At 40.2% G+C, this 288,358-nt stretch overlaps 4 protein-coding genes, 3 non-coding genes and 2 pseudogenes across 12 annotated transcripts in view; 4 read left to right on the forward strand and 5 right to left on the reverse strand.

The window, feature by feature from the left end:
• Positions 1 to 13,373: 13,373 nt before the first annotated feature.
• SMCHD1 (structural maintenance of chromosomes flexible hinge domain containing 1) lies at positions 13,374 to 166,426 on the reverse strand. The gene is made up of 48 exons (XM_053571171.1): positions 165,878 to 166,426; positions 155,812 to 155,887; positions 153,951 to 154,112; positions 147,424 to 147,506; positions 146,082 to 146,212; positions 133,354 to 133,468; positions 133,112 to 133,231; positions 127,159 to 127,325; positions 124,401 to 124,491; positions 123,387 to 123,597; positions 119,104 to 119,224; positions 118,842 to 119,025; positions 114,747 to 114,941; positions 112,758 to 112,871; positions 111,722 to 111,828; positions 110,322 to 110,404; positions 109,780 to 109,893; positions 104,791 to 104,868; positions 104,591 to 104,710; positions 100,897 to 101,041; positions 95,096 to 95,192; positions 93,146 to 93,218; positions 90,677 to 90,816; positions 89,816 to 89,950; positions 84,684 to 84,911; positions 79,905 to 80,053; positions 78,570 to 78,658; positions 76,514 to 76,632; positions 73,652 to 73,819; positions 67,089 to 67,214; positions 62,405 to 62,484; positions 62,020 to 62,177; positions 59,530 to 59,645; positions 58,421 to 58,485; positions 55,543 to 55,630; positions 54,794 to 54,925; positions 52,743 to 52,895; positions 46,437 to 46,560; positions 46,156 to 46,275; positions 44,981 to 45,066; positions 43,593 to 43,715; positions 40,780 to 40,970; positions 40,316 to 40,425; positions 39,693 to 39,763; positions 32,554 to 32,725; positions 23,389 to 23,547; positions 22,675 to 22,789; positions 13,374 to 14,407 (listed from the first exon to the last, which is right to left on the reverse strand). The coding sequence occupies exons 1-48, from the start codon at positions 166,061 to 166,063 to the stop codon at positions 14,383 to 14,385; spliced, it is 6,015 nt and encodes a 2,004-aa protein (XP_053427146.1). The 5' UTR covers positions 166,064 to 166,426; the 3' UTR covers positions 13,374 to 14,382.
• LOC128572240 (small nucleolar RNA U3) lies at positions 26,863 to 27,072 on the reverse strand. Its single transcript, XR_008376138.1, has one exon. It is a non-coding gene; the product is annotated as a small nucleolar RNA U3 (small nucleolar RNA).
• On the forward strand, positions 63,863 to 65,576 carry LOC128571622 (ornithine decarboxylase-like; annotated as a pseudogene). The gene has a single exon (XR_008375939.1). The product of XR_008375939.1 is annotated as an ornithine decarboxylase-like (transcript).
• On the forward strand, positions 86,088 to 88,453 carry LOC128572093 (pumilio homolog 3-like; annotated as a pseudogene).
• LOC128572207 (small nucleolar RNA SNORA32) lies at positions 125,502 to 125,621 on the forward strand. Its single transcript, XR_008376114.1, has one exon. It is a non-coding gene; the product is annotated as a small nucleolar RNA SNORA32 (small nucleolar RNA).
• A 40,411-nt stretch (positions 166,427 to 206,837) lies between the features above and the next one.
• On the reverse strand, positions 206,838 to 248,816 carry NDC80 (NDC80 kinetochore complex component). Of its 2 annotated transcripts, XM_053571173.1 has the most exons (17): positions 248,714 to 248,816; positions 247,388 to 247,497; positions 246,075 to 246,152; positions 243,571 to 243,688; positions 243,297 to 243,469; positions 241,227 to 241,329; positions 234,442 to 234,531; positions 232,924 to 233,017; positions 230,465 to 230,571; positions 229,705 to 229,849; positions 224,330 to 224,535; positions 222,029 to 222,181; positions 220,266 to 220,355; positions 215,152 to 215,244; positions 213,937 to 214,067; positions 211,797 to 211,899; positions 206,838 to 207,046 (listed from the first exon to the last, which is right to left on the reverse strand). In XM_053571173.1, exons 2-17 carry the CDS (start codon positions 247,486 to 247,488, stop codon positions 206,909 to 206,911), a joined length of 1,923 nt encoding a protein of 640 aa, XP_053427148.1. In that variant the 5' UTR covers positions 247,489 to 247,497; positions 248,714 to 248,816; the 3' UTR covers positions 206,838 to 206,908. The 2 variants fall into 2 exon arrangements, with proteins under 2 accessions (XP_053427148.1, XP_053427149.1); XM_053571174.1 differs by lacking the exon at positions 213,937 to 214,067.
• On the reverse strand, positions 216,628 to 216,734 carry LOC128572257 (U6 spliceosomal RNA). The gene has a single exon (XR_008376149.1). It is a non-coding gene; the product is annotated as a U6 spliceosomal RNA (small nuclear RNA).
• A 101-nt stretch (positions 248,817 to 248,917) lies between the features above and the next one.
• Positions 248,918 to 288,358, forward strand: part of METTL4 (methyltransferase 4, N6-adenosine) — a 44,094-nt gene continuing 4,653 nt past the window's right edge. Inside the window, exons 1-7 of one of the 4 annotated variants that reach the window (XM_053571177.1) lie at positions 248,918 to 249,014; positions 251,472 to 252,282; positions 255,207 to 255,269; positions 261,669 to 262,038; positions 267,455 to 267,524; positions 284,182 to 284,356; positions 288,152 to 288,258. In XM_053571177.1, coding sequence (XP_053427152.1) covers positions 251,890 to 252,282; positions 255,207 to 255,269; positions 261,669 to 262,038; positions 267,455 to 267,524; positions 284,182 to 284,356; positions 288,152 to 288,258 — 1,178 coding nt within the window. In that variant the 5' untranslated portion in view covers positions 248,918 to 249,014; positions 251,472 to 251,889. Of the gene's footprint in view, positions 249,548 to 251,471; positions 252,283 to 255,206; positions 255,270 to 261,668; positions 262,039 to 267,454; positions 267,525 to 284,181; positions 284,357 to 288,151; positions 288,268 to 288,303 lie in introns of all 4 variants that reach the window. The other 3 variants (XM_053571176.1, XM_053571178.1, XM_053571179.1) reach the window with 3 other exon arrangements.
• On the reverse strand, positions 275,021 to 277,985 carry LOC128571620 (calpastatin-like). Its single transcript, XM_053571175.1, is given in 2 exon segments — positions 275,021 to 276,631; positions 276,634 to 277,985. Coding segments are annotated over 2 exon segments (2,118 nt in total). The 5' UTR covers positions 277,841 to 277,985; the 3' UTR covers positions 275,021 to 275,720.

Genomic DNA, 288,358 nt, shown 5'->3' on the forward strand with positions numbered 1-288,358 from the left:
TCCTGGGCTCAAGCAATCGTCCCACTTCAGCCTCCCAAGTAGCTGGGACTATAGGCATGGACCACTATCATCAACTAATTTTTTCTGGTAGATTTGGGGTCTTGCCCAGGCTAGTATCAAACTCCTAACCTCAAGTGATCCTCCTGCCTTAGCTTCCTAAAGCCCTGGGATTACAGGCATGAGTCACTGGACCTAGTCAAGACTTTTGCTTAATGGTCTAACACAGTGATTTGCAACAGGGGTGTGTGGTGAGAGAAACTATGATGTGCAGCGAAAAATTTTAAAGGTCATCAGTTAAATTACTTTCAAAAGAAGTTCCAAGCGCAGTAAGTATATTCTTTTTTTCACTTTTTTTCGATCGGCATAATTTAAGTGCACTGTGGAAGTTTAACCATGGATTCAAGCGTGCCATGAGATAAGAAAGGTTGAAAAATACTGGTCTAACACATAATCCAACCTGGAGTATGTTCCATGTGCATTTGAGAAGACTGTGCATTATGTTGTCATTAGGCAAACTGTTCTATGTAAGTTTACTGGGTCTAGTTGGTTTTCAAGGTTATTCAAGTGCTCCAGTTCTTTTCTGATGTTCTAAATGTTTTATCCATTACTGAAAGTGCTATATTACAATCTCCAATTATTGTTACAGAGCTATTTATTTCTCCCTCCAATTCTGTCAATGTTTTTGTCAAATTTGGGGGTCTCTGTTGTTTGGGTAGATGGATTTATAATTGTTAAATCTTCTTGATGCTCTGACCCTTTTGTCCAAACATATCTATATTGTTCTTGTCTCTTATAACAGTTTTCTTACTTAAATTCTGTTTCCTCTGACATTATACAGCCCCTCCAGCTCACCTTTGGTTACTGTTTGTGTGAAATATATTGTTCCATTCTTTCACATCCTATCTATTTGTGTCTTTAGATCTAAAGTCAGTCTCTTATAGACAGCACATAATTGCATTAAATTTTTAAAAAATTCATTCTGCCAATCTCTGCTCTTTGTTGGGAGACTTTAATCCATTTATATTTAAGTTAATGGCTAATAGGGATTACTTTTGTCAAATGGCTCACACCTGTTTATTTTCTGTACCCTTAAACACTTGTCTCTCATTTCCTCAAATACTTCAGTTTAGTTGGGTTGTTTGTTTTGCTTTGTTTTTTGCAGTAAGTGATTTTGATTCCCTTCTTGTTTACATTTATGTGTAATTTTTAGATATTTCCTCTGTTGTTGACATGAAGTTTGCATTTAACATTCTAAATTTACAACTAGTTTGAATAATATTTGAGATAGGAAAAACCAAAGTATTTTTCCTATTCTCATACACTTAACACAAAATATTTCACACACTACTTCCCCCTTCCACACACACACAAGCAGTTCTCCAGCAGACTCCAACTGGGTGTCGCATACATCCATTCAATCTCGATACTATTTACCTGAAGTTAGAGTGAGATACCAGAGGTTAAGGGGTCAGTCCCACAGGACTTCTTCTCACTTCAGATGCCAATTGCAAGTAGCAGGTTGTCACCTCTATTTCTGACTAACTGGTTACAAATCAGAGTTCCAATGACACTCCCCTCAGTTTCAATTAATTTGCTGGGATGGCTCATTCTATGAACTACTTACATTTACTGTTCTTTTTTTTTTTTCCAGTTTTATAAAGGTTTTTTAATTATTTATTTTTTAAAATTATTTTTTATTAAATCATAACTTTTGTACATTGATGTATTTGTGGGGTTCAGGGTACTGCTTTGATATACAATGTGAAATGCTTACATTGAGCTAAGTAACACATCCATCACAATTATACTCATTTCTACATAGTTTTGGAAGGTGCCATTGCATCATGCACATTAGGTGAGGTCCCCCAATGCCCTCCATCCTCCCATACCCCCCCTCCCCTCTCTTTCCTCTTCCCTTCTACATTCGTATGAGTGTGTAGGTCATTATATATTAATTTCATAGTAGTATTGAGTACATTGGATACTTTTTTTTTTTTTTGCAATTTTTGGCCTGGGCCAGGTTTGAACCTGCCACCTCCGGTATATGGGGCCAGCGCCTTACTCCTTTGAGCCACAGGCACCACCCATTGGATACTTTTTTTTTCATTCTTGAGATACTTTATTTAGAAGAATATGTTCCAGCTCCATCCAGGTAAACATAAAAGATGTGAAGTCTCCAGCTTTTTATGGCTACATAGTATCCAGGGTGTACATATACCACAATTTGTTAATCCATTCATGGATCGATGGGCACTTGGGCTGTTTCCAGGTCTTGGCTATTATGAATTGGGCTGCAATAAATATTCTGGTGCAAATGTCTTTGTTGTAAAATGATTTTTGATCATCTGGGTATATACCTGGTAGAGGAATTGCAGGATCGAACAGTAGGTCTACTTTTAGTTCCTTGGGTGTTCTCCAAAGTTCTTTCCAAAAAGGTCATATTAGCTTGCATTCCCACCAGCAGTGTAGAAGCGTTCCCGTTCTCCTCATCCACGCCAACATCTGTAGTTTTGGGATTTTGTGATGTGGGCTAATCTTACCGGAGTTAGATGATATCTCCAGGTGGTTTTGATTTGCATTTCTCTGATGATTAAGGACGATGAGCATTTATTATAAAGTATATTACAGGGCCAGGTGCAGTGGCTCATGCCTGTAATCCCAGCACTCTGGGAGGCCAAGGTGGGTGGATTGCCTGAGCTCTCAGGTTTGAGACCAGCCTCAGCCAGAGCAAGACCCTCATCTCTAAAACTAGCCAGGCATTGTGGCTGGCACCTGTAGTCCCTGCTACTCAGGAGGCTGAGGCAAGAAAATCACTTGAGTTGAGTTTGAGGTGGCTGTGAGCTATGACACCACAGCACTCTACCGAGGGTGACAAGTGAGACTCTGTCTCAAAAAAAAAAAAAGTATATTAAAGTATATTACAGGCTGGGCATGATGGCTCACACCTATAATGCCAGCACTTTGAGAGGTCATGGTGAGAAATTGCTTAAGGCCAGAAGTTCAAGACCAGCCTAAGCAACACATAGAGACCCTGTCTCTAAGAAAACAAAACAAAACAAAACAGCTAGATATGGTGGCACATGGCTATAGTTCTAGCTACTCTTAACCGGGCATTCAAGGCTGTAGTGAGCTGTGATCACACCACTGCATTCCAGCCTGGATGACAGCGCAAGACCTTGTCTCTAAAAATAAAGCAAGGCTGGGTGCAGTGGCTCATACCTGTAATCCTAGCACTCTGGGAGGCCAAGGCAGAAGGATCCCTTAAGCTCAGGTGTTCTTTGAGATCAGCCTGAGCAAGAATGAGACCCTGTTTCTACTAAAAGTAGAAAAACTAGCCAAGTGTTAAGACAGGTCTCTATAGTCCCAGCTACGTGGGAGGCTGAGGCAGAAGGACGGCATGAACCCAGGAGTTCAAGGTTGCAAGCTAGGCTGATGGCCATGGCACTCTAGCCTGGGGTAAGAGTGAGACTCTGTTTCAGAAAAAGAAAAAAAATAAATAGTTAAAAACATAATAAGGTATATTACAGCTAAACAACCAGATGAAGAGGCAAATAGGGCAAGGCATGTGGGAAGAGGCATGGAGCTTCGATGTCCTCTGCAGGCCCACCATCTTCCGGGTACCTCCATATGTTCTGCAGTCAGAAGTTCTTTGAACCCTGTCATTTTTTGCAATGAAGGCTTCATTAGGTTGGCACAATGAACCTTATCATTGGCCACTGGTGATCAATTTAACCTCAGTTCTTCTATTCTCCCTAGATATTGGCGGAAATTCTAATCCTCTAATTACAAAGTTGGTTCCCCTGGTGACCAGTCCCCTCATCCCGAGGCTATCCAGAGGCACCCAGCCACCAGTCATCTCACTAATACATAAAAAGATAATTATTACTGGGCACCAAGGCTCAAGCCTATAATCCTAGCACTTTGAGAGGCCAAGCTGGGAGAATTGCTTAAGCCTAGGAGTTCAAGACCACACTGGGCAATACAGAGAGATCTTCATCTCTAAAAATAATAGAAAAATTATTATTAGCTGGGTGTGGTGGCATGTGCCTGTAGTCCCAGCATCTTGAGAGACTAAGATAAGAAGATTGTTTGAGCCTAGGAGTTTGAGGTTGCTGTGAGCTATGATGACTGCACTCTGGCCTGGGCAATAGAACAAAACACTCTCTCAAAAAAAAAAAAGGCCAGGCGTGATGGCTCACTCCTGTAATCCCAGCACTCTGGGAGGCCGAGGTGGGTGGATTGTCTGAGCTCATGGGTTTGAGCCCAGCCTGAGCCACAACAAGACCCCGTCTCTAAAAATAGTGAAGTATTCTGGCAGATGCCTATAGTCTCAGCTACTCAGGAGGCTCAGGCAAGAGAATCACTTGAGCCTAAGAGTTTGAGGTTGCTGTGAGCTGTGACACCACAGAACTCTACTGAGGAGTCTACAAAGTGAGACTCTGTCTCAAAAAAACCAACACATCACATAAGAGATGCCAATGGTTTTAAGAGCTGTGTATCAAGAAACAGGGAGAAAGCAGACCAACTATATATTTATTATTATAAATCACAGTAGCCAGGGTAAGGCTGGAGGATCGCTTAAGCCCAGGAATTCAAGACCAGCCTGGGCAACATAGCAAGATCCTATCTCAAAAAAAGCCCACAAACAAAAAACAACAAAATATCACAATATTACAGATACCAACTTAACTCCCATAGTAAACAAAAACCCTGCTCCTATCAACTTTTACCTCCCCCGCTCTTACATTGTTGTCACAAGTTCATGTTTATACATCCGTACCCAAGAACAGATTTATAATTATTTTTCATGCACTTGTCTTTTAAGTACTGTTGTAAATAAAAATTGCAGTTACACACCAAAATCACAATAAAACTGGTTTTTATATTTGACCGTGCATTTACATCTACTTGAGATCTTAATTTTTTTATATAGCTGGGGCTGGGTTTGAACCCGCCACCTCCAGCATATGGGGCCGGCACCCTACTCCTTTGAGCCACAGGCACTGCCCTGTCTAGTGTTATTTCAACCTGAAAAACTCCCTCTACCATTTCTTGCAGAGCAAGTGAACTGAAGAACTACCTCAGCTTTTTTTCTGAACTGTTTTAATTTTTTCCTTTTTAAAAGGATAGGTTTCCTGGATATAGAATTCTTGATTAACATTTTTTTATTGTTGTTTTTTCCTTTCAGCACCTTTTATTTTTTCTTAAAGAGTTGGAGTCCATCTGTCACCCAGACTGGGGTGCTGTGGCACAATCGTTCACCTGCAGCCTCAAACCCTCAAACTCCTGAGCTCAAGTGATCCTCCTACCTCGGCCTCCTGAGCAGCTGGCATTACTGAAGTATGCCACCATGCCAGGCTTTTTCTTTGTATATTTTTATTGGTTGCTCTTGGGATTAACAAATACGTACTTTTATAGTTAATGATATACTGTATTCTTGAAAAATGTAAAAAGAATGGATGTTATGTGCTCTTGCCACAACAATAACTACATGACCAGTAGTTATTGGTTGGGAGGTGAGGCAAGAGAATCACTTAAGCCCAAGAGTTTAGGTTGCTGTGAGCTGTGACACCACGGCACTATACTGAGGGCAACAAAGTGAGACTCTGTCTCAAAAAAAAACAACTGCATTTGCTAGCTAAATGTTACCAGTCTACAATGATGCATATGTACTTCAAACATCATCCTCTACTCAATAAATACATACAATGCTATCTGTCAATTAAAAAATGCATACTTAACTTTTCATAGTCTAGTTAGAACTAATTTTTCACTACTTCAACTTGAATCTAAATACTTCTTCACCGTATAGATTCCTTTTCCTTCCTCTTTATGCTGTAGTTGTTTTGTATGTTACTTATACATATATTAAAATGTTATTCATTTTAATGATTAATTATCATTTTCATGATTCTACTATTCTACATTTTAGAATCATTTTAATGATTCTACTGTCACCTGTATTTTAAAGAACTCAAGAGAAGGGTCTGTTTACCAAGATATTTGCTATTTCTGTTCTTCATTTCTGATGTTTCCTTCTGATATCATTTCTCTTTTGCCTGAAGCATTTTCTTTAGCAGTTCTTTTAAGATAGGTCTGTTGATAACACATTTTCTTACCTGTTCTTTGTCTGTATATGTGTTCATTTTACCATTCTTCATTTTTTTTTTGAGACAGAGCCTCAACCTGTCACCCTTGGTAGAGTGCGGTGGCATCACAGCTCACAGCAACCTCCAACTCCTGGGCTTAAGCGATTCTCTTGACTCAGCCTCCCAAGTAGCTGGGACTACAGGCGCCCGCTGCAATGCCCAGCTATTTTTTCATTGTAGTTGTCATTGTTGTTTGGCAGGCCCCGGCTGGATTTGAATCTGCCAGCTCAGGTGTATGTGGCTGGTGCCTTAGCTGCTTGAGCTACAGGCACTGAGCCATTCACCATTATTCTTGAAAAATATTTTCAGGATTAACAATATTTTCTTTTCTTTTCTTTTTTTTTTTTTAAGATAGAATCTCACTCTGTCATCCTGGGTAGAGTGCTGTTGCATCATAGCTCACAGCAACCTCAAATGTCTGGGCTTGAGCAATCCTCTTGCCTTAGCCTCCCAAGTAGCTGGGACTGCAGGGGCCCACCACTGTACTTGGCTAGTTTTTCTATTTTTAGTAGAGACGGTCTCATTCTTGCTCTGGCTGGTCTCAAATTCCTGAGCTCAATTAATTCCTTCTGCCTGTCTTGGCCTCCCAGAGTGCTAAGATTACAGGTGTGAGCCACCTCGCCCCACCATATTTTTCTTTTTTTTTGAGACAGAGTCTCACTATGTTGCCCTCGGTAGAGTGCCATAGCGTCACAGCTCACAGCAACCTCAAACTCTTGGGATTAAGTGATTCTCTTGCCTCAGCCTCCCGAGTACCTGGGACTACAGGTGCCTGCCACAACACCCCGCTATTTTTTTTTTTTTTTTGGTTGCAGTTGTCATTGTTTAGCAGGCTGTGGCTGGGCTGGAACCCACCAGCCCCAGTGTATGTAGCTGGTGCCCTACTCAGTGAGCTATGGGCGTCGAGCCTCACAGCTGTGTTTTATTCAAACATTTTGTCAAGCATGTTTTCATTTGCTAATTATTTGTATAAATCCTCTGGAGATAGGTCTATTTACATTTTTTGCCCATTTAAAACTTGTATTTATATTTTAATTTAATTTTATTTTATTTTATTTATTTTATTTTTTTTTTGTAGAGACAGAGTCTCACTTTATGGCCCTCGTTAGAGTGCCGTGGCCTCACACAGCTCACAGCAACCTCCAACTCCTGGGCTTAAGCGATTCTCTTGCCTCAGCCTCCCGAGTAGCTGGGACTACAGGCGCCCGCCACAACGCCCGGCTATTTTTTTTTTTGGTTGCAGTTAGGCCGGGGCCGGGTTTGAACCCGCCACCCTCGGTATATGGGGCTGGCGCCCTATGGACTGAGCCACAGGCACCGCCCTTAATTTTATTTTTTATTACTTTTTTTTTTTAAGAGACAGAGTCTCACTTTGTCGCCCTTGGTAGAGTACCGTGGCATCACAGCTCACAGCAACCTCCAGCTTTTGGGCTTAGGCAATTCTCTCGCCTCAGCCTCTGGAGTAGCTGGGACTACAGGCACACCACAATGCCCCACCAGTTTTTTGTTGCAGTTTGGCTGGGGTCAGGTTTGAACCTGCCACCCTTGGTATATGGGGCTAGCGCCCTACTCGCTGAGCCACAGGCGCCGCCCCATGTATTTATATTTTAGAGTTGTAAGGGTTCCTTATGTATTCTAGATCAAAGTCATTCATCAGATATATAATTTGTGCGTATTTGCTCTCGTTCTCCTTTTAGAGGATTCGTTAAAGCTTTCTATATATAAGATTATTATGCTTTATGAAAACATAGACACTTCCTCTGCTTCCCAGGCTGGATGCGTTTTATTTCTTTTATTTGCCTCATTGCCTTGGCTAGAACCTCTGGTACAACGTTTAATAGAAATGGCAAGAGCAGACTTGCTTCTCTTGTTCTGCATCTTAAAGGAAACGCATCCATTGTTTCACTGGTAAGTATGATATTAGCTGTGGGTTTGCATAGATGCTTAATAGCAGTATATTATGAACGCTATTATTCCATTACCAGTTCATTTAGCATTATTATGAAAGGGAGTTGGGGCTTGGTGCCAGTAGCTCAGTGGCTACGGTGCTGGCCATATACACCGGGGCTGCTGGATTCCAACGGGCCCAGGCCTGCTAAAAACATGACAACTACAATCAAAAAACAGCAGGGCATTGTGGCAGGCACCTATATGGGAGGCTGAGGCAAGAGAATCACATAAGCCCGAAAGTTTGACGTTGCTGTGAGCTGTGATGCCACAGCACTCTACCGAGGGCAACATAGTGAGACTCAAAAAAAATTCTATTGATAGGACAATATTCTATTGATACTTGTTTTCAAATATTAATTCAACATTACACTCAGGGTAAATCCCACTTGCATAGGATAAATAATTCCTTTTTTTATTTTATTTTTTTGAGACAGTCTTATTCTGTTGCCCTGGCTGAGTGCAGTAGTGTCATTATAGCTCTTTGCAACCCCAGACTCCTGGGCTCAAGTAATCGCTTGCCTCAGCCTCCAGGTAGCTAGGACTACAGGTGTGTAGCAACATGCCCAGCTAAGTTTCCTAGAAGTGGGGTCTCATTCTTGCTCAAACTGATATTGAATTCCTGAGCTCAAGCAATCCTCCTGCCTTGGCCTCCCAGAGTGTAAGGATTATGGGTGTGAGCCGCCACTTGTTGCTGGAGTTGTTTTGCTAGTATTTTATTGAGCATTTTTGCATCTATATTCATAAAATATATTGGCCTGTAGTTTTTGTTTTTTTTTTTGCAGTTTTTGGCCTGGGCCAGGTTAGAACCCACCACCTCTGGTATATGAGCTGGTGCCCTAAACCTTTGAGCCACAGGTGCCGCCCAAAGCCTGTAGTTTTCTTGCGATGTCTTAGGTTTGGATTATCAGGGATTACTGAACTTAAAAAATGAAATGGAAAGTTTATCTTTTATTTTTAGAAAGAGTTGATAAAAGAATTGGCATTAATTCTTTAAATGTTCATTAGAATTCAGCGGTGAAGCCTTTTGGGCCAGACTTTTTGTTTTTGTTTTGTGGGTAAGTGTATTGATTACCTATTCAATCTCTTCACTTACTATAGGTCGATTCAGATTGGCTATTTCTTCTTGAGTCCATTCTAGTAATTTGTCAAGAAATTTGTCCATTTTACCTATGTTATGTAATTTGTTCATATACATTGTTCATAGTATTCCAATTCATTTTATTTCTGTAAGGTCAGTAGTTGTGTCCCTCTTTCATTTTTGATTTCTGTATATTCTCCATTCTTACATATTATCTCTCTTTTTTGTCAAACTAGTGGTTTGTTAATTTTGTTGATTTATTCTAAAAACCAACTTTGTGTTTCATTGCTTTTTTTTTTTTTTTTTACAGTTTTTGGCCGGGGCTGAGTTTGAACCTGCCACCTCTGGCATATGGGGCAGAGCCCTATCCCTTTGAGCCACAGGCGCCACCCTGTTTCATTGCTTTTTTCATTGTATTCTGTTATCTATTTCATTCTACTCATTTCCTTTTTTGTTGTTCTTTTTTTGAGACAGTTTCACTTTGTCACCCTCAGTAGAGTGCTGTGAGCTCTGATGCCACAAACTCTTGGGCTTAAGCAATTCTCTTGTCTCAGCCTCCCAAGTAGCTGGGACTACAGGTACCTGCCACAATGCCGGGCTATTTTTTTGGTTCCAGTGTATGTGGCTGGCGCCCTAGCCGCTGAGTTACAGGAGCCACCCCCCAACCCCCATTTTTTAAAGAGAGCAGTGGTGTCATAGCTCACAGCAACCTCAAACTCTTGGGCTCAAGAGATTCTTTTGCCTTAGTCTCCTGAGTAGCTGGGACTACAGGCACCTGCCACAATGCCTGGCTATTTTTAGAGACAGGGTCTTGCTCTTACTCAGGCTGGTCTCGAACCCATGAGCTCAGGCAATCCACCCACCTCAACCTCGTAAGAGTGCTGGGATTACAGGTGTGAGCCACCACACCTGGCCATTATAATCTTTATTATTTTCTTCCTTCTGCTTAATTTAGGTTTAGTTTTCTCTGCTTTTCCAGTGTCATAAAATGAAAGGTTAAATTATTGATTTTAGACTTTTTGGGTTTTTTTGTGGTTTTTGGCCGGGGTTGGGTTTGAACCCGCCACCTCTGGCATATGGGACCAGTGCTCTACCCCTTTGAGTCACAGGCGCTGCCTGATTTTAGACTTTCTTAATGTAGTCATTTATCGCTATGTTTTTGCCTCTACACACTGCTCCAACTGTATCTCATTAAGTTTTATGTTTTATTTTGATTTCTACTCATCTCAAGAGTGTTTTCTGAATTCCTTTTGATTTCTTCTGTGACTTGTGATTTGGGAGGATGTTGTTTAATTTTCACATATGCCAGGTGTGGTGGTACATACCTTAGTCCAAGCTACTCAGGGGCAGAGGCAGGACTGCTCGAGTGCAGGAGTTTGATGCTGCAGTGCGTGCCCATCCTTGCTGGGGTAGCCACTGTCCTCCTGCCTGCAGGACGCAGCAAGACCCGATCTCCCAAACAATCCACATATTTGCGAGCTTCCTAATTTTTTGTTACTGATTTCCAATTTTATTGCATTGTAATCAGAGAACAAATTTTGTATTATTTCCATCTTTTTAAATGTGTTGAGGTTTTATCCTGGACAATGTTCCGTATGTGCGTCAGAAGCAGGCGTTTTGTCATGGAATGGAGCATTATAGAGGTGTCTATCAAATCTAGTTGGTTTATAGTGTTGTTCAAGTCTTCTATTTTGTTTTCATGTTATGTCTAGCTGCGCTTTCCATTATTGAAAAGGGGGTATTGAAGTCTCCATTATTGTTGAATTGTCTGTTTCTGTCAGCTTTTGCTTTATGTATTTTGATGTTCTTTTTTTAGGTGCGTAAGTTTAAAATTGTAATCCTTCCTGATGAATTGAGTTTTATTATACAATATTCCTTTATCTGTTTGCATTGTGTCTCTTTTTCCACTCTTTTACTTTTAATCTACTTGTGTCTTTGAATTTAAAGTGTTATCTTCTTAAGGCCAAGTATGGTAGCTCACACCTGTAATTCTAGCACTATGGGATGCTGAGGTGGGAGGACCACTTGAGGCCAAGTGTTCAGGCCTAAAATGAGTTTTGGATTGACTTCGTGCTCCTAGAACAGTGGTTACAACATTGGCCACATAGAAAGAGCTGGCCTGGGCCAGCTAAACAACAATGGCAACTGCAACAAAAAAATAGCCAGGCATTGTGCTGGGCACCTGTAGTCCCAGCTACTTGGGAGGCTGAAGCAAGAGAATCGCTTAAGCCCAAGAGTTTGAGGTTGCTGTGAGTTGTGACTCCACGGGACTATACCGAGGGCAACATAGTGACACTTGCTCAAAAACAAAGAGTTTGGGATTATGTCCTGCTAAATACTGGAACACTGTAAGTAGGATTGGTATTCTTCTTTGAACTCTTTGTAGAATTCAGCAGTAAAGCCACTGGGTTTTGGCCTTTTGTTTGATGCAAGACTTTTTATTACTTCTATCTTAATTGTTATTAGTTTATTCATGTTTTGGATTTCTTCCTGGTTCAATTTTGGGAAGTTGCGTATTTATTTTTCAGACAGAATCTCACTCTATCATCCCAGGTAGAGTGCTGTGGTGTCATAGTTCTCAGCAACCTCAAACTTTTGGGTTCAAGCAATCCTCTTGACTCAGCTTCCTGAGTAGCTGGGTGTGCAGGCACCCACCACGCCCTGCTAAGCTTACAGGCTACATGCATAAGCTACCATGCCCAGCCTCTTTGTCAATTTTCTGTCTGGATGATCTACCCAATTCTGAAAACAGGTGTTGAGATCTCCCAACAATTATTGTATTGGTGGGGAGTTTATCACTCTTTTTAGCTTTGATAATATTTACTTTATGTATCTGAATGCTCCACTGTTGGGTACATACATATTCAGAATTGTTACATCCTCTTGCTGAATTAACTCTTTTATAATTATTTAATGACTATTTTTTCAGCTTTTGTTTTGAAATCTATTTTATCTGATAGAAATACAGCTATTCCTGCTCTTTTCTGGTTTCCATTTGCATGGCCTATTTTTCTGCCCTTTATTTCCAGTCCGTGTCTCTTTATAGGTGTGCTGGGTTTTTTGTACAGGACATATAGTTAGATCTTGTTTTGTCTATTCACATTCCATGTTATTATAATTATTATTTTTTCTTTTTGAGACACAGTCTCACTATGTCACCCTTGGTAGAGTGCTGTAGCATCATAGCTCACAACAATCTCAAACTCTTGGGCTTAAGCGATTCTCTTGCTTGAGCCTCCAGAGTAGCTGGGACTACCGGTGCCAACTACAACACCAACTGTTTTTAGAGATGAGGTCTTGTTCTTAAGAGCTCAGGCTGGTCTAGAACCCGTTAGCTCAGGCAATCCACCTGGGTTGGCCTCCCAGAGTGTTAGGATCACAGGCATTTAGCCACTGTGCCTGGCCTTAGAAGTGAAGAAATTTTAAAACAGATTTTCTTGCTTTCAGATGGTCTTTGAGATTTAAAACATGACTATCTTCCTGGTACAGTGAATTGTAAAAGCAAACCATTTCCATATATTAACCTAAGAAGTCATTTCTCTCCAAAGTTTCTTACCTCTCATTTTCATATAATCTAATGTCTGAGGACTCCAAATACTGGCATAGGTTGAGTATCCCTAATTTGAGAATCTGAATTTGGAAATGCTCCAAAATTTTAAAACTTTCTGAGTATTGACCTGGCACTCAAAGGAAATGTTTGTTGGAGTATTCTGATTTCAGATTTTCAAATTAGGGATGCTAAACTGGAAAGTATAATGCAAATATTCTAAAATCTGAAAAAATCCAAAATCTGACACACTTTTGTGTACCAACATTTTGGATAAAGGATACTCAACCAATAGTATTAGGAAGCCAATCCTTCCCACAGCTGATACTATTAATGCCATTTTGTTTTTGTCTAACAACGTGTTTAAATGATTCCAATTATAAAGATGGGTGAATATCATAATAGTTTTTATCAAGGTTAATTTCTTTTTTTTTTTTTCTGTAGAGACAGAGTCTCACTTTACTGCCTTCAGTAGAGTGCCATGATGTCACAGGACTCACAGCAACCTCCAGCTCTTGGGCTTCAGCGATTCTCCTGCCTCAGCCTCCCGAGCAGCTGGGACTACAGGTGCCCGCCACAACGCCCGGCTATCAAGGTTAATTTTTATAAAACTTTTAATTTAAAAAAAGAAAAACACTTGTCTATTCAGTAGGGAAGAAACAATCCTGTTTATTAACCTTACTGCATATTCAGGAAGGATTAAAAAACACACACATTTTCTGGGACACAAAACTGTACCAAAAGTATTTCCTTACAAAATAACTTCACAGATCAATATTCTTGAACAGACACAAAGACATACAAACTGACATACATTAGCTTGAATAATGCACAATTCAAATGTTTTTGCAGCCAGCAACTTTCTACCAGAAAGTGCACTAACATGAGAGTGTATGTTTTCTTAACTTCTTAAAAATAGTAATAAAAAATTACAAAATAATGTAAGTATAGAATTAAGGCTGAGACTATATAATCTAGTATTAATAAAGTCAAACAATACTTATAAAAATTGATGCTGCTGGACATTATATATTTGTATATATATAGGGTAAGTTTTTAGTTTTGAAATGCTACTCTTGTCACAAGTTCACTCATCAATTTACTGTTTTTCTATCTATCTTAACATTTGAATTCCCAGATAACCTGTGCTTTTTAAATTTTTTATCCTGAATTGTTCATTGAGCTTCCTCACATATTTACAATTAAATATCTAACCTCTAGACCCTTCCTTACACAACAGACAAAACATCTTTGTTAAATAAATTCACACAAAAGTAATTAAAAGGTTTTCAAGAAAGAGGTCTAATACATTTGTTATAATTATACTGAAAAATAGCACATATCCTTTTCTTCGGGCTTAATAAAAGCTATATGCCAATTGTACAGTCACAGCACATTTTCCTCCGACACATTTGCAAGATGACAACCAAAGGGCACGACGACTGAAATAACTCTAGTAAGTCCATTCTGTCCAGTGAGATTCCTAAAATTGAATGGTTGCTTCCAGTCCCATATGGATGGACATGAAAATCCATGACCAGATACTTGTATTGTCCCCAGAAACACTCAGTCTTGTGAGTCACCTTCTTGGTCTTCTGAAACAAAGATGCAGAAGGCAGGGCATTCTTAGTGAGACCAAGGGCCCCCTCTACCACCTTTCACACATCTGTTTTGGTTATAATCCTGGTCAAAGTGGGAAAAAACAGTAAGTTTTATGTACCAAAGATTTCTTTACCTGAACTCCCTCATCATACCAGGAATGCTTAAATATTCAGTGAAACTATGCTCTATTAATTATAATTCTTGATAGAAACTTATTTAATTAAAGCCTTATATAGAATCATTTACATCATACGTAATCAAAAAAGTCTAAAAAGCAGTGATGTGTATGTATACACACACACACACACATACGTATACACAGCATAACGTACATAGCTTGTTCCATAGTTCATTGGAATGGTATTATCTTAGACCCAAATTCTGCAGATTTCTGCTTACTTTCTGCCCTTTCCCTTAAATGAAATTACTATTTTAAGGACTATAATGCTTATTACAAAAAGTCACAAAATAAATACAAGCAAAGGGGAAAATATTTTAAAATATCCATAATCCCATTCATGTAAAGATGAACACAGTAAACCCTTTGGCATATATCCAGCTTTTTTAATTCAGATATATCTAATTTTATTTTATTTTTTCTTTTTGAGACACAGTCTCACTCTGTTGCCCTGGTATCATAATGCACAGTGACCTCAAACTCTGGGGCTCAAGCAATCCTCTTGCCTCAGCCTCCCAAGTAGCTGGGACTATGGTCACCCACCACCACACTTGACTAGTTCCTCTAATTTTAGTAGAGATAGGGGTCTCCCTCTTACCCAGGCTGGTCTCAAAACTCCCAAGCTCAAGCAATCCAACTCAACTTCCCAGAGTGCTAGGACTACAGGCATGAGCCACTGCGCCCAGCCTGAATACTTTATTTTCTATAATGATAGCTCTCTGAATTGCCATCCACGAATAGAAAATACAAATTTTTGATAAAGAGCTCATTTTTAATCTTTATGTATAGAAAATGAATTAGAAAACTAAAGCTTCTATCCAAGAAAATGATTACGTCTACTTCATAGTATCATATATTACTAAGCATATTTAATTGAGTCTAAGGTCTATATTTTTTTCACATTTAACATGTCTAAAATCTAGGTGAACTTTATAATATCATGAGTTAATTAGCAGCATTTTTACTTAATGTTTCATAAAATAATGGCATTTCTTACAATTAAGGACATCTTAAAGTTATACATATGCAATCTATATTAAGAGCTAACAAATATATATTTGATATACAAACATAAACATATAAACACATATATCATATACCTACTTTCTTTCCTACTATGAAATTTGTTCCTGATTGTATGGATAAAATATATACTTCAATAATATTAAGATACTTTATTTTAAATGCTCTGACATTTTGTGTGTGTGAGAATTACTAGTTCAAAATTTGTGGAGAATAGGCAGAAACTGGGGATGAAAAAATCACTAATTAAACAGTAATTTTGGCTGGGCATGGTGGCTCATGCCTGTAAACCTAGCACTCTGTGAGGCCAAGGCAGGGGGATCACTTCAGGCAAGAAGTTTGAGACCACCTCTACTACAAAAGTGAGAACTCACCCCTATTAAAACTAGAAAGCAAAAAAAAAATCAGCCAGGCATGGGACTGGACGCCTATAGTTCCCAACTACTTGGGAGACTGAGGGAGGAGGATGGCTTGAGCCCAGGGGTTTGAGGTTGCTGTGAGCAAGGCAGAGGCCACAGCACTCTAGCCTGGGAAACAGAGTAAGGCTCTGTCTTAAACACACACGACAATGATTTTCCTAAAGATAAGCAAATGCGAAAGGGAGAAAGTTATAGACTAGAACACAACAAGTGTTTCACCTAAAGTTTATAACACAGCCACCACAAAGCTAAATAAATGATGACATTTGGGGGCATTTCCTATATGCCAAGAGCTGCAATGACAGTATGGTTCTCTTTCTTCAGCTCCCTGACGTTTACACTCTTCTCCCTTTCTTTAATATTTCACCGTTTGACTATGAGGTATCTCAGTCCATCTTTTGTTAGTTAGTGTGATGGGCATTCAGTGGACCTGGGCCCTTCATTTATCTCTGGGAAACTCTTTCACAGGATAGCTTTTCTTCTTTCTAGGATTCCTGAAAGCCTGAATTGGTTCTCATATCTCCTATCTCGTTACATATTTTATTTTCCTATTTGGGAAGTTGCTTTGATTTTAGTCTTTCTATTGAACTTTTAATTTCAACAAAAATACCTGTAATCTGTGTTTACTCATTCTTGTCCTGGCCATCTTTTTCAAAATTAGTAATGATAACTTTTTTAAAAGGTCCAGGCTTTTCACTGAGTCTTCTCAGTAAACCAGAGCTGGCACTGCTATTTAGTTTGCACTCTCTCATATGGCTGACTCTCCTAACACGCATGGTGACTCCTGGTTATTTAATAACATTTAAGAAAGATGACATTAGCCAGGATTTCTCCTGCTGCTATAAAAACAGAACTGTTTCCCCATCAAGTCTCTTCTCAGAGGGGAATTAAAACTGGGTAAATAGGTATACTACGCTATATTGTAATACGATAAATCAGGGTCAGTAGGCCTGCAGGCTTTACTTTAAATGTGTGGGGGTGGCTCAATGCCCATAGCACAGTGGTTACAGTGCCAGCCACATACAACGAGGCTGGCAGGTTCGAGCCCGGCCTGGGCCAGCTAAACAACCACAGCTGCAACAAAAAATAGCTGGGCCTTGTGGTGGACACCTATACTCCCATATACTTGGGAGGGTGAGGCAAGAGAATTGCTTAAGCCAGTGGGTTCTCAACCTTCCTAATGCCGCGACACTTTAATACAGTTCCTATGGGTCACGACCCACAAGTTGAGAACTGCTAGCTTAAGCCCAAGAGTTTGAGGTTGATGTGAGCTGTGATGCCACACCAAGGGCAACATAGTGAGACTCTGTCTCAAATAAAATAAAATAAAATAAAATAAAATAAAATAAAATAAAATAAAATAAAATAAAACAAAACAATAAATAAATAAATAAATAAATGTGTGGGGGAGAGTTAATTATCTAGCTCTGGCTCCCAGATGCCAGCAGCAACACTAAAATGCCAATATACCAACATTTAATTAATTTCCACTGTTACGTGACTTTGTACTTGGCAGCTTTTTACACTTGGTGACAAGGGAAGAAAGCTTTCAAAGTCTGGGTTAAAATGACACATTCTAGGCTGTGGCTTCCTCTCCTCGTCCATTCTGCTCCATCCTTTTATCTCCCATCCCCCCGTTTGGGGTTAGACTCTAAGGCCAAAGTCTTTCTGGGATTCCATCAGACAGACTGTCTCTCACTATTTCTACACTATTTTCTGATCCCTTCTCCTCTAGTATACTGTAGCTTTGTTTCTATCCTGTTATCCCCAGAAAACACTGATCAAACGTGAAGGCAAAATGAAGACAATGTCAGACATGCAAAGGCTCCAAGTTTCTTTCTACATGATTTTTAAGAAGTTATAAGAAAGAATAAATAAATAAATAAATAAAAGAAGTTATAAGAAAGACACAGAATCCAAGAAATAATGGGTTCAACTCAAGAAAGGAGCCCAGGAAGACCCAGGATGGCAGACCTCCAACAGGCTCACACGGTTACTAGAGACAGGTGCAGAAGAAAGAAGATGTGAGCAAGATACAACGTAGAAAAAAAAGTTAATAAAAAACTCCAGAGAAAGGGCGGCGCCTGTGGCTCAAGGAGTAGGGCGCCGGTCCCGTATGCCGGAGGTGGTGGGTTCAAACCCAGCCCCGGCCAAAAATAAAAAAACTCCAGAGAAATAAACAACATACAAGAAATAGCCAAAGTAACAATCAGAATAAAATTTAACATGAATTTAATACAATATGGAAGATTTATTTGAGCCTAATGTTTAGAGCACTGACTGGTAGCCTAAATGAGGGTCCTAACATTAGGTCTACACACAGAAGGAAATGCAATCCTAGCCCAGAGCTTAGCCTAGTACTAATGTAAATTAATAATGTAAAATGTTGGTTCGGCGCCTGTAGCTCAGTGGTTAGGGTGCCGGCCACATACACCAGGGCTGGCGGGTTTAAACCTGGTCCGGGACTTGCTAAAAAGAACAATGACAACTACAACAACAACAAAAAAAAGCCAGGCGCTGTGGCAGGTGCCTGTAGTCCCAGCTACTTGTAAGGCTGAGGCAAGAGAATCGCTTAAGCCTAAAAGTTTGAGGTTGCTGTAAGCTGTGATGCCATGCACTTTATTGAGGGTGACATAGCGAGACTGTCTCAAAAACAAAACAAAACAAAAATAAAATAAAATGTTGGCAGGGTGCAGTCGCTCACACCTGGAATCCTAGCACTCTGGGAGGCTGAGGCAGGCGGATAATTCAGTTCCTGTGCAAGAGTGAGACCCCCATCTTTACTAAAAATAGAAAAAATTAGCCAGGCATTGTGGGAGGTGCCATTAGTCCCAGCTACTTTGGAGGCTGAGGCAGGAGGATCTCTTAAACCCAGGAGTTTGAGGTTGCTGTGAGCTAGGCTAACACGAGGGCACTGTCTCAAAAAAAAAAAAAAAATTACAGCAAACCTACATGAAAACAGTGGGAATTTCCTAGCACTCTGGGATGCCAAGGTGGGTGGACTGATTGAGCTCATGAGACCAGCCTGAGCAAGTGAGACCCCTGTCTCTACTAAAAAATAGAAAAACTGAGGCAAGAGGATCACTTGAGCCTGAGTTGGAGGCTGCTGTGAGCTATGATGCCAGAGCACTCTACCCAGGGTGACAGCTTGAGACTCTGTCTCAAAAAAAAAAAAGAAAAGAAAAAAAAAACAAGCAGAGGAATAATATAGTAAACTCCTATTTTTAGCTTCAGTAATTACAACATTTTGCCAAATCTTATTTGGATATCCTCTGCCACTTTATTTTTCTGGAGTATTTTAAGGTATATTATAGGCATCATATTATTTAACTGTATATTTATCTTAACATAAATACTTTTACATATGTAGTACATTATGTTACTATGCACAAAATTAACAATTCCATTAATATATCTAATGGACAGATGATACTCAAATTTCTTCAATTATCTCAAAGTTGTCACTTTAATGTTGATTTATTAAAGTTCAATCTACATTTATTTATTAAATCTAAATTCAAACAATGTTTGAGACAATGTTTGAATTTACGTCTTTTTAATCACTGTTATCCTATAATAGTTTATCCTCCTCCCTCCCTTTCTTTTATGTCATTATAATTTATTAGCAAAACCATTTATTTGTCCTGCAAAATGTCCCATTCTGTGTATTCTGAATTTGACAAACAGCTTCCTAGAGGTATCATTTAACTTATACCCAAATTCTAATATTTCCTGCAAAATGGTAAACTGAGGGCTCCTCAAATTTGTGAGAGAATTAAGCTCTCCTGTCTTAAGGCATTTAATGTATACAATGAAGTAACTTTCTTCTTATGCATCCAGAGTGGTACTAGCTAGGTACTATCTTAGGGAAAACTGGGAGAATAGTTACTCCATTTTCTGCAGTGCTTAATTCTTCCACAAAACCCCAGCTGAGAAAGGGTGACCAGAAGCATATTTAGATTCAGGTGAGCGCTTGTGGCAGATACAAGAGCCAATGTCCTACTATTTTCACCGTAGCTAAGATGTGTCAGTGAGTTCAAATGTGTCAAGCAGATGTTTCTATTTCAAGTATCCATTGGTTATTACTGCCTAGATTTGTTACTTTATTAGGAGAGGCAAAACTTCGATGTTTAATTTTATCATGCCTCTTATACTTTATTCTTATATAAAAACTTTCTGTAGGGCGGCGCCTGTGGCTCAGTCGGTAAGGCGCCGGCCCCATATACCGAGGGTGGCGGGTTCAAACCCGGCCCCGGCCAAACTGCAACCAAAAAATAGCCGGGCATTGTGGTGGGCGCCTGTAGTCCCAGCTACTCGGGAGGCTGAGGCAAGAGAATCGCTTAAGCCCAGGAGTTGGAGGTTGCTGTGAGCTGTGTGAGGCCACGGCACTCTACCGAGAGCCATAAAGTGGGACTCTGTCTCTACAAAAAAAAAAAAAAAAAACAACTTTCTATAAAGAAGAATACAATTGTGGGGATAGGTACACTGTAACACCTGGCTTCACCACTATATAATTCACCCATCTAACAAAAAACACTCATACTTTCTAAATAATAATAATAAAAAAAACTTTTTCTAACCATTTGAAAAACAGAACACATGTCTTTTCTGTAAGAATACATCAGTTTTTACAGAAATGAGCTGGTACCCTACCAATTGCCAATGATAGGTTTTATTTTACCATACCTTTAAAGTCATGATTTCTAAAAATTATATGTTTAAATCCACTGCAAAGATTCTTATTTATTTATTTATTTTTTGCATTTATTTTATTTTATTTTTTTTGCCTGGGGCTGGGTTTGACCCCACCACCTCCAGCATATGGGGCCGGTGCCCTACCCCTTTGAACACAGGTGCCGCCCCACTGCAAAGATTCCTTCTGATGCTAAATTATCCCATCAACTTTCAATGATCAGCTCAGTAGTCTGTATACACTGCTTGTCCATAAACAAACACAATGTGCGCTCTCATATGGGTAAGTGCTATATTCTTATAGTCTCGTATTTCAATAGTTCTTCTCTCTACATTAAGGGCAGCTTATTCTAAGCAAGCACAGAATTTGAGTACTTGAGAAATACCAATGGACTTAAAATATAAAGAATTTTGCCTCACAATTTCTTGCAGCATGATGAGGGAATGTTTATAACCTGGCCGTGTCACCTGTCCAATCACATCGTGGCCCTCTCCCTCTTGCCACCATACTTTTTTGGCCAATAGCATCTTTTCAGCTTCTTTAAAATACCACACTTACTATTTTCCTGAAAATAGGAGCTTTCATGCCCATTTTCCCCTCTGACTGAAACCCATCCCTCTACAGCTGGCTCCTTCTCACCCTTAGCTCTCCGCTTCAACACACCTTTGCTGACAACTGATTTTGCCTCCCCATTCTTTTGTATCACTTCAGTATTTTTTCTATACTATTTCTTTTCTATTTATAAATAGATTATAATTTTCTATAATATATATTTTTATATATTATAATTATATATAATTTTCTATAATTATAATTTTCTATTTATTAATAGAAAACTGAGTGTTGTTTACTTTTTAAACTGTCCCTCTTCTGCGAGGATTACAGAACTCCAATGGGGGCAAGAACCTGACAATTTTATTCACCAGCAAAATACAGCACAGAGTGAGCATTCAAATATTTCCTGAATACCTCTAGACTATGCTGATGGACAGGGCACAGAATACCAATCCCAAACAGTATATTCTCAAGGAAGCCATCTAAAGTTGATACGAGAAACTTATTCAGGTAGAACATATGCTTAAAACTTTTGAAATAATATAAACCCTAGTACTACAGTATCCTTCTATTGGATGGCCTAACAGCTAATCGAAAAAGCACATTTCTCTTACCACTGGGTTAGGCTGCAAATGGCTGTGTTGGTTTTTGGTGATTTAAACATAAACAGCATCTGATTCTCCAAAGAAAAAAATTATAAGTAATATTAAAATAAAAAAAATTTAGGCGGCGCCTGTGTCTCAGTCGGTCAGGCACCAGCCCCATATACCGAGGGTGGCGGGTTCAAACCCGGCCCCGGCTGAACTGCAACCAAAAATAGCCGGGCGTTGTGGCAGGCGCCTGTAGTCCCAGCTACTCGGGAGGCTGAGCTAAGAGAATCGCTTAAGCCCAGGAGTTGGAGGTTGCTGTGAGCTGTGTGATGCCATGGCACTCTACCGAGGGCCATAAAGTGAGACTCTGTCTCTACAAAAAAGATAAATAAATAATAAATAAAAATAAAATAAAAAAATTACAAATTGTTTTGCATATTTTGTACTTATCGTCAAGTTGCTGATCCTACAAAGGAGAATGCAACATATTTGAAAGCCAAAGAGTAAAGTAATTTGACTTCTACCAAAGACTCTAAACATAACATAAAAATAAACCTATTAACATTTCTAAATAATTAGCAAAAGTCAGTTAAAAAATTGGGTATATTCTAAGAGAATACGATGATTACATCTTCATCATCATCACTTTCCTTTTCCTTCTTTTTTTGGAGACAGAGTCTCACTATGATGCCCTCAGTAGAGTGCCCTGGTGTTATAGCTCACGGCAATTTCAAACTCTTGGGCTATCATCACTCTTCTTAAAATTTAAAACACTAACTCTAGCTTAAAGGGAGAAATCAGAAATGAATTTACTGTTCTTAAAGCATGGTGACCCAAGACCTTGATAAACTACCTAACCAATGATAATTCTCAGGTCATGATGAACTCACCTATTTTGTCTTGTAGCTTCTCTTCTCATTCTTTTAGGAGGAATTGGATAATCTGTCACCTCAACCTTTGTCGAATGACGCAATGAGTCATTACACTTACGTGTGGGAGTCATACCTGTAAAGACAGAAAATACAGAAAGTTAACTTTAAAATAAAAACATCAGAATTATGGGCGGCGCCTGTGGCTCAGTCGGTAAGGCACCGGCCCCATATACCGAGGGTGGCGGGTTCAAACCCGGCCCCAGCTGAACTGCAACCAAAAAATAGCTGGGCGTTGTGGTGCGCGCCTGTAGTCCCAGCTACTCGGGAGGCTGAGGCAAGAGAATCACTTAAGCCCAGGAGTTGGAGGTTGCTGTGAGCTGTGTGAGACCACGGCACTCTACCGAGGGCCATAAGGTGAGACTCTGTCTCTACAAAAAAAAAAAAAAAAAAACAGAATTATTATGCAAAAGCAAGGTACATATATCTTAATTTATAGAAAAAGTATTAAGAAATAACACTGAGAATGCCTTTTATAACTCCTGTTGAGAGAATTTACAACCATTTATCAGATGGTTACAGGTTAAGGGTGACTTACAGATGACTTACAGGTTAAAGGTTTCTGTTGACTTAAGTTCTGGATCATTTGCCTTCATTCTTCTTGAAAGATGGACTCTCTTATCATAAATGCTTATCTCTGTACAGGGAAAGTAGAAGGTAACAAAAAGTAAATACCTAGTTTTTCCTCTATTAGTTTCAGATTTTTCTCCTGTTCATGGAGCTCCTGCTTCTTCTTCTTCATCTCTGGAGTATGAAGGTAGTCTAGCTGACGGTTAAGGTCATCAGTCACAGTGTCCAGCTTGCACAGAGCAGTACGATACTGTTGGAGAAGATCTGTAAAGAAACCAAGGACATGTCATTAAATTGCTAATTTTCTTTTAAATTTTTTATTTTTGGAGACAGAGTTTTACTTTATCACCCTTGGTAGAGTGCTGTGGCATCCTTGGGCTCAAGTGATACTCTTGCCTCAGCCTCCCCTGGAACTACAGGTGCCCGCCATAATACCCAGCTATTTTTAGAGATGGGAGGTCTTGTTCTCTGGTCTCAAACTCCAGAGCTCAGGAGATCCACCCACCTTGGCCTCCCAGAGTACTAGGATTACAGTTTTTTTTTTTTTTTTTTTGAGACAGAGTCTCAAGCTGTCACCTTGGGTAGAGTGCCGTTGCGTCACAGCTTACAGCAACCTCAAACTCTTGGGCTTAAGCGATTCTCTTGCCTCAGCCTCCCAAGTAGCTGGGATTACAGGCACCCGCCACAGTGCCCAGCTATTTTTTTGGTTGTAGTTGTCACTGTTGTTTGGCGGGCCTAGGCTGGATTCGAACATGCCAGCTCCAGTGTATGTGGCTGGTGCCTTACCCGCTTGAGCTATAGGCCCCAAGCTGGCTTACCGGTCTAAGTTACCAAGCCCAGCCTGTATCACTGATATCGTACCAAACTCGTGTTTTCAGAAAAAGAATTAGCAACACTGGGTAATGTGTTACAGTGACATGTGGGAACTACTTTTAAAGCCATAAAACATTCAACACAAATAGAATAAAGCATAGCTTAGATGCCAGCACAAAAATATTAAATTTTAACATTTTTGATTGCTTAAGTTTATTTCTTTGTCAGGAAAGTGTTTTCTATATAAAAATGCTCTATCAGTGGCTTGGCACCTGTAGCTCAGTGAGTAGGGTGCGGGTCACATACACCAGGGCTAGCAGGTTTGAACCCGGCTGAGGCCTTAGAAAAAAAAAGAAAGAAAGAAAGAAAGAAAGAAAATCACTGCTGTTAAAACTTGGCAGCAATGCAACTTATTACTTTCACTCTTTGTAAAATTCAAAAAAAAAGAATACCACATTTCCAACAGATGTGGCTCTCATTTCAAACACAGAATAGTTAAAAAACAAACTTAGTAAAATATTTAACTTTCAAAAAACTTAACTTTCCTTAAATCACTAGGTCTAAAAATTTATTACATTATTCAAGTTTGAGATTATTGCTGGTTTGCATCATTTAATAGAGTCTCATTCTGATGCCCAGGCTACAATGCAGTGGCATCATATAGCTCACTGCGACTTCAAACTGTGGGCTCAAATGATCCTCTCACGTTGGCCTCCCTAAGTGCTGGATTACAGGTGTAAGCACCATAACTGGCCCGAGACACTAAACATTAAACAGTGACATTATTGTAGTTTAGGGGTTAGTAAACTACTGTCCCCGGGCCAAGAATGAATTATCCAGTTTTAAATGGTTACATTTTATTTATTTCGACTAAGTCTCACGCAGTCGCCCTGGGTAGAGTGCCATGGCGTCACAGCTCACAGCAACCTCCAACTCTTGGGTTTAAGTGATTCTCTTGCCTCAGCCTCCCAAGTAGCTTGGACTATAGGCACCCAACACAACACCTGGCTATTTTTGTTGTTGTTGTTATAGTTGTCATTGTTGTACCTGGCCCAGGCCAGGTTTGAACCTGCCAGCCTTGGTGTATGTGGCCAGCGCCCTACTCACTGAGCTACAGGAGCTGCCAAAAATGGCTACATTTTAAACTTCCATGATATCCTTAATTTTGCCACTTGGCTTGCAAATCCCCAAATACTTATTATTAGGCCTTTTAAGACTCCACACACAGTGCCACACCTGTGACTCAGTTGGTTAGGCGCCGGTCCCATATATCGAGGGTGGTGGGTTCAAACCCGGCCCTGGCCGAACTGCAACAAAAAAATAGCCAGGTGTTGTGGTGGGCGCCTGTAGTCCCAGCTACTCAGGAGGCTGAGGCAAGAGAATCACTTAAGCCCAGGCATTAGAGGTTGCTGTGAACTGTGTGATGTCACGACACTCTACCGAGGGCCATAAAGTGAGACTCTGTCTCTACAAAAAAAAAAAAGATTGCCCCCAGGACACACACACACAAAAATGATTAATGCATGGACTTAACACCCAAACATTTAAAATGTACACCAGTTTACACATAAAACCGTGGAACAGGATTTGGCGGGTTTAAACCTGCTAAAACAGGGTTCATACACCAGGGCCGGCGGGTTCAAACCTGCTAAAACAAGGACAACTACAACAAAAAAAATAGCTGGGCGGTGTGGCAGACCCCTGTGGGTCTGAGGCTGAGGCAAGAGAATCACTTAAGCCCAGGAGTTTCAGGTTGCTGTGACGCCATAGCACTCTACCAAGCGCGACATGGTGAGACTCTGTCTCAAACAAACAAACAACAAAAGAAAAACCTGTGGTGTGGTGGCTCATGCCTGTATCTCAGAACTTTGGGAGGCCAAGGTTGAAAGCCAAGAGTTCAAGACTAGACTGAGGGCAACATAGTAAATCCCCATCTCCAAAAATAGTGTTTTTTTTTTTTTTTACTTAACAGGGGGTGGTAGAGCATATCCCAGATACTTGGAAGGCTGAGAGGAGATGATTTGCCTGAGCCTATGATCACATCACTGCAGCCTGGGTGACAGTGAGACGCTGTCTCTAAAACAATAAAAATAAAAAAATAAATAAAAATTGTGGATGGAATTATTTAAGAGTACAGGGCACATTAATAACATGAGATATTCTCTATTGGAATATCATTCTAAGGTCAAGAGCAGTATTTTAAAAGAAAAGTAGCCAACATTCTGGAAATCTACACTTAGAATGAGTGCATAACCATACCTGCATATACACCTATGAGAACTTTGTGAATATATTCATATATTGAAGTACAAATGCTAAGTGATAGCAAGACCCTTATGTTCGTCTTTCTGATTTATTGGAAATGTCAGAAAAAAGGTCATTAGGAAAAAAGTTGGTCTTCTGAGCTTATATCTCACATTAATGTTTTCCAAGTACAAAAAAAATACTTTTTTAAAAATTGTTTCACATTAATTTGAGGGTACAAAGAATTAGGTTACAATGTTTGCATTTGTGAGGTAGAGTCCCTTTTATAATTCTGTCCTGCCCCCAAGAGGTGTGCCAAACCCCCAACATTGTGCCCATTAAGTGGGAGCACACTCCGTAATACTTGTTTTGTATGTAAAGTTACAGTATTATGTTCAAACTAGAATGTCAGTGAAGTTCCCCTTATACAAAGAACAATACATAAAAATTCAGTTTAGCAAGGGTTGAAGTTCTATATCTTAACATAATAAATTAGTTATGAGATTCTTTTACCTAAAAAAAACAACATTCAGACTGTGTCCTCTCCTTACTCTCTCAAAGGGAAAGAATGATTATCAACAGCAAATGGTAGGCACAGCAAAGCACGGCCAAAAGCCCACTTCAGACCCAGGGGAGAACGCTGGATCCTCCTGTGGTTTCCAGAGCTCTACATGTTCAGAGAAAGTTCTCGAGTAACAAACTATAGAAAGGATCCCTGAAAGGGATAATTTTATTTTACCTTTTAAATACGCGAGAAACTAACATATTCAGAAGCTTTAATAGAACCTTAGCCTTGTTGCTTTTATAAGCAGAAAGATGGATTAAATATTTCCCATTAAATTTGGCCTATTTTATGCATAAAGTTCATAGTTTATGCATAAGATAGTAGAAGCTTCGTGTGCCTTATCATTTCCCAATCTTCTGTGTACGAAATGTAACTTCATGGTGCCTATAAGTCTTTCTTGATTCATCTAAATAGAATATTGTCAAAGAGAACATTTTAAAAGTCGCATTTAATTATATAGATGATTTTAGAACTCTTACACATTTTTTGTAAATTTCACTCATCTGAAAAACCTGAGTTACTGTGCTGACAACAGCAAAGTATTTTTAAAAATTAGTTCATATAATAGGAAGAAAGCCCAAATTATAATGTATTCCTATACATATATGACATACATGACATATATTAAGATAGATTATTTCAACATACATAGTATTCAGGAAAATGACCGTGTAAGCAAAGCTACCAAAATAACACAAAAGGATTGAAATTGTATCTGAAGGGCTGTTACTCTGGTGAGTGTTTAAGGACTGTGCACACATGGGTTCAAAAAGCTGAAGCAACTTTTTCACAACTGGAAAGATTTAAGAAGTTAGAGGAGTTAAGTAGACATTCCTAAATAATGTCTAGCTCTCTTCAAACTCTATACTCCACATGATCCTAAGAAGTTTGTTGACAAAAAACAAACAACCCCCCCCCAATTATTAGGTAACCATAGAAAACATGAATAATTCTAAAATCAATATATTTCCCACTTGATCATGAAAAAAAAAAAACACCTAATAAGCATTTACGACTGAGAAAAAACTATATGAAAAAAATACAACCACAACATCTGTTTTGCCTTGCTTCAAATAAGGCACCCAGGAAAAGGACAGAGGCCAGCTGTGAGAGGGTAGGTGCACACGAAACAAGACTGTGCTATGTTCCATTATCGAAAGTGGGCTATAGGTCCATGGGAGTTCATCAACTGTTCTATTTCCATAATAAAACAAAATACTCTTTCCCTAAAAGCCACAGAATTTAAATAATATTGGCCACTAATTACAAAAATATTAAGAATAGGCTGGCACAGTTCACACCTGTAATACTAGCACTCCAAGAGGCTGAGGCGGGAGGATCCTCTGAGCTCAGGAGTTTGAGACCAACCTGAGCAGTTGTGAAACCCCTCCTTTGCTAAAAATAGAAAATTAGAGGGCATTCTGGTGGGCACCTATTGTTCCAACTAGTTGGAAGACTGAGGCAGGAGGCTTGCTTGAGCCCAAGAGTTTGAAGTTGCTATGAGGTAGGCTGACAAAATGGTATTCTACCCTGGGTGACAGAGCAAGACTCTATCTTTAAAAAAAAAAAATTAAGAATGGCTTTACTTAAAAATACCAATAAACGGACCGCAATAATTCAGTTTAATATGAGAATTAATAAATTAAGCATGATAACCAGGCTTTGTGGTGGGCACCTGTACTCCCAGCTACTTGGGAGGCTGAGGCAAGAGAATCGCTTAAGCCCAAGAGTTTGAGGTTGCTGTGAGCTGTGACACCATAGTACTCTACCGAGGGTGACGTAATGAGACTCTATCTCTAAATAAATGAATGAATGAAGCAAGCATGACATATAATAAAGAATATGTGATGTCTATCCTGACCAAATATATAATACTCTGGAATATATGAACATAATAAAAATATTGCTAATTTTGATGATGTCACAATTACAGACTACATATTACCGTAGTCTCTCCTTGTCTTTGGGGTAGATGTTCCAACATTCCCAGTGCATACCTGAAACTGCGAATACCACCAACCCTATATTGTCACACGTTGACGATGGGGTATATGCTGAGAAATGCTTCAGTAAGCTATTTTATCACTGTGCAAATATCACACAGTGTGCTCACACAAAACCCTATATGGTATAGCCTCTTACACATCTCTATGGCTCCTGGACCACAAACCTACATAGCATGTTACTGTCCTGAATATTGCAGGCAACTGGAAAAATCACTATTTGTGTATCTAAACACAGAAAAAGTAACGCACTGCATTATGACAATAGGCAAGTACAGTACCGCTAAGCCACAGGAATCTTTCGGCTCTATTTTAATCTTATGTGACACTGCCACATACGTGGTCAGTCACTGGCCAAAATGTACTATGCAATGCACCACTATCCTTTTTTTTTTCTTAAAGTAAATTTTTAAAGATAAAGATATATAGATATATAATTTTTTTTTTTTTTGAGACAGAGTCTCACTTTGTCACCCTCGGTAGAGTGCCGTGGCTTCACAGCTCACAGCAACCTCCAGCTCTTGGGCTTAGGCGATTCTCTTGCCTCAGCCTCCCGAGTAGCTGGGACTACAGGCACCCACCACAACGCCCGGCTATTTTTTTTTTTGCCCGGGGCTGGGTTTGAACCTGCCACCTTCAGCATATGGGGCCAGCGCCCTACTCCTTTGAGTCACAGGTGCCACCCTGCCCAGCTATTTTTCTTTGTTGTTGGAGTTTGGCCCGGGGCAGGGTTCGAACTGCCACTCTTGGAATATGGGGCCGGCGTCCTACTCACTGAGCAACAGGCACTGACCTTAAGGAATATTGTTAATTGATTTGAGTTGTTATCGTTGAACTATTAGTGTTTATGTGGGAGTGTATCTTTAAAAATGTTTATCAAGAAAGACAACTTATATTTTTGAAATCGTTGCATTACTTATTAACGTTACATATGAGACAAGTCAGTAGGGCACAGAAACCTTTAATTATAATCTTTCATTCTTAAAGATCTATACATACTGTCTTACTATTACAGTGACATTCAGATAATGTCATAGAATGTAATGCCATAGAAATTCTGTAAATATAGCACCTGTGTATTTTTAAAGTGCCACGGGTAGTTCTTTCTGGTTTTGGGAACTACTGACAAAATGTAGTGCTAGAATGATTAGGGTTGAGGCTTTTTACACTGATTGACCGCCCCCTCTTATTTCTTAACAGTTTCTTTAAATGTCTGTCCACTGTCTGCATAGGTTTTGTACTTGCTCATTGCAATCATAAACAGAAGTATAAACCCCCAAATTCTTAACCCCAAATTTGAAATCACTCACTATGGCTCGAATGTTCGTTTGCCCCCATCAAATCTCTCATTGAAATCTGATGCCCAAAGTGGTGGCGTGGGAGGTGGGGCCTAAAGGGGAACAGGCTTTGGCCACAGAAGATTAGTCATGAATAGATGAACATCCTCCCACAGGGATGGATGAGTTTTCATGGGGTTCCACAAGAACTGGTTGTTAGAAAGACCTTGGTACTACTGCCCTCCTCGCTCCCTCTCTCACCAGCCCCCACTTTGCCTCTGCCATGAGTGGAAGCAGCCTGAGGCCCTCACTAGATGTAGTACCCCATCTTGAACTTCTCAGCCAACATAATTGTAAGCCAAATAAATCTTTTTTCTTTATAAATTATCTAGCCACAGGTATTCCTTTACACTAGCAGTTCTCAACCTGTGGGTCACAACCCACAGGAACTGTATTAAAGGGCCATGGCCTTAGGAAGGTTGAGAACCACTGCTTTACACCAACACAAAGCAGACTATGACTCTACCTGTCACTGTAAATAGTAAGGCAGTATGCATAGATTCTTCAATAGTAGAATAAAGAATTAAACTGAGGCACATTCACAGAATGAAATGCTATCCTGCAATGAAAATAAACAACAATTTCACACATAGCATTGAATGAACAAAGCCAGACACATAAAAAATGTGTACATATGTGTGTGTGTGTGTGTGTGTGTGTGTATAGCATACAAAAATGGCCAAAACTCATCTATGATAAAGCTGCTAACCCTTGAAGGCAAGGGGTTGGGTAGGAACTGGAGGAGGAAATGAGAAGTCTTCTGTAGTGATAATAATGTTCTATTTCTTTCTTAGATAAAGTTTAACTGTTGCTCCGGGCAGAGTGGCATGGCATCATAGCTCACAGCAAACTCAAACTCTTGGGCTCAATAGATCCTCTCGCTTCCCAAATAGCTGTGCCACAATGCCTGGCTAATTTTTCTATTTTTAGTAACGACAGAATCTTGCTCTTTTGCTTAGGCTGGTCTTGAAATCCTAAGATCAGGTGATCCACCCGTCTCAGACTCCAAAAGTGTAAGCATCTATTTTTTTTAATATAAGCACAGTGTTAAAGTTGTGAAAATCCATCAAGCTGAAAATTCATGAAATGTACATTTTTCTTGTGTGTATTGTACTTTAATTAAACAACCAAATATGGCATATACATAAAATAGAATATATTCCTTTGTCCTTAGAAAGGAGGGATGTTAGGACACTTGGTAAAACATGGATGGATCATGAGAAAATTACTCCAAGTGAAATTACCCAGTCTCAAAGGGGCAAATACTATAGATATGATTCTACTTGATGAGGTATTTAGAATAGTCACATTCTTAGAGACAGAAAATAGAAGGATGATCACCAGGGGTTGGGAGATAGATAGTTATTGTTTAATGGGCACAAGGTTTCAGTTTTACAAAAGAAAAACAGTTCTGAACATAGGTTGAACAACAACAGGAATGCACATAACAGTACTATACACCTTTTAAAAATGGTTAAGATGGTAAAAATTGTAAAATACACACGTATTATATGCATTTTACAACTAAAAGAAAGCTAACAACAACAAACTTCTCTGGGCTGGGAAAGCAGATATTCAAGTGTATTAGAACTACATAAATTTAAGAACAAATAGACTCCTAAGTACTAAGTACATGCACTTCAGAGCACAGCTGTGTAGAGACAATTTTACTGGCTGGCTAGAAGCAAGAGGTCACAGCCTGAAGAAGGGAAAAAATTCTTAATTATATCCTAGATAGTTATAAATTTTGAGAAAAAATAAGTATTGTGATAGTCTGATAAAAATCAATGAGAATAGCATTATATTTCAAGATAAGAAGAAAACATGGGGGAAAATCTGTGTATATAACTCTAAACTATCCGACATTAAATTAAAAAAGCTAAAAGTATTGGACAAAAACATATTATTTTTATGTTCTTGGTTATTTTTCATGTTAGAATCTCAATAACCAAGCCCTTAAATAAAAGAGTAAAATCAAATATACATAACATATGTGTGTGTGCATATGTGTGCATGTGTGTGCGTGTGTGTGAATTTGGGGGAAGTCTTGCTCTGTCATCCTGGCTAGCATATAGTGGCATCATCATAGTTCACCGCAACTTCAAGCTCCCACATTCAAGTGATCCTCCTGCCCCAGTCTCCTGAGTAGCTGGGATTTTAGATATGCACCACCACCTGGCTAATTATTCTATTTTTTTATAGAGACAGGGTCTACGCTTTTGCTCAGGCTAGTCTCAAACTCCTGAGCCCAAGCAATCCTCCTTCCAGAATGTTAGGACAGAAGTTGTTAAGTACTTATTCATCTTACCTATTTGTTTCCCTATGATCAGGCACTGTTTTGGTACTGGAGCTCCAAATACCATTCCTCGAAGCTTATCCATTGGAGGAGCTTTATTCTGGAGGCCCCCGAACTTTCCATTACTTCGAATTCGATCGCCATCTCTGGTCAGTAGTGTAGGACAGTGTGTAATTTTTACAACCTATTTTAAGTAAATAAATATTAAGTAGTGAGCAACTTATTTCAATTACTCTAAGACAGGAGAAAACATTTAAGGCTTTTAAGATTAAAAATGACATGATCATGGCAGTACTTTCACAAAATTAGTTAACTACTGGTGTGTAAGATGAACTAGAGGAAAAAAATCCAGAGACAGAAAGATGAATGAGACTACTTTTCAAATGTTAGTCTAAACTAAAATAGTGACAATGTAAATAGAAAAAACCGAAACTGAGGACTTGACTGATAAGAAGGAAGTGGACAGGCCAGAGAGCTCTGTGCTTCTGAACCCATGGCAAGAAGTACCAAGGCAACATAATCAAGCCAATTAAGATCTAAGTTTTTGAGATAGCTAAAGGATGACAAAATAATATTACATCGAAGAAAGTACAGGCTGAGAAACACAGGACTGAATCTTCTGAGAACATTATAGTTTCAGGTATGGGAAGAAAAGAGCTATTTGAGAGTTGGCAGAACCATAATCATGTAGAAAAACAAGTCAAGGAAAGGGAAAGAAGAAGGGCTAGTTAAGAATTAAATTCTTCAGACGTCAAAATAAAAAAAAACCCACTGGATTTAGTATTTCACGATCTATAAGGATATTCTTGCAAAAAAGGTCTAGGAAATATAAAAACATAAAGGTTAAACTTGATGGTAACAAGAGAAATGGAAATCCAATAAGATATTATGGCTGACGGAAGTTATAATTTGTATTTGTTTGGTCTATGTGCCCAGGCTGGAGTGCAGTAGTTAGTCACAGGCACAATCATACTATATATACTACAGCCTCAATCTCCTGGGCTAAAGTGATCCTCCTAATCTAAGCCTCCCAAGTAGCTGGGATTATAAATGCACGCTACCACTCCTGGCAGAACATCATAATTTAACATGTACAAATACGTAATCTAATCTTTTATTGGGGCTAAATAGTCTCTGAATTGTTTAAAAGACAAAGTAAAACTATATCTTTAAAAATGAAATATATGACTGGGAGCAGAGGCTCACGCTTATAATCCTAGCACTCCGGGAGACCAAGGTGGGTGGATAGCTTGAGTTTGAGTCCAGTCTAAAAAATAGAAAAAAACCAAAAAAACAAAACAAACAAAAAAAAAAAAAACTGAGGGAAGAGGATCACATAACCCCAAGATTAGAGCTATAATGCCATAGCACTCTACCCACAGAAACAGCTCGAGACTCTGTTTCAAAATAAAATAATAAAAAATGAAATATAATTTCAGGGCTACTTTATAGGTGTTTTCCCAACAAATTGGATACTTAAAAAAATTAAAGTACTGGGCAGTGCCTGTGGCTCAAGGAGTAGTGTGCCAGCCTCATATACCGGGGGTGGCAAGTTCAAACCTGGCCCCAGCCAAATTGCAACAACAACAAAAAAATTAAATAAGATGACTATTTGAAGAAATCTTGTGGTGAATTCATTGATAAAGTCAATATTTACCTATTCACAAATCATTTCTTTTAGTACAAGAAATAATCATATGTTACTTTTTAAAAGTAAACATTAAAATATAAAATAGCTTCATGTGGTATTCATTTGTCACAATTCAGGCAATGTTTTTAAGGATTTAATACAATCTAAAATAACAAACACACTCTAATGCACAGATTTGTCTGTTCTCTTGTTAACACACTAATATTATAGAGGAAGAGAGTTATTTCAATTAGGACAAAAAGTCACCACAGCATTTACGAATTCCATGAATAAACAGCAGTGTTACAAGTCTGGACAATACTTATTCATGAGTGCTGGGGAGACCAGGAAGGGGCAGAATCAACAAGGAGCTGAAGTAGTACATACCGCGTGAAGAATCTAAAGAGAGAACAGTGACGATGCCTACCAAAGCCCAACAACGTAACATTACACCGAGGGATGTCCTAAGTGCCTTTTCTCAGAAGAGTTTTACAACAATATTTCATTGGTAAAATTACATACGACTTCATTCAAACATTTAGAAACAAGGAAATCAGTATGTGCTGTATCAAAACTATATGGAACAAATATGGTTTCTTGTTTTGTCACATTATACATTTTTTGAAGCTAGTATTGCTACCTTTCACCAGCTTTAAGAAGTTTTTGGTTAAAAGTTATTCAAATACTGCCTATGATCCTCTTCTCTCTCTCCTCTTGGCATTCTGTTTAGACCTCAGATTTTCTCTATCCATCCTTCAGGTTTCTTCAACTTCTTTTACCTTCCATTTCTCTTCGCTGGGTTGCAGTCTATTTTTTTCTGACCCACTTTCCCAATTTACTAATTCTCTCTTAAGATAAAGTATTAATCAAATACTACCCAGTTAGTATTTGATTCCTATTATCTTTATTTTTAGAAGCTCTATTTCATCTTTTTCAAGATGACTTGTTTTCTTTTTCTAATTTTTTAACACTTTCATTTCTTGAACTATATTAATCACATTTTAAATACTTGCTCTTGGATCGGTGCCTGTAGCTCAGCGGCTAGGGCACCAGCCACATATACCAGAGCTGGCAGGTTCGAATTCAGCCCAGGCCTGCCAAACAATGACAACTACAACCAAAAAATAGCTGGGCGTGGGGCGGGTGCCTATAGTCCCAGCTACTTGGGAGGCCGAGGCAAGAGCTACTTGGGAGGCCGAGGCAAGAGAATCAATTAAGCCCAAGAGCTGGAGGTTGCTGTGAGCTGTGACGCCACAGCACTCTACCCAGGGCAACAGTGTGAGACTGTCAAAAAAAAAAAAAAAAAAAAAAGAAAAAGAAAAGATAGATTTGCTCTCATCTCCAGTATGAAATCATTTCAGTCCTAAGATAAAGGTGAAATCCTCCAGATGTGTTTGTTTCCATTGAATACCTAAGGATACTGCCAATCCAGCACCATATGAAATCAAATGTTTACCTTGAGGTTTTTCAGAACATCCAAGTAGTATGAATGCAGCTTATGAACAGACATTAGGGGCCTATTTGTTTACACTGATTTCTCTAGAAAAGTATGTAAGTTTTTTCTTTTTCACTTATTGCTAAGGTTCAAAAGAGGCAATTTTTAGCTGTCCCTCGCAGTAGCTAGAACTGAGATGGAGGTGGCAGGTTTAATTCTTTGCTCACCCCCACCAAGGGAAAGTAAAGCCCATCGCAGGTGGGTGAGGGTCCCAGCTATCAGATTCCCCATTCTGGTTAAAGGCCCAGACTTTGTCTCCTACCCTCAAACCCCTCAAAAGATTGAAAACTGATGCTAAAGTTCAATTAGTTTGGCAAATCTGGCGTTAGTGTTATTTATCTTGATGGGTTTCCATTTCTACTTAAAATCCTTACTTGCAAGCTCATTAAGATAAAGATCTGAAATAACATTTTTGTAATCTCAGCCGGAGTTTTACATGGCTATCTGATTTGTCTAGTTCATCTCTGAATAATCCACACTGTAACTAGTGTGTGTTGGAATCAGCTTGCACTGAGTCACAAAAGCCAGGTCTCCTGAACATTTTGTTGGATGACTTCACACAGGCAGTGGGAACTGAGCCATGATGTGAGCACTTACACCAAGATAACAAGCAAAAGCTACAAATCAAGGGCTCTACATCTCTTCCCCAGAGAGCTGGCTATTCAACAAAATAGCCCAACACTGTATCTCACTCAAAATAAGTATGTAAATATTTGATTGAACTAATTACTTAGAAGTTAATTTGGAGTAACTAGTAAATTTCTCATCTCCCAACCAATTCTATGTTACCATAACATTTAATGTGTATGGTTTCTATTCCATAATTCAGGAAACATAAACATGCTATCACCACCAGAATATAATAACCCTCCCACCTAAAACCGCTTTCTGGTACAGTATTATTGTATTTATTATTAGGTTTACAAGGAAACATTCATTACAATACTATTATTATTATTCCCCAATTAGTTGTATTATATTATTCCCCAATTAGTTGTATGACATTCAATAATACTGATTTAGTTTTCCAAAATTTGTGAAGATGCATTTATTACTGTCTCTTAACTAAGCCTAAAGAGAACCTGCTCTCAGGAGTTCTGCTATCTATTATTAGTGTGGCCTGGGAAAAATCTATTATTTCTTGTTTTTTCTAATTTTTATATTTATTTATTTAGAGACGGAGTCTCACTTTGTTACCCTCGGTAGAGTGCCGTGGCATCAGAGCTCACAACAACATCTAGCTCTTGGGCTTAGGTGATTCTCTTGCCTCAGCCTCCCAAGTAGCTGGGACTACAGGCACCCACCACAGCGCCCGGATATTTTTTGTTGCAGTTTGGCTGGGGCTGGGTTTGAAACTGCCACCCTTGGTATATGGGGCCGGCGCCCAACTCACTGAACCACAGGCGCCACCCGCTAATTTTTATTTTTTAAAAGATGAGGCACAGGCTGGAGCACAGTTGCTCTTCTCAAGTGCGATCACAGCTCACGTGATTCTCCTTTATCAGCCTCTGAGAGCTGCGACCACCACACCCAGCTCTCCATTATTTATTTTGAGCTTAATGTTTCTCATCTATAAAGTGAGTGGATGATCCCAAAGGTCCCCACGATTCCAGAATACACTATTTACAGATACTAGCTAAAATCAAGTCCAGTGCATTGTCAGGAAAACGTAGCCTCAGGGTCAAAATCAATCAAAGATGTCCCTTTGTTAAGGCTTCAGAAAAATTTAAAGCACAGCTCTCCTAGATCCCTTTAGCTAGACAAAAGGGCTTTTAAAACTCTTTTTTTTTTTTTTTTGCAGGTTTTGGCTGGGGCTGGGTTTGAACCCACCACCTCCAGCATATGGGGCCAGCGCCCTACCCTTTGAGCCACAGGCACTGCCCTTTTAAAACTCTTAATAGCATCATTCTACCCTATTTCACCCCGGTGGATAAGAACAATAGCCCCCAAAGATAACCCAAAGTGAGCCTCTGGCCAATGCCAGGTGACCTGCCAGGTGGCAACAAGCTAAGTAAGGGAGGTTTTTTGGAGCTGCCATCATCCAAGTAGCCAATATTGCAACTACCTCACAGCACTTGGGAGAAACCCCCAGAGAAAGAAAAACAATACACTGTTGTTTAAACACACTAACTTTTGGAGTATTTGTTATGTAGCAATAAACAACTGAAAAATTTATATTTCCAATCTGTCCTCCAGGGTGTATAAGCTGAATTGTGTTCCCTCCAAATCCAAATGCGAAAGTTCTAACCTCCAGTATCTCAGAATGTGATCTTATTAGGAGACAGGGTCTTCACAGAGGTAATCAAGTTAAAATGAGGTCACTGTAACGGCCACAGTGAAGACATAAATCAAGAGTCTGCTCCCAAAGCCTCCCTAAGGCTGGGCTTCTCTGAGTAGTGCCGAATCTCTAACCTTATTGTACTTCACCTCAGAAAGATGGAAGAAGAAGACCAAGAATTGGCTTTAAAGAGGAGTGAGCTCGTTAACTGGTACTTGAAGAAAATTGAATCAGAAATAGACTCTGAAGAACTTATAAAAAGAAAATCATAGAGAAAGTCATTCATGGACTCACACACTATGATCATGTTCTAATTGAGCTCACGCAAGCTGGATTGAAGAGGGAAGTGAGAGCTATGAAGAAGATCCCTACTTGGTGGTTAACCCTAACTACCTGCTTGAAGATTGAATTAATAAAGCCAATGACCAGAGCTGAAGAACTATGGCATACCACCTTCTGACTTGGAGCCTGAATGGAGCTCTGCTACAGAAAGAAATGTTTCTGGATGTGGATACTTCAGAACTTGAGAAACAAAGAACTGAGTTGATGATCCTTTGTGTCACTTTTCTGTCACACACTTTTATTCCAATCTATGCTTTAGCACTTCCATTAATGTGCTTCTTGTCCTGATGAAATTGGGGGCCAGTAATAAGTGATTTCTATAACATAAAGACTTTTGTTTTTATGTATAGGAAAAGGCCCATTACTTTTATGGTATGTGATTATCTTGTTGAGAAAAATGTACTTTTTCTGTTGCCAACTATCTGCTTTTATTCATAAAAATAAAATGTTCTGAAGCAAAAAAAAAAAAAAAAAATGAGGTCACTGTGGTGGGCCCTGATCCAGTATGACTGGAATCCTTATAAAAGAGGAAATTTAGACACAGACACACACAGATACAAAGAAACACAAGAAGACAGTCGTCTATAAGGCAGGGAGAGAGGCCTACAGCAGACCCTTCATTCAGTCCTCAGAAGAAATCAAGCCTGCTGACACCGTAAACTTCCAGCCTCCAGAATTATGAGACTAACTATAATCCCAGCACTTTGGGAGGCTGAAGCAGGAAGACTGCTTGAAGTCAGGAGTTTAAGACTAGCCTGAGCAACATAACCAGAGCCCGTTTCTATAAAAACAAACAAAAAATTAGCCAGGTATGGTAGCATGCGCCCATAGTTCCAGCTAGTCAGGAGGTTCACTTGAGGATCACTTGAGCGCAGGAGTTAGGGGGCGCTGTGAGGTACGGTGATGCTGCTGCACTTTTGTGTTTGCAAGAGAGTGAGACTAGCTTTAAAAAAACATTTTCTATTTTTGTTTTTTGAGTCACCCAATCAGTCGTACTGTGTAATGGCAGCCCTGGCAGATATAAAAGGTTACACCAAATTATAGGTCCATCAAAATTATCTGAGAGTACTCTTTTCCCAATATTGTCCTTAATAACAGATACTGCTTTGAGTTTTGACAATTTCATAGCACACAGCACATCTCATTTTAATTTTGCACCTTGGCCAATTCATTTAAGTGTTTTGCCTCATTTTATGTCGCTTATTAAATTCCAAGGCTACTAAGTCATTTGCACGTCTATCATCAAAAGGAATGATTTCTATAGATAGCTATTTTAAATTGTACATGAACTTTATGGACACCCTGTATAGGACTCTAATATGTTAAATTTGGAGAATTGGAGCCTATAGATTAGGTTGCATGTTAGAATTAGAGCCTATAGATCAATAATGAAATCAAATACATACCTCTTTTCTATAATGATTGGCTGCATCCAGATTATCCAAAATAATGGTGTCTCCTAACAGCATACCAAATACTACCAAAAACAAATATATATCAATAAATGAATTTTGAGAGTTATAGAATTTTCTTTGGTCATATTACAATTTAACACATACTGCCAAGTCTTTCTTTGAAGTAATGGTAACATTACAATTTTATTCAACTTTCTTCTAATAGAAAAAAATGAAATATTAATAAAAGTATCACTTATAAGGTACATTAAGAACATAAATTTTTGGCCAGGCGCATTGGCTCACGCTGGTAATCCTAGCACTCTGGGAGGCTGAGGAATAAGCACTGCTTGAGACCTGCCTGACCAAGAGCGAGTCTCCCGTCTCCACTAAAAATAGAAAAATTAGCTAGGGGTTATGGCTCAAGGCTGTAGACCCAGCTACGTAGAAGGCTGAGAGAAGAAGATAGCTTAAGCCCAGAAGTTTGAGGTTGCTGTGAGCTAGGCTGATGCTACGGTACTCTAGCCTGGGCAATAGAGCAAGACTCTTAAAATATATATATAAATTTTCATAATCTATAGATCTGCATCACAAATATAACCTGTGCAAAATAAAGCCACCATAATACCCTTTACCTGTTTCACATTGTTCTATATTATCTGGAAATGTTAATAAATCTCGAGCAAAAACTGGATCTCCAATGGGCTTAAAATATAATTTTCCATTTCTGAAATGAGGCAGAGGTCTAAATGAAAAGAAATTTCAGAAAAGTTATTATACAAAGTACATAGAACCTTCTCCTTTAGAAAATATGAAAAACCCGAATGTACTGCATATCATTCGAATTATATAATCACTCCCAAATCTGAAAGTGATACACCTAAATGATTAGCTATTATGCTCTTAGAAACAAAAACAACATCTACCATACAAAAATATCTGCTTGGTTTTATTTTACTACTACCTTCAATTATTTTGTACTAGCAATATAAGCCAATTGTAATTTAGTTTGACACAGACAAAAGAAAAGCAGCCCCTGAAGCTGACCCCAAACAAGGATGCCAATGACATAACTGTTCATGTGTTCACTTCTTCTAACCTTTTCCAATCTGGAAGAGTCTTCTTATAAATAGAATCAAGAGGTAACACTTGCTGGCGACCTTGGGTTTCATCATAGATGCGGCGTGCAGCATCAGTGGTCCGGGTGACTACACAGTCCATATCACTTGCTAGATGCCAGGAAATAACCATTGCAGCTCTGTCGTCTTCAATTTGTGCTAGATGTGCAATCTATGATGTATTTTAATAAAATATAGTGAAATACTTAAAATACATATATCCAAATTTGATAATACATACTTTATAAGTCCAAGCCTAAATAACAAAGCACTTTTCTAAAACATTAATGAATTAAAAAAATTGTCAAGTTGTAGGGCGGCGCCTGTGGCTCAGTGAGTAGGGCACCAGCCCCATATGCCAAGGGTGGCGGGTTCAAACCCAGCCCCGGCCAAACTGCAACAAAAAAAAAAATAGCTGGGTGTTGTGGCAGGCGCCTGTAGTCCCAGCTGCTCAGGAGGCTGAGGCAAGAGAATCACGGAAGCCCAAGAGTTAGAGGCTGCTGTGAGCCGTGTGATGCCACGGCACTCTACCCGAGGGCGGTACAGTGAGACTCTGTCTCTACAAAAAAAAAAAATTGTCAAGTTGTAAAACTTGACTTGAATTTATTGTCTATTTTGCTGTTAAATATTGAAAACCTTTTTCCACAGATTAAATTCTAGTAAATGTATAAATGGGCAAGTAAAAATATTAGTAATTTTAATAGCTAATAGAAATTATATTTTTGTATCTCCATAAATGGAATGTGTCTTTTGGGGAAAATAACCATAAAGTATTTAAATTACATACATATGAAATGATCAATGCAGCTTAAGATCAAGTTAAACATAAAATATAGTTAATATACCTCCTTCCTTCTAAAAAGATATTTTACTCCATTATAATTTCTTTCAGAAAACAAATCTAAATGTCACAAAAAGAATCATTTCTTCTGTTTCTGCTTATAGGACTATTTCTTTGGAGGTCAAGATAAATGATTACTCTCCTGGAACTTCCATTTTCTTATGTGAAAATGAGAAATCCTACAAATAGTTCATACAATGGGCGGTTCCTGTGGCTCAGTGGGTAGGGCACTAGCCCCATATACTGAGGGTGGCGGGTTCAAACCCAGCCTCGGCCAAACTGCAATAAAATAAAAGCTGGGCATTGTGGCGGCCACCTGTAGTGCAGTCCCAGCCACTTGGGAGGCTGAGGCAAGAGAATCACCTGAGCCTAGGAGTTGGAGGTTGCTGTGACCTGTGTGACACCACGGCACTCTACAGAGGGCGATAAAGTTAAACCATGTCTCTACAATAAATAAATAAATAAATAAATAAATAAATAAAAAAAAACAGTTCATACAATGCATATGAAAGTAGAATGATGCACATAAGCATAAGTACAGACCTGGGACACAGACTGCCTAGAAGTTCAGTCTTGGGTTTGCCACTTGCTAGCTGTGCAACCTTGAGCAAGTTATTTAATCTCTATACCTTGGTTTCTGTTTAACTTTAAAATGGGGGTAAAAGCAAGTAAAATGAAATGCACATTAAATGGAAAAGTTAACTACTAAAACACACACATATAAAACTGAAGATATTAAGGAACATGTAGATTATAAAAGACGTACGGGGAAGCAGTGAAATTGAGCTAAAGAACTTACTAATAGTCGCAAATAGAAATTTTGAAACAGAAAAAATATAAAATACAAAGTTCACCATTGTATAATGGCAGGATAAAATGACATGCAACTCATTTAACGTCAGGTAAAAACAAACGGCAAGGACAGCAGAGGGGAAGGAAAAATGGCACTGTCCCTCAGAAGCAAGTATGGGGAAAGGTTTTTGTTTACTGTCGCTTTTTCTTAAGTTCTAAGAGCATTCTAGAATTCACTCTCTAACATTAAACTCAGAACTCAGAAGAACTCTGATATTTTTCTCTCTCTTGTTGTCTCTCTTCAGCCACCTAGATAAAGCTGTATGACACAAAAGCATCTCTAAGCAAACAAGCCTTGAACTATCCATGTTAACAACTTCTGGCACAGCTCTCAACTGCAGATTTATAAATTTCAGTTTTAAACTCTGCCAAATCCTTACCATGGCAATAAGAGCAAGTAATTTATTGAAAAAAAAAAAAATTACAAAGATGCTGACACTCTATTTTTTCTTTTTCTGAGACAGAGTCTCACTGTGTCGCCCTAGGTAGAATGCCATGATGTCACAATGCAGAGCAACCTCCAACTCTTGGGCTCAATCGATTCTCTTGCCTCAGCCTCCCAAGTAGTTGGGACTACAGGTGCCCACCACAACACCCAGCTATTTTTTTTTTGTCGCAGTTAGCATTGTTGTTTAGCAGGCCTGGGCCTAGTCTGAACCCGCCAGCCCTGGTGCCTGTAGCTAGCACTGTAACCACTGTGCTACAGGCGCCGAGCCTCTATTTTTCCTTTTTGAGACAGAGTCTCACTCTATCACCCTGGCTAGAGTGCTGTGGCGTCAAAGCTCACAGCAACCTTAAACTCCCGGGCTCAAGTGATCCTCTTGCCTCAGCCTCCCTACAAGCACAGAGTACAGAAACCACCAAAATGCCTGGCTAGATTTTTCTTTAGAGACGGAGTCTCGCTCTTGCTCAGGCTGGTCTCAAACTCTTGAGCTCAGCAGATCCACCTGCAATGGCCTCCCAGAATGCTGGCATTACAGGTGTGAGCAACCTCACCTGGCCCTTAGAGGCTGACATTCTGTCACATTTAGAAAACACGTTTTAAACATAAGAAAACAAGATAATAAAATATACCACCTCTTAAAAGACTTAAACACAAACCTTTCCCAAAATATCTCCAGTGCCTTTAGTATAGTTTGGAAGAGTACATGATCTTCTAGGTTTTTTCCTTAGTTCTTCCTGTTCTGATAACTTTCTTTTTAAAAGTGCTTCAATGTATGGCATCTGTAATTTACAAAGAAAAATTACCTACAAGGCCAATTATTCTTGTACTAGGCAGCACACAACGACAGCAGACAAAAATCAGCAGTTTAGTTAACTCAGGAACATGAATAAATATCACTTGAAATAACTATGGTGATAGTAATACAAAGCTCTCACTTTATTTAATGTTTTTAAATCTTAGTTTAGAAATATACTACCAATAATAGGGCTTCTTTTTCAAACTGTGTTACACATATAAAAGGATACAAGTTTTTTAAAAATCCATATTGCTGTTACTTTCTCTTACTTTGTTTACCATCATGTATATTGGTTATGTAGCCACTTCAATTCAACGTTCAAGTTAGTGTATTATCAACTGCAGTTATTCGTGTTATTATATTAAAAGTATAAACTCTATCATTTATTTTCACTCTATCAATGATAAAACAAAAATAACACTCTAGGGCAGCACCTGCGCCAGCGGCCCCATATACTGGAGGTGGCAGGTTCAAACCCAGCCCTGGCCAAAAACTGCAAAAAAAAAAAAAAAAAAAATAATAATAATAATAAATAATAAAAAAAAAACTCTATCATTTTGCCCTTTAAATATCTACTAAGTGACTATACTATGTTTTTTGGTTCCTAAAACAGTGCCCAAAGTGTTCCTAATAAAACACAAATGATAAAAAAAAAACTTGTAGATCGCTTCTCGGCCTTTTGGCTAAGATCAAGTGTAAAAAGAAACTTGTAGAATAGAATTCAATAAAAAAAATCTTTCATTGGCGGCGCCTGTGGCTCAAGGAGTAGGGTGCCGATCCCATATGCCAGAGGTGGCGGGTTCAAACCCAGCCCCGGCCAAAAAAAAAAAAAAAATCTTTCATTAGTAAAATATCTCAAGAATGGAAGAAAAAGTATCCAATGTACTCAGCCCTACTATGAAACTAATTTATGGCTTTCACATGAAAGCTATAACCCAGTTAAAACCTAAGAATATGGGGAAGGGGGAGAGGGAGGGGAGGATGGGTGGAGGGAGGGAGATTGGTAGGATTACACCTGCAGTGCATCTTACAAGGGTACATGTGAAACTTAGTAAATGTAGAATGTAAATGTCTTAACACAATAACTAAGAAAATGCCAGGAAGGCTATGTTAACCAGTGTGATGAAAATGTGTCAAACGGTCTATAAAACCAGGGTATGGTGCCCCATGATCACATTAATGTACACAGCTATGATTTAATTAAAAAAAAAAATTAAAAAATCTTTTAGGTACACTTGGGAATTTTACCTGTTGTGTTGTAGGAATGTCAATATTATGTATTTTTAGTTCATTTCGCAACTGGGCCTCTTTTAGTTTTGCTTCTTCAACTTGGCCTAAAGTTAAAAATAAATAATGGAATCAATTTCTGATAGCTTCCAAAACACAATTTTTGAAAAATATTTTTTAATTATTTTTTGCCCTTTAATGCTTGATGTTAAAAGAGAAAATTATAGGTGACTATTTTATATATATATATATATTTTATATATTCAAAATTAAACTATAAATCTTAAGGCTCAATTCAAATATAAGAAATGATAAACAAAATTAATGTGCCTAAGGAAGATATACTACAAACTCCTAGTAATTATAGACATTTTATTTAATCTTTATCCTCATGAATATACACAATTTATAAAGTTGTACAAGGTTATTCCTGGAAACAAGTAAAACTTTATAAAAACAATTTTTAGGGCTATACAAATAATATATTATCTCATTACTAGACTTAGCTCCTACTGTACTCTAAATATCCTTGATCTTATATCTTGCTTGAATTGAACTTAACAAAACTGAGTACTTTGAACAATGTAACTAACACAAAACCAAAAACCATAGCAAAACTATCTGACAAAAGAAAAAGAGATGACAGAGCACAACTTAGCAAATGCCTTGTTTTTAATGACATAAAAACATCATTAAAAATTGCAGCATTCTGTGGACTGACTTAAGAGTAAGGGACATACGTCAGTTCACTGTGTGCTGTCCTATACGTACATCTCCACATGTGACTACTGTAGCTATTCTGAGTAAAGTACACACAACCCATGAACCAAATCAACAGTTAAATTATCCTTTACTCTCTTGGTGACAATGTCATCCAGTATCTTTTGCCAGAAGCTAGAGCTAAATGAAACATTTTATAAGCCTTAAATTTTCCACAGATCTAGATTTCTAACAGAAAATCTCAAATTTTTGTAGGTAAGCAAAATAAAGGTTTATTTAAATACGAAACACTTCTTCAGCACAATCAAATGGTGACTAACATAAGCTCTCGCTACTGCCTGCCTTCACTGCTCTGCATTTCACTCCTAGTCCAGGAAAGGAGATTCGTGTTTGTGTACCATGGTCTTCACCTTCTGCCTCACCATTCCCTAAAGCATAAATTTTTATTGGCTTTGAACACAAAAGAACTTACTTACATTTCATTTCATTAATAAGCTGTTGGTTGGCGTCAAATAAACCTCTATACATATTAATAGATTTAGATAATTGGTCCTTTTCTTTTGTAAGTGCTGTCATTTGTTGCTGTTTCTTAACATCTAGAAAAAAACATAGATAACTTGAACCTTTTTAAAAACTGTGACTTTTCCATAATGTCATGATTGGATAATTAGTAAACACCATGCTAACAGGAAGCAAAACAAAATTATTTGAAGTACCATTAACAAGAGTTTAACCATTTATTTTCTTAGAAACTTACCATTATAAAACATAAATGGTAGGATATATGGTTCCAATGTTCTTGATAGTGACAGCCGAGGCTCAAATACAATAAAATATTCAGTACTATCTTTTCCAGGACTATTTTCTGCCAGTACTAGACTCTGTGTAAATAAACAAGTGGTAAGAAAAAAAAAATACAGATTTAAAAGGATATTTTTCAATCCATAAATGTTACATATCTAATGAGATATGTATGTTTTCAAGTAAGTAGTGCATTTTCAAGACAGAACGGATAGGTCAATCCTTAATATTTCATCATTACTCCCACACTCAAAACTTTGTACCTTTTGGCATTGGTTTGAAAGATAAATAATCTCATCAATAAAACAGCTTATACAAAAGTTTATATGTTATAAACTTTCTATATGTTATAGAAAATGAGAAGAAAAATTCTCCTTTCTTCTACACTAGAAATATCAGTGACTACTTATATCTCAACATGCAAAATATTCTTGATTCTAACCTTTAAAGCAGTGAGAAAGTTCACAGTCACAAAACCCAATGCTGAGTTTAAGTTACAGCTGTTACCATGGAAACAGACCTACCAGTCCCAGGTGACAGAACAAGAGATCTTGAAAAGCTCTGAAGATTTTTTTTTCTTTAATGCACAAAAACTCTTTTGATACATTTTTTAAGACCATGCATTTAATTAATGCAAATATATTCCAAATGATTTTTTCACACTAATATAGGAAACAATAGGTATTAGCTGCCTTATTTTTCAGACTACAACAATACAATTTATAGAGAAGTTAATTTAAAAAAATCTAAGTCGACACACTATAGGTCAAACCATAAATTATAGCTAACAATTCTTTTCTTATAGAACCCAGTCCAATATTAAATCAAGTCCCAGTCTCATTAAATCTATTTTCAATGGATTATAAAGTAAAAGACTTTATTGTTTAGCAACTTCCTTTCAGCTCTCAATTTGATTTGTTGATCAAATTTTTTTTTTTTTGAGACAGAGTCTCACTATGTGGCTCTCAGTAGAGTGCCCTAGCGTCATAGTTCACAGCAACCTCCAACTCTTGGGCTTAACTGATTCTCTTGCCTCAGCCTTCCAAGTAGTTAGGACTGCAGGTGCCCACCACAACGCCTGGTTGTTTTTTGTTGTAGTTATCATCATTGTTGTTTAGCTGGCCCGGGCTAGATTCGAACCTGCCAGCCTTGGTGTATGTGGCTGGCTCCGTAACCACTGTGCTATGGGCACCAAGCCTTATTTGTTGATCAATTTATGTGAAATGTATAAACACCAATTAAAAAATTATGCACAGTATAGATACATACACTATCATACCCATTCACTAGGTGGTGAACGTTCATTATGTTTGAAAAATTTTAAACAACTATCCATAACGCAGCAAAGAATCTACTCTCAATGTCTCTTGGTAAACATGTTTTCTAGGATGAATAATGAGAAATATAATGACTAGTTGAAAGTGTTTATTTTAATAGGTAAGTATCAAATTTCCCTTCAAAAAGCTTTATCAATTTATCCTTTTACCAGCAGTACATGAGAGTACCCAATTCCTCTCCTGCTGGCCAACACTTAATGTATGTTTTTTTCCAGGAACTGAAAAACCACCAGTCATGACTGTTTTAACTAGCATCTCCCAGAGTGGTAACTGAGGTCATGCTTCTTACTACCTGCTCATATCCTTTGTTCATTTTCTTTTTCACTGGTTTGTCTTTCTTGCTTATTGATTTGCAAGAAGTCCTTTAAGAGGATTTTGTTTCGGTTTGGTTTTTTGAGAGATAGTCTTGCTCTGTCACAACTAGATGCACTGGCAGTCATCATAGTTCACAGCAACCTCAAACCCTTGGACTCAAATGATGCTCTTGCCTCAGTCTCCTGAATAGCTGAGACTACAGGTGGCCACTACCACACCTAGCTAGCTAATTTTTCTATTTTTTGAAGAGATGGGGATCTCACTCTTTTGAAGCTTGTCTTGAACTCCTAACCTCAAGCAATCTTCCTGTCTTGGCCTAAGAGTCTTTTAAAAAATACATTAAATAGATCAGTCCTCTATTGTATGTATATACATACAGGGTGGATATAAAGTTCATGTGCAATTTAAAATAGTCCTCTATTATATGTATATACATACAGGGTGGATAGAAAGATCATGTGCAATTTAACATAGGCCAGGTGCAGTGGCTCACGCCTGTAACCCCAGCACTCTGGGAGGCTAAGGCGGGTGGACTGCCTAAACTCACAGGTTTGAGACCAGCCTGAGTAAAGAGCAAGACCCTGTCTCTAAAAATAGCCAGGCATTGTGGTGGGTACCTATAGTCCCAGCTACTTGGGAGGCTGAGGCAAGGGAATCACTTGAGCCCAAGAGTTTGAGGTTGCTGTGAGCTGTGACATCACAGCACTCTACCAAGGGTGACAAAGTGAGACTGTCTCAAAAAAAAAAAAAAAATAGTTTAACATAGTAGATTGCACACAAACTTTATGTCTACCCTGTATATAGTCATGTATCACATAGTGATGTTTCCAGCAAAGATGGACTGAGTGTATGACAGCAGTCCCAAAAGATTATATAGTACTGTATTTTACTGTGCCTTTTCTATGTTTAGATATGTAAGTACTTACCATTGTGTCACCTACAGCATTCAGTTCAAACTGTATAGATTTGTAGCCTAGAAGAAACAGGCTACACCATATAGCCTAGGTGTACAGCAGGCTGTATCAGCTTGGTTTGTGTAAGCACGCTCTATTTCGTTTGCACAACAATAAAACTGCCTAATGAGACATTTCTCAGAACATATCCCTGTCATTAAATGACATATGACAGTATTTAGAAAAATGACATTTCTTCTCAATTTACTACCTTCAGTTTTTTTCTTTTTTCTAGTACAGAATTGGGTAATAAATCCCTACATACCCATCACAGTGTTACCAATTACCAATGCATTGTCACAAATTTAAAATTTGTTTATGGCACATATAATTTAACGTTTAATGTAGTTAAATATCATCTTTTCTGCTATGTCTTATTTAGAGAGGCCTCTCCTGTCTCAAAGTTTTATAGTTTATAATCCCTGATGTGCAGTTGTCAAGAAAACATGACAAACATAAATGAAGTGTCCAAAACTGAATCCAAGTATAAATGGGAATTTGCAACAAGAAATGGACAAATGGGGTTCAAACCCGGCCCCGGCTGAACTGCAAACCAAAAAATAGCTGGGCGTCATGGCGGGCGCCTGTAGTCCCAGCTACTCGGGAGGCTGAGGCAAGAGAATCGCTTCAGCCCAGGAGTTGGAGGTTGCTGTGAGCTGTGTGATGCCATGGCACTCTACCGAGGGTAATAAAGTGAGACTCTGTCTCTACAAAAAAAAAAAAAAAAAAAGAAATGGACAAATGGGTATCAGAATGAAACTTAAGACACCTCCATCAGAAATTTCCAGATCACATACACAAATAATACAGAGAATCTGAATCACAACATTTGAAATTTGAGCAATTACAAAAATTTAGGTTAAACAAAACAATGATGTGGAATATTTACAAATATTGGTTGTGCTTTGGGCCAGTGTTTCCTTAACTTCCCTAATGATAAGAATCACCTGCTTGTTAAAAATCAGATTTCAGAGCCCTGCTCCAGACATATACATGAGAAGAATAGATTTTTTTTTTTTTTTTTTTGAGACAGTCTCACTTTACCACCTTCAGTAGAGTGCCTTGGCATCACAGCTCACAGCAATCTCCAGCTCTTGGGCTTGGGCCATTCTTTTGCCTCAGCCTCCCAAGAAGCTGAGACTACAGGTGCTCACCACAACACTCGGCTATTTTTTTTTGTTGCAGTTTGGCTGGGGCTGGGTTTGAACCTCCCACCCTCAATATATGGGGCCAGTGCTCTACCCACTGAGCAACAGGCACCACCCAAGAACAGATTTTACATGCAGCTGTTGAGGAACTGCCAAATCAATGCCTTAATCTCGGAAGTATGTACAATGGGCTTAATAATTTCAAATGGCTGGGGGTGGAGGGGATTAGAAAATAGGACATAGGAAATAGTGAAAAGGGTCCTTCTCTTATAAGGAATAGGGCGTACCTAACACAGCCCCACTGTGCACGTTAAGCATGTCTCCTCCCTGTTATTCAACATGTGCTTATATTACTTAATTTTTGTTAGGGTATGAGAAAATTTCACTTTCCTCTACACTATAATAAAAATAAAAAGAACAAATGTAAATTTAAGTAGCAACTGACACCCATCCCTGATGCCAAGAAGTGAAAGGAGCATGTGGACCCTGCCAACTGGAAACGTGCACCAAGGGCAGCAGTCAGTGCCCAGCCCCCACGTCCGGCGGCCATGCAGAATCCTCACCCATCTTGCCAGACCTTTGATTTCTCCAATAAATTAGAAATATGGATTTTTTTAAATGCAAAACACCAGAATTTTAAATGTTGGAAAGAAATTAAAATGAAAATGTTGTACTGGTCAGTCACTGCCAGACCAACTGATTAGTCTGGCTTTTTTGTTTGTTTTTCGTTTTCAATAAAAAGGATCCCACTCTGTCATCCAGGCTAGAGTACAGTGGCCGAATCATAGCTCGCTGTAACCTTGAGCTTCTGGGCTTTAAGCATTCCTCCCATCTCAGTCGCCCAAATAGCTCAAACTACAGGTAATGTGCCATCAAGTCTCACTTTTTTTTTTTTTTTTGTAGAGACTGTTCTCACTGTATTGTTCATGCTGGTCTTGAACTCGTAGCCTCAAGTGATCCTCCCACCTCAGCCTACCAAAATGCTAGAATTATAGGTATGAGCGACCATACTTGGTAGGCAACTGACAAATCTTTAGGCCAGATGCAGCTGGCAGGCTCTCAGTTTATTTATATAAATAAATTTATATAATGTTATTAAAATAATGTGAAATTAGCAATGGATTAGATAGAAAATGAATCATCTGCAGATTACTTATAATACCTAATACAATGGTATAAATAATTGTTACACTATAGGGAATATTAACAAGAAAGTCTGTACATGTTCAGTATAGACACATTTCCCCCCCCCCAGTATTTCTGCTCTACATCTAGTTGAATCCATGAATGTGGAACTCATGGATAGAGAGGGGCAAATATATGAAGAAAACTTATGGAAACCTCATTGACAAACACAAACTTTAGAAAGAAATTAAATTATCATGGGCGGTGCCTGTGGCTCAAGGAGTAGGGCACCAGCCCCATATACCAGAGGTGGCGGGTTCAAACCCGACCCTAGCCAAAAACTGCAACAATAAAAAAAAAATTTTTTTTCACTATGGATTGATTAAATAAATTATGGTCATTAATACAATGATACAGGCTTGTTTTCTTTCCTTTCTTTTTTTTTGAGACAGAGTCTCACTTTTGTCACCCTGGGTAGAATGCAGTGGCATCACAGCTCAAAGCAATCTCAAACCCCTGGGCTCAAGCGATTCTCCTGCCTCAGCCTCCCAAGTAGCTAGGACCACAGGTGTCTGCCACAACGCCCAGGTATTTTTTGTTGCAGTTGTCACTGTTAGTTAGCTGGCCTGGGCCAGGTTTGAACCCAGCAGCCTCAGTGTATATGGCTGGTGCCATAACCACTGTGCTACGGATGTCCAGCTGATATAGGCTTATTTTCATTGATGAAGAAACACATTACATACGTTAAATAAGAAGATTTTTATAAAAGCAGTTACATTAATGGAATTTGATAAAATTTTACAATATGCTCAGCACATATATGCACATAAACCCTATACACGTGGTATGTAGGCAGTGGACAGCGTATGATAGTGTATACAGACGCAGAAACGTTACATACTAAAATGGTAATCATCATTACCTGGAACAGGTGACAATATTGTAATCATTTAGGGAGGTTCTTGTACTGTGTATTTTTTTATACACATAAAGCTATTTTCATTTTAGGAAAAAAATAAATAATGAAGAAAAACTGTTTAATTAAATTTCACCAGGGCTATGCTTTATTCTGTTTCTATCTACAAAATGATGGTTTTTTAATAAAACATGAACATTGTATTGTCTCTAAAGTTAAAAACCAGTAGAATTAGAAAAAGCTATTTGTCACATCCTATAGGAAAAAGCAGGGAGGGTCTTAGTGTAATAATGATTCTGGGTTCCATAGCTTAGAGCAAGATCATAAAATATTTCAGCTGACTTTCCAATTTAGTGCTATGATTAGAACATCTTCGTAACTATGCATACAAAAGAAAAGGTATTTAAATGTAGTATTTTAAAATATTAAACACAGAAATCTTATTTACCAAAAGATATAAAAACTTACTGTGATTTCAACTGAACCATTCACAAAGGGAAATTCAAGTGTCCTAACTTTCCCATTAAAGAGTGGGGTATCAGTATCTTCCTCATTAAGACCTTTGATGGTTGCTATTACAGTGCCAATCAAATCAATTCCAGTATGATTGCTGTGTTCATCCTTTTAATAAACAATGGAAAACAACTACTCAGAAAGTCATTACACCCAGAGAAGGACATGGACAAATTGGAAATAAAACATCTATTCAGAGAGCCCCAAACATTACATTACTCTATTTCTTAATCTAAGCACAAAATTCAGTTCTAAGTTTAAGTGTTCCATGGGCAGGAAATAGTTTCAGAAATCAGAAAAGAACCAGAATCCTCCACCTAACACAATAGCTCCTAACTTTTCAAATTATAAGAACTCCCATTTTTAAATTTTACCTTTTACCTTTTACATACTTTTAGCACCTTACTGATAAGAAAAAGTATTTAATAACAAAAAGATACTATGACCTTATAATGATTTTTAATTACTTTATTAACTTCAGCAGCATGCGCATAAATAAATGTAAAAAGCAACAGATTTATATGTCTAAAATACCCTATATCAGTGGTTCTCAATCTTCCTAATGCCATGGCCCTTCATTATAGTTCCCGTGGGTTGCGACCCACAGGTTGAGAAGCTCTGCCCTATATGATTCAGTCATTTGGTGCTTACGTAAAGGACTACTTGTCTAATGCAAGAAAATAAACTCTAAGTAGTTAGATATTCCACTAGCCAAATTTTTCCTAAGGGGGAAGTCCCATTATTGTGTCTTACATGTTTTTATTAGTATCTTTGGCAGCTTTTTTGCTGCTTACTCTCTAGGTCAGGCGTCCTCAAACTTTTTAAACAGGGGGCCAATTCACTGTCCCTCAGACCGTTGGAGGGCCGGACTATAGTTTAAAAAAAAGAAACAATTAACAAATTCCTATGTACACTGCACATATCTTATTTTGAAGTAAAAAAAACGGGAACAAATACAATTTACACTGCTTCATGTGGCCCGCGGGCCACAGTTTGAGGACACCTGCTTTAGGTATTCAGTAGCTTTAAGGAACTCTTGGGTTGGTGCCTGTGGCTCAAGCGGCTAAGGCACCAGCCACATACAGCTGAGCTGGTGGGTTCAAAATCCAACCCGGGCCCGCCAAACAATGACGGCTGCAACCAAAAAGAAAAAATAGCCAGGCCTTAAGGCGGGCGCCTGTAGTCCCAGGTACTTGGGAGATGGAGGCAGGAGAATTGCTTGAGCCCAGGAGTTGGAGGTTGCTGTGAGCTGTGATGCCACAGCACTCTACCCAGAGCGACAGCTTGAGGCTCTGTCTCCAAAAAAAAAAAAAGGAACTCTCATTTTCTTAACTATGATCAGTTATCAGTGCATATTTCTTCAAAGTACTTAACTATCTCCATCTGATTCTTCAGTTAAGCAGACATTTTAGAATTAATATAGCCCGGTGTGATGGATTGCCTGAGCACCAAAGTTCAAGACCAGCCTGGGCAAGAGCGAGACCCCATCTCTAAAAATAGCTGGGCATTGTGGTAGGCACCTGTAGTCCCAGCTATTGTGGAGGCTGAGGCAAAAGGCTCACTTGAGCCCAAGAGTTTGAGGTTGCTGTGAACTATGACGCCATAGCACTCTACCCAGGGCGACAGAGTGAGACTCTGTCTCAAAAAAAAAAAAGTGCTCGCTTTGGCAGCAAAAAGAATTAATATAGTTCATAATATGTTCACAATACATACATGATATATGGGATTAAAGGTAGGTATTAGGTACGAAGGTGGGTAGATGTCTGCATTCTGAAATCAGTTCTTCTTGGTAAATCTATATTAATTTTATGGACAATGTTATTCTATTTTGTACTCAAAAACAAAGATGTTTATTTACATTTACTTCATATAAAAACTTTATTGCGTTAAGTTTTCTGTATAACCTTAAAGTGAGTAAGTGATTTAACTCTATAATTACCATTCTGTACTCTAAAATCAAAATAATGTTTGCTACCCTGTAGTTTTGGAAGAAAAATAAACATTACCGTGATACTGAGATGCAGGTCTTTGACCAAAGTCCTATGGGCAACTTGGCGAACATTAGAAACAGCTGGTGTAGGTGGTTGGCTTTTAGGAACTAACTTCACAGGCTGATTAGGTAGAACATCAACTATAATCTTAAAAGCAAAAGAAGCATTTTGATTAACAATGTATGAACGCTATAATATTTAAGAGGAAAGGAAGATGATGGCATATACTAAATGAAATTAGATGTTACCTTCTAAAGTTTATTTCCATTAATCCCTTAAAAATAATCAACTTACTTTTAAAATTCAGGATAAAAGGCATGATTAATTTATGAATGTTTATAACCACCTAAGAACAAATTTAGGGGCATTGAAAAATATAGGTGATTTTTAAAAATCCAGTACACTGACACTATTAAATGGAGATGAAGTGTGTTAAAACTACCTTGAACTTCACTAACCAGAATTTTAATAATTTAAATGTTATTATGTGAAACTTTTTTATGTACAGTTGACCTGAGAAAATCTACCATACCATACACTAAAATGCTTACCGAGTCTTTGATGAAAAGAGAGATGGAAAAGTAACTTCTGCATCAGGTCAAATTACCAAACACATTAAAATATATTCTATTCTAATTTTCCTGAAAATTGAATTATGCATACTTTGCATCCAACAATTAATTCACTTTTAATAAAACATTTCATTCATCAACTAAGCAAGAAAATGTACAGTAAACTGTGGACTGTAAAGAAAATAAGCAAACCTGTTCACTGTTGAGAATATTTGCTTTATCCATCATAAAAACAAACTGGATACAATATGTCCCCACTTTGTTAGGAATTACTTTCTCCCTAAATTAAAAAGAAAGAGATAAGATTGATCAGTGATAATTTTTAATTAAAACATGAAGGAATTCAAAGCATCAACATTTCTGTTCCTTTCACAAAATGAGTAAGAACAGAATTACTAATACTGCATTTGCTTTCATTCATTTGGCAAATATTTCTTACATATTAGATTTCATACAGGCCCAATCTTACCTGCACATTCTTTTACAAAACATCCAGAATATTCTGGATATGGTAAAAATGAAAAGAATAGGAATATAAAGCTGAGAGAGCAGCAAAACACACCAAAAAAAGCTTTATTGTATGTCGAATAATAAATTTTGCTTTTCTTCTACATTATAAATTTCCAATGGACAGTTTTGCATTTCAAAATTATATCACACCCTGCTGATCTTCTATGTGACTTTCTTTTCCATTTAAGTACTATCCTAAATATTTTAACTTTAGGTACAGGGGACAGCATGTATGGGCTCAAAAATCCCATTCGTTACATATTTTTGGTGTGTGTGGGGGTTGCCTTTTTATTTAACAGAGACAAGGCTGGGGTATAATGCTGGCTCACCATAACCTCTAATCCCTGGGTTCAAACAGTCTTCTTGCCCCGGCCTTCTGAATGGCTGGCATACCAGCTCGCCCAGAGACTATAGGATCTCTATGTTGCCCAGGCCAGTCTCTTAAATTCTGGCCTTGGTCTCTTCAGGCACTGGAATTACAGTTGTAAGCCACCAGTTATGGACTGTTGTTAAATATTTAGGAACTTGGTGAGCCAGTCGTTAAGTTTAAAATCAGCCATGATGGGAATATTACACTATGGAAATGAGCAAATGGTACAAGTCAAATCAAGACCCCCAACCCCCACTCCATGTTTACCAGACCATTACAGATTTACGGTTGCCAAACTGCCTACTTATTTTTTTTTTCACTCCAATCCATACCTCCTCTGATCAGGCTCCAGGATAAATGATAGACACAAAAATTGTCATGGGTAGTTCTCATTGCCTCTAAGTTCAAATCAGTGGTTCTCAACCCACAGGACCCACAGGAACTGTATTAAAGGGCCGTGGCATTAGGAAGGTTGAGACACTGGCTAGATCAAGTTCAAGGGCTATTTCTTTTCTTTGGAGAGAGACAGTCTCACTTTTTCACCTTTGGTAGAGTGGTGTGGCATCATAGCTCGTGATCATTAAGGTACTTTTTGCATGTCATTCATATGAACAGATAGGAATGAAAATATTTCCGTTCATTCAAAAATATCCAAAATATGGAAATAACGTATAACTGATAGTGTATATATACATATTTTTACTGAGGCAACATTCACTCACGTAACACAGAATTATTCATTTTAGGGTCTACAATTCACTGGCATTTAGTACATTTACACTGTTGTACAACCATCGCTAACATACGTAAATTATTTTTAAAATATTTATTTTAAAGTTTTGGCTCAGTCTCAGCACCTATAGCTAAGCAGCTAGGGTGCCAGTCACATACACCGGAGCTGGCGGGTTCAAACCCAGCCCCAGCCTGCCAAACAACAACAACTACAACAAAGAAAATAGCCAGGTACTGTGGAGGGCACCTGTAGTCCCAGCTACTTGGAGGCTGAGGCAAGAGAATCACTTAAGCCCAAAGAGTTTTAGGTTGCTGTGAGCTATGACACCAGGGCACTCTACCGAGGGTGACATAGTGAGACTCTGTCTCAAAAATAATAATAATCATAATCATAAAATAAAATAAAAGTTTCCTCAAATTGATGCCTTGGAATGCTAAAATAAAGTTCAACTAAAAAAAATCACAGAAATATTTTAGAATAAATGATACAGTTCAATTCTCGCATTTTAATAGATATTATACACTGAAAGATAATTTAATAGACTAAAAGCAGTCTGCCCCTTCTAGGATGTCTAAATCTACTCTGTGTAATAATTTGATCATACCTTAAAAGATCAATGGCAATGTTATTCAAAGAGCAGTTCAAAGACAGGGGCTGATTTGACCATGTTGTTACTGGTCTGTCACAGAAATTATAAAAGATTATTCAAAACTTTTTTTAGCAATGTGACATTACCTTGACAACAAGTCTACGTTCAGGGGGCCTTTTTAAAATTATTATACAAAAAGCATCAGTTTATGACAAAATTTAAAAATAACAAAAAATACTCCTTTACCAGTTAAACTGAAAAAGCACTGAACAAATATAAGCCTTTTGACTTTACCGATAATAATTTAAATGTTTTTTAAAATTTCAAATTAATATGAGGGTACAAATGTTTAGGTTACATTGTTTTCAACTCTAAGGTAAACTTCAAGTTATAGTTGAGCCATTAATTTAAAGAATTTTTTAAAAAAGCTTTAGACATAATCTTTTTTGATTTGGAAATGGAGGTCCAGAACATGCTCAAAGTCAAATAAATACTGAAAACTGGTCTAATTTTAGAATTATAGATATCTCTCACATAATAAAAAATTATGAAGTGCTCTAATAACATTAAAAAACTCTTCTGATGAAGCTGATAGTTTCTAATGCTGATACACTACTAATTAGCTAATGCTAATCTTCCCCCAAACCAATTTACGAAACTTAAAAACAAACGAAAACATAACTTTTCCCAAAAATCTTTGGGAAAAGTGACAAAACATTTCCAGATACTAACATTTGACAAAACATTATAGATACTAACATTTTTTGATCATAAATTACTTTTCCCTTGGTGAATCCATAAATATCTCTAAGATTGAATTAGTTTGTAATGAAATATACATAAAAATATGAAATGATTTGAGAGATACCTGAAATAGAAGCAGCCATCTTCTTTGTCATTATCTTTTATTTTATTACAACTAAATGTTTCTGCCTAGAAAGGAAAATAAGGGAGAAGAGAGAAAAGAAAAATGACAAACTTTAACATAGCATACTTAGGATGAAAACTTTCCTTGACTGGATGCAACCCAGACAGCATTTGGAGTTTATATGCAAGCACACACACACATATATATCTTCATAATACATGTAAAGACACAATGTAAGAGTGGTCACAGAAGAAAGACATTCCATCATTAAAAGGAACACAGCAAATCTCAAGGGTAGTACTATTTTAAGGCAACTGAAGCTTGATTGGACAGATGGTCTAAATTAAGCAAGTGAAGATCCAAGCAGTTGACTTCAGACTATAAAAATAAGCAAGGTGGTTCCCAAAACAGATGATTAAAAAGAACCATAAATGCTGAAGTAGATTATTAAACCAGGAGACTGTGGCAAGCTTTAACCCTTAGTTCTCAATTTAAGATTTACTTCAGATATGCACTGTCCAGTATGGTAACCATTGACTGGCTGTGTGCGCCTACTAAGCACCTGAAATGTGGCTGGTCGATACTGAGATATGGTGTAAAAACACCAAATTTCAAAGGCTTGGTAAGATAAAAGAATGTAAAATTTCACTAACAATTTTTAAAATATTGGGCATATGTTGAAATGGTAGCCTTGATACGTTAGGTTAAAAATAATTAGAATTAATTTTGTGTCATTTCCTTTCACTTTTTTAATGTGGCTACTAGAAAATTTACATGCCAGTGTGATATTTCTATTGGACAGCGCTGCTCTAGACACGCCAACTCTTCTCCCCATTCTCCTCTTGCCCCGTACTCTATCAGTCACATAATCTCTCTGTTGTCTTATTTTCTGTTGTCCCTTCATGATATTGAATGATTTTGCCTTGTCCTGCTGTCCTTCAGACAAAATAATTTTGAAACACATGGTGATGTAATTTTTTTAATCGCAAAGAATAGAGTAAATTTCTCAAATATATACACATAATATTTTTATGTTAAATTCAACTTAAAATTTTTAAGTTAAACATAAGAGCTATTTTTAACTTCTAAGAATGTTTTCCACGACTTACATTTGCTGGTGGTCGGTTCCCACTGTTAAACAGCTTCCACATTTTCATGGAAATACGTGCTGAATTAATATTTTTAATGATACTGTCATCTTCAGAAATAACACTAATCATGAAATCTGTTATGGTAAATATTTAAAAATTTATTTTCTTTCTTGTTCAATTAACAGATATGGTTAAATAACTATGTGTTAAAGCATTATCTTATTTAAATGCTAATAATAAAATTCTGATGAAGAAGAAAATAAAACTCTTCTTTAATGAGGATATCCTAACAATTCATCTATAAAACTTACTAATCATGACAGACAATCCTCTAGTGCAGTGGTTCTCAACCCTCCTAATGCCGCAAACCTTTAATACAGTTCCTCGTGTTGTGGTGACCCCCAACCATAAAATTATTTTTGTTGCTACTTCATAACTGTAATTTTGCTACTGTTATGAATTGTAATGTAAATATCTGATATGTAGGATGGTCTTAGGCGACCCTGGTGAAAGGGTCGTTCGACCCCCAAAGGGGTCGCGACCCACGGGTTGAGAACCACTGTTCTAGTGCCAAATCTGGACATCAAGGCTTCCCCTAGAAATTTAACAAATATATCTTTGCTCCTAATATCCTTCTGTCTTACTTTCACAATCTGCTAATGTTTTACGCTCTAACATGCAATATGAAAAAGAACAGAATACATGCTCAGCAAATTACAACTAGGCCAACTGGCCACCAAGTACTTCAGCTATTTCAAGAATAGAGGGGCGGCGCCTGTGGCTCAAAGGAGTAGGGCGCCAGCCCCATATGCTGGAAGTAGTGAGTTCAAACCCAGCCCCGGCCAAAAACGCAAAAAAAAATCAAGAACAGAATGTTTAGGCTTGGTGCCTGTAGCTCAGTGGTTAGGGCGCTAGCCACATACACCGGGGGCTGGTGGCCTGGGCCTGCTAAACAACAGTGACAACTGTAACAAAAAAATAGCTGGGTGTTGTGGCAGGTGCCTTTAGTCCCAGCTACTTTGGAGGCTGAGGCAAGAGAATAGCTTAAGCCCAAATTGGAGGTTGCCATGAGCTGTGACCCCATAGCACACCACCGAGGGTGACACAGTAAGACTGTCTCAAAAAAAGAAAAAAAAGAAAGAAAGAAATCATAAAAGAACTAAACATTCTGTCCTTTTCTTTATGGAGACAGAGTCTCACAATGTCGCTCTCGGTAGAGTGCTGTGGCATCACAGCTCACAGCAACCTCAAACTCCTGTACTTAAGCTACTCTCTGGATTTAGCCTCCCAAGTAGCTGGGACTACAGGTGCCCACCACAATGCCCAGCTATTTTTTTGTTGCAGTTGTCACTGTTGTTTAACTGGCCAGGGGCCGGGATTGAACTCGCCACCCCTCAGTGTCAGTGTACGTGGCTGGCACTGTAACCACAGTACTATGGGCACTGAATCTCTTTTATGATTTCTAATAGCATACAGGAACTGAACTATCATTCTATATAAATTCCTATTATACTAACCATCTGTAACATTAACTTGGCACCTGCTACAGTTTTTTGAATCACAGGAAACAGAACTTATCTCCCCCAAACAGATTTAAAATTTATACAAAGTTGGGGCGGCACCTGTGGCTCAGTCGGTAAGGCGCCGGCCCTATATACCGAGGGTGGCGGGTTCAAACCCGGCCCTGGCTGAACTGCAACCAGAAAAAATAAATAAATAAATAAAATAAAATAAAATATAAAAGACTATGTGTATATATAAGTAAAGAGGCTACATATATACATAACTTAATCATTAAAAATTACTATTAAACATTTTAAATCTAAATTTTAGGGGTACTTCATTCACTACTTAGAACTATTTATAGGAAAGTAATTTATCCTTTCAAGAAAACAGAAATCTTTCAGAATAGTGCCTGTGTAAAGCTAATTGCCTATTGACTTAGTGACTGTCACATTATATTGAAATTATTTGCTTGCCTGTCTGCTACATTACACCAAACCCATTGAAAATGATCATATTCATTATTATAATTAAGAGCCCAGCATAGTGCCAAAACACAGCAGGTATTTGGTAAACATTTATCATTCTGAAATAGTTTTAATAATAAACGTTGACATGTTGTATCTTCACTCAAATTAAGCTAAATAGTCCTGGTTCTAATGGGCTTATGATGACATCACATAATCAGTAGAGCTTAACTCCACAGTTCTCACCATTTAGTTCATATTTCTTTTATAGAATTTCACAACTCAGTGAATGTACAAACACACGTAACCAATTATCTCGAACTGTTAGTTTACGTATACACTTTAGGTTCATTATTGACATTAAAAGAATACAGGGCATGAGATGATATTAGACACTAAAGTCAAATGTTTTTGCCACTTAAAAGGCTATTATATACATGATTTTTTTCATTATGCTGAACACCTAGGATAATTTATTCCACTAAAATAAAAGGCCAATTATTATTATAGATTTATTTAAATACTATGAAATACTCACCAGTGAAAAGACCCCCTGCTAAAAAGGAAGCATCTTTGTCATATTTAACATTGATACGGACAGGCTTTTCAGGATCTGGAAGGATCATTAACTTAATTGTAGGTCCTTCTATGGTACTCTTGTTATAGATAGCTTTAAGCTGCAAAGTATGTTCTCCCCTAATGGGGGAAAAAAAGAAGAGGGGTTCAAATTGCATTAGTTATAATCTAAAAATTATGAGACACTTTACACAAAGTTTAACTCTTTTAGGAAACCTCTCAACTTCTACTCAGTTCCAACTCCTGCCTAACATTAAACAGAAGGATGATTATTACTCCTACTTTCAGCAAGTAAAAGAAAAACAAATCTCTATAATACCAATAACTATCAAACTTTAGGTTCTTACCTAGGGGCAAAAACACTGAACACTCCCAAATTAGCCCTGCCCTTGTCATCTGTTTTATGCTGTTGGTTTGAAGGTGTGAGCTAAAAACAAAACAAAGCAAAAGGATTAATTATAAAACTCCAGATATTGATCAAATTGTTTTATTACAATATTCTTTACCTTTATTCTCATATTAAAAGTTGTATTTGCATGTACTCTTAAAAATCTAAAGTTTTTTAATTTGAATTAATTCAAATAACATAATATGTACTCATAAATCAAAAGGATAATAATTACTCACCTTTATCAATTAAACTAGAATTCAATGTATTTCAGTTATCAAGTTGCTGAATTCTATGGTCACTGCTTTCATATCACTGATATTATCAAATGAAGTTTGGATACACAAGCACTGAAGGTATACACTAAAGCTGGGGCAGATGTAAGGGATGACAATGGAAAAATAAATGCTGTATAGGCTGGGCATGGTGAGTCACACCTGTAATCCTAGCACTCCAGGAAGCTGAAGTAGGAGGATCCCTTGAGCTCAGAAGTTTGAGATCAGCCTGAGTAAGAACAAGACCTCGGCTCTACTAAAAATAGACAAATTAGCCAGTACTAACACAGAAAATTAGCTGCGTGTTGTGATAGACACTTGTAGTCTCAGGCACCAGTAGTCCCCTGTGTAGCAGGAGGATCATTCAAACCCAGGAGTTTGAGGTTGCTGTGAGCTAGGTTGAGGCCACAGCACTCTATATAATATATATATGTATATTAAATAATTAATTAAAAAAGTAAAAACTACGATATGCACACATACTCCAGTCAAGGGATCATAACACTGTATCTCCATTCTTAGTTCATCTTTCTCTTGAATGTTTACTCAGATATTGTTATCAAATTTTTGCTGCAGTACACTACATTTATAGTGATAACCAAGGCTTGGACTTTTTAAGTGGCTACATTTCCTAATAATTAGTTAGAAAAGCCTCTTAGCCTTTTAAGGATGCTTCTCTAGAAACCAGAATCATACCCTTATTCTGGGGTTAAGAACAATCACTCTCTAACTCTCCTGGAAGCCAACATTCAAAACAAAAGGTGAATTTGTTGGTCAGTCCCTGAAGTTGCCGCCCCCGCCGCCCCTCTGCCAGCGGCTCTGGTGCCACCTCGGGCCAGGGTCTCCAGCAGGTGGGAGCCAGGCGCTGACAGGTGCGGCGGGGGCGGCCGAGCACTCCTGCCGCTCTGGCTACGGCTCCCGCTCTGGCTCTGCGCGGGCGGCAACTTCCTGGCTTCTCCAAGGGGCTGGCCTGCGGCGCCCGGATGCTCTGAGAACGTTTCCACTGTTGCTGGGAGGACACACACAGTGGGATTCAGAATTCCTTGAGAATTGCCTTTGTGATAAGCTGGAAGTATATTTCTTTTTAAATTCCATCTCTTTGTTTTTCAATTTGTTGCATTTCAGAGAAACATCAAGAAACCATGAACAACATTAGTAATGAAGAGTTTGACTGCCACTTGCTTGATGAAGGTTTTACTGCCAAGGACATTCTGGACCAAAAAATCAATGAAATTTCCTATTCTGATGATAAGGATGCCTTCTATGTAGCAGACCTCGGAGATGTTCTGAAGAAACACGGAAGATGGCTAAAAGCTCTTCCTCGAGTCGCTCCCTTTCATGCAGTCAAGTGTAATGACAGTAGAGCCATTGTGAAGACCCTCGCTGCCATTGGGACAGGATTTGACTGTGCTAGCAAGACTGAAATACAATTGGTGCAAAGTCTTGGAGTGCCTCCAGAGAGGATTATCTATGCAAATCCTTGTAAACAAGTGTCTCAAATTAAGTACCCTGCCAATAATGCAGTCCAGATGATGACTTTTGACAGTAAAGTTGAGTTGATGAAAGTTGCCAGAGCACATCCAAAGGCCAAGTTGGTTTTGCAGATTGCCATTGATGATTCCAAAGCAGTCTGTCGACTTAGTGTTAAATTTGGTACCACACTCAAAACCAGCAGACTTCTTTTGGAATGGGCAAAAGAAATAAATATTGATGTCATTGGTGTCAGCTTCCATGTAGGAAGTGGCTGTACTGACCCTGAGACCTTCGTGCAGGCAATCTCTGATGCCTGCTGTGTCTTTGACATGGGAGCTGAGGATGGTTTCAGCATGTACCTGCTTGATATTGGTGGTGACTTTCCTGGATCTGAGGATGTGAAGCTTAAATTTGAAGAGATCACTGGTGTAATCAACCCAGCATTGGACAAGTACTTTCCATCAGACTCTGAATGAGAATCATAGCTGAGCCAGGTAGATACTAAGTTGCATCAGTTTTCACACTTGCAGTTAATATCATTGCCAAAAAACTTGTATTAAAGGAACAGACAGGCTCTGATGATGAAGATGAGTCCAATGAACAAACCTTTAGGTATTACGCGAATGATGGATTATGTGGATCGTTTAATTGCATCCTTTATGATCATGCTCATGTAAAGCCTCTTCTGCAAGAGACCTAAACCAGATGAGAAGTATTATTCATCCAGCATATGGGGACCAACATGTGATGGCCTTGACCAGATTGTTGAGTGCTGTGACCTGCCAGAAATGCATGTGGGCGACTGGATGCTCTTTGAAAATATGGGTGCTTACCCTGTAGCTGCTGCTTCTACTGTCAATGGATTCCAGAGGCCGACTATCTAGTATGTGATGTCAGGACCGACGTGGCAACTCGTGCAACAAATCCAGAACCCCGACTCCCTACCCGAAGTAGAAGAACAGGATGCTGGCACTCTGCCTGTGTCTTGTGCTTGGGAAAGTGGAATGAAACGTCCCCCAGCAACTTGTGCTTCAGCCAGTATTAATGTGTAGATATCATTCTGTAGCTGTTAACTACGAGTTTAGCTTGAATTAAGGGATTTGGGGGGACCATTTAACTTAATTATTGCTAGTTTTGAAATGTCTTTGTAACAGTAGGGTTGGCACTGATGCAGCAATATGTAAGATTAGGAGATGGGGGTCACACTTATCTGTGTTCCTGTGGAAACTATTTGAATATTTGTTTTATATGGATTTTTATTCACTTTTCAGACATGCTATGAAAGAGTGCCCCTCCGCTGCTCAGCAAGCATTTGTAGCTTGTACAGTGGCAGAATGGACCAAAAGCTTAGTGTTGTGACCTGTTTTAAGAATAAAGTATCTTAGGGGCGGCGCCTGTAGCTCAAGGAGTAGGGCACCGGTCCCATATGCCGGAGGTGGTGGGTTCAAACCCAGCCCCAGCCAAAAACCACAAAAAAAAAAAAAAAAAAAAAAAAAGTGTATTTGTTGACCCTAGTAGAAGAGAAGCAGACTATCTTCCTAAACTCTGAACACTCATTTCCTCCTTCAGACAATCTAGACAGTAACTAATAATAGTACGTGCAGACAGAAAAAACAACAATTAGAGAAGGAAAAAACAGAGTGACAAACGACAGCATAAATTTTTGTGTTTATACCTGTCCCGTCATCTCTCAACTTATCTTTCTCAAAGTATTTCTCGGGCGGCGCCTGTGGCTCAAGGAGTAGGGCGCCAGTCCCATATGCCAAAGGTGGTGGGTTCAAACCCAGCCCTGGCCAAAAACCACACACACACAAAAAAAGTATTTCTCCCATCTGGGTACCAAATCCTTGTTGCTATGCCAGAGATGCCTTGTATTTCAGGTTGTATAGCAACAATACAGTACTCTTGCTTAACAGTCTGAAGAACCCTGACTCTGATTTTCTATCTATCACAAACCATTCCTGGCACTTTAATCTTCTGTATGATTTTTAAGATCAACTTGTTAGGTTCTGGGAGATCCCTATTGGGATTCTGATTGAACTTACTAATTTCAAGAGAATTGCCATCTTTATATATTACCAATTCTTTCTGGCATTACATTTGTAAAATACATATTTGTGGAAGGATACTCAAGACTGCCTGAATATAACCCCCGGAAACTCCCTCTGTGTTGCCTGGCAACAACCTGCCTGTGACCAATGAATTCCCTTAAACCAACAGAAGGGACTGTATAAAAACACACCTTTGCAAGGACTGGCAGCTTCTCTTCTTCAAAGGGCCTCCAACTTTGCACCAGGCACCAGATTCTGAGAAACTTCTCAATACTCATGGAATAGGTGATACCTTTCTGATAGCCAAGTCTGTGTCTGTCCTCTAACTTTACAAGGTCATGTTTATACTTGCCCCATAAAAAGAGCAACAGAGAAGAGGTGCTTCACCCAAGAACACAACACCAGTATAGATTTAGCGCTCTGCCCAGGCTCTGGCAGCTCTCCATCAGACAAGTAGAGGAAGGTACCAGCATATCTTTTTTTGCTTAGCCAGAGCATATCCTTCCCCAATAACACCTGTTCCTAATCCACACTATAGTACATTGTGGTATCTGTCTCTATTCACTTTGTTCTAATCTGAAATGGAAATATTACTGGTTTGTATAATGAACTCTCAAAAATTCATAGCTATACAATAATGGCCCCTTGTTGCACTATTTGTAAGATATCAACTTTACTTTCTCAAAATAATTTTTAAAAATCTTTTACGTGGATACATACTAAGCAGTAAAGAAGGTTATATAAAACTTAACTTAAAAAACAGAAATGTGACAACTAAAGATATTACCATGCGAATGAAATCTAGAATTTTAAGTGAACGTTATTAAAGGAAGTTTAAACTTACCTTTAAATTGCTGGCTTTTATGAGACTTATTTTAACATGCGGTACTGGCGCTGGATTATCCCATTGATCACAAAGTTGAACAATAAGAGAGTTCTGTAAATCTCTTCCATTAATCACTGGAATGGACTAAAAAGAACATAAATACTGTAAGAAATACTAAAACATACAGGCCAAACAATAGAATTACTGGTATACTTGTAAAATGATCACGTATCTGCTGTATTCACAAATGGTTTTCAATGAAAATAAACTTTGAAAAACCAATTAAATTGTTACACCTGAGCCTCTTATAGAAATGAATAATTTGATTAAAAATATCATTTGACATTACAATCTTTTATCAGTATCTGCAGGATACTGGTTTAGGCAGATACTAAAATCCTTAGATGCTCAAGGGACTTGTACAAAATGGGGCAATATTTGCATATGACCTACACATACACTTCAAATCATCTTTAGATTGCTTGTAATAGCTAACACAATGTAAATGCTATTTTAGTACTAACGTGACTTATGCAATAGAAAGATGAGCTTATCTTTGCTGCTCAGAATTAGTACTGGCAATCTATACTCAACCTCCTCAGTCAAGTTTTCAGCACGCTAGCATTAAATGGTAAGCAGTAACAGAACTTTTTCTAGCCCTTAGTTTAATCAGACTATTCACTGATGAATCTATACTGTCTTTGTTGACTTTAAAATGTTTCTTGAGGGGCAACTCCTGTGGCTCAAAGAGTAGGGCGCTGGCCCCATATACCGGAGGTGGTGAGTTCAAACCCAGCCCCGGCCAAACTAACAAAAAAAAAAAAATAGCCGGGCGTTGTGGCGGGCGCCTGTAGTCCCAGCTGCTGGGGAGGCTGAGGCAGGAGAATCGCGTAAACCCAGGAGTAGAGGTTGCTGTGAGCCGTGTGACGCCACGCCACTCTACCCGAGGGCTATACAGTGAGACTCTGTCTCTACAAAAAAAAAAAAGTTTCTTGCTACTCAGAAATAAAAAACAAATCAGGAGGTATCATGTTACCAGACTTCAGGCCATACTATAAATCTCCAGTGATCAAAACAGCCTGGTACTGGCACAAAAACAAAGAGGTAGATTTATGGAAAAGAACAGAGAACCAAGAGATGAACCCAGCTACTTATCATCATTTGATCTTTAATAAGCCTATCAAAAACACTCAGTGGGGGCGGTGCCTGTAGCTCAGTGGGTAGGGGGTGGGCCACATACACTGAGGATGGTGAGTTCAAACCCGGCCCAGGCCAGCTATAACAACAACAAAATAGCCAGGCATTTTGGGGGGTGCCTATAATCCCAGCTACTTGGAAGGCTGCCAAGAGTTTGGAGGTTGCTGTAAGCTGTGATGTCAAAGCACTCTACCAAGGGAGACCTAGTGAGACTCTGTCTCAAAACAAAAACAAAAACATTCAGTGGGGGAAAGACTCCCTAATTTAACAAACGGTGCTGGGAGAACTGGCTGGCGACCTGTAGAAGACTGAAACTGGACCCCCACCTTTCACCATTAACAAAAATTGATTCTCACTGGATAAAAGATCTAAACTTAAAACATGAAACTATAAAAATACTAGAAGAGAGTGCAGGGAAAACACTTGAAGATATTGGGCTGGGAGAATATTTTATGAGAAGGACCCCCCCTGGGCAATTGAAGCAACACCAAAAATACATTACTGGGATCTATCTGATCAAACTAAAAATATTTTGCACAGCCAAGAGCACAGTAAGTAAAGCAATCACACAACCTTCAGAATGGGAGAAGATTTTTGCAGGCTATGGTTCTGACAAAGGTCTGATAACTAGAATCCACAGAGAACTCAAGCTAATTAGTAAGAAAAGAACAAATAACCCAATTTGTATGTGGGCAAGAAACTTGAACAGAAACTTCTCTGAAGAAGACAGGCACATGGCCTACAAACACATGAAAAAATGCTCATCGTCTTTAATTATCAGAGAAATGCAAATCAAAACCACTTTGAGATACCATCTAACTCCAGTAAGAGTAGCCCACATCACAAAATCCCAAAACTACAGGTGTTGGTGTGGATGTGGAGAGAAGGGAACGCTTCTACACTGCTGGTGGGAATGCAAGCTAGTACAACCTGTTTGGAAAGAAGTTTGGAGGATACTAAAGGAACTAAAAGTAGACCTATGGTTCAACCCTGCAATTCCTCTACCAGGTATATACCCAGATGATCAAAAACTATTTTACAACAAAGACATTTACACCAGAATGTTCATTGCAGCCCAATTCATAACTGCAAAGACATGGAAACAGCCCAAGTGCCCATCGACCCATGAATGGATTAACAAATTGTGGTGTATGTACACCACAGAACACTATGCAGCCATAAAAAGATGGAGACTGTACATCTTTTATGTTTACCTGGATGGAGCTGGAACATACTCTTCTCAGTAAAGTATCTCAAGAATGGGAAAAAAGTATCCAATGTACTCAATACTACTATGAAATCAATATATAATCACCTACATAGTCATACGAACGGTAAAGCATAACTATAGTCCAGAAAGTAGAAGGGAAGAGGAGAGTGAAGGGGGGAGGCGGGAAGAGGGAGAGTACTTGGAGAGACCTTAATGTGCATAATGCAAAATGCAATATTATATTTTAAAACTACTAAGAAAGGAGTATAATTGTCTTACCACAACAAATAAGTGAGGTGATAGAAGTGTTAATCAGTTCCATGGAAGGATTTCACATTGTATATAAAATCAGTACACTGAACCCCATAAATGCATCAATGTACACAGTTATGATTTAATTAAAAATGTTTTTAAATATTAAAACAAAAGACAAATAATAAAATGTTTCTTGCTTTTTCTCTAACTAATATGTAGGGCTTGTGTAATTCTAGGAATCTATCTCCTGAACTATTAATATTGGGCATATCAAAGACACTTTATTAACCACAACAACCTAAGACCTAAGCCTGTGTCAGATTTTAGAAGTTAAATAAAAAGAAATGGAAGAAAACTGAAGAGTGAAAAAGGAATGTTGATTTATCATCTCTCTCCTACTGAGCTAGTTAGTTCTTCAGCTTCTTCCACCTCATACTCTTATTTATTTATGTATTATTTTTTGAGACAGAATCTCACTATGTCACCCTGGTTAGAGTGCCATGGCGTCACAGCTCACAGCAACCTTTAACTCTTGGGCTCCAGCGATTCTCTTACTTCAGCCTCTCAAGTAGCTGAGACTACAGGCACCCACCACAATGCCTGGCTATTTTGTTGTTGTTGCTGTAGTTGTCATTGTTGTTTGGCAGTCCCTGGCCAGGTTCGAACCCACCAGCCCTGGTGTATGCGGCCAACACCCTAACTGCTGAGCTAGAAGCGGTGAGCCCCACTTCATACTCTTATCTGAGGTAGCTGGTTACCAAATAATGTCAGAAGTGAAATGGAAAGAAAAATTAACACTGTGTTATGGATAGGACATTAAGGAGAGATATAGGGCAGGCATGATGGCTGATGCCGTAATCCCACCAATTTGGGCGGCTGAGGCAGAAGGATTGCTTGACGCCAGGACTTTGAGACCAGCCTGGGCAACACAGCGAGACTCTATCTCTACAAGAAATAAAAAATTACCCAGACATGGTGGTACACACCTGTGGTCCTAGCTACTCTGGAAACTGAGGCTGGAGGATCACTTGAGCCTTGGAGGACTTTGAGGTTGCAGTGGACTGTGATTGTACCACTGCACTCTAGCCTGTGCAACAGAATAAGACCCTGTCTCTCAGAAGGAGAAAAACCTTGAGATTGGTTTTAGTTATAATGCTTGTATATCATAAGGTTTATAAAGCTACAGCTATGTTCCATTTGCCAAAGTTTATAAAAAGCTTGAATTCTCACTAGTGACAGTTTCCAAATGAAAACACATTGTACTTTATACCTAATCATATAACTGTCTACCTTAACTACCTTCAAAGGATATCCTAGCTTTTTAAAGGACTCCTAATTACTTTTAAAAAATACCTTTCGATAAATGATGTATAGCCCAAGTCACTAATAAAGTTTTCCAGGAAATAGTGAAAAAGCAAATTTCTAAAATCAAATGCAAAAATGTTCATGAATATAAAGCTGCCCTCTGGGCTCGGCGCCTGTAGCTTGGCTAGAGCACCAGCCACATACACCAGAGCTAAAGGGTTCGTACCCAGCCTGGGCCTGCCAAACAACGACAACTACAACAAATAAATAGCCAGGCATTGTGATGGGTGCCTGTAGTCCCATCTACTTGGGAGGCTGAGGTAAAAGAATCGCATAAGCCGAAGAGTTTGAGGTTGCTTTGAGTTGTGAAGCCACAGCACTCTACCAAGGGCTGTGACATAGTGAGACTCTGTCTCAAAAATAAATAAATAAATAAATAATGCCCCCTGTCACTTTTTAATGCTAGCATATTAACTACTTCAGAATTTCTGTATCCTCATTCATAAAAAAATACATGTGTTTATTTATACATTTCTTTCTATCATGCTTAGGTGTTACATCAATTCAACCTTGAGTGGAATTAAATTAGGAAATTCTGGAAAAAAATCAGATGTTAAATGATTATTTTTCCAGTCTCATTTAAATATAACCATACCTCTAACAGACTGATAAATTAGCTTATGTTTTATTTTTAAAGTTTCTGGATTACTATGGTATCTGCAAATAAACCTTACAATAAACTTTTTTTTTTTTTTTCAGTTTTTGGCTGGGGCTGGGTTTGAACCCACCACCTCTGGCATATGGGGCCGGTGCCCTACCCCTTTGAGCCACAGGCACCACCCCATAAACTTTTGAACTAACAAGCTATCATTTGTTTTTTATATCCCTCCAACCCATACAAAAAGATAAATATGTCAAGATTTTTTTCTACCTCAAATGTACATAATTTTTCCAGATTGTAGTCAATCAACAAATCCTTTATTGACATCAATAAGAAATGTGTTTGTTTATGTTATGTAAATGCTCTCTCCTCCAAATAGATGCCCTTTTTAGTTAGACCCCTCAGTCAACACACTATTATTTTAAAATTTGTTTTTTAAAGCACACTGTCATAACCAGTTTATTTGTTTTGTAAACTCACGAATCAAAAAGGCCAATCTCAAACTAGGGCATAAGCATGTAAACTTTCTTAGAAGACCTGTACCTTTACTAGGATAATTTCATTGATGACCATGAATACGAGTTCATTTGCCTTTATAAAAAAATATTTTAGTCATGATGTTAAAAATTAGAACTATCAAAGAATACAAAATTTTAGTTACATAGGAAGATTAGTTCAAAAGCTCTATCACAATATAATGAGTAGTTAATAATGTGTTCTTTAAAATTGTTGTGAGTAGATTTTTAAGTATGCACACCACAAAAAAGATACATGTTAGTTTGATTTAGCCATTCCAGAATGTACATATTTGAAAATATGTTGTACACAGCAAATATGAACATTTTTTTTGTCAATTAAAAAATAAACAAAATGTTAAAAAATAAAATTAGAGTTCTAAAAATTAAGTAAGAAAAATTAACTAAAGTAAGATGGGGCAGATATTTTCAAAATTAGTATTTAAGATTTAAGTACTTGGGCCAGGAGTGGTGGCTCATGCCTGTAATCCTAGCATTCGGGGAGGCAAAGGTGGGAGGCAGGTAGATTGCCTGAGCTCCCAGGTTGGAGACCTACCTGAGCTCCCAGGTTGGAGAACAGCCTGAGCAAGAGTGAGACCCCATCTCTAAAAATAGCCAGGCATAGTGATGGGGGCCTATAGTCCCAGTCTCTAAGGCAAGAGAATCGCTTGATCCTGAGAGTTAGAGGTTGCTGTCAGCTAAGATGCCACAGCACTCTACTAAGGGTGACGAAGTGAAGACTATATCTCAAAAAAAAAATTATATATATCTTCAAGTACTTGAATAGGAAAGCACACTGAAATATTTATGGTTATAATGGCTTGATGTCTGGGATATACTTTTTAAAAATCTAACTAAATGGTTTTAAGTTAGTGTGAGAGAACAAAGCAAAACTGGCAAAACTCAGTGACTGCTGAAACTGGGTAGGCACAGGTTTATTATACCCATCTTTTTACTCTTATTCATGTTTGAGAATTTCTGTAACCTAAGTTTTAAGATTTAAATTATTACATTCAGTCCGGGTACGGCGGCTCATGCCTGTAATCCTAACACTCTGCGAGGCCAAGGCAGGTGGATTGCTTGAGCACAGGAGTTCAAGACCAGCCTGAGCAAAAAGCAAGACCCCGTCTCCACTAAAAAATAGAAAAAACTGAGGCAAGAGGATTGCATGAGCCCAAAAGTTGGAGTTTGCTGTGAGGTATGACACCAGGGCACTCTACCCATCATGACAGCTTGAGACTGTCTCAAAACAAAACAAAACAATTACATTCATTTGAACAAACTAGGACACAGTAATAAATAAGTATTTATCTTCTAATTATTAGCTATGATTGTTAGCTGTTGTTCTTCAACAACAAAATATACCTATTCTGCTACACTGACAATCCTAAAGTAATAACTGATGTGATTAAGTTGTTTCAGTCAAGAAGTTACTTACCTCCTTTAGCTCTGGCCAGTCTATTAGAAGAAGTTTAGCTGGGGGTCCAGAAATTAGTTGCACTCGAATAAAGTCAGAAAACTCACGCCAAGAAAAACAAAGATCTTTATTTCCAGGAGGACCTGGAATAAATCTGATGCCTCTTACACTTACACTTTGGGTGTTTTCCTAGTGAGGAAAAATACATTGAGAAAAGACAGACGGTATCACTTAGTTTCCAAAAAATAAAATAAAATATTTTGTCATTATTCCATGGGCATACAAATGTGTTTCTGAGTAACGTAATGGCAAAAAAAAATTGCACCCATGCCAACAGGGGCACACCATGTTTTTTTTTTTTTTTTTTTTTTCAAGAGAGGACACTGAAATTTTTTAAAGGGGGGTGAGAAGCCACACACAGTGGCTCACGCCTGTAATCCTAACACCCTGGGGGCCGAGGCAGAAGGACTGCCTGAGCTCACAAGAAAACCAGCCTGAGCTACAGTGAGACCCGGCCTCTAAAAGTAGCTGGGGCATTGTGGAAGGCACCTGTAATTCCAGCTACTTGGAAGGCTGAGGCAAGAGAATCACTTGAGCCCCAAATCTGAGGTTGCTGTGAGCTATCACACCACAAGCACTCTACTGACGGCAATAAAGTTAGACTCTGTCTCAAAGAGAAAAAAAAAGGGGTGAGGGGGTCTTAAGATTATCTTACATCTTTTCCTAACTTCCCTCTTCCTTAAAACATCTCCTTTTTGCAAACCAAATAGACAAGCATGTCCCTGCTCAATAGCCTTTGTATTTGCTCTTTTCCTTTGTTTGCAACATTCTTTACCAGATACCTACAGGGCTTTTCCTTAGCTTTTTTTTGCATACAAGAAGGGTCTTCCTGATCACACTCCTTAATGGCACACTACCCCTGCCCTACTTTACTTTCTTATCACTTACTTCTTCCATTGCAAGCTCACAAGACGATCCCCACAAATGTAGGGGCTCTGATTTGTCATCCATCAATCTCTTAGAATAAAATCTAACCCAACATATTAATGGGAATTAATGAAACTGGCCTATGATCTTGGCAATGTGAGTGAACGATCCTATACTGACATGAGTACTATAGTATTCACATTTTAACAATGACCCTTAAATGATATAATCATTTTAAATTTCTACTGGGTGCAAATCCACTTCATTAAAATTTTAAAACAGGGATAAAAACTTTATGCTTTATGTTCTGAAATAACAGTTTGCAATGTTTTATGTAAAAAATTGTTGTAAACTGACTGAAATTGGCTCGGCGCCTGTAGCTCGAGCAGCTAAGGCTGGCCACATACACCAGAGCTGGCAGGTTTGAATCCAGCCTGGGCCTGCCAAACAGCAATGAAAACTATAACCAAAAATGGCTGGGTGTTGTGGCAGGTGCCTGTAGTCCCAGCTACTTAGGAGGCGGAGGCAAGAGAATCGCTTAAGCCCAAGAGTTGGAGGTTGCTATGAGCAGTAATGCCAGGGCACTCTACCCAGGGTGACAGCTTGAGGCTCTGTCTTAAAAAAAAAAAAAAAAGTTAAGTCTTGGGGTGGTGCCTGTGACTCAGTGAGTAGGGGACCGGCCCCATATATCAAGGGTGGAGGGTTCAAACCCAGCCCGGGCCAAATTGCAACAAAAAAATAGCCAAGCATTGTGGCTGGGGACTGTGGTCCCAGTTACTTGGGAGGCTGAGGTAAGAGAATCACCTATGCCCAAGAGGTGGAGGTTGCTGTTGAGCTGTGATGCCACGGCACTCTACCGAGGGCAACAAAATAAGATTCTATCTCTTAAAAAAAAAAAAAAAAAAATGACTGAACTTAATCTCTCCAAAATCCCCAATGAACACAGACCTTTTCAACATTTGGGAAACATATTAAATAGATATTCATTAGCAAATGTATTAAAAGTTCAAAATATTTAAACTCTATCATAGAATTCCACATTTAATTGTAAAACAACAAAAAGCCATTTGAAGAGGTGACTTTTTCACACAGCAACCTCCGACCCTTGGGCTTAAGCAATTCTCTTGTCTCAGCACAGAACTCTACCCAAAGCGACAGCTTGAGATTGTCTCAAAAAAAAAAAAAAAAAGTTTTTCAACAGGGAACATGGTGTTCTGAGAATGATAAAACAGTAACATAGCAGATTAGAAGAGACCAAAATTCTAGCTAGAAAGGGCAACAATGGAGGCTATTTTTGTGATTATTGTCAAGTAGAAAAGTATAACAGGCTCTAAAAGAAAGAAGAGTTTGAAAAAGCACCCAATACTCTAAATGAATTAAACTTCCTTTACACTTGTGAGATGTCCTTTTCTCTGACTCACTCTGGCCTGGCTTTATCGTTCTATGTTCCTTGAAGATCTAGTTCCAGCATGTCTGTTTTCCCAAAGCTGTCTGACATGATGCTTCTTTCAAACTGAAAGAATTCTACCAGGGTTTTTATTTTTCAAGCTAACCCGAATTAACTGCCGAGTCACAAACCTTAACAATTAAGGTTTCCTATATTCGTATCTTGTTAACTTAGGTGTGAGCACCAAGAAGTTCTATTTAAACAACTGCTTGAAAAACTACCATTTAATATATGTATATACTATATACCAAAATATTTATGGAATTTGCTTCAAAACAATATGATATAAACACAAATGATGACTACTGAAAGTGTATGAGAACACAAGAATTACATTATTCTGTTTTTGCATGTTTGCAATGTTTCATTATGAAAGTTTTTTAAATGCCTTTTACATGAGTTTTCATGTAAAAAATGAAAATTGAACTTCTTTTAGTTATTTTAGTTTCCCAAACCTTGTTATATATAAAACAATGGTATAAATCAACTTTTACAGAAGGTAGCCATACCTGAAAAGTAGTTTTCAAATTTGAATTATCAAGTCCAACTCCAGCAATTGATAAAGCAGATAAAGAACTTGCTGAAAATGCTTGAATCTGATTTCCATACTGATCTGTAATTATTATAACTTTAAGAAAAAAAAGTTTTTAGTGTTACCTTTTTAATGAAAGACATAAATATTTATAATACACTCAATAAAAAGATGTTTATAAACTTACTTTGTTCTCTTACTAAATTTTTAGTATAAAATGATTATTTCTTTCACACTCACTACAAACAATACCAAGAATCTAAACAAGTACTTCAATATTTAACATGATGCTAATGTTAATCAGATTTTAATGAAGACACAATTTTAATAGTGCATAATTTTATAGATATAAGGAAAAACTACATAGAAATCCATTTGTTTTACCAGTTTGTTGTTGAGACAAGAGTCTCATTATGTTGCCTTAGGTAGAGTGCCATGGCGTCACAGCTCACAGCAACCTCAAACTCTTGGGCTTAAGCGATTCTCTTGCCTCAGCCTCCCAAGTAGCTGGGACTACAAGTGCCCACCACAACACCCGGCTATTTTTCGTTGCGTTGTCATTTTTTTTTTTTTAGTTGGCCTGGGCCACGTTTGAACCCACCCCCCTTAGTGTATGTGGCTGGCACCATAACCACTGTGCTACAGACACCCAGACACCCCTCCTCCTTTCTTTTTTTTTTGTTGAGACAGAGTCTTAAACTGTTGCCCTGGGTAGAGTGCTATGGCGTCACAGCTCACAACAACCTCAAACTCTTGGGCTCAAGCGATTCTCTTGCCTCAGCCTTCCTAATAGGAGTGACTACAAGCGCTCACCACAGCACCTGGCTATTTTTAGGCAGCAGTTGTCATTGTTGCTTATCAGGCCCGGACCAGGTTCAAACCTGCCACCCTAGGTGTAAGTGGTCAGTGGCCCTCCTACTTTACCCCTTTTTTAAAAATTGTTTTTCAGTGATAAGGTCTTGCTAAGTTAGCCTTGAGCCTCTAGGCCTAAGCAATCCTCTACCTTGCTTCCCAAGTAACTAGGACTATAGACACATACCACTAGGCTTGACTTAATTTACACTTTTAAAATTAATTATTGTTACAGATTCTAACAAAAGGCAAAATCTTTTCAACAAAATATTTTTGCCAAACTGACTTTGAAGGTATATTAACCTAGGCAAAGATTATCAAAATACTTGGGGCCTTAGTGTGTGTCACACTTTATGGGGGCAAGACATGATTGCAAGAGGGACTTTACCTAACAATTGCAATCAGTGTAACTGGCTTATTGTACCCTCAATGAATCCCCAACAATAAAAAAAAAAAAAAAAAGATTATCAAAATACTTCAATCTTATTCAACAATGGATTTTCAAAACAATAACATATAAACCCAAAGCTTTCCTAGATTACGCATGCTAAAATATACATCATAAAAGTTTTTCGTTGTTTTTTTTTTTGAGACAGAGTTTTACTATGTCGCCCTCGGTAGAGTGCTGTGGCATTACAAGCTCACAGCAACCTCAAACTCTTGGACTTAAGCGATTCGCTTGCCTCAGTCTCCCAAGTAGCTGGGCCCACAGGTGCCTGCTACAACGCCGGGCTATTTTTTGTTACAATTGTCGTTGTTTAGTAGGCCTGGGCTGGGTTGGAATCCGCCAGCCCCAGAGTATGTGCCTGACACTGTAACCACTGTGCTACAGCCCCGAGCCTGTAAGTGTTTTTAGGAAAGAAAGCAAATCAGGTGGCACCTGTGGCTCATTGGGTAGGGTGCTGGCCCCATATACCCGGGGTGGCGGGTTCAAACCTGACCCCAGCCAAACTGCAACAAAAAAATAGCTGGGCGTTGTGGTGGGTACCTATAGTCCCAGTTACTCGGGAGGCTAAGGCAAGAGAATCGCCTAAGCCCAGGAGTTGGAGATTGCTGTGAGCTGTGTGATGCCACAGCACTTTAGCAAGGGCGATAAAGTGAGACTGTCTCTACAAAAAAAATAAAATAATAATAAACTAAAAAAAAAAAAAAAAGCAAGCAAGCAAGCAGATCATACTAACCTATTTCTCCTTGAAGCTCTTGGCCCATCTGTATGGTTTTTCCACCTTTTAATTCACATTTTAAATGTTTAGGTTCATCAGGAAGTGGTCTGAAATTAGATAGTAAATTAAAAGGCTTTAGTTACACCATTAATTATAGCAAAAAAAAGAAAAAAATTAAAATAGGGCAGCACCCAAAGCTCAGTGGGTAGGGCGCAGGCCATATACACCAAGACTGGCAGGTTCAAACCTGACCCTGGCCAGCTAAAACAATGGCAACAAAAAAATAGCTGGGTGTTGTGGCAGATGCCTATAGTCCCAGCTACTTGGGAGGCTGAGGCCAGAGAATCACTGAGCCCAAGAGTTTGAGGTTGCTGTGAGCTGTGATGCCACAGCACTCTACCGAGGGTCACACAGTAAGACTCTGTCTCAAAAAAGAAAAAGAAAAGGAAAAGGAAAAGAAATTAAAATAGTTACCATACACTAAAGAGTAACATATATAATGCTTATATTCTAAAACTCAAATATAGTAAAACCTCTCTAAATACTTCAGGTTATAGAACATGGCTACTAATTCAAAAGGAAATAGAGAAGAGACAGTTTAAAATATTAGGGAATACTGACCAAAAACTCTGACCAACTATGTAATTTAGAGATGCTAAATTATAATATCTGTGCTGGATACAATGTAAAGTATGACAAGAGAACACTGAGAAAACAGAGGGGCCGATAAGAGTAACTCCTCAACAGACATGACTTGGTCACAAAGCAGCATATTTGAAATTTTATCCTTAAACACAGAACTGTTCTAAGTGTTGGAGATAGTATGGAAATGAGTAGAGGAAGTAAAATTCAAGAGGTTACTGGAAAAGAGGTGTCCAAAGAATTGACAGACCAGGGTAGAAGATGGGTTTTTTAAAACGTATTTATCTTTCCCTTCTCTATAAGCACAACTATAACTTCAGTTGAACTCAGCTTTGAAAATCCTCTGTAACCAATGAAAAGAATTTTTCCTTCTGCACAAGACATTGACTAATCACACTATAACTTTTGTATTTTTCATGTCATTGTCACCTTGCAAGAGTTTTTTTTAGATGTTGCTTGCACTAGGAGGATTTTTCTTTAACGAAGGTTCTAGGTCTTCCAGTTACTGAAGGGCCAATTTGGTATAGGGTTATAGCAGTAAGGATTAATCACTATCTCCAAAGAAGCTTTATTCCAAAGACAATCTTTCATTCATGGAAATGATAATATTTTCTGCCTTAAAAACAATATTCACTTGTACACCGAAGGAAAGTATTTTTGTTGGTATATGCTAAATTTAAAAATACCTCAAAATATAATAAGTCCACAAACCTTACTGTAAATGCACTTTCCAGAGACACGTGATCATCTTGGAATGAAACCTGGCAATAGCGCATTTCTTTTACAGAAGTTGGTACCTGTACATCAGGAAGTAGACCCCGTATCAAATGTTCCTTGTTAATCTCAGGAGTCCAATTAACCTAGGAGAAAATTATATATTTAACAATATATAAAACTTAGTCTATCTAATGCCCTCCTATTTGCCACGTCTCTTGCTGAAGACTCTTAAAGCTAAATTATAACCTATCTTCCTCATCTCCAAGAAAAAAGAAAGCCCTTTTATGATTAGAAACAGTAGTGGTACACACATTACTATGAATTAAAAGTATCCTCTTGGCTCAGAGCACATAGCTCAGTGGTTAGGGTGCCAGCCACATACACCGAGGGTGGTCGGTTCGAACCTGGCCTGGGCCAGCTAAACAACTGCAACAACAACAACAAAAAATAGCCAGACATTGTGGTGGGTGCCTGTAGTCCCGGCTACTTGGGAGGCTGAGGCAAGAGAATTGCTTCAGCCCAAGAGTCTGAGGTTGCTGGGAGCTGTGACGCCACAGCACTCTACCGAGGGTGACATAATAAAACTCTGTCTCAAAAAAAAAGTATCCTCTTTGTCTTTGCTGTTAATGTTGCCACATCTTTCAGCGCAATAAAATAAAAAGCCTTAAGTAATTTTGCTAGATCTTTGTCACAAAATTATCACTGTGGTCATTAAAGTTTAAAAATAATACACAAATCGGGCGGCGCCTGTGGCTCAGTGAGTAGGGCGCCGGCCCCATATGCCGAGGGTGGCGGGTTCAAACCCAGCCCCGGCCAAACTGCAACAAAAAAAAAATAGCCGGGCGTTGTGGCGGGCGCCTGTAGTCCCAGCTGCTCGGGAGGCTGAGGCAAGAGAATCGCATAAGCCCAAGAATTAGAGGTTGCTGTGAGCCGTGTGACGCCACGGCACTCTACCCCAGGGTGGTACAGTGAAACTCTGTCTCTACAAAAAAAAAAAAAATAATAATACACAAATCATACCATATGATCAATATTCAATTGTTCTTCTCAAAGGATCTTTTTAATGCAAATTTTGAATGAGATCTAGTTGGATTTTTATTCAGCAAAGAGAGAAAAGAGGTTATAACACTGATATAACTTCAACCCTTCTGGATACCTTTTGATCATAACCCCTTTCTTGGGTGCTTTGAGGTCTATCTTAATTTTACATCTCTTTCATTCAATATTTTAATTCATACCTTTTCCCAGTTGACTACCCTACTTGTAACAATGTTTAGCTCAACTTTCTGCTTGTAGTCTTCTACAGTTATGATTTAAAAATCATTGATAGGCTGGGCACCTGCAGCTCAGCGGCTAGGGTGCCAGCCACATGTACCAGGCCTGGTGGGCTCAAACCTGGCCCAGGCCTGCCAAACAACGACAACTACAGGGGTGATGCCTGTGGCTCAAAGGAGTGCCCCATATGACAGAGGTGGCGGGTTCAAGCCCAGCCCCGGCCAAAAACTGCAAAAAAAAAAAAAAAAATGACAACTACAACAACAACAAAAAAAATAGCTGGGCGCTATGGGAGGTCCCTTTAGTCCCAGCTACTTGGGAGGCTGAGGCAAGAGAATCGCTTAAGCCCAAGAGTTTGAGGTTGCTGTGAGCTGTGACACCACCGAACTCTACTGAAGGTGACATAGTGAGTCTCTGTAGCAAAAAAAAAAAAAAATCATTGCTAGCTGAGTAGTGTTTCCTGGTAATGTACTATCATTTTTAGTTGCCTTTTAAAAACTATCTTTATGCTCTGTTCTTTATTGTACCCTTTTTAAAAAAAAAAATGGAGGTTCAGCCAGCCACATACACCTGAGTTGGCGGGTTCGAATCCAGCCCAGCCCGCCAAACAATAATGATGGCTGCAACCAAAAAATAGCCGGGCGTTGTGGCAGGTGCCTATAGTCCCAGCTACTTGGGAGGCAGAGGCAGGAGAATCGCTTGAGCCCAGGAGTTAGAGGTTTCTGCGAGCTGTGATGCCACAGCACTCTACCCAGGGTGACAGCTTGAGGCTCTGTCTCAAGAAAAAAAAAAAAGGAGATTAAAAAGCACATAGGAGGCCTGGTGCAGTGGCCCACACCTATAATCTGAGCAGTTTGGGAGGCTAATGTGGGAGGATCGCTTTAACTCAGGAGTTAAAGACCAACCTGAGCAAGAGCAAGACTGCATCCCCACTAAAAATAGAAAAATTAGCCAGGTACTGTGGCAAGCACCCGTAGTCCCAGCTACCTGGGAAATTGAGGCAAGATGATCACTTGAGTCCAAGAGTTTGAGGCAGTTATGGGCTGTGATTTCCCCGTTCTACTCTTGCCTGTGTGACAAAGTAAGACTGTCTCAAAACAAAAACAAAACAACATGAAAAGAAGCAAATAAGAATTACACAGAAACAATATATGCTTTTTTCCCCCATGCCTAAGCTGTGCTAGTCTCTCAATGGATTCCTAGCTGAATTCAGGCTAACTTTCCTCTGTCTTGGCTTTTAATTCTCTATATACCACAAAACCAGTGTAAAGGCTTTCCATTTAATTTAAGAAAAAAGCAGTACTCACTATCTTTTGCTGTCAATGAGAAAGTCCATGTTTAAAATCTTCAGTGCCCAAGAAATACGTAACTACTATAGTTGAGGCAAAATGCAGGCCACAAGCTTAGAGAATGGGAGAGAGATGATACTATGTACAGGAAGAGGCTCTCCAGTCAATGCTTTTTCTAAACCTTGATAAGAACCCAGGAAGTGGAAGCATTATTATTAAAGCAAGGAAGCAGTTCAGAAGCCAGGTCTCCAGAACCACTTTTAAACCATGCATCTTCTGATCAGCTGATAGACAAAAATGGCTTGTCTACCTTCTAAGCAGAATCAGCATCATTTCTCTCTCAATCCTCCCTCTCCTCATTGTGAAGGGAAAAAAATAAATTGGCTGGAACAAATGTTGTTCCAAATAAGATTCTGAAAATAAGGTCAGTGGAACCCCTGGCTAAATAATCCTTTTAAAATACCAGATCTTATACTCGGGGACTCAGGATAGGGAGGGTACGCCAGTTTGAAAGGGTAATTTCTACATCATGTCCCACGATGGCAACTATTGGGACACCTTACACATGGTTCACAAATGTTGTTTCTCTTGACATTAGGGGATGTTTATCTCTAATTACCTCAAAAACCCCGTTACAAAAGTATTTTCTCACACTTGAGATTGGAGGAATTTTATTCTACAGACATCAAGGGGAAAAGTACAGTCAGTTCTGCTATAATGCTTGCTTTGAAAATTTAAATATTTTCCAATGCAATTAACATATTAGGAGATAATTTAAGCATAAAGCAAATTTCACTTTTGCTTAAACACAATTTCATTCATGAAAAAACTAAATGAACATAGAACACTGTCCTCAGCCAAACTAAACTGGGTGGGGATACACAGAACAATGAACCTCAATCACCCACCAGTCACCTCAGCTAACTATATGTAAGGAGGCACACTTACTCACATTTAGTGTTACAAAAACTTCCATCCAATTTCAGGTCACCCTCCTCCCACCACTTCACAGAAACCCACAAACTGCAACCTTTGCTGCAATTTCTATAAGCAGGTACACTCGTATATCAGTATGCTACTCACATACGTCATACCATTTAGCATGCACTATTAGTATTACTGCTTTTGCCACTGTCTTCTTACGTTCCTATCTTTCTTCTTCCTAGGCCACTGATGAAGTCTGAGCATTGTGCCTCTAATTCCCATTTTCCCATAAGCCATGTGATCTTTATTGTGCAATCTGGTGCAGCATAGTGATTTTTAGGAATGTGTATGTCTTGAGAACAGCGCTTTCAAAAGAAGCAGGCATAGACTGTCCACTCTTCTTTTAATCAACCACAAGAGAAGGCTACAGAACTGTCTACTTTATGTGTTAAGAATCTAAGAGTTTTGATTTGGGACCCTGTTCAGTTGAGATGTTAAATGGCAACATGCAGATTCAACCCGTCAAGGTGCAAATGTTACATTTAGATGATAGCAGGTAGATAGGGACCAAAAAAACTGTTTTCTACGGATCATATTTTTAGAGTGATATACCAATTACAAATGGCCAAATCAGGGCTCTGAAGTTAATGACTTTTTTTTTTTTGAGACAGAGTCTCACTACGTTGCCCTTGGTACAGTGCCACGGCGTCACAGCTCACAGCATCCTCAAACTCTTTGGGCTTAAGCAATTCTCTTGCCTCAGCCTTCCAAGTAGCTGGGACTACAGGCGCCCACCATTATGCCTAGCTATTTTTTTTGTTGCAGTTGTTTTTAGCAGGCCGGGCCAGGTTCGAATCTGCCAGTCCTGAGCTACAGGCGCCAAGCCAGTTAACGGCATTTTTTTCACTTTTTGCCTTTAACAGAACCTTTGCTTAATGCCTTCAGAATAACTACAAATGTCTTGCTTGGTAAGGTGGTGATCTTGATTATGCCTGCTGAAATACAGGTGGTCAGGTAATATGTGACTAATCCAAACGCCCAAAACTGGAAATTTTTTGTGTTGAAATCATTTTTCTAAGTATAATTTTGTCGCATATGAATCACACACATTTTAATCTAGTCTACATACACCCCGTCCCCCACTTATTTAGCCTAAAATTTAAGACAGTTGTATAACTTTTCTGTGATAGGCTGCTTAAGGCTACCCATGAAACTTCCTGTTTAAAATCTTCCACATAAAATGAAAACAGTTCCTACAAATAAGAAATCTGTTTGAGATACTTACTTTAATTTTTTCTGCTAAAGCTGGTGTTATATTGATTTCTCTTTCTCCTTCATCGTACATTTGAAAAATAAGATTACGCATAATATCGCCTGCTATCCAATTAACCTCATCCTGATGTTTGATCTGAATTGCTTTTTGTCCTTCCAAGCTGAATATCTGTAGTCTTGCAACATGGCTGCTGGGAAGCAACTTAATAGTCTTCTCCACAGGTGGCACATCTTTAAAACTCTGGGAAAAGAGGAAACCACAAGTATATACTAAATAGCATCTTACTGAACTTTTTTATATTAATAGTGAATCCTTTATATTTATAATGGAAGAGCTTCTCATATATGGTTATATTTACAGGTTTTATCATTAAGAGAGTACTTTACTACTGATAATTCCATATTTTATATCATCAGGTTATAAATGACAGTAGCCACAATCTTAAAACCCCAAACAAGTATATTTGGACCAAAAGCATTCTCTTCTCCTTATTTCTGAATTTATTTAGAAGTACTGCAAACTTATTTTAATCCATGTCACATATTTCATGACTAGCATTATTAAGAATAAAGATGCAAGAAATTAAGAACTTTCCATAAAATCCGAGATAAACAGATGCCATAAAATACATTATTTAGTGGTAACATGATACATTAAGGTGTTCAGTGTTTTTTCAATTCAGAACACACTGAGGTAAATGAACAAGGTCACTAACAGCCAGAGAAGGGCTCTGAATGCCCTCATCAATATTTTAGCTTATTCATGGCTAATTATTGGCATACCAGTATTCTACAGATCAGAGTGGCACCTGTGGCTCAGTGAATAGGGTACTGGTCCCATATACCGAGGGTGGCAGGTTGGAACCCAGCCCCAGCCAAACTGCAACAAAACAATAACTGGGCATTGTGGTGGGCGCCTGTAGTCCCAACACTTGGGAGGCTGAGGCAAGAAAATTGCCTAAGCCCAAGAGTTGGAGGTTGCTGTGAGCTGTTATGCCACTGCACTCTACTAAGGGTGACAAAATGAGACTCTGTCTCTTAAAAAAAAAAAAAAAAAGAAAAACACATCGTTGCTCCTGGGACGTGTCTGCACCCTGCCAAGGGCTGGAGTCAGGAGGATCTCCCGGGTTTGTGGCCCACCAGGCAGCCTTCTGGAACATTTTACTAACCTGGGAGTTTGGGGATTAATGGAAGCCCGGCAAGGGGGCAGGACTATAACCCCTCTTCCTACCACTTTGCCAGCGTGTTGGGATGGACAGAACTAGCTTCCCTCTAAAGTCCTTGCCAGTGCTTACTCTGCTCAGCCCATCTGTCCTGTACTTAACAACCATCCACCCCATGTCCAGGTGCTGAGTTTACAGTCTGAATGTACGGTTGCAGGTTGTCCTGAATCTCAAGATGCAGATTAGTTGCCACAATGGAAGTCAAAGGGAAAAAAAAATTCACAGGAAAGAGTACAAAGGCATCACAAGGAAAAAACAAATTTCATAAAAACAATGATTCTGGTTTTTTAAGGACATTCCCAAGAAAAGTTGCTAAGGAAGGTGGATCTAAAATTACATAGAACTTTGAGAAAAGTACCACAAACCCTGGGGAAAAGGGTATGAAGCAGTTCAAGAATAAGCAACAAGGAGACAAAGCACCAAAGAACAAATTCCAGCCGGCAAATAAATTCAGCAAGAAGAGAAAATTCCAGCCAGATGGTAAAAGTGAGGAGTCAGCAATCAAGAAACCCAAATGGGATGACTTCAAAAAGAAGAAGAAAGAACTGAAGCAGAGAAGGCAACTCAGCGATAAGACCAACTATGACAATGTTGTTTGAGCAAAGCAGATTTGGGAGATTTTAAGAAGAAAAGACAATGACAAAGAGAAAAGAGTAAAGTTAATGAATGACTTGCAGAAGTTGATCCAAGGGAAAATTAAAACTATTGCATTTGCACATGATTCAACTCGTGTGATCCAGTGTTACATTCAGTATGGTAATGAAGAACAGAGAAAACAGGCCTTCAAAGAATTGCGAGATGATTTGGTTGAATTAAGTAAAGCCAAATATTCCAGAAATGTTGTTAAGAAATTTCTCATGTATGGAAGTAAACCACAGATTGCAGAGATAATCTGAAGCTGTGAGGCCATGTGAGGAAGACACTGCAGCATGTGGAAGCCATCATGGAGTACATGTATAATGACAAAGCCATATTGGAGCAGAGGATCATGCTGACGGAAGAGTTCTACAGGAACACAGTCCAGTTGTACAAGACAGCAGATCACCCAACTCTGGAAAAAGTATTAGAGGTGTAGCCAGAAAAATTAGAGCTCATTATGGATGAAATGAAACAGATTCCAACTCCAATGGACCAAAAGGAAGCTGTGATTAAGCACTCATTGGTGCATAAAGTATTCTTGGATTTTTTTTACCCATGCACCCCCCAAACTCAGATCAGAAATGATTGAAGCCGTCCACGAAGCAGTGGTATACCTGGCGCACACACACGATGGCGCCAGAGTGGCCATGCACTGCCTGTGGCATGGCACACCCAAGGACAGGAAAGTGATTATGAAAACAATGAAGACGTATGTTGAAAAAGTGGCTAATGGCCAACACTCCCATTTGGTTTTACTGGCGGCATTTGATTACATTGATGACACCAAGCTTGTGAAGCAGATTATCATTACCAGAAGTCATCAGTTCCTTGCCTAACATAGTAAATGACAAATATGGAAGGAAGGTACCTATTGTATTTGCTAAGCCCCAGAGATCCTGCACATAGAGTGCGAGAAATCACTGAGTTCTACAAAAGGGAGACGGAAATGCACACAGTAAGAAAGACACAGAGATCTGCTGACGGGAGCTCTTGGGATCCATTTCTCCAGCTTTGCTAAACTACCTGCCAGGAGATTGTTCTAGACAAGTCTGCATGTGTGTTGGTGTCCAGCATTCTGGGATCTGCTACTGGGGACGTTCAGCCTGCCATGAATGCCATCGCCAGCTTAGCAGCAACAGAACTGCATCCTGGTGGCAAGGATGGAGAGCTTCACATTGCAGAGCATCCTGCAGGACACATAGTTCTGAAGTGGCTCATACAGCAAGACTGGGAGAGAAGGTTGTTTTGCAAAACCACTCGTAGAGCATGTTGGTATGAAGAACCTAAAGTCCTGAGCCAGTGTAAATCAAGGTGCCATTATTCTCTCCAGCCTTCTTCAGAGTTCTGACCCCAAAATTGCAAACAAAGTCAAAGCTGGACTAAAAAGCCTGGATCCCACTTTGGAAAAAAAACAAAAATACCAGCAAAGGAACAGAAACTCTATTTGTTTTAAAAACTGAGAGCATAGGTAGAAAAGAGTTAAACACAGGATGGAATGATTTTTCCTGTTTTCCAACGCAGAAGAGAATGGCAAGGGTTCAGCAGCAGCAGAGAAGGGCTGGGGTTCACCTCACTGGGAATTTGGGTGCTCTGTATGTTTCTTCTTTTGTAAGTATCTATTTATAAAATTGCTTTTTAAAATGGTAAAAAAAAAAAAAAACCACCAATATTCTACAGATCAGTGCAGAAGAATTGGATTATGCTATATAAGTTGATTTTAGGCATACAAAATTAAAATGTTATACTATTACCTCATAATCCAGCTGTAGTGCATTCCATGGCATACACTAAATTTAAAATATGCTTAGCCATATCCTCACAATCTTCCTTAACTCATGTCTCCTTTCTCACCCAGCTGCAGCCATTCTTATGGAAACCCATCCAAGTGATTGATGACGTATTTAAAATTGCTACCTCATAGAATATCAGGCAAATAACCCATCTTCTGTTATAAGTATATCTTATTTCAGGCCGGGCGCAGTGGCTCATGCCTGTAATCTTAGCACTTCTAGGAGGCCGAGGCGGGTGGATCGCCTGAGCTCAGGAATTTGAGACCAGGCTGAGCAAGAGCAAGACTCCGTCTCTAAAAATTGGCCACACATTGTGGCAGGCGCCTGTAGTCCCAGCTACCTAGGAGGTTGAAGCAAGCGAATCACTTGCCCGAGAGTTTGAGGTTGCTGTGAGCTATGATGTTATGGCACTCCACTAAAGGTGACAAAGTGAGACTCTGCCTCAAAAAAAAAAAAGAGTATCTTATTTTCTTGACTCCTTACACTAAGAGTTGCTACCTTTGTAATTGCCTATTATTACAGGATATACCTTGGTTATTTGTTTTAACTAACTGGATTCTTGGTCTTCTGCCTGCTGCTGCTCTGTAGTATTTATTGTTCTTGCCCTTAGGTCCAGATTCCTCTCTAATTTCAGGTCCTGGTCTTTTGCAAGAACAGTATGCTTAAAAATATGTTGCCCATATATTACTGCATGAAGGAAATGCATAATAAATACTTCAAGGTTATTAAAAATAACCAGCTTGAAAAGAAATGGAATATAGCCAGGAATCATCTCATTCTAATTAGATAAATGAAAGTATCTCTTACCCCTTTGAGGCTCAGGATATATTAATGCTTGATGTATAATTAGTATAAAAATATGAGTTAAGTAAACAATTAGGATATCTATCATTTATCATGCCAATTAAGAAATTATATAAGTATTTTACTTAGTCTGTTATCCCATTCAGCAACCTCAGGAGTGACTGCTTACAGCACCTTCCTCCATGCTGGTTTCACCATTAGCCAAGATACATCTCCAATACAAAGTATCCTAATAGCAAATTATAAAAAGACCCCTCTTTGTGAAAATACGAATTAAAAAACCATGTATTCATAAAAAAATTAAACATACAAATTACAGGTTTATATGTCCTTCAGTGGCAATTTAAGTGGAAATATTTCCAAAGTTTCTAAGGAACAAATGGGAATAAACAAAAGAACAAAAATAAATAAATGCATTTTAATATAAGAAAAAATAAATTCAGGAAAATATAAATCAATAATAGCTATAGATACTGTAAAAAGGTTTGATCAAGACAGTTACTAATATTTGCTAGAAAATATTAACCCATTCATTATACCATTTCATGTTACTTCTTCCCTTCGGCTAAAAGAACCATAAATACTTCATTTTCAAAAGTTAAACAACTTTGCATAGAATACTATAAAGCTGTAACAACTATTTGTATAAAAACTCAGTATAATATCAACAAGTAATAATAATAACTTACAGGTATTTCAATTCTTGCTTTAAGTGTCTGGTCTTTTTTAATATTCTGAACTTGAATTGCAGCTCCTGTTAAAATATTAGTTCCAGAACTACTGCAATCCACAACATAGACTGGAAGGTTGGGAGCACCTAAAAACTATTTGAAAGCACAAAATAAGATTCAAATAAAATGTGATTATTCAAGAATTATTCAAAGTGTCAAATAATTTACCACAGCTACTATTTCTGCCTATAAACTGAAAAATTATAAAGAGAATTCACCAAAATGCTAGAAAATTTCTGTATAAAAAGTAATTTTCTTTTTTTTTTTTTTTTGTGGTTTTTGGCAGGGGCTAGGTTTGAACCTGCCACCTCTGGCATATGGGACCGGCGCCCTACTCCTTGAGTCACAGGTGCCGCCCGTAAAAAGTAATTTTCTACAATGCCAGGTAAAATGTACCTGTTTTAGAAGGACAACCAACTTCTTCAATCACTATTTTTTCTTTTTTATTTAACTGGGCTTTCCTTTTCTATTTGTGGTCTTTTACTCACCTTCATTTAACAGTCCATTCTCAATCCTGAAAGACATATTTCTATCATTCTATTGATAAATAAAATACTTCATCTGAAATGAGGGAGACAGAGGCGAGGGAGGAGGGGGGAAGAAATGTTCATACTTATTTTCTTTATGAAACTGCACATAGCTGGCATCTATATTGGCTTAAGGACAGTGAAAAACCATTGGCAATGAGATTCCACAAATTCGTGTGATTAAAGACTTAAATCCATGTAAGGCTTATTATAAAGTTGCTAAAACAACAGTCATTGCTATTTACTACGATGGGATTCAAACCTAAATATTCTTATCTTCTAATAAGCTTACCTTACAATGAACAATCAATTTTGGTTGTGCTGTTATGTTGTCTGATTCATCTAAAACTTCAACCTGAAATGGGAAAGCTGTTCCATTTTCTATAACTAAAATTTCAGAATCAGGTTTCACTTTCATTCGATGAGGGAAACCTATCAGGAAATTACATAATGAAATACACACGCAGGTTTCAAGACTGAAGTACTGAATTATCAAAATAAACAACTTTAAAATTTAAAGATTTAATATTTTATAAATAATGCTAAGAAAAAAATAAGCCATGTCATGTTTAATCAATTCTATCCTAAAACACATGGATTCTACATGTGCTGAGTGCTGTCAACTGTATACAATATCTAATGTCTAGGCTTAGTTTTATGCCACCAACTATGACACAGTGATAACTCATGCAAGAAATCACTTAAACATGTAAAATCTCAAAGAGATCCCAAGAAAAAAGTTTTCAAGAAGAAAAAGTTTATTAAACTAATTTATTTACTAACTTCAACTTTATATAACTGACTTCTTCATCACTAGTATCTAGATGCCTATTGTAGGTAATTCAAAGGATCAATTCATGCAGTAACATAAGCAGATCATTTACTTTTTAGACTGTCCACTACCTTTGATGTCTAAGCAAGTTACATACAAATTTCCTATAAGATTAATAAAAGGTTTTATACTTTTGCAGTAAGCCAATCTGATTTGTTCTGTAAACAGATGTTTGAAAATTCAATTTATGCTAGAGTTAGCATAAATTTAGCTTTTGTTAGAATGGTAACAGAAGCATATAGAGACCATTATTAAAAATGCTACTTTACTTTGTAAGAATACTTAGTCAATATTTATTATTTACTCTATGTTAGACACTGTGGTAATTAAGTTTTAATTAATTAATTGTATAAACCTCACTATCTAAATGAAGAAGGTACTATTAAATACTTCTGTTTACAGGTGAGAAAACTGGGATCCAGAAAGATTAAGTTATTTTGTCCAGGTCACAAGGCTAATAAGTGGCAGACTTTGGTTTAAATCCTGATTTGTAGTTTAAAACCCCTTGACTTTGATCACTATATCATGCTACTTTCTACTTTACCATTTTTGTCCCTAAATTCCCCCAAATATGTCAGATCTAGTTAGTAAGAATTTTACTACTCAAATCCATACTTTTTAGCTAAATCTTAAAATACGCATTTAATGATTTTTTTCTTATACTTCTACATTTGTGCAGATTTTCTTTTTTTTTTTTTTGCAGTTTTTGGCCAGGGCTGGGTTTGAACTTGCCACCTCCGTTACATGGGGCTGGCGCCCTACTCCTTTGAGCCACAGGCACCACCCCGTCTGTGCAATTTTTAATTCTTTATCAATTCATACTTCAGAGAAATCTGAAAAAGCATGAATTTCTGAAAATAAATAATGTTTCCTTCTCCTTAAAACCAGTATAAAAGGTCATGTATGAACAAAGATGACATCATACTAAAGCATATGTGCTAAGCACTGTTTTAACAGCAGTTCTCACTTTGTATAGCATTGTACTGATGAAAACTGCATTGATACTGGAACTGTGTCTTCCATTCAGTATTCTGGAACCACGTAAAGCAAGGACTGCCTGTATTAACTCATTTAATCCTCACAACAACCCTATGAAAGTGGATATTATCTAATTTTACACATGAGGAATCTGAGGAATAGGACACAGTTACATAGATTTCAATCCAGAAGAGCCAACTCTAGAATGTACTCTTTGAACTTACACTGCCTCAAATTAGCCAGCATTTTCTATCTTCTGTAAGTTAACTGCAACTTCATTTTATCAAGTTAAGTCCTTATCAAATTAACTTAGTAAAAATGACATTAGAAACGTTTTTTTTCTTAAAATATGAAAATTGTATCAACAAAAAGTAAGGGATAGATAAGCCTAAAGTATTTTCCTAGGAATAGTTTCCTAAATATTTGAATATTTCCAATATTCAAATCTTTCTCACAAGACTCACTAACATCATCCTAAAAGTTTCTTTTTAAAAACTATTCATTTCTGGGGCTAGCGCAGTGGCTCCTGTCTATAATCCCAGCCCTGTGGGAGGCAAAGGCAGGTGGACTGCCCGAGCTCACAGGTTGGACACTTGCCTGAGCAAGTGTGACACCCCATCTCTATAAATAATAGCTGGGTGTTGTGGGGGGCACCTGTAATCCCAGCTACTTGGGAAGCTGAGACAAGAGAATCACTTGAGCTCAAGAGTTTGAGGTTGCTGTGAGCTGTGACACCATGGCACTCTACCAAGGGCAACAAACTGAGACTCAGTCTCAAGACAAAAAAACAAAACTATTCATTTCTATCAGTGCTATGTTTGACATTCAATTGTATTTTCAAGATTTTACCATTACCAATCCCTCAAAAAACCTCTACCTTTATATCATATCTTAGCATAAGAATATTATTTAAGAGATAAATATTAGGAGTATTTCTTAAAATAATATTACCAGGTAGCAATCTAATTTTCAAAATCTGGGAGTCTTCTTTTAAACCAGGCAGCATAACCTTCACATTATAATTCTGTTGAAAAAAAAATGTAAAAAATTAAACCCAAGTTGTAAATACAACTTAAGTAGTTTAACCTCAATTCTAAATTTTTTCCTTTCATCAAAAATCTACACACCACTTTTATATTAAAATTATCATATGTGTGTGTAACAAATTCAGAGGAAAAAAATTAGCTGATACTGCTTTCTTATAGATAACCTTTTCAAACTCAAAAGTCATGACCTCTGAATAATTATCAGAATCAAGATGGCTACCAAAAGAAGTGAAATAGGCTCAGCGTTGAACCCTACCAAAAGAAGTGAAATAGGCTCAGCCTTTAACCCATTGAACCTGTTGTATGTGGCTGGAGGGTTCAAACCTGGCCCGGGGCCGCCAAACAACAATGACAACTGCAACAAAAAATGGCGGGGTGTTGTGGAGGGCACCTGTAGTCCCAGCTACTTGGGAGGCTGAGGCAAGAGAATCGCTTAAGCCCAAGAGTTTGAGGTTGCTGTGAGCTGTCAGCTGTGGTACCATGGCACTCTACTGGGGGCGACATAGTGAGACTCTATCTCTAAAAAAAAAAAAAAAAAGTGAAATAGTAAAGTGAGAAGCAACAAAATCTCAAAATTACTAAATGCAATGTGGTATTCTGGATCTTATAATAGAAAAATAACATTAGGCCAGGCACAATGGCTTCTGCAGGTAATCCTAGCCCTCTGAGAGGCCAAAGCGGGAGGATCGCTTAAGCTCAGAAATTTAAAATCACCCTAAGCAAGAGCAAGACCCTGTATCTACCATAAATAGAAAAAAACAGCTGAGTGTAGTAGCATGTGCTATAGGCAGGAGGATTGCCTGAGTCCAGGAGCTTGACATTGTAGTAAGCTATGATGATGTGATGGGACTCTAACCCGGGAGACAGGGTAAAAAGCCTATCCTATGGGAAAATAAACAAACAAATAACTGAAGACAACTGAATAAAGTCCATAGTTTTTTTAACAGTAATGTGCCAAAGTCAACTTCTTAGTTTAAATACATGCATGAGGTTCTATGAGACTTTAAAAGAGAAACTTTCTATATGCAACCTCTCTGCTATCTTTGAACTCCTCTGTAAATATGAAGTTACTTCAAAATAAAAAGTTTTTAAGATCTAGAAAAACTTCTTAGTAAGTTTATATTTCTAAAGACAGATTTTCCATGAATCTCAAGTTTTTCCAGAAAAATCTTAATTCAGAAAGATGCATAGAACTTGATCTTTGATTTAATTATACAAAGCAGTACCTGAATAAATTCACATGGTCTACTTAACAACATATTTATAGGGAAAATTTTAAAACATATTATTTCAAGAAATGATACAGTAAAAAAGAGTCATTTATTAAGTTATTATCCATAGCTGCTTAATGGACATAATTGAAAAATCATCTTTACCTTCCCTAACTGTATCCCTCATCAAATACTTCCTTTTATCTAAATACCAAAGCAGTATGTTTTAAAATATGTGAACTAAAGTTTTTAAAGTTTCTGTCATTTTTGTTCTAACAAAAATATTCAAAAAATTAATGGAAAAAGTAAGAGACAGAATAAAAAGAGAAAACAGTATAGCATTGGATACTTGTTAATAAAATGGCTTTGAATGTCAAAAAGATGGAATAAGGATGATGAAGACTCCCGAAAAATATTTAATTCATAAATGTTTATTTAACCAAAAACAGTAATGAACATGGCAATCTTTCTTACATATATAACGGGTAAGTCAGGTGACAAGATGCCGATCAATTCCTAAGAAACAAATTACTCCCATCTTATTTAGAAAAATAGGTCATTCCTTTTTAAATTTCCAATTTCATATTTACCACATAAGAAATAAATATGTAGCAGGTATTATAAAATTTATACACAATGCTCACCTTGCCTTGACAAGAGTTTACAGCACCTCTGGCTGTAACACCTCGAATTATACAATTTGGTCCTTTGGTTATTTCTTCGTAATGTAAAGACAAACCACTGGAAAAAATAAGTTATTCTTTAACTTCCTCTCAATAAGCTACAAACAAACTACAGTGCATTTTGCTATTCTATTTGCCATTGGCATTTTTAATTAATTTTCTAATAAAATAATGTTTTTTAAAATAAGAAAAAATATGGGCAGCACCTATGACTCAAAGGAGTAGGGCACTGGCCCCACATGCCAGCCCCACATACCAGAAGTGGCGGGTTCAAACCCAGCCCCAGCCAAAAACTGCAAAAACAAAAACAAAACAAAACACACCTAAAATAAGAAGAAATAACTAAACAGAAGCACCTTCTCAGGAATTTCTCTTACAAAGAAAACTAACCCAGTTAAGTATTTTTATCAATGGGCTAACCACTGAAAATGATAGACTACATATAATAGAAAACTAAAATTGCATATTAGTTAAGATACAGGCAGTCCATAATCCAGTGCTAGACCAATTCTAAAAAAAGGAAATACCAAAATGGGCCATGACATTTTTTAATGTCTAAGACATCTTCTAATGATGTCCACAGCCTTAGCCACAGATTCTTTCATATCTTTTACCAGTGAGATTTTAGAGAATGTTTGGCATCTATTACTAAACTGTATGGGAATTTTAGATAAAGTCTAAATAATCAAAGACAGTGTTGTAATAACATGTATGAGCTGATTAGAATATATTACTGAGATTGCCTAGTCTACTGCCATGAGCTATATAATTCCTAAATCAGCTTAGACCAAATGTAGATCTTCAAATGGTAACCTTTTACTCTGTCAAAAGCCAAGAAAGGTGGGGGTAGGGGGTGGGAGTAAAAAGTACACTATGATGATGGGCGGCGCCTGTGGCTCAAAGGGGTAGGGTGCCGGCCCCATATGCCTGAGGTGGCGGGTTCAAACCCAGCCCCGGCCAGAAACTGCAAAAAAAAACAAAAAAACAAATAAATAAAAAGTACACTATGATGGAGAAAAAGCCCAAGTTTTCTGAAGCATGTAATTTAAGTATTTACAGGTATTTTCGGAACAAACTGTAAAGCTCATTTGAAAAAAGTATCTAAAATGCTACTCAAGATTAAAAAAAAAAAGACTCCCAGGGAAAGATGGCACATTAAACACACATCTACTTTCTCTGTCATTTAAAACCCCACTAATATGACAATAGAGATTTATTTTATTTATTATTAAAGGCAAACATAAAGGGGAGAAAGGAAAAAGAAATGAGAACAAAACTTATCTACTAGAAAACAGGATAGACAAGTTAAGTGACAGTCCCAAGAAAGCTGAATCCTGAAACATCAACAGAAAAGGCTGGAAATCAATCTCAACCACAGAATCCCCAGGTAGAGCTCTGGAACTGGTAGTACCAGGAACCTCCAGAAGTGAGGACAAAAGGGAAAGCTTAAAACCACCACCACCACCACCCGGCAGCACCCTTAGCTCAGTGGGTAGGGTGCTGGCCACATACACCAAGGCTGGCGGGTTGGAACCCAGCTCAGGTCAGCTAATGACAACTGCAACAATAAAAAAATAGCTGGCTGTTCTGGCGGGCGACTGTAATCCCAGCTACTTGGGAGACTAAGACAAGAGAATTGCTTTAGCCCAAGAGTTTGAGGTTGCTGTGAGCTGTGATGTCACCGCACTCTACCAAGGGCGACACAGTCAGACTCTGTCTCAAAAAAAAAAAAAAAAAACACCAACCAACAAAAATTCAGATCTCAGATCTTTCCTCTCTGCCTCTTATAGATGAGTAGAGTATCTTCTTCTCAGAAGGTCAAATCAGAAGATATCTGAACCAGGACAGCAGATAAGCTGAATACTATAGAGAATACAAGAAATCTCTCCTGCCCCACTCTGATGGCAGCCTAGTGCCTTGACTGACTAGGAACTAAACTACTCACCTCTCCAGGCAAAAGAGTGAAGATATTTTGAGGAAGCAGTGCAGTCCAAGACCTCAATGACAAGAGAATTTCCCCTAACAAAATGCTCCAGATAGATAATCCTACAGTTGGCTAAAAAAATCCAACTACCATTCGCTTTATCTGTGCAAAAAAGGGTATTACACTCATAAAACAGGAAACAGGAATAGGATCTACAAAAGAACATCCAGGACAAATTCATGGAAATCAGCAATATGAAAGCAGTAAGGGGGAAAAAAATCAACGGAAAAATGCTGAAGCTTGAGAAAATATATCAGAAAGTAAAGTAGAACAAAAAGAGATTATGAAAAATAGAGAGGCTGGGCACAGTGGCTCACACCTGTTATCCTAGCACAGTGGGAGGCTGAGGTGGATGGACTGCTTGAGCTCAGGAGTTCTAGACCAGCCTGAGCAAGAGCAAGTCCCCATCCCCCAAAACAGCTGGGTGTTTTGTAGGGCACCTGTAGTACCAGCTACTGGGGAGGCTGAGATAAAAGGATCGCTTGAGCCCAGGAGTTTGAGGTTGCTGTGAGCTACAATGCCACAACACTCAACAGAGAGCTACAAAGTGAGATTCTGTCTAAAAAAAACGGGGGAGGGGGAGAGAAAAGAAAAGAAAAAAATAGAGAAACATTACAAAAATCAGAGATCCAGTCCACAAGGTCCAGCATTCCATAAATAAGTATCCAGAAAGAGAAAACAGAGATGATAGAAGGTACAAATCTCTTGAACTGGCTGCATAATAAAGCTGATTACTTTCACTTCTACCTTTAAGGGGAGAATTTCTGGGTTGAGAGGTTTTGTGTTTTGGGCGGCGCCAGTAACTTAGTGGGTAGCGCTCTGGCCACATACACCCAGGCTGGCAGGTTAAAAAATAATATAAAAATAGGCCAGGCGTGTTGGCTAACGCCTGTAGTACCAGCGCTGTGGGAGGCCGAGGCGGGTACATTGCCTGAGCTCAGAGGTTCGAGACCAGTATGACCATCAGTGAGCCAGAGTAAGACCCCGTCTGTACTAACATCAAAAGCAGTGGGACAGAGCATCGCCAGAGGAAGAAGAAAATGAACAACAACAACAAAAAGAGTACTTCAAACAAAGAAGAATGAACAAGCAAGCTGAAATTAAAAATAAAAATAAAAAAAATTGTTAAAAAAATAAAATAAAAAATATATAAAAATCGAGGTTTTGTGTTTAATCCCACTTCCACTACACCCAATATATAAGAAAAACAAAGGGAATCCCCAGAATGAAAGGGGAAGAAGATTACAGAATGACAATTGTGAAAAGCATAAAAACAATCAGTCCAGATTGAAGCATATCGCAAACTCAAAGAGAGATGTCTCCAAAGATAGGAAACTGATAGATTATCACCTAAACATCTTCAAAAGAGACTAGACAATTGGCAGGGATTTCAGGGCTTAATCTGTGAAAAATTCGGCAAAGAAAAAAAGTACAGTATCAATAAGATGTGAAAGTAACTATAATTCACCAAATTATAATAACTTATGTGGAGATTAAATACTCATCAAGCAAGAAGAGAACTTACTGCAGAATGAGGGAATAAGAAAGACACTATTTATAATGAAGGAGGCAACAAGAGAGCATGTCCTCATCTTCCAGGGCCCCATGAGTTAAGAGGTAATGCCTAAAACTAAAAAATCCAGGAATAAGCTCAGTGCCTGCAGCTCAGCGGCTAAAGTGCCAGTCACATACACCAGGGCTGGTAGGTTTGGACCCAGCCCAGGCCTGACAAACAACAATGGCAACTTCAACAAAAAAATAGCTGGGCATTGTGGTGGGCGCCTATACTCCCAGCTATTTGGGAAGCTGAGGCAAGAGAATCGCTTAAGCCCAAGAATTGGAGGCTACTATGAGCTGTGATGTCACAGCACTCTATCAAGGGTGACATAGTAAAACTCTGTCTTAAAAAAAAATCTAGGAATAGTAATATAAAAGTAACTTAGATAACTCATATGGCAGTAGTTACCAAAAGAATCAAGTAATTAAGCTAAAAGAGGGTTTCTGAGAAGTGGATTGTGGGTTGAGTAGTAGTATTGTTTTATAATAAGCTTATCAATCTATCTGATTATTTAATCCATATATGGATAGGTTATTTATTTAAATTTAAATAAAACAAAAACAGAAAAGAAATCCACCCAGTCAATGGTCCTACTTCATTGAAAATAAATTAACATGAACATGCCATGTCTGTTAAAAACAAGACAGACGTTATAATAATGGTATAGAATAATGCACTAAAATTTTCCATTTTTGTCTAGACTGCATGCTTCTAGTATTTTATTAAATGAATATATTTAAGTATTCACCTCTTCCATTGTTGTTTAATATTCCATTAAGGCAAAGGGACTTTTTGCCACTTGAAAAAAGAAACTATAAAATATTAATTAAAAAAAATTTATAAACCAAGTAGTACTTGTCAGGAACTTAACTATGATATAATGACACAATACTATCTCACTCGTCTGTAAGCCTCTACAGAGCAAATTTCCTTATTCACTTCTATATCACCAGCCACCTGCCGGAAAGATTGTTAGAGTGAACAATTCTGCCACAGGGGGAAAAAATAGAAATAACTAAAAAAGGCATACATAAAAAGTAAGCATAGGGTGGTGACTGTGGCTCAAAGGAGTAGGGCGCTAGCCCCATACTCCAGAGGTGGTAGGTTCAAACTCAGCCCCAGCCAAAAACTGCAAAAAAAAACAAAAAAAAAGTAAGCATAGAAAGACAAATCTGGCAGCTAATGCAAAAAGAAAAAAAATGTAGCATTTACACAAATATTTAGAAGAAGAAACGCAACTCATGCTCTTCAGACTGATCAGGAATTTATTCCTAGGCACCTCAAAAAGAGGTCATTGGCTGGGCACCCATAGCATAGTGGTTACAGCGCAGGCCACATACACTGAGGCTGGTGGGTTTGAACCCAGCCCGGGCCACCTGAACAACAATGAAAACTGCAACAAAAAATAGCCAGGCATTGTGGCAGGTGCCTATAATCCCAGCTACTTGGGAGGCTTAAGCCCAAGAGTTGAGGTTGCTGTGAGTTGTGATGCCACAGCACTCTACCAAAGGCGACATGGTGATACTCTGTCTCCAAAAAAAAAAAAGGTAATAAATAATATCCTAATGACATCAATGGACAGACGTTAAGTTTTTCATTGATATTACTTAATGTACAGACTTGTAAGGGCTATTAAGGTAAGTAAATTCTGAGGAAGAACCCAAATTTCCATGGAAAACATAAACTTTTTTTTTTTTTTTTGTGGCTTTTGGCGGGGGCTAGGTTTGAACCCGCCACCTCCGACATATGGGACCGGCGCCCTACTCCTTGAGCCACAGGCACCGCCCGGAAGACATAAACTTTATTGCTATAGTTTTTAAAACACCAAAATAAATTGTATTGGCAGGTTAAAAATCTACTAGGAGGCAATACTACTAAGTTTAAATAATAATAGTCTTAAGTAAACATCAACAACAACAAAATAAATAGTGGTATTAGTAACAGAATCGCCAAGAGACACAGTATGATACTTAGGAAATGTAGTTAAGGACTAAACACCTAAACAGTTTGAACAGTAAATTCAGTCAAAAGATAAACATCAGTGAAGCAATTTTATATATGACACTGTAGTCACAGAAGCCAGTTTGGGGCTAAATAAATCCCTCAAATATCACAAAATTCAATAAACATTTTAAATGATAGTAATGAAGTTTAAAAAAAGAAAAGAGGGAATGTTTAGCAAATATTAAAGGAGAAATACAACTTGATCCTTCAAATTACCTTGCTTCAAGAATTGGCTGAATATCAGTTACTAGTTGACTAGTATGACCAAATTCATCCTGAAACTCCAGAGGGATATTGAATGGAACTCCAACGCGAAATGGAGGATCCAGGAGACCAAATGAAAATTTCTCTGGCTTACCCTCTTTAACAAAAACAAAAGCAAAACGAAAAGCAAGTTCATTGGTCAGAAAATTCACTGGAGATCAAAAACAGCCTAAGACTATGATAAAGATGGCATTTTAAATCTGTGCAAAAATCATATAAATTATATTGATAATCCATTTTGGAAAATAATAAAGTTAGATCTTTATATCACACTATGCATAAAAGTAAAATTATAGAGGTGGAAAGGAATGTGCTTTTTAAACTAAGAAATTATTAGAATATAAAGAATATGTTTATAACTTTATCATAAGAATGAACTTCTAAGGCATAACACAATCTTCAATAGCTAATAAGAGTAACTCCACATGAGAAAATATTGGCAAAATATGCAATGAAGAATTAAAATTCAGAATTCATGAAAAACTCCTATGCAAGAGCAATTCTCAAAGTGTGGCCTCTAATCTACCAGTTTCAGTCATCCTCTGGGAACTTAATTAGAAATGCAAGTTCTAGGGCCCATCTCAAACCTACTGAATCAAAAACCCTGGGGGTGAGACCTAGCAAGGCTGTGTTTTTAATCGCCTTTAGGTGATTCTGATAGAAACTATTTAAAATAGGCACGATAAATTAACAGGCTTTCACAGAAGACATACAATGTCCAGTAAAAGCTAGAAGAGGTGCTCAACCTAAAAATGGCAAGAAATAGTTGAACCACCAATTATGCAAAATAAATATATAATTCAGCTAAGAACCTAAGAATGAGCACATGGGAAACTGAAATTCTCATAGTCTGCTGGTGAGGATACCATGGCACGGCCCTTTGGGAATTCTACTTCTTGGCATCCACCCTCGGAAGATTCTAATACATGTACATACATCACGTAATTTTCTCCCTGTATAGCAGTATCTTTTGCAACGGCCAAAAAAGTTGGAAACAATCTAAATGGTTAATAGGAAAACGCTTAAACTATAGCATAAAAATACCATGAAACACATTCCACAGCTGTTTAAAGAACAGATTTATATGTACAAAAGGAAATTGTCTCCCAAAATACTAGGGGGAAAAAAGTAAAAAAACCACTGTCTCAGATGGTCCTGACTAAAGAAGGTAATCACAGGCATTTAGATCAATTTTCTCCAAAACCCCCATAAACAATAGCACTTCACGCTTTTTTTTTTTTTTTGCAGTTTTTAGCTGGGGCTGGGTTTGAACCTGCCACCTCTGGCATATGGGGCCGGCGCCCTACCCCTTTGAGCCACAGGCACCGCCCAACACTTCACACTTTTTAAAAGACCTAAAAACCTACAAGTACCACAAATAAGAAAGAAGATAATAGTAATAGAATTTGAAGGCTAGTGAACATACAGACAAGTGAAACCAACTTAACAGAAAGACTCAAGAATATAAAATCATCTAACAAGTTACCAGAGACCCAATCAGATTCACCCTGTAAGATACCCAAAGGCTCAGGAATGGCCATTGTCACATTGTAGCAAAATGGGAATAAAACTGGAAGATCTGCTGAAGCCTCTTTAAAAAATAGTTCCCCAGGCTCGGCACCTGTGGCTCAAGTGGCTAAGGCACCACTATACCTGAGCTGGCAGGTTTGAATCCAGCCGAGGCCCGCCAAACAATGACGGCTGCAACCAAAAAAATAGCTGGGTGTTGGGGCAGGCACCTGTAGTCCCAGCTACTTGGGAGGCGGAGGCAGGAGAATCGCTTGAGCCCAGGAGTTGGAGGTTGCTGTGAGCTGTGATGCCACAGCACTCTACCCAGGACGACAGCTTGAGGCTCTGTCCCCACAAAAACATAAATAAATAACAAAAAAAACATAGTTCTCCAGGTCCCTGTCCCTCAATGCATAGTGAAGGGGACCCCAGTGAAGATGGAAAGTTTATTCTCTGGAAAAAGAAGAGTAGGTCTAAGAAGTGAAGGACACAGCACTACTAAAACTATAAGAGTTTATTGAAAATAGAAAAATGAAGTGAAGATTATACACTAAAATGAGACACTAATGAGACCTAACCCCACTCCTCGCCCCATTAAGTCTTCCCCAGCTTGGCCCCCAAAATGCGGGCAGCCAGGTCTTTAGCTTTCTAGCAGGTGAGAAGAAGGCTCTAATCTGGGGAATCTGAACAACCAAAGAGAGAAGACCTGAAAATTCTCTTATCATAATTTCCCCCAATGAAATACAAGTTTTCTTTTATTTTATTTTACTTTTTTTTTGAGACAGGGTCTCACTATGTCGCCCTCCGTGGAGTGCCATAGCATTACAGCTCACAGCAACTTCAAACTCTTTGGGCTTAAGCAATTCTCCTGTCTTACCCTCTCAAGTAGCTGAGACTATAGATGCCCACCACAACACCCAGCTATTCTTTGGCTGTAGTTGTCATTGCTGTTTGGCAGGCCCAGGCTGGGCTTGAACCCGCCACTTCTGTTGTATGTGGCTGGCTCTCTGGACGCTTGAGCTATAGGCACCAAATTGAAATACAAGTTTTCAAGTGTCCCATTCTTTTTTCTTTTTTAAAGACAGCGTCTCACTTTATCACCCTTGGTAGAGTGCCATGGCATCACAGCCCTCACAGCAACCTCCAACTCCTGGATTTAGGCGATTCTCTTGCCTTAGCCTCCAGAGTAGCTGGGACTACAGGTGCCTGTCACAACACCCAGCTAGTGTCTCATTCTTAATATGAGCAAATCACTAGTCATGTAAGAGATTATCTAACATTAAAGATTCAAAAGGGGAAAGAAATAAGGAAGAAACAGACGATGAGTGAGGAAAGATGTTCCAAGAGAATCCCCAACTATTATTAATATTTTCATAGCATTAACAAAGATACTGAATTCATGAAGTAGGAAGAGAATGCTTTGAAAAGGAAAAAGGGAGTGGAGGGGGGAAACTTTGTAAGCTAAAAACAATAGCAGAAAGGAAAAACTCAATAGAAAGTATAAAACACCAAGTAGAGGAAATCTCCAATGAAGTAGGAAAAAACAAGAGATGGAAAGTAGAAAAAAGAAAAACAGTATACCAGTTGGCGATCTAACATTTTAATATTAGATGCTTTCAAGAAAGAATACAGTAGGAATCAAAGCAATGCAAGAAAATTCCTAGAAAATGAAACAGGAGTTTTCAGACTGAAAGGGCATAAAAGGTATATTGCTGGATGAAACTGGATGAAAACAGACTCACATCAAGTCATACAATTTAACATTTTAGAAACTGGGGGTATCACACGGAAGCGGTCAGGCAATAAGACACCTTTTTAGACTTTGCCAGCAACAACAGGAGATAGAAAACAATGATGGCTTCAAAGCTCAGAAGGAGTATAATTATCAAGTACATTTTTTAAGCTGTTTAAAAATCGTGAAGGTTACCAAATTGTTCAAACAGTTCTTTTTTTTTTTGCAGTTTTTTGGCCAGGGCTGGGTTTGAACCTGCCACCTCCAGCATATGGGGCTGGCGCCCTACTCCTTTGAGCCACAGGTGCCACCCATGTTCAAACATTTTTTATTAAATTATCTTTTCCCCTTTGATTTAAAATGCCACCTTTAGCATATATAATTATATGTCAGTATTTTACTTACCTTTAACAGAAAACTTAATTATCTTAGATGGTAGTGGTCTTCCTGCGTAAGTATCTGCATTACTTTCATTTAATACAACTTGTAATTTCAATGTGTAATTCCCCAACTTTTGAATGTTTTCTGGATAAATTAAGAAGAATTAAAAGTCAAGTCAACAAAACACTGATGTATTTTTTAACATTCAGAATAAGAACACTCACCCATTTTTTTAAACCAGTAGGGCCATTTTCCTCCATGTTGACTAATATGTGAAATGATTTCTTTATTTCCACTTGAAGCTTAGTAAAAGAAAAAAGAAGCAATATTGACTTGAGAAATTAAACATAAAACATGAATATAAAATGTCACACTGGCATCAAACATCTTTATTTGCCATATATTTTAAAATTTGTTTTGAAACTTCAAAAGCACTAATACTGTCCTATGCAACTTAATGATAGCAAAGTCTACTCATTCAGCTCATTAAAATTCATTTCAAGTCTTTTACCTTATTTGTAAAATCTTTTATTTTATTGGTAAATAAGCTTAATTGGTACCAAGGAAAGAATATACAATGCATTTTTTTTTTTGGGGTGGGGGGCGGTAGAGACAGAGCCTTACTTTGTCACCCTTGGTTGAGTGCCGTAGCACCACAGTTCATGGCAACCTCAAACTCTTTAGCTCAAGTGATCCTCTTGCCTCAGCCTCCCAAGTAGCTGGAACTACAGATGCCCACCACAACACCTTGCTAATTTTAGAGATGGAGGTCTCATTCTTGCTCAGGGTGGTCTCAAACTCCTGAGCTCAAGCAATCCACCTACCTGGGCCTCCCAAAGTGCTAGGATTACAGGCATGAGCCCTCGTGCCTGGCCTATACAGTAAATTTTGATACTAAGAATCATTTTCCTTAAAGGTTTTCTCCAATATTAAAATAGCATAGTTTAAAGATACAAAATAATCTTCAAGTTCTACTAATCTATTATAAAAAGAAATATAGGAAAAAATAAGTGTTAAAGTAATAAAATTACTACCTGAATAGGAAGGAAAAAAATAGGATAGAGGGATACTGACTTCTCTGAAATATTCCTTGGTATTTATAGTTGACTTTGGAATTACATAAATTAACTTAAATATTCAAAAAACACAATAGCCGGGTATCAGATTATGCCCATAATCCCAGCTACTCCAGAGGTTGAGATAAGAGGACTGCTTAAGGCCAAGAGTTCGAGACCACAGTGAGCTATGATCATGCCACTGCACTCTAACTTTGTCAAAAGAGCAAGAGTCACTCTCTTAAAACACACACACACACTCACAAAGTAAAGCCATTCATAACAAAACCAAAAGGTTTACCAAGTAGATGACAAGACCATGTAGATAAAAGAAGAGAATTGTTTCACTTAACTTTAGTATTTTTACTATTTATACAGAGAAAAACATTATAAAAGCAAAGCTGCAAATTAAATTTAATTCAACAGTTAATTATTAAAGTCACCATTATTTTGAAATTTTAAAATGTATTATATGATAAAGCAAACATGCATTCTTAATATTGTTAAGAATCATGATCGTCAACATGAAAGAAAATTCAAGTATGAAATTAAAGTGGTTAAGTGAAAACCAAAAATAGCATGAATTCTGTCTCCTTTCATTTTCAAAAATAGTCATTACTAGTTGTCTATTGAAAAGGCCAAGAAGCAGCTCGGCACCCGTAGCACAGGGGTTATGGCACCAGACACATATACCGAGGCTGGTGGATTTGCTGGCAGGTTCACTGGCAGTCTGAACCGGACCTGGGCCAACTGAAAAACAATAACAACTGCAACAAAATAATAGCTGGGCGCTGGCCCCATATGCTGGAGGTGGTGGGTTCAAACCCAGCCCTGGCCAAAAACTGCAAAATAAAAAAAAAAAAATTAAATAAATAAAAAAGAAAATCACTTGAGCCCAAAAGTTTGAGGTTGCCATTAGCTGTGATGCCACCACACTCTACCGAGGGCCACATAGTTAGACTCTGTCTCAAAAAAATAAATAAATAAAAATAAAGAAATTTATTAATAGAAAAGACCAAGAAGCAATTTTACCCAGTGGCAATGAGCAATCATGAAACTCAGATCTGGGCCTCTAAATATTAGTCCCCTTGAAAAGACCAGTAGTCACTGAATCCAAATCTACAGCCCAGTACATGTGTACAAGATTCTAAGGCATTTTGAGGCAGAAAACAAGAAAGTTTATATCAAAGATTAAATGGATCATATTAAGAAGACAAAGGAGCCAACATGAAGGCACACTGAAAAAAAAACAACAAAAAAAACCGAAGCAGGCCAGGTGGTTATACCTGAAATGTCAACACTCCGGCAAGCTGACAGGAAGATCCCTTAAAGTCAGGAGTTAGAGGCTCAGCGCCCGTAGCTCAGTGGTTACGGCACCAACCACATACACTGGGGCTGGCAGGTTCAAGCCCAGCCTGGGCCTGCTAAACAACAATGACAACAACAACAACAACAAAAATAGCCAGCCATTGTGGCAGGCACCTGTAGTCCCAGCTACTTGGGAGGCTGAGACAAGAAAATTGCTTGAGCCCAAGAGTTTATGACTGGGTTTTACCCTGTCCTTTAACACCCACCTCCACAAAAAGAGAAGAAGAAAAAAAAAGAAAAAAGCATGTTAAATACATAAAACACAAAAACAAAGTAAAAAAAAAAAAAAAAAACACTTTAAATAAACCCCTCACTGGACATTACTGAACAGCACCAACTCATAACTCTGATAATTTGCGATTAAAAAAAAAAATTAGACTGGGTGAACGGCTCATTCCTATAAACCCAACACTTTGGGAGATGTAGTGGAAGGATCATTTGAGGCCAGGAATTTAAGATCAGCCTGGACAAAACCAAGATCCTGTCTCTACAAAAAATTAAATATTAGCTGGCTGTGGTGTTGCATGTTTACAGTCCCAACTGCTCAGGAGGCTGAGGGAGAAGATTGCTTAAACCTAGGAATTTGAGGTTGCAGTGGGCTATGATGATATGATACCCCTATACTCCAGCTCTGGCAACAGGGTAAGACCCTGACTAAAAATAAATAAATATATATACACACACACACAAGTATGTATTAAACACACATAAAATTACATATATTATATAATACACACATAAAACTGTAAATATATATATTATACACCCATAAAATTAAAATAAGCAAATAAATCTTTTATTCTGTCTTTACACTGGACTCCATGATCCACCCTAGGGCACTTCCAGTGGGACAGCTACACATCATGCTCCTCGGTGTAAAAAGCAGATTACCTCGGAAGTACCGATTCTTTAGAAGGGAAATAAATAGCAAATCTAAATCTAATCAAGCTTTTAGGATTTCATTTCTAAGAAATAGAACAAATAGTGGGACAAGTTAAATGACACCTGGGATACTGCAGTATAATAAGAAATGTATTTGTGGTTTTCCTCAGTGCCAGCCACAGAACTCCTAAAACCCTTATCATTCTCTAATAAGTCTTCTGTTATTCATAAGAAGACACCTTTAACCACACCTGAGCTTATGTCACTGAGGTGACTTTTGGAAGGCCCTAAGATGCAGGGGTAGTCATGAGAGAATAAACCATGCAGTTAGTGCGTTAGAACTTTCGCACACCTTCTCCCACCTCATAGGAGGGGAAAGGAGCTAGAGAGTCTCCTTAACAAATGGTTAGTGCTTTAATCAATCATGCTTAAATAATAAAGCCTCCATAAAAACACAGAGGAAAGAGATGGAAGAGCTTTCAGATTGGTGAACACGAGGAGGTTCTGGGAAGGTGGTGAGCCAGTTAAGGGGCATGAAAGGTTCCCATATCTTGCCCTATGCATCTCTTCCATTTGGTTGCTCCGGAGTTGGATCCTTCATAATAAAACGGCAAATGTGTTTCCCTGAGTTTTTGAGCTGTTCTACCAAATCATAAAACCTAAGAAAGGAGTAGTGGGAACCTCCAATTTATAGCTAATTGGTTAGAAATACAGGATCTGGACTTGGGATGGACATCAGAAATGGACACAGTCTCACACTGAGTCCTTAACCTGTAAGAACTGTGCTAACTCTGGGCAGTTAGTGGCAGAACTGAGTTTAACTGGAGTAACACAAACACCAAAATAAGAGACTACTTCAGTAAAAAACAAGTATTGGTCAGACTGTTAAACCCTGCTAAGAAGCCTAATAAGATGCTTATACAAGGAAAGTATACCCTTTCATTTTTAAATGTTGTGTTAAGGTTTTAAGTGTCGCAGATGAAAACATATTGAATAAACACCAAATCTTGAAAATCCATGGCTCAGACACACAGGTATAGAGAGATAGAACAGATTATTAAATGTATAAAATGAAAATACTTTAAGCAGTCAAGATAAAAACAATGGGTAAGAACATTAACAAGGTGACTATGGTCAGGGCAATAGAAGATGAGCAGTAACAGAGTCACTAGGCTAACTTAGGAACCAAGTTTTTCCGGTCAATAGGTTCAGTGTCACACTATTTCTGGTTTGCATGGGACCTTAAAGCTTATCTAAATTCTGACCCAGTACAAATTCCTCTGTGTATATACACGGTATCTTTACTTTAGCCCACAGTTTCTACAAGGGAAAATTCAAAATAAAGTATTAAAAAAAAAATTTTCAGAAAAATATCCATAAAAAGTGAATTATTCATAACACACTTGAACTTCCTGACTTTAATCAAATCCATCATGCCTATCAGATTGCTCAGTCATCAATAATTATAAGACATTTAAATCTATACTAGAGGCCAGGCGCAGTGGCTCATGCCTATAATCCTAGCATTCTGAGAGGCCAAGGCAAGTGAATTACCTGAGCTCAGGAGTGGAAGACCAGCCTAAACAAGAGAGAGACCCATACGTACTAAAGATAGAAAATCTAAGCCAGGCGTTACGGCAGGTGCCTGTAGTCCCAGCTTCTTGGGAGGCTGACATAAAAGGAACACTTGAGCCCAAGAGTTTGAGGTTGCTATGAGCTATGACACTACAGCACTCAACCCCAGAAGACTGAGTGAGATTCTGTCTCAAATGAATGAATGAATAACAAAATAAATAAAATTTAAAAATCTATATTATACCTTTAAGAATAATATTAAGGTGGCTGACCTCATGACACTACCATCTTATTCCAAGAATAATATTAAGGAAAATTAGTTTCTATACTTACAGTGTAATATAACTTTGAGCTCAACTAGGAGTTTCTTTGACCCTCCATGACTTGTTCCTGGGAGCTTTTGCATTGCTTCCCCTTTCTTATTCAGTATTTCAATTCTTAATGCACCTATATAAGTTTAAAATTAAAAGAAAGAATATCTTAATCATACCCAAAGAATCTGCTAAAGTCTTCACACTGCATTTTTCATGATCTTTCACATATTAGAAATATAAGACAACTGGCTCCATGCTTATAGCACAGTGGTTACAGAGCCAGCCACATACACCGAGAGTGATGGGTTCGAACTCGGCCCAGGCCAGCTAAACAACCATGTCAACTGCAACAAAAAACAGCCAGGCATTGTGGTGGGTGCTTGTAGTCCCAGCTGTTTGGGAGGCTGAGGCAAGAGAAGTGCTTAAAGCCCAAGAGTTTGAGGTTACTGTGAGCTGTGACGCCATGGCACTTTTCCGGGGGCGACATAGTGAGAATTTCAAAAAAAAGAAGAAATATAAGACAAAATAAAAACCTTTTTTTGTATTAGAAAATAAACATACCTATGGGGGTTCCAGCAGGCTTTATCTCATTAGGCAATAATTCATCTCCTTCAGGCCAAGTTACTGACAATCTATCAGGGAGCCTGTTATGAAATCAGTATATTAATATTTCATAAGTTTTCCTTACCATGATCTTAGTTAAATACAAGTTACTTTCTACTAAGTTAAATATTTACTGCTGATATATTTTGAAAGGCTATATGTGGAATTCTATATACTTTATCATCTAAAAATTTTTTCCTCCCTATTTGCTATAGCTAAAAAATAAATAACAACAAAAAAAGGATAAAATCTTGGTATTATTATTATTATTATTATTTTGAGACAGAATCTCACTTGATCACACTTGGTTGAGTGCCATGGTGTCACAGCTCACAGCAACCTCAAACTCTTGGGCTCAAATGATTTTCTTGCCTCAACCTCCCTAGTAGCTGGGACTACAGATACCCACCACAATGCCTGGCTATTTTTAGAGATGGGGTCTCGCTCTGGCTGAACCTGTGAGCTAGGCAATCCACCTGGATTGGCCTCCCAGAGTGCTGGGATTACAGGCATGAGCCACCGTGCCTGGCCAATTTTTTGTTATTTTTCTATTTGTTTATAGAGTAAGTTATTCTTAGGAGAAAGAATAAACTGTAAGAATCAAAATTCGGTGAGGAACAAAATGACTGCATCATTAGCTATGTAAGCAGTAGAGTCATGTTCTACTTCCTTTTATTAATAGCTCATTTTTAGCCTTGGTGCCTGTAGCACAGTGGTTGCAGTGCCAGCCAGCCACATACATCAGGGCTGGAGGGTTCAAACTCGGCTCAGGCCAGCTAAAACAAACAAACAAACAAAAAACTGTAACAACTGCAACAAAAAATGTCTGGGCGTTGTGGTGGGTGCCTGTAGTCCCAGCTGCTTGGGAGGCTGAGGCAGGAGAATCGCTTAAGCCTAAGAGTTTGAGGTTGCTGTAAGCTAGGATGCCATAGCACTCTACCAGGGGTGACATAGTGAGACTCTGTCTCAAAAAAAAAAAAAAAAGTTCATTTTTACTGATCTTTACCAGAGCAGGTACTACAATTTTCTTCTAATTGTAGACCATATCAAGTTGTTTTTTTAAATACCTTAATCATAGCAGTGACACTTTATTGGACAAAATTTGATGGAAACAAAAAAAGGATGACATTTTAGCTATGCAAGATTTCCTTCTTTTTCTACAAAAAAATATAAAATTCTGTTTATATGACTAGACCTCTCAATTTTTATTAATGTCTAGAAGTTCACCTCGATATATACAACATCTAAGACTATAAATGCCCTATCAACAGAGCAAGTGACACAGTCAAGCTGAAAAGCTCTACAATACCTTTTAATTTTTCTTGTTATTTTTGTATGTACCTTGAAATGTGACTTACCTCGCCATTTCATCTTCTACGTATTTTTTAACAGCTTTCTCAGCAACTGTCCTATCCAGTTTTGCAATTGGCACAGTTTTTATCTCATCATAAAGTGCCTGCGGTTCCTGAATAAAAGTATGCCAACATTTTAAAGAAAACTATTTAAATTTAGCTGCAATAAAAACACTAATTTGTTTCTTTCAGAGAAATATATTTTATTCAAGTATGAAATCATAGTTAACTGTCTTTATTGTGTTTATTCCATTTTTTAGGTAACATTCATAGATCTGGTATACCATTCAATTATTAACAAGAGAGAATGATATAAGGGAAAAGAATCACGATAATCCACTTCAGTTTCTTTCTTTCTTGTTTTTTTTTTTTTTTTTTTTTTTTGCTTTTTGAGACAGAGTCTCACTATGTCGCCCCTGGTACAGTGCGATGGCGTCACAGCTCACAGCAACCTCCAAGTCTTGGGCTTAAGTGATTCTCTTGCCTCAGCCTCCAAAGCAGCTGGGACTATGCTTGCCACAACGCCTGGCTATTTTATTTTTTGCCGTTTGGCTCAGGCTAGGTTTGAACCCGCTATCCTCAGTATATGGGGCTGGCGCCCTACTCACTGAGCCACAGGCAGCGCCCCATAGTTACTCTTTCTTTTTTGTTTTTTGCAGTTTTTGGCCAGGGCGGGTCTGAACCCGCCAATTCCGGTACATGGGGCCGGCGCCCTACTCCTTTGAGCCACAGGCGCTGCCCTTTACTCATTCTTGAAATGGAATTCTGCCTTCAATGTTCACTAGTCTTTGAGCTCTATTGATGATCAGCAATAATGTATTAATACATATGTCTGTGGAACCCAGGGCACATAGATGTTAAGTTCTATAGATTATTAAAAACATCATTTAGAAAACATAAAAATCTGTGCAAAAACTACAACTACTTTATCCAATGGAAAAACCAAACACAAGCAAAATATATCTATCTTTATCTTAACATTTACACAAAAATGGTAGCAAGAAACTTTCAGTTAAGTATATTTTATTACTTGCTATCTTACCATTGCAATTTGGACCTCTCCTCCTGTAGCATATACTTCTCCATCATGATCACCATAAAGAAAAAATTTTACTATGCTTCCATAAAAGAGGGGAAGAGTCTTGATTGTCTTGACCTAATAATTAGTTTTTGAAAAGGGCTTCAATAGTAATATTTAGTAACAGGAACATTTTAAATAATAATTATTTAATAGAACTTTTTCATACCAAAAAAAAAGCCTTGGTAACTATCATTTGAAAAATTAATTCAAATTCTAATATTCAAATAAAATTATATTTGTGAAGTACTCTATTCTTAGCAAATCTTTGTAAAGATGCAGCAGATTCTTCGTACAAATGTCACAGTGAAGCATGTGTCTTAAAAGTCCACTCCTTTAATTATTATGAATGCTCAAATCTTTTTTAGCTCAAGTCTTTTTTCTCAATAAAAAAATGTAGGAAGAACAATTTATAAAACCCAAACAACCTTTTAGTCTCATTCTAAGTAGTTCTCCACACACGCACACACACAATAATTAAAAAAAACAAAAACAAAAAAACAGGTTATGGGACAACCCACCTCTCACTTTTTGTTATCTCCCTACACTTAACCGTGTGTGTCTCTCTGCTCAGATAATCTTATTTTAGAAAGCATTTAACTCAACCATTGCAAAGCACTTAACCAAATGATCACTCCTTCCTTCCTGTAACTCTACATTTAGCTTCAGGGACACCATACTCTTTTGGTTTCCTTCCATCTCACTACCTTAGTCCTGTCAGTCTCCTTTGCCAGCTCTTCTCTTCCATCCTAAACCCTGAATACTAGGAGAGCTCCAGGCTCAGTCCTTTGCCTCTTCAGCTACACTCACTACTTTTGGTGATCTTATCCAGTTCTATGGCTTTAAATATATGATGGTGTCCAAAATGGCTGCCCTTCTACATTTGTTATTATCTATATAAGCCTAAGCCTCTACCCCTTTCAAGTCCACATAAATACTACTTCTTGCCCAAAATATTTCACAATTTGCTCTTTTCTCCCAAGGCCAAATACCATTCAGAATCAGAAAATCCTCTCCTTTCCTTCCATACTACCACAGCATTATTTATTAATCCTCTCTTTTCATTACATGCATCTACTTATTGCCTATTATTTTTTGTTTGCATTATATTTTAAGGCTCTAATATCTCTAGGAACAAAGGACATATCTTAGATCTTGGGATTTTCTACAATATGGTCAAAAGGTGCAATAACCTATTGTGTTCACAGGTGCACAACATAAAGTGTTTAAAAATCATTACTTCATACCACATTTTAAAATAAAAACCCAGGCAAGTGGAGGAAGGGTAGTTAGTGGGATCTCACCTAATGTGCACAACGCAAAGGCACATTTCAAAACTAAGAGTATAGTATAAATGTCTTACCACAAAAAATAAGTAAATGAGGTGATGGTTATATTAATCAGTTTGATTTAAACATTCTACATTGTATGTCAAATTATTACACTATACCTCATAAACGTATATAGTTACGATTTAATAAAAATTAAATTAAAAAATAAAATTAAAAACCATTAAAAGCTCTACGCAAATAAAGTTTAATGTAAGAAACAAAAACCTTGTTGATTAAGCTTTCAGCTTTAAAAAATTATGTACTTAAAATCAGTTTGTCCTTTTCATTCTCTCCTGGCTTCTGAGAAGTCAATATTTAGATTTTTTGTTGCTATTATTGTTAAATTCGAATACACCTTAGTTTCAAATTCCACAAAAAACTGAATCTAAAAATAACTTAGATCTCTAGAGATGATAGAAGACACATGGTATCAAACATGTGAGAGTCTGAATAAATATTTTTCATGAAATGTGAGATTGGAAAAAAGCAATTTGTAAAAAAAAATGAAAATAAAAAATTAAAGCAATTTGTAAAAATAGCATTTTTTTATACATGTAAGTTTGTATGTGTATTTTAAACTAAATTAAATGTTGTAAAAAAGATAAAAATAAGTTAAACCTACCAGCTGTCCTGCTTTGTATATTTTTCCATCCCATTCTATTGCTGAGTATGTTGCCCAGGGGCCTTGCTTTTTAGAAGGAAGGTCAGGACGTGTAATTATTCCTTTAAAAAGTGTAAATTTTATTTGTTTATCGTATTTTTCATGACAGTCCTTCAGCCATAAAGCAAATTCTCTGTCAATTTTCATTCGTTGTTCCTGTAAAATGGTAAAAAATAGTATGAAATATAGCTACTAATAAACAAATATAACCACAGTTATTTGTTACTCCATTTTTCTTTCCATATACCCCCCCAAAAAAAACTAATAAAAATTAAAATATTTTGCTAGAGCCTTCTGTACAAATTTAGGAGATTTCAAACAATAGCATTACTGAAGAAATCTTTGATATTCTTGGAACCAGGGTCCCACTGGACAGTATCAACAACAAAACATTCCTTTCCTATTTTAAATCAAAGGATATACCAAGAAATGATGAACACTTGCTGCCTAGGAGAACTAGCTGGCTTTACAAAAGGAGTAGGTAGAGGCCTTCTCACTGCAAACCACCCATATTCCCAACGGGGTGATAAAAACTTCATTATATATCAAGCATATATATACATACATTATGTAAACAGATAAATGGCAGATCTGTGGTATTAAAATTTCACTGAGGGAGGCCAGGCGCGGTGGCTCACACCTGTAATCCTAGCATTCTGGAAGGCCAAGGCAGGTGGATTGCCTAAACTCAGGAGTTCAAGACCAGCCTGGGCAAGAGTGAGACTCCATCTCAAAAAAAAAAAAAAAAAATAGGGTGGTGCCTGTGGCTCACTGAGTAGGGCGATGGTGACATATACCCAAGCTGGCTGGTTAGAACCCAGCCTAGGCCAGCTAAACAACAATGACAACTGCAACAAAAAACAGCCAGATGTTGTGGCGGGCACCCTAGTCCCAGCTACTTGGGAGGCTAAGGCAAGAGAATCGCTTAGCCCAAGAGTTTGAGGTTGCTGTGAGCTGTGACATCACAGCACTCCACCAAGGGCAACAACAACAAAAAAAAAAACTTAGAAAACCTAGCCAGGCATTGAGGCAGGCACCCGTGGTCCCAGCTACTCGGAAGGCTGATGCAAGAGGATCTCTTGAGCCCAATGGTTTTGAGGTTGCTGTGAGCTACGATGCTACGGCATTCTACCCAAGGTGACAAAGTGAAACTCTGTCTCCAAAAAAGAAAAAAAAAAGGTAAAATAAAATAAAATTTCACTGAGGGGAATGATGAAGAAAAAATATCTTAAAAGGCTCTTTATGGGCTCGGGGCCCGTAGCACAGTGGTTGCGGTGCCAGCCACGTATACCAAGGGTGGCGGGTCTAAACCTGGCCCGGGCCAGCTAAACAACTGCAACCCAAAAATAGCCAGGCATTGCGGTAGGCACCTGTAGTCCCAGCTATTTGGGAGACTGAAGCAAAAGAATCACTTGAGCCCAAGATAGTAAGACTGTCTCTTTTTTTTTTTTGAGACACAGCCTCAAGCTGTTGCCCCAGGTAGAGTGCTGTAGCATCACAGCTCACAGCAACCTCCAACTCCTGGACTCCAGCAATTCTCCTGCCTCTGCCTCCCAAGTAACTGGGACTACATGCCCTGGTCACAAGGCCCGCCCTTTGAGACTGTCTTAAAAAAAAAAAAAAAAAAAGGCTTTTTATGACGATAATGAAAAGAAGCTTAAGAAACACTACCTTGCAAAACATTTTTTTCTTTTTAATTTTTTATTTGACACATACAGTCTATAGCTCATTCAAAAAAATTAAATCATACAATAAAAATTAAGTGTTTTCTGTTAATAAGTAAGATGTTTTGCCAATCATTCTTTGCCCTGTTGGGAGCGAATATAGATTTATGCTTAAGCACAAGCTGCTATATACTCATGTGACGCCCATCTCTCGGACAATGAGAAGACAATCTCCTCATCCATGCTTTCTCAGAGGACAACCCAAAGAGTTACAGAAGCCCATTCCTTCTTACATACCTTATGTCATAATAACCATCTTCCAAGGAAGATAAGGCAAAATTTAAAATTATTTCAGCCTAAGTTTCTGTAGTATACTGTTAGAGGGATACATCTTAGTTATTAATAAAACTTGAATTTTTAAATTATTTGAGTAAGAAATACACGTACATGATAAAGACTCAAAGGTCTAAAATACTGTACAGTTTCAAGGAAATGCCCACTACCCTTATTCCTGTCCTCGTGTATCAACATGTCAGACTGGCAACTTGACATGAATATTAAAATTATTAAGTAGGAGCAGGGAAGTCTGACTACCAAATTCTTAAACTGCACTTCTAGAACACTCAAGGCTCATTATCAACCAAAAAGATTACCAGATATACCAATTAAATACACAACTCAGTAACAGTCAACGTATGATGTACTACTAAGCATGGCTAGGTGACGACTAATTGAGGAAAGTAGTAGATGGATAGTCATTCTAATGTTCTTTCGACTTTTCTCTATATTTGAATTTTTCTTTCTTTATTTCTTTTTTCTTTTTCTTTTTTTTTTTTTTTTTTGCAGTTTTTGGCCAGGGCTGGGTATGAACCCGCCACCTCCGGTATATGGAGGTGACAAAGTGAAACTCTGTCTCAAATAAAAAAAAAAAAAAGTAAAATAAAATTTCCTTGAGGGGAATGATTAAGAAAAAATATCTTAAAAGGCTCTTTAAGGGCTCTACTGGGACCCTACTCCTTTGAGCCACAGGCGCCATCCTGTATTTGAATTTTTCAAAATAGGAAAACATAGTGAAAAAGTACCATGTAACAAACAACTGGAATGAACTTACTTTGGATAATTTTTGAAAAGACCCAACTGTTCAATAAACATTGGATAATTAATACCATATTATAAATAAATTCTTAGTATAAAACAACTTTTTTCTCCCGTTCTTCCTCCTTCCGCTTCCCCCTTCCCTTCTTCCTTTCTTTCTGATTGAAAGATAATCTTGCTCTGCTTGCCTGAGCTGGAGCAGTAGAGTGCAGTGGTGTCATCACAGTGCACCACCCCAATCCTCCCACCTCAGCCCCCAAGTAGGTAGGACCACAAGTGAGTGCTACTGCACCCAGCAGGTTTCTTTTATTTTTTTGTACAGATGAGGCCTCCCTGTGTTAGTCAGGCTGGTTTCAAACTTCTGGTTTTAAGCAATCTTCTCACGTTGGCCTTCCAAAGGGTTAGGATTACAGGCATGAGCCACTGCATCCAGCATACTAACTCGTTTTAATAAGACCTTTCTTAGTATGAAGTTCTTAAAAGTTTCTTAATCGCTTGTTATTCAGAACGTTTATTAAAGCAAAACTAATTCTGCCATTTTACACGAATGACTGATGATGAACACTGTGTGCTATGACTAACAATTTTAAGTAGTTTAGTGCTGAAATGCCAAGAAATAGATGAAAAAGTAGTTTCAAGTCAAAGTTTCTGAGGTAGGTGCACAGAATGTTAGTACTCTAGTATACTACTCCCGTTCAACTTGTTTTAAAAATGTATTCACAGGGGCGGCGCCTGTGGCTCAAGGAGTAGGGCGCCAATCCCATATGCCGGAGGTGGCGGGTTCAAACCCAGCCCTGGCCAAAAAAACCAAAAAAAAAAAAAAAAAAATGTATTCACAGTAGAATCATTTTGGTATTAATCGATGCATATATTTTAATACTGATCAATCTTAAATCACCTTTTGCCAAAGCATTTTACAGTTTACTCCATTTTTACCCTCAAAACTACCTTAAAATTGGACAATTAGGCTATTACTGTACAAACATACGCTTTAAAACAGACACAACCATTCATATATGCTGTCATTAAGGAGAGATGTTTCTGTGGCTTATACTTACCAAATTAATACAAGGATCAAATAAAGAAATGTAAATTTTATCCAAACGTAAATCAGTTTAAAATGTTTGAGTGATTTAACTAATTGAACACTCAAGAAAAAAATGTTTATACATCAGACTTCACTCAATAAATCCAAAGTATACAAAATGTCAGTAAAAACCAATACTATTAGTACCTTTCATTTTACTTATAAATAGAACGTTTTCAAATATTGAAAATTTATATTTAAAAATCATACCTGTCCATTTAAAATCCTTGTAAAAAGGGTGTTCTTATCTTTCAATTTTAGTTCAAGATCCATAAAGGTCAGTTTATTTGTGCTGACCTGGAATTTGTCATTAGTGAATAATGCACCAGATATTCTATTGTAGCATTCAATTGGTGCAAGCCCTCTCTTCTTAGGAGGAGTACACCAGTCAAAGCTCGAAGAGAACAAAATATAGTTAGTAAAAAAGATTAGGTTATAAGACAATATAATTTCAGCAAAAATCAAAACTTACTCTTCAACTGATGTATACGGTATTAATCGTCCATTCCAGAAACACTCAAAAATAGGCCTTTTCCCTCTTGCTGCCTTCTCAAGTATGAAACAATCATCATCATCATCTTCATCTTTTAGTTCTAGATTTAAAAGGGCAAGTGGAATGGAATGTATATTGCTATAAAGTATGACCAATTTTTAACACTCCAAAGTCAAATGCTATAATGAAATATTAAAGATGCTTTAGATAAATAATGCAAACATGATCTTTCATACCACATTATATAAAACGTGAAAATAGTTTTTTACTCTCTTCTCAGAAACACAGGTTTCCAGAATGGTTCCACATTACCAAATAATGTTTGCCATTTAAAAGTCAATAATTGGTGGCTCGGCACCTGTAGCACAGTGGTTAGAGCACCAGGCACATACACCAAGGATGGCGGGTTTGAATCCGACCTGGGCCAGCTAAACAAAAATGACAACTGCAATAAAAAATAGCCAGGCATTGCAGCGAGCACCTGCAGTCCCAGCTACTTGGAAGGCTGAGGTAAGAGAATCACTTAAACCCAAGAGTTTGAGGTTGCTGTGAGCTGTGATGCCACTGCACTCTACAGAGGGTGACATAGTGAGACTGTCTCAAAATAAAAAGTCAATAATTGGGTCGGCACCTATAGCTCAGTAGCTAGGGCACAAGCCACATACACTAGAGTTGACAGGTTCAAATCCAGTCTCGGTCAGACAAACAACAACAACTACAACAAAAAAATAGCCAGGCGTTATGGCAGGTACCTGCAGTCTCAGCTTCTTGGGAGGCTGAGGCAAGAAAATCACTTAAGCTGCCACAGCACTCCATTGAGGGTGACATAGTGAGACTGTGTCTCAAAAATAAAAAAAGAAAGAAAGAAAGAAAAAATAAAAAGGGGGCTCGGCGCCTGTGGCTCAAGCGGCTAAGGTGCTAGCCACATACACCTGAGCTGGTGGGTTCGAATCCAGCCCGGGCCTGCCAAACAACAATGACAACTACAAACAAAAAATAGCCGGGCATTGTGGTGGGCGCCTGTAGTCCCAGCTACTTGAGAGGCAGAGGCAAGAGAATCGCTTAACCCCAGGAGCTTGAGGTTACTGTGAGCTGTGATACCACAGCACTCTACCCAGGCAACAGCTTGAGGCTCTGTCTCAAAAAAAAAAAAAAAAAAAAAAAAAAACAAAGGAGAGTATTATACTAGTCAGTTGCTGAACATGTTATTGTTAAAAACTATTTATTGGGGTGGCGCCTGTGGCTAAGTGAGTAGGGCGCCAGCCCCATATACCAAGGATGGCAGGTTCAAACCCAGCCCAGGCCAAACTGCAACAAAAGAATAGCTGGGCCTTATGGTGGGTGCCTGTAGTCCCAGCTACTCGGGAGGCCTAAGCCCAAGAGCTGGATGTTGCTGTGAGCTGTGATGCCACAGCACTCTACCGAGGGTAACAAAGTGAGACTATCTCTTAAAAAAAAAAAAAAAAAGAAAAAGTGTTTATGGAATTTAAAGAGTCATAAACCGAAAAAATTAGCTTGAATTCTCCACCTAAAATAGTTTCACAATTCTTTCAGAACCAGTATGTTCACACGAAAACCATGTGAAGAATCTATGGTATTTCTAACAGTAGCAAGTTTGCCTAGTTTGACCAATAATACTGACTTTAAGTATACTTTGTATGAACTTTCATTTTCAGGTTCAGATAAGCATGAACTATGAATGCAGTTAGAATTACAACCTATGTTACTATGTATCAAAAGCATGATTAGCAGAACTGCCTATAATATTATGTTTCTTTTTTTCTTTTGCAGTTTTGGCCGGGGCGGACTTGAACCTGCCACTACCTGGTATATGGGGCCAACACGCTACTCGTTGAGCCATAAGTTCTTAGTAATGAGGATTAAACATGATAAATTAACACCTCGGCTATCCTGGAATTAAGTCATCCATGTAAAACAAAGCCTTCCCCCAAAAAAACTTTACAAGAAATCTCTACGTAAAAGTTTCTTTCACTCAAGTCTGCAATAATCCATCAGGTTAATGTTTTTACCTGAAAATAAAGTTTGCTTCCAAAAAAAAAAGTTTCTTTCAATCAAACCAAATCATTGCTCATAAAGAAGACTTCCTCTGATCATCATTCAATTTACTTGCTCTTATTTTAAGATACCATCTAAAAAACTTTTTATCTTTTTGCTATAAGCATAAAAAAATTAGAAATAGCAAATTTTAAAAGCCAGAGACATCATGGGAGGCAGAGGCACTCAGTAATGACATGTACTCAATACTTACTAAATAATCCTGAGCACTCTAAGATCTGACAATTTCTTTTTTTTTCTTTTCTTTTTTTGAGACTTTTTTTGAGTCTCAAATTTTTCCCCCAGGTAGAGTGCCATGGCATCATAGTTCACAGCAACCTCCAACTCTTGGGCTCAAGCATCCTCTTGCCTCAGTTTTTCCATTTTTATTAGAAAATAGTCTGGTTTGGAACTCAGGAACTCAAGCAACCTACCCGCCTTAGCCTCCCAGGGTGCTAGGATTACATGTATGAGCCACCAAACCCAGCCTCAATTTCTTTTTCTTTTTTTTTGAGACAGAGTCTCATTATGTCACCCTTGGTAGAGCGCCGTGACATCACAGCTCACAGCAACCTCAAACTCTTGGGCTTAAGCAATTCTCTTGTCTCAGCCTCCCAAGTAGCTGGGATTACAGGCGCCCACCACAATACCTGGCTATTTTTTGGTTATAGTTGTCGTTGTTTGGCAGGACCGGGCTGGATTCGAACCCATCAGCCCTGGTGTATGTGGCTGGCGCCCCAACTGCTGAGCTACAGGCGCTGAGCCCAATCTCAATTTCTTTTCTTTTTTATTTTTTATTGTTGGGGATTCACTGAGGGTACAGGAAGCCAGGTTACACTGATTGCATCTGTTGGGTAAAGACCCTGTTACAATCCTGTCTTGCCCCCCAAAGGTGTGGCACACACCAAGACCCCACCCCCACCCCCTTGCTCCTTCCCTCTCTCTCTGCTCTTCCTTTCCTCACCCCTCCCTCCTCCTTTCTCTCTCTGCTCCCAATTCCTTTTTTTTTTTGCTCCTCAATTTCTTATTTAACCTTCGCAACACCACTATGAGGTATGAACTACTACTATTCCCATTTCCCAGGTGAAGAAACTGATACAGGGTGTCCAAGTTCACACAACAGAGAGTAGCAAAGATAGGATTCAAATTAGGAAATCTGGTTGCAGAGCCCACAAAACTAAGAATGTACTACTGAAGCACCCTGAATAATAAAGTTTAATATTATTATTCTATAAATTCAATGCAATATCCATTATCCCACTAGGATTTTTAAAAGTGAATATACAAAGCTGATTCAAAGTTCATGTATAAGATCTAAAGTTTCAGAATATTTTCAGAAAAGAATAATAAGAAAGTCTTGCTCTGGCCAGGTGCAATGGCTCACATCTGTGATCTTGGCACTCTGGGAGGCCAAGGCAGGAGAACTGCTTGAGCTCAGGAGTTCGAAACGAGACCACCGCCCCCCCCATCTCTACAAAATTAAGAAAATTAAAAATAAAATAAGATAAATAAAATAGGATAAAGCTATAAGACAGTATCATTACTTACGTACAAAAATGTAAAACAGTACCCCACAGAAAAGAATCTATATCTATCTACTCACTATAAATTTATTTTACAAAAGTAGTCTTTCTAACTACTGGGAAAATTATAATATTCAATAAGTGGTGCTATGAAATTGAACACCACATGGAAAACACTAAATCAGATCTCTACTTCACTCTACGCACATAAAAGGAAAACACAGATATATTAAAAGTACAATGACAAAAACAAAAAACTGTAAGATCTTTCCATAATCTTGAGGTATAATAAAAGCTTTTTATAGTAAGACAAAATCAGAACACATCCAGAAAAATCTGATATGGCTGCATAAATTCTAAAACTTCTTTATAAGCATCTACAAAGATAAAGACAATAAGGGGAACACGTAAAGAATTAATGTGTGTACATATCTAGAAGTTTAGTTCAGTACAATATATAAGAGAAAAAAATTCTTAAGGGTTTATTCATCTGGAATTGAATATACACAAAAATCAAGAATTATAAAAATTACAAATACCTAGCTTAAGACTTACATAAGGAAGTTAGTTTTATTTATCTAACCTTAATAGCTCAACTAATAAAAATAATTTAAAGAACAAATCAAAAGCACTATCCTAAATCACAGCTGCATATTTAGTAGCTAAGACAAGATATTAACATACTTGATGGAAAGCATGGATCATCGGGGTAAGTTTCTCTATCATATAAGAAAGGATGATATCGGATAATCCCTTCCACTACACCGTCTCCTTCAACATGAGCCTTGAACTCAAAACTATCAGCTGCTGTGTTTATATACAACGTCTGCATGTCATCTTGTATTTCCCTTAGGTTGACAATCTTAGGTGCCTTCCCTTTTTCAAACATAGAAATCTAAAATAAAAATAAAACAAAAACAATTAAATTCTATGGTGACTTTACTTTTGTTCTGAGCTATGATCCAACAACAGAATAGGCAACAAATAATGTTTATTTGTACAAGTTACCATCTGGCTTAATGAAATACAGATGGGTTAATAGCTTTAAGGAGCATCTCAATAAAGAACATATTACTCAAAACTATAAAGTAAGCAAAGAAACAGTGAATCAGAGCTAAAGGACAGGTAAGTAGTGAGTGGATTTAACTCAAGATTTCTCCCTAGAGACAGGAAGGGGAACAACATTGTATAGGAAATTCTTTCTAATAATTTAAAGAATTAAAGACATTGAGAACCAACACTCATTTCTGTATTTCTAAATCACTACAAGACTTCTATGAACAAAAAGAAAACTACATTATGTTCCTTTTCTTCCTTCCTTCCTTCATGATAAGATGTTCAGTAACTATTCATATCACTATAAAAAGAGAGGGAAAGAAAGAAACCAAATACTACTAGAATAAATAAAAGTTCAAGAAAATTACATGTAATAATGAACTCCTTACTTGGGTATCAAATAACCAGAGTACTTTGTTAAAGACAAGGAAATGGAAGTTACCTAACTACTGACTAGTTTTTTTTTTTTTGTGGTTTTTGGCCGGGGCTGGGTTTGAACCCGCCACCTCCGGCATATGGGACCAGCACCCTACTCCTTGAGCCACAGGTGCTGCCCCTGACTAGTTTTTGTTATTCAGAGTCACTTTGAATCAGGATAGATATCTAATAATTTATAATATTTAAGCTGGATTATTCTCTTACTTCAATATCAATGTTGTTGAAAGGTCCAACTTCTTTTGATGTTCTTATTTCATTTCCTTTTGGGCCATGAATATAGTAATGATAGATATGCCTAAAATATAGAATAATTTTATGGTTTTAATTCATATAAAAATTAGTTCACATAATCTTCCATCTAAAAAAAAATTATTAACAGTACTTAGTAGGACTTTATTAAACATTTAAAAATAAAATATACTGGTAAAAACAATTCTGAGGCATCATTACATTTCATTTTACAGATACAGAAACTGGGGTGCAATGACTGTATATAATTCAAAGATCACAGAACGAGAGTTAAGGTGAGGTGAGCTTCAATCCAGGCTTTTCAAACTACAAAGCCCACACACTTGACACTTCCAAAAAGTATAGTTTATGAAATAACAAAAACTAGAAGGCAAAAGTATAATTCTATTTGCCACAGATGTACTAGAAATGACTCAATTATCAGGTCAGGAGCATAAGAATATCATTCTAGAATGTTTATTTCTCCCCTCCTATGGCATGATCTTACTCCAACATTTCAAAAATAAACAAAGCTAATAAATTCAACCTCATCCCATTGAAGAGCACTGCTTCAGAAATCTTTGCTATTTTATTTGGTGGGATTATTCATGGCTATAACACATCACACCTTTGGTTTTCCCGAAATAGATATTTGCTATATTCCTTCCTATTCCTGCTTTGTTAGGGCAAGAGTATCTTTGAATAATGTTATTCTCACTTAGTTCCTTCAGTAAAAAGAAACTATAACTAATAAAATATATACTCAGAGAAGAAAAATCCAAAGTCCAATTTAAATGTGTTAAGCTATAGAGGCAATAAACGGCAATATATAAGAAGAAAAAGGGTATTCCTAAAAGCCAAATTTATCTTCCCATAAAAACAAAAATTTTTAATTCTGTTAATATACACTTATATATAGAATAGAAAATCCAAAATTAAGTGTAAAAGTTTGGGTAAATGTGAAAAGAGATTTTTTTCTTAAAAAGTATGAATTCTGTGCAGATGAACATTTTGCAAGACTCAGTAATTCAGACCAATGCAAATTAAAGACATAATCTAGTAAATAGAATCTATCTATGGTCATTACCAAGGCTTTTAGAATGCAGTTTCTCAATTGCTGTGGACATGACCATAAAAAAACTTCCACTAGGTTTTCTATCTGCTACTTTGGTAGCACTCAACCTATTGGGGACATTGTATTAACCCTTTATTAGACTGGTTTTCCCTCCGTTGCCTGCATGTGACACTGTCCAAGTGGAAATACAAAGCCAGCAACTGTGACTGTCTAATAGGTCTTACAGCAGGAACAAACAGTGCACGCCTGCATCTCTTGCTAACTGTTCAGGACAGCTAATAAATAGGTGGTTTGTGGAGCTAAGGGAGGCTTGTTTTATATGATCATCTTTGGAGATATAAACTTTTGTTATTATGTAGGGCTAACAGGACAAATGTGGATTGAGGATCTGTTCATTAAAAAGGGCTGTCTTGAAGGTAAATCTTCGGTGACTCCAGCCATTGAGATGGACAGCAGAAGGAGAATCACGTGAAATTCCTCGAATAAAAATTTATTAATTTCTCCTACTGCCATAATAAAAAAAACAACTTTTACACCAAAAAAAGAAAAAAAAAAATAGAATCTATCTATAGCTGGAAAGGAACTACTTAAGCCATTAAATAAATATTTCTCTAATGTAGTCTAATGGCTATTTACTCCCTAGATGTTTTACTGGAATAAATACAAAACGACTTATTTTCAATACTAATATTTCACATAGATACACATGAATACGTATTTTTTACTTTAATAGGCTTGATGTATTCATTGGAAAACATTTATTGAGCATGACCACGTACTCTTCTACACATTAGACATACAAAAGATATTCCAGTGGGCAAAACCAGACAAAGAAATAAAAATACAGTAGACCCTCCATAGTTGGTCACCTAAAGGACTGTAACAAACTGGTGAACATACGGAGGTGGTCAACATAATCAACTAGGTTTACTCTACTGATACGTACACATGCTACGTGTCCAGTCTATGAAAATTTAGTCAACTTAAGGAGGTGGTCAATGTAGGGAAGTGGTCAACTACAGAGATTCTACTGTATGTAGTATAAAAGATTATGATATGTATGATGGAAAAGCATCACAAAATGGGAGACACAGAAGTGATGGTGCTGCATTTGATAAATTCTGAAGTTCGTTTTTAATTTTGTAATAGGTATCAAAAATCCTGTGCCTCAAATAATGGTCAGTACACTGGAAATGGTCTATAAATATTCATAGAATCAATGAATAGAAAACCATTTTAACAACCACATCAAAGGCTTGGTGCTTGTGGCTCAAGTGGCTAAGGCGCCAGCCGCATACATCTGAGCTGGCAGGTTCAAATCCAGCCCGGGCCCGCCAAACAACAATGATGGCTGCAACCAAAAAATAGCCAGGCGTTGTGGTAGATGCCTGTAATCCCAGCTATTTGGGAAGCAGAGGCAGGAGAATCACTTGAGCCCAGGAGTGGAGGTTGCTGTGAGCTGTGATGCTACAGCACTCTACCCAGGGTGACAGCTTGAGGCTCTGTCTCAAGGAAAAAAAAAAAAACCACCCACATCAAAGTACTTAATGCTGAAGAGAACTTCATGGTACAGGAGCAAAGAGGCTTCAATGTATCTGTATTCTTTTCTGGTCTTAAAGAAGATAAATAGCACCATTTCCTGAACCAAATATTACTTACGCTAACTGTTGCGTCCACAGATGGAAATAATTTTTCAAGTACTGTATGTGTTCTGGTTGTACTCCTGTGATAACCACAGCAGTAAAACTATTTTTTTCCTTCTCCTCTGTGATAAGTTGATGTAGAAATCTTTCATCATCATTTGTAATGTGTACGGAATCAGATGGCTGAGAGAGGTAATATAAAGATAATTAATTATCATCATCTGAATTACAATTGTACAAATTAAGTACAACATCGAACTTTAATGTGACTGATTCACTTGGATAGTTTAAGAAATAGGCTTCAGAAAAACTTCTGGAGAAAAGTGGCCCAATACAACAAACTGGCTTAGTGTGTGAAAACCCTAAAGGCCAGGAGAACTTTCACCTAGACTGCTAAAATGACATACATAAAGAATACTTCACCTCATAATGCTAAGCCAATCTTAGAATCATTAAGAAAAAGGTAAAGACAGATACTGAATTTTAAAATGTCTTTAAAAACTGAGGACATTTACACCCCAGGATGGAATGTGTCCTTACTTGGGATATCTACCACTGAATGTGGGCAGGACCAATGCCTAGCCCTCCCTATTCAAGAAAACTAGAGGGAAGACTGGTCCCTCTAGTGTCTGTTTGCTGAGCCCAAATAGTTTTTTAAGGGAAGTAAAATCATCCTGGGCACCACTCTAATATCTGTAGCTTATGGAAGGGAGTGAATATGAGGATAAAAATTACAATCTTCTCAATCTGTAGTGAGTCTACATACTTAAACATTTGCATGTATACATGTGTATGTGTACATATGCACATATATTCAGTTATGTGCCAAAAGACCACAGATACAGTGATGGTACCATGAGATATGATACTACATTTTTACTGTACTTTTTCTATGTCTAGGCACACAAATACTTACCATTGGTGTTACAACTACGTAAAGTGTTCAGGATAGTAACTGTACAAATTTGTAGACCAGAAGCAGCAGGATATACCATATAGCTAACTCATCTAAGCTTGTGTAAGTACACCTATTAAGTTCACATAATGACAAATCACCTCATGATGCATTTCGTAGAGTATATTATTGTTAAATAATGCATGTTTGCATATACTAACTATATTACTACAGACATAAAAAAAGTTAAGAATAGAAATACATACTAAACTATTATATCTAAGGTTCTGGTTGTTTTTTTTTTCCTTTTGAGACACTCTCACTACATCACCCTCAGTAGAGTGCTGTGGCATCACAGCTCACAGCAACCTCAAACTCTAGGGCTTAAGCAATTCTCTTGCCTCTGCCTCCCCAGTAGCTGGGACTACAGGTGCTCGCCACAATGTCCGGCTATTTTTTTGTTGTAGTTGTCATTGTTATTTAGCTGGACCAGGCTGGGTTCGAATCCACCAAACTCGGTGTATGTGGCTGGCACCATAACTACTGTGCTACGGGTGCCAAGCCGTACTGGTTGGTTTTTTAAAATGTAATTTAAAAACACTTTATTTTTAGAGTTATGATCTTGCTCTGTCATACAAGCTGTAGTGCAGTAGCCAAATCATAGCTCACCGCAGCCCCAAACTCCTGACCTGAAGTAATCCTGCTTCAGCCTCCCAGGACTATAGAATTACAGGCACACCACAATGCTCAGTTAATTTTTTTATTTTTCTGTAGATACAAGGTCTCAGTATGTTGTCCCAGTTGGTCTTGAAATTCTGCCCTTAAATGAGCTTCCCACCTTGTCCTCCTAAAGTACTGAGATTATCAGTGTGAGCCATCACCCCTGGCCTCTAAATAATTCTTATTCTTGCATAGTTTATGTGTAAGTAGATGTTATGGCTATAGACGGCACACAGTTACAGTCCCAGCTCTAGGAGGCTAAGGTGGGAAGGCTAAGTCCAGATATTTGAGGTTAAAGTGAGCTATGATCAGACCATTGCACTCCAGACTGGGTGACATAACAAGACTCCACCTCTAAAAAAGAAAATAGCATGTATTATTACTTTCTTAATTAAAAATAGAACCAAACCCTTCAAAATCTACAATCTAATACATCTTTATACCCTAAGTCACTAATATAGCTGTAATTCATATTGTATAAGTAACATTTTATACTTTCAGGCTTTGCACCTGCAGCTCAGTGGTTAGGGCACCAGCCACATACACCAGAGCTGGTGGGTTCAAACCCAGACCAGGCCTGGCAACAACAATGAAAACTACAACCAAAAAATAGCCGGGTGTTGTGGTGGGCTCCTATAATCCCAGCTACTTGGGAGGCTGAGGCAAGAGAATCGCATAAGCCCAAAAGTTTGAGGTTGCTGTGAGCTGTGACGCCATAGCACTGAACCAAGGGTGACATAGTAAGACTCTGTCTCAAAAAAAAAAAAAAAAATGTATACTTTGAAAGTTAGTAGATTAGTCTAGGTTTATTAATGATCCAAGTTCATTATCCAAATATTTATCAAAAATGTACTCTAGCCCTATGTCTGAACCATGCCCGAGGAAAATAGGCTTAAAAAAGTAGCTTACGGCTATAATCCTAGTACTCTAGGAGGCCAAGGCAGGCAGAGCACTTGAGCTCGTGAGTTCAAAACCAGTGTGAGCAAGAGTGAAATTCCCATCTCTAAAAATAGTTGGGTTTTATGGAGGGTGCCTGTAGTCCCAGTTACTCGGTAGGCTGAAGCAAGAGACTTGCTTAAGCCCAGGAGTTTGAGGTTGCTGTGAGCTATGACGCCACCGCGTCCTATAGAGTGCAACAAAGTAAGACTCTGTCTTAAAAAAAAAAGCTCAGTGCCCATAGCACAGTGGTTACAGCACCAGCCACATACACTGAGGCTGGCAGGTTGGAACCCAGCCTGGGCAACCCAAACAACGCCAACTGTAACAAAAATAATAGCCCGTTGTTGTGGCAGGCGCCTGTAGTCCCAGCTACTTGGGAGGCTGAGGCAAGAAAATCGCTTAACCCCAAGAGTTTGAGCTTGCTGTGAGCTGTGATGCCATGGCATTCTACCCAGGGCAACATAGTGAGCCTCTCTCTCAAAAAGTAAAAATAAAAAATAGCCGGATATTGTGGCAGGTGCCTGTAGTCCCAGCTACTTGGGAGGCTGAGGCAAGAGGATCACTTGAATCCAGGAGTGTGAAGTTGCTCTGAGCTAAGATGTCACAGCATTCAACCAAGGGTGACCAAGTGAGATTATGTCTCCCAAAAAAGAGAGAGAGAGAGAAAAGACGGAATATTGTTATGTAAATATACCAAAATATGTAATTTGTTAAGTAAATGAAACACACTAAAAGAGAAAACAATGGGTTGAGCAAAAGTTAAGAAATTTCCTGGGCCAGGAATGGTGGCTCACACCTATATTCCTAGCACTCTAGAGGGCAAAGCCAGGATGATTGCTGAAAGTCAGGAGTTTGAGACCAACCTGAACAAAAACAAGATCCCATCTCTAATAAAAAAAGGAAATGCATGCCTGGAGTCCCAGCAATTCAGTAGGCTAAGGCAGGAAGATTGCTTAAATCCAGGAGTTTGAGGTTGCGGTGAGTTATCCTGCCACTGCACTCTAGCCAGAATGACAGAATGACACTGTCTCAGAAAAAAAAAAAAAAAAAAAAAAAAAGAAAGAAAGAAAAGGAGGGCGCTGGCCATAGCTCAGTGACTAGGGCGCTGGCCACATACACCCAGGCTGGCTGGTTCGAACCCAGCCCAGGCCAGCTAAACAACAATGGCAACTGCAACAAAAAAACAGCCGGACGTTGTGACAGGTGCCTGCAGTCCCAGCTACTTAGGAGGCTGAGGAAAGAGAATCACTTAAGCCCAAGAGTTTGAGGTTGCTGTGAGCTGTGATGCCACAGCATGCTACTGAGAGCGACACAATGAGACTCTGTCTTAAAAAAAAAAAAAAAAAAAAAAAAACTCATTCAGCCCAGTAATGATGAAAGAAAAGGTATTTTTTTACTTATAAAACTGTCAACATCCAGCCTAAGACAGAGCAAGACCTCGCCTCTAAAAACAGCCAGGCATTGTGGTGGGCCCCTATAGTCCCAGAAACTCAGCAGGCTAAGGCAAGAGACTCGCTTGAGCCCCAGAGTTTGAGGTTGTTGCGAGCTATAACACCATGGCATTCTACCAAGGGCAACAAGGAAAAAAAAGAAAAAAAAAAAACTATCAACATTTTGCTGCCTTTTCCCCTTCTCCTTCGTTTTAAAAGTTAGGAAATTATCAGACTGGTATTATTTCAATATATAGTTGTTAGAAGTGTATCTGATATGGGGTTTAACCTTGCATTAAGTAAATCTGTAATACATACCACAAACATTTAACGTGGCTCATGCCTGTAATCCTAGCACTCTAGGAGGCCAAGGCAGGTGGATTGCCTAAGCTCATGGGTTTGAGAACAGCCTGAGCCAGAGCGAGACCTCTTATCTAAAAATAGCTGGGCATTGTGGCGGGCGCCTATAGTCCCAGCTACAGCTGAGGCAAGAGAATCACTTAAGCCCAAGAGTTTTAGGTTGCTGTGAGCTATGTTGCCATGGCACTCTACTGAGGGCGACAAAATGAGACTCTGTCTAAAAAAAAAAAAAGTTCCAATTCATTCACAGCCATTAAAATTCTAACAATCTAAACTAAGAAAAAAAAAATGTAACCCAGGAAAAAATGTTATACAAAGATATTCATAGTCAGGCTGAGCACAGTGGCTCAGACCTATAATCCTAGCACTCTGGAAGGCTAAGATGGGCAGATTGCTTGAACTCATGAGTTTGAGACCAGCCTGAACAAGAGCGAGATCCCATCTCTAAAAAGTAGCCAGCATTGTGGCAGGTACCTGTAGTACCAGCTACTTGAGGGCTGAGACAAGAGGTTCGCTTGAGCCCAAGATTTTGAGGTTAATTTGAGCTATGTCACCATAGCACTCTACCCAAAGTGACAAAGTGAAAGTCTCAAAAAAAAAAAGATATTCATGGGAATGTCTTTATACACACAGTAAAATCCTCTACATAGCCTAAATGTGCAGCTGAACAGTTAAGTTACAATACGTTATATTCACTGAAATATTATTAAGCTATTAAAAATGTGCTGCTAGGCCAGGCACAGTGGCTCACACCTGTAATCCTAACACTCTGGGAGACTGAGGTAGGTGGATTGCCTGAGCTCACCAGTTCAAGACCAGCCTGAGCCAGAGTGAGACCTTGTCTCTAAAAACAGCTGGGCATTGTGGCAGGTGCCTGTAGTCCCAGCTACCTGGGAGGCTGAGGCAAGAAAATCACTTAAGCCCAAGAGCTGGAGGTTGCTGTGAGCTGTGACGCCACAGCCCTCTACCAAGGGTGACATAATGAGACTCTGTCTCAAAACAAAACAAAAAAATTATGTTTCAAACAGAAGAGTTGAGGAAATATACAATAAATACCATTTACTCCCTAACAAGATTCTGTCCTATTAAAATGAAAATCTGAAGGCAAACTTCTAACAGAAATCTCTCTCTTATTTGTCCTGGAGGTCTGATTTCCTAGAAGTCTATTACCCTTTAACTATATTTCTAATCTATTTCTTTGATTGTTATACAACAAAGATTTTAACACCCAAATTCAGACTAAGGAGAAAAGTTTACAATCTTACAATTTATAGACAGCTTTCTGTGCTTTGAGACAACTTGTTATCTGAAGACTTTTCAGCCTGAGAAAGCAGATAAATGCTAATTTTTACTACTCACGTAACTGAAAGAAAAAGACTGAAAAAGTTACTTCAAAAGTTTCATAGCTTCAAGTCTGAAAAATAACTTTGGCATCACAGAAATCAGAAAAATGTTCTGGGCGGCGCCTGTGGCTCAGTGAGCAGGGCACAGGCCCCATATGCCAGAGTGACAGATTGAAACCCAGGCCCAGCCAAACTGCAACCACAAAAAAAACAAGAAAGAATAATGTTCTGCTTCATCATCTATCAGAAGAAAGACATTTATAATGACGGATTGGAAGGTACCTTTCTGTTTCTAATATATCCACTGTATATCGCCTCTTTATTTTCCTCCTTCTTCTCAAAATCTTCTTTTGAAAGCACAAACTCATGAACATCTTGGGAATCTGCAGGTTTACTTATCATCTGTTAAATATTAAAAAGAGTACTTTTAAAATTCCTAATAGTTACACTGTTTATAACACATTTCTAGAGTTAACCTCAAAATATTTTGATCAACTTTCATTTTAAAAAATCTTTTTACTTACTCTGGCTGACTGTCCAACAAAGAAAACAGCCTGCTTGCCCCCAACACCAAAATAGGAAATATCACTATTTAAACTGCGAGGCACTGGTGCTGGACGGACATATCCAGAATGATCACTAAAACAAACCATAACAGTGATTTTTAAACAAGTTATTTGAATGTCAAAGGAAAATTTTCTAGTACTTTTTTGTTATTGCTAACGTCCCTAACCGAACCCTAATTCACAAGTGAAATAATCAGTACCAAAAGTCCAGATACCATTATCTACAGCAGCGCCTGTGGCTCAGTCGGTAGGGCACCGGCCCCATATACCGAGGGTGGCGAGTTCAAACCCGGCCCCAGCCAAACTGCAACCAAAAAATAGCCGGGCGTTGTGGTGGGCGCCTGTAGTCCCAGCTACTCAGGAGGCTGAGGCAAGAGAATCGCTTAAGCCCAGGAGTTGGAGGTTGCTGTGAGCTGTGTTAAGGCCATGGCACTCTACCCGAGGGCAGTACAGTGAGACTCTGTCTCTACAAAAAAAAAAAAAAAAAAAAGATACCATTATCTAGTCCAATGGTTCTCAAAGTGCAATCTGCAGACCAGCTGCATCAGCTTCACCTGAAAACTTTAAGAAACACAATTCTCCAGCCTCATTCTACTAAATCAGAAAAATTGGTGGCACCGATAGCTCAGTGGGTAGGGCACTGGCCACATACACTGAGGCTGGCAGGTTTGAAACTGGTCCAGGCCAGCTAAACAACAATGACAACCGCAACAAAAAAAGTAACCAGGCATGTGGCAGGCACCTAGATTCCCAGCTACTTGGGAGGCTGAAGCAAGAGAATAGCTTAAGCCCAAGAGTTGGAGGTTGCTGTGAGCTGTGACGCTACAGCACTCTACCCAGGGCGAAAGCGGGAGGGGAGGGGAGAGGAGGGCAGGAGAGGGGAGGGGAGGGGAGAGGAGAGGAGAGGAGAGAATAGAAGAGCTCTCATAGTAAACAATACTAAATAAATATCCCTATTGTCATTATGTCTCTAGAACAGCGGTTCTCAACCTGTGGGTCGCGACCCACAGGAACTGTATTAAAGGTTCCTGTATCCAGAGTGACAGAGTAAGGCATTAGAAAGGTTGAGAACCACTGCTCGTGAACCTTCCCTTCAAATTGTTTGCTGAGTTAAAACTTAAGAAGGTATTTTCTAAGGAATAATGGGGATAAATGCAAAGGAAATCCTCCTTTCCGTGTAACATGACTAATGAAGAGCTCTGAGGGAACTTCCACTGCACCATTAACACTCTGGAGAAGAAACATTACTGGTCTTTTAACATACAGGCAGTCACTAGGGGCATCATTTCACAAAATCAGAAATAAGCAGAATTGGAAGTAAGATTGAAATCACTTTTTTTTTTTTCTGAGACAGTCTCAGCTCTGTAACCCTGGTTGGAGAACTTTGGCATCATCATAGCTCATAGCAACCTCAAACGATCATCTTGCCTCAACCTTCCGAAAGACTGGGAGTATAGGAGTCCGCCACAACACCCACTAGTTTTTCTATTTTTAGTAGAGATGGGGTCTCCCTCTTGCTCAGGCTGGTCTTGGAACTCCTGAGCTCCAGCAATCCAGCCGCCTTGGCCTCCCAGAATGCTAGGCTTGCAGGCGTGAGCCATGGCACCTGGCCTGGAATCACTTTTAAAATGAATGGAAAAGTTGGACAACACCTGTGGCTCAGTGGGTAGGGCACCGGCCCCATATGTGGTGGGCGCCTGTAGTCCCAGCTACCTGGGAGGCTGTGGCAAGAGGATCACCAAAGCCCAAGAGTTGGAGGTTGCTGTGAGCTATGATGCCATAGCACTCTACCGAGGGTGAAAAAGTGAGACTCTGTCTTAAGAAAAAAAAAAAAAAGAATGGAAAGTTTAAAAGCAGGTGTCACACAGCTAGAGAGAATTAGAAACTAGAAATAAGCATTCAAAAAACTTACCCATGAGAAACAAAAAGGTAACTGAAAATATAAAAGTGAGGTTAAAAGAAATGAATGACCAAAGGAAAATATCTCATAAGTTTAAAGGTAAATTCTAGGGAAAAAAGGAGAGAAAGAATAGTTAATAGCTGCAACTATTCTTTTTTGAGGTGGGGCTGGGGCTGCATTTGAACCCACCACCTCTGGTATATGGAGCCAGCGCCCTACTCCATTGAGCCACAGGCACCACCCAGCTGCAAATATTCTTAAACACAGCTCCACAGATCCAGGAAGACCAAGTGTCCAAACAGGACAAATAAAAAGAAATCATGGCTCGGCGCCTGTGGCTCAAGCGGCTAAGGCGCCAGCCACATACACCTGAGCTGGCAGGTTTGAATCCAGCCTAGACCGCCAAACAATAATGATGGCTGCAACCAAAAAATAACTGGGCGTTGTGGCAAGCGCCTGTAGTCCCAGCTACTTGGGCGAGTGAGGCAGGAAAATAGCTTAAGCCCAGGAGTTGGAGGTTGCTGTGAGCTGTAAAGCCATGGCACTCTACCCAGGGTGATACCTTGAGGCTCTGTCTCCAAAAAAAAAGAGAAAGAAAAAAAAGAAATCCACGTCAATATTAACACAAAAAAAACGAAGTTTAGAAATTATTTATTTTTTTGTCCTAACATCAAAGAAAGGCCTGGGACCAGCCTGAGCAAGAGTTCAACCCTGTCTCCATTAAACTCTGGAGGCTAAGGCAGGTGAATCACTTGAGCCCAGGAGTTTGAGACTGCTGTGAGCTAGGGTGAGGCCATGGTACTGGCCTACGTAACATAGCATAACTGTCTCAAAACAAAAAAGATCCCCCAAATCAAACTCTCCAAACCACTGACAAATTGTGCATTCATTAGCAGCACCTTCCCAAACATTTCATTCACATTTCGAGCTATCTGTGCTGCATTGGTTCCACAATGGAACTTCTATTTGAAAGTTACATGAATCTTTTACTTATCCATAGTTTTACAAAAACTGCTCTAAATTGAATTGGAAAGACAATCATAAGTCAAAACATTTGTTTGAAAGAATGAGTATATAGCTGGGCGTGGTGGCTCATGCCTGTAATCCTTGCACTCTGAGAGGTCCAGGCAGGTGGACTGCTTGTAGTCAGGAGTTTGAGACCAGCTGAGCAAGAGTGAGACACCCCCCCACCACTAATTATTGAAAAACGAGCACAACTTTGTGGTAGGTGCCTGTAGTCCCAGCTATTCAGGAGGCTGAGGCAGGAGGATCACTTGAGTCCAAGAGTTTAAAGTTGCTGTGAGCTATGATGACACAATGGCACTCTATCTAGGGTGACAGAGTGAGACTCTGTCAAAAAAAAAAAAAAAAAAAGAAAAAGGGAAGGGAAAGGGAAAAGGGGAAAGGGGGAGGAAAGGGAAGGGAAGGGAAGGAGAAAGGGAAGGGAAAGGGAGCGGTGCCTGTGGCTCAAAGGAATAGAGCAAAGCCCGATATGCTGGAGGTAACGGGTTCAAATCCAGCCCCGGCCAAAAACTGCATTAAAAAAAAAAAAAAAGGAAAAGAAAAGAAAGAGAAAGAGTGAGAGAAGATGTACCTTTACAATAAAAATAAAACAAGTATCAAAACTAAAATGTCAGAGATATCAACTGTCAAACTTACTACATAAAGAAAATTAGACATTTCCTTCTTAATGGCTGTGAAGTCTGTGATGTTTTAACTTGTCCTATTCCATTGCCCTCTCACTAAGTGCTCCACAGCAGCCCTGAAAACCAACAGTCCCACAGCCACTAGAAGGGTAGGAATAGGTTTGGAGTCTCTAAAAAGCCTCATCCTCAGGAAATTGTCGTTAATGGACCTGTCTACCAGGTCCCTAAGAATTCTCACCTGCAGGGGTCCTTGTCTTGATTTGCTCAATTCAAAGCTTGCTTTCTAGGAATAGTTTCCCACCCCACCCCACCCCCTTGTTGGCCAAAAACCATCAGAGACAATTGTTTATCATCACAGCTGCCTGAGGCAATGAAAACAGTTGAGACAAACAATAATCTGATCAAATCAAAAACTTAAAAAGGAAAAGCTGTGGAATGAGAGGTCCACAGTGGTTTTTAAAAGCTTCAACAGACTCGTGAGAACTTAGAAGGTCACACCCATGCATAGGCCTGCACACAAGCTCAATGAAGAATTGAGATTCAGGCCCCAATTAGTCACCTCTGCATAACCTTTAAGTTCCATGCAAGCAAGTAGAGAACCTAAACTAGAGGGTGTGACAAAGCCTTAAAATCATACCCTGTTAAGTACACAGAGACCCTTAGCAAAAGCGTGGACATATGGTGTGTCAAGGTATTTAAGAAATTGTTCACTCATTAGTTGACCATTAAGCTAACTGCAAAGAGGTTCCAACGATAACATGAGATTAAGGATACAGAGTCAGTTCAGGGACGCTACCACACAAACAACAGAAGCAACATCAAGCTCTGGGGAGGGGAGGATCAGATTCCCAGAGTTATTATGCTTCATTACTCAGTATCTCCAGTTCTCAATAAAAAAATTATAATATAAATCATGCAAAGAAATATTAAAGTATGCCCCTAAGACAGGAAAAAGAGCAGTTAGCAAAAACTTCCCAGAAGCAGTTTAGCTATTTTAAGTATATTCAAATGTCTAATAAACTAAAGAATGAGAATGGTATTTCATCAAATAAAAAAAGCAGAGACAGAAATTATAAAAACAAACAAACAGAAATTATGGATCTAGAAAGACAATAATTGAAATGAAAAATTCATGGGCGGCGCCTGTGGCTCAGTCGGTAGGGTGCCGGCCCCATATACCAAGGGTGACGGGTTCAAACCCGGCCCTGGCCAAAGTGCAACCAAAAAATAGCCGGGCGTTGTGGCGGGCGCCTGTAGTCCCAGCTACTCGGGAGGCTGAGGCAAGAGAATTGCTTAAGCCCAGGAGTTGGAGGTTGCTGTGAGCTGTGTGAGGCCATGGCACTCTACCGAGGGCCATAAAGTGAGACCCTGTCCCTACAAAAAAAAAAAAAAAAAAAAGAAATGAAAAATTCACTTAAGAAACCCATGAGCAGGCTTGGCACCTGTAGCTCAAGCGGCTAAGGCGCCAGCCACATACACCAGAGCTGGCGGGTTTGAATCCTAACTGGGCCTGCCAAACAATGACAATTACAACCAAAAAATAGCCGGGCGTTGTGGCGGGCGCCTGTAGTCCCAGCTACTCGGGAGGCTGAGGCAAGAGAATTGCTTAAGCCCAGGAGTTGGAGGTTGCTGTGAGCTGTGTGAGGCCATGGCACTCTACCGAGGGCCATAAAGTGAGACCCTGTCCCTACAAAAAAAAAAAAAAAAAAAGAAATGAAAAATTCACTTAAGAAACCCATGAGCAGGCTTGGCACCTGTAGCTCAAGCGGCTAAGGCGCCAGCCACATACACCAGAGCTGGCGGGTTTGAATCCTAACTGGGCCTGCCAAACAATGACAATTACAACCAAAAAATAGCCGGGCGTTGTGGCGGGTGCCTGTAGTTCCAGCTACCTGGGAGGCTGAGACAAGAGAATCACCTAAGCCCAGGAGTTGAAGGTTGCTGTGAGCTGTGACGCAACAGCACTCTACCCAGGGCAACAGCTTGAGGCTCTGTCTCAGGAAAAAAAAAAAAAGAAAGAAAGAAACCCATGAGCAATTTGAGTTGGCAGAAAAATCCATGAACTTGAAAGCAGGATGATCAAGATTATTCAGTCTAAGAGACAAAAAGAAAAATCATGAGAGCCTCAGAGACCTGTTAAATAGGATCAAGTCTATGAATATATGAATAACAGCAATCATAGGAGGAGTGGAAAGAAATAGTTATCTGGAGAAATAACGGCCCCAAACTTGCCAAAACTGATGAAAAACATCATTCTATATATTCAAGAAGCTTAACAAATTCCAAATAGAATGAAGTCAGAAAGATCCATACGTAGAGACATCAGTGCTGAACCATCAAAAGACACAAAGAATCTTGAAAGCAGTGAGAAATAATCTGTTACACAGAAGGGACCCTCGATAAGATTATCAGCTGATTTGTTTGGGGGGGGGGGGTTGTTTGTTTGTTTTTCGAGATAGAGCCTGGGTAGAGTGCTGTAGCATCACAGCTCACAGCAACCTCCAACTCCTGGGCTCAAGCGATTCTCCTGCCTCCACCTCCCAAGTGGCTGGGACTACAGGCGTCCACCACAATGCCCAGCTACTTTTTGGTTGCAGCCGTCATTGCTGTTTGCAGGCCCTGGCTGGATTTGAGCCCGCCAGCTCAGGTGTATGTGGCTGGTGCGTGAGCCACAGGCGCAGAGCCTATCAGCTGATTTCTTATCAGAAACAAAAAGCCAGAAAGCAATGCGCTAACATATTTAAAGTGTTAACAAAGAGTGTCAGCCAAGAGTTCTTTACCCAGCACAAGCAGATTTCAAAAATATCAATACGACATCCCTACATAAACAAAAACTAAAGAAATTCTTCACTAGTAGATCTGCTCTACAGGATCTACTGAAGAGTCTGGGGCTGAAATAAAAGATTAGAAAGCAACTCAAATACACACGAAGAAATAAAAAAGTAGGGGTTAACTACATAAATAATTGGGAAAGACAGTATAAATGTATTTTTTTCTTTATAACTCTTTTTTTAGCTGGCAAGGTGGCTCACGCCTGTAATCCTAGCACTCTGGAAGGCTGAGGTGGGTGGATTGCTTGAGCTCATGAGTTCAAGTTTGCTCAAACCCCAAGAGTTTGAGCTGTGAGCTATGATGCCATGGCACTCTGCCCAGGGTGTTGAGAGTCTGTCTCCAAAAAAAAAAATACATAAATATATGAACTTTTTTTTCTCCTACTTGGTATTTAAAATAATGGCATATGGGCGGCGCCTGTGGCTCAAAGGAGTAAGGTACCAGCCCCACATGTCGGAGGTGGCAGGTTCAAACCCAGCCCCAGCCAAAAGCTGCAAAAATAAATGAATAAATAAATAAATAAAATATTGGCATATGGGCTAGGCCAGGTGATTCACACCCGTAATCCCAGCACTTGGGAGGCCGAGACAGGTGGATTGCCTGAGCTCACAGGTTCAAGATCAGCCTGAACCAGAGCAAGACCTCATCTCTAAGAATAGCTGGGCATTGTGACAGAAGCCTGTAGTCCCAACTACTTGTGAGGCTGAGGCAAAGAAAATCACTTAAGCCCAGGAGTTTGAGGTTGCTGTGAGCTATGATGCCACTGCACTGTACAAAGAGTGACAAAGTGAGACTCTGTCTCAAAAAAATAAATAAATAAAATAACAGCATAAAACAGTGATGATGGGGTTATAATGTATAAAAATCTCATTTACATGAAATTTATAAGAGTATACAGGAGTGCAAGAGAAGAAGCTATGTATAACTGCAGCAGTTTTTGTATACTATAGACATTTAATTGTCATTAATCCAAACCAGACTATTATGTTGGCAGACTAGTGGCAAGGGAATTAAAAAAAAATAATTTCTGTCAGAAATTAAGATGCTAAAAAACAAAAAAGAAATAAAAAAAAAAAAAGAAATTAAGATGCTAATTGTAGGCTCAGCACCCACAGCACAGTGGTTATGGCGTCAGCCACATACACCGAGGCTGGTGGGTTTGAACCCAGTGTGGGCCAGCTAAACAACAATGACAATCGCAATAAAAAATAGGGCATTGCCGTGGGGCGCCTGTAGTCCCAGCTACTTGGGAGGCTGAGGCGAATCTCTTAAGCCCAAGAGTCTGAGGTTGCTGTGAGCTGTGACGCTACAGCACTCTACTGAAGTCGACATAGTGAAACTGTCTCAAAAAAAAGAAAAGTAATTAGTGACTGCCAGGAGTAAGGAGAAGGGGAGAATAGGGAATGACTATCACTGGTTATAAGGCTTCTTTTGGAATGGTAAAAATGTTCTGGAATTAGAGGTAATGGCTGTGTGATTTTGTGACCACACTCAAAACTAATGAACTGTGTACTATAATACTGTGAATTTTGCCTACCATGACCAGCCACCCCACTACTAGGTTATTTACCCAAAGGAAAAAAAGACATTCTATCATAAAGACTTTTACACTTGAATGGTTATAGCAGCACAATTCACAATCTCAGTGACGTGGGAAAAAACCCTCAAGTGCCCATCAATACATGAATAAATAAAATGTGGTACATGTATATCAAGAGGCACTACTCAGCCATAAAATAAAAGTGATCTAGTATTTTTTCTAACAACGTGCATCAAAGTAGAGACCATTCTTCTAAGTGAAGTAGAGCAAGAATGGAAAACAAACACCCCATGTACTCAGTACTAAATTGGAACCGGCTGATCAACACTTAAGCGCACATACGGAAGTAAACCTCAATGGAAATTAAGGATGTGGGGGGATGGGTAAATTCACTCCTAACAGGTACAATGCACACTTTCTGGGTGAAGGGCACACTTGTAACTTTAGCTTAAAATGTATAAAAGCAAATTATGTAACCAAAATGTACATACCCTTGTGATATCCTGAAACAGAAAATGACAATAACACAATAAATAAAAATAAAAAAAAAAAAAAACCAGCAATAAATACTGTGACTTTTGGCTGGGACAGGTGGCTCATGAATGTAATCCTAACAGCTTGGGAAGCCAATGCAGAAGGATTGCTTAAGCTCGGGAGTTCAAGACTAACCTGATCAAGAGTACTCCATTTCTACCAAAAAAACCCCAGAAAACCTAGCTAGGCATGGTGATGAGTACCTGTAACCCTAGGTACTTGGGAGAATAAGGCAAGAGGATTGTTCCAGCTTAGGAGTTAGATGTTGCAGTGAGCTATAATGGTGCCACTGCACTATGCCCTGAGCAACAGAGCAAGACCCTCCCTCAAAAAGAAAAAAAATCTCTATAAATTTTATAGCCAATGATATAAATAAATTCAATCATGACACACTTTAGATACAAGCATTTACCTGTATAGTATGCCAATTTTATCTCAAAAGAATAAAAACCTTCAATCCATTATGCTTTCATTATTAGGAGAATGTGTATTAATATCTATAATTCATTTTAAACTGAATCAAAAAATAAGATGAACTGATGGTTGATGGGATAAATATGTAGTAAAGCAACTACCAACAGCAGAATCTAGGTGTGGGTATGTGGTTATTTGCTGCAGTACACTTTTCTGTATGCTTAAAAATGTTCATACTAAAATCCTATAGAAAAGAACAGTGCTAGGTAGCGCCCGTGGCTCAGTGAGTAGGGCACCGGCCCCATATACCGAGGGTGGCGGGTTCAAACACAGCCCCGCCCAAACTGCAACAAAAAATAGCTGGGCGGTGTAGTGGGTGCCTGTAGTCCCAGCTACTTGGGATTCTCTCTCTCTTGGGAGAATCGCTTAAGCCCAAAAACTGGAGGTTGCTATGAGCTATGATGCCATAGCACTCTAAGGAGGGTGACGGAGTGAAACTCTGTCTCAAAAAAAAGAAAGAAAAGGACAGTGCTGAGGTAACACTCCAATCCACATTGTAATTATTTCATAAGAAAACTAGCCTGAACTCTACCAAAAAATGACAAAATATGAAAAACACAAAAGGTGGGAGAACTATCATAAGGAAGAATACGCAGACATGACAACAGGAAAAAGCCCTAATATGGACATTATGGTACACATCATTCATCAATTTTTTGGGTGTGGAAGTGATTTTATGGTTATTTGTGAGAATGCCCTTATCCTCCTCACAGGATATGTATGTGCTACAGTATTTAGGAGTGAAATGTCACAAACTAACTGTAAATACTTTCAGGCTTTTTTTTTTTTTTTTTGGAGACAAGAGTCACCCAGGGTAGAGTACAGTGGCAGGAGCCTAGCGCACAGCAACCTCAAACTCCTGGGCTCAAGTGATCCTCTGGCCTCAGCCTCCCAAGTAGCTGGGACTCCAGGCATCCGCCACAAAGTCTTGCTCATTTTTTTATTTTTGGTAGAGATAGGGTCTCATTTTTGCTGAGGTTGGTCTCAAACTCCTGAGCTCAGGCGATCCTCCATCCGCCTTGGCCGCCCAGAGTGCTAGCTAGGATAAAAGGCGTGAGCCACCGCACAGTGCCTAACCCTAGATTTTAATTTGGCTGTATTCTTCTAATCATTCAAGCCTCAACTCAATCTAAAGAAGATATTCATTAGCCCGATCATATTAATGCACATTTCATTCACAGAAACAATCAATAACTGAAATTCTTATAAATGTAATTTTTGTTTCTCTAACAGAACATAAGCTACAGGACAAGAATTTCAGCTGTTATTGTACTTTTAGGCTATTCTTCCTCTTCTTCCGGTGTGTCTTACTACATCCATCCTTGTATCTAGTAAAAACTGAAATGTAAAGTAAAAACTGAAGAAGTAAAGCACCTGATAATTTATTCAACAAGAGCAGAAGCTAAAGGACTGAAGGATTGTATCTGATGTTGACAGAAGCTAGAGTGGATCTCAAGAGACTGATACAGAACTCAAAGACAGCATGAGTACACAGCAGCTAAAATGACTATTTACTGACACAAACACCTACGAAGCTAGGACCAAAACCAACAACATGGGCCAGGTGTGGTGGCTCATGCCTGAAATCCCAGCACTTTGGGAGGCCAAGGCAGGAAGATTGCTTGAAGTCTGGAGTTCAAGACTAGCCTGGACAACATAGCAAAATCTTTTCTCAACAAAAATGTAAATAACAATAGCAACAAGAAAAATGTTTATTAGGAAATTAAAATTTCCCTAATATTTGTGTTAAGTTTAAAAGCTTGTGTTGTGCTAAGATCTAGAGAAAAAAATCAAAGTCCACGTCCCATGAATCCAGTTAACATTTAATTTCTTTCTACTCTTCTGGTTCATCTAACTGATGTTCTTTTGAGCCTTTGGCCTAATCTGCCATCTATTTACAAGGAATGTCCAACCTTTTTTCTTTTCTGCTACACATTAGAAAAATAAGAGTTGTCTAGGGTCACACATTAAGCACACAAACACTAACAAAAGCTGATGGGAAAAAAAGGAAAAAAAAAAAATAAAAGATCTGTGTGTACTCTTCACGATAGCCAACATCACAGATAAAACAAAAGAGGCCTCAGGCCACAGGCCAGACGCCCCTGTATCTATTTTCCATTCTACCTAGTACTTCCAGTGCAGGCTAAATCTTATCTTTCACTATAAAAAATTGTGCTCTTGCCGTCTTCTCTCAAGATATTTTATAAACCCTTTTTAAATAGATGTCACATATATATGTAAATAGAGACTCAGAACAGTTACAGAAAAGTCTGAGGTCAGAAATGGGAAATAATAGCTAAAATGATATTCACTGCTTACTATATGCCAGCTCTGTCTTAAAAGATTTTATATGTAGGCCAGGCAAGGTGGTTCACGCCTATAATCCCAGCATTTAGGAGGCTGAGCTGGGTGGACTGCCTGAGCTCACAGGTTTGAGACCAGCCTGAGCCAGAGCAAGACCTCATCTCTAAAAATAGCCAGGTGTTGTGGTGGGCACCTGTAGTCACAGGTACTTGGGAGCCTAAGGCAAGAGGATCGCTTAAGCCTAGGTATTTGAGGCTGCTGTGAGCTATGATGTCACAGCACTCTACCGAGGGTGACAAACTAAGACTGTTTCTCACTCTTACAGTGGTACTGCTATCTTTACAGATTTGATGAAAATTACGAGAGTGCTGAATTTCCGAAGCATGAAGGCAAATGTGCTAACAATATTAATTTTAACACATTAATGGGCCTGATCCTTATACGTCCATGACTTTTCTCAACATAACACAGCAAGGAGCAAAACAGGTTATGAACAAAAACTACTTAGGCTCAGCACCTGTAGCTCAGTGAGTAGGGCGCTGGCCACATACACCGGAGCTGGCGGGTTCGAGCCCAGCATGGGCCTGCTAAACAACGACAACTGCAACCAAAAAATAGCCGGGTGCTGTAGCAGATGCCTGTAGTCCCAGCTACCTGGGAGGCTAAGGCAAGACAATCATTTAAGCCCAAGAGTTGGAGGTTGCTGTGAGCTGTGATGCCATGGCACTCTACAAAGGGCAACAGTTTGAGGCTCCCTCTCATAAAAAAAAACAAAAACAAAAAAAACTACTTAATAACAAGGCTTGATTCTTCTCCAGTATATTATGTAAAGTACACAACATAGTTTAAAATATCAAAAGAGTTATGAATCAAAGCTCTTCTTACTAGAGTTCAGCTACTGTTCCAAAAATACAAATCCTTTTATCTCTGACAGCTTTTAGCATATTTTGTCTTCCCTATGCCATTCTCTCTCAGGATATTTTCTACAAGCATATTCTGATATAAAACTCATGACTGGATTCTACTCCCCAATAGCTTCGAATCTTCTGCAAAACAGACTTCTGAAAGTAGAGCAATAATAGTGAGCTCCACAGAACCATGTGTAGTTTTAGACATTTTGCAAGTGGTACAAAGTGATTTCTAAACCCTATTTCTAAACCATTGTACTGCTCTAGCAGCTACACAGAATTAATAAGAAAAGGGGGAAAGCTCCAATGTACTCAACACATCACCTTAACTCCTACACACTTCAGCAAAGAGAGCTATTCAAGGCAAAGGTATCACATTATGTAGATCTATATCTGAAAATTGATCATAATGGTGCTATCATATAAAATTAGCCTAAATATGCTGGGTAACTTCAAAATTTCTATATATCTTGTGTATCTAAAGGCATGTTAAATTTTTACCCTTATTAAAATACACAGCTTCCCATAAAAAATTAAGGTTTTCTAACCTTTCAAAGTCACCTTGCCTTGTAAATTTTGACAACCTATACACAGCCCAGTTGTTAAGCTGCTTAGAGGTCATTCCTCTTCCATTATCCATCACTGCAACAGCAGGTTTTCCTTGTGTCTCATCAAAAAGCTGTGAAACAAAATAAGTTCAAAAAAAAAAAAAGGTTAAATCAATACTTAAAATATTGAAAGTTAAATATGAAAAAAAGTGATTCAATGGGCTCACTTATACACTGCAGTGGAAGTGTAAATTAATACTTTCTGAAAGATACTTTAGCTACATATATCATAAACTTCAGAATTCTTCATGTCCTTTAGCCTAGAAGTTCCCTTTCTCAGAATTTAACTTAAAGAAATAAGCAGAGATGCACACAAAGCCATATAGTAATATTCATCATCCCAGCTTTGCTTTCAGAGGTAAAAATATCTAAATATTCAACAACAGAACACTGACTATTTAACTTATATTACAGCCAGTAAGCTACTCTGTAGCAACAGAATATTGTTATTATAGAATATTCATGATATACAAATGTTAACAATGTACTATTTAAGGAAAATAGAATATAAAAATTAAAATGTACATGTACATGTATACATATATGCACAGAAAAAGGGCACATGACAAAATTTTCAACAGATGAAGAGATATGACAATTGTTTCTACATATAGTTTATTTTCTAATTTTTGTCCCATCACCTTATACTACTTTTTTTTTTTTTGTGCAACAGAATCTCACTTTGTTGCCCCCAGTATACGATGGCATCATAGCTCACAGCAACTTCTGACTCTTGGGCTCAAGAGATTCCCTTGCAGCTCGGTGCCTATGGCTCAAGTGGCTAAGGCGCCAGCCATGTACACCTGAGCTGGCAGGTTCAAATCCAGCCTGGGCCCGCCAAACAACAATGACGGCTGCAACCAAAAAATAGCTGGGTGTTGTGGCGGGCGCCTGTAGTCCCAGCTACTTGGGAGGCGGAGGCAGGAGAATCGCTTGAGCCCAGGAGTTGGAGGTTGCTGTGAGCTGTGATGCCACAGCACTCTACCCAGGGTGACAGCTTGAGGCTCTGTCTCAAAAAAAAAAAAAAAAAAAAGAGATTCTCTTGCCTTAGCCTACTAAGTAGCTGGAACTACAGGCGCCCACCACAATGCCTGGCTATTTTTAGAGACAAGGGTCTCACTCTGGCTCAGGCTAGTCTCAAAATCCTGAACTCAGGCAATCCACCCACCTCGCCTCCCAGAGTGCTGGGATTACTTACAGGTGTGAGCTACCACACCCGGCCTAACTCACACTACTCTTATAAAAGGAAAAGTTAAATTGCTTTGTATTATTATTTTCTTACCAATCTGATCTGTATTCTTCTAATACCAACATTACGAGAAGTGGCAGACAATGAATTATCAATTAATTCTGCGAGAGCAAATGCTGGAAGAGATTAAGAAACCATTATTTCATTCCTTCCCACATACTTCATATGACAGTTCAAACTGGAAGAAATTCTCAAGTATTTTAAAGATATCACTTTTATTTTCCAAAGAGCTAGAATTAAAAGTATTAGTCTGGTCCTAATGATACAATATATAATACAGGCATCAATCACTATCAGAATAAAAAAGAAGTCATCAACCAGTACTGGAATGGCACCATACACCTGAGTTAGCCAAACATGATTCCTGGTTTCAAAGAGTTTATAATCTAAAGACAGACTTATAAGAGACAAAAATTAGACAAACAGATTTAACAAAATCGAGTATCAGTGTGTGATACATAATTACTTCATGCACAAGTCAAAAGTAAACACATTAAGAGATACGGAGGTAAATAAAAAAAGCAACTATAAATGTCTCTTAAAACTAATTTGAATACAGTGGGGTTTTTTTGTTTGTTTTAAGACAGAGTCTTAATTTGTCACCCTCCATAGAGTGTCGTGGCATCACAGCTCACAGCAACCTCAAACTCCTGGGCTTAGGTGATTCTCTTGCCTCAGTCTCCCAAGTAGCTAGGACTATAGATGCCCGCCACAACCCCCAGCTATTTCAGAAATGGGGTCTCACTATGGCTCAGGCTGGTCTTGAACCCATGATCTCAGGCAATCCATCCGCCTTGGCCTCTAAGAGGGCTAGGATTAGAGGCATGAGCCCATGCCTGGCTCATTCCTTTCTCTTTTTTTTTTTTTTTTTGAGACAGAATCTCACTATGCCGCCCTCGGTAGAGTGCTGTGGCATCACAGCTCACAGTAACCTCAAATTCTTGGGCTTATGCGATTCTCTTGCCTCAGCCTCCCAAGTAGCTGGGACTACAGGTGCCCAGCACAATGCCTGGCTATTTTTTGGTTGCAGTTGTCATTGTTTAGCTGGCCTGGGCTGGGCTCAAACCCGCCAGCCTCGGTACATGTGCCTGGTGCCATAACCACTATGCTGCCGGCACCAAGCCTCCTTTCTCTTTTTTTTGAGACAGAGTCTCACTCTGTTGTACAGGCTAGAGTGGCATGACTATAGCTTACAGCAACCTCAAACTTCTGGACTCAAACGATCCCCGTTCCCCCGCCCCCAGCCTTCCAAATAGCTGGGACTACAGGTTTGGTGCCACCTGGCCTGGCTAATTTTTCTATCTTTAGTACAGATAGGCTCAAGCTCTTGCTCAGGCTGATCTAGAACCCCTGAGCTCAAGATAGCCTCCCACCTCGGCCTCACAGAGGGCTAGGATTATAGGCGTGAACCACAGTACCTGGCCTAAACAGTGAATTGTTTCAATTAATAGAAACTTGTCAAATGGCAAAACTCATCTGCTTAACTGACACAGAACTCCTACTGATTCCCTTACCACACCAACAACTTGACATTCAGTTTATCACTGGCCAAGCACTAATACTCTCTTCTTTTCAAGGTAACTACTCAAACTATTTCCTGCTTTTAAGGCATTAATTAAAAAGAAAGAAACCATACCAAATTTATATCTCTTAATTCCACACATGCTTTAACCAACTAAAGCTCTAATTAATGAGCAGAATAGCACTGCAGCAAGTACTTCTATTCATTCTAAAACACTCAAGAGATGGCTATGTTTATAAGCTAATCACAAGGAAGTCACCACAAATCAGAAACTTGTAAGGATGTGACTAAGGGTAATAAGAAAATAAGTTAGGGAGCTAGGTACATGACTCCTGCATGTAATTCTAGCACCTCAGGAGGCTGAGGCAGGGAGGATTGCTGGAGGCCAGGAGTTTGAGACTAGCCTGGGCAACACAGTGACACCCCATCTCTAAAATAAAAATAATAATAAAATATGGGCGGCGCCTGTGGCTCAAAGGGGTAGGGCGCTGGCCCCATGTGCCAGGTGGCGGGTTCAAGCCCGGCCTTGGCCAAAAACTGCAAAAAAAATTAAAAAAACAAAAAATAATAATAATAAAATAAATAATTTAAAAAATAGCCAGCTCGGCGCCTGTAGCACAGTGGTTACGGTGCCAGCCACATACACTGAAGGTGGCGGGTTCGAGCTCTGCCTGGGCCAGCTAAACAACTGCAACCAAAAAAATAGAGAAAATAGCTAGGCGTTGTGGCTGACGCCTGTAGTCCCAGCTACTTGGGAGGCTGAGGCAAGAGAATCACTTAAGCCCAAGGGTTGGAGGTTGCTGTGACCTGTGACGCCACAGCACTCTACCAAGGGCAACATAGTGAGACTCTGTCTCAAAAAAAAAGAAAAATAGCTGGGCATTGTGGCAGGTGCCTGTAGTTCCAGCTACTTGGGAGGCTGAGGCAAGAGAACTGCTTGAGCCCAAAAGTTTGAGGTTGCATAGCTCATGCCTGTAATCCCAGCACTCTGGGAGGCAGAGGAGAGTGGATTGCTTTTGCTCACGAGTTCGAGACCAGCCTGAGCAGAAGCAAGACCCCATGTCTACTAAAAACAGAAAACTGAGGTAAGAGGATCACTTGGGCCCAAGTGGGAGGTTGCTATGAGCTATGATGCCAAGGCATTCTACCTAGAGTAACAGCTTGAGACTTAAAAAAAAAGGAAAGGAGTTTGAGGTTGCTGTGAGCTGTGATGCCACGGCAACACAGTAAGACTCAGTCTCAAAAAAAAAATAATAATTAAAAATAATTTATAGAAAAAAGAAAACTTAAGACAAATTAGGGGAAAAAATGAGTAAAACTTAGTATCTGATTAGATAAAAAAGGAAAAAGAAATCAAAACTGCATTCACATTTCTGCCTTTAGAAGACTAGATAAATGGTCTTATTTCCCAAAAGGAGTGAAAGAAAGAAAAATTCAGTTTCAGGAATAGTGTCCTACTCCCACACCAAGCTCAATGAGTAGAGGTACTTCACAGGGAACTGAAGCAGATACTGAGCTTAACTGACAAAGTTTTTTTCTTTCATTCTTTTTTTTTTTTAAGACAGAGTCTCAAGCTATTGCCCTAGGTAGAATGCTATGACACCATGGCACTCTACCCCAGGGTGACTCAGTGAGACTCTGTCTCTTAAAAAAAAAAATTAAAAAGGCTTTGAAATGAATGTATCTGTTGACTCTACAATTATACGTTTAGTAGTTTATCCAAGGGAAAGAATTAAAGATTCATTCAATATTCAAATACTTAAGCACCTACTATTTCCCAGGCATTGTTCTAAGAACTGCTCAAAATGGACAAAGGTCTTCTTCTTATAGATTTAACATTCTAATAAAGGAAGATTATATATTATAGATATAATATATATATAAGATTATATATTATATTTCTTTCTAATAAAGAAATCTTCTATAATGGAAGATTATATAGAATATAATCATAATAAATAATTCTTTTTTTTTTTTTTTTTTTGCAGTTTCTGGACGGGGCTGGGTTTGAACCTGCTACCTCCGGCATATGGGACCAGTGCCCTACTCCTTTGAGCCACAGGCGCCGCCCATAAATAAGTAAATTCTATAATATGTTAGAAGGAGTATTGCTATGGAGAAGAGAAAGAGAACTGACAAACGGAATAAAATAACACAAAGACAGGGGGAAGACCACTGCAATTAAAGAAGGTGATCAGGGAAGTGTTACTGAAAAGGTAACAGACAGCCAAGAATTGAATGAGGGAAGGAAAAGCATCCAGGACTATCTAGCGGAAGAGCACTCCAGGCAGACGGACCCTAACTTGAATACATGGTAGGCATTAGAGGGGAGTGAGCAAGGAAGAAGCATGATAGAAACAAAGTCAGAGAAGAATAATGCAGAGCTGCTAAGGCCTGTAGGTAACTGCAAGAACTAAGGCTTTTACTCTCAGTGAAATGGTGAGACGTGAGTGGTCTGAGCAAAAGAATGACACAATCCAACTTCTCAACCTTACACATGTAAGGACAAGGATGAAAAGAAAGATACCAGTTAGAAAGCTCAACTATGTAATCGAGGTGATGTGGAGGGTACCCGAGACTAGGTGATAGCAACAAGTGGTGAGAAATGATTTTTTAGATAAACACTGAAGACAGGATCAATGGGATCTTCTGACAGATTAAAAGAGAACAATCAATTTAATTTGGGGGCTGAGCAATGATCAATTCCAACGCGGAAAACTATATGCAGTATAGAATTGGAGGAATAGATCAGGATTCCCATTTTAGACATCTTAGAGGAGACACCTCATGGGCAGCTGGAAGGACCAAACTGGAATTCCAGAGGTAAATATGGCACTATTTTCAATTTTTCTTTTTTTATGAGACAGTGTCTCACTTTATCACCCTCAGTATAGTACTGTTCCCATCACAGCCCCCAGCAACCTCCAACTATTGGGCTTAAGCGATTCTCTCACCTCAGTCTCCCAAGTAGCTGGGACTACAGGTGCCTGCCACAACGCCGGGCTATTTTTTGTTGCAACTGTCATTGTTTTTTAGCTGGCCCAGGCTGGGTTCAAACCCACCAACCTCGGTGTCTGTGGCTGGCGCCGTAACCACTGTGTTATGGGCGCCAAGCCTACACTATAAATTTTTTAAAAAATCAAATAATAGTGGCTCACGCCTGTAATCCTAGCACTCTGGGAGGCTGAGGCAGGTGGATCACCTGAGCTCACAGGTTCAAGACCAGCCTGAGAAAGAGTAAGACCCCATACCTAAATAGCTGAGTATTGTGGTGGACACCTGTAGTCACAGCTACTCAGGAGGCTGAGGCAAGAGAATCACTTGAGCCCAAGAGTTTGAGGTTGCTGTGAACTATGACGCCAACGCACTCTACACGAGGAGACAAAGTGAGACTCTGTCTCAAAAAAAAGAAAAAGAATAAGAAAAAAAATCAAATAACATAAAAAGGTCTGAAATAGTAGACACCCACAGTGTCAGTGGCAGAGGTTCTGGGTGGTATAGATGTTCTTTATGTTCTTTTTGCTTATCTATATTTTCTAACTTCCTGAAAATAATAATGCATATATTATAATCTAGAAAACTAATCTTGGCTTGGCACCTGTAGCTTAAGTGGCTAAAGCACCAGCCACATACACTGGAGCTGGTGGGTTCAAATCCAGCCTGGGCCTGCCAAACAACAACAACTATAACCAAAAAATAGCCGGGAGTTGTGGCAGGCACCTGTAATCCCAGCTACCTGGGAGGCTGAGGCAAGAGGATCACTTAAGCGCAAGAGTTAGAGGTTGCTATGAGCAGTGATGCCACAGTGCTCTACCCAGAGTGACAGCTTGAGACTCTGTCTCAAAAAGAAAGAAAGAAAACTGATCTTAATAAGAAAGTTTACAATGGGGCGGCGCCTGTGGCTCAGTGGGTAGGGCACTGGCCCCATATACCAAGGACAGCAGGTTCAAACCCACAAACTACAAAAAAATAGCCAGGTGTTGTTGCCAGCACCTATATTCCCAGCTACTCGGGAGGCTGAGACAAGAGAATCACCTAAGCCCAGGAGTTGGAGGTTGCTGTGAGCTGTGTGATGTGACAGCACTCTACCAAGGACGATAAAATGACTCAGTCTCCACAAAAAAAAAAAAAAAAAGTTTACAATGAATATCTAAATACTATTAAACACCCTGGGAGGGCCCAGAGAAAGAATTTTCAGTAAATCAACTGATTTATGAAAATCATTAGCAAACAATCCAAAGACAGGACAGAAACTGCCAAGTAGAGAAGGTAGAGGGAAATGAAGGAATTAAAAACAAAATAAGTTCTAGTAATAAGTCAGCTTTAATAAAGAGTATCTTTAGGCTCACTCCTATAATCCTAGCACTCTGGGAGGCCGAGGCAGGTGGACTGCCTGAGTTTACAAGTTCAAAACCAGCCTGAGCAAGAGCAAGACCAAGACCACGTCTCCAAAATAGCCGGGCGTTGTGGCGGGCACCTGTACTCCCAGCTACTCGGGAGGCTGAGGCAAGAGAATTGCTTAAGCCCAAAAGTTGGAGATTGCTATGAGCTATGACGCCACAACACTATACCGAGGGTGACAAAGTGAGACTCTGTCTCAAAAAAAAGACTATCTTTACTCTGAATATGCTTACATAGGAAAAGAAATATATTGTGATAATTAAGTGGAGTAAGGAAAGCTCAAAATGAATGACCATTCTTCTGAATAAAGCAGAATGAGAAGATTCATTAAAAAGTGAAAGAAGAGGACATGAGACCTAGGGAAAAAGGAAACTAAGTTTATCAGTGTTAGTATAAATACGGACTAGTGTGGTATCTCATAGGAAGTAAAAAAGAAAAAGGGAAAAAAAAAAAATCTGGGCGTTATGGCGGGCACCTGTAGTTCCAGCTACTTGGGAGGCTGAGGCAAGAGAATCACCTAAGCCCAGGAGCTAGAGGTTACTGTGAGCTGTAAAGCCACAGCACTATACCAAAGGCGATAAAGTGAGACTCTGTCTCTACAAAAAAAAAAAAAAGTTAGTATAAATAAAATACTTACGCAAAGGATTCTGTCCTTCACTTGCATAATATTCATACATGCCACTTTTAACCAGTGTGTCATAGTGAGGTAAGAAGTCAATTCGTTCTTTTGTAGCTGACAGAAGTAACTGATCAACTGACTGTAGCAGGTATAGGGTAACTCCATCTTTAATAGTTTCATCTGTAATCAAGAGTGAAAATCTTAAGTGCTAGGTTAGCATCAGAAACTCAGTGCACTGATGAATGTTGAATACACAAATAGCATATCTATGGGCTGGGTCCAATGGCTCATGCCTATAATCCTAACACTCTAGAAGGCCAAGGAAGAAGGATCACTTGAGCTCTGGAGTTTGAGGATAACCTAAATAAGAGCAAGACCCTGACTCTATTGGAAAAAAAGAAAAGAAAAAGAAAGAAAAACAAGCCAGGCCTTATAGCAGGTGCCTGTAGTCCCAGCTACTCAGGAGGCTGCGGCAAGAGGAGCTCCTGGGCGGTGCCTGTGGCTCAAAGGAGTAGGGTGCCGGCCCCATATACCGGAGGTGGCAGGTTCAAACCCGGCCCTGGCCAAAAACTGCAAAAAAAAAAAGAGAAGCTCTTGAACCCAAGAGTTTCAGGTTGCTGTGAGCTATGACAATACCACAGCACTCTACCCAGGGCGACAGAATAAAAGTGCATCTCAAAAACAATTCAAAAGGAATCAGACATCAAAAACTGGCAGGTTGGCTGGGTGTGGTGGTTTATACTTCTAATCCCAGCACTCTGGGAGGCCGCAGCAGGCGGACTGCCTGAGCTCACGGGCTAGAGACAGGCCTGAGCAAAAGCAAGACCTCCGTCTCAGAAAATACCCAGGCATTGTGGTGAGCACCTGTAATCCCAACTACTTGGGAGGCTGAGGCAAGAGAACTGCTTAAGCCAAAGAGTTAGAGGTTGCTGGGAGCTATGACGCCACCATACTCTACCAAGGGAGAAAAAGAGACTCTCCCTCAAAAGAAAAAATAATAATAATAACTGGCAGGCTTAGAAACTAATTGGATAAAAAAAATAACCAAAGAATCCAACTTGGTTAAGAAAAGTAGCTTCTTAAAGGCCTAAACAGATTTGTATTAGGTGAGAGAGTTTCATTTTTTTACAGTCACAACTGGTTTATCGACTATTTTTCCTTTTTTTTTTTGTTTTGTTTTGTTTTAGACAGTTTCACTATGTCGCCCTCAGTAGAGTGCCATGGCGTCAAAGATTACAGCAACCTCAAACTCTTGGGCTTAAGCGATTCTCTTGCCTCAGCCTCCCAAGTAGCTGGGACTACAGGCACACCACAATGCCCAGCTATTTTTGTTGTTGTTGTCATTGTTGTTTGGCAGGCCTGGGCCAGGTTCAAACCTGCCAGCCCCGGTGTATGTGGCTGGCACCCTAGCCAATGAGCTACAAGCGACTCAACTATTTTTCTATAACCATGCTTGAAAAATATGACCTGTAAGAAAACTAAGCACACTGGGTGGCGCCTGTGGCTCAAGGAGTAGGGCGCCAGTCCCACATGCCGGAGGTGGTGGGTTCAAACCCAGCCCCGGCCAAAAAACCACAAAAAAAAAAAAAAAAAAGAAAACTAAGCACATATAGCCAGTTTCCTCCCTCATTCTAATAAATTAACCAAAATCTATGTAATAAAACACACATCTAAAAAAAAAAAAAAAACAAAAAAAACCAACACAGCTATCATGTACTAAAACATATTAAATATAAAAGCATGGGGTGGTACCTGTGGCTCAAAGGCCTAGGGTGCCAGCCCCATATGCTGGAGGTGGCGGGTTCAAACCCAGCCCCAGCCAAAAACTGCAAAAAAATAAATAAATAAAAGCATGAACTTCGTAACACTATATACTTACCAAAATTATCACAGGTAATTTCCTTCCTACTTGTTGTTGTAATAACAAATTTTTCACCAGATGAAATACCAAGTGTCTATCCAAAAGAAGAGAAATAAAATTATTACTCACGAAATAAATATATTATTCATGTTGATAAAAATATAAATATATTGATAATGCAGGATATCCTAAAGGTCACCATACATATGTACATTCCTAGGAAAAACAGGAAATTGTAGTTAAATGTACCTTTATTTACAAAGTATTTGTTACAAAATTTTACAAAATATTTCTCAACACATTGACATATAAATGTAAAAAACACTAAATATATAAAATTTAACAAGTTTGTTAAATTCTTCCTATTTATGGCAACCTCTGGAACACCCTGCATATTACAATCTTCTAACAATCACTACACTTACTTATCTAGGAAATACAAGAGATCATGGGGTGAGGGTTGTTTTGTTTTGTTTTTTATCCTGAGACAGAGTCTCACTATGTTGCCCTTGGTAGAGTGCTGTAATGTCACAGCTCACAGCAACCTCAAACTCTTGGGCTTAAGGGATTCTCTTGCCTCAGCCTGACGAATAGCTGGGACTACAGGCACCCACCATAACACCCGGCTATTTTTTTGTTGCAGTTGTCGTTGTTTAGCAGGCCCAGGTGCCTGTGAACCCACCACCCACCAGCCCTCATGTATGCATGTATGTGGCTGGCACCCTACTCACTGAGCTATAGGTGCCGAGCTGGTTTTTTTTTTTTTTTTTAAGAATAGGGTCTTGGGCGGTGCCTGTGGCTCAAAGGAGTAGGGTGCCGGCCCCATATGCCAGAGATGGCGGGTTCAAACCTAGCCCGGCCAAAAAAAAAAAAAAGAAAAAGAATAGGGTCTTGCAGCTGGGTAAGGTGGCTCACACCTGTAAATCCCAGCACTCTGGGAGGCCGAGGCGGGCAGATAGCCTGACCTCACAGGTTCGAGACCAGCTTGAGCCAGAGCAAGATCCCCCCATCTCTAAAAACAGCCAGGCATTGTGGTGGGCACCGGCAGTCCCAGCTACTTGGAAGTCTGAGACAAGAGAATCACTTGAGCCCAAGAGTTTGAGATTGCTTTAAACTGTGATGCCATGGCACTCTACCAGGGGTAACAAAGTGAGACTCTGTCTCAAAAAAAAAAAAGGAAATAGGGTCTTGCTCTATCACCCAGGCTGGAGTGATAGAGCAAGGCCCTATTCTTAATGGTGTGATCATAACTTACTGTAACCTCAAACTCCTAGGCTCAAGCAATTCTCTTGCCTCAGTCTCCTGAGTAGCTGAAACCACAAGTACACACAACCATACCTAGCTAGTTTTTAAAATTTTCTGTAGAGATAGGGTCTTGGTATGTTGCTTAGGCTGGTTTTTAACTCCTGGCCTCAAGCGATCCCAAGGTGCTAGGATTACATATATGAGCCACCATGCCCAGCTTCAGTATTTTTAAATTTTGCATTTGCATAATTAATATAGCATAAATCTATACAAACTACCTATTGTATTTAACAAGGTTTTTTTCCTGCTACTATATGCCACCTAGGAACACTAGTGATTGGGGGCACACTTTCAAAGAGTTTTAACACGAGCAGGACCCACCAAGGAAAAAGACACATTATGGGCGGCGCCTGTGGCTCAGTGAGTAGGGCGCCGGCCCCATATGCCGAGGGTGGCGGGTTCAAACCTAGCCCCGGCCAAATTGCAACAACAACAAAAAAATAGCCGGGTGTTGTGGCGGGCGCCTGTAGTCCCAGCTGCTCGGGAGGCTGAGGCAAGAGAATAGCGTAAGCCCAAGAGTTAGAGGTTGCTGTGAGCTGTGTGATGCCACGGCACTCTACCTGAGGGTGGTATGTGAGACTCTGTCTCTACAAAAAAAAAAAGAAAAAGACACATTATTTCATGCCACATCATTTATGCTGTTTTTCTTGTTAAATTCTTGAACTGTATTTCAGGGTAACCAAACAGCTGTAGTGGATGAGGCAAAGTTGTTCTTTAAAATAATTTCAGATAGGCTCTGCACCTGTAGCTCAAGTGGCTAAGGCGCCAGCCACATACACCAGAGCTGGCAGGTTCAAATCCAGCCCGGGCCCACCAAACAATAAAATAATTCCAGATAATAAACACAAGAGAAATGGCAATCAGAATATTACCATCAATATACGTAAACTATCAGCTCAAAACTTTCTTATGGAGGAATCTAGCTGAAACCTCCTGAATCCCACAAATTTACTGTAGCACTGCTACAACTGGATGAAACATCTGTATGTTATGCGCCTCTCCTTGTGACATGACAGGAAGTACCATCACCACCTACAAACTATTCTTTGCTTCTCAAATCCAAAAACGTTGAACCTAAATCAAATCAAGCCTTTAAAGCTAACTTCTAGTTTATATATATGAGGATTAAACAAACTAAATGACACCATAAAAGAACACAAACAATTCCAGAACATGGAATTACTATAGAAACCTAATGGATTTCTTCAACAGGTAACTGCAGGAAAACTAGAGACTAGGGGAGGAGGACTTCACTTAAATATTTTAAATCTGAAAAAGAATTGGGAAACATAAAAAAAAGTTTCACGTGAGGAACCTGTCTGATCCTGATTTAAACAAACCAACTGCCAGGCGTGGTGTCTCTCACCTATAATCCTAGCACTCTGGGAGGCTGAGGCGGGTGGATTGCTTGAGCCCAAGAGTCTGAGCTAGGATGCCACCACCACACCCTATCCAGGGCAATATAACAAGACCCTGTCTCCAAAAAATAAAGAAATACACTTTGGGAGGCCAATGTGGGTGGACTGCCTGAGCTCAGGAGTTCAAAACAGCCTGAGCAAGAAGAATGAGACCACATCTCTAAAAAATAGCCGGGTATCGTGGTGGGTGCCTGTAATGCCTATTACTTGGGAGGCTGAAATAAGAGGATCACTTGAGCCCAAGAGTTGGAGGTTGCCGTGAGCTACGATACCACAGCACTCAACCCCAGGGCACATAGTGAGACCCTGTCTCAAAAAAAAGGAAAAGAGGAAGGAAGGAAGAAAGGGAAAGAGAGAAGGGAAGGGACGGGAGAGGGGGGAAAATAAAACAACTATTAAAAGACATTTTTTTTGGCGCTTATAGCTCAGCGACTAGGGCACCAGCCACATGCACCAGGGCTGGCAGGTTCGAATCCAGTCCAGGCCTGCCAAACAAAAATAACAACTACAAAAAAATAGCTGGGTGTTGTGTCAGGTGCCTGTATCCCAGCTACTTGGGAGTCTGAGACAAAATAATCGCTTGAGCCCAAGAGTTTGAGGTTGCTGTGAGCTGTGACTCTATAGCACTCTACTGAGGGTAACAAAGTAAGACTGTCTCAAAAAAAAAAAAAAAAAAAAACCTTAGTTTTTTTACAAATCTTTACAAAATATTAAAAATGCTTAATTTGGGGCAGCGCCTGTGGCTGAGTAGGGCGTTGGGCCCATATACCAAAGGTGGCAGATTCGAACCCGGCCCCAGCCAAATTGCAATAACAACAACAAAAAAAAATAGCCAGGCAAAAAAAAAAAAGAAAGAAATAAAAGGATTTGCCTTTAAGGAGCAATGCAAAATAGCCACCCTCCATTGTCCTTAGATTGACTTCAAACTATCTGCTGCCCAATTCCTCTTAAAAACCAATTTTAAGAAACACTTATTAAGTGCTATCTTGCTTTCCATAAAATCCTCTTTAATACACTAAACTTCATCCATGAAATAAATCAGTCAGGACACTTCTGAAACTATGCAAACTACTTAGCATGATTGTGCTTTGCCACTGTATCTCATGGCTGTGTCTTTGAATCACCCATAGACCAGGAGTCCCCAACATTGAAACTGAGGAAGAAATTCCTACAAGAATTTGAAAAAGTTATTGGTTGAAACAGCTTGCACTGCATCCTAACATATATCCTACCTTGTTTTTAAAGGACAGGATAAGCAGCAACAGCCTTTCCTGTGTCTAAGGATGCTGTCAGAGTTACCACTCAGGATTTATCAGGAAACAAGGAAATTTTTCTCGAATCAAAGTTCTGCTTCTCTGGAGTTGAACTGTTTTTATTTTATAGACATTGTGGATTTTGTATCAGTTATACTTCCTTCTTTGCTTCAAGAACTAGGAAACCCTTGAAGACTCAAGATTAGTGCCAGGTATTATCAATGAATTCTCTCATTTATCAATTTTCCTCAGGTAACATCTTATTTGGTATCTATTTTTCTTTCTTTACTTTTTCCCCTTTTCAACTTTTGTTATTTTTAACATACCATACAGTTATAAACTACCACAAATACAATGTTTTAAGAAAGTAAGAAACTGATTCATATAACAGCTATAAACTAACTACTAGACAAGGCTCCTGTCCTCAGAGTACACAGTATTAAAAATATACATTGACGCCAGGTGTGGTAGCTCACGCCTGTAATCCTAACACTCTGGGAGGCCAAAGTGGGGTGGACTGTGAGCTCCCTAGTTTGAGACCAGCCTGAGCAAAAGCAAGACCCCCTTTCTACTAAAAATAGAAAAACTGGGGCAGCACCTGTGGCTCAAAGGAGTGGAGCGCCGGCCCCATATGCCGGAGGTGGCGGGTTCAAACCCAGCCCCGGCCAAAAGCTGCAAAAAAAATAGAAAAACTGAGGCAAGAAGATTGCTTAAGCCTGAGTTAGAGATTGCCGTGAGCTATGACACCACATCTACCCAAGGCGACAGCTTGAGACCCTGTCTCAAAAAAAAAAAAAAAAAAAAAGGCAATATACTACGAAGTACTATTTTGCTATAACAAAATTCTATAGCATCATGCATGACCTTGGAGGATGTTAAGTGAAATATGCCAGGCAAAGAAAGACAAATAACTATATGATCTCACATGTGGTGTGAATGTAAAAAAGATGAACTCACAGAAACAGAGAGTGAGCCTCAGCGCCTGTAGCTCAAGCAGCTAGGGCGACAGCCACATATACCAGAGCTTGCAGGTTCGAATCCAGCCTGAGCCTGTCAAACAACAATGACAACTACAAACAAAAATTAGCCAGGCGTTGTGGCGGGTGCCTGTGGTCCCAGCTACTTGGGAGGCTGAGGCAGGAGAATTGCTTAAGCCCAGGAGTTGGAGGTTGCTGTGAGCCATGACGCCCTAACACTCTACTCAGCATGACAGCTTGAGGCTCTGTCTTAAAAAAAAAAAAGTTTTATATTAAAGGCGGTGCCTTTGGTCAGTGAGTAGGGCGCCGGCCCCATACCAAAGGTGGCAAGTTCAAACCCAACCCCGGCCAAACCGCAACAAAAAATAGCCAGGCGCTATAGCGGGCGCCTGTAGTCCCAGCTACTTGGGAGGCTGAGGCAAGAGAATTGCCTAAGCCCAAAAGCTGGAGGTTGCTGTGAGCTGTGATGCCACAGCACTCTACTCAGGGCAACAAAGTGAGACTCTGTCTCTAAAAAAAAAAAGTTTTATATTAAATATTTTTCCTTTGGGGGAAAAAAAGAAAATTGCTGAGAGATTTTAAATGTTCTAACTACGAAAAAAATAAGTATGTAAGTGAACACGTTTAAATAGCTTGATTTAGCCATTCTACATGTGGCATGGTAATTCACAACAGCCTCAAACTTTTTTTTTTTTTGAGACACAGTCTCACTTTGTCACCCTCAGTAGAGTGCCATAGCATCACAGCTCACAGCAACCTCAAACTCTTGGGCTTCAACCAATTCTCTTGCCTCAGCCTCCTGTGTGGCTGGGACTACAGGTGCCCGCCATAACATCCCACTATTTTTTGGTTGTAGTGTCATTGCTGTTTAGCAGGCCTGGGCTGGACTGAAACCCAGCAGCCTTGGTGTATGTGGCTGTGGCTGGCACCCTACTCACTGAGCTACAGGTGCTGAGCCAACCTCAAACTCTTGAGTTCAAGAGATCCTCTTGCCTCAGCTCCTGAGTAGTGGGGACTACAGATGCCTGCCAGGCCACCAACTCTTTTTTTTTTTAAGAGACCAGAGTCTTACTTTATCACCCTCGGTAGAGTGCCGTGGCATCATAGCTTACAGCAACCTCCAGCTTTTGGGATTAGGCGATTCTCTTGCCTCAGCCTCCCGAGCAAGCTGGGACTACAGGCGCCCGCCACAACACCCAGCTGTTTTTTGTTGTTGTTGTTGCAGTTTGGCCAGGGCCAAGTTCAAACCCGAAACCCTCCCTCGGTATATGGGGCTGACACCCTACTTACTGAGCCACAGGCACGCCCAAGCCTCAAACAACTCTTAACCTCAAGCAATCTACCCACCTCAGCCTCTCAGAGTGCTAGGATTACAGGCAAGAGCCACCATGCCCCGCCCAGGAATCATTTTCTTACTCTTGGATTCTGCAAGGCCACAGAGCTCAGGTGAGTCAATAGCTGCTTATCACAAGTCTAAGGGCTCCTTCCAGGTACCCATTCCTCTTCCTCCTTCCTGTGACTGCTCCCCTTTTCCACAAAGTGAGCTTTCCTCAAATAACAGTTTGGGATCCATAATACTACTACAAACTTTGAAATCAAATTGACCTAGATTCCAATCCCAGTTTCTCCACCTTGTATAATATTGGACTTGATTCAGTAATTTAATTCCGTTCTTCATGTATGCAATGAAGACAAGGTTATGGGATATTATCTAATAATATTTAAAAGGGTAGATTCTTTAAAAAAAATTAGCCTTTTTTTTTAACTAGTTCTCTCATTTTTTTTTTTCAGAGTCTTGGGCTAGCTCACAGCACTGGCAGGTGCCACTACAATGGGCTAATTTTTCTATTTTTAGTAGAGATTGGGACTTGCTTCACTCACGCTGTTCTCAAACTCCTAGCCTCCCACAGTATTAGGATTACTGTCATGAGCCACCACACCCACCCTCCTCTATTCTAGAAGATGAAGTGAAAGGAAGGAGGAAAAGAATTAGTCAAAGCAACTATTTTCCTTAGTCTTCAAGCTGAAATATTGAAGTTAGGAACAAATATATCTGTTCCCCATAGCAAAGAACTTCATTTGAGGCAGAATGGTGTTAACAGAATGAACATGAGTTCTGGGTTTGATTAATTTGAGCTTTACTATCTGCTCAGATAAGTCACCGGTCTCTACTTCTGTAATAAAAGACCAATAATATCTACTTAACAGAGTTACTGAGATATCTCACAAGGGAGAAGGAAATACTGTGGTGTATTTCCAGAGTGAGGATAAATTAGTAAAGCCCTTTTGAAAATCCTTTTTTTTGTGTGTGTGTGGTTTTTGGCCGGGGCTGAGGTTTGAACCTGCCACCTCCCGCATATGGGACCGGCGCCCTACTCCTTGAGCCACAGGCACCGCCAATCCATTTTTTTTTTTTTTTTTTTTTTTTGGTTTTTGGCCGGGGCTGGGTTTGAACCCGCCACCTCCGGCATATGGGACCGGCGCCCTACTCCTTGAGCCACAGCCAATCCATTATTATTATTTTTTTTTTTTTTGTGAAACAGAGTCTCACCCTGCGTAGAATGCATCACAGCTCACAGCAACCTCAAATTCTTGGGCCCAAGCGATTCTCTTGCCATCCTCCCACGTAGCTGGGACTACAGGCGCCCACCATAAAGCCCGGCTATTTTTTGGTTGTAGTTGTCATTATTTGGCAGGCTGGGGCTGGATTCAAACCGCCAGCTCCGGTATATGTAGCTGGTGCCCTAGATGCTGAGCTAAAGGCACCAAGCCAAAAATCAATTTTTAAATACATATTTATCAGAAGTATTAATAATGTTCCTGATCTTCAATTCAGGAATTTCACTTCTAAGTTTCCAAACTAAAGAAACAATAGCAAAGACATAAAAGGCTATTTATTCAAAGCTGTTTATCACAACATTACTTAAAATCACAAAAATCTAAAGTAATGCAAATGTCAACGAAAAGAAGAGATCTGGGCAGGGCACCGGCCACATACCCCTAGGGTGGTGGGGTTAGAAACCGGCCTGAGTCTGCTAAGCAACAATGACAACTACAACAACAACAACAAAAAAAAATAGCCAGGCGTTGTGGCGGGTATCTTGTAGTCCCAGTTACTTGGGAAGGTGTGGCAAGAGAATCGCTTGGGCCCAAGAGTTTGAGGTTGCTGTGAACTGTGATGCCTCGGCACTTTACCCAGGGTGACAGCTTGAGACTCGGTCTCAAAAAAAAAATGAAAACAGTGATACCAAATCAATCATTTCAAATTTTGTTTAAAAAGACACTTTCGGGGTGGCGCCTGTGGCTCAAAGGAGTAGGGCACCAGACCCATATGCCAGAAGTGGCAGGTTCAAACCCAGCCCTGGCCAAAAACTGCAAAAAAAAAAAAAAAAAGACACTTCTGGCAAGGGAAGTGGCTCACACCTGTAATCTTAGCACTGTGGGAGGCAGGTGAATTGCTTGACCTCATGAGTTGGAGACCAGCCTGAGCAAAAAAGCAAGACCCCATCTCTACTAAAAATGAAGCAAGAGGATCGCTTGGGCCCAAGAGTTGGAGGCTGCTGTGAGCTATGATGCCACAGCAATCTAGTCAGGGCGAAAGCTTGACACTGTCTCAAAAAAAAAAAAAAAAGACACTTCAGGGCAGCACCTGTAGCTCAAGGAGTAGGGCGCTGGCCCCATATACAGGAGGTGGTGGGTTCTAACCCAGCCCCGGCCAAAAACTGCAAGAAAAAAGACATTTCTGACAATAGTAAGCGGGGGGGGGGGGGGAGGAGGGGGGGAAGCAGATATAAACAGGTTAAAAAAAAAAGGTGGGATTCTGAAGGTTGCAAAGACCATCAGCCCAAGTGCTGACAGGCAGTAAGTTTTACAGAGGGTGAACCGTTTACTTCTCCCCCCTCCTTCCACATTTCCTTTAGTGTGTTGATATTTTTACAATAAAAACAATAAACATAAAGAGTTTCCCTTTTGTGATATGGTTCTGAATGCAGAACATTCAACAAAAAAAGATGACCGAATTCATTCATTCACTTCTCAAACACAATGAGAAGCTATACTACATTCATCCAGGCATAGAATGAATGATTTCAGACTTAATGGATTTTTGTCTTCATTCATTTTTCCATTCTAATCTGGGCATCTACAACATTCCAGGACAGTTACAGAGGCTGGGGCTACAGCTGTGAACAAAACAAAGTCCTTGCTCCCAAGTTGTTTTTATCCTACAGATCTTCAGCAGGTCCATCTCCAGAACATTCATAAACGTATCATCCTACTAAAGGCAAAACACTGCTTCAAAGTTCTTCCTTGGAAGGTTAAGTATTCTTTACAGCTTTAAAAGTACCTCATGTGGTTAATTCAGGGCATGACAATATTCCTTTTTTAAAGCGCAGGCCCTAACACCACCTCCCATCTATAAAATGCTTTACAGGCTAAAGCAGGTTTTCCTACATGATCATTTCATTTTCAAAGCAAGCTCATAGGGTGAATATGTACGTTCTTTGGTGTCCCACAGTTACCCACAAACACTGTCCAAGTTAGGAACTCCCGAGGATTAGGGCTCAGAAAACCAGAAGAACAGCTCCACTTGCGAAGCTAACTAACTTGGACAAGTGTTTCCGCGCGGAAGGACCACGCCAGGGCGGACCTCGCAAACCTTCTTAACAGAACAACCCGAGTAAATTACAGCATCATCCAGTGAACCTAAGTAAGGAATTTCACAACTTCTCACCACCGCCACACTCAACAACAGAACCACGGGGTATAACTCTGTCTTCTCCTTTTTAAAACAAGTCATACACTCAATTAAAAACAGCAGCTGCTTTCCCTACAGGGCGATGAACTGTAGGGCCACGATCGGGCTAAGCTCGCCAAGGGCCATAGCCATCGAGGTCTCCGACCCCGGGCAGCGGGACGGCGGGCAGAGCGAGCTCCGCGGAGGAGGCGGCTCTGCACTCCCGGGCCCCGGCCAAGGCCAGCCCGAAGCGTCCGTCCAGCCGCCGGGCAGAAGCCAAGGCCGCAAGACTGGGGCCGGTGACAGGTTTATTGCTCTCGGTGAGAACTTGAATTTCTCGTCACCCACTCACCCCCCAACTCCCCAGGCGCATCCCTCCTTCGCCCTTCCCAGTACCTGACAAACGGAGGCACGGAATCCCGCGTAGTCAGAGCGCTCCGCGACCTGCAGCGCCCGGTCTCCGAGCTCCGACTCCCTCTCGCGCCGGTCAAATAAGTACACAGTCCTGGCGCCGACGCCTCCGCCATCCCCCACAGTCTCCTCAGAGGGCCCGCCGGGCCCACCGCTGCCCGCCGCTGCCATATTGGGGGAAAGGAGACTAGACAGCGGCGCCGGCCCCCACCGCCCACAGGGCCAAGGTGCGGGCTCCTCGCGGCGCCTTCAGCTCCAGCTCCCCAGGGCGCCTCGAGGCCTCGGCCGGCGCAAGGCAGCTCCTCCTCCGCGGCGGCAGCAGTGGCGGCGGCGACCGAACAGCGGACAGGCGCGAGGATCACCCGGGAACCGATTCAAACGCGCTCCTGTCCGTGCACCACGTCACTTCCGCGACCCGCCACTACCGGAGAGAGGGGGACGCACGGCGCGCTCCTCGCAGGGCCCGGGCCCAGCGCCCGCCGCCGCCCACTGGAACCTCCCAACCCGAGCCGCACCCGGGACGGCGGCCCGGACTGCGGCGCAGGAAGAAGAGGGGTGTCGGGCGGCGAGGGGCGGGGGAGGCGGGGCGAATCCAGCAGGCCGCGCGGGCGGGGCGGGGCTTCGCCGCCGTCCCGGGCCCGCCCCTTTAGCCCTCTCTAAGTTGGAGGGAAGCGTGGTCCTTCCTGCGCCCGGAGGGGCTGCTGCAAAAGCCGAGGCGTGGGAGTCTCCCAATAGACTGGGTTCTCCCGGCCGAGAGGGCGCTGGTGCCTCCTTGCCTGGCCGTGACCCCCACCGAGCCTGGCTCTGGGTGGAGCTCAAAGCCCTGGATCGCGTGGACCTGGCGGCGGGAAGCGTGGGGCCCAGGGGCCTCGTGGAGTGGAACTTCCCCCCCAAAGCGAGCACGTGGGTGCCCTTGCGAAGAAAGCAGACGCCGAAAAACCTGGCACTGCTTTTTGCTCCTCATTTTCTTGCAGTATTGGGTGGGCTTCAGTGTGTGCCACCAAGACAAAGCTGATCAGTGAGACTCGACAGTGTGTGACGTAACTGCGGTGCCCCCTCCCCTCGACGCTCTCCGTGTGTCCCGGGGCACAGGTGGCTTTCTGGACACCGGGGTGTCACAAGCCTCCGAATTTTCCCACTGCACGCGCCTCGCCGTCGCGGAGTCGGTGTAAATTGTGGAAGGGAATGAAACCCACGCCAGAGTTATTAGGGTTAAATTAGATGTTTGCAAAATTCCTAAGACATAGTGTATTTTCAGTAAAAGCCTTTATCTTTGGGGTAGCACATTTCATCAACTATCCCGATGGTGAGCGTGTACCGCCACAAACTCCGCAACAAATAAATGTCACGTTGGATTAGATCTGCAATTCTTAAAAACAGTAAATATTCTGTGCTGGAGAATTATATGTAAATTCAGGGACCCCAAGGTAGCCCATTGGGGGATTTTTCAAGTTTGCCAGAACCTCTATGGTTGATTGTCATGTGGGCAGACTCACGAAGCTGGTATACGTTAGAAACCTGAGTTTGCTTGTTGCTATTAAGATGTTCCAGGATCGTATACGATCGTGTATAATTGGCTAGACGTAAGATATTACATCTAGAACACACAAGTGAAAGAAAAGTGTGAAGGCATGCATGTGCTCAAGAACCAAAGTATGGCTGGAAGTGGGGAGAATGAAGAGTAGATGGTGGAAGATAAAATTGGAAAGAGGTTAAGTTGTGGCTAAATGCCATTTATGTCCCTTAAAGAGGAGGTTGAAGACAAGGGATAAAAGAATACCCTGAGCCCACTCCCATGGAATTTCTTTGTCTAATGTTGTATTTATACTTTTCAAATTCAGGTGAACTTTTCATCCTATTCCTTTATATAGTAGTCTTTGAGCTAAATGACGCAAGGAAAACACAAATTGTTTTTTTAATTCGTAGTTAGTGGGTAAGAGAATTGCCTTTCTACTTTAGCAAATTGAGATAGAGCCAGAGATTATTCATCAGGGCAATTGCTCATTTCTCTTTAATAACAAATTATATAATCACATGGACACAAACAGAAACATCCTTAGAAGAGATTTGAGCATAATCTCTAAAAGAAAAAAGAAAAAATGCTGCCGGAGAAATGTGCTGCAATATTATGATCAACTCTTGGTGGAGACACTGATGTCAGTTGAGAGGACAGGTCTGAATCAGTTTCTTAGAAGGCAGTATGGTTGAAACAGTCTAGGAACTATTTGCCAGTTACTTGTACTCTCAGAAACTCTTCAAAAGACTTTCTCAGCGAAGAAAAGATGATTAGTTTGTTCTTTAATTTTCATCACAAGTAAATAAAGTTTGAATTTCATATGACCCAGTTCCCCAATTAGTTCTCTTTAATTGACTCATAATTTTTATTTTCATCAGCTGTTTTAACACTTAGAGTAGACTATTTAAGTGGCCCTCGATCAGTTACCTATTACTACATAACAAAGTTCTCCCAAATTTAGTGATCCCTAGAGCAGATCCTCTTTCCCATCTTCCTTGGTTATGGCTCAACCTTGAGGCCAGTGGGACTTAAAATGCCACAGACATCTCCTGGAGCCGTTCACAGACCATGAACAATAGCCCTTCAAGTCTGCCCTTTAAAATAGTCTCCAGTTAAACTACAGTCTTCCTCAGTAGCTTTGGGAGTTTCATTCAAGGACCCCTGAGGATTCCAAGGAGGCACAAATCATTTATATATAAAGTGGTGTAGTATTTGCTTATAACTTACACATGTCCTCCTACACATTTATTTTATTTTATTTTATTTTTTGTTTTGAGACAGAGTCTTAACTGTGTTGCCCTTTGTAGAGTACAGTGGCATCACAGCTCACAGCAACCTCAAACTCTGGGACTCAAGCGATTCTCTTGCTGGGAAGAGAATCCAAGTAGCTGGGACTATAGGTGCCCACCACAACACCCAGTTATTTTTAGCTGCAAGGTCTTGCTCTGTCTCAGGCTGTTCTTGAACTTGTGAGCTCAGACAATCCACCTTCCTCGCCCTTCTAAAGTGCTGGGATTATACCTGTGAGCCACCTCCCCTGGCCTCTACATATTTTATTTTATTTTTTATTTTTTTTGTAGAGACAGAGTCTCATTTTATCACCCTCAGTAGAGTGCTGTGGTGTCACACAACTCACAGCAACGTCCAACTCCTGGGCTTAGACGATTCTCTTGCCTCAGCTTCCTGAGTAGCTGGGATTACAGGCACCTGCCACAACGTCCGGCTATTTTTTTGTTGCAGTTTGGCTGGGGCTAGGTTCCAACCTGCCACCCTCAGTATATGGGGCCAGCGCCCTACCCACTGACCCACAGGCGCCACCCGCCTCTATGTACTTCAAATCATCTCTAAATTATGAAGGAAACCTCATACAATGTAAATACTACATAAATAGTTGTTATACTCTATTATTTTTCCATTTGTATTGTTTTTGTTATACTGTTATTTTTACTTAGTTCTTAGAAATATTTTCTGGCCAGGCATAGTGGCTCCTCCCTGTAATCCCAGGTCCTGGGGAGGCTGAAGCAGGAAGATTACTTGAAACCAAGAATTCAAGACCAGTCTGGGCAGCATAACAAGACTGTCTCTACAAAAAAATTTTAAATATGTATTTTCTGTCCTTGGTTGATATAAATCTGAACATGTGAAACCTGAGGGGGCAAAGGCCAACTATACATTGCACAAAAATGAGAAAGAAACAGAATACAGAGAGTAAAAAGCTGAAGACACAGAGCCTGAGAATTTTGCATTGGAGAAAGTACTAAACCAAGGTGCAGTGAATGGGAAGGAAGGTGCAGGGCTTCCTGAAGTAGAAGGAATTTACAGATGCTTAAGGACCTGAATAAACCTGTAATCCTAACACTTTAAGAGGCTGAGGTGGGTGGATTGCCCAAGCTCAGGAGTTTGAGACCAGCCAGAGCTACAGTGAGACCCCCAGCTCTAAAAATAGCTGGTTGCTGTGGCAGGTGCCTGTGGCAGGTGCTTGGGAGGCTGAGGCAAAAGGATCATGCTTGAGCCCACGAGTTTGAGGTTGCTGAGAGCTGTGATGCCACAGCACTCTACCGAGGATAACATAGTGAGACTCTGTCTCAAAAAAAAAGGGGGTGGAGGGTAAATTTAAAAAAAAAATAGCACAACCTCATGACAGCCATCAAAGAAAGGTGATGCTGCTGAGAAACCAAGAGGCTTTGCCAGAGGTCTTGATCCCAAACAAAGAATTGGTGCCACAGACCACTGTGAAAAGATTCTATCAGGCCAGCTCGGTGCTGGCAAAGAGTGTTTTCAAATTGCAATTGCCCTTTATGAAGAGAGACTAACTTCGCATTCTTTTTTTTTTTTTTTTAAGAGACAGAGTCTTACTTTGTCGCCCTCGGTAGAGTGCTGTGGCATCACAACTCACAGCAACCTCCAGCTCTTGAGCTTAGGCGATTCTCTTGCCTCAGCCTCCTGAGTAGCTGGGACCACAGGCACCGGCCACCACACCTGGCTATTTTTGTTGCAGTTTGGCTGGGGCCAGGTTTGAACCCGCCACCCTCAGTATATGGGGCTGGTGCCCTACTCACTGAGCCACAGGCGCCCCCCTTCTTAACTTCGCATTCTTGTCTAGAAGATTAAGCTCAAAAGTTGTTGCTCTGATGTATTTACAAAACCTAAAGGAATAACTATATTCTAACAAAAACTGTCTTTGCTATATTTGTTTTGAAGTAATATTTAGAAGGTTGTTGGATTTTATTGTTTGTTTGGGGGGGGGGTTATTGTTGCATCACTAGGCTGGTTACTTTGAACGCATAAAAATGTTCTGTAGTTGCTTCATTTACCCGAAAAGAACATTTACCACTGTGATGTATTTCCTCTGCATTAGAGAATAGCTTTTCTAAATTTTGAAGAAAATTTCCATAATCATTATTCAATCATAACTTGTATTTAACCTGTAATAGCTAAGGCTAATCTGATTTTAGTTTATTTGATTTTATGTGTATGCATAAATACAAATATACATGGTGGTTGCTGTGTTTTGTCCGGAGTAGCTGGAACTACAGGTACTTGCCACCATACCCAGTTAATTTTTCTATTTTTGGTAGAGACAGGGTCTCACTCTTGCTCAGGCTGGCCTTGAACTCCTAGCTTCAAGTGATCGGCATGATATTTGTGAGATTTAATCATGTTGATGCATATAACTATAGTTCACTTTTTTTATTCTTTCTTTTTTTTTTTGAGACAGAGTCCCATTCTTTCACCCTGGGTAGAGTGCATCACAGCTCACAGTCACCCAAACTTCTAGGTTAAGGAGATCTACAGGCTCCCATCACAATACTGGGCTAGTTTTTCTATTTTTTAGTGGAAACGGGGTCTCTCTCTCTCTCTTGCTCAGGCTGGTCCTGAACTCCTGATCTCAAGCAGTCCACCTGCCTCAGCTTTTCAGGGTGGTAGAATTATAGGTGAGAGCCACTGTGTCTGGCCCTTCATTTTTTATTCTTTTTTACTGCTAGATAGTATTTCTTTTGTTTGTTTGTTTGTTTGTTTGTTTGTTTGCAGTTTTTGGCCAGGGCTGGGTTTGAACCCACCTCCTCCGGCATATGGGACCAGTGCCCTACCCCTTTGAGCCACAGGCGCTGCCCAGATAGTATTTCTTTCTTTTTTTTTTTTTTTTTGTAGAGACAGAGTCTCACTTTATGGCCCTCGGTAGAGTGCCGTGGCCTCACACAGCTCACAGCAACCTCCAACTCCTGGGCTCAAGCGATTCTCTTGCCTCAGCCTCCCGAGTAGCTGGGACTACAGGCGCCCGCCACAACGCCCGGCTATTTTTTGGTTGCAGTTCAGCCGGGGCCGGGTTTGAACCCGCCACCCTCGGTATATGGGGCCGGCGCCCTACCAACTGAGCCACAGGCGCCACCCTTTCTGTTGTATTCTGATGTTCATATGCTATGGATATCCCACATAGGTTATAAATCAGGTGTCTAGAGTTTGCCTATTTATAAACTTACAAGATAATGCCAAATTGCTTTCCAGCAATATAGACAAGTTACTGCTGATGCACATCCCTGTCAACACTCAGGAGTATTTTTTTCTTTCTTTCTGTTTTTTTTTTTGAGACAGAGTCTTAAGCTGTCACCCTGGGTAAAGTGCTGTGCTGTCATAGCTCACAGCAACCTCAAACTCTTGGGCTTAAGCAATTCTCTTGCCTCAGCCTCCCAAGTAGTTGGGACTACAAGCACCTGCCACAATGCCCGGCTATTTTTCAGTTGTACTTGTCATTGTTGTTTTGCAGACCCAGGACAGGTTTGAGTCCACCAGCAGGTGTATGTACCTGGGGCCCTAGCTGCTGAGCTACAGGTGCCAAGCCACTCAGGAGTATTTTATTTTTGAAAAGTTTTGTTTCTCTGGTAGATGTGAAATAGTATCTCATTGTAGTTGTAGTTTCCATCTACCTCATTACAAATGAGATTGAAGGGTGGCGCCTGTGGATCAATCAGTAGGGCGTCGGCCCCATATACCGAGGGTGACGGGTTCAAACCCAGCCCCGGCCAAACTGCAACCAAAAAATAGCCGGGCGTTGTGGCGGGCGCCTGTAGTCCCAGCTACTCGGGAGGCTGAGGCAAGAGAATCACTTAAGCCCAGGAGTTGGAGGTTGCTGTGAGCTGTGTGAGGCCATGGCACTCTACCGAGGGCCATAAAGTGAGACTTTGTCTCAACAAAAAAACAAAAAAAACAAATGAGATTGAGCATCTTTTTAGGTGAGATCAGGCAGGTTCAGGGTGGTCGGGCTATAAACAAGATTGATTATCTTTTCAAAAGTTTATTTCCAGGTGGTGCCCATAGCTCAGTGTGTAGGGTGCCAGTCACATACACCGAGGCTCAAGGGTTCAAAACCTGGCCTTGGCCAGCTAAAACACCAATGGTAACTGCAACAACAACACCAAAAAAAAAAAAAAAAAATAGCTGAGCATTGTGGCGGGCGCCTGTAGCTTAGCCCAGCTACTCGGGAGGCTGAGGCAAGAGAATTGCTTAAGTCCAAGAGTTTGAGGTTACTGTGAGCTGTGATGCCAAGGCACTCTACCCAGGGTGACAGCTTGAGACTCTGTCTCAAAAAGAAAAAAAAAAAAGAAAGAAAAAAGTGTATTTCCTAATGGTTGTCCTTTACTATGAAATGTCTACCCATGGTCTATGCCTGTTTTTTGATAAAATCATTTGACTTTTCCTATTGATTTTTTAAAATTCTGTATATATTGTGGTTACTAAAAAAAAGGTTTTTTTTTTGAGACAGTCTCACTATGTCACCCTCAGTAGAGTGCCATGGTGTCACAGCTCACAGCAACCTCAAACTCTTGGGCTTAAGCAATTCTCTTGCCTCTGCCTCCCAAGTAGCTGGGACTACAGGCACCCACCACAATGCCTAGCTCCTTTTTGGCTGCAGCCGTCATTGTTGTTTGGTGGGCCTGGGCTGGATTCGAACCCACCAGCTTAGGTGTATGTGGCTGGCGCCTTAGCTGCTTGAGCCACAGGCGCCAAGCCAAGTTTAAGTTCTTTTTTTTTTTTTTTTTTTTGTCACTGCCTTTATTTTGAAGAAGTTTAAGTTCTTTTTAAAAAAAATTTTTTTTTTTTTTTTTTTGTGGTTTTTGGCCAGGGCTGGGCCTGAACCCACCACCTCCAGCATATGGGACTGGCGCCCTACTCCTCGAGCCACAGGCTCCACCCAGTTCTTTTTAAAAAATTTTTTTAAAGTCCTTAGGGGAAGAGAGAAGGAAGGTGGATGGGGCGTTGGTGTGCTCCCACCAAATGGTCACACTGCAAGGGTGTACGGCACACCAGGGTGCAGGACACACCTACAACAGGAACCTCACCTAACAAGTGCAAAGATTGTAACCTAATTGTTTGTACCCTCATATTGAATTAAGTCCTTAATTGTGTGAAGTCGATTATTATGGATAATACTGAGAGGGGATCCAACTTCATTTTTTTTGCAAATTGAGCATCATTTATTTAATAGTCTAAGTTTTCTCTGCTTTATCATGTGTAACTTTTGTGACAAACTGAGTTTCCATAAACGTAAGCTTCTGTTGCTGGGTCTTCTGGTCTGTTCTGTTGGTTAATATTTTTCCTATTATTGTACCACCTTAATAATTCCAGCTTTATTATGTTTTAATGTGCAATGGAGCAAAGCACCTCACCTTATTCTTCTTTATGTGTGTCATGCAGTTGGTTTTGTTTTGTTTTCATGCCACTGTAGCCCTAAAGACATGGAATTGGTTTTTAAGTGTCATTTGCAAGAGTGATACTTTCCTCTTCTTTTTGTTCCATGTTTTCTCACGTAAGAGACGCTTGGGCTTGTGGTTAACTGTGGTTACTGTGTTCGCATAGTAGTAAATCCCATAGATCAGTAAAGAACTGAGTACATCATAAGCTTTTCAAATTGACTGGTATTGCTCACTACTAAGCACTTTGTTGTGGTTGGAAAGCTGCTATTTGTTTCCACATCAGGCTCCTTCTCAGACTCCAAAAACCTTGATGTTTTCATATTGTTCATAATTGCCTTGCACCTTCTGTTTCAATTACAGCACTAATGGACCAGGTTCCCCCAGAGCACAGAAGGGTGAGACTTTTGCATCATTCACTGCCTATATAAAATTTTCTCCTTCTTGGGTTTTCATGGCTTCCACCCAACTGAACAAAGGGCAAATGTGATTGTACTAATTTTGCTTGCATACATACACACACGTGACAAAACTTTCTAAGATAAATAAAAGCAGAAAATTTCTCTCCCAGCCACATAAATGCCATATGCTTCTTTTTCTAATCTTTCTTGCAGCTAAGAAATATGCATGCACAGGGCTCAGCCAATCAGAGAGTAATGGGGTGGCCACCAGCATCCAGTTTGTACAGGCAACAGAAGGACCCTTACCCCAAGTTGGAATGGTGTCAGCTGCACATGCACAAGGTGGCAGGGGTGTCTGCATGAAACCAGTTCATGATTTTGGCTATGCCACTGGCTCTGTAGTTTTTCATTTGGATTGGCCAACCTCGCTGCAAAGCCACAGGCTACCCAATTTCTTAGCCACAAATATTGTTTCTGCCTTTCTTTCTCTTTTTTCTTTCTCTCTCTCTCTTTCTTTCTTTTCTTTCCTTCCTTCCTCCCTTCCTTCTTTCTCTTCTCTCTCCCTCTTTCTTGTTTCACTATGTTGCCTTCAATAGAATGCTGTGGCGTCACAGCTCACAGCAACCTCAAACTCTTGGGTTTAAACGATTCTCCTGCCTCAGCCTCCCAAGTAGCTGGGACTACAGGTGCCCGCCACAACACCTGGCTATTTTTTGTTGCAGTTGTCATTGTTTGGCTGACCTGGGCCAAGCTCAAACCCACCAGACTCAGTGCATATGGCTGGCACTGTAACCATTGTGATACGGGTGCCAAGCCTTGTTTCTGCTTTAAAAAGAGCCAGAGATGGTTTCTTTTCCATGCAACTAAGAGCCCTGATTCATCATAGAAAATATCATAGAAATAGCCCGTAAATATCATAGAAATAACTCATTCACAGAGTGAATGAGACACTTATTTCAATGAATTACAGTAGATAGGTATTCCTCTATTAGAAGTGCAGACACTGAGACATAAAAAACAAAACACTTCCCCAGAAACAGTCAGAATGACCCTATCACTTTCAGTTTCTAAAAGTGCAAAGTGGGGTTTTGTTGTTGTTGCTGTTGTTGTTGTTTTTGAGACAGGGTCTCACTCTGTTGACCTGCATAGCGTGCCTTGGCATCATCATAGCTCATAACAACCTCAAATTCTTGGGCTCAAACCATCCTCTTGCCTCAGCCTCCTGAGTAGCTGGGACTAAAGGCACCAGCCACAATGCCCAGCATGCCCAGCTAGCTTTTTGTAATTTTAGTAGAGATCTTAATCATGTAACAGCAGCTTGCTTTGGAAGCCTCAAGTAAATAATAGATAAGATATTTCTAGGCTTCTCCAGAAAGAAAAACTCAAAGTCTATAGGAAATTACTAGCTCCTATGATATCAGTCAAACTTAAGTCTCCACAAGTGACAACAGAGAATTTACACACAGGCTCTGTAGAATATCTATATTCTGAAGTCCCAATCTTCCCCTTGGGAATTTCTTTGTGGTGTTGTTGCCACCAGCTGTTTTTTCTATAGACTTTTTTTTTTTTGAGACAGTCTTACTAGGTCGCCCTAGGTATAGTGCTGTAGCATCAGAGCTCACAGCAACCTCAAACTCTTGGACTTAAGCCATTCTCTTGCATCAGCCTCCTGAGTAGCTGGGACTACAGGTGCCCGCCACAAAGCCTGGCTATTTCTGGTTGCAATTGTCATTGTTGTTTAGCAGGCCTGGGCTGGGCTCAAACCCTCCAGCTTCCATGTATGTGTCTGGCACCCTGCTCACTGAACTATGGGCGCTAAGCCTTTTCTATAGACTTCTACGCACACAAATCCCTTCTTAATTCCTGGCAGTGCAGTTGAGACCCTGCTGGGGTGTTCAGAGTATAATGTGCACAAGAATAACCTGTGTCTTTGTTTACAATATGGATTCTTGAACCAAAGGGACAAAAGGAGTGATGGATATAGAAAGGAGGCTCAGCACCTATAGCTCAGCGGCTAGGGCACCGGTCATGTACACCTGGGCTAGCCAAAACAACAATGACAACTACAACCAAAACATAGCCGGGTGTTGTGACTGGCGCCTGTAGTCCCAGCTACTTGGGAGGCTAGGCAAGAGAATCGCTTAAAAAAAAAAAAAAAGAGAATCGCTTAAGCCCAAGAGTTAGAGGTTGCTGTGAGCTGTGAGGCCATAGCACTCTACCAAAAGCGACATAGTGAGACTCTGTCTAAAAAAAAAAAGTATGTAGAAAGGAATATACAGAAGTCCATCTGAAAAGGCTATCTACTGAATCATACCAACTATATGAACATTTCAGAAAGGGCAAAACTATTTCACTATTGCGACAGTGAAAAGGTCAGTGGCTGTGAGTGTGGGGAGGAGGATGAACAGGTACGACACTGAGGATTTTTCTTTTTTTTCTTTTTTTTTATTAAATCATAGCTGTGTACATTGTGAGGATTTTTAGAGTAGTGAAAAACTCTGTGTGAAATTACAATGGCAGATAGAAGTCATTATGCATTTGTCCAAACCCACAAGCACCAAGCACCAAGAGTGAACCCCAATGGTAACTATGGCCTTTGGGTGATTATGACGTGTCCGGGTGGGTTCATCAGTTGTAACAAAGGGGCCACCCTCCTGGGGAATGCCAGTCCTATATATGTGAGGGGATACGGAGGCATACGGGAATTCTCTGTACCTTCTGGGCAACTTTACTATGAACCTAAAACTGCTCTAAAAACATTGTCTTTTTTTTTTTAATATATAGATATTAGATAGATAGATAGTCTGACTTATAAAATACAACTGACTCATTTGCAGCTTATAAACCTTGTGGTCAAATAGGCAGAGATCATCTTCCCCTGACAATGAGTAATGCCCTCAAATGTATTCACTTTATTTCAAGTACAGTCCCAAGACAGAGCCCAGAGACAAATGGAAATTCTGTCTGTGGACTAAGTTTCCATTACTTATCTAAGTTTTGTTTTGTTTTGTTTTGTTTTTGTAGAGGCAGAGTCTCACTTTATCGCCCTCGGTAAAGTGCTGTGGCGTCACAGCTCACAGCAACCTCCAACTCCTGGGCTTAGGCAATTCTCTTACCTCAGCCTCCCGAGTAGCTGGGACTACAGGCATCCGCCACAACACCCGGCTATTTTTTTGTTGCAGTTTGGCCAGGGCTGGGCTTGAACCCACCACCCTCGGTATATGGGGCCAGCGCCCCACCCACTGAGCCACAGGCGCTGCCCTAAGTTTTGTTTTCTTACAAGAGAACTAATCTCTTCCTAAGACTACATTCCTTATCCTTCCCTGAAAGGGCAGTTGGCCTGCTGTGGAGTTAGAATGCAGCACCCCCACAAGGGCACACAGATAATACATTCATAGCACCTGGGTCATTTAGTTACTCATAACCAACTATATACACTATGAAAAATAAGGGCAGTTTTTATTTTCCACATTCTTCAGAAGTCTGTATTTTGGGGGCCAGGCACAGAGGCTCACGCCTGTAATCCTAGCACTCTGGGAGGCTGAAGCAGGTGGATTACCTGAGCTCATGGATTGGAGACCAGCCTGAGCAAGAGCAAGACTCTAAAAATAGCCAGGTGTGGGCGGCACCTGTGGCTCAGGGAGTAGGGCACTCCCCCCACCATATACTCAGGGTGGCGGGTTCGAACCTGGTCCTAGCCAAACTGCAACAAAAAAATAACTGGGTGTTGTGGTGGGCACCTGTAGTCCCAGCTATTCAGGAGCCTGAGGCAGGAGAATTGCCTAAGCCCAAGAGCTGGAGGTTGCTGTGAGCTGTGATGCCACAGCACTCTACCAAGGGCAACAAAGTAAGATTCAGTCTCCAAAAAAAAAGGAAAAGTATATTTTTTAGTTCTAAATACCCTCATCAATAGTTAGTGCAGTGGCTCACACCTATAAACATAGCACTTTGGGAGGCTATGGGTGGATTGAACTTGAACTTGAACTTGCTTGAACTCAGGAGTTTGAGATCAGCCTGAGTAAGAGCAAGAACCTGTCTCTACTAAAATTAGAAAAATTATCTGAGCATTGGGGTGGGTGTCTATAGTCCCAACTATTTGGGCAGCTGAGGCAAGAGGATCGCTTGAGCCCAGGAGTTGGGGAGGCTGCTATGAGCTAGGTTGATGCCAGAGCATACTAGCCAAGCAATAGAGTGAGACTCTGTCAAAAAAAAAAAGTTAATTCAAATTGATCTCTGCCATGCTTGAGTGTATTCATCATCATAGACTCTCTTCCAGCTTTAAGTGATTGTGACTCCTACAATTCCCTCCTGCTGACCTGAGATCCAAGCCTCCCTGTTCCCAATCACACAGATAGGAGAATGTAGACTTTTTTAAAGAAAGGTAGTTGGAACAAAAAATGCAAATACTCTGTTTTCATGTTTTTGTACTTCAGTTTTGTAGTCAATGTTTCCTGCTTATACAGCTGTGGGGTGTGACCCTCCTCCTGTTCCTGTGATCTAAAACCTAAAAAAAGCCTCCTCAAAAAAGAATACAGACATCGAAAGAACAGAGTCACAAGTGCAGACACAGACCCTCATGATGCACAATAAATCATAGGGTCCATTGAACATTTTTTTTGTACTTTTGGATATTTTGTTTTTGTTTTTGTTTTTGAGACAGTCTCACCATGTCACCCTCAGTAGAGCGCTGTGGCTTGACAGCTCACAGCAACCTCAAACTCTTGGGCTTAAGCGATTCTCCTGCCTCAGCTTCCCTAGCAGCTGAGACTAAAGGCGCCTTTCCCAATGCCCGGCTATTTTTTTTGTTGCATTTGTTGTTGTTTTTGCTGGTCCAGGCCAGGTTCAAACACCCTCAGTGTATGTGGCCAGTGCCCTGCCGACTGAGCTACGGGTGCCGCCAACAAAGTTTTTAATATTTACTCTTTTTTAAATTTGGGGTTAATATGAGAATACATATGATTAGGACACATGTGATTAGGGTACATATGACTAGGTAGCCTTTGTTTTTATTTTATTTATTTATTTTTTGAGACAGTCTTGCTATATCGCCCTTGGCAGAGTTCTGTGGCATCACAATGCCCGGCTATTTTTTGTTGCAGTTATCATTGTTGTTTAGCCGGCCCAGGCCAGTTTGAACCTGCCAGCCTCGGTGTATGTGGCTATAGCTATAAGCACTGTGCTACAGGTGCCAAGCCTAGCCTTCGTAAGGTAAAATACAAGTTGTAGTTGAGTCCTTCACCCAGGTAGTGTGCTATGTACCCCTCCATTGTACCCGTTAGGTGGGAAATTTCCACCCGCCATTGAACATTTTAGATTCTTAGATCCATGCTCTCTCAACCTTTGTTTCTTTTTTGTTGTTGTTTGTTTTTCACTCTCTTTTTAAAATTTTTCCTCTCAACCTTTTTCATTTTAGAGAATGTTTGCCTTGTGGTTACAAAACTAAATCTGTCCCACCCTTGTTGCTTTTTCAGAACAAAGGGAATTTCATGCTAAACAGTGTATTGTCTCCAATTTTGGTAGCCTAAGAGCAAAAACACTTGTAATTCAGAGACAGATTCTTCAAGGTGTTGTAGCTCAGAGCCAACCACAACAGGAAGAGGAAGTCCACGGGGTCTTATTCTCGGTGTTATTTTGCTGTTCTCTCTCCATGTCCCTAGGCCCTCAAACATCTCTTAATCTTCTCATGGGATAGGACATCAGTGGAAGTGTGGGAAATAGCTTCTGGATCTTCAAGGTAAGGCTCACCTTAGATATTTCCACAAATGCTCAGCAGCCTCCTAGCTCCACACAAGTCAAAGTCCCACAGCCCTCTGCTTTTGTGGAATTTTTCATGGAGTGTTCCTCCAGAAGTATAAGCCTACTAAGCCTTTTTTATGACCCTCTAGTTAGCCAAATTACTTTCTCCATCCGGAGCCCTTAACTCTAAACAGGACTTGAGAAACTCTGCTAGCAGTCAGACCATGATAAACAATGTTTTCAGGGGCGGCGCCTGTGCTCAGTGGGTAGGGCGCTGGCTCCATATACTGAGGGTGGTGGGTTCGAACCTGGCCCTGGCCAAACTGCAACAAAAAAATAGCCCGGCGCCCGTAGTCCCAGCTGCTCGGGAGCCTGAGGTAAGAGAATCGCCTAAGCCCAGGAGTTGGAGGTTGCTGTGAGCTGTGACACCACAACACTCTACCAAGGGTGATAAAGTGAGACTTTGTCTCTAAAAACATCAACAACAACAACAATGTTTTCAGCTGGACACATTGGCTCCTGCCTGTAAATGCCAGCACTTTGGAAGCTCAAGGCAGAAGGATCTCTTGAGGCTTAGATTTTGAGACCACCCTGCATACCATAGTGAGACCACATCCTTAGCAAAAATGTAACAGAAATTAAGCCAGGTATGGTGGCACCCACCTTTACTCTTGGCTAAGACCGAAAGATTGCTGGAGCCCAGTAGTTTGAGGTTGCAGTGAGCTGTGATTATGCCACTGTACTCTTCCATTGCAAGAGAACAAGACCCTGTCTCTAACTGGTCTCTCAAATAAACAAACAAAACCGCAAAGGCTGGGCACCGTGGCTCATGCCTATAATCCCAGCACTCTGGGAAGCCGAGGTGGGTGGATTGCCTAAGCTCACAAGTTCGAGACCAGCCTGAGCAAGAGCGAGACCTCATTCCTAAAAATAGCAGGGCATTGTGGCAGGTACCTGTATTCCCAGCTACTTGGGAGGCTGAGGCAAGAGAATTGCTTAAGCCCAAGAGTTTGAGGTTGCTGTGAGCTGTGAGGCCAGGCACTCACATTCTGCTGAGGATGACAAAGAGAGACTCTGTCTCAAAAACAAAACAAAACACTGTTTTGTACAGGACATAGACAAGGGCAACAGAATAATGTTTCTAACCAGAAATAATTAATGCAGTACTTTGACTGCAAAAAATGACTAACAATCACTTTGTAGAATCAACCAACTCAAGCCCAAACTCTATAACAAGTTCTTCCCCACACTGTCTTTCTGAAACTTCTCCTGCCAAGTTCCTCCTTACTATAGCAAGTTCAATAAGCCCAGCTTTTTTTTTTTTTGAGACAGAGTCTCACTCTGTTGCTCTCCATAGACTGCTATGGTGTCACAGCTCACAGCAACCTCAAACTCTTGGGCTTAAGCAATTCTCTTGCCTCAGCTTCCCAAGTAGCTGGGACTACAGGTGCCCACCACAACACCCAGCTATTACAAGGTCTCACTCCAGCTCCAGCTGGTCTCGAACCAGTGAGCTCAGGCAATCCACCCACCTTGACCTCTCAAGTGCTAGGATTACAGGTGTGAGCCACCTCGTCCAACCTTTTTCTTTTTTGGGGGGACAGTCTCACTTGGTCACCCTTGGTAGTGCTGTGCTGTGACGTCTTAGCTCAAACTCTTGGGCACAAGCGATTCTCTTGCCTCAGCCTCCCAAGTAGCTGGGACTACAGGCACCCACCACAACGCCTGGCTATTGTTAGTGATGGGGTCTTGCTCTTGCTCAGGCTGGTCTTGAACCTGTGAGCTCAGGTTCCCAAGTGCTGCCTCAGCTTCCCAAGCCTTTCTTTTCTGTTGGTAAGGCCTGTGGTTCATGGGCTTTCACCTGGCTTTTGTTAGTTCTGGGTGGCTTCCTCAATCCTCAGAGGGGCTGCTTCACAGAATTTGAGTCTCCTAACTCTCCCTTGCTCTAAAATCCACATTCCCCCCCTTACTTTTTAGAACTGCCCAGTTCCTTTTCTTTGCCCCAGGATAGAGATTTCCTTAAGACACCAGTTCCCCATTACCCAGTTAATTCCTTCTCCTCACCCACAGATTGAGAGCACCCACCACAGGGAGGCTTGGATTTGCCGGCCCCAGTACCTGCCATTGCTCAGCAGCCTTTCTGCAGGAGGTGCCAGAGCCAGTTGAGCCTATCCCCTTCTGTACAGCCACCTCAGTTCCTACTCCAACTCAATTCCTTCCTCTCCTGAAAAGGGACAATTAGAGGTAACAAACTGCCTCCTGTCTCCTCATGCCTCCTCTAGGATGTGTGTGAAGTGAAGGTGCATATGAGGGGAGGTCTGGAATCCTCTTTCTTGAGTCTAAACAATCCTGGATGTGACTCTCCTGGTGCCTAGAAAACCAACTCCCTTAAATAGACATTCTCATCTTCCCTACTCTAAAGCTGTCACATACCTGGGGAATCAGTTTTACAGCTATTACGTTTCTCTCCCAGCAAGTTGATGGAGTTTCACAGTCTCCATCTTTGTGAGTGAGGTACTTACAGACCTTCATGGTAACTAACTTAACTCTCTACCTTATAGAGACTAGACATTCTATTCTGGCTGGGCTGAAAGATAAGGAGGGAGTTATTTTTCCTGCCATTCCATCCCGCTGAGAGAACACTGCTCTAGTGTCCTCTTTTGACGTGTTACCTAAAATGTTTTTAGGTGCCTGTAATTCCAGCACTTGGGAGGCTGAGGTGGGTGGACTGCCTGAGCCCACAGGTTCAAGACCAGCCTAAGGGCGGCGCCTGTGGCTCAGTCGGTAAGGCGCTGGCCCCATATACCGAGGGTGGTGGGTTCAAACCTGGCTCCGGCTGAACTGCAACCAAAAAATAGCTGGGCATTGTGGTGGGTGCCTGTAGTCTCAGCTACTCGGGAGGCTGAGGCAAGAGAATCGCTTAAGCCCAGGAGCTGGAGGTTGCTGTGAGCCGTGTGATGCCATGGTACTCTACAGAGGGCCATAAAGTGAGACTCTGTCTCTACAAAAAAAAAAAAAAAAAAGACCAGCCTGAACCAGAGCAAGACATCCCCCCACCCCCGTCTCTAAAAATAGCCGGGCATTGTGGCAGGTGCCTGTAGTCCCAGCTACTTGGGAGGCTGAGGCAAGAGAATCTCTTAAGCCCAGGAGTTTGAGGTTGCTGTGAGTTGTGACGCGACAGCACTCTACCAAGGGTGACATAGTGGGACTCTCTCAAAAAAAAAAAATTGTTTTTCAAGGTGGACTTACTTCTGTCAGCAAACAGTGTGGCTTCTTCAGAACTGACATCTTTCTCCTTTCTCAGGAGAGGTAAGAGCTGTCAGGGTAGAAGGACTTATTACCCCACCCTCCTCTGCCAGTGAGCTGTCACCTCCTTTTCATAGGCAAACAACCCACAGGCCTTCCTCCTTCGTATGTTAACTCTGTTAGCATCTGGTGGGTGGAGTTTCCTGCTTTAGAACTTGTATCTTCCTTCCCAGTCAGAAGCTGCAAAGTCTGCAAAGAGTAACCATTCCTCCTGTTGTAACCCTTCTACACGATGTTGGTGGGACTTGTCCCTCACTCACTCAATTGCTTGATATGAGTCATTTTATCACCCGAAATGTAACCACACTCCCTCTGCCCCACCACACCACACCCTTGCTTAGTATACCAACCCTTGGCAACTTTTTTTTTTTTTTTTCACTATGTCACCCTTGGTAGAGTGCCTTGGCATCACAGCTCGCTGCAAACTCAAACTCCTGGGCTTAAGCAATTCTCTTACCTCAGCCTCTCAAGTAGCTGGGACCACAGGTGCCTGGCATAACGCCTGGCCATTTTTTTTGTTGCAGTTGTGTAGCAGGCCAGGGCAGGATTTGAACCCACACCCTTGATGCATGTGGCTGGTGCTGTTACCACTGTGCTACCAGCACTGAGCCAACCCTTGGCAACTTCACTAAGCAAAATTTTATATAGTTTACAGTTCCTTTTGCTCCAATCATGTTACTATTTTGCACAATTCTTAGCTTCTTGGAGAATTGCCTGACTTCCTAGATACCTTGCTAAATTTCTTCACAAATTCTGTCTTCACAGTCCTTTCTATTGATTTCAAGTTTTTCACCAAAGAAAAATATGACAAATACCCATGAAATAATTGTATAATAGTTAAGAACTAAATTTCTGGCTCATTGCCTGTAGCTCAAGCGGCTAAGGCGCCAACCACATACACCACAGCTGGTGGGTTCTACTCCAGCCTGGGCCCGCCAAACGACAATGACAAGTACAGCCCAAAATAGCCGGGTGTTGTGGTGGGCACCTGTAGTCCCAGCTCTTGGGTGGCTGAGGCAAGAGAATCACTTAAGCTCAGGAGTTGGAGGTTGCTGTGAGCTGTGAGGCCACAGCACTCTACACAGGGCGAAAGCTTCAGGTTCTGTCTCAAAAAAAAAAAAAATTGAATTTCTGAGGCCGAGGGTGGTGGCTTAAGTCTGTAATCCCAGCACTTTGGGAGGCCAAGGTGGGCAGATTACCTGAGCTCACAGATTCGAGACCAGCCTGAGCTAGAGAAAGACCCCATCTCTAAAAATAGCTGGGCATTATGGCGGTTGACTGTAGTCCCAGCTACTCAGGAGGCTGAGGCAAGAGAATCGCTTGAGCCCAAGAGTTAGATGTTGCTGTGAGCTGTGACTCCAGAGCACTATCCTGGGGTAACAAAGTGAGACTGTGTCTCAAAAAAGAATTTAAGTTCTGAAGTTAGATTGCTTAAAATCAGATTTTCCCATTTACTAGAGAACTTCTCCATTTACTATGAGAATTTGGTAAAGTTATTGAATCTCTGTTTCTGTCTATCAGTGATTAAACAGATGAAAGAAAAAGCAGGGCACAATGATTCACACTTGTAATCCCAGCACTCTGAAAAGTCAAGGTGGGAAGATCACTTGAGGCCAGGAGTTTGACACCAACCAGCTAACATAGTGAGACCTCAGTTCTACAAAAAATAAAAAAATTATGGTATGCCTTTACAAAGTGGGAGGGTGGAGTGGGAAGGTTGCCTGAGAACAGGAGTTTGAGGTTACAGTGAGCTGTGATTTGGGCCACTGCATTCTGGCCTGGGTGACAGAGTAAGACTATTTCTGTAGCCAGTCATGGTGGCTCACTCCTGTAATCCCAGCACTCTGGAAGGCCAAGGTGGGTGGAACACTTGAACTCAATAGTTCAGATCAGCCTGAGTAAGAGCAAGACCCTGTCTCTAAAAAATAGCTGGGCATTGTGGTGGGCGCCTGTAGTCCCAGCTACTTGGGAGGCTAAGGCAAAAGAATCGCTTGAGCCCAGGAGTTTGAGGTTGCTGTGAACTGTGAAGCCATGGCACTCTGCCAAGGGCAATGAGGTTAAGACTGTATCTCAAAAAAAGAAAAGGAAAAAGGAAAAAAGCTTCTCTGCAATGGGAGCAGTTCTCCTGCCACAGCCCCTCATCCCCCCCCCAAAAGTACACCTGCTCTGAGTTCATCTTTACCCTCTTCTTGGTCAAGAGCACCTCTCAACTGTTGAGTCAACCACTATCTGTAGAGGTGCTGAAAGGACCAGAGACACTGACAGATGAGAGCCTTGCTGTCATGTCCCCTGACCTCATTTGTCCCTGGCTGCACTTTCAAAACAGCGCTATTCAAGGAACATCACAGCAACCAAGTTCACTGGAGCTGGGGCTGCCACAGCTGGGGTGGCGGCCTCTGGGGCTGACATTGAGCCTGTGTTGGGGAGGCTCTGAAGCAACAGCTCTTCTATGCTGTTCTGGCTTTGTCCTTCAGAGGCCTTGGGGCTCTTTTGCCTGACAGTAGCCTCTCTGATCATCTTCGTCATGTGAAGGAGCCGTCTCCACATCCCATAGTTCTTTCCACCATGTCTCCTCTGCCCTGTGTATACTTTTTCCTATACCTCTCCAGCCTGAGAGTTTGGAGGAAAGTGGTTGGCTCAGGGTTTGACAGAGGAAAGGTAAACAAATACTGCATTAATAAAAAAAAGTATGCTTTCCTTTCAATTGCCCATGAACATCCACAAAACCTATTAGGCAAACAAACAAACAAAACCATCTATTTGGCCACAGAGAAAACGTCAGCAAGCAAAGTCCAAACAGTAGAAATAATAAAGAGAGGCTTGGCGCCTGTAGCACAGTGGTTCTGGCTGGAAGCCATATACATGAGTTTGGCGGGTTCAAACCTGGCCGGGGCCAGCTAAACAACGAGGACAACTGCAACAAAAGAGAGCCAGGCATTGTGGTGGGCACCTGTAGTCCCAGCTACTTGGGAGTCTGAGGCAAGAGAATCGCTTGAGCCCAAGAGTTTGAGGTTGCTGTGCCACGGCTCACTACCAAGGAGTGACATAGTGAGATTCTGTCTCAATAAAAGAAAAGAAATAATAAAGAGAGCATTCTCTGACTACATTGCAATACAACTGGAAATTCATATCATTGAGGGAGAGGCTGGGTGTGGTGGCTCACGCCTATTATCCCAGCATTTCAGAAAGCCCAGGCAGGTGGATTGCCTGAGCTCAGGAGTTCCAGACCAGCCTGAACAAAGCGAGACCTCATCTCTACCAAAAATAGAAAAACTAGGTGGGCATTGTGGTGAGTGCCTGTTGTCCCAGATAATTGGGGAGACTGAGGCAGGAGGATCTCCTGAGCCCAAGAGTTTGAGGTTGCTGTGAGCTGTGAGGCCAGGCACTCTACCCAGAGGGTCAGAGTGAGACTCTATCTAAAAAACAAATACAAACACAAAACAAACAAACAAAAAAAAGATTGAGGGTAGGAATTCAAAACCATTTTATTTTATTTTTTTGTAGAGACAGAGTCTCATTTTATTGCCCTCGGTAGAGTGCCGTGGCATCACACAGCTCACAGCAACCTCCAACTCCTGGGCTTAAGTGATTCTCTTGCCTCAGCCTCCTGAGTAGCTGGGACTACAGGCGCCCGCCACAACGCCCAGCTATTTTTTGGTTGCAGTTCTGCCGGGGTCGGGCTTGAACCCGCCACCATCGGTATATGGGGCCAGTGCCTTACCGACTGAGCCACAGGCGCCACCCTCAAAACCATTTTAAATAGTTCTTAGAACAAAGAGAAACCACCAACTCAAAACTGTAGACACTACTAAGGTAGAAACCAGAGGAAAATTTATAGCCTTAAGGCTCAGTGCCAGCCACATACACCGAGGGTGGCGGGTTCGAACCCATCCCAGCCAGCTAAAGAACAATGACAACTGCAACAAAAAATAGCTGGGCGTTGTGGTAGGCACCTGTAATCCCAGCTACTCAGGAGGCTGAGGCAAGAGAATCACTTAAGCCCAGGAGTTTGAGGTTGCTGTGAATTGTGACGCCACAGCACTCTACCCAGGGCAACATAGTGAGACTCTGTCAAAAAAAAAAAAAAAAGCCATATATTCAATGGCACAGTTGCTAAAAAGTCATTGATAAAATTCAATAACCTCAATAGAATAAGAAAAAATTGATACTTCCTTAACATGACATATATAACTCAGCACAAAAGATGGTACTTTGATTAATGAAATAATCAGTGTATCCCCACCATAATTAGAAAAAAGACGGAAGACATTCACTCTCAAATATTTAATATTATATTTTATTTGCCAGCCAACACAGTTGGACAAAGGAAGGAAATTGGAAGTATAATTATAAATAAAAGGTGTAAATTAAACTACTGGTAATTGGAGGAATTATGACTGTAACCAAGAGATTCAACAACAACAACAACAACAACAAACTATTGAATAATTAGCCAGGCATGATGGCAGGCACCTGTAGTCCCTGCTATTTGGGAGGCTGAGGCAGGAGAGTCACTTATCCCAGGAGTTTGAGGCTGCAGTGAGGTATGATGATGCCATTGCACTCCAGCTTGGGTGACAGAGCAAGAAATGTCTTGAAAAATAAAAAACAGGCCGGATGCAGTGGCTCCCGCCTGGAATCCTGTTACTCTAAGAGGCTGAAGCAGGAGCATCGCTTGAGCTCAGGAGTTTGAGACCAGCCTAAGCAAGAACAAGGCCCGGTCTTTATTAAAAATATAAAAATAAGCCAGGTGTTGTGGTGGGCACCTCAACCTGCCAAGTTACTTGAGAGGCTGAGGCAGGAGAATTGCTCAACTGTTTGAGGAAGATGCTGTGAGCTATGATGCCATAGCACTCTACTCAGGGTGACTAAGACTGTGTAAAAAAAAAAATCCTGGGGTAACATCTGTGGCTCAAAGGAGTAGGGTGCTGGCCCCATATGCCGGAGGTGGTGGGTTCAAACCCAACCTTGGCCAAATCTGCAAAAAAAAAAAAAAAAAAAATCCCCAGTGGATCCCTGGGAGCAATGCTAAGTGAAGCAACTCTGGTTTCACTCCTTGATTATCATTCCCAGGTGTCCTTCCCGCTGAGGACATGGCTCCAGAGGTCTCTCACTGAACAAATATGCTGTATCCTTTAAGATGATACCCTACAGAGAGTTTCCTCCAAGTTACTATTTCAGTTGCACCTTTGGATGTCTGTTCCTGCATTCTAGAAGGCCAAGGTACAATATGAACAATGGATCTCATGTCACTTCTAAATTTCTTTCGCTGATCCTCCTGCCTTGGTCTCTCAGGCTGCTAGGATTATAGGTGTGAGCCACCACGCCCAGGCCTTATATATTTAAACATAAAAAAGGTATAGTAGGCTGGGCATCATGGCTCATGCCTGTAATCCTAGCACTTGGGAAGCGGGGGATTGCCTGAGCTCATGGGTTCAAGACCAGACTGAGCCAGAGGAAGACCTTGTCTCGAAAAAACAGCTGGGCATTGTGGCAGGCACCCATAGTCCCAGCTACTTGGAAGGTGGAGGCAAGAGAATTGCTTGAACCCAAGAATTTGAAGTTGCTTGAGCTATGATGCCATGGCACTCTACCGAGGGCTACAAAATGAGACTCTGTCTCAAAAAAGAAAAGGTATAGTAAAAATATGACATAAGAGATTAAAAATGGCGCATCTGTTTAGGGCACTGACTGTGACTGGAGCTTACAGCTCTGGGAGTTGCTCTATGTCAGTCACGGAGGGAGTGGTGAGTGACTGTGACGGCCTAGGACATCACTATACACTACTGTAGACTTCATAAACACTGTACACTTAGGCTACACTAAATTTATTAAAAAATACTTTTCTTTATTAATAATAAATTCATCTTAGCTTACTATAACATTGTTACTTCATAAGCTTAACATTTTTTAATTCTTCTGGCCTAGCGTGGTGGCTCACACCTGTAATATTAGCACTCTGGGAGGCCGAGGAAGGTAGATTGCTTGAGCTCACAAGTTTAAGACCAGCCTGAGTCAGAATGAGACCTCGTTTCTAAAAATAGCTGGGTGTTGTGAAGGGCACCTGTAGTCCCAGAGGTTGCTATGAGCTGTGATACTGGGGCACTCCAGTGAGTGTGACAAAGTGAGACTTTGTTGCAAAAAAAAAAAAAATTTGTTAAAACTCGAGACACTGGGCCTCGGTGCCTGTGGCTCAAGCGGCTAAGGCACCAGCCACATACACCTGAGCTGGTGGGTTCAAATCCAGCCCGGGCCTGCCAAGCAACAATGGCGGCTGCAAACAAAAAAATAGGCAGGCGTTTTGGCAGGCACCTGTGGTCTCAGCTACTTGGGAGGCTGAGGCAAGACAATCGTTTAAGCCAGGGAGTTGGAGGTTGCTGTGAGCTGTGATTCCACAGCACTCTACCCAGGGCGACAGCTTGAGGCTCTGTCTCAAAGAAAAAAAAAAAATGAGACACTGGAAAGCGCCGTAGCTCAGTGCCAGCCACATTCATCCAGGCTGGTGAGTTTGAACCCAGCCTAGGCCAGCTAAAACAACAATGACAACTGCAACAAAAAGAATAGCCAGGGGCGTTGTGGCAGGCACCTGTATAGTCCCAGCTATATGGGAGGCTAAGGCAAGAGAATCGCTTACGCCCAAGAGTTTGAGGTTGCTGTGAGCTGTGACGCCACAGCACTCTCCTGAGGGCGACAAAGTGAGGCTCTGTCTTAAAAAAAAAAAAAGTCATTGTGGGGGGCGCCTGTAGTCCCAACTACTTGTGAGGCTGAGCCCAAGAGTTTGAGGTTGCTGTGAGCTGTGATGCCACAGCACCCTACCAGGGCGATGGCTTGAGACTCTGTCTCAAAACAAACAAACAAACAAACAAAAAAAAACTGAGACACCAACAGAGGTTAGCCTAGGCCTACACAAGGTCAGGATCATAAATATCACTGTCTTCCACCTCCCCAAACTTGTCCCACTGGAAGGCCTTTGGGGCAATAACATGGCTGGAGCTGTTATCTCCTATGATAACAATGCCTTTTCTGAAATCTCTCTCTCTCTTTTTTTTTTTTTCTAGAGACAGAGTCTTGCTTTATCACCCCCTGTAGAGTCCTATGGCGTCACAGCTCACAGCAACCTTTTGGAATATCTCTTGAAAGACCTGCCCAAGGCTGATTTATAATTAACTTTTAAAAATATATACAAGTTGGGGCAGCACCTGTGGATCAGTGGTTATGGCGCCAGCCATGTACACCAAGGATGGTGGGTTCTTATCCCACCCAGGCCAGCTAAACAACAATGAGAACTGCAACAAAAAAATAGCCAGGTGTTGTGGTGGGCATCTGTAGTCCCAGCTACTTGGGAGACTGAGGCAAGAGATTCACTTAGGCCCAAGAGTTTGAGGTTGCTGTGAGCTGTTAACAGGGCAGCTCCGTACCTCAGTGGGTAGGACGCCAGCCACATACATTGAGGCTGGTGGGTTTGAACCCAGCCAGGGCCAGCTAAAACAATGGCAACAACAACAACAAAATAGCCAGGTGTTGTGGCAGGCACCTGTAGTCCCAGCTACTCCAGAGGCTGAGGTGGCGCCTGTGGCTCAATGTGCAGGGCGCCGGCCCCATAAACCAAGGGTGGCAGGCTCAAACCTGGCCCTGGCCAAAATGCAACAAAAAAATATCTGGGCATTGTGGCGGGTGCCTGTATTCCTAGCTACTTGGGAGGCTGAGGCAAGAGAATCGCTTAAGCCCAGGAGTTGGAGGTTGCTGTGAGCTGTGACACCATGGCACTCTACTCAGGGTGACAGCTTGACACTCTGTCTCAAAAAAAAAAAAAAAAAAGAAAAAGAAGAAGAATAAAAGTAGAAAGTAAAATAACAATAAAAAGTGTAGTATAGTAAATCCATAAACCAGTAACATGGTCATTTATTATCATTATAACTATTATGCATTGTACTTAATTGTATGTGCCACACTTTTACGTGGGTGTCAACCCGTGGGCTTGTTTACACCACCAGCAGCATCAGACACTTGACTAACGTGTTGTATTAGGACTTCTCCACGGCTATGACCTCAGTAGGCAGAAATTTTCAGCTCCTTTACAACCTTCTGGGACCCACGTTCCTTAGATTGTGCTCTATTAATTTCCTTCAGCCCTCTTGTGTGCTTCTCTGGCCTTGGCCGTCATCATGGGCTGCCTCTCTGCTTTTGCTTCTTCAGGGCTCCATAGTCCCCAGGGATGTTAATGAGCAACTCTGCACCTGCCTCTCAGCACCACTGCAACCTGCAGAGAAGCCACCACTCAGCTGCTTAGAGAGGCTGGCATCCCTGTCACCAGGGTAACCCCCGAGGCCCCAGTAGAAGGAGTGGCCTCAGAGCCGTCCTGTGGAACACAGTCCTCCGGGAGGGTGTCTTCTGGTTTACATGATAGATGCATTCCCGCATCCTCACTGCTCTCTGCCTTTCCATTTCTTTGTCTACTCTCTGCCAGGGCAACCCAGCCCATCAACGTTACGGAGCGTTCGCCGTCCTTTTACAGACACCTCTAAGAGTCACCTCAGTAGTGATTTGTCCCATCACGTGGAGCCCTTGCCAATATCTTAAACCTGTATTCTCAAAAAGTGCTCCAGTGTGGCGGTGCCTGTGGCTCAGTTGGTAAGGCACCGGCCCCATATGCCGAGGGTTGCAGGTTCAAGCCCAGCCCCGGCCAAACTGCAACAACAACAAAAAAATAGCCGGGCGTTGTGGCGGGCGCCTGTAGTCCCAGTTGCTCGGGAGGCTGAGGCAAGAGAATTGCGTAAGCCCAAGAGTTAGAGGTTGCTGTGAGCCGTGTGTCGCCACGGCACTCTACCCGAGGGCGGTACAGTGAGACTCTGTCTCTACAAAAAAAAAAAAAAAAAAAGTGCTCCAGTGAATTCTTTCTTATGAAGCCTTATGCTCTGGTCCTCGTGCTCAGGCACTTGCGTGGTGTTGGATTAGAACTGGAGATACTCGTAGGAGCTCATGCTTTTATTATGTTGATACAGACAGATGTGTGCTGTATCTGTGCACTTGTATTTTCTAGCTCTGTTCTTGGAGAGGGCCTGAACGCTGTGGCACTTTAGGAGCAATGAGCACACATATGCCAGAATTTGGTTTCTAAACACTATTATCCACTAAAAGGAACTAGGTAGGGATCATCGTTGGAGAATTGGCTAACTCCAGGGGTGAGGCAAGCATAGGACAGGATGATATTGGAACATCTTATTACACTGGAAAGTGAAAAAATGCTCAAAGAATGGTAGAGAAATGTCAAAAAAGGACACAGGAGCCACCCTGAAGGGGCTCCCCCTGCCAAATCTGGGTCATTTATTTATTTGAGACACAGTCTTTTTTTTTTTTTTTTGTAGAGACAGAGTCTCACTGTACCGCCCTCGGGTAGAGTGCCGTGGCGTCACACGGCTCACAGCAACCTCTAACTCTTGGGCTTATGCGATTCTCTTGCCTCAACCTCCCGAGCAGCTGGGACTACAGGCGCCCGCCACAACGCCCGGCTATTTTTTTGTTTTTGTTGCAGTTTGGCTGGGGCTGGATTTGAACCCACCACCTTCGGCATATGGGGCCGGCGCCCTACTCACTGAGCCACAGGTGCCAACCCCCTGAGACACAGTCTCATGCTGTCACCAGATTATAGCTCATGGTAACCTTGAATTTATGGACTCAAGTGATCCTCCTATCTCAGTCTCCTGAATAGGTTGGGAATACAAGCACCCAACTGTACCACATTCAGCTAATTTTTAAACTTTTTGTAGAGATGGAGTCTTGCTATGTTGCTCAGGCTGAGATATAGGATAATTTAAACATAAAAGTAATTAATGATAGGCCAGGTGTGGTGGCTCATGCCTATAATCCTAGCACACCAGGAGCCTGAGGTGGGAGGATCCCTTGAACTCCAGAGTTTGAGACTAGCCTGAGAAAGAGTGAGATCCTTTCTCTACTAAAGATAGAAAAATTAGCTGGGTGTGGTGGCCAGCACCTGCAGTCCTAGCTACTTGGGGAGGCTGAGGCAGGAGGATCACTTGAACCGAGAATTGTGGGGTTGCTGTGACTGAGGCTGAAGCCATACACTCTAGCCTGGGCAACAGACAGACTCTATCTCAAAAAACAAAAACAAAAACGGCTGTGTCTGAATCAAAGCAGGGGATGTTTAGAAAGAATATAGAAATTTAAAAATTATTTTTGCAACCATTATAGTAATAATTCATTCAGCAGATACAGATGTCAAAATTAGCAGGTGAGGGCAGCGCCTGTCCTTTAGTGGGTAGGGCACCAGCCATGTACACCAAGTCTGGCAGGTTTGAACCCAGTCAGGGCCAGCTAAACAACAATGACAACTGCAACGAAAAAATAGCCGGGCATTCTGGTGGGCGCCTACAGTCCTAGCTACTTGGGAGGCTGAGGCAAGAGCATCGCTTAAGCCCAAGAGTTGGAGGTTGCTGTGAGATGTGATGCCACAGCACTCTACCGAGGGCGACAAAGTGAGATTCTGTCTCAGAAAAAAAAAAAATTAGCAAAGGTTGATGAGAAATATTGTATTTCCATAGTTTCAAAGTATCTCCTCCACAAGGTCTTATAGTCACATCCCAATGGGGGGAGGTCAGTCTCTGGGTTTCTTTTACATGTTTGTTTATCCTGCATAAAGAAATATACTGAAAACCATTGGTGGGGTCAGTACTGCCCCCCATCTTTGGGATGCAACTATTTAATTACAAAAGTGAAAATACTAACCTTGCAGACATAACCAAAATCAACTGATTAAAGTTAGCATTAATTGTTAAAATTCACGTTAATGATTAAGGTTAACAACACCACACGCCTTCTGTTATGATGTGCTGAAAAGAATCACTTTAGTGAATATCCTATCTAATCATGAGATGCATTAGGCAAAAATTGAGAGATAGTCTGCAAATTACTCTTCAAAAATGGCAAAGTGTGGTGGTGCCCATACCTCAGCGTTTAGGGCGCCAGCCACATACCCGAGGCTGGCAGGTTTGAACCCAGCCCAGTCCTGCCAAACAACGACAACTCCAACAATAACAGAAAAATAGCCGGGCATTGTGGTGGGTGCCTGTAGTCCCAGCTACTTGGGAGGCTTAAGCCCAAGAGTTTGAAGTTGCTGTGAGCTGTGATGTCATAGCACTCTACCGAGGGTGACATAGTGAGACTCTGTCTCAAAAAAAAAGAAAAAAAAGAAAAGAAAAAAGAAAAGAAAATGGCAAGGTCATGAGTTAAAGTCAGAGTTAGGAACTCTTCCAGTGTAAAGTAGATTAAGGAGATGCAATGTGTGATTGTGGGTTGGATCCTAGACCAGGAAAAAACCCCTAATAATGATTATTTTTGGGACAATTGGTAAAAATGAGTACTTTGTGTAGATTAGTCATTAATGTATCAATATTAATTTCCTGATTTTGTTTTTTTTGAGACAGAGTCTCACTTTGTTGCCCTCAGTAGAGTGCTGTCATAACTCACAGCAACCTCAAACGCTTAGGCTCAAGCAATTCTCTTGTCTCAGCCTCTCGAGTAGCTGGGACTACAGGTGCCAGCCACGATGCCCAGCTCTTTTTCTTTTTAGAGACGGGGTCTTGTACTTGCTCAGGCTGGTCTCCAATCTGTGAGCTCTGGCAATCCACTCACCTCCGCCTCCTGGAGTGCTGGGATTACAGGCGTGAGCCACTGTGCTCAGCCTAATTTCCTGATTTTGATCATTATACTCTAGTTATATAAGAGATTGACATTGTCTTTAGGAAATATACACCAAGATATTTAGGAGTAAAAGCATGTCATGTCTGCCACTCACATTGAGTCAAGATAAATAGGAAGGAGAGGAGGTGAGAATGATAGATATGTGTAGGGAAATATTAGCTAGGAATTTGTGTCAAAGGGGCTATTATTTACCCTTGCAGCTTTTTTTTTTTGAGACAGAGCCTCAAGCTGTCGCCCTGAGTAGAGTGCCGTGGCATCACAGCTCACAGCAACCTCCAACTCCTGGGCTCAAGCAATTCTCCTGCCTCCGCCTCCCAAGTAGCTGGGACTACAGGTGCCCGCCGCAACACCCGGCTATTTTTTGGTTGCAGCTGTCATTGCTGTTTGGCGGGCCTGGGCTGGATTCAAACCTGCCAGCTCAGGTGTATGTGGCTGGTGCCTTAGCTGCTTGAGCCACAGGTACTGAGCCCTCTTGCAGCGTTTTTTTTTTTTTTTTGTAGAGACAGAGTCTCACTTTATGGCCCTCGGTAGAGTGCCGTGGCCTCACACAGCTCACAGCAATCTCCACTCCTGGGCTTAAGCGATTCTCTTGCCTCAGCCTCCCGAGTAGCTGGGACTACAGGTGCCCGCCACAACGCCGGGCTATTTTTTGGTTGCAGTTTGGCCGGGGCCGGGTTTGAACCCACCACCCTCGGTACATGGGGCCAGCGCCTTACTGACTGAGCCACAGGCGCTGCCCTCTTGCAGCATTTTTTAAGTTAAATTCTTTCCTTCTTCTTTCTTCTTTCTTTGAGACAGAGTTTCACTTTGTCTCTCTTGGTACAGTGCCCTGGCCTCATAGCTCACAGCAATCTCAAACTCTTGGGTTCAAGCGATTCTTCTGCCTCAGCCTCCTGAGTAGCTAGGACTATAGGCGCCTCTACAATGCCTGGCTAGTTTTAGAGACCAGTTCTTCCTCTTACTCAGGCTGGTCTTGAACTCCTGAGCTCAGACAGTCCACCTGCCTTGGCCTCCCAGAGTGCTAGGATTACAGCCATGAGCCACAGCAGTTGGCCCCAAATTATTTCAAAATTAAAAATTAAATAAAATTTAAAAAACATTCCCATAGAGGAAAGGCTTAAAATAACACTGAAAGCAAGGAAAAATAACAAAGAGACCCAAACAAGTGGGAAAAGATTGATTTGACGAAACAGTATTAAACATAAGAGGGCAATAAAAGAGAGTGTTTGTCAGTGGAAATGGAAACCGTGGTAACAAAGCTACTCGGTGGTAAAAGGGTGCAAGTACAGGAAGTTCGTGAAGGCAGAGTTCAGCCCAAATTACCGAACTCTGACAAGCAGTATGCTCAGATGTGGAATGCTTTTAAGTAATGAACAATTTGGAAGTGGTCCTATTGCTGGGAGCATTCAGACAAGGACTAGGTAGTCATCAGCACAAATGCCTTGGGAAGTGTTTCTCATTGATGGGGAAGTCGAACTGTCTGATAACTAAAGCCTTTTCTGACTCTAGAATTTGTACCTGGAATATTATTACCTCCGCAGTGGTGCTATTTCTGCAGAGGAACTCAGAGGAAACCTTGTGGAGTGAGGTAGAACATGTTAAGTGAAAAGTGCCCTCTGAGCCCACAGTTCTAGGTTAGCCCTTTGATTGAACTTAGTAGGATTCTTTTGTGTCATTCCTAATTTCACTACTGAGTGCTAGCATATTAAGGACAATATTTAACTAATGGTGACTTTTTTAAGCATTCCATCTCAAATTTTAATATACATATGAACACCTTGGGAATCTTTTTTTTCTTTTTTCTTTTTTTGAGACAGAGTCTTACTATGCTGCCTTGGGTAGTGTGCCATGCTGTCACAGCTCACAGCAACCTCAGACTCTTGGGCTTAAGTGATTATCTTGCCTCAGCTTCCCAGTAGCTGGGACTACAGGTGCCCGCCACAATGCCCAGCTATTTTTGGTTACAGTTGTCATTGTTGTTTAGCAGGCCCTTGCTGGTTTGAACCCACCAACCCAGGTGTACATGGCTGGCGACCCTAACCACTGAGCTACAGGTGCAGAGCCACCTTGGGAATCTTTTCATTTTCATTTTTTTGAGACAGAATCTCACTCTGTGCCCTGCGTAGAGGGCTATCGTGTCCTAGCTGACAGCAACCTCAAACTCTTGTTTCTTGTTTTTTTTGAGACCGAGTCTTACTTTGTTGCCCTCAGGAGAGACCTCTGGCAGCATACATAGCTCACAGTAACCGCAAACTCTTGGGCTTATATGATTCTCTTGCCTCAGTCTCCCAACCAGCTCACTACAGGCACCTGCCACAATGCCTGGCTATTTTTTGAGATGAGGTCTTGCTTTGGCTTGTCTCGAACCTGTGAGCTCAGGGAATCCGCCTGCCAGAACACCCAGCCAGTTTTTCTCTTTTTAATAGAGGTGGGGGTCTTGGTCTTGCTCAGGCTGGTCTCAAACTTGTGAGCTCAAGCAATCCACCAGCTGTGGCCTCTCAGAGTGGTAGGATTACAGGCATGAGCCACTGTGCTGGGCCCATATGAATACCTTGGGAATCTTTTAAAAATTAAGACTTGGGGTAGTTCCTGTGGCTCAAAGAGTAGGGTGTTGGTCCCATATATCGAGGGTGGTGGGTTCAAACCCGGCCCTGGCCAAAACTGAAAAAAAAAAAAAAAAAAAGAGAGAGAGAGAGAAAAGACTTGTATTCTGATTTTGATTTGGTAGGCAAAACTATGAATCTTCTAGAATAAAACATATGTGGAAATCATAGTGAGGTTGGTAAAGATTTCTTGGGTTTGGAAAAGATTTCTTAAAATACTACACAGAATGAAGAATGTATAAAACAAAAAAGCAATACATTGGCCTTCATTAAAATTAAAAACTTTTTTCTGCAGAGTCCTGATGGCTGTAAAGAGTAAAATTAAAAAACATTTGCTCTTCAAAAAGTTATAATTAAGAACATGAAGAAGTAGGCCCCAATACAGGACAGGATTGAAAAGGTAAGGAAACTTTCGATGTTGATAAATAGGATATATTCATTAGCCTGATTTTGATGATGGTTTTACAAATATGTTAAATCTTACGGCTGGGCACTGTGGCTCATGCCTGTAATCCTAGCACTCTGAGAGGCCGAGGCAGGTGGATTTGTTGAGCTCACGAGTTTGAGATCAGCCCGAGTAAGAGCAAGACCCTGTCTCTACTAAAAATAGAAAAACTGAGTCAAGAGGATCTCTAGAGCCCAAGAGTTGGAGGTTGTTGTGAGCTATGATGACGCCATAGCACTCTACCCAGGGTGACAGCTTTAGACTCTGTCTGAAAAAAGTATATTATGGCTGGGCTTGGTGGCTCACGCCTGTAATCCCAGCACTGCAGGAGGCAGAGAAAGGAGAATTGCTTGAGCTCAGGAGTTCATGACTTGCTTAAGTGAGAGTGAGACCCTGACTCCTAAAAAAATGAAAAACCCAGCAGGCACCACAGTGAGCGCCTGTAATCCCAATGGCTTCCGGAGGCTGAGACAGCGGGATGCCCACAGCCCAAGTCTGAGGTTGCAGTGAGCTACGATGCCATTGCACTCTGCTCAGGGGATAGGGTGGGACCCTGTCTCAACAACAACAACAAATCTTATGAAAAGCTTAAATATGTAGTTCATTTTATGTTAAAACACTATAAGAAATAAAGATAATCCTCCTACTCTGGGAGCCTGAGATGGGTGGATCGCTTGAACTCAGGCATTGAAGACCAGCCTAAGCAAGTGGGAGACCCTGGGTGGCTCCTGTGGCTCAGTGGGTAGGGTGCTGGCCCCATATACAGAGGGTGGTGGGTTTGAATCCAGCCCCAGCCCCAGCCAGCTAAAACAGCAGTGACAACTGCAACAAAAAATAGCCGGGTGTGTGGCGGACGCCTGTATTCCCAGCTACCCAGGAAGCTGAGGCAAGAGAATCGCCTAAGCCCAAGAGTTGGAAGTTGCTGTGAGCTGTGTGATGCCACGGCACTCTACCGAGGGTGACAAACTGACACTCTGTCTCAAAAAAAAAAAAAAAAAAAAAGAGCAAGACCCTGTCTTCACTAAAAACAGAAAAATTAACGGGCATTGTGGCAGGCACCTGTAGTCCCAGCTATTTGGGAGGCTAAGACAGGAGGATTACTCGAGCCCAAGAGTTTGAAGTTGCTGTGATGCTATAGCATCTCTACTGAGGGTGACAGAGTGAGATTGTCTCTCTCTCTCTCTCACACACACACAAATATATATATTAGCCAGGAGCTTGTAGTTTCAGCTATTCGGGAGGCTGAGGCAAGAGAATCGCTTGATCCTTAGAGTTTGAGGTTGTTGTGAATTATGATGATGACTCTAGGACACTCTAGCCTGGGCAACAGAATGAGAGTCTGTCTCAAAAAAAAAAAAAAAAAAGATTCTGATTCAGTAGGTTTGGTGTGGGACCAATAGCCTGCATTTCTAAAAAGCCCACATGTGATAGCAATGGTGCAGTTTCCAAATCAGCTTTTGACTGACACATCTCTTGAGACTCTCTTTTCTTTAAAATTTTTTTTTTTTTGTAGAGACAGAGTCTCACTTTATGGCCCTTGGTAGAGTGCTGTGGCTTCACACAGCTCACAGTAACCTCCAACTCCTGGGCTTAAGCGATTCTCTTGCCTCAGCCTCCCGAGTAGCTGGGACTACAGGCGCCCGCCACAACGCCCTGCTATTCTTTAAAAATTTTTTTAAATTAATACATAGATGTACATATTTTGGGAGGATGTGATGATTTTTTTTCTTTTTTTTTTTTTTTTTGTAGAGACAGAGTCTCACTTTATGGCCCTCAGTAGAGTGCCGTGGCCTCACACAGCTCACAGCAACCTCCAACTCCTGGGCTTAAGCAATTCTCTTGCCTCAGCCTCCCAAGCAGCTGGGACTACAGGTGCCCGCCACAACACCCGGCTATTTTTTGGTTGCAGTTTGGCCGGGGCCGGGTTTGAACCCGCCACCCTCGGCATATGGGGCCCGCGCCTTACCGACTGAGCCACAGGCGCCACCCAATTTTTTTTTCTTTTGAGACAGAGTCTCACTATGTCACCCTTGGTAGAGTGCCGTGGCCTCACACAGCTCACAGCAACCTCAAACTCTTAGGCTTAAACAATTATCTTGCCTCAGCCTACCAAGTAGCTGGGATTACAGGTTCCCCCCACAACGCCAAGCTACTTTATTTGTTGTAGTTGTCATTGTTGTTTAACAAGCCTGGGCCAGGTTTGAACCCGCCAGCCCCAGTGTATGTGGCCCGTGCTCTAACCACTGAGCAACAGGCACCGAGCTGGGATGTGCTGTTTTGAAATATTCATGTAAGATATAAAAATCAGGCTCAGTGCCCGAGGTACAGTGGTTATGGCACCAGCCACATACACTGAAGTTGGCAGGTTCGAACCTGGCCCGGGCTAGCTAACCAACAATGACAACTGCAACAAAAAATAGCCGGCGTTGTGGAGGGCACCTGTGGTCCCAGCTGCTTGGGAGGATGAGGTAAGAGAATCGCTTAAGCCCAGGAGTTTGAGGTTGCTGTGAGCTTTGATGCCAGAGCACTCTACTGAGGGCAACTTAATGAGACTGTTTCAAAAAAAAAAAAAAAGATGTAAAAATCAAATCAGGGTAATAAGTATATCTATCATTTAAAACACCTTCTTTATGGTGGGAACATTTGCATCATTCTCTATTATAGTATTGAAATACAGGCAATCCCTCACTTCCAATCATCCGACTTACATACAACTAATGACAAGAGGCAATTACAGTATGTCTTGAGTTACAAACATCCAACTTATGTACAGAGGCTCTCACAGATAATAAGTAAATATAATGGGTTTCAACTTACATACGAATTCAACTTAAGAACCTGAAGAACTCATCTTGTTCATGATCTGGGGACTGCTGATATACAATAGAGTATTGTTTATTCCAGTCACTCTGATTTATTGAACATTTTGTCTTCTTTCTTTTTTTTTTTTTTGAGACAGAGTCCCACTTTGTTGCCCTCAGTAGAGTGCTGTAGCATCACAGCCCATGGCAACCTCAAACTCTTGGGCTTAAGCGATTATCTTGCCTCAGCTTCCCTAGCAGCTGGGACTACAGGCGCCTGCTGCAATGCCTGGCTCTTTTTTTTTTTTTGCAGTTTTTGGCCGGGGCTGAGTCTGAACCCGCCACCTCCGGCATATGGGGCTGTAGCCCTACTCCTTTGAGCTACAGGCACTGCCCGATGCTTGGCTCTTTTTTAGAGATGGGGTCTTGCTCTTGCTCAGGCTGGTCTTGAACTCCTGAGCTCAAGCAATCCACCCGCCTTGGCTTCCCAAATGCTGGGATTATCGGCACCCGCCTCTTACTTTTTTTTTTTAGTGGTAAGATAGGATTTTTATTAGAAGTTAGAAAGGAGTATGGAAGAAGTAAAAAGCACCAGAGCTTCTGGAAGGGAAAAAAAACTGAACTGAGGAGTCTCTACATGGGCTCTTTATCTAGGGGTATCAGGACTAGAGAATTACACGTGGCCAGGACTGGCTCTTATTTCTTACTATATTTTTTTTTTGAGACATAGTCTTACTATGTTGCCCCTTGGTAGAGTGCCATGGCATCACAGCACAGCAACCTCAAACCCTTGGGCTGTTTTTTTTTTTTTTCTTTGGTTTATGCAACTTTATTGAAGAAAAATAAATCAATTACTAGCAGAGCTATTAGTTGATCACTCATCCATTGACAACTTGCATCATTTATTCAGTGCTATATTAAACAGTGTATTGGAAGATAGATTAATAGATCCAAGCCTCCTAACAAAACCCTTGGGCTTTAAGGGACTGTCTTGCCTCAGCCTCCCCAGTAGCTGGGACTGTAGGTGCCTGCCACAACACCTGGCTTTTCTTTGTTGCAGTCGTCATTGTTTACCAAGCTTGGGCTGGGTTCGAACCCACCAGCCTCAGTGTATGTGGCTGGCACCCTAACCACTGAGATATGGGCACAGAGCCTCTTACTGTATTTTTATATCCATTAATTTTTTTTTTTTGAAAGACAGAGCCTCAAGCTGTTGCCCTGGGTAGAGTCTTGAGGCATCACTACTCACAGCAACTTCAAACTCTTGGACTTAAGCAATTCTCTTCCCTCAACCTCCCAAGTAGCTGGGACTACAGGTGCCCGCCACAATGCCTGGCTATTTTTTGGTTGCAGTTGTCGTTGCTAAGCAGGCCAGGGCCTGGTTTGAACCCTCCACCCTAGGTGTATGTGGCCAGTGTCCTGCTGACTGAGCTACAGGCACTGTCTTTATACCTATTAATTAACCTCTCTTGATACCTTCCTTCCCCCTACCCATCCCAGCCCTCTGGTATATGGGGCCGGCGCCCTACTCCTTGAGCCACAGGTGCCACCTGATTGCATTCTTTATTATGGCTGAATAATATTTCATTGTGTATATATACATTTTCTTTTTCTTTTTTTTTTTTTGAGACCGAGTCTCACTTTGTTATCCTTGGTAGAGTGTTGTGCTGTCACAGCTCACGGCAACCTCCAACTCTTGGGCTTAAGCGATTCTCTTGCCTGGATTACAGGCGCCCGCCACAACATCCAGCTATTTTTTTGAGACAGGGTCTTGCTCTGGCTCGGGCTGGACTTGAACCTGTGAGCTCAGGGAATCCACCTAGTGGCCTCCCAAGTGCTGGGATTACAGGCATGAGCCGCTGTGCCTGGTCCATATATATATTTTCTTGATCCATTAATTCATTGTTGGGCACTTAGGTTGATTCTGTATATTGGCAGTGAATAGTGCTGCTACAAGCATTAAGGCAAATATTATATTTCAGTATATTGATTTTCTTTCTTTTGGTTATGCCCAGCAGGGGTATTGTTACATATAGTAGTTCTATTTTTAGGTTTTGAGGAGCCTCCACACTGTTTTCCACAGTGGCCATAGTAATTTATAATATCTTGCTGCCAGCAACATATAAGGGTTCCCCTTTTTCCGCATCCTTATTGGCATCCATTATTGCCTTTTATTTTTATTTATTTATTCATTCATTTATTTATTTTTTGAGACAGTCTCACTATATCACCCTCAGTAGAGTGCTGTGGCGTCACAGCTCACAGCAACCTTAAACTCTTGGGCTTAAGTGATTCTCTTGCCTCATTCTCCCAAGTAGCTGGGACTACAGGTGCCGGCCAGAACACCAGCTATTTTCTGTTGCAGATGTTGGTTAGCCGGCCTGGGCCATAGAATGCCATAGCCTCTATGTTGTTGGTTAACTGGCCTGGGCCAGGTTTGAACACACCAACTTCGGTGTATGTGGCTGGTGCTGTAACCACTGTGGTACGGGCACTGATCCTATTTTTTATTTAATTTAATTATTATTATTATTTTTAGAGACAGAGTCTCACTGTATCGCCCTTGGTAGAGTGCTGTGGCGTCACAGGTCACAGCTCACAGCAACCTCCAACTCCTGGGTTTAGGCGATCTCTTGCCTCAGCCTCCCTATTTTTTATTTTTTTTTAGGCTAGTCAAGTGAATCAGTGGGTGGGGACTTTTTAGATAAAAGTCATGTTAACTAGAGTGAGATATTATCCCATCATGGTTTTGATTTGCATTTCTCTGTCGATGTTCAGCATTTTTCACATATTTATTGGCTAGTTGCCTGTTTTTTGAGAATCATCTATTCAGATCTCTCCATCTGTTTTATGTGTCATTTGAGTGCACAACATCCACATGAGGCTGGTACCTCTTTGTGCAGATAGAACATTTCTATTGAAGAAAGTTCTATTAGATGTCACAAGTCCAGATTATCCAATATGTCGGTAACTATTTTTTTATGTGACATTCTCGCTGTCACCCAGGGTAGAATGCCATAGCCTCAAGTTTGGCTCATGGCAACCTCAAACTCCTGGGTTCAAGTAGTCCTCCTGCCTCAGCCTCCTGAGTAGCTGGGACTATAGGCATCCAGGACACCCAGCTAGTTTTTCTATATTTATTTTTTCAGTGGTAAGATAGGACTTTTTTTTTCTTTGAGACAGAGCCTCAAGCTGTCACCCTGGGTAGAGTGCCGTGGCATCACAGCTCACAGTAACCTCCAACTCCTGGGCTCAAGGGATTTTCTTGCCTCTGGTTCCCAAGTAGCTGGGACTACAGGCGCCCACCACAACGCCTGGCTATTTTTTTTTTTGGTTGTAGCTGTTGTTGTTGTTTGGTGGGCCGGGGCTGGATTCAAACCCGCCAGATCAGGTGTATGTGGCTGGCACTTTAGCCACTTGAGCTACAGGCGCCGAGCCAAGATAGGACTTTTATTAGAAGTTAGAAAGGAATACAGAAGTAAAAAGCACCAGTGCTTCTGGAAAGTAAAAAGAACTGAAGAATTCACTCAGGAGTCTCCACATGGTCTCTTTTATCTAGGGGTGTTAGGTGTTTTTTCTATTTTTAGTAGAGACAGGGTCTCACTCTTGCTCAGGCTGGTTGCAAATGCCTGAATTCAAGCAATCTTCATGCCTCAGCCTCCCAGAGTGCTAGGATTACAGGTGTGAGCCACCATGCCTGGCCAAAACATTGGTAACTATTAATCTTATCGTATCTATTAGTTATCCTCCAACCTTGACCCTTGTTCATTCCACTCTAACTGAAGGTCCTCCCCTTCATAAAGCTTTGTTGTGATTCCATTGCTAGATCTTATAGTACATAGCGTACATTTCTTTTTGTTTTTGAGACCATCAGTTTGTTGCCGTTGGGAGAGTGGTGCGGCATCATAGCTCACAGCAACCTCAAATTCTTGGGCTTAAGCAATTCTCTTGCCTCAGCCACCCAAATAGCTGGGACTACAGGCACCCACCACAATGCTGGCCTATTTTTATTTATTTATTTTTTTGTGGTTTTTGGCCGGGGCTGGGTTTGAACCCGCCACCTACGGCATATGGGACCGGCGCCCTACTCCTTGAGCCACAGGTGCCGCCCTAGCCTGACTATTTTTAGAGATGAGGTTTCACTCTTGCTCAGGCTGGTCTTGAACTCCTTAGCTCGGGTGATCCACCTGCCTTGGCCCGCCTTGGTGCTGAGATTACAAGTGTGAGCCACCAGGCCTGGCCATAGCTTACATTTCTTTTTATCATATGCTTTATTCTGACTTACATTAGAGCTGGAATGAAGTTGAAAGAATAGAAAATTAAACCTCACAATCTAACACAATTTCCTCATCATCCTGAATATTTTTTCTTGGCTTAGTCTTGTGCACCAGATGAAGTAAGTTCCAGTGTGGCTTCTAGCGCTACCAAGAGGCATGACCTGAAGTAAACCATAACTCCTATAGGAATATTCTTATCCCTAAAGTGAGGGGACTGTAATTGGGTATTGTGGTGGGGACTGTAGTCCCAGCTACTTGAGAGGCTGAGGCAAGACAGTAGCTTGAGCCCAAGAGTTTGAGGTTGCTGTGAGTTATGACACCACGGCACTGTACTGTGGTTGAGAGAGTGACTGTCTCAAAAAAAACCCAAAACAGGGCGCTGGTCCCATATACTGAGAGTGGCGGGTTTAAACCCAGCCCTGGCCAAACTGCAACAAAAAAATAGCCAGCATTGAGGCAGGCGCCTGTAGTCCCAGCTACTCGGGAGGCCGAGGCAAGAGATTCACCTAAGCCCAGGAGCTGGAGGTTGCTGTGAGCTGTGACGCCATAGCACTCTATTGAGGGTGACAAAGTTAGACTCTGTCTCTATTAAAAAAAAAAAGCGTTTTTAGTTAAGACAGAACGAAAGCTTTGCATACTTTATACAAGAGGGATCAGCAAACTTTTCTATAAAGGGTCAGACAGTAAACATTTTTGGCTTTGCGGATTATATGCTCTCACGAAAGCTGTCACAGGCAGGGTGTGAATGAAGAGGGGGTGTGTGTGGTTGCATTTGTTCCACACGGCACAGGTTGAGTGCATCCCAAACCTGAAATTCTCTGAGTGCTGACACCACCAGTAGAAAATTTTACCCTTGACCTCATATAATAGTTTGATAAGAAAATAACAGGAGGTGCCTGTGGCTCAAAGGGATAGGGCACTGGTCCCATATGCCGGAGGTGGCGGATTAAAACCGGGCCCCAGACAAAAACTGCAAAAAAGAAAAAAAAAATTAAAAAAATACACTTAAACTTATATATATATATAAAAGAATACAATGGGCGGCGCCTGTGGTTCAGTCGGTAAGGGACCGGCCTCATATACCGAGAGTGGTGGGTTCAAACCGGGCCCTGGCCAAACTGCAACCAAAAAAATAGCCGGGCGTTGTGGCAGGCGCCTGTAGTCCCAGCTGCTCGGGAGGCTGAGGCAAGAGAATCGCTTATGCCCAGGAGTTGGAGGTTGCTGTGAGCTGTGTGAGGCCACGGCACTCTACCGAGGGCCATAAAGTGAGTCTCTGTCTCTACAAAAAAAAACCCAAAAAAACTAAAAAAAGGAATACAAAATAACAAAACACTTCTGGTCCCAAGATACTGAACATACAGCCGCTAACCCCTGGTTTAGACTATACCACCATGTGAAGTCAATAAAATAATAAAATTCTTAAAAAAAAAAAAAAAGAAATGAGGGAACGGAAACACGTTACTGTTGCAGTTTTATTAATAATGGATACAAAAATAATCAACATTAACTAATCAACATTTATCTTCATTCATCGGAAGCCTTAAGTAGAGCAGCTTTCTTCTTGTATTTATCAGCAACCTCTCTGATGTTTTCTAAGAGATCTTCTGACATGCATTCTTCATACTCTCTGTTAACTTTGGCAACCTGTTCCTCAAGATGTTTCTAGTGAAAACAAGTAGCAGTTGTTAATGTAAAAACATTAATTTCTTTTAAAGTATTTAATTGTTAAATTTGCAAACAAGAATAGAACATTTGTAAGTTAAAAACAGGAATATACAATGATAGGCTGCCATAAAAAAAAAAAAAAAGAACAAGAATAAAAAGAATATCTTGTAAATACATATCTACCTGTAGGCCTTTTTCTTTTTCGAGACAGTCTCGCTTTGTCGCTCTCAGTAGACTGTCCAGGGTCACAGCTCACAGCAACCTCAAACTCTTGGGCTTAAGTGATTCTCTTGCCTCAGCCTCCCAAGTAGCTGTGAGTACAGGCACCTGCCATAACTATAGGCGCCTGCCACAACGCCCGGCCATCTTTTTTAGAGATGAGGTCTCACTCTGGTGCAGGGCATTTTTGAACTTGTGAGCTCAGGCAATCCACCTGCATTGGCCTATCAGAGCACGTAGGCCTTTTTCTAATCATGGTAATTGTATCCCCTCTTTTGTCCTTGGGAGATAACCTAGGGAAGAATTCTTCCAGGCCACTTCCTGGCAACCCCTGGTGCTCTGTAGCATGTAGCTGCCTCCCTCCTCTCCCTGCCACTGTCCACATTGCCTCCTAAGGATGCCAGTCAATAGCGTCCCCCCAATATTCACATCTGTCTGAGATTCTAGACAGACGTGAATATTGGGGGGACACTATTTAACCCTATAAACACCTGCAGGTGGAACTGCATGGATATGAGCACCATATGGTACTCTAACCAGGAACTGCTTGAATTAAGGACTTTTGTCTGAGAGACGGTTACGGTGGCTCATGCCTATAATCCTAGCACTCTGGGAGGCTGAGCAGGTGGATTGCCTGAGCTCACGGGTTTGAGACCAGCCTGAGCAAGAGTGAGACCCTGTGTCAAAAAACCAGCCAGGGGGCAGCGCCTATGGCTCAAGGAGTAGGGCACCGGTCCCATATGCCAGAGGTGGCGGGTTCAAACCCAGCCCCGGCCAAAAACCACAAAAAAAAAAAAAAAAAACCCAGCTGGGCTTTGTGGCAGGTGCCTATAGTCTCAGCTACTTAGGAGGCTGAGGCAAGAGAATTATTTGAGCCCAAGAGTTCAAGGTTGTTGTGAGCTATGACGCCACAGCACTCTACTGAGGGTGACAAAGTGACTCTGTCTCAAAAAAAAAAAGCACTTTGCCTGAGAAGAAAAATATACCATCTAAAGATACCATTAGATTTAACCTCTTGTTTTCTTTAGTCCAACTTCATTACTTGTTGAAAATTTCCTCACATTAGGTTTGACTTTCTATGTTTCTTATACTTTATTATTTAAGCTACTAAACGTTTTTTATTTGTTTCACTGGTTAATCATCATTTTTTTTTTGTAGAGACAGAGTCTCATTTTACTGCCCTCGGTAGAGAGCTGTGGCGTCACATGGCTCACAGCAACCTCCAGCTCCTTAGGCTTACGTGATTCTCTTGCCTCAGCCTCTCGAGCAGCTGGGACTACAGGCGCCCGCCACAACTCCTGGCTATTTTTTTGTTGCAGTTTGGCCGGGGCTGGGTTTGAACCTGCCACCGTTGGTATATGGGGCCGGCGCCCTACTCACTGAGCCACAGGCTAATCATCATTTTGTATAGTAGAAAGTAAGCAATCAGTAAATATTTACTGAATTTGGTCTAATATTCTCAAACAATGAACACACAAAAATTAAAAACTAATAGTAATCTACTATTGGCCAGGCGCGGTGGCTCATGGTTGTAATCCTAGCACTTTGGGAGGCTGAGGCGGGTGGACTGTTTGAGTTCACGAGTTCCAGACCAGGCTGAGCAAAAGCAAGACCCTGTCTCTACTAAAAATAGAAAAACTGAGCCAAGAGGATCACTTGAGCCTGAGTTGGAGGTTGCTGTGAGCTGTGATGGTATTCTACCCAGGGCGACAGCTTGACACTCTGTTTCAAAGAAAAAAAAACGTAATCTATTATATTTTCAAATCTAACTTTATGTTAACTGATTAATACTTTGATAACTGTGGTTTCTTTTCACACAAACCCTTAGTGATAAAAAAAAAGTCACTAGGGGATTAACACTGAGGATAGACTAACAGTTACAGATAATCGAAAGTTAGGTCTGGATGCAATGGCTCATGCCTGTAATCCTAGCACTCTGGGAGGTGGAGGTGGGTGGATTGCTTGAGCTCAGGAGTTTGAGACCTGCCTGAGGAAGAGTGAGACCCCCCCCCCGCCCCGTCTCTACTAAAAATAGAAAAACTAGCCAGGCATGATGGCACATGCCTGTAGTCCCAGCTATGTGGGAGATTGAGATAAGAAGATTGCCTGAGCCCATGAGTTTGAGGTTGCTCTGAGCTATGATGATGCCACAGCACTCTACCCAGGGTGACAGAGTGAGAGTCTGTCTCTAAAAGGGATGTTCACAATCGTTTAGTACAACTTCTTCATTTTGTAGATGAGGAAGTTGAAGAGCAAAAGATGTAAAATGATATCTCCAAGCAGACATTCTCACCATAAGCCATCAATTGTATGCTATGAATTAACTTTTCTCTTATGCATCTAGAATGAAACTACTGGACACCATCTTTGGGAAAATGAAAAAAATATTCACTCATTATTTTCTGGTCTGTAGTTCAGATGAACAATACCGGATGAAAGGATCAGGCAAGGTTAGCCACTAAATGGCTGAATTAGAAAGCAGGCATAGCCCAGGTTTTCTTTCTTTCTTTTTTTGGTGACAGAGTCTCACTTTGCTGCCTTTTGGTAGAGTGCCATGGTGTCACAGCTCCCTGCAACTCCCAAGTGATCATCTTGTCTCAGCCTCTCAAGTAGCTGGGACTTAGCTGCCACAGTGCCTGGCTAATTTTAGAGATGAGTCTTGCACTGCCTCAGGCTGGTCTCAAACTCGTGAGCTCAGGTGATCCACCCACTTCAGCCTCCCCGAGTGCTAGGATTACATGTGTGAGCTACCACGCCTGGCCAACTCAGGTTTTCTGATGTGGTATCCAGGATACTTTTCTTAGTTCTTACCACTAAGCAGTAAAGAGCACTAGCAAGAAAGCAGCAATTCCCTGTGTTTCAGAAGAGATGACGGGAAGTGGGATATCACATACTTGTGGTGATATGTGCCACCATATCTGGCTACTTTTTCTGTTTTTAGTAGAAAAAGTCTCACTCTTGCTTTGTTTCCAATAAATGGAGACTATGCGTGTGATATAATGAAAATAAATTTGTTTTTCTTTTTTTTTTTTTGTAGAGACAGAGTCTCACTTTATGGCCCTCGGTAGAGTGCTGTGGCCTCACACAGCTCACAGCAACCTCCAACTCCTGGGCTTAAGCGATTCTCTTGCCTTAGCCTCCCAAGTAGCTGGGACTACAGGCGCCCGCCGCAACGCCCAGCTATTTTTTGGTTGCAGTTTGGCCGGGGCCGGGTTTGAACCCGCCACCCTCGGTATATGGGGCCAGCGCCTTACCGACTGAGCCACAGGCGCCGCCAATAAATTTGTTTTTCTTAAACCGTTCTCACTGGAAATGTATTTCTTTTCTTTTTTTTTTTTTTTTTGTGGTTTTTGGCCGGGGCTGAGTTTGAACCCATCACGTCCGGCATATGGGACCGGCGCCCTACTCCTTGAGCCACAGGCGCCACCTGGAAATGTATTTCTTAAACCGTTCTCACTAATAAATTAACCAGGAATTTTGTAGTTGAGAAATTTATCATAGCTTTTAAGGGTTATAGCAGGCTAGAGGAAGTTTTACTGTTGAACGTTAAAGCTAAGTGAAGAGTGAAGAAGCTTTATGCTTCAGAAATACTTGGTTCTGTGTTTATATGAAATTACAGAAAGGAAAAACAATTGTCATAAGATATGCTCTTTCATCGTAATCTTAAAGAGTAAATGTACTGATGTATTTTCTGTATGTAGAAAATGGCCTGGTGCAACATCACTATATATATCTATATATCTATATCTATATATATTTTTGAGACAGTTACAGTGTTGCTCAGGCTAGAGTGGTGTGGTGGCAGCCTACCTCAAAGCAACCTCAAATTTCTGGGTTCAAACAATCCTCCTGCCTCAGCCTCTTGAGTAGCTGGGACTACAGGCACCTCCCATAATGCCCGGGTCATATTTCTTTTTTAGTAGAGATAGGGTTTTGCTCTTGCTCAGGCAGGTCTTGAACTCCTGAACTCAAGTAATCCACCTGCCTCAGCCTGCCAGAGTGCTAGGATTACAGGCATGAGCCATGATGTCTGGGCCTATACATTTTTTTTTGAGACTGAGTCTCATGCTATTGCCCTGGGTAGAGTGCTGTGGCATCATAGCTCACAGTAACCTCAAACTCTTGGGCTCAAGCGATCCTCTTGCCTTAGGTTTTTTTTTTTTTTTCTTCTTTTTAGTAGTGATGGGATCTCACTTTTGCTCAGGCTGGTCTCTTGTGAGCTCAAGCTATCTACTCCCTTAGCCTACCAGAGTGCTAGGAATACAGTCAGGAGCCACCGTGCCTGGCCTCCATTGTTGATGTAATAAATACCATTGCATGCTGTTTATGCAGAGTACTTTATAAAATTTGCAGTTGTTCCCCTGCATCCCCTAGCCACAACACTAGATGGGATTCTTCTGATAAATTTTTAATAGATCATATTTGCAATTGAAAGAAAAATCATTTATTTTCTATAGAAGTAAAGTAGAAATATATCATAGTTTTAAAAACCTTTCTTAGAATGCAGAAAAAACAATAATTCACTTACCTCCACTGATCCTACATGTGTAGCAACCATCTCTAAAAGACGCTGCAAGTTATTTCCTACTTTTCGTCTTTCTTCCGTTGTGGTCTGGACAACTAGCTGGTATCTGTAGAATAAAAACTCTTGTTTAAGTTGTCCAGAAAAGTTTACTATATCAGTTCTAGGTCACTTTCTATTTCCACATTCAATAAAACAAGCTGTGATATATCAGTACATGCAAAACTTGCTATATGTGTAATTCATAGAGATCCAGCTCTCAACTATTAAAACAAACGAAAATATTTTCCAAGAACCTTTGCAAGCAACCAGACAAAACAGCATCAAACCTTCATGCTTTAACTATTATGCTTTAGAGCAAATGGTATTAAAAATCTCCGAAGGAGGGCGGCGCCTGTGGCTCAGTCGGTAAGGTGCCGGCCCCATATACCTAGGGTGGTGGGTTCAAACCCGGCCCCGGCCAAATTGCAACCAAAAAATAGCTGGGCGTTGCGGCGGGCGCCTGTAGTCCCAGCTACTTGGGAGGCTGAGGCAAGAGAATCGCTTAAGCCCAGGAGTTGGAGGTTGCTGTGAGCTGTGTGAGGCCACGGCACTCTACCGAGGGCCATAAAGTGAGACTCTGTCTCTACAAAACAAACAAACAAACAAACAAATAACACACACACACAAAAAAAATCTCCAAAGGAATTATAAAGTAAAATGCTGTCAAGACAAGGCAAGCAATTTGCAAATGGGAGAATAGAAATATCTTTAGGCATTAAAGTTCAAACTATAATAAAGACAAAACTGTAGGCCAAATAAACCTCAACTGAGTTTTCTGCCCCTAGATCACAAATAAAGAAATCAATAGGTATGACTTTCTCAAGGCTTATACTTACAACTCAAAGTAAGAGCTTTTCAGTTATTCAAGGGTGACTTAAGACTGAAAAAAATTATATTTTATATAAATGTACCTAGAGCATATGGTACCTAGAGCAATGTAACTATTCAGTACATTGATTTATAGATTGTGGAAGAGAGTTTTATATATGTGTATATATATATAAATACGTATATACATATATATATAATATTTAAAGAAGGGATGCTGCTATTGGTAGTGACAGTTATTATAAAGTGTGGCTGAAATTATTCCTGGGTAAGTTTTTAACTTTTTTTTTTTGATACAGAGTCTTAGTATGTCACCCTGGATCGAGTGCTGTGGCGTCACAGTTCACAGCAACCTCAAACTCTTGGGCTTAAGCCATTCTCTTGCCTTAGCTTCCCAAGTAGCTGGGACTACAGGTGCCCGCCACAATGCCTGGCTATTTTTTCTTGCAGTTGACATTGTTATTTTAGCTGGCTGGGCTGGGTTTGAATACACCTGCCTTGGTGTTTGTGGCTGGCACCATAACCACTGTACTATGGGAGCCAAGCCATAAGCTCTGTGATTTTTATTGCATGATTTTGCAATAAAATTATTAGGCATATGTTGTGTCATAGCAGGCTGACCTAATTTATAGCGTAATTACATTTTACCATATAACATACATAATTTCTAGGGAAATACATGCATAACTTAAAAACACAAGAACTCAGTGGTGTTTATGCATGCTTAGAGGAATATTACCAAAATTCACTAACTGGCCAGGCACAGTGGCTTATGCCTATAATCATAGCCCTCTGGGAGGCCGAGGTGGGTGGATTGCCTGAGCTCATAGGTTAGAGACTAGCCTGAGCCAGAGCGAGATCTTGTCTCTAAAAATAGCTGGGTGTTGTGGCTGGTGCCTGTAGTCCCAGCTACTTGGAAGGCTGAGGCAAGAGAATTGCATAAGCCCAGGAATTTGAGGTTACTGTGAGGCATGATGTCATGGCACTCTACTTAGGGCAACACAGTAAGACTCTGCCTCAAAAAAAAAAAAAAAAAAAAAAAGAATCATTTCTTGGTGGGAATAATATTGTAGTAGAGGAACGTATCTTTTTTTTTTTTTTTTTTAGAGGAATGTACTTGTTAATAGAGAAAGTATTTCACGTTATAAGCTGTTGTGCTTAATTCTATTTACCACTTTCTCTACCCCAAATAGCTCTATAAAAAGCAACTGAAAATAGATCTAGTCTTAGAGAAATGTTACATAAGCAATGTAGAGTCTTGGTGAGATAAACTCACTCGCGCTGAACAGCCTCTAGCTCATTCATGGCCTCGCTGAGGCCCTTGTTCACGGTGCTCTCCAGCAGATGCTTGTGCTTCTCCAGGGACTCCAGCTCATGGGCACATTTCTCATCCTCTTCTTCAGCTTCCTAGCCAGGTAAAGTTACAGTTATGTTTTTTTTTGATATTTACATTGCATGTACTCCAGGTAGGTTAAAAATTATGTAAAGCATTTTAATAAAATCAGGTTGCATTATTTGTATTTTCAGGATGTTTATTATTTTACATGTAAGAGACTTTCAGATTCTCCTGCGGGAACTGTACACACATGTGACCTTAAAAAAATTTTTATTATAAATATTCATTAAAATCTAAAATACACTGCAATCTTTAACTCAGTGGTTTTGCTTTAGAAATTTATTGAAGAGAAAAAAATGGGAAAACTGCAAAAGATACACATGTAAGTATATTTGCAGTAATGTTTTTTTTTTTTTTTTGAGACAGAGTCTCACTATGTCACCCTTGGTAGCGTGCTGTGGCATCACAGCTCACAGCAACCTCAATCTCTTGGGCTTGAGCAATTCTCTTGCCTTAGCCTTCCAAGTAGCTGGGACTATAGGCGCCTGACACAATGCTCAGCTATTTTTTCTGTTGTTGATGCAGTTGTCTTTGTTGTTTAGCAGGCCCGGGGTGGGTTAGAACCTGCCAGCCCCAGTGTATGTGGTCAACGCTGTGACGACTGTGCTACGGGTGCCAAGCCAGTAATGTTATTTTTCAATTGAAAATTGAGGGAAATAATAAGGGGCTGGCTAAATTATACACATAAAAAATAAAAATGCAAATGAAGAATAGCTCTCTCTCTATATAAATGGAAAGCTATACATGACACATTGCTGAGAAAGGTAGATTATGGGCTTGGCATGGTGGCTCACACCTGTAATCCTAGCACTCTGGGAGGCTGAGGTGGATGGATTGCTTGAGCTCAGATAATGTAACAGTTAAGCGGTTCTTCAGTGAAGTACCCCTAATGTAGAAAAATGTCCTTTTAAGAACAAAATAAAATAACTCTTTATAATAAAACCTGGAACAGAAACCAAACTAAGATAAAAATTATAAGATACTATACACATAGCTTAAAGATTTCAGTTCCAGTGTGAGAATATGTGAGTCAATCAATCATGACATGGCTTTGGCTAACCAATATAAGCCAGGGCAAAATTCCAAAATTTTTACCTTAACTTTTTGTTGGTAAAGATCATCCAGCTTTTGAACTTCTTCTTTCAGAGTTCTCACACTTCTCTTGCTTTCCGTTGTCATTGCCTTCAGCTTGGGGAATAAAACTTTGGTTGAGAAATCATAACTATACCTTAAAGACATCTTAACAAGTTACGGTGTTTTACATTAACAATCAATTAACTAAACATTGTTATTTCTTCTAATTCTTTTAGACTCTCACAGAACATTTGTCAAAAATTTTTATTATTTCAAAAAGATGAATTAATTGCTAAGAAATCTTAAAAGAAGTATGATAATCTGTTTTTCTACTAGCAGCCATGGGAGTGCTTTATAAGCTCTCATATGTTATATAAATATCACATATTTTAATATTATGTTAATTTATTCATAAATTGTAAATTATTTTTGCTCTAAGTTTTGAAATTTGGTTTTATTTGAACTACATGTGCTACAGCTAGTTACTTAGTATTCCATTTGTGTGTTCGCCTTCTGAAATGTTAAATCATTATTTATATTAATTTGATTGGCTAGTGTTTGTTATTTAGTTATAGTCATGATTCTTCCAAATAATAAAGTCGCCAAATTTAATCTCGTTAAAGCTTGAGCTTTAGATTAACTGAACCCAAAACTAAAGAAAAAAAGTATTTCTTTTTTCTTTGAGACAGAGTCTCACTTTGTCACCATTGGTAGAGTGTCATGGCCTCCTAGCTCACAGCAACTTCAAACTCTTGGGCTCAAGTGATCCTGCTGCCTCAGCCTCCCAAGTAACTGGGACTACAGGCACCCATTACAATGTCCGGCTATTTTAAGACAGGTTCTCTCTCTTGCTCAGGCTGGTCTCTTCAACTCCTGAGCTCAAGCAATCCACCTGCCTCTCCCTCCCAGGATTACAGGCGTGAGCCACTGCGCCTGGCAAAAAAAGTATTTATAAAGTTCATTTCATGGTGGCAAGTGCTGATTGATAAAAGCAATTAACATACAGTAGAATGTTCCTAAGGTAGACCAAAAGGAAAATGTTTTCTGCAGATAATAGTAAAATGTATAGTTAACATCTTTCTTTAGAAAAGTGAATTTCCACATACATGAATTTAAAAAATATTATTTCGTGGGGTGAGGTGGATCACCTGACATCAGGAGTTCAGAGATTAGCTTGAGAAACAGCCAGACCCCATCCCTAAAAAAAACAAAGTTGGGCATTGTAGTGGGTACCTGTAGCTCCAGCTACCTGGGAGACTGAGGCAAGAAGATTGCTTGAGCCCAATAATTTGAAGTTGCTGTGAGCTATGATGGCCATCGCACTCCTACTGAGGGTGACAAACTGAGACTCTGCCTCCAAAAAAAAGAAATTGGGGGAGAAGTTATTTGGTAAAAGATAGGAAATGAACTACAATTATTTATTTATTTCTTATTAAATCATAAAGAGGTAGACCATGTATACATTAATGCATTTATGGGGTACAGTGTGCTGATTTCAAAAATATGGAACACTTCATGAATTTGCGTGTCATCCTTGTGCAGGGGCCGTGCTAATCTTCTCTGTATTGTTCCAATTTTATTGTATGTGCTGCCGAAGCGAGCACTGAACTATAATTATTAAAGAAATTTGCATGTACTTCTCATTTAATCTTTTTTTTTTTTTAGAGACAGAGTCTCACTTTATTGCCCTTATTAGAGTGCTGTGCTATTACAGCTCACAGCAATCTCCAGCTCTTGGGCTTAGGTGATTCTCTTGCCTCAACCTCCCGAGTAGCTGGGACTACAGGCACCTGCTACAATGCCCGCCTATTTTTTTGTTGCAGTTTGGACAGGGCCGGGTTCGAACCCGCCACCCTCAGTATATGGGGCCAGCACCCTACTCACTGAGCCACAGGCGCCGCCCCTACTTCTCATTTAATCATGAACTATTCCTTTTAAAGGAAGTTCTTTTCCTATTTTATAGGTGAGAAGATGGACTAGAAAGAATATTATCAGTTTAGGACCACACAACTAGCATATGCCCAGAACTCAAAACTAGACATTCTGAAGTAATTAACAATAAATTGTTTCATTAAATTCACCTGCCATAACATCAGCAGACACCAAAGTAACCAGAACTTCCACTAACTCCTCATGGTTGGTCAAACCCATGTATACTCATCTCTGAGCAGCTTCCACATTCCATGTCAGCTTTACTAAAGTTGCATCAATTACTTAAACATTTTTTCCTGATTCCAAAAATACACATTTCCATTGTGATAGATAAGGAAAAGAAGAGAATAACAATCATCAGTAATTCTTTTTTTATTATTATTTTTTGAATAACTTTTTTTTTATTGTTAAATCATAGCTGTGTACATTAGTGCAATCAAGGGGTACAATGAGCTGGTTTCACATATCATCAGTAATTCTGAAACCCCAAAAGAATCACTATCAATATTTGGCATAATTCTATCAGTATTTTCTTCATTGGTGCATTCATTCTTTTTTTGAGATAGAATTTCATGGTCACCCTTGTTAGGTAGAGTACCATGGCAACGCAGCTCAGAGCACTTCAAACTCTGGGGCTCAAGTGATTCTCTTGCCTCAGCCTCCCTAGTAGATGGGACTACAGGCGCCCAACACAATGCCTACTATTTTTTGTTTAACAGGCTCGGGCTGGGTTCGAACCCACCAGCCCCAGTGCATGTGGCCAGCGCCCTAACCGCTGATGTACGGGTGCCAAGCTATCATTTTTTTTTTTTTTTTTTTGAGAAAGAGTCTCACTCTGTCACTCTGGTTAGAGTGTTGTGGCATCATCATAGTTCACAGCAACCTCAATCTCTTGGGCTTAAGCAATCCTCTTGCTTCAGCCTCCCAAATAGTTGGGACTACAGGTATCCATCACAATGCTTGGCTGTTTATTTTTAGAGACAGGATCTCATACTTGCTCGTTTTGGTCTCAAACTCCTAAGCTAAAACGATCCACCTGCATTGGCCTCCCACAGTGCTAGGATTACATGCGTGAGCCACCACACCCTCCATAAACTTCTATTTCAGTGGTTCTCAACCTTCCTCCCTCCATAAACTTCTATTTCAGTGGTTCTCAACCTTCCTAATGCCTTTAATACAGTTCCTCATGTTGTGGTGACCCCCAACCATAAAATTATTTTTGTTGCTGTATTTGTACAGGGTGTATGTGATGGGGATGGCATGATGAAGTCATCACGTTGGGTACTCGTCTGTGGGCGTTATCTGCAAGTGGGCACACCTGCCTGGAGACGGATAGAGGAGCCACGTCTTGGTACCAAAGACCACTGGAAATACGTGTTTTCTGATGGTCTTAGGCGACCCCTGTGAAAGGGGTCTTGACCCACAGGTTGAGAACCGCTGTTCTATTTTGATAAAAGATAGGATTTCATTTTATATCTTGAAATTTGTTAGCTAGATCACAATAGCTCATGAACAGTTAAATTAAAGAGGGGGGTCTCGCTGGGCACAGTGACTGATGTTGTAAGTCTAGAACTCTGGGAAGCTGAGGTGGGTGGATTGCTTTAGGTCATGGATTCGAAACCAGCCTGAGGAAGAGCAAGCAAGACCATGTCTCTAAAAAAATAGCCAGGCATTGGGCGGCGCCTGTGGCTCAGTGGGCAGGGCGCCGGCCCCATATACCGAAGGTGGCGGGTTCAAACTGCAACAAAAAAATAGCCGGACGTTGTGGCGGGCGCCTGTAGTCCCAGCTACTCGGGAGGCTGAGGCAGGAGAATTGCCTAAGCCCAGAAGTTGGAGGTTGCTGTGAGCTGTGTGATGCCACGGCACTCTACCGAGGGCCATAAAGTGAAACTCTGTCTCTACAGAAAAAAAAAAAAAAATAGCCAGGCATTGTGGTGGGTGCCTGTAGTCCCAGCTACTTGTAAGGCTGAGGCAAAAGAATTGCTTCAGCCCAAGAGTTTGAGGTTGCTATGAGCTATGATGCCATGGCACTCTACCCAGGGTGACAAAGTGAGACTGTCTCAAAAAAGAAAATGTAAAGAAGAGGGGGTCATCTATAATTGCTTGGTGTCCTACAAACAATATCCTTTGTGTGTGCATTTGAGAAGTACCTTAACTTTTATTTATGTATTTATTTATTCTTTTGAGACACAGTCTCAAGCTGTTGCCCTGGCGTCATAGCTCACAGCAACCTCCAACTCTTGGGCTTAAGCAATTCTCTTGCCTCAGTCTCCCAAGTAGCTGGGACTGCAGGCACCCGCCACAATGCCCAGCTACTTGTTTTGGTTGTAGTTGTTATTGTTGTTTGGCTGGCCTGGGCTGGATTCGAACCTGCTAGCTCTAGTGTATGTGGCTGGCACTCTAGCCGCTTGAGCTACAAGTGCTAAACAGGCTTAACTTTTATTAATCAACTAACAATGTTCACTTTAAAAGTTACTCAAAGGTGAGCACGGTGGCTCATGCCTATAATCCTAGCACTCTGGGAAGCTGAGGCTGGTGGATTGCCTGAGATCATGGGTTCGAGATCCGCCCGAGCAAGAATTAAAAAAAAGAATGGTCGGTGTTGTGGTGGACACCTATAGTCCCAGCTACTTGAGAGGCTGGGGCAAGTGAATCACTTTAGCCTGAGTTTGAGGTTGCTGTGAGCTATGAAGCCACAGCACTCTACTGAGGGTGACAAAGCGAGACTATTTCAAAAAAAAAAAGGTTACTCAAATTTAGTTTTGGAAATAAAACTTCTATAGGCATTTAAGTTTCAGTTCTCCTGAAATTCCATGATCCAGAATGAAAAGCTTTTCAACTGACAGCCTCTAACCTCAAATAATTATGCCTATCTGTAAGGTAGCCACTTCAAATCTTTTAGGAGAAAAAAGGATACTAAAGTATCTCAAGTTGGTTGGGAACAGTGGCTCACGCCTATAGTTCCAGCACTCTGGGAGGCTGAGGCAGGTAGATTGCCCGAGCTCAGTTTTGAGATCTGTCTCCACTATAAACAGAAAAACCAGCTGGATGTTATGGCGGATGCCTGTAGTCCCAACTACTTGGGAGGCTGAGGCAAGAGTTAAAAATGAATTCCTTAGCAATCGGAAACAATAAATTATGTTTATTTTTAGGTTTTAAAGATCGTATTTTTGCTGTTAATGACTGCATGTTTCATTACTTACTTGTTCTAAAGTATCTTCCAAACCCATTTTTTTATTGAGAGCTTTATTAATTTCTTCTTCAGTTTCGTTCATGAGTTCCTTGAGAGGTACCTATAAAACATATAGGAATGTGGGTGATATATGACATGTAATTACAAAATATTTCCCCTGAGATGTCTACACACTGTAATAAGAGTAGCCACATTTGGAGAAAAAAGTGAAGCCATGACATTTTAAACCTAATATACCATCAACAAGAAAGCAAACCTAGTTTTTAAACCTCAGTAAGCTGACCACCCCAAATGACTACAACAAAGTGGTCGATATATGGAGGTGGTAAACATGACATACTAAGCCTACAGGATGGATGTATACATGTGGTGTATGTCTGGGCAATGAAAATTAGATCAACTTAACGTGGTGGTCAATTATGGAATTTCTACTGTACTTGCAAAGTGTAAGATTTGCTCATCTAGTCTAGAAATTCATCAATACGCTTTATTTATTTATTTGCATCATCAATACTCTAAACATTTTATAAGTAGGCTTAGTTTACTGTAGTACATTTCTGAAAACAATTTCTATGTAGGTTGTATTTTATGTTCTCTAGAAGCATAAATTTCTCTGCTTTTTAAAGTGTTTTGATATTTCTTAGAAAAATGAAGCAGTGCTGAGAATTTTCTCTTAATTCTTTTCAACAGTTTAGTCTTATAATTCCCTGCTTGTATTTCTTATGTTTACCTTCTATTCTATTGATTTGAACATAATGCTTCATTGTTTGCCATCTTTTTTTTATGGAGATAAAATTCATACTTCAAAATGGTTAAAATGAAATACGTTAAGACAAATTTATCATAAAATTAAACATAAAATATAACATTTAACATAAAACTAAAATGTGTAATTCGGTCGCATTTAGGACATTCATGATGTTGCATAACCAGTACTTCTAATTCCAAAATATTTCATCATTCCTAAAGAAAACTCCATAGGCCACTATATTTTAAGTAGGTCTTTTGAAGTTATTGCTGCATTTTAATTTTGGCCTGCTCCTTTTCCAAAGATGCAATGGCCTCTTTAGTCTCTAAGAACTTCTTACCAAATGCTACTTATAACACGTGGCCTTGCACCTTATTAATGCCACTTCCATTTACTGTTCTATTCAGGACTTCATTCCAGGGTTATCATCTCTGGAGTCTTTTCTGCTACATGGGAAGAACCAGCCTTGTTACTATACTTTGTAAAGATACTAATAAAACACGTATATAGCATTTAGTTACATATTTTGCCTTTGAGGGGACCAGTAGCAACTTGAAAGCAAGGGTTAGGTCCTTTTGTCTATTTTATAGTTCTGGTGTCTATTTTATATGTAAAGTAGGTAGAAAGGAAGAAAAGGCTTTACCATTTTAATTAGATATAGTAGAAGATTTCAACTACCAAGAAGAAAGAAGAGAGTTCCAGTGCTTGATTTGTTTAGTTCTGGATTATGAATATGCTAAAATTATACATTCATCATATACAGGTAGTCTTGAGTTACAAACATCTGACTTACATATAGTTCACACTTATTCAAGGAGGCTATTACAGTAAATCCCCAAGTTATAAATATCCCACTGACGTACAACTTGAACTTACAAATGGAGGCTTATTATAGGTAATAGGTAAATGTACTTGTCCCAACTTACATACAAAATCATCTTAAGAACAAACTACAGAATCTATTCCATTTGTAACTGGCAACAGCCTGTAATATAAAAATCTTCAAAGTAGTTATGATTACTTACATATACTTGAGCCCTGTATTTGACAAGGCAGTTGGCACCAGTCTCAGGATTAAACTTTATTTCAAAGTCATAACCTTTAGAATTCTCAGCACCTTTAGGGATAAGTTTTAATTTTCTAGCCAATTTGTGATACTCTGCTAACTGTGCTTCAATCTGTAAGACAGAACACAAAAAGAAATGTTAAAGCAGCCCCATTTCATATGATTTTCTATTTCTTTTTTTTTTTTTGAGACAGAGTTTTACTTTGTTGCCCTTGGTGGAGTGTCCTGGCATCATGGCTCACAGAAACCTCAAACTCTTGGACTTAAATGATCCTCTTGCCTCAGCCTTCTGAGTAGCTGGGACTACAGGCACCTGCCACGATGCCCAGCTAGGTTTATAGATGGGGTCTTGCTCTTGCCTCAGCCTCCCAAGCAGCTTGGTGTATAGGTGCCTGCCACAACGCCCGGTTACCTTCAGGTTGTAGTTGTCATTGTTGTTTAGAGGGCCTGGGCTGGATTCAAACCCGGCAGCTCCAGTGTATGTGGTTGGCGCCTTAGCCGCTTGAGCTACAGGTGCCAAGCCTCCATCTTCATCCTTGACTGATAACTTCCTTTTCCTCTATTCCCTAGAGTGGCACTATTATCACTTGCCCAACTACCTAAGCCACACAGGGCAACTGCTTTCCTTTTCTTTCATCAAGACTTTCCCACTCTATGTCCTAAAGGTGAGAATCTATCTACTTCTTTGCATCCTCATGATTTAAATTCAACTTGTAATTTCTCACTATATTGCCAAAGATTTTCATATTACCAACAACAAGATCTTTCTAAAATGTGACCACACCTGTTGAAAAATTTTAAGGTGTTCTTAGAACTTTCAGGATAAAGCCTAAACTTTTAAACATGGAAAGAGTCTTCACCCTGTGTGAAGTCTTCACTTTTTTTTTATTTTTTGCAGTTTTTGGCCGGGGCCAGGTTTGAACCCACTACCTCCAGTATATGGGGCCGGGGCCCTACTCCTTGAGCCACAGGTGCCGCCCAAGTCTTCACCTCTTTATGCTTACTTCTTCAGTCCAATCTCTCACTACATCCCCATTGCTATTAAGTTCCAGCCATATGAAAAGCTTATTCATCAGAACATTTTCTTTTTTCTTAGAGACATAGGTTTCACTTTATCACCCTCGGTAGAGTACCGTGGTGTCTCAGCTCACAGCAACTTCCAACTCGTGGGCTTAGGCTATTCTCTTGCCTCAGCCTCCCGAGTAGCTGGGACTACAGGCGTCTGCCATAAAGCCCAGCTATTTTTTGTTGCAGTTTGGCTGGGGCCGGGTTCAAACATGCCACCCTGGGTATATGGGGCTGGTGCCCTACTCACTGAGCCACAGGCACCACCCCATCAGACTATTTTCTTTTTGAGACAGAGTTTCAAACTGTTGTCCTTAGTACTGAGTACTGTGGCATCACAGCTCGGAACAAGCTCAAACTCTTGGGCTCAAGTGATTCTCTTGCCTCGGCCTCCCAAGTAGCTGGGACTACAGGTCCTGCCATAACGCCCGGCTATTATCATTATTTTTTGAGGTTGTCACTATTGTCTTAGATGGCTCAGGCCAGGTTTGAACCTGCCAGCCTCAGTGTAGTGGTCAGTGCCTTACCCATTGAGTGCCGCCCCATCAGACCATTTTCTTTTGAACTTACCCTCCTACCCTTGTCATGCTAACCCTTCCTTGTACTTCCAGTTCAGTTCAGCTGTTCTCTAAGAAAGCCTTTTCCAGACACACCTCGTCCATCTCCCCCAGTATGTACACTACATCTGGGTTAGGTGTACTATGTTTCCTCAGTACCCAGTGCAAGCACACATCTATTAGAGGTCTGATCTCATTGTGGAAAGACATGAACTAGGTTGGAGATGTCTTGAGGGGAAAGCTTATGCCGTCTATTTATTGCGTCCAGCATGGTGAGTGACATACAGCAAATGTTAAACAAGTGAGCAGCAGGCGGGTAAACGAAGAAGGACTCATTTCCTCTTCTACAAAGTAAAAGGGATGGCATTTGTGGAAATTATTTTCATGACCTTAGAGGCTCGTTTTGTTTATTTCTTGGTTCATTGTTATAAAAAACAAGCTACCTTAACTCTGACCGAGAGAAATTCTGGTGTTACTAAACTGACATGAAGGGATAAGTGTTTTATTAAAATGTTAGTGTTAAAAAATTTTACTCCTTTAGCTAATTTATTCTACTCAGTGAATTCCTCTTAATTGGGACAGACTTTTACAAAGGTCAGCTGTAGTTAAGTTGCCACTCTGGAAATGGTATGACCTACCGCCTCTTTGCCTCTGGCATATTTTAGCTCCTCATTCCACAACTTCTGTTGTTCAGCTTCCAAGTCCTTGGTTAATTTATTAATAGTCTGCTGCAATTCATTTCTTTCATGATTTATTCTCTCAATGTCTGCAACTGAGTACTTCTGGTTTTCAATAATATTCTGCAGTCGAGCATTCTCCTGTTTTATTGTTTCATATTCTAGTTCTGTATTGGAAAGAAGGAAAAAAAAATTTTTTTTTCTTTTCAGTTTTTGGCTGGGGTTGGGTTTGAACCTGCCACCTCTGGTATATGGGGTTAGCGCCCTACTCCTTTGAGCCACAGGCGCTGCCCAAGAAAAAAAAATTTTAGAGATGGTGGGTCTGGAAATACACAAATTATTAAAGTTTTAAAAATTCTTAGAAAGAAACAGAGGAAGAAACATATCTTAATATGGCTAAGATATCTAAATTTACAAATTATATACATATATATTTTATCTTTTTGTAGATGATTCTGTTTGACTACACTTTTTTAATAATATTCTTGAAGAAGACCATAATTAAAGTTTTGTGTTAGAAACGTATTTCCCTATTGGTTTGCTATGGTTTTCTGAAATTGCTACTTGAAAAAAAAAACGTGGCCTATCCTACAATGATAATAATTAGGAACCCTGGGGCTACCTACATGCTGGTCTTCATGTGAATAGCCAGAGTGGAGCCCAGCCGAGAAGGAGGGGATGCTCTAGGTTTCTAGGGCATGGTTGCTCAGCGCCAGGGCTGGGCTGAGGAGCTATAACACGAGGTGCTGGTATTTAAAGAGATTATGATATCTGAAATTCACAATGTTAAAAAATAGAACTTTTGTAATAATATTGAAGATCATTCTATTGTTCTTTCTAGAAAAAAGATCTCCGATTTCACTAATAAGTTAAAGAGGCTTGGCACCTGTAGCTAAACAGTTAGGGTGCTGGCCACATGCCCTGGGGCAGGAGGGTTCAAACCTGACCCGGGTGTGCTAAACAACAATGACAATGGCAACAACAAAAAAAATGGCTGGGAGTTGTGGCAGGCACCTATAGTCCCAGCTACTCAGGAGGCTGAGGCAACAGAATCACTTAAGCCCAAGAGTTTGAGGTTGCTGTGAGCTATGACAACACAGCACTCAAATGAGGGCAACATAGTGAGACTCTTGCCTCAAAAACAATAAACAAAAAACAAAAAAGAAGAAGAAAATAAAGCAGCTTAAGAAATCTTGTTTTTTTTTTTTTTTTTGAGACAGAGTCTCAAGCTGTTGCCCTGGGTAGAGTGCTGTGGCGTCACAGCTCACAGCAACTTCAAACTCTTGGACTTAAGCAATTCTCTTGCTTCAGCCTCCCAAGTAGCTGGGACTACAGGCACCCGCCACAATGCCCAGCTATTTTTTGGTTGTAGTCGTCATTGTTTGGCAGGTACAGGCTGGACTCAAACCCACCAGCCTCGGTGTATGTGGCTGGCGTGCCAGCCGCTGACCTATAGGCAGCAAGCCAGAAGCTTAAGAAATCTTTAAAATAGGTGGCTGATAACATAAATAGAACAGCTGGACAAGTGTGAAAAGCCCACATAAGCTACATAATATGATGTATCAGAAGGAAAGTTCTTCATCGTTTTCTAAATCCTTGTTACAGAAAAAAGTCCCCTAGACTTAGGGGCTGTGACATGACAAATGAAGACAACGAACAGGCTTGTGCAGGCCACCTGCCTAGGAAATTATGCCATGGTGGGCGAGTCAAACTTACTTGGTTAATTCTAGTGACCCTGTTTTTTCACAAACACATAACTAATCATCAAAATTGAGTGGGTTTCCCCCCGAGATTTCTCAGGACCATGAAACAGTGGCCTAAGTTTTGCTCGCAGGAATGGAGTGAATGCAGCAAATTAAATAGACTTGTGGAGAAACAGAAGTGTAAGTAAACTTGTAGCTTATTTGGTGAGGATAGAGGATCTTGGAATTGGGATAGACTGACTTCCTGTGCTCACCAATAGTTTACAGAAGGAAAAACAATGTATTTCACTTGGCTCCTATGTAGACTTGTCACTACTTAAAGGCAAGTTTGGAGAATATGTAATAGTTGGAGTAAACTGGCCTCATGTAGTCATAAAAGCTGTCAGAACTATCATTCAAAGTAGAAATTACAAATGATGGAAATACTGAGATTCTAAAACAGTAATTCAGTGGATTGTGGGAATAGGAAAACCATTTTACTTTGGTTCAGTATATGTAGCTAAGGTTCTAGATACTTATTTATTACAGTTGCATTAAGAGATTTCATCTACTAGAGAGTATCTGGTTATTCAAAACATCTCTGGAGGCTCAGCAGGGCGGTTCAAGCCTATAATCCTAGCACTCTGGGAGGCGTAGGCAGGTAGATTGCTTGAGCTTAGGAATTCGAGACCAGTCTGAGCAAGAGTGAGACCTTGTGTCTAAAAAATAGCCAGGTGTTGTGGCAGGTGTCTGTAATCCCAGCTACTTGGGAGGCTGAGGCAAAAGGATCACTTGAGCCGGAGTTTGAGGTTGCTCTGAGCTGTGATGCCAGTCTCAAGAGTGAGACTCTGTCTCAAAAACAAACAAAAAATAACTCTGGACTAAATTATCTACAAAAAAGAGATCTTGTCTGAGAACTATGAACTGTGGAAAAAATTTTAAACCATTTTTTCGAGCGGCGCCTGTGGCTCAAAGGAGTAGGGTGCCGGCCCCATATGCCAGAGGTGGCAGGTTCAAACCCAGCCCTGGCCAAAAACTGAAAAAAGAAAATAACAAAACCATTTTTTCTTTTAAGAAGTTACAAAATGGCCAGGGGCCTCATGCCTGTGATCCTTCTCACTCTGGAGTGGGTGAAATGCTTCATCTCATGAGTTTAAGACCAGCCGAACAAAAGTGAGACCTCCCTTCTAACATAGAAAAACTGAGGCAGGAGGATGACTTGAGCCCAAGCGTTGGAGGTTGCTGTGAGCTATGACACCACGGCATTCTACCCAGGGCAAGAAAGAAAAAAAGTGACAAAATGAAAACACTAATAAAACCCTAACAATCTACTTCACATTAAAGTGGAAAAATATCCAAAAGGAGCAGCTTTAACTTCAATGAAGTTAAAGTATACTAGGAAGATTGCTAACTGTTGCTGCATTTGTGATTTATATGGTTATCTGGCAACACTACTTTAAGAATCACTGGGTCTGAATGCAATCTTAAATTAAAAAAAATAATTTAGGCTTGGTGCCTGTGGCTCAGCGGCTCGGGCGACAGCAACATACACTGGCGGGTTCAAACCCAGCATGGGCCTGCCAAACGATGACAACTACAACCAAAAAATATCCAAGTGTTGTGGCAGGCGCCTGTAGTCCCAGCTACTTGGGAGGCTGAAGCAAGAGAATCACCTGAGCTCAAGAGTTTGAAGTTGTTGTGAGCTATGACACTATTGTGCTCTATAGAGGGACACAAAGTGAGACTCTATCTCAAAAAAAAAAAAAATTATGAGGCCTGGCGCAGTGACTCATGCCTGTAATTCTAGCACTCTGGGAGGCTGAGGCAGGTGGACTGCCTGAGCTCAGGAGTTCGAGACCAGCTTGAGCCAGAGCAAGACCTTGTCTCTAAAAACATTCTGGTGTTGTGGTGGGCGCCTGTAGACCCAGCTACTTGGGAGGCCGAGGCAAGGAAATCGCTTAAGCCCAAGAGTTGGAGGTTGCTATGAGCTGTGATGCCACAGCACTCTACCTAGGGCGACAAAGTGAAACTCTGTCTCAAGAGAAAAAAAAATTATAGAACGTGGAAAAATAAGATAGGACTTACTACTAGGAACTAAAAAGATCTGTTATGATTAACTTTTTATTTATTTATTTATTTTTTTGAGGCAGAGTCTCACTCTGTACCCTGGGCATCATAGTTCACAGCATCCTCAAACTCTCAGGCTCTAGTGATCCCCTTGCCTCAGGCTCCTGAGTAGCTAAGACTACAGATGCCTGCCAAGATGCCCAGCTAGTTTTTCTATTCTCAGTAGAGATGAAGTCTCACTTTTTTTTGCTCAGGCTGGTCTCCAACTCCTGAGCTCAGTACCTGCCTTGGCCTCCCAGAGTGCTATGATTATAGGAGTAAGCCACCATGTTCAGTCATCATTAACTTTTTAGATATTTTGTTTCATTAAAAAATAGAACAGTTAGATATGTGTAGCTATTTTTTTATGCTGAAAAGACCAAAAGTTTAAAAAAAAAAAAAAGAATCTTTACATTTAAGAGGGATAGTCTGTCTTCGTTAAGTTTTAGGTCAATGCTTTTAATACTCATGATTCTTTGTAATAATTCAGAAAAACCATAAGTTTGTTTTTTCACAAATGTGAAAAAATTTATTAAAAAAATACATTAAAATTTATTCACATTGTAGGATATTTTCAGTGGTAATCACAATGGTAGGTTCTTGCTTTGTCTATTTACCCACAGTGGGTACATAGAACGTGGCAGCATTTTACAGAAGCCAGGAAGAACAGATGAATAACCAAGGGGGGAAGAGAATCATCCTGAGGGCTGAGAGGATCAATATCTTGCCTTTGTTATAACCTATCTGCAGCACAAAAATTGGGAAGTGTCATATCTGGGCTGAAAATAAAATTAATGGTGATTCAAGTAAAACATTATTCTTGGCCATTAGTGGCTTTAATAATCAAGAAAGTTAAAATACTCACAGAATAAAATCATCTTAGATTAACAGTTACCAAATGTCTCAAACTAAATCATTCTGGAATGGCAAATTAACTTAAGTTATTTCTCTTCACCCAGTTTGTAACTATCAAAAAAAATTCTTGTCTTTGGATGCAAGAAAATCGCCATAGCCGTGGTGCACTGCAAACTTGGCAATGGCCTCATCAAGGTGAACAGGCGTCCCCTGGAGAGGATCGAGCTGTGCACAGGGCAGTACAAGCTACTAGAACCTGTTCTGCTTCTGGGCAAGGAGTGATTTGCTGGTGTAGACATTCGTGTCAGTGTGAAAGGTGGTGGTCACATGGCCCATCTCCAAAGCCCTGGTGGCCTATTACCAGAAATATGTGGACAAGGCTTCTAAGAAGGAGATTAAAGACATCCTCATCCAGTATGACCAGAACCTGCTTGTAGCTGATCCCTGTCACTGTGAATCCAAAAAGTTTGGAGGCCTTGGTGTCTGAACTTGTTACCAGAAATCTTACTGATAAGCCTATCATGTGGGTTGGGGATCACGATCACCTGTACAATAAACAATGGTAGCCTGCTATAGACATTTACCATAGAAGAAAAACAAATATGGATAACAAGGAGGTTTTTATATGTGACAAACCCCACACAGGTCGGCATCCCAGTCTGAATGACATCTTTTAGCATTAGGTGTGCTTACCTACTCTAGCAATTTCTTCATTGAGACCATTCAACTTCTGATCAAGAATGGCTGAATGAGACTCCAAATTGCTCATGTATGCCTGGTATTTTTGAACATCACCTTGTAAGGATGCTTTGAGTTTTCTTAATGACTCTAGACGATTCTTTAAGAGAAAAGAATATTAAATTAATTATTATCAATAATCATTCCATACTTTAAACAAAGAAGTCAGTATGGGATAGAAAAAAACAAGGGCCAGGGTCGAAAAAGCACAAACATTTTTAATTTGGTATTTTATAGAATAGTCTGGGCACTTCACTAATAATACACAAAATAAAATCAGATCTCTGTATATTAACATTCAGTCTTTAGAAAACTCTTAGGGATACAATATACTATACATGTATAAATCCATTTATTACCATTCCTTTTTCACTAACTCTAAAACTCAGGGCCTCTTGTGAATAGTGCTCCCTGGAGGTATACAACATGGGGACCTTGTTCTAAAGATACTTTGGTCTTATGAAAATAGGTAAGAATCTTTCATCATATTCTGAGCACCATTAGTCTAAGACTGATAAACCACAAGGGAAAACAAGGCTCCATGGACACCAAACATGTTTTCAATGGGAGTTTTATCCTATGTGAAAATTCAACTTTTAAGAATCTTAGTTTGTTTACCAATTTTTAAAATTTTTGATAAAGAAGCTAGTATCCTCTAAGGAGATCCAAGAGTCTGAAAGAGTTCTTAAGTAAGTCTATAAACATATTTACTAACCGGTTCTTTCTCTCTTTCTTGTTCCAATCTTGCAATTTGTTCATTCAACGCTTTGTTTTTTGCTTCTAATGATTCCAGCTTGGAAGCATCTACATTAAATAAATCCTCTGGAGACAAAACCACAAAACTTTGTTAAGATCTTAAATCTGCCTAGAAATACAGTCCTCCCCAGTTTTTCACCACTGCTTACTCCTTCACTTCCTTTTGGTCTCACCTTTTACAAAACAGCATACCCTCGCTTTATCTGCTGCACTTTCTATGCCTCTTGTCCGGTTGGATATTGCTCTATCACATTTGTCATCTTTTGACTTCCAGTTGCTCATTTCATAATTTTCCCTTTCTATAAAAGGCAGGCTCCTCAGGGCGGCGCCTGTGGCTCAGTTGGTAGGGCGCCTTCCCCATATACCGCGGGTGGTGGGTTCAAACCCAGCCCCGGCCAAACTGCAACAAAAAAATAGCCAGGTGCTGTGGCGGGCATCTGTAGTCCCAGCTGCTTTGGGGGCTGAGGCAAGAGAATTGCCTAAGCCCAAGGGCTGGAGGTTGCTGTGAGTTGTGACACCACGGCACTCTACTGAGGGTGATATACTGAGACTCTATCACGGCACTCTACTGAGGGTGACAAAGTGAGACTCTGTCTCAAAAAAAAAAAAAAAAAAAAAAGGTAGGCTCCTCAGAGACACAGTCTCACTTTATCACCCTCGGGTAGAGTGCAGTGGCCTCACACAGCTCACAGCAACCTCCAAATCCTTGGGCTTAGGCGATTCTCTTGACTCAGCCTCCCAAGTAGCTGGGACTACAGGCGCCCGCCACAACACCTGGCTATTTTTTTTGTTGTTGCAGTTTGGCTGGGGCTGGGGCTGCCACCCTTGGCATATGGGGCCGGTGCCCTACCTGCTGAGCCACAGGAGCCGCCCTAGACCAGGGATTTCTAATCTCTTATTTATTACTGTATCCTCAGTGCCTAGATAGTGGTTGGCACAGAGTAGGTATACAATAAACATTTGTTTGAATGAATGAATGCAACTTATATGCTTGATAAATTACATATGGAAATATCAAATTACTAGATGCTTAGATCACTATAAATATTTTCCCTTAAAATAAAGCATCATTTATCTTGCTCCCTTTCCCATGTGAACATGCTGAAATTGTCCTGGTTACTATTCCAGAAGGTATATCCTCAAAACCTAAGGGGAAGCTCAGGGGAACCTAAGGGAATGCTTTTACCTTTTGAGCTACTATTGGCAAGGTGGTATTCTCCTGTTTCTTTTTTTCTTTTGACAAAGTCTCACTTGGTTGCCCTTGGTGGCATCATAGCTCACAGCAACCTTCAACTCCTGGGCTCAAGGGTTCCTCTTGCTTCAGCCTCTTGAGCAGCTGGGACTACAGATGCCCACCACAACGCCTAGCTAGTTTAGAGACAGGGTCTTGCTGAGGCTAGTCTCGAACTCCTGAGCTCAGGCAATCCACCCATCTTGGCCTCCCACAGTGCTAAAATTACAGGCATGAGACACCATGCCCAGCCAATATGCTCCTGTTTTGATTGACTCCATTGTCTATGGAGAAGTAGCTTTACACAAATTAGATTTATCTATTTTACCTACCACTCTGGGATTTTTTTTTTTTGAGACAGAGTCTCACTATGTCGCCCTCACCGTCCAGTGCTGTCATGTCATAGCTCACAGCAACCTCCAACTCTTGGTTTAAGTGATTCTCTGGGTTTAGCCTCCCAAGTAGTTGGCTACAGGCACCCACCACAATGCCCAGTTAATTTTTGTTGCAGTTGTCATTGTTGTTTTAGCTGGTCTGGGCCAGGTTTGAACCTGCCAGCCTCGGTGTATGTGGCTGGTACTGTAGCCACTGTGCTACGGGCACCAAGCCCACTCTGGCATTTCATAAAAAAGGTTATTTCATTAGAAGGAACAACAATGTAATATCATACCTCTGGAATGTTTTAGAGTTAGCTAGTAAACTAGACTATATTGAATGAAAAATAATTTCCTTGCTTATTTGCAAATGTAATGTTTTGAAATGTTGCAGGTTTAAAAGCAACCTTAGGTTTTTTGACTAACTGGTGCTTTAATTTCTCAATGAGTAAAGCATGGACATAATAGAGATATTATCCCTCAGGAGAAAAAAAACATTTCCTGATTATCTTCCGTGCTCCTGGTAATGTATTATGAACTTTCTCCCATTGCCCTTTAACCCTGTAAACACTGTCAAGTGAAGTGTTAAAGTCCCAAAGACAGGAAGGGGCTATGTCTAAGGTCTAGGTCCAACACCAGTATTTTTCTGCCTAACTATTTTTCTCTGTACCAAAGCAATCATGAAAACAAAAATCAGTAGGCATCCCAATGCATTTAAAGTAGCGCATATAAACAATGCATATGCTGAAATAAGCTAACACTCCATCAACAGAGTTAAAAAAAAGCAAGCTCACTAGGAATGAGGACACTTACTCAGCTTTGATTGCAACTCTGCATTCATCTCTTCAAAGCTGTCGGCACCGTTCATAAAATGCTCATAGCATTTTATGGTGTAGTCCAAAAACAACTGATTGAGTTAAGCAGATTTTAAAAACAAAGTCATGATTCTCTATTTAGTTTTACTTTTTTAGGCAAAATTTAAATTTGAATAAAAGAAAGTCAGAAATACTAAGTAGTCGTATGAGCTTCTATAAATAAGAGGCACAAACCTGGTGTATATCATTAATTATCCCATTTATACTTAGTCTGCTACTTCTAAATATAAATAATGAAGATGAAAATACCACATATTTGGATAAAAGCAATATTTAAAAACAGTAAATACACCATATCTTCAGATTTTGAGAGGGTCAAACAAATAAGTAAGCTTATTAATAAACATAACTCAACATAAAATGCACAAACTTAACCATCTTCAGGAATAAGGCACTTTATGAAAAATCGAAATAAACTGTTGATTATCCAAGTCCAATTAAACTGACAAGGTACGTGGCTAAAATTACATCATAACTTCAGGCTAAAGAAATGGCATAAGTAGAGATGTAAATAGTAGAATACTAGAAGTCTTTCTTTTTTTTTAGACAACGTGGACTATTAAGGAATTTACTAGAGTTCTTAACATTTATCCAGGAGAAAGCAACAATATAATTTGAAATCATGAGGTGTTTTGATTACTGAGACTGCATACTTTATCAGGAGTCAAGGAAGGTCGTTCAGAATTTTCCATAGCTTAGATGAAGTAAATCTCCCTCAAGACAAACCAATTCTCTTTGTGCTAATTCTCTGCTTACTAAGCAATCTTCTTATTACTTGGTTGATAAGAAAGGGTTACCTTAATTAGACAGTATGAGTATTTCTATAACTGGAAAAGTAATGGTAAATTAATAAATTAATACTAATGGTAAATTAATAAATTTTCATTCTATTTCAGACCAGTCTTTTGTGAATTTGGTAAGAGTGAATTTGGTTCAGTTTCCTTAACCTTGGTCAATTTTGATCTATGGGTTAAAAACTGATTTTTGTGGAACCACAAAGCTGAGAATGGTAATCTTACTTTTTTTTTTGAGTCTCATTATTTCGCCCTCAGTAGAGTGCCATGGCGTCTCAGCTCACAGCAACCTCCAATTTTTGGGTTTTAGTGATTCTCTTGCCCCAGCCTCCCAAGTAGTTGGGACTACAAGTGCCTGCCACAACGCCTGGCTATTTTTTTTTGTTGTTGTTGTTGTTGCAGTTGTCATTGTTGTTTAGCTGGCCCAGGGCCAGGTTCGAACAGGCCAGCCTCGGTGCACGTGGCTGGCGCCATAATCACTGTGCTACGGGCGCTGAGCCAAATGTATTTTTTTATTAATAATATTTTCAACTTATGATTGGCTTACTGTGATGTTACTCCACAGTAAATTGAGGAACATCTGTAATTTCAATAGTGACATTTAATGTCAAGTTAATATGTCAAGGCAACTCATTATTACAGTTTGTGGTAATGTATGGTACCTTATTATACATAATTCCATCTTCAGTTTCTTCTCCCCAAGGGTGTCCATCATCAAATAAAGGTGAATTTTCTTTCATGGCTGTATGTATCTAATTGGTATACAAGCAATATATTAATTAAACTGATGTGAAAACATATAGCTTTTTTTTTTTTTTGAAAACATATAGCTTTTTTTTTTTTGAGACAGAGTTTTACTTTGTCACCCTCGGTAGAGTGTTCATTTTAGAACATCAGTTTTACATATCTTTAAAAAATATATAGCCTTTCAAATATAAACAAATTAAAAAATTTAAATGAAATTGCTATAAAATATATCAATACAAATGCAGTTATACTAGATATATCAACAAATGTATTTTAGTATTTATATCTTTGTAAACAGATATAAATTTATATATGCCTACATCAAGTATAATGAAAAGTATAAGAATACCAACTTTTAAGAACATGCATGCAGGGGCAGCGCCTGTGGCTCAGTGGGTAGGACGCTGGCCCCATACAGCGAAGGTGGCTGGTTTGAACCCGGCCCCAGCCAAAATGCAACAAAAAAATAGCCAAGCGGTGTGGCAGGCACCTGTAGTCCCAGCTACTCAGAAAGCTGAGGCAAGAAAATCGCCTAAACCCTGGAGTTGTTGGTTACTGTGAGCTGTGATGCCATGGCACTCTACTGAGCACGATAAAGTGAGATTCTGTCTCAAAAAAAAAGAAAAATTAAGAAAAAATTAAATAGGGGTTGTGTCTGTGGCTCAAAGGAGTAGAGCACCGGCCCCATATGCCAGAGGTGGCGGGTTCAAACCCAGACCCAGGCAAAAACGGCAAAAAAAAAAAAAAAAAAGAACATGTATGCATTAAGAACTCATAAAACAAGAATGTGGTTTCTGTGGAAGGCACTTGTAACATTTATTGTGTACAGAGGAAGGATGCAAGGGAGCTCTATTAACTTGCCCGCTACCTCATCTCTTCAGGATTTTGGTTGACAGATTTAATGAAGTCTGAAAGACATGCAGGGCAGAATCCAAGATGAACAATAGAATCTTCTCCCTGGTTACCAGGGTAAAGACAGTTTCTGATGCCTTGTCAAAGGTCCTTGTGAAAACTCTGGTACTCTGCATGCAGACTCAAGGAGAGCCTTACACAGAACAAACAGATCTCCAGGATCTAAAGAAAAGTCTACTGCAAGAACAGAAAAGTTCTGAACTAAGGTGAAGATTTGGTTGAAATTATATAGAGTTAAAAAGAATTATTGTGTTGAGTCATCTTTTTTTAGCTAAAGGTTGCATTTCTGAACATAATACCACTTGTCAATACTGTGAAAAATCAGAGGTGGGGCATGACTCGGAGGGAGCTGAGATAAGTCATGCCCTAGTCCGCTTTGAGCACTAACCAAAAGACTAACAACATAAAGCTCTCGGAGTATATACAAACCATTCATAATCATTAGCAGAGGAAACATGGTAGTTTTGGCTAAATTATTATTACTTAAACACTGTAATAAGGACTAATTATGTACCGAGATCTGTGCAAAGAGGCATAATGAGAATGAAGGAAGAAATCAAACTTCATAAAACATGAACAATTCAAAAACAAACAAAAAATGTTAACAATTCAAAGCATAACAAAGGAATAATAATAAACAGAGGTTATTAGTAAATGAATATATTAATATCAATGGGTTAAGAGAAAAACAATAATCTTAAAAGATCCTGCAAAAGCTTATGATAATCTTCAAAGATCATTCTTGATAAAAGTAGATAAACACAGGCGGCGCCTGTGGCTCAAAAGAGTAAGGCACTGGCCCCATATGCTGGATGTGGTGGGTTCAAACCCAGCCCCAGCCAAAAACTGCCAAAAAAAAAAAAAAAGATAAACTTCAACATGAAAAATATTATTCTCTACCTCAAACATAACTAAATGATAAATCAGAATTATTTCACTTAAAAACAGTGGAAGTAATAGAAATCAACTGAGAATAAGAATAGCAATAAGGCAATTCAATAAAGACAGTCACAAAAGCATTCTTTTAGTAATAACCCTAGACAGAGAATAAAAAAGGAAATGTTCAGCTTGGCGCCTGTAGCTCAGTGGCTAGGGCGCCAGCCACATACACCGGAGCTGGTGGGTTCAAATCCAGCCCAGCCTGCCAAACAATGACAACTACAACCAAAAAATAGCAGGGTGTTGTGGTGGGTACCTGTAGTCCTAGTTACATGGGAGGCTGAGGCAAGAGAATCATTGAGCCCAAGAGTTTGAGGTTGCTGTGAGCTGTGACACCACAGCACTCTACCGAGGGCGACAAAGTGAGACTCCATCTCAAAAAAAGAAAAAAGAAAATGTTCACTCAATCCTCAAGCAGTCCTCCCACTGCAGCCTCCTAAAGTGCTGGGATTACAGGAATGAGCCACTACACCTGACCATAGTAACAAAACACATGGAATTATTGGATTAAAAAATATGTTGTTCAGGCTGGGTGCTGTGGTTCACACCTGTAATCCAAGCATTCTGGGAGGCTGAGGAGGACTGCCTGAGCTCACAGGTGCAAGACTAACTTGAGCAAGAGTGAGACCCCGTCTCTAAAAAATAGCTGGGCTTTGTGGCAGGCACCTGTAGTCCCAGCTACTTGGGAGGCTGAGGCAAGATAATCGCTTGAGCCCAAGAGTTTGAGGTTGCTGTGAGCTATGACACCACAGTACTCTACCGAGGGTAACAAAGTGGGACTCTGTCTCAAAAAAAGAAAAGACAAAGTTTAATACAAAGAAAACTACAAAATCACAAAAACTGGTCAGGTGTAGTGGCGCATTCCTGTAATCCCAGCACTTTAGGAGGCTGCAGTGGGAGGATTGCTTCAGGCCAGAAGTTTAATACCAGTCTGGGCAACATAGAGAGACTCAATATCCACAAAAAAAAAAAAAGAAAAAAATTAGATGGGCCTGATTGGCCACCCCTGTAGTAATTCTAGCTACTCAGGAGGCTGAAGTGGGAAGATCACATAAACCTAGGAGCTGAAGGCTGCAGTAAGCTATGATCGCAACACTGCACTCCTGCCTGGGTGACAGAGTGAGACCTTATCTCTACAAGGTGTTCCATTATTGACCTATATGGATATTTCCTATAACTCTCACTCCTAGCCATAGACTATACGGGCTGCTACAGAGTCTCACTTTGTTGCCCCGGGCAGAGTTTGTGGAGTCACAGCTCAAAGCAACCTCCAATTCTTAGGCTTAAGGGATTCTCCTGCCTCAGCTTCCCAAGTAGCTGGGACTACAGGTGCCCGCCACAACACCCAGCTATTTTTTTTGTTGTAGTTGTCATTGTTGTTTAGCTGGCCCAGGCTGGGTTCGAACCCACCAGCCTGGGTGTATGTGGCCGTTGCCTTACCCACTGAGCTATGGGTGCCGCCCAAGAACTTTTTTCTTTTAAACATCAGGAAGTAAAAAAGGCTTTCCTAAGTGTGGCTAAATTTCTAGGCTTATGTTAAGTGGGAAAGATAATTAGAACAAGAAATCTGCAGTCTCTCATGGATTCTTACATGGCTATAGTGTTCAATTCCATCACATCAAACAAAGCAAGATAGGAAAAAGGGGATTTCAATCTAATAATAGGGCTTGGAGGCATCTCAAGTGGTCACTCCCTAACCAAAGCCACAGTAGCTATTGCACAAGCTCTTTTATCATCACTATGGAAATGCTGTCTCCCATCATAAGCTATTCAGATAAACCAGAGGGGCGTCTTCTAATGACAGGAGTATCTAACGATGACAGAGACAAACTGAATCCAGTATAATTTGTTTTATTGACGGGCAATGGCACTGGAATTCCATTCCCATTTTGACAATTAGTGGTGCTGAACATACCAGCATGGCTCCTAGGTCAAAATCCACCCATCCAGTGCCTGTGCAGGCACTTTAATAAAAACGGATTCAGTTCAAGGGCTTGCTGATGGCCCAGAGAATATTATGGGGAAAGTGTTAGTTTTACAGATCCCAGCACTAACTAGGACAGGAAATTCAGAAACTACAAAAGGAAAAAGGTGTCAGAAGAGAATTGTCTTAAAGCTTGCCTTTCTTGGTTGTTATGACACTTCTACACTGTATTGTTATGTGTGATGACAAATGGAAGTTCATAAACTATAAAAGGAAAAGACTGCATGAGACTACATAAAAACTCACATCTCTGAAGAGTCAAAATATGTATAGTACATAAGCCCAAAAGTAAAAATAGGGAAAAAAATACTTGCACCATACAGACAGGAGTCAATTTCTCTAACTTAACCACTTTTGACCTAAAAAATGGCACTGTTAAAAATCAATATTTAAAAAAATGGCAAAAGTAGGCAATTATTATAATTGTAAAAAATGTTTAAGTTCAAAAACAAAAATGCAAATAAGGAGAATTAGCTTTCTTTTCCTCCTTGTCATATTATCAAGCTATTAAAAATATCAATGTTTAATATATTAACATAGGCTTGAAATTCATAGCAAAAGCAAAAGAAATATAAAATAGGCCAAAAAAGCATGTAAAAGAAATACAAATAACCATATAAAAACACAAAGTATACATATGAAAACAAGCTATTTTTTACTTCCCAAATTAGTAAAGACTGTATTAGATTTTTAAGTATAAAATGTCCAATTTCCTTAAGTACTGTTTGGCAGTTGCTATCTCTGACATTTCACTTTGATACTTTTTTTTTTTTTTATGAAGGTATATCCTCATTCTTTGAAAGGCATGTTTTAGCTTGTGATTATCTTTTTTTTGAGACAGAGTCTTATTTTGTCTACCCTCAGTAGAGTGCTATGGCATCATGGCTCACAGCAACCTCAAACTCTTGGGCTCAAGCAATTCTGTTGCCTCAGCCTGCCAAGTAGCTGGGACTACAGGTGCCTGCCATAATGCCTGGCTATTTTTAGAGATGAGGTCTCACCCTGGGTCCGGCTGGTCTCGAACTCATTAGCTCAGGTGATCCACTCACCTCAGCCTACCAGAGTGCTAGGATTACAGGAATAATTATTTAAAAAAAAAAAAAAAATTTTTTTTTTTTTTGCAGTTTTTGGCCGGGGCTGGGTTTGAACCTGCACCTCCGGCTTATGGGGCCGGCGCCTTACTCTGTTGAGCCACAGGCGCTGCCCTTTTTCAAAAGTTTTTTTAGTGCAATGTTTGTGAAACCATGGATAAGTCAAGAATTCATGTTCTTTTTGAATACGAGTTCCATCAAGGAACCAATCAATGTAGCAGAGACAACTTGAAATGTTAGTGAAGTGTTTTGAAAGATGCTGACTAATAAATGCTCAGTATGTAGATGGTTTGAGAAGTTCCATTCTTCTAAACAAAGCAAGTTCCATTCTTCTCAAACCATCTCACTCTGTTGCCCTGGGTCATAACTCACACCAACCCCAAATTCCTGGGCTAAGGTGATCCTCTTGCCTCTGCTTCTCGAGTAGCTGGGACTATAGGTACTGGCCATTACGCTTGGCTAATTTTTCTATTTTTAGTAGAGATAGGGTTTTGCTCTTGCTCAGGCAGGTCTCAAAGCTCAAGCAACCTACCCACTTTGGCCTCCCAGAGTGCTAGGATTACAGGCGTGATGAGCTACCATGCCCAGCTGGTGATTTTAATCTTGACAATGACCTATGTGGGCAACCTGAGCCCAAGGTGTACAATAAGGAGCTGAAAACTATAATGGAAATGAGTCCATCTCACCCTATACATGAATTAGCAGCTAGCTTTTGTTGTTTTTTGAGACAAAGTCTCATTTTGTCACCCGCTCACAGCAACCTCAAACTCTTGGGCTCAAGCGATCCTCTTGCTGCAGCCTCCCAAGTAGCTGGGACCGTAAGCACCCACCACAGCACCTGGCTATTTTTAGAGGTGGGGTCTTGCTCTGGTTCAGGCTGGTCTTGAACTCCTGAGCTCAGGAATCCACTGGCCTTGGCCTTCCAAGTGCTGGGATTACAGGTATGAGCCATCGTGTCTGGCAGCAAAATGTACTTTTAAAAGTATATGCCAAGAAAATGCTTTAAGTTGCTTCTGAGCTTGGAGATCATGGCTATTATAACTCTGCCTTTTCTAAACTTTTTGCAGTAAATATGGATTTTAATTTAAAAAGGGGACAAATAAATTTCATGTGGGAAAATAAGAAATCAATTTCTTTCTTTTTTTTTTTTTTTTGTCACCCTCAGTAGAGTGCCATGGCGTCACAGTTCACAGCAACCTCCAGCTCTTGGGCTAGGGTAATTCTCTTGCCTCAGCCTCCTGAGTACCTGGGACTATATGTGCCCACCACAACACTCGGCTCTTTTTGTTGCAGTTGCCACTGCTGTTTTAGGGTTTGAACCCGTCACCCTTGGTATATGGGGCCGGTGCTCTACCCACTGAGCCACAGGCACTGCCCAGAAATCAATTTCTTGATTTAAAAAGGAGACAAATGAATTTCATGTAGAAAAATAAGAAATCAATTTCTTATTTTTTTCTTTTTTTTTTTTTTTTTTTGGCCAGGGCTGGGTTTGAACCTGCCACCTCTGGCATATGGGACCAGCGCCCTACTCCTTGAGCCACAGGCGCCGCCCAATTTCTTATTTTTTTAAGGTGTAAAACATTATGGCAACATCATCTCCTTGCCCACGTGGCACTTCCTCAAACCTCTTGTAACATGTGTTAACAGTTTAAAAATTTAAAATCAATGTGCTTTGAAAAATGAAAATTCTAAAGCAGATATTGATGAAATACAAAAGCAAGATTGAGAAAGAAACAGAAATATGTTTTTGAGAAAAAAACAACAAATCAAATACCTTGATGCAGTCTATTAGCCAAACCAAGGCTGCCACGATGTGAGGCCATGTATGAGGGGCCCCCACTGTATACATGGAGCTTTTGGATAGTGCAAAAGGATACCTATGAAAAATTAGAAAAAATAAGCTAACTTAATACTTGATTCAGTTAAAAAAAAAAAAGGCTAAATTAATTAAGAAGTGGCATATAAAAATTCCACATGTTCCCATAATCTTGACTGGATTAGAAGATATTTGTTGAGATTCTGTCTTTAGTCATCTTACTCTCCAATGATTTTGTGTATTTCTTTTTTTTGGTAGAGACAGAGTCTCACTTTATGGCCCTCGGGTAGAGTGCCGTGGCCTCACACAGCTCACAGCAACCTCCAACTCCTGGGCTTAGGCAATTCTCTTGCCTCAGCCTCCCGAGTAGCTGGGACCCCGCCATAATGCCTGGCTATTTTTTTGTTGCAGTTTGGCGGGGCCAGGTTTGAAATCGCCACCCTTGGTATATGGGGCCTGCACCCTACTCACTGAGCCACAGGTGCTGCCCGATTTTGTGTATTTTTTATTTATTTATTTTTTTGTTTTTTTGAGACAGAGCCTCAAGCTGTTACCCTGGGTAGAGTGCCGTGCCATCACAGCTCACAGCAACCTCCAACTCCTGGGCTCAAGCAATTTTACTGCCTCCGCCTCCCAAGTAGCTGGGACTACAGGTGCCCACCACAATGCCCGGCTATTTTTTGGTTGCAGCCGTCATTGTTGTTTGGCAGGGCCAAGCTGTATTCGAACCTGCCAGCTCAGGTGTATGTGGCTGGCGCCTTAGCCGCTTCAGCCACAGGCGCTGAGCCTTATTTATTTATTTATTTATTTATTTTGCAGTTTTGGCCGGGGCCGGGCTTGAACCTGCCACCTCTGGTATATGGGGCCAGCGCCCTACTCCTTGAGCCACAGGCACTGCTCTATTTATTTATTTTTGACATAGTCTCAAGCTATTGCCCTGGGTAGAGTGCCGTAGTGTCACAGCTCCCAGCAACCTCAAAAACTTGGGCTCAAGTGATTCTCTTTCCCCAGCCTCCCGAGTAGCTGGGACTATAGGCCCCTACCACAAGGCCGGGCTATTTTTGGTATAGTTGTCATTGTTGTTTGGCAGGCCCAGGCTGGATTCGAACCTGCCAGCTCCAGTGTATGTGGCTGGTGCCCTAGCCACTGTGCTACAGGCGCCGAGCCATTTTGTATATATTTTTAGTTTCTTTTCTGTAGATTACTTTCTCCATATATCCCCTAAGCTGTAGATATTGATTTATTCAACCAATATGATGGACTTCTCTTTGAAAGGTTTTTTGGTCTCTCAAATTCTATGTATCCTCAATATACACATTTCTGAATCCATTTCTCCCTCTTTCAACTTCAACATATCCAATTTTCACCAGGCCTCAATCCTATTGTATAGAGTCTGTGGTATCCAGCCATCCTTTCTATTATGCACCACTTTAGCATTCTATTATCTATTATTGTATAATAATCTATAAACAAATTGATTTTTGTGTTGTTTTTTTTCCTCATTCAATTTATTCTACATATAGTGCCCACAGTGATCATCTTAAACTATGTTATTTTTTTGGGAGGCTGAGTCAAGAGAATCGCCTAAACCCAAGGATTTAGAGGTTGCTGTGAGCTGTGTGACGCGACGGCACTCTACCGAGGGCGATAAGGTGAGACTCTGTCTCTACAAAAAAAAAAAAATGTTATTTTTCTGTTTTTTTTTAGAGATAGAGTCTCATTCTATGGCCCTCGGTAGAGGGCCATGGAGTCACACAGCTCACAGCAACCCCCAACTCATGGGCTTAGGTGATTCTCTTGCCTCAGTCTCCCAAGTATCTGTGACTACAGGCGCCCACCACAAAGCCCGGCTATTTTTTTGTTACAGTTTGGCCGAGGCCGGTATATGGGGCCGGTGCCCTACCCACTGAGCCACAGGTGCTGTCCAAAATATGTTATTTTTCTAACCCAAACTTTTTATAAATTCACTGAGTTTAATTCTTTTCTGTGTTCTAATAATGTTGCTAAACTAATGAGAAATATACATACCCAAGGTCTTTAAAGATTCTTGGAACCTCTTCTTCAAACTTTGTGTCAGGAAGTTCATATGAGGGGCACAGGAAGCCATAAAGAAAAGTGAAGATTTTCAAGAAGTCCTTAACAGATGGAGCTTGCAGAGATTTCATGGATACACTATGTGCATAACCATTTTCTGTAAGAAACTACAGTAATTTTTATAAAATATTAAGCATTCCTTAATAGAAACTTACTGGAAAACATCTAAGAGAACACATAATTTAGAATATTTCAAAATATAAAGTACCTCACAGAGTTGTCGAATACATTGCTGAATGAATGTTTTGTCATTAAGTGGTCTTGGGTCCTTAATTTTTTCAGAACTGGAAAATATACCAAGTTGACTATTCCGGGATCCATGTCCACTAGTTATATGGAAACACAGTTAAAAAAAGTCAGTGAAAACTATTTCCTTACTATTTCCTTTTGCAGTCAAATCTAATTTCAAAGCAATTTTATATTTTAAATTTTAACATCAGCTCCAAACATCAAAGTTTAATTTTCATTCTTTTTTTTTTTTAAGACAGAGTCTCATTTTATCACCCTTGGTAGAGTGCTGTGGCATCACAGCTCACAGCAACCTCCAACTTCTGGGCTTAAGCGATTCTCTTGCCTCAGCCTCCCGAGTAGCTGGGACTACAGGTGCCCACCAGAACACCCGGCTATTTTTTGTTGCCCTTTGGCCAGGGCCGGGTTCGAACCCGCCACCCTCGGTATATGGAGCTGGCGCCCTACACTGAGCTGTAGGCACTGTCCCTAATTCTTTCATTCTTATTTAATTAAACAGAATTCTCTTATATAAAGCAGATGAAAAGAGAAAATACTAAAAAGTATGAGGTTATAGCTGCTAACAAATATAAAATGAAGTGAGGAAAGAAACCCACCTGTTGGCCAGGTGCTGTGGCTTACACCTATAATCCTGGCACTCTGGAAGGCCAATGTGGGTGGATTGCCTAAGCTCACAGGTTTGAGACCAGCCCGGGCCAGAGCAAAACCTCATCTCTAAAAAAATAGCTGGGTGTTATGGCGGGTACCTGTAGGCCCAGCTACTTGGGAGGCTGAGGCAAGATAATTGCTGAGCCCAATAGTCGGAAGTTAAAACTCTTTTTTTTTTTTTTTTTGAGACAGAGCCTCAAGTTGTTGTCCTGGGTAGAGTGCCATGGCATCACAGCTCACAGCAACCTCCAACTCCTGGGCTCAAGTGATTCTACTGCCTCTGCCTCCTAAGTAGCTGGGACTACAGGCGCACGCCACACCTGGCTATTTTTTGGTTGCAGCCGTCATTGTTGTTTGGTGGGCCAGGGCCAGATTCGAACCTGCCAGCTCAGGTGTATGTGGCTGGCGTCTTAGCCACTTGAGCCACAGGCGCCAAGCCCCAATAGTTGGAAGTTACTGTGAGCTATGATTTCATAGCACTTTACCAGAGGCTACAAAGTGAGACTGTCTCAAAAAAAAAAAAAGGAAACCTACCTGTGGTGCTTTATGCTGCCAACACACATGCGATACTTAAGCATGTACATTTCAAGGCCACTAGATTTTCTGTACTAACTATTCTCTAAGTCTATTCAATAACTGAATTCCTTTTACTATTCTATTTATCACCCTATGACTGCTCCCTTACTCCCAATTATTTCATTTGCCATTATTTCTTGTGGGAAAGCTGCCTTTAATATATACTATGTTAAAATAGGTTGCACAGGCTTTTTCTCAGGAACATTTCTGTCATGCAATACCTATACTATGTACCTGATTGATTCACCATAAATATACATGGTGCTACTTTTTAGTCATTAATGGCTATAGCATGCCCCTCTCCAATAAACACTTAGTTATTAAAATAATCTTTGTAATGGTCCTTTTGCTCACCTTTGTGGCCCAATTTGCTAACCATTGTAGCTTACTAAATATTCTCAGAACAGTAATTTTCCTTATTGGACAAAAAATTGAGTTACCAAAAAAAATTGCTGTTACTATTTGAACTCTGTTCATCAAAACTTCATTTTTCCCTGCAAGCTGCTTGTAAATTCTTTACTGCTGAGGATTTACGAGTTCTTTAGTTTGGCCTCTCTTATACAACTACCCTGATTAATTAGCTAATTACCTTATTTTTCCAGATGATTTACTAATGTGAAATACAGAATTTCAATCAACTATTCACTTGTAACAGTGAAACAGTTCATATTCTGAATTAACAATGAATAGTTAATAGTTCTGAATGTGTTAATTACCATCTAAAGGAGATATAACTTAAATTTTTATCTTTTTTTTTTTTTTTTTGGAGACAGAGTCTCACTTTCTCATTCTTGGTAGTGTTGTAGGATCATAGCTCACAGCAACCTCAAACTCCTGGGCTTATGCAATTCTCTTGCCTCATCCTCCCCAGTAGCTGGGACTACAGGCGCCTGTCACAATGTTCGGTTATTTTTAGAGAGGAGGTCTTGCTCTGGCTCAGGCTTGTCTGGAACCTGTGAGCTCAGGCAATCCACTTGCCTCAGCCTCCCAAGTGCTAGGATTACAGGCGTGAGCTACTGCACCTGGTCAGAAATTTTTTTTTTTTCTTTTGGCCGGGGCTGGGTTTGGCCGGCATATGGGACCGGCGCCCTACTCCTTGAGCCACAGGTGCCGCCCAGAAATTTTAACCGTTTAAAACAGAGGAAAACTAGACCATACCATGTAAATTTTTGTTTTCTGAGGGCATCAATGTATGGCTATAAGAATCCATTTATCAGAACTAATAAAAAATATCATTACCTTTTACCAAATACAGAGACTTTTCTTTCAGATGTGGGTTTGTTTATACTCAACTTTCCAAAGGCTGTTTTCTCTTTCCTTTAAGAAATGTAGAAAAACAACTCTTTAAAATAAATATAAAAAATTTAGGTCAAAAGACTTTTGGAAATATATTAGAATCAACACCTCTTCTCCACTGCTTATAAAATAATTCAAAACCATACAATTTTTTTGCAGCAACATTAGCTAAAATTGTTCTTGGCTTATTATTTGCCAAGAGAAAGAAAGGTGTAACAAAACATGTCAAAGAGGTTTGTTATGTAGATTTAAGTCTTTAGCTTGTTCTCAGTAACAGTTTCTTGTACTTCCATCTCCTCTTTTCAGGTGCAGAACAAAAATACTATCTGCATTATGATTTCAATTACCTTACAATATGCACATATACGAAAGCAACTTTAAGGAGAAAGAAAACAAATTTAAAATAAATTCAATCATAGGATCATAGCCACATTTGAATTTTTTATTTTAAAACCTTCTCTTTATCAGATGTCTGCACTTGACATAAATTATGTAAATTATAGACAAGGAAACACTGATGGTGAGTTTTTAGCTTCTAATATAGTTCAAAGCATAAATTTTTAGTGTAAGCAATGTGGACAGCTCAAGGAATTTGCCCTTTCAAATATTCAGAAGGAAAAATACATAAATATTTCAAATTTCTAAAATAGGCAGAGGCTCATACTATGTAAACCCAAGTAATTTAAGAACAGTCAGTAACATGTAGCTAGACATTAGAGAAGGATTGATACAACTCTACAGTGGATAACAAACAGCCTCTCTTAACGGAAGAAAAACATTTAATAGCAGAAAACTAAGGTTTATGATAGGATGTTCTTTTGGACACTTCCAGTGAATCTTGAGGAAACAGGTGAAGTGGTGTTTTGTAGGTTGCTACTGCATTACAAATTCTTATCAACTTCTCTGATTTGATTGAGAACTTTGCTAGTTGGAAACATCTCAGGTAACTGAAAGTTACAGTGGAAGAGTCTGCTCAAATAGCTCTAGAATAAAGGAGTAAAGTAAGAGTGCTGAAGAAGAATTAACAGTCCTTTTAGGGAGGGCCTGGTAAAGCACTTGGCTTTGGGAATTTAAGAAACAAATGAGATGACACACAACATCATGCCCACTTTTAGACTTCACTGATCCAAAATTAGGTATCACTGGGAACAGACAGGATTCACCTAAGACATCATTCATATCTTTGTGTTATCTATTTTTAAGATTTGTTTAAGTTGATAAAGCATGCTGGTCAGAACCAGAAGGGAGACACTTACGTTTGAGGGGTATAGAGGCCTTGTTTATGGAAGTCCTGGGACCTTAAATCCTGCATAGAGAGGCGGCCAGCACCACCAGTGGAAACCGAACTGCGCTTCATGCTTACGACCTACATTCATGAATTCAGTATTAAAAATCTTTTCAGACAAAGATGGTACATTAACAAACTATTTATCCTCAAATAGAAAGGCAGCCAGATTTCAGTGTTTCTTCAAGATAACCTTTCCCCTGGAATATCTTTATTTGGTCGTGTATGCTTAAGTCTTCATTTGTAGGAAACATCTATTTAACTTCATTTCAAAATATTCAACACATGTAAATATTTAACTGCCCAACTTGCGCAAGGGAGTGTGTGCTAAGCAATAGGAGAAGAGAGGGGAGGAGATAGAAAGATGAAGAAGGTATGATTGTTGCCTGCACAAGGGTATCCATGGTAGCTAAAGTCCTGATATTAGCCACTACCTCAAGTTCTCTTACTCATCTCAAAATGTTTCCTCTCTTTGGTTTCAGAGAATAGAGCTATCCCGTTTTCTTGCCCTAATGCCAATCTCTCCTGTTCTATCCTTGACCCGTTGTTTCCCAGTTCATATTCAATTACTGTCCTTTTGGTTTCAATCTCCCTGGTCGACGAGCTGCCTCCCTTTCAAACCATATTAACATCCCATTCCCTTCACATCTATTGTTGTCTCCTAGGATGCTCACGATTGACAAACCGTGATCCTGTCTCATCTCTGCACCCAGCCTTCTTAGGTCCCGCCCTGGCTTCCAGGACCTGGCTTTCCTTCTTTCTTTTTTTTTTTCTGATTACACTAAGTCTTCAAATCCAGGCTTAATCTTTTGTATTGATTACACTCTTTCTTTCTTGGTTTGGGTTGCCTGTTCCTTCTCCTTCAATGACAGCTTTTTCATTTACTCAACTTTTCCCCTCACACCCACATATCCATTCCCAACTTGCACGTAGGATGTATTCTCAGAATGTAAGAGTAACACGTCCACACGCACTGCTCACACGGCCACTAAGATGCTACACTAGTATCCAGAAGCAACACCCCAAACAATAGTTCCTCTCCGGTCCTTCCCGTCCCCGCTCCCGCCCCCCATTTTCCCATCTCCAGCCTCTCCTCCCCTCATTGACCCCCAGGCCCGCCCCTCTCCCTTGGAAAATCGTCGCCAACAGACATTCAGAGGACTGTGAACCTAGCGCCTAGCACAGACGCGGCCCCGCGACTTCTCCGGGGCCTCTAAGTTTGAATTGTTGGCGCCATCGCTTCCCTCCAGCAGAATTAGTTCTGCAGAAACAAAGTCAACCCAATGTCATTAGTTACCTTTCTTCCAGTTTCCTGACACAATCCAGGGACCGAATTTCTGTAAAACGCGTAACCGTCCACCACTTACGACAGGACTCATCAAAACCCCCTCTCCTTCCTCCGCCCGCCGAGGCGGTTCGAATTTGAAAAGCACCGCCGGTGTGACGCCATCACGCACGACGAGTATACGCGTGCGCAATTCTCCCGCGACCGCCTGGGCGCCGGAACTCCGCGCGAGCAGCCCTGTTGTGTTGCGGCGCTCACTGACGTCTCCCGGACGGTGTAACCGTTCTCTGCCAAGTCTGGCCGGTCCTCTAAAGTTAGTTCTGAGGATACGCGTGCGGCCGGCCTGAGAGCCGAGGAGCGGCCCAAGGGTTCCAAGTCGCCCGGAGACCCTTTTCCGTACAGCAACGTGGCGGCGCCCTTCGACTCTTAGAAAAGGAGAATTTTTTTTTTTTTTTTTTTGTTCTGGACGGAGTGTCTTTCCTGAACACTGTTTAGATGGGTGCTGGTTTTTTTTTTTTTTTCTTTTTCTTTTTTCGGAGACAGAGTCTCATTTTGTCGCCCCGGTAGAGTGTCGGTGGCCTCATAGCTCACAGCAATCTTAGACTCTTGGGCTCCAGCGATTCTCTAGCCTCAGCCTCCTGAGTAGCTGGGACTACAGGCGCCAGCACACTACTTTTAGAGAAGGGGTCTCGCTTTGGTTCAAGCTGGTCTCGAACTGTGAGCCCAGGTGATCCGCCCGCCCCGGCCTCCCAGAGCGCTGGGATTACAGGCGTGAGCCCCTAGGTGCTGTTTTCGATGAGAGTCTGGGATGGCGGCGTGCACTTTTCGGGCCAGGGAAGCAGTGAGGTAGGAGGTCGTGGTGGTTGCAGAGTGTGGGTGCAGCGGGCTCTAAGGATCGCGCTAGCGTGGCCGCATCCAGAATGCGTGCTCCGGGTGTGACTGCTTGCTCGGGTGTCACGGTCCTGTAGTGGAGGCCCGCTTGTGGGAAGGAAGGAAGAATCCAAATGGTTGTGGGTGGCGAGGGGGATGTGGCAGGATCAGGAGGGGTGCACTAAGCACTGTAGATTGCTAAAATAGGATTTCCCTTGTTCTCTGAGGTTGAACCCAGAAACTGGCCCTGCCGAATACCTGGAGAGGGTTGGGGTGGGAGAAGAGTGCTGAACTTCAGAAAGTCTGGATGCTTGGATCTTGTAACAATTCTGCCATTAACAAGAGTTGTAATTTGGGGGCAAGTCACCTTTTTTCTCTGAGTTTCAGTCTTCCCATCTAAATTTCTAGCTCTCACTATCCATTGCAGGGCCTCCTGGCCTCTCGTGATAACTATGCAGGGACTAACGAGGTGAGGTGGGGGAACCAAAGATCACTGGCCACACATAGCAGCAATCAGCACTTACTAGAGCAGTTGGCTTTGTACGGGGCATTGTGCATCTTACTAAATGTGAAACATCTCATTTAATTCCTTAAACTACCTCTGAGATGTCATAGAAATGACATCTGAGGTTCATTGAGTTCAGATAACTTGTTCATGGTTATATTGGGAATACGTGATCTGTAGAAAGAACAAACTATTTTCTCTCTTTCATACCAGAAATCAAAACAGAAGACTTTTGTGAGCTCTGGTCTCCAAGAAGTATGTGGGGGATTTCTCCCGCTCAACAAGGGGTCAAGCAGTTCTTTGGATTCTGTAGTAGTGGACACAAGTTAGGCGTCCTCTAATCACATCTAATATGTCACTATCTACCTTGAGATAGTTACAGCATCATTGTGTAGGCAGGATTTTGATTAAATCATTGGTCATTGGTGGTTGTCTTAGCCCCTCTTTCCCTATCTTCTCCCGAAAGGAGAGTTATAGGAGCTGAACCAGGAAATGTGAATGAAAGCCAACATGTGTATGTTGTATTCATTGGTATATTACCCAGACACACACACAATAATGTCACTCATAGAGTTGGAAATTTGAATCTAAATGATATTATTGGCGGTGCCTGTTAACTCAGTTAGTAGGGCGCCAGCCACATACACCTAGGCTGGCGGGTTCCACCCCAGCCCAGGCCAGCTAAAACAATAATCACAACTGCAACAAATAATAGCCTGGTGTTGTGGCAGGCGCCTGTAGCCCCAGCTACTTGGGAGGGTAGAGAATCCCTTGAGCCCAAGAGTTTGAGGTTGCTGTGTTAATTATGCTACTAACCTCTCATTTATTTTTTTTATTCCGTCGTCTTCTCTTAAGTACCCCAGTACACTCAATTTACAAAGCATTATCCAGAACTGTAAACCACCTTTTGAAAACAAGTTCTGAAAAACCTAGTTATTTGAATACTGCTGAGAACCAATTACAAATCTGCATCTGTAATTTTGCAGTTTTGCTAGAGTTTAGTGCTTCTGATGTGCTGCTAAAATTGCATTTGACTGGGCATGGTGGCTCATGCCTGTAGTCTTAGCTATTTGAGGCAGATGGATTGCTTGAGCCCTGTAATTCAAGGCTGCAGTGAACTAAGACCATGCCACTGCTCTACAGCCTGGGTGACAGAGTGAGGCCCCATCTCAAAAGAAAAATTGCTTTAACTAGACCAGTCTTCTTTTTAATCAATTACTCCATTAGTAGCAGTGATTAAGAAGGGCATTGGTACTGGAGAATAGGCTGACTTACTATGGAAAATGTAATTTGAAAAAACAAGGACTGACCTGCTAACAATTCCTCGTGACCCTCTTCGTATAGATTTGTCTCATTAAAAAGGGTGAATTCTCATAGTATTCTTTGCTTTCACAGGACACTTTCACCTTTTAAGGATTTACTTCTTGGAGGATGTGGACCTCGATCCAAGCACCAAAGCAAGAAGTTGTTGCAGGCCTAGGAAAACAGGAGGATCAGATTGGGATTCCAGAAATAAGATCAGGTTTTAACTACTTTTGGCCAAGTTGGCTGAAAATTTGAATTATCAACTGAAATAAACGGAACTTTATGTTAAAATGTTGCAGCTTTTCTTAGAACTTCTATGTATATTAACATAGCATGTGTGTCAAAAATTGTCTTCAGTATACACGTCAGGTTTATATATTTGCACATCAGCTCTATCTAAATGTGTGAAGTATATGTTTATTAAAATTCAGGGCATTTAAGAATCTGATCTGGGAAATTGAGTTTACATTGGTCCCTAATTCCCAGAGACTTTTTAAAGAGGAAAAGAATGTCTGTAGTACACCAGATGTCACCTGGATGGTTACTGGATCATCTTTCTTATATTAACAAGATAAACTATCAATTTCACCAGCACCGTGAGCCTTGTAACAATAAAAACAAGCCGACTTCTGTCCACTTTAATTCTCTTCACGTGGATTCTGAATCCTCTCCGGGAGCCTGTACTACATATGTTGCTTATGACTCTATCACTAAGCCAGAGAACCATGATGGACAAAATTATAAAATATTCACACAAAAATATGTTTTTCGACCTGAACTGTTTGATATTACCAAACCTCATATAACTCCAGCTGTTCACAAAGAACGCCGGCAAAGTAATGAGAAGGAAGATCTAATGATTGGTGTTAAAAAAGAAAGCTCTGATTCTATTATTGGGAAGGTAGAAAGTTTTAAGAAATACTTATTTTTCTACAGAAAACAAATGAGATGTATTATTTCAATATCCCATATCTTGTGATTTATTAGGTATAAGGAAGAATTAATAAAACATAAGGAGACATTAGCATATCCAGAGTAACTTAGGTTTTTCCTATTCTACCATTCTTAGAATACCAAATTGCAGTAACAACATTAGCTCTCAAGTGAATGTTCTATAAATTAAAACAAACCCACAGAGCAAGAAAACCTTTTCAGCTTAGAAATTTGTATTAACTAAATTTACATGTGTTTTTGCCGAAGGGAAAAAAAGTCTGCATAATTCCTCAACAGTGAATGTATTTTTAGAGAGTTATTCCTTGGAAATAGCTCATGTAATGAAAGCTTGAAAGTTGGGGGTGATGTTTTGGAAATTTTATAATGAGAAACAGAAAGCTGTTGTGCAAAATGTATAAGTTTATAAGTTTGTAGGCTATTAAGGATGAGTGTGGCTCACACCTGTAATCCTAGCACGGCTGGTCAATTGCTTAAGCTTACAAGTTCAAGACCAGCCTAAGCAAGATAGAGACCCTGGCTCTAAAAAAACTAGCCAGGCGTTGTGGTGGGTGCTTGTAGTCCCAGCTACTTGGGAGCCTGAGGCAAAATGATCTCTTGAGTCTAAGAGTTTGAGATTGCTGTGAGCTATGATGCCAAGGCACTTTACCCAGAATGACAAAGTGAGACACAAGTGTTTAAGGTATATATATTTGTATATGCACATTGGTATAATCTTTTAATGCAGTTTTTTTTTTTTTTGTCGTTCTTTTTGAGCCAGAGTTTCACTCCCTTGCCCTGGGTAGAATGCCATGGTATCATAGCTCACAGCAACCTCAAACTCTTGGGCTTGAGCAATCCTCTTGCCTGAACCTCTTGAGTAGTTGGGTCTGCGGGCGTTTGCCACTATGCCTGGCTAGTTATTCTATTTTTTTTTGGGATGGAGTCTTACTGTGTTGCCCTCGGTAGAGTGTTGTGGCATCACAGCTCACAGCAACCCCAAACTCTTGGGCTTAAGCGATTCTCTTGCCTCAGCCTCCCAAGTAGCTGGGACTGTAGGCACCTGCCACAGTGCCTGGTCATTTTGTTGTAGTTGTTGTTTGGCAGGCCTGGGCTGGGTTTGAACCTGCCAGCTCTGGTATGTTGGCTGGTGCCCCAGCTGCCAAGCTACAGTTGCTGAGCCTAATCTATTTTGACTAGAGACATGGGTCTCGTTCTTGCTCAGGCTGGTATGTAACTCCTGAGCTCAGTCCATCCGATTTGGCTTCCCAGAGTGTTAGGATTACAGGCACAAGCCATGGTGCCCAGCCTTTTAATACAGTTTTGAGAATGCCATATAAGATCAAATTAATTGTACTTTAACTATTTTTGTGTCTTTCAGGAGCTTGGAGGGAATTATACAAAGTCCACTTCAGATAGATATATCAGCATTTTCTTTGTTAGTGACAGGAATGACATTCATTACTTACCCAGCAAAGGTTGAACTCTATGTGCTATCTTGTTGAGTGATGAAACAAGATAATCACAACCTTTGTTCTCATGAATCTTATAACTGAGTGGAGTTGAAATAAATAATAAAGCATGTTGAGAATTAGACTAAGGAAAGTAATAAAGATAATTTGTTACACTGTATGGGTACCTGAAGTAGAACTTTTAATATTCTTGTGCTTTTTGTTTTTCTTGGACATATCTTTTTCCATTTTAACATATATTGGCTATCTCCTTTATGTCAGGGACAGAAAAGAAAATATATGATGTTGTTTGCTATCTCAGTAAAATAGTATATAGATAGTAATTCAGAAAATAAAGCTTCGTAAAGGAAATTTGTAGTTTATAGAATATAGCCATTAATTTTAATGTGTAGTCTCTTAAGTTAGGTAAATTTCTTATTTTAATATGGAAAAATGTAGGTGAACATATGTAATAAATGTTATCTTGACAAAACTTTTTTTTTTGAGACAGAATCTTACTTTCTGTTCTGGTGCCACACTTTATCATATGGAACTAATTCTTTTTTTTTAATTTATTTTTTATTTTTATTTTTTTGCTTATTAATAGCAGATAAGCCTGAGGTGAACTTTTTTTTTTTTATTTTTTTTTTCTGTTTTTTTTCTGAGGTGAACTTTTATTACCCATTTTGTTTTTGTTGTATTTTTTATACTTTGGAAATGTTTGCCTAATTAGTCCATACCCCTTGCTTCAGTTTGGATCTCGATAGATGATTATTATATCTTTTTTTTTTTTTTTTTGAGACAGAGTCTCAAGCTGTCACCCTGGGTAGAGTGCTGTGGCATCACAGCTCACAGCAACCTCAAACTCGGGCTCAAGCAATTCTCTTGCCTGAGCCTCCCAAGTAGCTGGGACTATAGGTGCCTGCCTCAATGCCAGGCTATTTTTTTTGAGACAGAACCTCAAGCTGTCACCCTAGGTAGAGAGCTGTGGCATCACAGCTCACAGCTACCTCCAACTCCTGGGCTCAAGCGAGTCTCCTGTCTCCAACTCCCAAGTAGCTGGGACTACAGGTGCCCGCCACAACACCTGGCTATTTTCTGGTTGTAGCCATCATAGTCGCTTGGCGGGCCCAGGCTGGATTTGAAGCCGCCAGCTCAGGTGTATGTGTCTGGCGCCTTAGCCGCTTGAGCCACAGGTGCCAAGCCAATGCCCAGCTATTTTATTGTTGCAGTTGTTGTTTGGCAGGCCAAGGCTGGGTTTGAACCCGCCAGCCTCAGTGTATGTGACTGGCGTCCTACCCACTGAGCTACGGGTGCCGCCTTAGCATTATTACATCTTAATGAGTGAGATATGCAGTATAGATAATGAAAATTTAAAAAGTGAGATATTTCTAAATATTATTTTGATAGTAACGTAATTTTTCCCCTGAAATTTATCCTTTAGAAGCGTAAAAGATGTGTTGTTTTCAATCAAGGTGAATTGGATGCTATGGAATATCATTCAAAGGTAGGTGTAAAATCATTGATGACATTGAAAGATTAATATAACATAGTAAAAGTAAGTGGACAGTGTAAATAAAGATGCTCTTCAGAATCAAGTGATCATTTTAGTTGGGGTTATAATTTAATAGTGATTATTACTTTATAGTAAGGGACAGTTATTTTTTTTTTTTTTGTAGAGACAGAGTCTCACTTTATGGCCCTGGGTAGAGTGCCATGGCCTCACACAGCTCATAGCAACCTCCAACTCCTGGGCTTAAGCGATTCTCTTGCCTCAGCCTCCCGAGTAGCTGGGACTACAGGCGCCCGCCATAACGCCCGGCTATTTTTTGGTTGCAGTTTGGCCGGGGCCGGGTTTGAACCCGCCACCCTCGGTATATGGGCCAGCGCCCTACCGACTGAGCCACAGGCGCCGCCCCAGGGACAGTTATTTTTATGGAAACAAGTTATATGTGGACTACTCCTAGTTTAAATATTTAACATAAGTAAACTTATGCTATATTGGTTTAGATGTTTTAGGAATTATAAAAGCCTATTATCTGTAGGTAAAATAGTAAGTAATGGCAGAAGAAAGCACAAGTAATATGAGGGATTTATTTATTTTTTTTTGTGAGGGATTTATTTACAGAACTTAGAGATAAGTGAGATCTATTGAAGAAATAACAGGAAACAGAGGGAACACACAAATTTTAAGCTTGACTCCATGAAGCACATTTGAAACAGGAAATTTAGATTTGGAATTTGGCTTAGAAGGGATGATAATTTTAGTTTTGGACACATTGAATTAATCTGATGTTAGGACACTGGATTTTCTTTTTTATTGTGGTAGAATATACATAACATAAAATTTTCCATTTTAACTATTTTTCTTTTTTTATTGTGGTAGAATGTACATAACACAAAAGTTTGCATTTTAACTAATTTTCCATTTTTTCATTTTAACATTTTGGGCATTAAATACATTCACAAAATGTTGTACCATCATCACCACTGTCCTTTAGAACTTTTTCATCTTCCCAAACTGAAACTTTACCATTAAACACTAACTCCCCATTTCTCCCTTTCCCACCCTTGGTAACCTCTATTCTTTCTGTCTCTGCATTTTCCTATTCTAAATATTTCATATAAGTGGAACACTACAATGTTTATCCTTTTACATCTGGCAAATTTCACAAGCATAATATCTTCAGGAGTCATCCAAGCATGTATCAGAATTTCCTTGCGTATTTTCTTCTGGAATATCTGTAGCTCTATTTCACGTTTATATCATTACTCCGTTTAGATTTCATCTTGGATAAAGTATGAATTAGAGGGAATCCAACTTCATTTTCTTCCAGATGACTACCCATTCGCTTGTCATTTAAAATGCATTTTCTGGGCGGCACCTGTGGCTCAGTGGGTAGGGCACCAGCCTCATTTCCCAAGGGTGGTGGTTTCAAACTCAGCCCCAGCCAAACTGCAACAAAAAAATTGTTGGCATTATGGCGGGCATCTGTATCCCAGCTACCCGGGAGGCTGAGGCAAGAAAATCGCCAAAGCTCAGGAGTTGGAGGTTGCTGTGAGCTGTGACGCCACGGCACTCTACCGAGGGTGATAAAGTGAGACTGTCTCTACAAAAAAAAAAAAATAAATAAAATGAGTTTTCCCTGCTGATTTGAGATGCTAAATACACCAATTTCACATACGCATTTGAGTTTATTTCTGGACTTTTATTTGTCTCTATTTGCCAGTGTCTTTTGAGATTTTGAAGTTTTAATATTTAATATTTCCTCACTTTTACAGTTTTCCTGGCTGCTTTTTTAAATTTTTATTTTTTTCCCTATATGAATTTTAGGATCAGCTTTAATGTCTAGTTGGAAATAAAACCATGCTTTCATTTTTATGGTGTGGCATTACATTTATAAATTAAATTAGGGTGGTGTTGACATCTTTAAGATGTTAGTGATTCTGTTTTAAAACATGAGTATGTCTTTCCATTTTTTGAAGTTTCTGTTGTGTCATTTTGTAAAATGTTCTTTATAAAGGCTTTGCCAGGCCAGGCAAGGTGGACCACGCCTTTAACCTTAGCACTCTGGGAGGCCGAGGTGGGTGGATTGCCTTGAGCTCACAGGTTTGAGAGCAGCCTGAGCAAGAGGGAGACCCTGTCTCTAAAAAAATAGCTGGCCGTTGTGGCAGACACCTGTAGTCCCAGCTTCTCGGGAGGATGAGGCAAGAGAATTGCTTGAGCCCAAGAATTGGAGGTTGCTGTGAGCTATGATGCCACAGCACTCTGCTGAGGGTAACAAAGGGAGACTGTGCCTCAAAAAAAAAAAAAAAAAAAAAAAGGCTTTGCCAATTTCTTAAGTTGCAATTTTTTGTATTGCAATCTTGCAACTTTTGCCAGTATAGGATTATAGCTCCTATAAATGGTAGTAGTTTTACTTACACCTTCTCAATTATTATATTTCTGATTTCTTTCTCTTAATTGTATAGGGTAGAACATGCAGTATAGTTCTGTTTCCTCACTTCAGAGATCGTTCCAGGTTCTGCCCAGATCCCTCCTTCCTGTGGCCTCAACACTCTCCAACAGACGGTTAGCTGGGACATTCCAGGGCTCACCTGTGATTTGTTTCCCATATCTCACAGTCACTGTTTTTTGTTGCCTAATGTCTCAGAAACTGTTGTTCCTGTTTCTCTTTATTGGAACTGGAAATATCTGGCTGCCTTGAACATCTCTCTTTATTACTGATTTTTAGCAATTTGATTATTATGTTCTGTAATGAAGATTTTCCGCTTCCTTCTCCCTATGTTGGGCTTCTTAGATCTAGGAATTTATAATGTTCAGCAAGTTGGACATTTTGAAAAATTTCTTTTTTTCCCTTTTTATTCTTTTAATTTGACTTTATTTATTTGTTTATTTTTTGTAGGGACAGAGTCTCACTTTGTCGCCCTCATGTGCCTTGATGTCACAGCTCACAGCAACCTCCAACTCCTGGGCTTAGGCGATACTCTTGCCTCAGCCTCCCGGGTAGCTGGGACTACAGCTGCCTGCCATAATGCCAACTATTTTTTTGTTGCATTTTGGCTGGGGCTGAGTTTGAAACCACCACCCTTGGGAAATGAGGCTGGTGCTCCCACTGAGCCACAGGTGCCGCCCTAATTTTTATTTTCATTTTTTATTTATTTTTTTTTTCGTAGAGACAGAGTCTCACTTTATGGCCCTCGGTAGAGTGCCGTGGCCTCACACAGCTCACAGCAACCTCCAACTCCTGGGCTTACGCGATTCTCTTGCCTCAGCCTCCTGAGCAGCTGGGACTACAGGCGCCCACCACAACGCTCGGCTATGTTTTGGTTGCAGTTCAGCCGGGGCCGGGTTTGAACCCGCCACCCTCAGTATATGGGGCTGGCGCCTTACCGACTGAGCCACAGGCGCCTCCCCCTAATTTTTATTTTTTAAGTTTAGATATTTTGGGTTATTATTACCTCAAATGCTTTTTTTTCCTGTTCATTTTGGACACTTTTATTGTACATCTTCAAGTGTACTTATTTTTTCCTTCAGTGTCTAATCTACTGTTAGTTTAATCCAGTGGATTTTTCATTTCATGCATTATAGTTTTTATCTCTAAAAGATTGAGTTGGTCCTTTTTCTGTAGCTCCATGTCCCTTCTTGACACATTCATTTTTTTCTTTACATTTTCAAGGTACAGATATGGTATAATAAGTCCTTTAATACCCTTTTCTACTTTTTCCCCTAATATTTTTAAATGGGCAGCAGGTAAACTTATCTAGTGTCTTCCACTATTAGTGTCATGTGTGTTGTTCCTGTGTGCTTCTATCCTGTGATTTTCCTTTTGTATTATCTTCTTTACGTTCTTGGCAATCTTTAATTTTTTGTAAGTTACTTCAATTTTAACTTTTTGAGTACTGGATATTTTCATATTCCTTTAAATATTCCTTGGTTCTGTTCTCAGAAAACGATTCTTTGAGCTGGGTGCGGTGGCTCCTACCTGTAATCCTAGCACTCTGTGAGGCCAAGGTGGGAGGGATGGCTTGAGCTCAGGAGTTTGCCATAGCAGCCTGAGCAAGAGCGAGACCTTATCTCTATTAAAAAAATAGAAAAATTAGGTGGATCTTGTGGTGGGTGCCTGTTGTCCCAGCTACTTGGGAGGCTGAGGCAGGAGGATTGTTTGAGCTCAGGAGTTGGAGGTTGCTGTGAGCTAGACTGACACCACAGTCCTCTAGCAACAGAGTAAGACGGAGCCTCGAGCTGTGGCCCTGGGTAGAGTGCCCTGGCATCACAGCTCACAGCAACCTTCAACTCCTGGGCTTAAGCAATTTTCCTGCCTCAGCTCCCAAGTAGCTGAGATTACACGTGCCTGCCAGCAAGCCTGGCTATTTTATTTTTGGTTGCATTCAAACCCACCAGATCATGTATATTTGGCTGGTGCCTTAGCTGCTTGAGCCACAGGCGCCAAGCCGTTTCTTTGATTCTTTTTTTTTTTTTTTTTATAAAATCATAGCTGTGTATATTAATACTTTGTGTGAGTTTAGGACCAGAGAAGACTTTGGTTTACTAGACCTATTTTTTCTCTCACTACTGAGGCAGTACCCTTCTGAGTCATCTGCCTTGCACCCGGTGAATTATGAGGTTTTCCATTTTGGCACATGAGAGCACTAACTGTTCCCAGCTCTGTGTGACTCCTGGGTATTCTTTTCCCTGGGTCATTTCATCTGGTTGGTTGTTTGTTTGTTTGCTTTTTTAAAGTATCAGATTAATATGAGGTTATGTATGATTAGGTTACATAGTTTGCATTTGTAAGATTAAAGTCCGAGTTGTAGTTGTATCCTTCACCCAGGAAGTGTGCCATATTCCTGTACATAGTACCCATTGGGTGGGGGCCCACCAAATCCCTTCCTTCCTTTCTTCCCACTTGAATCCACCTGAGTTTTTCTCTTCTGGTTCTTTCCTTAACCTTGGTGGTTTCATCACATGCACCACATGATGACTACTCAGCCGTAGACTTCTGAGACTTCTCAGACTTCTGAGAACCCTCTGCAGCTCTTAATTGCTCCCGGTGCCCTCTCTTTTCTGGTACTATGCCCTGGAAACTCCAGCTACCTTGGCCTTTTCAGGCTCCCTGTTCCCTCTCCTCAACTCAGAGAGACTATTGTATTCTACATGTGTCTCTTCCCTCTACTGCTGCCTGTGAACTTTCTCAAGGAACAGTCCTATGCTTCTCCTATTTACGGACCACTGTTTTTTTTACTGCCTGACATCTAAAGTCTGAAAGCTTTTTAAAAAATTACTTTGAAACTGACTCTTACTCTGTCTCCTTGGGTAGAGTGCTGTGCCATCTTCTTAGCTCACAGCAACCTTAAACTCCTGCATTCAAGTGATCCTCTTGTCTCAGCCTCCTGAGTAGCTGGGAGTATAGGAGTGTGCCACGGAGCCCAGTGAAAGCCTTTTAAAAAAAAACATATTTTGTATATTTTTAAAAAGTAGTTTCATTTGAAAGGATTAATCTGATCCTTGGTATTCTATCTTGTCCGGGAATGGAACTTGGCTTTTATTTTTATAATTATTATAGTTGTATTTTTGCAGAACTTTGTTTTCATATTAATTTTACAATTACCTATTTTCTTTTTTACAATTCATACAAGCCATGTTATATAAAATCAAACGTATGTTTATTTAAAATTAGATCATGAGAAAAATCTAAGATTAAATGTTATGCTTTAAATTTAATCCTTTTAATAGATTAGAAATTTCGTTTTCTAGGTGGTGCCCTTAGCTCAGTGGGTAGGGGCGCTGGCCACATACATACACCAAGGCTGGCGAGCTCGAACCCAGCGTGGGCCAGCTAAAGTCAACAATGACAACTGCAACAACAAAAAAAATAGCTGGCATTGTGGTGGGCACCTGTAGTCCTAGCTACTCGGGAGGCTGAGGCAAGAGAATCACTTAAGCCCAGGACTTTGAGGTTGCTCTGAGCTGTGATGCCACAGCACTCTGCTGAGGGCGACGTAGTGAGACTTTGTCTCAAAAAAAAAAAAAAAAAAAAAAATTTTTTTTTTTGTTTTCATTTTCTTTTAGAAACATTCAGATTATCAGATTCATCTTATAAGTGTTTTAAGGATATTTTTTCTTATATTGTTTGGTTACTTATTTATTTTTTCCTCAGTATATGACTTTCAGTGGTTATTCATTCAGGGAATTTATACATTCAACAAGTAGGAAACAGCAGTTCAGGGGTGTGCTTGTACATTCTTCACTCATTGTAGTACAAATTAATTTATTGTAAGCATTAAGAATGTTGATTTTAATCTATAAATTCAAATATTCAAAGCAGAATAAGGATTTTATTATATAGAAAATAGTTTTAATCTCATGGTTGTTTTAATGTACTTAAAAGCACTTCTCTTACAGATCAGGGAGCTGATTTTGGATGGATCTTTACAATTAATCGAGGAAGGTCTCAAAAGTGGTTTTCTTTATCCAGTTTTTGAAAAACAGGACAAGTGTAATAAGCCTCTTACTTTACCACTCGATACCTGCAATTTGTCGGAATTATGTGAAATGGCAAAGCATTTGCCTTCTCAGAATGAGATGGAACTTCAGACATTACAATTGACGGAAGATGATACATCTCTCACAGAGCAGGACTTATTTTCACGGGTTGTTGAAAACAACTCTAGTTTCACAAAAATGATCACTTTAATGGGACAGAAATACCTGTTGCCGCCAAAAAGCAGTTTTCTTTTGTCAGACATTTCTTGTATGCAACCACTTCTGAATTGTAAGTAATTAATTGTGTTTATTATTAGAAAAACATAACTTTCCTGCATCCTCAAAAGTTAAGAGGTAGTCTGAATTTTGAATGAGGGTCAACATTTATGAGGATGGGGAAAGCACTTTTCCCAGTATTATTTTTCCTTTAAGTTCAATTCTAAAGTGCTGACTTCTGTTTTTTTTTTTGCAGTTTTTGGCTGGAGCCAGGATTGAACCCACCACCTCTGTTATGTGGGGCTGGCACTCTACTCCTGTGAGCCCCAGGCACTGCCCCTGCTTTTTTTTTTTTTTTAGGACAGTTTCACTATGTTCCCCTCGATAGAGTACCCTGTGGCGTCACAGCTCACAGCAACATCAAACTCTTGGGCTTAAGCAGTTCTCTTGCCTCAGCCTCCCAAGTAGCTGGGACTATAGGTGCCCACAATGCCTGGCTATTTTCATTTTCTAGCCTTTTATATTATATTTTAGGCTAATGTTCGAGTTCACTGTCTAAAATTTTTTGAAATATTTTGAAATATTTTTCTGCATAAAGTTGAAAAATTTAGATATTGAAATCCACAATCGTATAGAACTGTTCTGAATTTAGATTCTGAAGCTTATTTAACTGTGAGTCTTTGGGCTAGTCACATTACAAAACTGAGCCTCAGTTTTCTAATTTATAAAATAGCTATGATAATATGTATTTTTCAGGGTCATTTTGAGGGTTCTGAGCTTAGTGATTTATAAGTTTTCATAAATTATAGCTATTCTAAGGGCTGTGGAAGGTATAAGGCATATTGACCAATTTAATGTCATTTGCTGTTTGTGATCTGGACAGTCCATAGCAAAATTTTAAGTTTTTTTTTTTTTTTTTTTTGTGATTTTTGGCCGGGGCTGGGTTTGAACCCACCACTTCCGGCATATGGGACCGGCGCCCTACTCCTTGAGCCACAGGTGCCGCCCTAAGTTTTTTTTTTTTTTATTGTTGGGGAATCATTGAGGGTACAATGAGCCAGTTTACACTGCTTTGCATTTCCTGGATGAAGTCCCTCTATTGATAGTGTCCCACCCCCGACTTCATTAAACTGAAAAGCTTCTGTACAGCTAAGGAGACAATAACCAAAGCAAAGAGACAACCTACACAATGGGAAAGGATATTTGCATATTTTCAATCAGACAAAAGCTTGATAACTAGAATCTATAGAGAACTCAAATTAATCCACATGAAAAAAGCCAACAATCCCATATATCAATGGGCAAGACACATGAATAGAACCTTCTCTAAAGATGACAGACGAATGGCTAACAAACACATGAAAAAATGTTCATCATCTCTATATATTAGAGAAATGCAAATCAAAACAACCCTGAGATATCATCTAACCCCAGTGAGAATGGCCCACATCACAAAATCTCAAAACTGCAGATGCTGGCGTGGATGTGGAGAGAAGGGAACACTTTTACACTGCTGGTGGGACTGCAAACTAGTACAACCTTTCTGGAAGGAAGTGTGGAGAAACCTCAAAGCACTCAAGCTAGACCTCCCATTTGATCCTGCAATCCCATTACTGGGCATCTACCCAGAAGGAAAAAAATCCTTTTATCATAAGGACACTTGTACTAGACTGTTTTTTGCAGCTCAATTTACAATCGCCAAAATGTGGAAACAGCCTAAATGCCTACCAACCCAGGAATGGATTAACAATATGTATACCATGGAATACTATTCAGCTATTAAAAAAAATGGAGACTTTACATCCTTCGTATTAACCTGGATGGACGTGGAAGACATTATTCTTAGTAAAGCATCACAAGAATGGAGAAGCATGAATCCTATGTATTCAATTTTGATATGAGGACAATTAATGACAATTAAGGTTATGGGGGGGGAGGAAAAGCAGAAGGAGGGACGGAGGGAGGGGGGGTGGGGCCTTGGTGTGTGTCACACTTTATGGGGGCAAGACATGATTGCAAGAGGGACTTTGCCTAACAATTGCAATCAGTGTAACCTGGCTTATTGTACCCTCAATGAATCCCCAACAATAAAAAACACACACACACACAAATAGTGTCCCACCCCCATGAGGTGTGTCACACATTGTGGCCCCACAACCCCACCCCTCCTTCCCTCTCTCTCCTCCCCCAACCCTCCTCCCACTACCAGGTACTAGCATCAGTTGTTCTCGTAACAGAATTGAGTACATTGGATTCTTACTTCTTCATTCTTATAATGCTTTACTAAGAAGAATGTGTTCCACCTCCATCCAGGTTAATGCAAAAGATGTAAAGTCATCATCCTTTTTAGTGGCTAAAGTATTCCATGGTATACATATACCACAGCTTGTTAACAATCCATTCCTGGATTGCTGGGCATTTAGGTTGTTCCCACAATTTGGCAATTGTAAATTGAGCTGCAATAAACAGTATAGTGCAAATATCCTTATGATAAAATGATTTTTTTTCTTCTGGATAGATGCCTAGTACTGATTGCAGGATCAAATGGGAGGTCTAGTTTGAATTCTTTGAGGGCTCTCCATACTTCCTTCCAAAAGGCTTATATTAGTGTGCAGTCCCATCAGCAATGTAAAAGTATTCCCTTCTTTCCACAACCAGGCCAGCATCTCCTCTCCCTAGACTTAATCAAGAAGAAAAAGATTTCTTGAACAGACCATTTCAAGCACTGAGATCAAAGAAACAATAAAAAAAAAATCTCCCAACAAAAAAAATTTTTAAGTTATCAAGCAAGCCCAACATAGTTTACTAATGAAAAGCTTTTTTAATTGCCATCAAGCCATTTTATACATGAGTGGTTATCCATGTTGCAATGCCATAAAATTCTTTGAAAGTAAATGACAGGATAACAAATTAATGAGAAAACAGTGCTATGAGTGAACTTTTTTTTCTATTCTTCTTGATCTTTGTTACTCTAATAGTTTAAAAAGTGTCACCTCATTTTAATTTGCACTCTTTTGATTACTTATGGGATTGTACAATTATTTATAAAAATCTACCCATGTTTATACAAGGGGAGAAGCGACAGCTGTCCCCTTTATGGTAAAATTCCAGTTAACAAATGTGAATGGAATGTTGGAACTAAAACTTTTTATCTGATGAATGGTATAGTAATAATTAGGAGTCAAAGTAGTGCATGAAAAGATGAGACAGAAGATATTTTCATGGTCTTAAAGTATCTCCCCAGAAGGAAAAATTGGAGAAACTTGGTGGCTGTCACTTTAACCAAGTGATCTTAGTCTCTAACTAGTAACGAGACTTAGACTTACTGTACCTTTTGATATATATTGCTCTGATAGGACATGGTAGGCTTTACTTCAATTATATTCTTTCCAAAAATAAATAACCTAAATTTAAATCATGAGGAAATACCAAACCTAAATTGAGGGACATTTTATATAATAATTGGTCAGTCCCCTGAGAAGTGTCACAATCACAAAAGATGAAGGAAGACTGAAGAAAAGAATTTACCCAGCTTGGAGGAGATACATGAGTGATGGCAACTAAATGCAGCGTTTCAACCTGGTTTTGATCCTAAATCAGAAAGAAGGATGTTAGTAGGTAACTGGGGAAGTTCTATTATGGTAAATATATCATCTATAAGACTGAAATTCTTTTAAAATAAAAAGTTAAAAAAAAAAATTGACCTAGGGGCTTGGTGCCTGAAGGTCAGTGGTTAGAGCACCGGCCACATGCACTGGGATTGGCAGGTTCGAACCCTGCCCAGGTCAGCTATAAACAACAGTGACAACTACAACAACAAAATAGCGGGTGCCTGTAGTTCCAGCTACTTGGGAGGCTGAGGCAAGAGAATCGCTTAAGTCTAAGACTTTGAGGTTGCTGTGAGCCATGACACTACAGCACTCTACACTCTACCAAGGGTGGCATATTGAGACTCTGTCTCAAAAAAAAAAAAAAGAAATTGACCAAGGTTTGATAGGATCATATTAACATATTAACATGGCTGCTGGGACTTAACATGGAATTTATAAATCACAGTGTCCAGCCCACTGAGCTATGGTCATCTGCAGGTAGTCTGCAAGATTTATAAAAGGTGAAATTATGTTAAAAATCCATAAATCCAATAGCTAGGCTTTGTGGAGGGTGCCTGTAGTCCCAGCTTCTCGGGAGGCTGAGGCAAGAGAATCACCTAAGCCTAAGAGTTGGAGGTTGCTGTGAGCCGTGTGACCTCATAGCACTCTACCGAGGGCGGTAAAGTGAGACTCTGTCTCTACAAAAAAAAAAAAAAATCCGTAAATCCCTAAATGATAAGGAAAATTTCTAATTTTTTTGATACATTCTTGTTTTTTAAGACAGAGTTTTATTTTGTCACCCTCGGCAGAGTGCTGTGGCATGACAACTCACAGCAACCTCAAACTCTTGGGCTCAAGTGATTCTCTTGCCTCAGCCTCTCAAGTAGCTGGGATCACAAGCACTTGCCACAATGCCCAGTCATTTTTTTTTTTTCTTTTGAGACAGTCTCACTGTGTTGCCCTCAGCAGAGTGCTGTGGCATCACAGCTCACAGCAATTTCAAACTCTTGGGCTTAAGCGATTCTCTTGCGTCAGCCTCCCAAGTAGCTGGGACTACAGGCACCTGCCACAATACCTGGCTATTTTTTTGTTGTAGTTTCCGTTGTTTGGCAGGCCCAGACTGGGTTCCAACCCGCCAGCCCTGGTGTATGTGGCCAGTGCCCTAGCTGCCGAGCCGTGCCCAGCTATTTTTATTTTTTAATTATTTATTTATTTACTTATTTTTTTGAGACAGTCTCATTTTGTTGCCCTCAGGATAGTGCTGTGACATCACAGCTCATGGCAACCTCAAACTATTGGGCTCAAGCGATTTTCTTGTCTCACTCTCCCAAGTAGCTGGGACTACAGGCACTCACCACAATGCTTAGCTATTTTTTTTCTTTTAAGAGACACAGAGTCTCACTTTATCACCCTTGGTAGAGAGCTGTGGTGTCACAGCTCACAGCAACTTCCAACTCCTTGGCTTAGGTGATTCTCTTGCCTCAACCTCCTGAGTAGCTGGGACTACAGGTGCCTGCCACAACACCCAGCTATTGTTTTGTTGCAATTTGGCCGGGGCCGGGTTTGAACCCTCCACCCTTGGTGTATGGGAGCCATAGGCACCGCCCTGCTGAGCTATTTTTTAGAGACAGGGTCTCAGTCTTGCTCAGGCCGGTGTCAAATTCCTCAGGTCAAAGGATCCACCCACATGGGCCTTCCAGGTTGTGCTATGATTACTAGGGTGAGCCACTATGCCTGGCACATCATAAATTATTCTATTTGAATAAATGCTATTCATCCGTTTGTTGCCTTCAATATATTTATGTCCATAGTGAAAGCAATTCAGTTTTGAAGAACATGTTTTGCTTTATAGTGATTTAATACAAAAGTTATTTTCTGAAATTGTGATTTTGTTTCCAGGTACGAAAATATTTGATATAATTGTGATAGATCCACCATGGCAGAACAAATCAGTTAAAAGAAGTAACAGGTAATAGAAATGAATTATCTATTAGAAATGACTTATAGAAATCTATTAGTTCTTTGCATATTATAACTTCATGTACTATTGGCATACTTTTTGATACAGGTTAGTTGAAACTACTAAAATGCTTTACATACTTCTTAAATTTTAATTTTCTTAACTAGATAATTCTCTTGAACTGGAATGTTATAGAGGCGTAAAATGTCAAGAGTAATATATTTATTACTTATTTGAACCAGTTGATTCTGTAACACCAAAGGACAACATTTTTGCCATCTTTGATATTAAATTCTAAAATTCTATTAGGGTAATAAGTTCAATTAGTTACTAAGATGATATTTCCTTCAAATAGTGTTTAAATTTTTTTCTTCTGGTTCTAATGAATATCCTCAGTTACATTTCCTCTCTTCAGTTTTTTAGACTGAACAATTTCTATTTCCTTGACTTAAACTTCATGTGAAATTCTTTCTCTTCACAATCATCCTCAACTTACTTATGCTTCCTGTTTTGGGGCTGTGCCATTGAGATTTGTTTCTGATTACAATTACATCAAAGAATTCATGTATCTTTTCTGTGTGTGTGTGTAGATACCTATATGTAGTAGAACCTCCATAGGTGATCCCTTCCCTGCACTGACCACCTCCTTAAGTTAACCTGATTTTCTTAGACCAGACATGCAGCACATGTGCATATGATACGGCAGGCCTAGCTCCTTTGTTGACCACCCCTATCTGTTGACCAGTTTGTTATAGTTCCTTGGGTGGTCAATTTACAGAGGTTCTACTGTATAATTTTTTTTTTCTGATTTACTTGAGAATAAGTTAATTAAGAAAAAGATAAGTTACTCTTAATATTTCAGTGTGTATTTCCTACATCAAAAATACTGTTTTATGTAATCACAATATAATTACCAAAATAGGTAATCAACATTGATACAATACTTTCATGGATATAGTACTGTTATCTACAGACCTTATTTAGGTTTCACCAATGGTCCTAGAAAAGTCCTTTGTAACAAAATCCTGGATCATACATTCCATTCCATTCTCATATCTCTTTCATACCTTTTAATTCTCTTCTTTTGCTGATTTTAATTTCCATTCTTTCTTTTAATTAACTGTAACTGTGAGTATAATACCTTTTAGTAAGTTCTGTGAGTCCTTTTTAATAATTTTTAGAAACTGCCTGAACTTCTAAGTTGCTTTTAGAAGTGAGGTCAGTCTTGAGGACTGAGCCTTTTATAATGAACTCAGCAGCTGGGCTAACTCTGGGCAATTTGTTTTCAGTTATCAACTATTCCACAGTGGCTGCATTTTACATTCCCACTAGCAAGGAGAGTTCTAGTTTCTCCATGTCCTCATCAGCCCCTCTCTGTGGGTTTTGTGGTGGTTGTTTTTGGATAATAGACATCCTGATGGGTATGGAGTGGCATCTCGTGGTTTTCATTTGCATTTCTCTAATGACTGGTGAAGTTGAGCAGCTTTACATGTTTTATCGGCCATTTGTACATCTTCTTTTGAGAACTGTCTGTTCATATCCTTTGTATATCATAAAATTGGATGTTTTTTGGTCACTTTATAAAAGTTCTTTACATATTTTGCATACTAGACCTTTATCAGATATATGACTTGCAAATATTTTCTCTAATTTTCTGGGTTGTCTTTTCACATTCTGTTTTTTTTTTTTTTTTATTAAATCATAGCTATGTACATTAATGCAATCATGAGGTACAATGTGCTGGTTTTATATAGAATTTGAAATATTTTCATCAAACTGGTTAACATAGCCTTCACGGCATTTTCTTAGTTATTGTGTTAAGACATTTATATTCTACACTTAGTAGATTTAACATGTACCCTTGTAAAATGCACCATAGTTGTGGTCCCATCAATTACCCTCTCTCCACCCATATTCCCCCCTCCCCTCTCCTCCCTGTCCCTTTTCCCCTTCTTCTTGGGCTATAATAGGGTTATAGCTTTCATGTGAAAGCTATAAATTGGTTTCACTGTAGGGCTGAGTACATTGGATACTTTTTATTCCATTCTTGAGATACTTTGCTAAGAAGAATATATTCCAGCTCCATCCATGTAAACATGAAAGAGGTAAAGTCTTCATCTTTTTTTAAGGCTGCATAATATTCCATGGTGTACACATACCACAATTTATTAATCCATTTGTGGGTTGATGGGCACTTGGGCTTCTTCCATGACTTAGCAATTATGAATTGGGCTGCAGTAAACATTCTGGTACAAATATCTTTATTATAATGTGATTTTTGGTCTTCTGGATATATACCTAGTAGAGGAATTGTAGGATTGAATGGCAGGTCTATTTTTTAGATCCCTAAGTGTTCTCCAAACTTCTTTCCAAAAGGAACGTATTAGTTTGCATTCTCACCAGCAGTATAGAAATGTTCCCTTTTCTCCACATCCATGCCAACATCACTGGTTTTGGGATTTTGTGATATGGGCTAATCTTACTAGAGTTAGATGATATCTCAAAGTAGTTTTGATTTGCATTTCTCTGATGATTAAGGATGATGAGCATTTTTTCTTTTTTTATTAATTAATTTATTTTTATTGTTAAATCATAGCTGTGTACATTAGTGCAATCAAGGGGTACAATGTGCTGGTTTCATATACAATCTGAAATATTCTCATCAAACTGTTCAACATAGCCTTCATGGCATTTTCTTAGTTATTGTATGTAGACATTTGTATTCTGCATTTAGTAAGTTTCACCTGTACCCATTCTAAGATGCACCTTAGGTGTGGCCCCACCCATTACCCTCCCTCCACCCCAACCTTCCCCCTCACTTCCCTACCCTTGGCCCTTTCCCCATATTCTTATGCTATAGTTGGGTTATAGCCTTCATATGAAGCTATAAATTAGCTTCATAGTAGGGCTGAGTACACTGGATACTTTTTATTCCATTCTTGAGATACTTTGCTAAGAAGAATATGTTCCAGCTCCATCCATGTAAACATGAAAGAGGTAAAGTCCCCATCTTTCTTTAAGGCTGCATAATATTCCATGGTATACATGTACCACAATTTGCTAGTCCATTCGTGGGTTGATGGGCACTTGGGCTTCTTCCATGACTTAGCAATTATGAATTGGGCTGCAATAAACATTCTGGTACAGATGTCTTTGTTATATTGTGATTTTTGGTCTTCTGGGTATATACCTAGTAAAGGAATTATAGGATCGAATGGCAGGTCTAGTTTTAGATCTCTAAGTATTCTCCAAAGATACTTCCAAAAGGAACATATTAGTGTGCATTCCCACCAGCAGTGTAGAAGTGTGCCCTTTTCTCCACATCCACGCCAACATCTCTGGTTTTGGGATTTTGTTATGTGGGCTACTCTTACTGGGGTTAGGTGATATCTCAAAGTAGTTTTGATTTGCATTTCTCTGATGATTAAGGATGATGAGCTTTTTTTCATGTGTTTGTAGATCGTGCGTCTGTCTTCTTTAGAGAATTTTCTCTTCAAGTCCTTTGCCCACCTTGAGATGGGATCACTTGTTCTTTTCTTGCTAATATGTTTGAGTTCTCTGTGGATTCTGGTTATTAAACCTTTATTGGAGGTATAATCTGCAAATATTTTCTCCCATTCCAAGGACTGTCTGCTTGTTTTACTTACTATGTTCTTGGCTGTGCAGAAGCTTTTTAGTTTGATCAGGTCCCAGTAGCGTATTTTTGATATAGCTTCAATTGCCTGGGGAGTCCTCCTCATAAAATATTCACCCAGGCCAATTCCTTCAAGAGTTTTCCCTGCACTTTCTTCAAGTATTTTTATAGTTTCATGTCTTAAGTTTAAATCTTTTATCCAGTGAGAGTCTATCTTAGTTAATGGTGAAAGGTGTGAGTCCAGTTTCAGTCTTTTACAGGTTCCCAGCCAGTTCACCCAGCACCATTTGTTAAATAGGGAATCTTTTCCCCACTGAATGTTTTTTTTTTTTTTCCAGCCTCCCAAGTAGCTGGGACTACAAGGTGCCCGCCACAACACCTGGCTTTTTTTTTTTTTGTTGCAGTTCGGCCGGGGCTGGGTTTGAACCCACCACCCTCAGTATATGGGGCTGGCACCTTACCGACTGAGCCACAGGTGCCGCCCCCCACTGAATGTTTTTAATTGGCTTGTCAAAGATCAAGTAACGGTAAATAGCTGGATTCATCTCTTGGTTCTCTATTCTGTTCCAGACATCTACTTCTCTGTTTTTGTTCCAGTACCAGGTTGTTTTGATCAGTATTGATTTATAGTACAGTCTTAGGTCTAGTAGCGTGATTCCTCCTGCTTTGTTTTCATTTCTGAGTAATGTTTTGGCTATTCGAGGTTTTTTCTGATTCCATATAAAACGAAGTATTATTTTTTCAAGATCTTTAAAATATGACAATGGAGCTTTAATAGGAATTGCATTAAAATTATATATTGCTTTGGGTAGTATAGACATTTTAACAATGTTGATTCTTCCCAGCCATGAGCATGGTATGTTTTTCCATTTGTTAACATCTTCAGCTATTTCTTTTCTTAGAGTTTCATAGTTCTCTTTATAGAGATCATGTCCTTTGTGAGGTAAACTCCCAAATATTTCATCTTCTTTGTCACTACTGTGAATGGAATAGAGTCCTTGACTATTTATTCAGCATGACTATTGTTGGTATATATAAAGGCCACAGATTTATGAGTGTTGATTTTGTAACCTAAGATGCTCCTGTATTCTTTTATCACTTCTAAGAGTTTTTTAGTAGACTCCCTGGTATTTTCCATATATACAATCATATCATCTGCGAAGAGTGAAAGTTTGATCTCTTCTGACCCTGTGTGGATACCCTTTATTGCCTTTTCTTGCCTAATTGTGATGGCTAAGACTTTCATTACAATGTTAAAAAGCAGTGGAGACAATGGGCAGCCTTGCCTGGTTCCTGATCTGAGTGGAAATTATTTCAATTTAACTCCATTCAATTCGATATTGTCTGTGGGTTTGCTGTAGATGGCCTCTATCAGTTTAAGAAATATCCCTTCTATACCCATTTTCTTAAGTATTCTGATCATGAAAGGATGCTGGATATTATCAAAAGCTTTTTCTACATCAATTGAAAGAATCGTATGCTCTTTGTTTTTTAATTTTGTTTATGTGATGAATTATATTTATAGATTTATGTATACTGAACCATCCTTGAGACCCTGGAATAAAACCCACTCAGTCATGGTGTTGCTGGATTCTGTTTGCTAGGATCTTCTTGAATATTTTTGCATCAATATTCATTAGTGATATTGGTCTATAATTTTCTTTTCTTGTTGGGTCTTTTCCTGTTTGGGGATTAAGGTGATATTTGCTTCATAGAATGTGTTGGGTAGTATTCCTTCTTTTTCTGTATTTTGGAAAAGGTTGAGTAATATAGGTAGTAGTTCCTCTTTAAAGGTTTGGTAGAATTCTGATGTGAAGCCATCTGGTCCTGGGCTTTTCTTTTTAGGGAGATTTTGTATATTTGATGCTATTTCAGAACTTGATATAGGTCTGTTCAATATTTTCACTTTATCTTGGCTAAGTCTAGGAAGGTGGCGTGCTTCCAAGTATTGGTGTATTTCCTTCAGATTTTCGTATTTCTGAGAATAGAGTTTCTTGTAATATTCATTAATGATTTTCTGAATTTCTGAGGAGTCTGTTGTTATTTCGTCTTTACCATTCCTGATTGATGAAATTAGAGATTTTACTCTTTTTTCCCTGTTAGGTTAGCCAAAGGTTTATCTATTTTATTGACCTTTTCAAAAAACCAACTTTTTTATTTATTGATCTGTTGTATAATTCTTTTGTTTTCAATTTCATTTAATTCAGCTCTAACTTTGGTTATTTTCTTCTGCTGGGTTTGGGATTGGAATGTTCTTCCTTTTCCAGTTGCTTGAGATGTCCCATTAAGTTGTTAACGTCCTCTTTTTCTGTTCTCTGGAGGAAGGCTTGCAGTGCTATAAATTTCCCTTTTAGGACTGCCTTTGCGGTAACTCAGAGGTTCTGATAATTTGTGTCTTCATTGTTGTTTTGTTCCAAATATTTGGTAATTTCCTTCTTAATCTCGTCTATGATCCCGCTATTCTTCAGCATAAGGTTATTTAGTTTCCATGTTTTTGTATGAGGATGCAGATTCGTGTAGTTACTTAGTTCAAGTTTTATTCCATGATGGTCCTATAAGATGCAAGGAATAATTTGTATTGTTTTAAATTTGCTGAGGTTAGCCTTGTGACCTAAGATGTGATCAATTTTTGGTATGTTCCATAGGCTGATGAGAAGAATGTGTATTCAGTTTTGTTAGGATGAAATGATCTGTAGATGTCTGTTAAATCTACTTGTTGAATAGTTAAGTTTACGTCTAAAGTTTCCTTGCTTAGCTTCTTTTTGGAGGATCTATCCAACACTGCCAAAGGAGTGTTAAAATCTCTGACTATTATGGTGCTGGAGGAAATCAAGTTGCTTATGTCTGTTAGAGTGTCTCTTATAAATTGAGGTGAATTGTAGTTGGGTGCATAAATGTTAATAATTGAAATCTCATCATGTTGAGTGTTACCCTTAACAAATATGAAGGTACCATCCTTATCTTCCCTTACTTTTGTTGATTTAAAGCCTATTGTATCTATGAATAAAATTGCAACACCTGAATTTTTCTGATTTCCATTTGCCTGAAATATAGATGACCATCCCTTCACCCTGAGTCTGTATTTATCTTTTAAGGTAAGGTGAGATTTTTGTGTGCATCACATATCTGGCCTGAGTTTTTGTATCCAGTCAGCTAACCTGTGCCTCTGTACAGGGCGATTTAAGCCATTTATATTAATTGTAAATTTTGATAAGCCTGGTAAAATTTGGGGTATCGAGTTTTTCAAAAGTCCAGTGGAGATTTTTAATCCTTTTGCCACTGTGGAAGTTGGAATTTGATCAAAAGTTTCTGAGTGAGTTTACTTTTGTGGTAAATTGTGGAGGATTGTGCTGGTCATTATGGAGGAATAGGTCTGAGAATATCCTGGACATCTGGTTTACTTATGGCAAATTTCTTCAACATGGGAATGTCATTAAAGTTGGTTTAGCTGGATATAGGATCCTGGATCGAAAGTTATTTTCTTTTAGGAGATTAAAAGTCGATGACCACCCTCTTCTAGCTTACAAGTTTTCAGCAGAGAGATCTGCAGTCATTCTAATATTCTTCCCTTTGTAGGTTATGGTTTTCTTTCATCTGGCTGCTTGCAGAGTTCTCTCCTTCATTTTAACTTTGGCGAAGTTAATTATAATGTATTTAGGAGATATCTTATTCGGGTTGAGTCGTGCTGGGGTTCTGAAACTGTTTGCTATCTGATTTTCAGAATCTCTTGGCATGTCTGGAAAGTTCTCATTCATTATGTCATGAAGGAGAGCCTCTGTGCCTTTTGAAGCCACTTCATCGCCTTCAGAAATTCCCATAAGGCACATATTAGTTTTCTTTTCTTTTCTTTTTTTTTTTTTTTTTTAATATTCTAAGAATTAGATTTTATTTCCTGTTCTCAAAACGTGCAGACCACTGACTTGTCTGGCCTGTAGTTTGCTGACTTAACTGAAGGTTGCTGTGTTTTGGTTGACCTGAAGGTGCAGAAGCCCCCACACGTGGCAAAGAAGGGTTCAAACTGGGAAGAGTTCAGTGTTTCCTGGTTTCTCCAGGGATTTGACTTACTTTACTGCTCAGAGCCCAAGAGGGACTTTGTATAAACATTTGCCCCCACCACCAAATCAAGTACAGTTCAAAAACCCAAGAGGAAAGGGGTAGGTAATAAGAAATCAGAACATCGAAGAATGTTTAAAGCATTTTGTTAATGCTAACAAAAAAAACAAGGTGCAAACTGAAAATGCTATTGAGATTTACAGGCACTGTGTGTACAAGGTGCAAAAGTTTGCAAAGGTTTTCTCTCTTTCTCTCTTTTTTTTTTTTGGTGTTGCTTTAAGAAACTTTATCAAATACATTTATTACAAATATAAAGCTTCCTTTCTCTCCCAACCAAAGGCAATTAAAAAAAATTAAAGTTTATCAATACTCAGCACAATTACACAGGTGAACCAGAGCAATTAATTTTCTTTCTGGAAAAGAATAACAAACCATGTTTAGGATGTCAGAAGACTCAAATCTAGCAGCCACCCAGAAAAAATTATTTTCTGTTGCCAAAGCTTTTTGTTCTTCGAAAGTCACCATTCACCAGCTGAAGATTTTATATGCAGATACCAAATAGCATAAACTTTAACTAGTATCTCTTTCGTTTTTGACTTAGAAGTCCCCTCTGTTGTCTTTGCTGGGTCCTTTGCTTTGCCTTCCTTCTTGGATGCTTTGGAACTGGAAGCAGCCTTCTTGCTCTTATTCTTTGCTGTATTCTGTGAGGTTTCTGTAGTTGAGGGACAGCTGTCAAAATCTCCTGAGAGGGCATCAGTGGGGTCTCGGTCACCTGCAGGTTTCTTTGACTCCTGTGATCTATTTGTAGGTGGCTTCGCAGGTTTGTCCTTCCCATCACTGTCCAGGAGGTGTCTGTAGTCAGGAGGGAGGGTATCATCTTGCTCTCCAAGCTTGTCTCTGTGCTCAGCTTTAGCTTTTTCCTTCACTTTATCCTCCATTGGTTTGTTCTCATCTGGGTCAGGCTGCCTCTGTCCTAGACTGTCAGAGAGTTTATTCAAGGCATCATCAAGATCTTTGTCACTCTGTGACATATCAGAGAGTGGGGCTGCAGAGTGAGTGGTTGAACCTGGGGTTTGGGAAACCACTTCAGAGATGACAGCAGAAAGTTTAGCATCTTCAAATTTAAGAGATGAAGCATTCAGGGGACTGGAGAAGTCCTCAGACAAAGCATCCAGCAGGAAGTCTTCCCTCAGCGGTGGAAGCTGCTCCTTGAGCTCTGTGGGCAGGAGTGGTTTTCCATCTTCATCCTTGACCTCTTCTAATCTATAATCCGGGGGTATTGTTTCTTCTTTTTCACCAAGTTTTTCATGGTCTTCTTTGGCTTTATCCTTGACTTTATCTGTCACAGGTTTTCCATCTTCTGGATCTGCTTCCCTTTCCCCCAGGCTACCAGCCAAGGCCTCTACAGCATCCTCAGGCACTGGACCTGCAAGGCAGGTGGCTTGGGTGGTGCTGACTGTATACTACACATGGAAATCCGAGGCACAGTCTCCACCACAGAAGTTGGGGCAGTGACCTTAGATTCTTCTGTTTTCTCAGTTGGCTTAGATTGTTTTTCTTTACATTTAGACCAGTCAAAATCTTCTGAAAGTTCATCAATGAGTTGTGATTCACTCAGGAGCTTGGGTTTTTCTTCAGGCTGTGGCAGTAGTGGTTTCCCATCTTTATCCATGGCTGGCTGCAGTCTGTACTCAGACAGGACCGTCTCCTCGTCCTCACCACACTTCTCTAGTCTTTCTTCTTTAGCTTTTACCTCATTGACTTCCTTAACAGAACTAAGGTCAAGTTCGGGTTCTGGTTTCTGGGTTCCCAGCAAAGCTGACAGAGCCTCAAGGGCTTGGTCGCTCATTGTATCCTTCTCCACCTTTCTTTTCTTCTCCTGGGGTGGAGCAGCAGTTCTCACTGTCCCTGATGACTGAGCTTTTAAAACCTCTCCTGTAGATTTCTCTTTTTCAGTTTTCTTTCCATCTGCAGTAGGAGAACCACAGGTGAAGTCAGATGACAAGGCATCTATGACGTCCTCCGGCCCCAGGGGTTTTGCAGAGTCTGGGGGAGGGCCTATAATCCCTTCTTTTTTAGCCAAAAGTTCCCTATATTTTGGAGGGATTGTGACTTCTATTTTACCTAATTCCTCTATGTAGGTGGAACTCATTGAATCTGAAACTTCTGGTCCAGTATAAGTTGTACTGTCTTCCTTAGTTTCTTCAGGTTGTCCCAACGTGTCTATTAAATCGTCCAAAGCAGCGTCCAGGCCTGACTTTCCAGATGGTTTATCCAGTTTGGATTCAACTGGTACAGCTGGAGTTAATGGTTTCTCTTCTTTTTTCTTGTCAACTGGTCCCAATGCAGCAGCTATACCAGCAGCAACACTCTCTCCACCAGCAGAAATTGTGTCTTGTGGTTTGGTCTTTCGTTCCATTGGTTTCTCTGATGGCACCTGTTCACTTGATCTGGAAACTGCTTTTTCACTATAAGCATGTTTACCTCCTATGTCTGAGGCATGCTTGGGCAGGCTTTTTGGCTTTGTGTGTTCTTTTGGCTTTCCTTCTTGGGATTTCTTCTCATGAACCACAGATGGCTTAGTCGATTGTGACTTCTCAGGTTCTGTTTTTATGGCCTTAGTTTCTGTGGGATTCATACTGGAAAACTTGCTCGGTGCACCCAAGGAAGCTGATACTGCGCGTGACTCCGGCCCCCAAGACCTCAGCTTGGTTTTCAGGATGTTTGCATTGCTGGCTGGGCTGGCCCCGACAGTTTCTGCTTCTGCTCCAGCCCTAGACCAGCTTGCTCACACATATTAGTTTTCTTCGAATTATCTCAGAGCTCTCTGAAAGAATGATCCGGTTTTGCTCTCTACTTCTCTTCGTCTTTGAGCATTTGGGAGCATTAAAAATCTTTGTCTTTAATGTCAGAAATCGTTTCTTCTGCCTGCTCCATTGTGTTACTGAGGGATTCTACTATATTTCTGAGATCTTTGAAGGCTGCAAATTCTTTTCTCAATGTGTCAAAATGTTTGGTGATTTTGTCTTTGAATTCATTGAATTATTTTTTTTTTCACTTTTTTTATTGTTAAATCATAGCTGTATACATTAGTGCAATCAAGGGGTACAATGTGCTCGTTTCATATACAATCTTAAATATTCTCATCAAACTGTTCAACATAGCCTTCATGGCATTTTCTTAGTTATTGTATGTAGACATTTGTATTCTGCATTTAGTAAGTTTCACCTCTACCCATGAATTCATTGAATTCTTGCAACAACTTTTGAAATGCTCCTTGAATTTCTAATTCCAACTTTACCTCCATTCTATTAATCTTATTTGCAATCCAAATTCTGAATTCGATTTCTGACATCTCAAGCTTATGTGTATGAACGGGATCTTCGGTTGTGACTACCATGTCGTTCCTTGGAGGAGTTGATCTACTCTGGTTATTCATGTTGCTGGAGTTTTTCTGCTGATTCTGCCCCATGATTATTTTACACCGTTTGGCTAGATGAGCAGATAAGGTGAAGTTGGGTTGAGGTTTCCTGGAGTAGTGATTAACCAACCCTTTTGCCAAGATCTTGGACTGGTGTCTGTACCTTTTCCCCTAGAGCTTTGCAAAGGACCTGTACAGCGCTATGACCTGAGACACTTGGGACCTGCTTGGTGTGGTGGGACTAAGTGGCTGTGTCTTGTTTTCAGCTTGTCTGTGTCCAATCCTAGTGAATCAGTAGCTCTGGGTTGGAGTCTCAGCTGTGGAGAAATACCAGCAATGAAATACCCCGCCCTACCACAGGCAACAACTGGAAAAGGAAAATCAAATTTTTCCACAAACATCATACCCAGGGTACCACTTTGGAAGTCCTCAGGTGATTGCACCAGTTCAAGAGTTCCAAATCAATTGTCCCAGTTAGCACCCAGTCTCAAGTGGGGGAGTTCAAAATGTCTCCAGCAACTAGATAACAGGGGTCTGCTGACAGCTCCAGTATGATTTGCTCCAGTGCTCCATGGAGTCAGAAGGACCCACCCAGGAAATGAATTAATCTGGGAAGTTTGAGACTCACACCTCTGTCACACCCAGTCACTGGTAACCTGCAGGGCTGTGACCCAGTTCCCTCCAATGAGCAGATGCTCTGGGTGTTTGTGCCTGCCTGAGACACAGGGAAATCTATGTCTCCTTGGCCAGGTTGCTGTACTCTGCCACCAGCTGGCAGGGGGAGCTGAAGCCTGACAACCTCAGGTGTTTAATGGAGGCTTGGGTGGTTCATTCAGTTCCAGACCCACCCCTGATTGATGGTACTGCCACTTATATTCTTATAGAATTTGCGTTTCTTTCCCAGGCTGTATTCCACTGTGGTCCAGGTGCTGTTTTAGTTCACAGAAACTGCGACTTAACGCTACCCTGTCCTGATGCTGCTGAGCCAGTTCTCACAGAGCTGGCATCTCTGTCTTCACATTACTGTGTTGGGGCAGGCATGGCTAAAACTCACAAACGGCTCTCAGTTCCTGCCCTTCCCTGGGCTGATACTGCTGCCATGCCTGCCTCAGCTATGCTCCCCTAGGAGCTGGTTGCATCTTGAGCTCACAAAAACAGCAATTCTGACTCAGCCCCACTCTTGTGTTTCTGTCCCAGGTCTGTTTTGCCTGTAGCTGCCATCAGAGCAGAGGCCTGGCTCCCTCCAGTTGCTAAGAGAGGCAGGAAGTTCTTCAAAACATCACCGGGGTGTGAGCCCTATTGTTCCCGCTGTTGCCACTGCTGTGCTGTGTGGCACTGTCTCTCCCTCTCCCTTATAGCTCCCTCGCTGCACAGTCCCCACTCCACACCCATGCCGCCAATTCAGCACAGACCTGTAACAGCCCATGCCCTGTCCACACCTCTTGAGAAAATGCCCAAGAATCTGGACTCCATGGGGTATAGGCTTCCAGACCATGGGGTGAGAGTGGAGGGGAGTGCTGGGAGTTCAGAATTGCGGGTAGCATATATGTTCAGTTTTATATATGGCACACTAGTGGGTCTTCTCTGGGGAAGGAGTTCTGGCTTTTAGAGGGTCCCTCCCATGGGATAAAATAGGAGGAGATCTGAACTCTGCTCGCTTGTTTGTAGAAAGTGTAGTCAGCCATTCTCATGGGGGAGGAGACTCCCGTCTGCTTGGCCATGGGTTTTATGTTTCCTTGGGGTCACAGCTTGCCTCAGCAGGGGTGATGTGTGCTCTTCAATATTCTCTCTTGGCTCATCTCCAAACCATCAGCTTTCTTTCTAAACTTCTGTCCTTTAACCTTCCTTCTGGATGGGACCCTCTGTGTAAAGCTAGCTCCAGTCGGCTTTACAAAGAAAACTTTGCCTTCTCTCCCAAAGTTTTAAATTTTGATGTAGTCTAGCTTGTCTAGTTTTTCTTTTGTTCCTTGTACTTTTTGATATTTTATTTATGAAACCTGTGCCTGAGTCAAGGTCATGAAGATGTACCTGTGTTTCCTTCAAAGTGTAGATGATGTTGCATACTTTTCATTGCAACACATGAAGATGCATATTTTGGAATTCGCTTAGAAATTATTTCCCTTAGAGTTAGAAGAGAGGATATGAATATTTATTCCTTTCCTTGTCATCAACCCAATTACATAAAATTAAGGTAACTAAGAAATCTGTAATTTTTTTTTTTTTTTGGAGATAAGAGTCTCAAGCTGTCACTGAGGTGTCACAGCTCACAGCAACCTCCAACTCTTGGGTTTAATCAATTCTCTTGCCTCAGCCTCCCAAGTAGCTGGGACTACAGCTGCCTGCCATAAAGCCTGGCTATTTTTTTGTTCCTGTTGCAGTTGTCATTGTTTTAGCTGGCCCAGGCTGGGTTTGTACCTGCCAGCCTTGGTGTATGTGGCTGGTACCCTACCCACTGAGCTATGGGCACCGCCCCAAATGTGCAATTATTGAAATCATGTAACTTCAAATTTTGACCTTACATTCTTCATACTGTGGCAAAATTAGTTTTTTAAAAATCACTTCTTTTTTTTTTAGAGACAGAGTCTTACTTTGCCACCCAGATAGAGTGCTGTGTCATCATGGCTTACAGCAACCTTAGACTGCTGGGCTCAAGTGATCTTCTTACTGTAATCTCCCAAGTACCCAGGACTACAGGCGCCTGCCACAATGCCCAGCTAGTTTTTTTCTTTTTATGTAAGAGACAGGGTCTCACTCTTGCTCAGGCTGGTTTCAAACTTGTGAGCTTAAGCAATTCTTCTGCCTCAGATTCCCAGAGTGCTAAGAATCATCATTTTGATTACGAGAAATGCTAGTCTATTAGAAGAGCACTGGTCTAAATGGCAGGAAACTTGGGTGCTTCACATCTGAATTGTTCTACTCATTTATTTGTCTATTTAAGAACTATTTATTGATTATTCCTGACATCATGGAGTTGGTATGTCTTAGAGCTAGATTCCAATGGTTGTTGCATTTGGCCACTTTTTTCAGAGCAGGTATAGCTGTATAAGTAAGTCTCATTGGACTTGGCTGGAGAATAACATAAAGGAGAAAGTAGAAACAAAGAGCACAGCAGTTCTTAACTTAGTTGTAGATGGAAGGAGACCAGACTGAGGGAATTTCTCCCTTCTCTTCTTTTTCTCTCCCCTCCCCTCCTCTCCTCTGCCTCTTTTCTCCCTCCCTCCTTCCCTCTTTCCTTTTTTCTTCATTTCAAATGGAATAGTATAAGGATATTTACAGGCTGATGGTAAAGAACTTCTAGAGAGATTGAAGATCCAAGAGGAGGGCAATGATTGGCATTATAAGATATGAGTGTATGAAATTACACCCGGAGGGGTCAACTTTAATAGGTGAAGTCATGCCATTTCCTTAATAGGAAGTGTGTGGAAATATGTAAGTAAGGGTGTATAGAGGGGAAGAGGGTTGGAGTGTTGAAGGAGCCTTTAGTTTTATTGATAGTTGAGTCAGTTTAATCTGCCAAGAGTGACTTTGGGCAAGGGACTGAAAAGTGGTGAGGGTCTGTTGCACTTGATCAAGAATAAGTAAAAGAATTGATGAGTAGTTTGGAAAGGGTGAGAATGGATCTCATAAACTTTGAGTGACTCAGTTCTTCTGTTCTGTATTTTCTCCATCTAATTTTCCCATATGAAGACATTGAATTAAATTGTGATATTGGTTTGAGATGGGAGGTTTACAGGAATTGAGAAGGTGAAGGTTAAGGGGGGTTGCTTTGCTGCTTTTAAGAAGACAGTGAAGTGATTGGTAGTCTGTGGGGAAGAGGAATAAATGTCAGGGAGAAACTGATGGACTCAGTAAGGCGGAGGGATGGGGCTGTGGATTCTTTGATAAGGTCAAAGAATAGGTGAGGCATATAAGGTTATGGCCAGAGATTGATGTTTTTGGTTTGAGAAAGGGAGCAAACATGAGTGATGACAAAAAGAATTTATGGCATTGAAGTGGATTGTTGAAGTGATGTGAATGCAGTTGTTTTTGTTTAGGTGAGTAGTTGAGGTGTGCAATTATATGGATTGTGTTGTGAAAGTGTTCAGAATAACAGCAAGGTTAATGTTGGTGAGGTAGAGGAATCTCAGAGCTTGAGTCCTCATTGAATCTGGTGGTGGTGAAATGGGCTAAATAAGGAACGGTAGAATGTCATGTCTGGATAGCAAACCTCTTGGAAGGAAGAAGATTTTATGGGAAGGTGATTGATTGACTTACAGCCTAGAAGTGTAATGGGAGCATGCTGACCTCTCCCCTCCTGTTGAGCCTTGGAGAAAGGGCCATATTCATTTGATTGGATTAAAATTTTTTTTTTGCCATCCTATTTTTCAGAAATAATGATTGGATATTATTGAGCAAGTGGTGTTTTAGCAAGAGAACCTAGACTTCATACTATTATTGTCCGGGAGGTACCAACTATAGATTTTTTTTTTTTAAGTGACACCAGGAGGGCTTCAGAGAGCCCAATGGAATTGACTAGAAGGAAGAAATCAGGGTGATAGATTATAGGTTGCAAATGTAGTGGGAGGGGATAAGGATGGGCTAGTTGAGAGATGACCCAAGGAGTCAGCACTTTGCAGGTTTTGAGGATTGTAGGGGGATGAAAAGTTTTATTTAAATAGATTGGCGCTAGCATTACCAACTTCACAAAATTTACTTGGTGCCAGGTCAAGCCTGTAGGTTTGAAATTGGGTGATTGAGGCACTTGTTTAAAGACTTACTGTGATGGGGCTCTTGTGTAACACACTAAGTGTGGAATCTAAACAATAATATTTGCTTGATTTATTTTTTGTTTTTGTTTTATGAGGTTGGGTCTCTCTCTGTTGCCCAGGTTAAAGTACAGTGGTGTGATGATAACTCCCTACAACCTACATCCCCTGGGCTCAAGTGATGCTTCTGCCTCAGCCCTCAAGTAACTGGGAGTACAGGCTTATGCCCTATGCCTGGCTATTTTTTAAATAGTTTTGTAGAGACAGGTTCTCACTGTGTTGCCCAGGCTGGTCTTGAACGTCTGTCCCTGAGTGATCCTTTGGCCTTGGCCTCTCAAAGTGCAGATTACAGGCATGTGTCTCCATGAAACAGGACTAAAATTTGTTTTTATTTGTTTTGTTGTTGTTGTTGTTTTCAGTTTTTTTGAGGGAGGTTCTACCTACTGTTACCTGGTCCAGAGTGCAGTGGCATCATCATAGGTAACTGTAACCTCAAACTCCTGGGCTCACGTGATCCTCCTATCTCAGCAATATTTGATTAATTTATAAGGGAGAAAAACATATGTATTGTAAATAGAAAAATTTCCCAAATGCAATGCACTGAGAAGTGATGAAAGAGTACAGCCTGATGATTTTATACTAGTAAAAGAAAAATGAAGTTATTTCTGACTTGCACATAATAATGTGTCCACTGGGTGTCACTGTGTCTTCATATTTAGCTACACAAATACTTAGGGCCACTGTTGTACAGGTCTTTTCTCTGCTTATTTTTCTTTTTTGCAGTGAATTTTTGCTCATTTTTTTTCTTTTTAGGTATGGTTATTTATCACCATTGCAAATAAAGCAAATACCTATTCCTAAACTGGCTGCTCCGAACTGTCTGATTGTTACCTGGGTGACCAACAGACAGAAGCATCTACGTTTTGTGAAGGAAGAACTTTATCCTTCTTGGTCTGTGGAGGTAGTTGCCGAATGGCACTGGGTAAAAGTAAGTTCAGAAGTTAGCTTATTTAAAAAAAAAAAAAGAAACGAAGCCAGCTTATTTGTTAATGTGGTGTTTTTCCAGCGGCTCTAGGTGTTTCTTGACTCATGTCACTATTCTTTCAACACAAGCTAATTCAAACATTTGCTTTGCTGCTAAACACTTTTATCTTATTCTCAAGGCTTTTACCTATTTCTTCTGTCTTTTTGTAGTAGGTCCCAAACAAGTCAGGAAAATGTCAGGATAAAATTTTAAAAAGCTCCGATGTCTCATTACCAAACATAGAAATGGTCTCACCCTTTGTTTTCTTCCCCCTCTAAACAACCTGTAATTTCAGTCACCCTTTGTGACTTCTTTCTGAATTTTTGTTATTTTGCAGGGGATGAGGGCATTATTTTAGAGGGGTGGGAAGATGCCCGAGCTAAGAACCTTTTATATTCTAAATCTTAACTTAGGTCTTACAGTTTTAACTGAGGTCCTTGTGCCTAGTTTTGAAAGAAATTCCAACTCTAAGGTTAGTTGAAAGATCTTTAATACCTCTGCATGCTACAATAATACCAAAAGGTACAAAAAAATCAGTCATCAGTTCTGAGTTCATTGGATTTCCTTTTAAAGATACGTTGACTATATGAATTCTACAAAAGCCCTCCTGAATTCTGAAAAGATAAGCCAGGTTATTATTTTAGTGCTTAATATTTACATAGTTAACATATTCTTTTTATACACAATAGGGTTGTATTTTTATGGACTTCGTGCGTACTTTTCAGTCTATTGGAGTATTTTCTAGAAGTTGTGAACGGTAATCACCTCTTATCCGTGGGAGATGCCTTCCAGGCCCCACAGTGGATGCCCGTTGCTGCATCTATACAATATGGATGTGTCTGTAGCTATAGGGTAGTACCAAACTTCATATACATTATGTTTTTCATATAAATAAATAAGTAAATAAATATATACATACACCTATGAGAACATTTAATTTATTAGTTAGGCGCAGGAGATTAACGACAATAATTAATGAAATATAATAATTATAATAGTATAGTACAATAAAAGTTATATGAATGTAGTTTCGCTTCTCTCAAAGTATCTTATTGTACTGTTGTCACCTTTTTTCAGACTGGTTGACCATGGATAACTGACACTGCAGAAGGTGACATTGTAGATAAGGGGGAAACTATTACATCTTGTTTATTTGTACTTACTTTATGAGGCTTGACAAACAAAGATTTAGATGTGTCTTTGTTTTGGTGATATACTCTGGATTTAGTTTTGGTTTATTTAGTATAGAGCCATGACAGGAATAGAACAACCCATTCCATCTTTTATTTTTTTTTTGACACAGAATTTCACTCTGTCACCCTGGGTAGAGTGCTTTGGCATCATAGCTCACAATAATCTTAAACTCCTGGCTCAAGCAGTCCATTTCCCTCAGTCTCCCAAGTAGCTGGGACTATAGGCACCTGCCACAACGCCTGGCTTTTTTTTTTTTTTTTTGAGAGACTGGATATCACTCTTGTTCAGGTTGGTCTCGAACTCGTGAGCTCAGGCAATCCACCTGCCTCGGCCTCCCAGAGTGCTAGGATTACAGGTGTGAACCACTGCACCTGGCCCCACCCCATACCATATTGCCTATTATGGTAGTTTTTTTATAGTCAGAGATTGGGATCATCTTCTGAAATCAAACCCAGTAAAATATTAATATATAAAAATTAAGATTATGTCTGTAATAGTAATCAATTCTAATAGATGGCATGGTAAGACAGTTTAAAACAAAAATACAACATATTAAGTGAAGCCTTAGGTAATTACCTAGTAAAATAGTATTGTGACAGAAGGAGTAATCTGTTTAGAGGATAAAGGCTATCCAAAGAATAAGAATTTGCCAGTATTTATACAGTGCTATGCATAAGAGATGCTGTGTCTGACTGGCTCTAAAAGGAGATAAAAGGACTTTCTGATTACTAATTTGGTTGTTTAGGTACATTGACATAAGGCAGTGGTTCTCAACCTTCCTAATGCCTCCTAATGCTGCAACCCTTTAATACAGTTCCTCATGTTATGGTGACCCCCAAACATAAAATTATTTTTGTTGCTACTTCTTCTTTTTTTTTTTTTGAGACAGAGCCTTAAGCTGTTGCCATGGGTAGAGTGCCCTGGCATCACGGCTCACAGCAACCTCTACCTCCTGGGCTCAAGAGATTCTCCTGCCTCCGCCTCCCAAGGAGCCTGGACTACAGGCATCAGCCACAACGTCCAGCTATTTTTTTTGGTTGCAACTGTTGTTGTTTGACTGGCTGTGCTGGATTTGAACCCGTCAGCTCAGGTGTATGTGGCTGGTACCTTAGCCACTTGAGCCACAGGCACCAAGCCATTTGTTGCTACTTTATGACTGTAATTTTGCTACTGTTATGAATCGTAATGTAAATATCTGATATGCAGGATTGTTACAAAGGGGTTGCGACCCACAGGTTGAGAACTGCTGACATAGGGTAAAGTTTCCATAGATAATAGATGTGAATTTTCTGACAGGGAAAACATATATCCCCATGGTAAATAAATGAAGTGATCTTAAAATTATGTTTAGAGTTTGATTAGCTTAAGAGTCTCCTGCTGTACCAATTGAGGTAGCTGGGTGCCCTGAGTTTGATTAGCTTAAATGAGTTTTTGAGAGTATAGTTATCTTGGAGTGAAATAATAAAACTGATAATACTTCTAGACTAGGTATTATCTATCTTACCAAACACCCAGATTCTTTTCTTATTAATTTTAGCTTTGATGGTATTTAATGATACCATTCCCTATAACTAAATGAAAATGGCATTATTATGATCTCCTCAATCACATTGCCTATAATTAGTAAATTGCCAGGAATCAGCCTAGCAAAGTTATTAGGAACTCGGGAGTAGACCAGTGTGGAATGGAAAAGAAACACAGAAAATAGAGGGATCAGGAGGACCTTTCCTCAGTAGGAAAAGGCAACCTCAACTTTATTGCACAGCTTTTATATACAGTAGCTTGAAGGCATGATTTTGTCATAACTGCATAACTTGATTAAAAGCAGCCTAAAAGCAGAATAGCATTCTCAGCAGTCTGAGATGACCAAAAGGGCATGTCTCCATTCTAATCTGGTTCAAGAACCAGCCATAACAGGGAACAGCTGTGGCCAGGTTGCATTCGGACTTTGACTCAGATGAGGTTCCTCAAAACTGGGGGACCTTGCTGCCCAGAAGTTCGGCTCCCAACAGTAAATGTTATTTGAATGAATCAATAAATGGACTACTGTTGACATGGTTACCAGGAAGAGTTTTAATGAAAAGTAGAGATTGTATATGTGCAGGACGATAATAAAGTTATATTTGAAATATTTATATTTTTTAAAATATCTTATAAAGCATTGTCCAATATGGTAGCTGCTACCATATGTGATTCTTTCAGTACTTAGAAATGTGGCTACTCCAAATTGACATGTGCTGTTAAGTATAACGTACCATTGGATTTCAGACACAGTACAAAAGAAAGAATGTAACATATCTCAGTGGCCTTCTTGAATTCATTACATATTGCAATGATAGTTTTGGATATGTTAGATTAAATTAAATTTATAATTAAAATTAATTTCACTATATTCTTTTTACTTTTGTGGTGTTTGTACTCGAAAATTTAAAATTACATGTGTGGCTCACCTTATATTTTTATTGAATAGCAGTAGCCTGGGGGTTTAATTTTGTGTGTGTGTGTGTGTAAACTGTCCAGTGATGGGGAAAAAATAACCATTTTTTGTTGACTCCTTCCTATTAGATCACCAATTCAGGAGAATTTGTGTTCCCGTTAGATTCTCCACACAAAAAGCCTTATGAAGGTCTGATACTGGGGAGAGTTCAAGACAAAACTGCTTTACCATTAAGGTAAGACAGGTAATTTTTAATTTTATTTATATTTTGTTTTCGCAGTTTTTGGCTGGGGCTGGGTTTGAGCCCGCCACCTCCGATGTATGGGGCCAGTGCC

The sequence above is a fragment of the Nycticebus coucang genome, chromosome 19, assembly GCF_027406575.1.
Source record: "Nycticebus coucang isolate mNycCou1 chromosome 19, mNycCou1.pri, whole genome shotgun sequence".
Taxonomy (NCBI): Eukaryota; Metazoa; Chordata; class Mammalia; order Primates; family Lorisidae; genus Nycticebus; species Nycticebus coucang.

Bases quoted from the DNA above. Each gene is read 5' to 3' on its own strand.
- NDC80 (XM_053571173.1), bottom strand. From the start codon at position 247,488: ATGAAGCGCAGTTCGGTTTCCACTGGTGGTGCTGGCCGCCTCTCTATG. The intron at 234,532-241,226 runs GTATTTGATTTG...TATACCAATTAG, and splicing joins GGCTAATAGACTGCATCAAG to ATACATACAGCCATGAAAGA. The intron at 224,536-229,704 runs GTAAGCACACCT...TTTCCAATACAG, and splicing joins TGAAGAAATTGCTAGAGTAG to AACTAGAATATGAAACAATA.
- SMCHD1 (XM_053571171.1), bottom strand. From the start codon at position 166,063: ATGGCAGCGGCGGGCAGCGGTGGGCCCGGCGGGCCCTCTGAGGAGACT. The intron at 104,869-109,779 runs GTAAGTATAGAA...TCTTTTACTAAG, and splicing joins GCTCAAAGTTATATTACACT to CTTCAAGTGGAAATAAAGAA. The intron at 55,631-58,420 runs GTATCTCTCAAA...TTTTTAATTTAG, and splicing joins GATGGCTGCTTCTATTTCAG to GGAGAAAGTAATTCCTAACA.